General features: G+C 36.8%; 2 protein-coding genes across 2 annotated transcripts; one reads left to right on the top strand and one right to left on the bottom strand.

Annotated features, from left to right (window-relative positions):
* Nucleotides 1-1,217: 1,217 nt before the first annotated feature.
* hs3st2 (heparan sulfate (glucosamine) 3-O-sulfotransferase 2) lies at nt 1,218-33,361 on the bottom strand. The gene is made up of 2 exons (XM_051889609.1): nt 32,348-33,361; nt 1,218-3,116 (listed from the first exon to the last, which is right to left on the bottom strand). Exons 1-2 carry the CDS (start codon nt 32,866-32,868, stop codon nt 2,498-2,500), a joined length of 1,140 nt encoding a protein of 379 aa, XP_051745569.1. The 5' UTR covers nt 32,869-33,361; the 3' UTR covers nt 1,218-2,497.
* An 87,227-nt stretch (nt 33,362-120,588) lies between these two features.
* On the top strand, nt 120,589-253,512 carry hs3st4 (heparan sulfate (glucosamine) 3-O-sulfotransferase 4). The gene is made up of 2 exons (XM_051888642.1): nt 120,589-122,323; nt 251,202-253,512. The coding sequence occupies exons 1-2, from the start codon at nt 121,710-121,712 to the stop codon at nt 251,854-251,856; spliced, it is 1,269 nt and encodes a 422-aa protein (XP_051744602.1). The 5' UTR covers nt 120,589-121,709; the 3' UTR covers nt 251,857-253,512.
* The last annotated feature ends 34,846 nt before the right edge of the window (nt 253,513-288,358 follow it).

Raw genomic sequence — 288,358 nt, 5'->3', positions numbered from 1 at the left:
GGACAGGGTTAGAAAAATGGCAAAAGTCAGTAAAATGGCTGAAATTGCGCACAGTACCTCAAACATCCAGCAATAGCTACACGCCTGAATTTAAATCTCAATGAAATGAATCTTAATTATCCTTGTTATTTAGTAAAATATGGATTCTTGAGTGCCAGTTGAGATGCATCAGCCACTGCATCTCTAGATATTACTGTCTGCATCAGCCATTAAAAACTCCATATTGGTTGACCATTATGTGAGATGCTTTTATATGCCATTTAAAAGCACAAGAATAACATCCTAATGTACTTTCACACTCTCCAACCATCTCTGACAGGCAGACAAGACATACCTGACTTTGTTGACATTACTTATTAAGGCCAGGGTACAAGATGCTTCTGAAAAGCTCAAAGTTCATGACATTTTCAGCTCTGTCTGTTTATTTCTCGGTATTTACTTTGAAGGTTAAACTGGCCTCTACCAGTAATTGCGCTGTTTCCTCCTTCATGATCATAGCAAATCAATGGTAGACCTTTTCAGAGCGCACAGATGTGTTTTAAAGGACTAATGCTTGATTCATCGCTCTGACAGATAGACTGAGGCCCTGCTTCAAACAAAATGCTGCAAATACTGCATTCATAATAAAGGACATCACTGCACATAAAAGATGAAAGATAAATGTCCATTAGATGAGTAAACCTACTACATTTGTCTCATTTTTTGGATTTTAACCAAAAGCACTGTAGCATTTTTTCGAAATAAGGAGACGAGGACACTCGTTTCTTGAACCAAAACCACTTGAGAGGCTGTTTACAACTAAAAACTGAAAACTTTTTAATGCGTTTTGGCCGTCCATACGACAAATTCGGATCGCATCAGATGATTATACAGTATGTTTGTTCGGAGCATTTTGTTTTGTAAACGAGGCACATAATGGAAAAAAACTTCTGTTGAAAGATGAAAGATCTGACAGCAGCTGCATCACAAACCACAAGTAAATGATTTCAAAAGGCTTTATCTGTAAATGACGGTTTTATATGGACAAGGTTTTCAAAACACTCACGTGCAGTAGCGAGTGGGTGTTGATACTGTTTCCTACGCAATGACGTTAGCCAGTCATAACAGTGATGGTTTACTGACAAGCCTTAAAGGAGCTGCCCCTTAAAAATGGATCATTTCAGACAGGGGTCAAAATGAAGGTTGAAAATAATCATTTTCCGCATATATAGGCCTATTTTTATTTTGCGCAAAAAACTTTATAACATTCTAAGTGAACCTCAAAGAACAATTAAAAAATCCACGTCATGACCCCTTTAACTTGTTGAACAAGTTTCCATTGACCTTAAGAACTTGAATTAACTTCTCATACTGCAATGAGGATGAAAGTGAATGTGGTTCTTTAGGATGTGTTTAATTTGTTTTTCTGTGTTACATTTTGTGAGATAAACGTAATGACACACCTCAGCAGTCACTGTATGCTTTACGGGTTTCTATTTCATATCAAGATGATTGACTTGGTTTAGTGTTTTAAACAGTAACAGGAGGGCAATGAATGAAACAAATGCTGTGCATATCAAACACTGTGACACTGAACAAGAGCTTCTCACTTATTCTGTTCGTTTAATGACCTTGCACGAGTTCTAAATGTATTAAAGCATTTCATGTCAAAGGCAAAGTCTCTTGAGCTACAGTACATACATCTTTGTTTTTTGCCCATATTTTATCTTTTTAATATATTAAGAGCACTGGGTCTTAATTAGTTTGAGGTGTTCTGTTTCATTTCGTCCTGCAAACCGGTTCAAATGGATAGTTCTTCCAAAAATTACAATTTTGTCCTCACAAAGTTTAGTCATCATTTACTCACCCTCCAAACTGATTTAAACTGTATCAGCGTTCAAAAGTTTGTGGTCAGTAAGATTTTTTTTTTTTTTTTTTTATGTTTTTGAAAGAAGTCTCTTATGCCCACCAAGGCTGCATTTATTTGATCACACAGTAATACCGTAAAAACAGTAATATTGTATTATTACGATTTAAAAGAACTGTCTATTTTAAGATATTTAATCTAATTATTCCTGTGATGTCAAAGCTGAATTTTCAGCATCATTACTCCAGTCTTCAGTGTCACATGATCCTTCAGAAATCATTCTAATATGCTGAGTTGCTGCTAAAGAAACATATTTCTTTAAAAAAAAAAACAAAAAAAAAACTTACTGACCCAAAACTTTTGAACAGTAGTGTATATATAATAAACTGGAGCTTTCAAGCTTTAAAAAGGGTGCAAAAACACCATAAAAGTATTATAAAAGTTGTCCATATGACTTTATGGAAAATGAGTAAACAGCAACCAGCACATTCTTCTAAATATCTTCGTTTATGCTCCACAGAAGAAAGAAAGTCTTACAGGTTTGGAACAATGTTATGGTGAGTAAATAATGACCAAATTTTAATTTTTGGGTGAACAATCCCTTGAAGACATACCAGAAGAGGGAGGTTGGTTTCACCAAGGTCCTCCTCCTCAGTCCCATCTGAAGTCATGACCCACCATTTCATAAAATTTCACATTAAATGGCCTATAAAATTCTCTAAGCTGCTCGATGACTTCCTGGTCAATCTGAACGTGAGTTCTGCCCTTGGACTTGCCCAGGCAGCGGGGCTGGCTGCTGCTTTCCGGCTTCTTCAGGCACGGGAAGCCTTTTGTTCGGTTGAAGTAGAAGTGCTTGTCTGTGATTATGCGTTTGAGCCCCAGGAAGTCCTGCACCCGGCCCAGCTCTCCGGCCGGATCCGTGATGAGCCGCTCCCCACTGACAAAATGAATCTGTGACAGACGAAAGTATTGCAGCCAGTTCTCCAGGTGTAGGATATACATGCCTATGCGGATGGCATTCCAGGAGGTGTCCACGATGCCTTGACTCCTGTTCTTGAATGCTAGTTCTTCAAAAGAGGGGATGTCGGGCTTCTTTGACAGGGTCTGTGTGTAGTCGGAGATCGCCCTCGTGACCGGGTTTCGCACTACAACAATCAGCTTTGTTTCACGAGACATGTTTGAGATGCGTCGCGGTGCCTCCCGTGTCACAAAGTAACTCGGTGTTTTCTCCATGGTGATTTGGCTGTCCAGAGTCCGTGGCATAAGGCCCCTGTGAAAACAGAAATATTAATCAAAATCGATGGAATAGCATGGGTAAGGTTCACGCTGGTGGCTTTTCACTTAAGACACCTACGCTAATATTGGTACCCTTGGTAAATATGAGCACAACAATAATAACAAAAAAGTATTAAAATTCAGCATGGAACTCTCTACTAATGTCCCTACAGACATGAATGATACATCAAATTGTTGGGGTGTGCTATTGCTTTTCCAAGCAGTCTGACAAACAATAAAACAGGGGGGGGGGATGTCTATAGACAATGTATGTCTATAGACATACATTGAAGGATGAACCTCTCTTTTGACTTGAGTAAGCAAGCATCTTGCAATCACATAGCAATCGCAATCATATTTCCTGAGAACATGTTAAAATGTATTATGTTTATTTGGTGAAACTATAACACTGCTATTTTCTTTTCACAGCCTTGTGAGGAAATAGTGAGATAGCTTGTGTAATGTGGTCACCACTCAGATTAGTGTAGACTCCAGCATGACAAATAGGAATTCAGTTACAGAAAGTGACAAAATAATCAGAGCACCCACATGAGGTTTTAATACTCGCAGCCAATATTTCCAGTCTCTTATCTCCTGGGTGAGTGTGATGCTGAAGGGTATGGGGAAATTATCAAATCTCAGGCACATCCTTTACTCCTGCTCATAAATCACCATCACCTGCATTACAGATGCACAATAGAGAGAAAGGCTTCGGCAAATCTGGGACATGCGAAATAGGTCATTATTTTCACAAGTTTCTTCATGAAACCATCGAGTCCAACTTTAGAGTTGTTCTGAATTGAACTGATGAACTACATAAGGTGATATCCACTCGGTCACAGCTCTGTTGTTGTAGCAGATAGCTGGCTGCCCTGTCAACCTCTTTGAAGGAGTGAGCGTATTAATATTGCCGTAAGCAGGTTTTATGGAATGACACGCAGAAAACTTCCCTCTTACCTAACAGATATCAGTGAAACAGGTGTCTTGAGAAATCGCACTCATTTCTGTGATAGCCCTATAGGCAGAAAAACTGCTATCTGAATGCAGGATGTTACTGTTTAGCGAGTCAAAATGTTCTGAAGTGTCAAGTCATTTTTAGCGCTAACATGTCTATACATGGATTTTTCGAAGGAGGGGACAGTATAATTCAGTGGTGCAAGTTAGCAAAATGGCTAATATTGGTAATAGCACCTTTAAGTCTGAATGAAATGGGAATTGTCCCTATATATTTTCTAAATGGATGTTATTGATCTTGATGTGAATGATTCATCTATGTACGTTTTAAAAAAATGAGTCCAGAAATTTTAATTAAAATATCGTAACTGCATCTTCCGGTAAAATGACAGCTTTCTCTCTGCTGAGGTATGCCGGATGGTATGTCATTTTGTCCTCTTAAACTTACCCCATTCTCCAATCATTTTGTCTGCTTAAACCCGCCCCATTCTCCAGTCATTTTTTCCGTTTAAACCTTCCCATTCTCCAATCATTTTGTCCGCTTAAACCCACCCTATTCTCCAGTCATTTTGTCCGCTTAAACCTGCCCTTTCTCCAATCATTTTGTCCGCTTAAACCCGCCCTTTCTCCAATCATTTTGTCCGCTTAAACCCACCCCATTCTCCAATCGTTTTGTCCACTTAAACCCACCCCATTCTCCAGTCATTTTGTCCGCTTAAACCTGCCCTTTCTCCAATCATTTTGTCAGCTTAAACCTGCCCTTTCTCCAATCATTTTGTCCGCTTAAACCCGCCCTTTCTCCAATCATTTTGTCCGCTTAAACCCGCCCTTTCTCCAATCATTCTGTCCGCTTAAACCCGCCCCATTCTCCAATCATTTTGTCTGCTTAAACCCGCCCCATTCTCCAGTCATTTTGTCCGCTTAAACCTGCCCTTTCTCCAATCGTTTTGTCCGCTTAAACCCGCCCTTTCTCCAATCGTTTTGTCCGCTTAAACCCGCCCTTTCTGCAATCGTTTTGTCCGCTTAAACCCGCCCCTTCCTCCAATCATTTTGTCCGCTTAAACCCGCCCCTTCCTCCAATCATTTTGTCTGCTTAAACTCACCCCTTTCTGCAATCATTTTGTCAGCTTCTTTATAATTTTGTCACCCTTTCATACAATCAGCTGCAAGCTTGTATTCAGATCTGCCTCCACACAACCAACAATAAATGCATAGAACAAAGACGTCTTTTTTGATATTCCGTTTTACTCGGATATACATCACATTATGAAAAAATAGAGCGGTTGAAGTCCGTCAGAAATAGAACGGAGCATCGGTCTGCTGTCTGGATTTTGTTGTGTTGCATCGCATCTAGTGTAGACACCATCACTGATTATAATGATTTTTATTTGCTTTTGTCGCGTTGCACCGCTCAGATTTACACAAATATGTTGGAGCTATGTCATAGCGATTAGTGCACACTGAGACATGGTGCTTGTTTGATACTTTGAGATATGAGCTCGAACCTGGATTTCCCAATTCTGTTCCTTTGCTTTATCAGCATAATTTCCTGTCCTTTCTCCATCACTAGATCAATTTGGCAAATAGGCTAAATAAATAAATAAATAATAACATATATAAACTAAACATATGCTGTGCTATACGTGACCCTGGACCACAAAACCAGTCATAAGGGTCAATTGTGATTTATACATAATCTGAAAGCTGAATAAATAAGCTTTCCATTGATCGAGATACAACTATTTGAATATCTGGAATCTGTGGGTGCAAAAAAAACAAAATATTGAGAAAATCACCTTTAAAGTTGTCCAAATGAAGTCCTTAGCAACGCATATTACTTACAAAAATAAATTTTTGATATATTTACGGTAGGAAATTTACAAAATAACTTCATGGAACATGATCTTTACTTAATATCCTAATGATTTTTGGCATAAAAGAAAAAAACAATAATTTTGACCCATACAATGTATTGTTGGCTATTGCTACAAATATACCCGTGCGACTTACGACTGGTTTTGTGGTCCAGGGTCACATATGATTGATCAAGTAAAGATATCAACATTAGTTGATATTGAGATTTTTGCTACATTTACAAATCCTTTATATTTTTCCCTGAGATAGTCTTAAACTGGAGCTATAAATTAACTTTTTATGTGATTACATCAGCATTCATCCATTAAATTGAGAATTACAGCTATAAGACAGGATTAGTGAGGGTTTAAGAATTTAAATCTTAATGAAAGACTGTAATAAAGATGAAAATTTTATTGACCGTCTTATTGTATGGAACACAGGGGTCAGAGAATAACCTCGAGTTTCCACCAGCTTCAGACTCATCCCCGATTCATAATGGGCTATCCTAAAGCAGGAGTTTCTATACTTTACCTCCATAGTCCTGAAAATATTGATCCATTTAGCTTGATTTATAAATGGTGCACTGCTGGCCAGGGTGTCTCTGTTAGCCTTAGCGGTTCAGGGCCAGAGGCAGCCATTAATCTTGCATACGGTGCAATGGAGCTTCACCCACTAAACAACTTTATTGTGTGTCTGAATGCATAGCACCAATCACACCCTGATGCAATGCATACTTCAGTTACATAATCAAACATGTATTTCTTTCCAGACATCCATCAAAAATGCACTCACAAAAAAAAAAAAAAAAATCTTTTTCTGAATCTGTCATATTGAAGTCGTAACACCAGCCTTCATTTTCCTTGCAAACTGTAATATTTCATGCATCACTAAGGAAGAATTTATGCTTTATTCAACTGAAATGAAGGGCACTATAATTTTCCTCACTGAATGAAAATTATTATGTGAATATTTTTGTGAAATTATTATTAAATTGCACGGAAAAGGCATTTCTTTCAAATTGCATGTCCTCTTATACATAATATTTATTAAAAGAAAGACTTCGGTCCAAGCTTTAAATTTATTTTGTCTTTGCACCGTTGCCTACCTCTGTACTCGCAGTTCTTTAATTAATTGCGTTTGCAAGAATCAAAAGATGCCATGAATTCGCCAGTCTGCCTGTTATCACATCACTGATGTGTCTCTCATCTGCTGTCTTGAGACAGGGGCTGGCAGGTGCTCTGTTGCTTGCATAAGAGTCTGGTCTTTTAGAAGAAAATTAATTTAGTGAGAAGAGTGAAGGCTAAGTTAGCTGAAAGCTGGAATAGAGAGGTGCTAATTGCAAAGTGGTGCACAGAAGCGTACTGTTGGGTCCAATGAAGAATAGCCAGTGAAGTAGCCATAAGTGGAAGAAGTTCTTGGCACTTTGTAAAACATTTTTGGAAAGCTTTGATTTTTGTGGCTAATGCAGAAGATGGTAACAAGAAATAAATGTAAAACTGAATTAAAGTAAAGGCCCTTAATTTTCACTATTTAAGAAGATCGAAATAAAACCTCTAGAAAGCTGCTTGTTAGTATTTTTATTTATCTCAATGGCAGTTACTCAGCTGGTGCAGGACCACCCGGAAGTATGTGATTTGAAATCTGCCATCATTCCAGCTCAGTTCTGGTCACTTGAACTGTTTTTGAGCCTTTCACCTACGCCTAAAATGCTATGTGACTAATTATTCACAGGAAAATGATTATGCTGATTGCTTGATGGAGGAACAAGCCTTTATAGTGAATATCCTGAGCAGTAACAAGAAAGATGGTGGAGAGGAAAAAAATTATGTTATGCCGGGTTCGGACTACACGATATCAGCCCGCTATTGGCACGATCCATTTGACGTAGGATCTCGTGATGATTGGCAGTCGGGACGCAAGAATCGATCGTTTCATCTCGTATAGTGTGTCATAGTGGACGACAATTGACGCAGCGTCTGCGACACTTCACAACATGTTTTAATGTTTTTTGGTGACGTCGACCAGTAGGAGCACAGAAGCTCTTCCATACACAGCTTTCAAACATGGCGAAACAAAAGAGAGACAATGGTATTGGTGCTGCTAGTTGGAATTATGCAATAGAGAAAAGGTTCATGGAACTATGGCAACAATACTCTTGATTTTTTTGATGTTTCCTTGAGGGATTACCATGACAGAGTGAAAAGAGATAAATGCTGGCGAACGACAGCGGAGACGATTCAGCATCCCGATGAGTACTAGAATTAGCATTAAGCTAACATGCCACTTCGGTAGCCTGTTTGTTTACGTTCTTGTTTCCGGAAGTCAGTCGCTAGTTCCGCCTTCTCGATGACATCACATATGTGGTTAAAGACGGCAAGTGATGATTGGTCAGGAAGCAACATGTAGTCTGACGTTTCTTGTCCATGACATGACAAGGAATTAGGAGTCAAAATCGCATAATCTGACACAGTGACTATCGTAGCAGACAAAAATATTGTGTAGTCTGAACCTGGTATTACACTGTTAAGAGCCCTCAACAATTACAATAATAAATCTACTATACTATAATGAAATGTTACCTATATACTCTAATGAGCCAAAACATTATGACCAGTCACAGGTGAAGTGATATTGTTGATCATCTCCTAACAAGGCCACATATTATGGCCTAGGTAGATTAGATCGTAAGCAAACAATCAGCTCTTGGATACAGGAGAAATGGGCAGGAATAAAGATCTAAGCGATTTTAACAAGGGCCAAATGGTTACGGCAATGTGACTGGCTCAGAGTATCTCTGAAACGACAAGGCGTGTGGGTTGCTCCCGGTCAGCAGTGGTGAGAATTTACCAACAGTGATCCAAGGAGGGACAAACTAAAAACCGGCAACAGGGTGTTGGGCACCCAAGGCTCATCACTGCAACAAAGGCCATCCCGTCTGGTCTTGTGGCACAAGTCACACAAAATTTTAATGATGGTTATGGGAGAAATGTGTCACAACACACAGTGCATCGCACTCTGCTGTGTGGGGCTGTGTAGCAACTGTGGTTACAAATTCTGTCGGTTACAAGTTCTGTCTGCATATATATATACATATATATACGACAATACGATATATACGACAAGGTTGTTACAGTTTCAGAAACAGTGGTGGGAAACATGCTAATCAGTCATTAACCAACTTTTTTTTAAATTCTATTTAGCATAAGAATAGAAAGACAATCTGAATGTAAATTGTGTACATAGAGTTCTGAAATTGCCAAGACCCTGTAATAGGGAAGATTTTAATAGCAACAGCAAGCATGCCAAAAATGTAAACATTTTAATCACAGGCATAATTCCTCTGCAATTACATAATTAATACGCTTATCATGGTGCAGCAAAGGAAACATTTTTATCTTTTCCCATTGAATTAACTTTGAAGTCAGTCTCTTGCATTTAATTCCTAATTGAATTTCTATCATAAACAAGTAAGACATAAAACAATTACCGCCAGTATGAAACTGAGCGTTCCTAGGGGAACTTTTCCATCGTAACATTTACTCCAGCTATCTTTCCGAGCCCTGCATTTATTAGATCACTGTATCTGTAGACACAGGTCTACATAATGGAGGATATCCTGATGTCTGGTATCACCGGCTTTCAGTTTTAATGCAGATTGACATTCTAATTCATCAGGGGGTTAAGTCACTACTTGCTGCCAACAGATCCACCACCTCAGAGAAATGAGAAATGGCATCAGGCAAAGGTCTGATATTACATCTGAAAGTTACAGTGCTGTTAATTGTCTGCCAGAGCACGATGTATTCCTGTTGTCTTTTCTGCTGAAGATAAGTTTTCAGAGAGCCAGGCAGCTCTTATGATATGTCTGGGATCTGCTGACAAGGTCGTGAGAGCTCTGGAGAACAAGCTTTGTGAATTGCATCAGCTAGTGTCATACTAATACCACCAACCTAAAGTTATCCTCTCAAATTAAAAGTCTCCTGCAGGCCTTTTGTCAACCCAGGCATCTCTATTCTTGGGCCACATTGTGAGCTGGACGATGAATGCAAAAAACACAACATCAGACCAAAAAAAAAATCTAAGTGCATGCCGTGCTAAGTGCAAACCAATGTGCCGTTCCTACTGAGGCCATTGATTCTGATTAAAAAAGGCTTCTGGCCAACCTGCATGCTGAGATGACTTTTTTCTGTGCCGTACCTTTGTGTTTCACACATTGCAGTATGTTTGTCTAACAGATGACAGTGCATATTTGCAGGAAAGGGACACAGAATGCAGCGACGCTGAAGTCCTTCTAGAAATGATCTAATCTCATTCTACTCAAGGCCAATTTAAGGATTTCAGTCCTTGACAATGAAATGATGTGGCTTTGACAACTTTTGTAAATAAATTAATATTGCATCTGTGATTTCACACAGATGCAATATTCAGAGAGCTTTCGGATGAAAGCAACTGTACAAACGAAGCGTGTCTGTGACAGCGAAATGCCAACATGATCTCATTAGTATTCGTATGTAAAATGGGGTTCTAGCAAATATACAGTTCCATATGTTTGCATAGACACTTAAAAAATACATGTTTAATGTATTGACAGCATCTAAAATGTAAGAATTTTACATAATCGACACCTTTTAGGTTCATTGAATATTGAAGTCAAGGAATTAATATGTTGATTTTGTTGTTTAATCAGTGAGATTTACATTTATTTTACCTGATTTGACATTATAATGTGTGGTGTTTTTCAGGAGTTAGCAGCAATAAAGCACAACTTCATCCGTGTTGTTTACTCTTCACTTCTGTTCTTCACACATATTATGTCATTACACAACACTTCAAAATAGTAGTCAAAACATAATTCACTTATGAACACAACATTACGGTTTAAAAACATTACGGTTTTTACATTGTTCAGAAATGGTTATTTTTAGGATTTTTTGAGGACTAAGCAAATAGCCCGTCTTGTTGGCAGAGGCTATTTTATTGAGCCCCTAAAGGGACATCGTGGTGGAAAAAATTTGGGATGGGGGGGAAAAACATTTTTCAAAGCTTTTGCATTCTCTCGCAAAACATTTGCGTTCCCTCGCCAAACGTTGCGTTCCCTCGCAAAACTTTTATGTTTTCTTGCAAAGACATTTGCGTGTACTCAAACTTTTGCGTTCTCATTTTTTCCAAACTAAGTGTTGCAGTATAACTAATAAGAGAGCATTGATTTGTGAACTGAATTTGTTGACAGTACAGTGTGTCACAATGAAGTTATTGATTTTTTTCATAATAGAAAATCATAAATATTATTCAAAAGCACATTTTTCTAAACTAAGTGTTTAGTATAACCATCAAAAGAGTAGTGATGTCTGAACTAAATTTGGTGACACTACAGTGTGTAGCCTAACATTGAAGTTATTGACTATTTTTGTAGTAAACACTTTTCGGGTTTTGCACTTTGCAGACGGTCCCTTCAGCTGCCTACGCATAGAGATCAATGTATTTTGTCCAGTGCGGAGGAAGGCTCGTTTTGAGTAAAATTAGGTTGTAGCTTGTTGTCTATGTTACTACGATTAAAAAGAGGTTTAATTTTTGTTGTAACAACGTTTAGTTCATGAGTTATTGATCCGGGAAATTTGAATCTGTGAATATGTTGCCAACTTTAACAAACTTATCCAGTTCAGGTGTCTTCCACTTGCATCAAAACCGTGCCTTGAATTAAACACTAAACATATTTCTTTATACTTAAGTCTAAGTTTAAAATAAAACTCTATTATCTGCTCCATTGTTAAAATATGGAGCTATCCTGAACCACTGGCAGAGAGAAATTAAAAAGGAATTGTTTGTCCGAACTTACAACAGGTTTTGCGAGAGAACGCAAAAGTTTTGCGAGAGAACTCAAATGTCTTTGCGAGAGAATGCAAAGTTTTGCGAGGGAACGCAAAGTTTCTCGGGGGAATGCAAAAGCTTTGAAAAATATTTTTTCCTCCCATTCCAATCTTGTTCCACCACCATGTCCCTTTAGGGGCTCCGTACTATTTACGCTAACTCCGCCCACCATTATCTGATTTAGCCAGACAAAATGACCAAAGAGATCTTGTTGACAGAATCAGTGGCATGGCGAGCAAGGTGGGTGGCTTTTAATGCGACCGACCCGAGTTCGAATCTCATTTTTTACCAAACTCAATATGTCTATATTGGCTGGTGAGGCAGTACTCCATGCTAAACACTGTCATCTATAAACGGGTCCACAGCTGAATAGATGTATAGAGCATATTTTTCTTACAAGCTCTCTCATAATACTTAATGGAACGAATGTTAAAGTATTTTAATGACTGGAAAGCGAAATAACCTCAGCTACTGCAGCCAATGTTTTCAGGGATCATATAAATAGGGTCTAGCAACTCTTATGAATCTACAAACATTGCTCTCATTAATCTGCCTTTCTTTGTCTCTTTCTGTAATAGTTTGACTTTCGATTGCCTGTTTAGGTTATCTATGAAACATTTGACTTTGAGTGACTTTGCAGCTCCCTATCATATATATATATAACAGTTATCATTATACACTGTTCTGATGCAACCCCATGAGGATTTTTTTAAAAGTTCTGACAGACTGGGGAATGCAGTGCAGCTACAGCAAAGCCATCTCTGCGCTTTGATTGCTACAAGTCACAGTGTTTTATAGTGTATTCTTTTAATTTTGCATTCCTGAACCTTCACTCCAAATGGGAACTTGTAAGTCCAACATTTTGATCCTTAGAAATGTACCAACGTCTGATGAAAAGGTCAGTTTTGGATGTTCAGTCGATATGATGTACTAAACGTCCTCCTGATGCCGTTTGAGCAGTGCTGGGAATAAAGTCTGTTTTCCCCTACCGTGTGCTTGAAGCTTTCATGCACTTAAGCACATCTGACCTGTCTAACAATCCTGTACATATAAAATCCCAGGATTAAATGTCTGAAGCTATTTGTGATTCAGGGTAGATTTTAGTCCATTTATGTGTGACGGCGTGCTGAGGTTTGTTTTCAGCTTATTCTTTCAAAATGCTGTCCGCTCCCTCTACTGAACCCACCATAGACATCTAATGACTCAATCCATGGGTATTAAGCTTAACCTGGGCATATTTAGATAATGCATGCTCAGACGCTTTCCAATATTGCATTAGCTGAAGTCTTGCTTAAACCTACATATGCAATTATTAACTGGGCAGTTATGCTGCCATTTCTGTCTAATTAATCTAAGCCTCATTGTGCTAATTAAAGTGCTTAATGGTGGGACAGAGGATTGGACCATCATATTCATGCCGTGCTGATCTGATTGGTATTTCAAATGAAAAGCATCAATCACCATGACAAAGCTGCGGGGATATACGCTCACAGCGTTTTAGACAGCAAGCCTCATTTCCTGTCTGAGTTCAAATGCTTGTCATTGCTGACACTCTTAATGAGCCCAGCTCCATTAACAATATCCTGTTCCTGAGTCTTCGTATGGTTCAGGCCAACATCTGTGGCTTCACAGTTTGCTCTGCAGTTTAGTTAGGTGCAGTTTTATGTATGTTATCATGCTGTATTAAACCTGATTCAGTGTTTTCTTTGCATACTACCTCTCTTATAAAGAACCAAGACATTTGTCAGAAATGTCAAACTGTTTTATGAATCTTTTGGCATTCTAGGACAATCCATGTGGCTTTAGTGGCTTATGGTCAAATAAAGTATCAATTTGTTTCTTATGGCACTTTTTCAGCATTTTATTACATAAATATTGTCATCAGAGCATTTGCATGGTATCCAACATGTTAAGCACAAAAGTTGTTGGAAACATTTAGAAGTGGGTAGAGCATTAGTCTCGCATAGCCAGACTTTTGACTACGACATACACTCTAGCCCAGTTTGCAGCTTTTTCTCTCCAAAAACCACCCACTTAAACAGGAAGAGACCAACATAAAACAGCCAATCGCAGTTAGATTTGTTTTATGTGCTATTTACAACCTGAATTCCAGAAATGTTGGGACGTTTTTTTTGTTTTTTTTTATTTGAATAAAATGAAAACTAAAAGACTTTCAAATCACATGTGCCAATATTTTATTCACAATAGAACATAGATAACATAACAAATGTTTAAACTGAGAAATTTTACACTTTTATCCACTAAATGAGCTCATTTCAAATTTGATGCCTGCTACAGGTCTCAAAATAGTTGGGACGGGGGCAACAAATGGCTGAAAAGGAAGAAATTTTGAAAAGATTCAGCTGGGAGAACATCTAGCAACTAATTAAATTAATTGATATTAGGTCTGTAACATGATTAGCTGTAAAAGGGATGTCTTAGAAAGGCAGAGTCTCTCAGAAGTAAAGATGGGCAGAGCTGTGAAAGAGTGCGTAAAAAGATTGTGGAATACTTTAAAAACAATGTTCCTCAACGTCAAATTGCAAAGACTTTGCAAATCTCATCATCTACAGTGCATAATATCATCAAAAGATTCAGAGAAACTGGAGAAATCTCTGTGCATAAGGAACAAGGCCGAAGACCTTTATTGAATGCCCGTGGTCTTCGGGCCCTCAGATGACACTGCATCACTCATCGGCATGATTGTGTCAATGACATTACTAAATGGGCCCAGGAATACTTCCAGAAACTGCTGTCGGTAAACACAATCCGCCGTGCCATCTGCAGATGCCAACTAAAGCTCTATCATGCAAAAAAGAAGGCTTAGGTGAACATGGTCCAGAAGCGCCATCGTGTCCAATGGGCCGAGGCCCATTTATAATGGGCCGTTTCAAAGTGGAAAAGTGCTCTATGGTCAGACGAGTCCAAATTTGACATTCTTGTTGGAAATCACGGACGCCATGTCCTCCGGGCTAAAGAGGAGGGAGACCTTCCAGCGTGTTCAAATTCAAGTTCAAATCAGCATTCAGTTCAAAAGCCAGCATCTCTGATGGTATGGGGGTGCATAAGTGCATACGGTATGGCATGTTTTGGAAGGCACTATGAATGCTGAAAGGTATATAAAGGTTTTAGAGCAACATATGCTCCCCTCCAGATGACGTCTATTTCAGGGAAGGCCTTGTCTATTTCAGCAGGACAATACAAAACCACATACTGCAGCTATTACAACAGCATGGCTTTGTGGTAGAAGAGTCCGGGTGCTGAATTGGCCTGCCTGCAGTCCAGATCTTTCACCTATAGAGAAAAATACGTCAAAGATGACCACGAATTCTTCAGCAGCTGGAAACCTATATCAGGCAAGAATGGGACCAAATTCCAACACCAAAACTCCAGAAACTCATAACCTCGATGCCTAGACGTCTTCAAACTGTTTTGAAAAGAAGAGGAGATGCTACACCATATTAAACATGCCCCCGTCCCAACTATTTTGAGACCTGTAGCAGGCAACAAATTTGAAATGAGCTCATTTTATGCATAAAATTGTAAAATTTCTCAGTTTAAACATTTGTTATGTTATCTATGTTCTTTTGTGAATAAAATATTGGCTCATGTGATTTGAAAGTCTTTTCATTTTATTCAAACTTAAAAAACGTCCCAACATTTCCGGAATTCGGGTTGTAGATGCGGGTTTATCTAATATAGTAGAATCATCAAACACCAAAGAAATTAACACAAATGTGTGCAGACTTTATAATCTGAATATTTGCACTCTATGCACACCTACAGTACTTTTTACATATATCCACTAAAATCTCAGTTTTTTGCAAACTTCCATTATAGTATTCTCCCATAAAAAAACTGTGGTAGAAGCAAATTCTTTCTGGCACGTTCGATAACATTACTTATATCAAATTGTATTTTATATATATATATACACACACACACACACACACACACACACACTGTATATATAAGATTTAAACAACTGTAGCATCAAGGTGGATCATATTAGTATTGCTTTTTCAAACAAAACTCAAAAAAAAAAAAAAAAACACCACTAAGCTCGAAAATTCAGTGATTAGTTCTTCCTCAAAAAGATTAACTGTATTCATCTTGTACCTTGTAAACAACTTCATTTCAAGGTGAACTTGTCAATCAGATGTACGATTTCATTAGACGGTCTTGGTGGGCCTGATGTCTGAGACTGATGTGCCTCCTGATGTATAAAGTATTGCATGGCTCAAGGGAATGCAAGTTCGAATCGAGTATGTACCTCTTTCTTCCTAATTAGTTTCCTGTCTCTTTAACTGTGCTGTCATTTAAATGTACACTATGTAACTTTTTTTTTTTCAAAATTAACAAAATTTAAACGAGTCAATAAATCAATCCTTCTTCCAAAAATAAAATTTTAACAAGCGTCATTTGTCCTCACCAAACGCAACAAGGCTGCAAGGTGCAACAAACTCAATCACAGCCAATCAGAAGAGCATGAAGGCGGAGCTTTCTCTGCAAACGCACCACTGTTTCACACTTACAATGAAGTAGTTATCAAATGAATAAAAAATTAAATGATTTTAACATTATTCAAAATACATAGTGACTGACACTCTGTCATGGAATTGACTTGTTTGTTTACAGTTCACAGTATGAACTAATTTAATTTAAAGATCTGAGGTGAATTATCCATTGTTACTTTCATTATGGCTTTTAGAGTCATGCAAAAATGACATTTGAACTCAAATTAAACAATTTTATATTGTACAAAACAGATAAGTACCTAATAATTAAGCTGACAGCCACGATATCGCAGAAGTAGAACCCCCCAAAACCATGCTGTGTAATGGTATTGTGCTTGGGTAGGACAAAAACTGCTTAACAAGGATAAAAAATAAAAAAAAGATACCCTTTTTTGCGTCTGGTTAGGGCACGGTGTCATGCTATGTGTCACTGCCAGGGGCAAGTTAATTGAAAGTGTTTATGTAGTTTACCATAATTGTTGGCACTGTGAATTGTTTTCCAGTCACATCATCATGTGCTGTAATAAACAAAGTCACATAATCCCTGAACAATGAACAGATGTATTACTAATATTCCTCATTTCCTGGCCTGGCAAAGAGCGAATGGCTCAATTCTGCCATCACTGTAATACAGATCATGAATATTTCAACTGCTCAGATTTTCTTCTGGGAGGATGTCAGACCATTAATGACCAGTCAGCAACAGGAACTTGCCTCAGAGAAAGTCTATTAAGAGTTAACCATGAACCATCCACACATACATCATACCGTGGGTGTAGGTGAAGAGTACTGGCAGTAGTAATGCGACTAAAACCAGCACTTGAATGAATTATAACTCCTTCAATATGACACATTAAAAATGTGTTATCATTTAAGCCACACATTCATCTCCAAGCCCTTCACTTCTAATGAATGATTTATACATGCTAAAGCACTGCTATACATTTGTCAACACACCATGTTCAATGTGCATTTACAAATGACTCGCTTGCCCTCATAGATTCATCATGCGACGTCTTTGCCGTAATTGCAACATATGAAATTAAACAATAACGATCTGTTGGTATTATTGATCTGACCAGAAAGAACGTGAACAATTAGACCATCGACTACCCGAAAATAGACCGCAAGGCCGCCGCACAATAAATTAACTTTACCGTATACACCTCGCCAAGAAACTGTGTATTTTGATTCAGAGCTGTGCGTCGGCAGACTTCATGTGTAGTTGCTCAAAGAGCTCCTCAACAGAGACTATAAAAAGATGAAAGAACCTAGACTTGTCAATCTCCAAACTCATTTGTGTTGGAACTGAAACATCTTTTGCACCTCAGCAGTGCCACAGTATTTTTGGTCTCATTTACTTCAGATACATCCCTGAGAGGAGGAGGAGAGCTCAAAGAAGTGATGTCTCCTGGATACTGGCTTCAGTTCAGAGCACGGTGGTCCAACGCTCACATTTCAACATGCGATGCACAACATCACACGCATTTGAAGTCAAATACGACCGTCATATTTTATAGGTGCGTCCCAATTTGCATACTTATGCACTATTCCATGCCATTTTGTAGGATAAATAATAGTTTTCACACTGAAAATTCCAAAAAGAACACATGCATTTGAAATGCCCGAATGATACACTCAAAGGGATAGTTCACCCAAAAATAAAAACTCTGTCATCATTCACTCAACCTCAAGTAGTACTAAACCTGTATGAATTTCTTTGTTCTGCTGAACACAAAGGAAGATATTTGGAAGAATGTCAGTAACCAAACAGATCTCGCCCCCCATTGACTTCCATAGTATTTATTTTTCCTACCATGGTAGTAAACATTGAATGAATGTCAATGTTACTGACATTCTTCCAAATATCTTTCTTTGTGTTCAGCAGAATAAAGAAATTCATACAGGTTTGAAACTACTTGGGTGAGTAAATGATGACAATTTTCATTTTTGAGTGAACTATCCCTTTAATTAGCTCAAAAAACAAAGTGTGGAATGTTGGTCACTTCATGCACTCAACGATCACAGCTCTCCTTACGTAGTCGAGGGGAAGGGCTACCAGACTCCAATGCTTAAAGGCAAAATAACCTTATAAAGTTCATACACTAAATCAGGCATTCTGGTCCTCGAGGGCCACTGTCCTACAGAGTTTAGCTCCATTCCTAATCAAACACACCCGAACCAGCTAATTAAGCTCATCAGGATTACTAGAAAGCTACAGGCAGGTGAGTTTTTTCAAGGTTGGAGCTAAACTCTGCAGGAAAGTGGCCCTCGAGGACCAGGTTTGAGAACCCCTGCACTAGATCATAGCCAGATCCACTTTTAGACAAGCACTCGCGAACTTCCCTAAGCACTTCCCCTTGGGGGAATCCCTGCTGCCATTTTGAAATGCGTTCCACTTCGTGAAGTGGACGAGGGAAGTTTATATGGACAGACCATCGGACCATTTTTACTGAGGGAGTGAGTCTACTTCATATGTACACTTCCAGCCTGGTCTCATTGTTAATACGTAGTTATTAATACGTAACTTTCAAAGACACAAAACGTACATTTTTGTACGTTTAGAAAGGTGCTAAAACGTACAATATTGACGTAATTATGGCACTAAAACATAAAAATACTTACGTTTTTACAGCGAAAAAAACGTAAAATATTTACGAATCTTATCATGTCTTAAAGATATATGTATAATTTCCCTTTTATCGTTTTGTAGATAAATGTAAGATCCCTAAACCCCATCCCGAACCTAAAAACCTACCCATTTTATACAGAATGTTAAAAGAATAAAACATAATGGGCAGAAATGTGTAGGAAAATGACAATTTTAGTAAAAATATAACATTAAAACGATATTTTGAGCCACTAATCCTACACCTACCCCTAAACCTACCCATAACCATTTCTTTAAACTACCTACTAATATAAATAAAAGAGTGACAGACAAACAAGCGTAATCACAATAATTTTTTTTTTTTTTTTGCGAAAATGTCAAAAGTGGTACCAAAAGTAGTTCAAATGATGATGAGTTCCAGTCACTCTTCTCTGGCGGTAATAGTTTTTATAGGGTACAGAGCAGAATTTAACGTATTAATCCATGAAAATATGATGAATCGGCTTCTCTCCGTGAAGGCGCGCACTCATTTCAAATGTCAATCCACTGAAACACGGCATGTCACAATCTGTGACGAAGCAGGTGAGAACCAATGAGCGTTTGATATCAGTGCCGTAAACCATGTCGTAACACTTCTCGAGGGTGGCTCTACTTTCAAATTTGAATCATAACGAGCGCGAGCTTTGACTGTGACGGTAGCTGTTGCTGAGAATCAAAATGAAGATCGATGGATAAAGGGCTGAATTTGGATCTGTTCCTTACAAACATATGGATTCTAAAGATTGGGAGTACAGCGAACAAATAAAATGGATGTGATTTGTGAATTTATGTTGTGCTTCGGTGGTGTATCTTATGGTTGTATTGTCAGTCACTGCATAGGAGAAAACGCCTTCTGTGTCGCACAGCAAACAAACTAAATATTACAAAATGGTTAAATAATTACAGAAAATTTATACATAAGGTTTTAAATTGTAGTCTTGTTTAACATTATGCAATCCTCCGAAACGAGCAGCACAAGTCACGAACAGAATTGTTATTTCATATTAAGTAGATGAGTAAACTGCTTTCAATAAATTCGACTAAAAACAACATTAAATCATTAAAGCCACGATTTTAATATTAATACATGGGAATTCATATATATTCACACTTTACGTTACATGATTTACGTTTTATTGCTGTTAATACGTAAGTATTTTTACGTTTTAGTCCTCTAAATACGTCAATGTTGTACGTTTTTGTGTGTATAAAAACGTAAGTAAATGTACGTGTGGTAGAACCACAATTTACGTAAAAATACACACGTATTCTCATGAGATCACGTTGACACTTCAGGCAGCTCCATATACCACAATGCAACACGACTGTGATGTCACCACATATCACGTTTAATTTACCCACCACAAACAACCCTATGATATATTATTATTTATTTATTTTTTTAATATTTAAAACAACCCAAACATACCTATATGCATATAGAATGCTGCATTAAACAATTTCTTAAGGGAAAAAAAAATTAAATAATAAATCAACTCCATAGTGGATTCCAAGTGATCAAGGGCTTAGGACGTTCCAATTCAGCCCATTGCAAGGGTTCCGCCAGTAGTGGGCGCTCATGCAACGTAAGCAATGACGTACATCCGAGTCAACGAGACTGAGGGAAGTTAGCGAGGGAAGGGCTTAAAAAATGAACTGGAACGCAGCCCTAAGAGTGCATAGTACACTGCCCGGCCAAAAAAAAAGTCGCTGTTTGGATTTGAATAGGAAAATACTTAAGAGTCTATGGATGGATCATTATTACAGTGATTATTATGTTTCTAGCATGTTATATGTTTGACAACGGTTCTTTTAACCCTAAAAGATGGAGTGTGTAGCTTTTCATTTCTTAAACAACCATGTAGGAAGACACATCATGGCCATATTCCAGGATGACAATGTCAAGATTCACCAGGCTCAAATTGTGAAATAATGGTTTAGAGAGCATGAAGAATCATTCTCACACATGAATTGGCACTGACCTTAACCTCAGTGCCAGTTTTTGGGATGTGCTGGAGGAGAATTTACAGAGTGCTCGACTTTTGCATTGTCAATACAAGATCTTGACCAAAAATTGATGCACCTCTCGATGAAAATAAATGCTGTGATGTTATTTCCATCTGAGGTGCATCAGTTTTTGGTCAAGATCTTGTGTTGACAATGCAAGAGGTGAGCACTCTGTAAATTCTCCTCCAGCACATCCCAAAGACTTTCAATGAAATTAAGGTTTGGACTCAGAGGTGCCAATTCATGTGTGAAAATGATTCTTCAAGCTCTCTGAACCATTCTTTCACAATTTTAACCCTGGTGAATCTTGACATTGTCATCCTGGAATATGGCCATAATGTGTCTTCCTACGTGGTTGTTTAAGAAAAGCTACACACGCCATCTTTAAGTGTTAAAAGAACCGTTGCCAAACATGTAACATGCTAGAAACATAATAATCACTGTAATAATGATCCATTCATAGATTCTTAAGTATTTGCCTATTAAAATTCAAACAGCGACTTTTTTTTTGGCTGGGCATTGTATATAGTACATAATTTGGGACACAGCATATGTCTAAAATATTGTTGTATTCTCAATCATACTCATAACTTTAAATCATTTTAAATCGCTTCAAATTTCACATAGCCGAGAACTGTGTAGGATGGTTTTGTAAAAAAAAAAAACTTATGTCAACGATTACAGTTTTATGGTATTGTTGCTTCATTATCCCAATTAATTTCAGTCTTGTATCAGTGGCATTGTCAAAACACAATATGTTATCATTCATTTCCAAGCCAAAGACAGAGCATTGCGCACTTCAGAAGGCTGTGGAAGTGAAAAGGGAGGACATCCAAAGCTTTCATTGTCCAGTGGGGAATGGGTTTGATCCACCCACAAAGAAAATGCTTTATGGATGGCCTCCCAAAACTGAGACTAGCAAACTGCACATTTTCTGGTGAGTTTTTTTTTTTTAGTTAATTGTGTCAGTGTTTCAGATTGCTGCATGTAATTCATTGTTGGGTTGCATCCAGAGTGTTATGTATTCAAACTATGTAAGCAGCATGCTTGTGTCATGGTATTCCAGTCTGGTGTAACTTCGTATTCAGTTTACTTGCCTCCTCAGAGCTATTTTTCTCTCCTGGTTTAAAGGGTTCATTGCAAAGCTGCAGGATATAATGGGAACATTACCATGGAATAATAAGAAGCAGGCTTACTCAGTATGTGGCTGAAATGCAAATGGTTGGAAGGACACCTGAACGCAACACAGAATACCTGCACTTCATCTCGTACGTGATCCATTGAAGCACAAGTAAAGCGTGATCTTAACAGAATTTCATTGCAAATTGTCACTTTAACGACTTTACACTTCAGACAAAAATTAGATAGTCTTGTCTATTAGCATTAAAATAGAAGCCTTAAATAACATACTCTGTCTGCTGCTGTGTTCATGAGCAATTTTTCATTTTATTGATGTTGCTACTTAAGGGTAATGGTCATAGATGATGTGTACAATGGAAGACACTGTAGCCATTCCCAAAAAAGTCATGACTAAAATGGCATCCAGTAGCAACAAATAACTTCACTGCACACCATCTCCCACTGCCATCTTCTCCCATGAGGTGCACTTGTGAATATGCATTGGCGTGTGAATTGATTTAAAAATGGGAAATGGTTATATTTACGCACTGGAGCCTGAAAAAGTGATAAATGATATCTATAGCTCTCTCTGGTGCCCATATATGCACTATAGAGTCTCGGATTTTTTCCACATCGATACAGAGTACAGTATGATGTCAAAGGGAAAAAAATCCACACATTTTATTGAACTAAAGACTAAAAAAATAGATAATTATTGAATACATGTGCACTGGATCACAAAACTCACGGGTCAGATCATACTTTGTTTTTTGAGTCACGGATCGGATCATTTTTCAGATCAGTTTGTGTGTGTGTGTGTGTGTGTATCCCAGATATGATTTTGCTTTCTGTTTATTATTTAAAGAACACCACAGAAAAAGCTACTAGCCTAACTAATGAAAAACAATATTTTTTTTATTAATATTTCATTATTAAAGACAAGTGAAAAGTTGGTATTAGAATAAGAGCACATAAACAAACAGATACAATAGAACAAAGAAACAAATGAAAAAATAGTGTTTAAGTTTTTCAGGTATAGGACTAACAGTATTTAGGTACAGAAATTGTAAAATCGACTGTAAAATAACACTGCTTCACTGTATAAACTAAATATAATTAATCTTTGTTAAAGCTACAAAAGTTATTTTCTTTTTGCCTTTTGTTTGATTATCATTGATGACAGCAGAAAGTATATTAGGCTGTTGTCACTTTAAGTTGAGCTAAAGCACGGATCCAATATAATGATACGCATCCGTTTTCTTTCTCAATTGTTTACTTGCTTGAATGCTGTAAACTCACTAAAACGTGCAAATTATAACCTCTATGAAGGTTAAACATCACAATTAATCTGTGAATCGCGTGCGCTCAGAACCGTGGTGCCTGGTCCACTACAATCAGTTACACCCCTAACTTAGCATTCCTCATCTTCACTCCTGCAGTTATTTTCTGTGGTCGAGACAGGTGATGCAGAACATGCCTGCTCACCTTATCAAAACTGCTGATGCTCCAAGTTTGATGGGGAAAATTTATGAATAACAAGTCATTTTGCAGATGCATAATAATTAATCTGGAGTGACTTTGATTTGGGCCAATTTAAAGCATGAACTTTTCTCTCTCTCTCTCTCTTTTTGCTTTATGCCACTCCAGTATAACTATTATATTTTTTTTTTTTGGTATATTTTTGGGCCATTGTCCTGCTGGAAGATTAATCATCTTCCAAGTCTCAGTACTTCAGCAGACTGCAGCACGTTTTTCTCTAGATTTTTTTTTTTCTGCGGCTCAATTCATTTCCCCCATCTTTATGAATTGAGAAGCATCCACAAAAAATGCTACCATTATACAATATTAGAATAATATTTGAAAGTTTTGTGTTGACCCTAAGTTGCCTTCATCTAAAATCTTTGGAATTGTCGACATTGCTTGCAAACATTGTCAGTACAAAAGCATATGCAAAAGCATATCAATGCAGACCTTGATTAGCTGGTCAGGTGGGTTTAATTGTGGTTGGAGCTAAACTTTGCAGGATAGTGGACCTCCAGGAGAAGGATTGGACACCCCTGCTTTAATACATGCTGGAAGCGGTTGACCAATCATGACACACTGGTCCAACCGACCAATCAGAGCACATTGTGCTTTTCAGGAGGAGGGGCTTCATAGAGATAGGAATTAAACACAGCGTTACTGGGAAGAGAGGTGCTTCAACAATGTACAATATGTGGAAAAAGAATGTTTTTGAAGCATTCACGCATGAAAACTTGTTCTAATGTGCGATGTTAGGTTATCACGAAACACAGAATGTAATGTTAAAGGTTCAAGAGACTTAATTTCTCCAACAAAAGATTTCTTCTCACTGTACAAGGCAGGTTTATGAAGTATGTCCTTGGTCTTTATGGTGAACAATTTTCCTAGAAATGTACTCCCACACACAGGTGTGTTTTTACTGCACGTGAAACACCTCAGCTGCACTGGTGGTCTCAGATGCTGTTATTGTGTATGTAGTGTTGTCAAAAGTACCGGTACTTCGGTACCGAGTCGGTACTGAAATTTTGAAGATGTGACGATACCTGCATTTCTGCAGTACTGGTAGTACCGAGAATCCGGGTATATTCGGTACCCACTGATAGGGCTGTGCCAGTATTTTACGTGAATATGACACGAGTGGAGCACAAAGCTTTGTTTACAAAAGAAATAATAGGTTAGCAATTAAATGTGACATCGCAGCCATGGAAACATTTTGGTTCATGCCGAATGAGAGAGGTAGCCTACGTGAGTCCATAAATTTAAGCTTTGTATTCTGTTTTGCGAATCGCGATCTGGTCACCCGATTAGCAGAGAATTTAACAATATTCCATTAGCCTAGTTATTCCACTGAACATGGAAACTCTGTTTCTTTCCCCAAATCTTCACTCACGCAGGGGATTTGCTTTTAGGCCTATTATATTCACATTCTTTACTGTGGTAAAGTAGAAAAAACACTGTAGAAAAGAAACCTTTTTTCTTGCACATCAATTTCTATTTAACACAGTTTGTGCTTGTTATTAGACTTCATAAGGCGCGTCAAGTTTAATTATATAGCGCGTTTCACACACGCCGGTGATTTTTACTTTCGCTTTCTCTGGCAGCGCAAAATCAAATATAGCCTGAATGTCTGAAGATAAAACTCGCTCTTCAGACCTTTTACAACAAGTGTCAGTTGTTTGTAACATCAGGAGATAACATGAAGATATTATTAAAGAGAAATGGTCTCTTTCCTGCTCGTGTCCCACATCCCTCTCAATGTTTTTTTAAAAATAATATTTAACTTTCTTATTATTTAGGTTACCATTATTTACTGATATTTATTTCATAGTTTTACAGGCTGTAGTGTGTCGTTTCACTGAAGGAATAGCTAAAATAAACACGCACGTCTGTTACAAAATGGATGTTTGAGCATTTATTTAATTTTTTTATTTTTCAATTTATTTCATTGAGGTATATATACACACACAAACATACACACACGCTCCAAATATTTATATGTATGATTACCATATTTAATATGTTTTTAAAATAGGCTATATAAAATAGTAAAATAGTTCCAACAGATTTTGCTGTGGTACCGAAATTGGTACCGAGAACCGTAAAATTTTGCATTACAGAGTAACACAATAAAATGTGCTAAACTCTAAAGGGGTGAATGCGCTGTATAGGCCCGGTATATGCACAAATTAGTTTGCACAGCAAAGGGCCTGTGGAATGGCATAATGTATGATAATATATGATGACTGCTTCTCTTCAAGTATTCTAAGTGAATCTGAGCGCTCACCTTCAGCTCTTCAGCGGTTCTGTGGTTTGTCTCTAGAGTGACTCGGAGCATTCAACATTCATCCTTAATCCAGTCAGTCCCATAATGGACTCCCATCGGTAGACGCACTTTCTCGGAGTAGCTCATATTTACTCGCCGCTCTTGCTAGTGGCACTCAAGTCTAATGAGTAATTTACACTGAAATCACCAAATCAAAACATCTCGGTAGCTTGCCGTTCCCTGCTGGGGTACATCCAAGGAAGAATTGTGTAGGTAATTAATGCTACAGGAAGATCTACAACTCTCTGAACCATGCTGGAATTAGCAATTCCCATTAGTGATGCAGGGGAATAGAAAGGTCTCTCGTGTGCATGGAGAAATGTGCGGTTTTCCCAGTTAAATAAGCTCTGTCCAACTTTCTGTCCTCGTCAACCTTTCTGACTGTTGTGTTTCGCTGCTCCTTTCCCTTTCGAGCCAATTAATGGAAGACCAGGAGGAATTTCTTGGCTCCAGCAAATGTTAAAAGACGTCTCTTACAATCTGAGGATTTCTTAGGGAATCTTCTTGAAGAACTTCCAACTATAATAAAATCAATAGAATTCAGATGCCCTTTTAAGTTTAGATGGTGTGTAGTGCAGAATATTTGTTTGATTTGATGAACCGCTTGGATATGAAACCTACATCAGCAGGCTCACAAGTGTCCACTCGTAATGGGAAAACAGGTTTGCTTACAACAAATGAGGCCATAAGGATCCTTGTCCATTCTAAAAATAAAGTAATGAGCATCACCACATATGTATTATGTGTCTCTCTTACGCTTCGTCGGAGTGGTAGAGCACACAAAACTCAACAATTATTGAAATTGTCTTGAAACCTTGCACTTTTTTTAGCTAAAAGAAGAGATCTTATTATTTCAAGCCAGGACTTTGTTACTCCATCTAGGACAACTTCTAGTAAAAACCCAGGGGTAATCTCAACAACGCTACGTGAATTTAATGAATGGGCCCTGCCAAGACAAAGATTGAAGTAAAATGAAAAACAAGACTCTAAAACACATTATTAAGGGGCTTTATAAGGAACTTTTGACTTAATCAGCCAATTCATCTTTCTCATTACTCCTGCCCTTTATTGCAGCCCTTATTGGTCCTCTTATTGCAAGATGTCAGTGGCTAAAATAAAATGGCTTTCAGTGAGGATTAGGGAGACTGTTTCAGTGTCTTGGCCTCTGTGGCATTTTAATTAACCTGTCCACAAATAGTATTGATGAGTTTCTTAGTGTGAGAATAAGAGGAGCTGTGTATTTGTGTTAATGTGTGCTTGTGCAAATTTTATAGGCATGGTACTATGGGTGCTCGACATTAACGCTTGTCCGCTTGCTGGGATGTTATTTTTTTGAAGTGGGAAGTGAAAGAGAGTTTTACCTTCCTGACTGGAAAAAAGTAGCATGTTTTAAAACATGTTAATTTTGCTAGAGAGAGGGAGACCCCCCCATACCAGATCTAGGCAGGTGGTGCTGGGGAGGAGGAGGGCTAGAATAAGAATTTGCATAGTCTGTTTGGATGCCTCATGGTTATAAAGGGAAGTGGTAATGAATACATAAATTTGATTGGCTGTTAAACTTACGTTGAAACAACCAATCTGAACGTGAAAATAGTTTCATGGCTGAACTATCCATATATATTACATATGATATAGTAAAGCATCATCACATGACCAAGAGTGCTGTTTTCCCAAATATCAGCATGATTGTAAATGTGACATTGATTTCATTTACAATTCATTACACAAGTAGTTAGTATTAAGTGACTTGCATTTTAGACAAAATATAGACCATTTTTGCTCTATTTCACCATAGTTCCAAACAAAGCCACAGCGGAACTGTTGTGCATGTCCGAGCAAAACACAGCGGAGTTTCATTACAGAATGTTTCAATGTTTTTGAAAGAATCAGGTGAGTCAATAACACAATGACCCGTTAAGTCACTTGCTTCATTCTTGAATGAATCAGCCATTTGAACAAATCAGTTGAATGAATGACTCAGTGACTCCCTTAATAAGACAGTCTCTTGCCGCCACCTACTGGTGGTTTAGTTTCATATTTAAAAGTATCATTGCATTTTTTCCCAACATGTAAATTTTATATTTTTAAGTAAATCATAAACCTCAAAACATTATTTATGCAGTTTTAATTTTGCAATGTAAATGCATTCATGCCACTTCTGAGCTCCATTCCAGATGCAGCTTCTGTGTGTTCCTCTGCAGTGCAAATTTTGTTGATAATGATTTCATTTGGTAACATCCCTATAGTGTCTTATTATTGTAATTAAATTTTATTGACAAAACTTAAAGGGATGGTTCACCCAAAAATTTGCTGTGAATTTACTCACCCTCAGGCCATCCAAGATGTTTGTGACTTTTTTTCCTTCAGTAGAACATTAAATAACATTTTTAGCTGAAATTTGCTTGGTGATTCATTTATGTAATGCAACTTTTATATATATATATATATATATATATATATATATATATATATTTATACACATATATAAAGATTACATTCGCTTGCGCAATCTCACAGATTTTCACAGATTCCCAACGTTTGAAATCCTCGCACTCCAGACTATCGTGAACGCAACAGGACCATACAGGTATTAATGTTGTAAAAATAAAATGCTCAGTTTCTTTCACAGACCGATTGCTTCACATCATAACACTTCAATCAAATTAACAGCAAATTTTCATTTTTGTGTAAACTATCCCTTTAAGAATTTTACATTAAAGATTACATAAATTATAAATACATACATATATATATATATATATATATATATATATATATATATATATATATATATATATATTTATGTCATCTTTAATATATGATATATAATAATCTTTTCCCTAGACAAGTAACTTTTTTACTCAGACAAGTGAATGACCGAAGGACAAGCAAGTAGCAAGGCTATATATATCAAGGCTAATTTATTTACATCATTACCAGGAAAGCCATATGCAAACTGTTCCTGGCATCCAATCTTTTTCTAATACGTATCACAAGAACTACTGTATAATAGGGGGGTAGTTTGCTGTAGTTTACAAAGAAAATATCTACTCTATTAATAGCTTGTTTGTGGGCATTTGTTTCTTTAGAAGTCACACGGCACGGAGCAACATCTCCGAATTCCTTTTCATCTTTCCTTCATCCCGGCTCTTTTTCTCATTACATCTTTTTCCCCCGCATCTTTTTCTCCCCGTGTCCAAATACAAGGGACTAGCATCGATCCGCACATCTCACAAACACATCCGCTTCAATTGATTTAAGCACAGAAGGCTGTGGGTGAGTGGAGTTGCCCCTAAACGAACGTAAACAGAGGAGGAGTGTGTTTTATTGTGGTTTCCAGATGACGAGCAGACTGAACAAGCAGCAACACCTGCTAATGGCTGTAGGGCTGCTCTCACACAGGTATGTACTGTTGGCTTCTATGGATTTTCCCCCTCACGTTTGGACATGGCCCATGGGGAGTCCTCTCTTTCGCTCTCTGTCCTGTCTGAGCTGGGATGTGATGTGTGTGTGTGTGTAATTACTGAAGCTGAGCTGCAGGCAGACGCCGTGCTGAAAGAGGGAGGGGTGATATTGTCTCCTAGAGACCCCTGCGCCATAGCCCTACACGCCACACAGAATTGACACAGACTTCTCGCACAGTCGAACGGCTCCCCGATGGGTATTTGAATGGCAGCCCATCAGTAGAAAGGGAAGAAGGAAGGAAGGAGTTGATTTTAATCTGCCCACTGATCAATATGATCCATGCCTTACTCTGGCAGGGTTTATGGAAGGTTTACTCTTGAAAGAGATCCATTGGCCTTTATCTGCATATTTTCCCCCTGAAACCGAACACTGCAATCACTCTGTGTCATTCCGCTCTGGGTCTCTGGCCAAAACGCTATCATTCCTGCTCTCTCAGTATGACTTACTGCTAACATCTCCTTGTCAGCAGTTCGAGTTTTTAGCTCTTGTCTTCCTGCCACCACAAAAAGGCAGTTTTCATCATTTTTGCACCCTGCTGATATTCCCTTTATGACATTTCACCCATTTGGCAGTTCTTGTTCTTTTTCAAATTTGTGCAATTTTGAAGAATGTGTTTTGCTTAAAATTTACATTTTCTTTGAGAGTTTTGAGTGGCTCTTTAATTTATATTATTTAATTAAATTAGTTTTTTGCTTGTTTATATATAAACCAATCAGGCATAACATTATGACCACCGTCCCCCTTTTTGCTGCCAAAACAGCCCTGACCTGTCGAAGCATGGACTCCACTAGACCCCTGAAGGTGTGCTGTGGTATCTGGTACCAAGATGTTAGCAGCAGATCCTTTAAGTCCTGTAAGTTGCGAGGTGGGGCCTCCATGATTTGGACTTGTTTGTTCAGCATATCCCACAGATGCTCGATTGGATTGAGATCTGGGGAATTTGGAGGCCAAGTCAACACCTCAAACTCATTGTTGTGCTCCTCAAACCATTCCTGAACCATTTTTGCTTTGTGGCAGGACGCATTATCCTGCTGAAAGAGACCACCACCACCAAGGAATACCGTTTCCATGAAAGGGTGTACATGGTCTGCAACAGTGCTTAGGTAGGTGGTACGTGTCAAAGTAACATCCACATGGATGGCAGGACCCGAGGTTTCCCAGCAGAACATTGCCTAAAGCATCACACTGCCTCCGCCGGCTTGCCTTCTTCCCATAGGCATCCTGGTGCCATGTGTTCCCCAGGTAAGCGACGCACACGCACTCTGTACACTCATGTACTCTGACACCTTTCTATCAGAACCAGCATTAACTTCTTGAGCAATTTGAGCTACAGGAGCTCGTCTGTTGGATCGGACCACATGGGCCAGCCTTTGCTCCCCACATGCATCAATGAGCCTTGGCCGCCCATGATCCTGTCGCCGGTTCACCTCTGTTCCTTCCTTGAACACTTTTGATAGATACTGACCACTGCAGACCGGGAACACCCCACAAGAGCTGCAGTTTTGGAGATGCTCTGACCCAGTCCTCTAGCCATCACAATCTGGCCCTTGTCAAACTCGCTCAAATCCTTACGCTTGCCCATTTCTCCTGCTTCTAAAACATCAACTTTGAGGGCAAAATGTTCACTCGCTGCCTAAAATATCCCACCCACTAACAGGTGCCGTGATGAAGAGATAATCAGTGGTATTCACTTCACCTGTCAGTGGTCATAAATTTATGCCCGAACGGTGTATTATGTTCGATCATAATGGTTGCTATCCAAGGAATAGCTTCCCTTTTTTTTTTTTTTTTTTTTTAAGAAATATTTTGAATATTTTTTTTATGCACACTACCACTGTCATACAAACAGTTTGTACAACTTTTGGCATGTTCAGAATACTGAGCACAGTTTCTTTGTGACATAAAACAGCTATTTCACATAATTTTATGGGTAATTTGATAAGAATTCCCAGAATGCTGAATGAAGCTTGCCTGGAGCAAAAAGGTTTTTTGGAAATGTGGAACAACTGTTTTTCTTTTTCTTGTAAACAGCATCAGTGAACATTTAACAGGTTTAGAAAAAAAATTAACGTTGTTTTCTCATCTCTCTCCATGATCAGGTTTTTCTCACTAGTAATGGCATGTAAAACCCAGAGTGGAGCTTGAGCTAAAGTGATTAAAGTCACCATGAAATCAAAGTTTGCAATTCATTTTTTTTTTTAAATATTGTAGTATTTAGTATAAATGATTTATACATTCACATAATTGTTTTGTTATAATTATTATTTTTAATTCAAGTGTCTGCATAATATTTAATCAAAATAACTTCCCCCTCAGTCTTGCAGTGAAATCTCTTCTCTAATGATGTGTTTACTGGCGCGAAGGTGGGATCAACCTGTCACTCACATGAGATCATAGCAATAGCAAACCACAACCATCCAACAATTCAATCAATTCCCAATAGACAAAATCAAGTCCCGTCCTACATTTTTTTCTTGTTTGAGAAGCTGTTTAACGCGTATATACTGTACGTCACAATAGGGAAGAAAAGAATATTGCAACTGTTTCATGCTGATTTTAAAGAGCTTTTTAAGCCGGGAAGAGAAATCTGTGCCACTCCACTCCGCTCATATTATTAGTTCCAGTGTGGCTTTTAGTCTGTGCACTGCTTGATGACATACAGTAAAGCTTGACTTCTTCTTTTGGAAGTTGGAAGTATTTTCATGGGTGGAAAAGAAACTACTAACAGGCCAATATTTGTCTGAACTGCAAGTTACTTAAGTTATTAAGTTCATTATTACTAGTAATATTAATATAATTCTTGCAATTGTTCTGTAGTATTGAATACACTTGTGTAATATTGTGTAAATTTAATAAAGAAATTTTATTATTATTGTATAATACAATTGCCTTATTCAATTATTATTCAGAATACCAATGCAAAAAGCCAGGAAAAGAAACCCTACCTGTACCAGTCCAATCCTTTGTCATAGTTTCTATCAAAGAAATGTGGTTCAGTCCCAAGAGCTCGAACATCTGGATGAATCCGGATGAACTCCAGCACTGCCCTGGTGCCTCCTTTCTTAACGCCAACTATAAGTGCATTGGGCAACTTCTTATTTCCGTATTTTGGCGAATTACTGTTATTACTCTGCTTGTGATCTACCACATCTTGTGTTTTCTGAAAGGCTGAATGTTTGCTTTGGTTTAAGAGACCCACAGCCCTCGTCTCATCCGAGATAACTCTCGCTTTCGCTGATATAGTGCAATAATGTGACTTCTGTAAAAGTTTTTTACTTCCCATGTTCTTCAGATGGACGCAGCGGTGATCCTCCAATCTCTGGTTAGGCATGATTGTACCGGAGCAGAAGAGGATGCTGTAGCATAGATACATGAAACACAAAGAGATAGTGAATATAAAAATAATTCTTCTGCTTAATCTGTTTGAGGATGGCACGATTCGGCTGGAGAGGAACCTATATGCCATGTCTCCATGGATGAAAAGACGGCATGTTTTTCTCCGTAAGTTTCTCAGTGAGGTTTGCTGGTTGTCTCGTGCTCCCCATCAACTCCGAAGGCGCGAACTTACATCTCATTTGGGAAAATGATAGTTAATATTTCCGACCGGACACATAAGATGACAGAAAGTCTGAGAAGAACAGGTATCAATAAGATGACAAAGTTCCCAAATTAGCAAACAACATATGTAATTCCACTGCCCTTTAGTTTCAACGTCGTGTCACTTTTGTACGTTAAATCACCTCCGCAACGGACTTGATTCTGTGCTGATATAGAGTTGAAAATGTTTAATGTAATCCCTTTGTTTGACCTGGTAATGTGACACATCTTACTAAATGTAATCCGTTTTGGAAATCGCATATTCCAGGTCTAAAAGGCACATTTTGCTCCCAAGTTCCCAACGCGAAGCCGCGCAGCGCTCTCCCCCTCTCCGTTCAGCTCATGTTTGTGTCTTTCTAAAGTTCTCAAGAGCGGCTTTGCGGAAGTCAAGCGCTCGAGATCAATATTTAAAGACGACGCCTGACGTCATGTCATATTTTCATATTCCTCTTGCGTTTGTCTTTTTAAAGGAGTACTGCCCAGCTGCGTGTGCCATTACACTAAGTGCCATTATTCTGCTTAAATTCTCATTTGCCCCGCGAACTGCTTACAACCATGGAGTGGAACCTTAATCGATTCTTCAATTATATTAAATTATGTTTTACAAAATTACTTCTCTTAGACCTGAAAGTAAACAACTCTCCTCTTAAAACTATAATTTATGAGATTCTCAGACCAGAAGTGTTAAGAGGATGCTATTTGCACAATAAATGATGTTATTCACAGTAGCCTAATATTGCGTACGTTTTTTTAAACGTAAGTAAAAAGGTGTTTTTGTTCATTATTTCAGCCTCAAATTTCTAGTTTGACTTTACTGTTGCTCAGAAAAAGATGCATCTGTTGGCTACATGTTCACATGATTGGTTATTTCAAATTATTCCAGTTAAATGAATGAATAAACCTCAAACAGTGTTTACAAAGGGGGGCACATAAATGTTAAGCAATTCTTTAATTTATGTTAATATTCAGTTTCACTTTTTTTACACTATTTTACACTATTATTATTTGAACCCAATTTTAAAGTGTCCTTGTTACGGTGTATTTATACAGTTAAGAACTGAGTAACAGTAATCAACAGCATGTACATAGGGTTAGGGATAGTTTGGTTTAGGGTTAGTTGCTTGTAATTATTCATAATTTACTGTTATTGCTATAGTATGTAACAAGGACACTGTAAAATAAAGTGTTACTGATTGTCCAATCCATCTTTTCACTCAAATTGTTATGCTGATAATCAGTGTTGGGGGTAACGCATTACAAGTAACTCAAGTTATGTAATCAGATTACTTTTTTAAGTAACTAGTAAAGTAACACATTACTTTTAAATTTACTACAAAATATCGGAGTTACTTTTTCAAAAAAAGTAACGCAAGTTACTTTATTTTTTGTTTTTAGTTTGGTTTATTTGAGCTGCGTCCTCTATTGTACTGGCATGAATTTGTGTTTCCTTCAGTCTGAGGCTTATTCATATTAGTTTACATGTGAAAAGGTCTTTGCATTTACCAAAAATAGTACAAGCAAACCCAACCCAGGTGAGAAAAAGGCTTTTGGACCCTACTGTGTGTGTTAATTTTCACATCCAGATTTAAGCATCTGTAAATAAAGTTTTGATTGAAAATACTCTCTTGTTGTTGTTTGGAGATATCAGCCTCTTTTGGAAGGTTAAATAAGGTCAAACGTGCAAAATCTTTTGTTTTAATATTTCCTAAAGACAATTATCAAGACAAGCAGGCCCTTAATCCTCATTCACTAATCTGCTTCCACAGAGCTTTATTTCAATGTGTTTGTCTAGAGGAACATTAATGTTGACAGGTCTCATTTCTCTTGTAGAGAGAGAGACAGTTTCAAAATGGCTATGTTTTGCACAGGTGAAATCCCCTCGATTACAATCATCCTCTCAGAGCGGAGGATTTTAATGTCCAGATGTCTTAGTGGAGTAGGAGGCTTAAGGTGATAAACACCTTCTCATTATTAATGTTGCCTGCATTTATTGGATATAATCCTAAGTGGCCTGTACTTCTGCTTACAGGCAAATAAATAATTTCTAACCTCTGCCATCTCCAAAGGCTTGTATGTTGTAGACATGGATTGCTCAAGAGAACAAGAGCATTTCAGTCAGCAAATGTCACTATCGTGTTTAGTGTCGGTTTGACATTTCCCACAAAATACTGAATGTGCAGATTATATTTATACAAATGTTGACACCACGAAATGAGCACTGTACCCCAAAATAACATGAACACATTGGGATTATCAGTTGTTTAGTGAAAAATATGCCTTGCAAGCGTGTATTTACTTTTATTTTACATTAAAAATATCTTTGCCTCAGAGGGCGTAGCATGTAAATATAGTAATGCAAGCTATTCTCTTCAGTGAAAGCATGGGGTTTACAGAGAGATTGTCTATCTGTAGACAATTTTCCCAATTAGTGGGGCACCAGAGAGTCTGTCTTGCTAATCAGCCACCCTTGCTGTGACTCTGAATCCGCTTTTAGTGAAATGTGATCAGAGACCGTGGATCAATTGGGTCAACAGCATTGGCCCACATGACATTGATACAATTAAGCATGGGGCTTCATTAACCTTTTCATTCCACCAAGCTCTGAGTCTCATTCCTGATATCTCTGAATGCGATCGTGAGCGTTCCTTACAATATATAGAAATGTTATTGGCTGCAGAGGTTAGTGCCGCTAGATATCATCTGAAATAACCCAGGTCAAAGTGCGGTCAGCCTATAAGGAGTTGTTTAATTTTTAGTGGAACAATTTCAAACTCTGCTGGATGTAATATTTCCAGAGGAGTGGAGTGCCATTTCAAAATGATTTTCAATTACCTGGTTATATCCTGGAATGACACATCTGGGGGTTTATTTAATATGTTTTTGTATTCTACTCTGTATTTTCCATTACTTGTTCCAACTACCACTTTCTTCTTAGTTCTTTCTTTAGTGATTAAATTGACAAGAAAAGCAAAACACTGGAATTACAAAGAATTTTCTATATGCGTTTAAAGGGATGGTTCACCCATAAATGAAGATTTTGTCATGATTTACTCATTCTTTTCCCCAGTTTAAAGGATTTTGATGACCAAAGAGTTTTAGCTACCATTGACTTCCATTATTTGGACAAAAACACTGGAATATTTGTCAAAAAACCTTATTTTATGTTCAAAAATTGAAAATACTCTATTCTGTTAAAATCATTTATTAACCCTCATGTCATTCCAAACCTATATGGCTTTATTTATTCTGTGTTGTTGTTGTTTTTAAATTTATTTATTTTTTGTCCACATAATGGTTCCAACAAAAATTCTTAAAAATATCATATTTTGTGTTCCATAGAGGCTTGGTAAATGATAAGTGAGGTAAGTAAGTAAACGCTGAGAGAATTTTCTTTTTTTTGGGTTCAACTATCTTTTAAATACACTGCCCGGCCAAAAAAAAAAAAAAAAAAAGTCGCTGTTTGGATTTTAATGGGCAAATACTTAAGAGTCTATGAATGGATCATTATTACAGTGATTATTATGTTTCTAGCATGTTATATGTTTGGCAAAGGTTCTTTTAACCCTAAAAGATGGAGTGTGTAGCTTTTCATTTCTTAAACAACCATGTAGGAAGACACATCATGGCCATATTCCAGGATGACAATGTCAAGATTCACCAGGATTAAAATTGTGAAAGAATTGTTGGGAGGGAGCATGAAGAATCATTTTCACACATGAACTGGCACTGACCTTATGCACCTCTTGATGGAAATAAATGCATCAATTTTTGGTCAAGATCTTGTACTGACAATGCAAGAGGTGAGCACTCTGTAAAGTCTCCTCCAGCACATCCCAAAAACTTACACTGAGGTTAAGGTCAGTGCCAATTCATTCGTGAAAATAATTCTTCATGCTCTCTGAACCATTCTTTCACAGTTTTAACCCTGGTGAATCTTGACATTGTCATCCTGGAATATGGCCATGATGTGCCTTCCTACATGGTTGTTTAAGAAATGAAAAGCTACACACTCCATTTTTTAGGGTTAAAAGAACCGTTGCCAAACATATAACATGCTAGAAACATAATAATCACTGTAATAATGATCCATTCATAGATTCTTAAGTATTTTCCTATTAAAATCCAAACAGCGGCTCTTTTTTTGGCCGGGCAGTGTATAATAACATACTCATTTAAGCGTCATGCCCCTGTCCATGGTGCTGAATGGTGCTCCTTTATAAAAGACACACTAATCTTTTAGTCAAGCATCAAATGGTCTTGATGCTAAGAAAAGCTAGATATAACCTAGCTGTTTTACTCTTTTGCAGTAGCGACACTGCAGAGTGACCCCTCAAAGGAACACATTAAAAACAAATGAAAAATTAAAAATTAAAAACGTCAGAAAACCTAAAAGCCAGATGAGTAAACCATCTGTACTTGTATTTACTCATGTTCTTTTAGACCCACAGTGTTCTTTTCTACTAAATGAAAAATGTGACTGTTTGTTTTTGCAGCCAACTGTATACAAGTGATTTTTTTCCCCTGTTTAATTTTCAAAGATTAATCCCAATCACGACAAGGTTACCAATCAATGGCATGAGAAAATGTCTGGCTCTCTTCAAATGAAATAATCCAATCTGCAGGTTTAGTCCTTCTCGTGGAAAGGAATGGGGTATTTTAGATGTGTGCTCTTTGTGTTACCTTTTGCACAGGGCTGAACCATTTCTCTCTAAGCTCCAATCACCATTGTACGACTGTTCATTCCTCTGAATTCGGTTTCGGGCAATCATTCAACAGTAATAAGATCAGGGCCCTTGCTTGCATGCATCATTCCCAGCCTCAAAGGCTGGAGGAAATTTTCTCACCCTCTTTTTTGCTTCAAACCTTTGCAAGTGGAAAATGAGACAGTTTCGACCGAAGTGTATTTACCATTAGCGGCATTCTAGAGGCATAAACGTTGCTATCTTTTCTTTATTATGGGAAAGGTAGTATCAGACGCCAAGGAAAGGCCATTGAACAGCAGGTTACTTTGCCTGCCAATGACCGAATCAACTAATTGTTACTGACATTTTCCCTGTGTTGTTTAAATCAGAACCGTTTTGATCCATTGATCACTAATGTTTGCTCACCAAAGGAGGACATGAGTTAGAAATGTCACCCTTTTGGTCATCAGCCCAGAGTCTTGGTTGAGCCCTGGTAATTGTCACCCAGTCTGTATTGGCAGTAGTCAGCAGGAAACTCAGCAGGCAGTGATATTTACAGATATTCCTGTCCAGAGACCTGCCAGCATACACCTTCATTTTTAGCCCCACAATATATGTGAAGTTTACAGACAGCGGAGAAATGACTATTTCTGCTTCAATTAGAGATGATTCTGGTTTTTTTTTTTTTTTTGCTAAAATTAGAATTTTTTGGTTTTCCAAAAAAAGATAAAATAGAGAACTTAAAACCTGATTAGCATAAGTCAAGCTGAACCTTTTTTGTCTAGAGATAAAAGACACAAAAATGACAATAATTAAATAAATAAAAGAAAACATCAGGCGTTTCAACTGATAACACTTTAGAGCAATAGTAAATGGTTTGTGGGCAGCGAGGGTGGTTTGGCTCTTTGATGGATAGTTTAATGACACTTACAACAACACACAGGATCCTTTATCTCAGAACGTCATCTTGGAAATTGCCAGTAATTTATCTAGTCTGGCTTGTCTCTCTCTATGAGACGGCTGAACACTTCACTGTAAAAAATTATTAGGGTGTCATAAAGCTTTCCTCATATATTACGAATGAGCTGCCCACACAGTTGGTATTAAAAACAATTTTAGGTCGATTCGCTTACAATGCCGTTTTCTCCAGCGATTTGTAGTCTATTTATCAGTGCTCCTTATTTTATAGTAATTTAATGGTTATCAGTGATGGTTGAAGTGCAGGAGTTTGATCAAGACTGAGTAGGTGATCATTAACTGGACCGGCTGCTCCAACTGGCATTTGGTAATTTCCTGTGACTGGCAGAATTCCCAGATTTATTCGGCTGTCTTCAACGCTGTGGAATATTTTAGACGTTCATGCGCAAGACAACACACGCCGTTTCATTTTGTTCTGTGTATGTTTTCCAGCACAGATCAATTTTGGTGGTTGGTTAGTTGCTTTTGGCATCATCCAAATAGATTCCTTAGCAATATCACAGATTAAAATCACCCTTTAGCACACTGTTACATTAATACAAAGAAATTATAATGTGCAGTGCATATGTAATTATATAAGTAAGCAATAAGGTACGAGAGGCTGTGCTGTATCGTGAATAAGTCACGGCTGAAGGGCGTTGTTAGGCCTGACGTGAAGCCCCTTCAGCCGTGACTCATTCACGATACAGCACTAGCCTCGAGTACCTTATTGCTTTTATAAAACGGTTACCACACAATACAAATATTGAAGCCAGAAATACATGTATCAATGCAAGTGAAGTAAAATCACTAAAAGCCTTCCTTCCGCCGAAAAAAGTAGTCCCTGACCGTGAACAGCAACAGAAGTTACATTATTACGCCATTAGATGGTGACAAAGAGTGTGTCAGTCAGTAGCGAAGACTTTTACATTAAAAAGACTGAATTGTTGTGAACACAGAACAAGACGCAACTGACAAATGCTTTGACTAGCGCTGTCAGTCACGGGAAAACCCCTTAAATGTTAAAAGGACAAGATAATACATTGGACATTTAAACAAAAACTATTTGAAACTCGCTCAATCAATCTCTTTCTCACAATACTCTTCTAGTTCTACATAATACAGTAAGCTTCATTAAACAATATCAATGAAAACAAACATATGTTGTGTTGTGTAGTGATACACAGAACCGTTGGGTGAAGCGGTCATAGCCGTGTTTTATCGTGAATAAAACACAGCTATTGACCCATCAGAATCAAGGACAGGAACTAACCGTATTATAATGCACAATTAATATGCAGTTAAAACTGATTATCTTCTTTTTTTTTTTCTGCACGAGTCTTGTGTGCCAACGTTTGTCTTTGAAAATCTTCATCTTGAGATTTATTTTTTTTACATTCTCATGAAAATGATAATCGCTAGACAGGTGTGATGAAGATTTCAACACCCTCCCGATAGCTTCTTTTTTTTTTAATGCGCTCTCATGTTCATTTATAGCATCTGCTTCTCTGACACTCTTGGAAACCGGGCGCTTCCAGGCCCAAACCGGAGTGTCATCTACTGTGGGCTCTGACTAAATTGAATCCAAACAAAATGGCAGAGAAATGAGAATCGCCGCTCATTGATGTCATCTATCACAGAGCCACAGTCAGCCAGACTGGAAATGACTCTTCTAATGATATGTGCCTGGCCCTGTGCAAATAAAACTAACCGGGTTGTCTTTGGCGGCTGAGGTCATGGATAATGATTAGAAACTATCATCACATTAAGGCCTGATTTGCAGATGGTGTGAGCATATTTGCACATCTTCGCTTCTTTATACGCCGTGCATTTGCTTGCACAGAAAGGCCATTATTAATGTTTATTGATCATTTTATGTTGGTTTACAAGATGCAGTTTAGTTCTCTTTTGCTGCTTTGCACATTTCCTTGAGGTCCAACTACTTTCAGAAGCATGAAAGCAAGAGAATATAGTTATAAAGCTGGTTTTAAAGGGCCAGTCAACAAAAAAGGAATTATTTACTCCCCATCATGTTGGTGCAAACGTTTTTCAAAGTCAATTTTCATTCTACTGTGGAACACAAAAAGAGAGATTCAGCAGAATGCCCAAGCTGCTCTCCATTTAATAAAAATGGACCAGAGTTTGGAACCAGGTGTGAACTATCCCTTTTATTCTCCATGTAATGAAATACAGCAATTTATTGTGTTGCATAGTATTGTATTGTATTACAATACAATAGTTCATTGTGTTTTATTAATGGTTAATGAACCCTAATTAATGTTTTTGAACATTCATAGTCCAACATACATATTTAATGTAAATTGATTATGTTGTGTTTGAATGGCAATAGCAAACAAGCTGTTATGAGCTGGTCCCTTCTAGAAACAGAAGCACAATCTCCTTGTGATTCACATTCAGGCGGGCTGCAAATAGAAACTGCACTGCAAACAGTTTGTGTTCAATGGATTTTGACTGGATTTTTTCCTTAGGTTGTGATGTGCAATCAGACTGCAGAAGTCCTTGCAGAAACAATAGGTGATGAATACTAAAAAGGAAGCACATGAAACCAAACAACAATAAGATCATTTGTTATGTTGAGAATATGTATATGTGTTTGGGAATAGTCAAGGTTTAAAACAGCTCTATTGACATTTCATGGTCAAATCGTAAACTGGAAATTAATTTATATATTGTCTGAATATTGTCTATTATGTTATCTATTGTTCCTGAAATTGTTTGACAATGTTGTTCATAATAATGAAATTTTATTTAATTATCTTTTTATCTCTTAATTACAACTTTATGGCATAAATTACTTTTTATCTCATAATTGTGACATAAAATGAGAACGTTTCTCATAATGTCATAATTGTTTTTATCTCAATTTCAACTTTTATGTCGTAATTTAGACTTTTTATTTCATAACTGACTCAGTCATTACTGTGATCTTTATCTCATAATTTTCACTTTTTATTTCAGCTCTGACTTTTTATCTCAATTTTGACATTTTATCGCATAATTATGCCTTTTTATCTCATAATTTTGTCTTTTTGTCATTTATGACTTTATAAGTCAAAACTATGACTTTACCTCTTAATTTCAACTTTGTCATGTCTTTTTATATCATAATTTTTACATTGTTACAATTATGGCTATTTCATAATTTCGACTTTTTATGCCATAATTGTTTTATGTTATTTTCAACTTGTCGTAATTTAGACTTTATTTTGTAATTGACTTGGTATGTCATCATTTTGACTTTTTATGTCATAACTATGACTTTTTATCTCATAATTTTGACTGTCATAAATGTCTTTATCTCATAATTTTCTCTTTTTTTATGTCAGCTACACCTTTTTATCTCAATTTTGACATTTTATCTTATAATTATACCTTTTTATCTCATAATTTTTTCATTTTGTCAACTATGACTTTTTAAGTCAAAACTATGACTTTACCTAATTTCAACGTTGTCATGTCTTTTTATATCATAATTTTTACATTTTGTCACAATTACGACTTTTTATGTCATAATTGTTTTATCTTTATCTTATTTTTAATGACGTAATTTAGACTATTTTATAATTGAGTTGGTATGTCATCATTTTGACTTTTTATGTCATAACTATGACTTTTTATCTCATAATCTTGTCATTGTTTTGTCTTATAAGTCTCATAATTACACCTTTTTATCTAATGATTATGACAGTATTTCATAATTTTAACTTTTTACATCATAATTATGACATTTTCTTTCATACGTGGAGGAAAAGGGTTTCCATACCTTCAATAGTAATTTTGCCTTTTGTGCTTAGCTGAGATGTTTTCTTCTAACAATTCTGGATTTCTGTCATTAAAACAAAAGGTTAAATCTGGTAGTCACACTGCAGTTGGGGTTCTTCTATAAATACATTTAATGGCACATTTAAAAGTCTGTGCGAATGCACTTTTTGTAGTAGGATATAAACCTTAAGATGCGACTTCCTTTGCAAGACACCTGCAGACAGAAAAACCTGAATTGAGGGGTCAGTGTGCCCACTTCTAGGGGCTGTGGGGATGTCCCATACACCACTGCACCAGAATGAACATTAAAATCATGCAAAAACACTAACAGTCTATGTGTGAGGCTCCATTCCAGCCGGGATTGCTAATGGAAAATCTGTAGCATCAGTGGTGAGATTGTAGAGTGCAGTCAGAAATACTACCTAATAACCATTGCCGCACAAGATTTTATAGGCTTACTCTGTTCTCAGTAAATTGACAATATATCTCTTTTAAAGGCTTGTGCACAGGTCCCAGTGCTATCTGAGAGCCACGGTGCTAAGTGTCCTTCCTAAAAGCTTTCAAATGCTCTTGCTCTGCAAGATTTAATCTCTTGTATTAGGTAAGTTGTTCGTGGTGATTCTGCAACTTTCAGTATTGGCTATGTAAATCATTGCTATTTGTGCCATTGACCCCAGCCACCAAGAGAAGCACTTGTCTGTGAAATAGGTTGACATGGCCCATTGATCACAATTATAGCAGGTGATTTGCTCCAGGCCCTGGTCAAAACAGTGCTCTGAAATGAGGGCTAGAGAGTGGAATCCATATTGCATCCAGGAGGTGATTAACATGGTGCAAAACCCCAGTGGACTCTCTGTGCACTAATGAGGGAGACACACAAACTTGCCTCAAGTCAAAGTAATCAGACTGCTGTGTTGTGCTATTTCTTAATGGGAGGAAAATCCATCTCATCATAGAGCAAATGTTTTATATTATTTTTCAGAGTCTGATTTTTTTAGCATTCACGAGTGCCACAGATAGAGAACTATCTCATTTAGGTTGCAGAAGTGCATACTGTGGGTGAAGAACTGAGAGGTGTTCCACTATATTACAAAGCACTTTCTTTCTCTCTCTCTCTCTTACTTTTCAACTTTCGACAGCCCAATTTCGTCATCTTTTGTTCCACTAATTCGACATTTTAGAGCAAAACCTGTCTCTTATTCACCAACCGCCAATTTAACCAGATGTTAAATGCATCAAAACAGCACCTTATAGTGAGTTTTTAAATTGAGTATTTAAAATCAGCACAAACACACCTCTTATGCAAATTAGGCTTATTATGAATTGCAAATTATTCACAAAAATCATGCTGTTCGTCTGCCCGCAATTAGAGTTGCGGTATTTCTACGAAAGCAGGTGGTAAACCTGCATTCATTCAAGAGATGTTTGTGTACATTTTGTATCAATCATGGTAGCAGTTATTCATCAAAAAAATATGAATTGAAGGAGAACAGCAGCTGGGCACATTTCCTTTTTAAAGTCACCATAAAATCAAAAGATATTTTTTTAATGGAATATTGCAGAATTTATTTCAAAAGATTTAACCAGGCACATTATTATTATTATTATTATTATTATTTCAAATTCATGTGCCCTCATAATCTTTAATAAAAATTACTAGCGCGAGGTAGGGACAACCTGTCACTCACATGACATCACAACAATAGCAAACCAAGTCCCAATAGACAAAATCAAGTCCCGCCCAACATTTTTTCTTGTTCATGAAGCAGTTTCACACAAAGACTATAGGTATAGAAAGACGGTTCACTCCTATCAGTTATGAATAGGAGAAACTGCAACGCGGAATGTGGCGGAATACATCCCGCCTTCAAAGTTAAAGAGCCAATCGCTGATTGATAAAGTCATTGCGTCGCTGCAGCTGCCGTTAGAAGCTCCGGTTCCCATAGATACCTGAGACTCGCACTTAGGACTGCACATGCGCATTAGCATAAGCTTTTTAAACGCTATTTGAGCATAAGAAACAACATTTATGGGACAGTTCATGTCAGATTTTGTTGCTAATTTGAAATATGTTATTTAATTGTAAGTTCGCCAAGCAGTTTTTGAGATTTCAGGATTCCCCCATTCAAATCGATAGGACTTGGTCTTGGATGCCGAAATAGCTGCCCAGAGGTGTTGCAAATATGGCCGCAGAGTGAACAGACTTTCCTTGAAAGGGACTTTGGTTCAGATATATGTCAGAATACATCAAAAAAACTATCAAAACGTCATGATGACTTTAATATGCCGTTTTGGCATTGTGCTCATTTGCATTTGGTTACAGTTTAGCCAAAAAAGAAAATTTGATCATCATTTACTCATCCTCATGTCATTCCAAAGATATATAACTTGCTTTCTTCTGCATAGCACAAAAGAAGATTTTGTTTCAATTGCTTCGGTCCATACAATGAAAGTCAATTGACTCCAAAACAACTGCTGTTTTTATTGTATGGGCAAAAAACAAAGGTGTTTTTTCCAAAATAGCTTCTTTTGTGTTCCACAGAATAAAAGGTTTACAGGTTTGGAATGACATGAGAGTGAGTAAATGATGAGAGAATTTTTATTTTTGGTTGAACTATCCCTTTCAGACTCAAAGCCTGTCATCATAGTTTAAGTGACAAGGACTGTCAGTGTTTGACAACAGGGAAAAAAGTGAACATGGACACCTATTATGAGGGGGGCTTTCTTCAGAAAAGAGGGGTCTGAAATCATGATATCAAAATGTCTGTGGCAGTTATCGGCAGTCACACGCAGAGCTGAGCGACATTAATGGCTGGCTTTGCAGTCTGTGAGCTCTGTAATATTTCTTTCTTCCTGACCAAACAGAACAGCAATATTTGGCCTTTTACTGTCACAAACACCCTGGCAAAAAGTCTGAAAGAGATCAGCAATGCACTAAAGCACATGCATAATTCATACGCAAAGGAGAAATTTTAGAGTTCTCAGAGGTTTAGCTGGATTCATTATTGATGGGAGGATCTTGCTTAGTCTCCTCTTCATAGCCAGTGCTCATTTACTTTCAACAGAGAAGACACGTTACTGTTATCCCTTGAAGATCAGCTCTCAATTAATGTTCTTACCAGGATTTGGGCCTGGATTTCAACTGAAAGGTATATATGATAACAAGAAAAGGAACATGGAGCAAAAATAGCTGTCTGCTTCTTCACTGCAGAAACATCTCAGATCAATGCTTATGAAATACATTATAATGCAACACACAGACCGCAGTTCTCTGAGAAAATATGAGATGAACACGTAATATTAAAACCATGTAAATAAAGGAAACAATTTTCTGATAGTGACAAACTCTTCTTAGCGTTACTTAATAGGGAAGCATAATATGTCAGTACCATCATCATTATCAACCAGCATTAGAGATGTTTAATTTATCAGTATCAATATACGTTATACAACACTTAAGATGATGATACAGAGGGCAACTTTTTGAGCAATGTTGCCGGGCAGTTTTGCCAAGCGATGTTGCTTGGGCGCTTTCCCATTGAGAATGGGCAACAAATGTCTATCTGGATACTTTAGATAGAAATTTGTTGCCCATTCTCAATGGGAAAGCGCCCAAGCAACATCGCTCGACAAAATTGCCCGGCAACATTGCTCAAAAAGTTGCCCTGTGTATCATCACCTTTAGTTATGATTGTTGCATTTGATTGGAAAAATGTATTATTAGTGGTGGAGATTTTTCAGTGACTCTTTCAGGTTGCAAGTGACTGTCTCATCTGAATGATTAATTGAGCATATCTGTTCAAAAACACTGATTCATTCATGAATAAGACAAGTATCTAGGTGTTTCTCAATTGAAAGTTGCCTAGTAAGGCTCATATCTACGCCGTTACATCATCAAACATCAAACTTTTATGATGTGGCTTTCCATGCGCACTTACTAGACGTTTCATTCTAGCATTTAATGCTGAGGATGACTCAAGTCTTTGAAGGACTGGACTAGGAAGGACACCGCCTCATGAAGCATTCTAACTGAGAAAAGCCCAAAGTCTTTATGAGTGAGTCATTAAATCATTCACTTAATTCATTCAAAAACACTAGCTGTCTCCAAAATCGCCCCCTACACCCTTAAATAGGGCACTACAACCGCATTTGTAGTGGTGTACGAAACCATAGTGGACATAATCGAGTGCACTCATTCAATCCCACAATGCACTGCAAAAACAAGTGTATAACCGATATACACTCAACGGCGTATAGAGAATACTCATAATTCACAGCTGAATCATCCATCCATTTTCCAAACCGCTGGTCCAATGTGGCTACATGTCATACAGGTATAAATTGTTTTTTAATTTATTATTACATTTTTTAATTAAGGTTTATACATGCTAGTTTCCATGACAGAGTTCAAGAAAATCTTTTAATTACTACTGGAGCTGCTAGTTTTCTAAGTTTCAAATGATTATTAAACAGCAAGCACAAACTATGCAAAAGCGGCAGCCCTTCCAGCACAATCAGTGTCCAAATTCGTTTCACTCCTTCAAGTGAACTATATTAGTGGACTAATGTAGGGAATAGTGAATGAGGGTATAGGGGGCGATTTCGGACGAGAGAGTCATAGAATCATTCATTCAACTGATTCAGTTCAAAACACTGATTCATTCTGGAATGAATCACCACTACTGTGGGTTGGAGATGTGCAGTGCAACAGTTGATCTTACTGTGACTTTTTGTACATTTACTCTCAGTTTCACAGACAAGGCTTAAGCTAGTCCCAGACTAAAATGCATGTTTGAGCTGTTTTCACTGAAAGCACCTTGTACTGACATATCTTAAAATATGTCAGTGCCATTGTTTTGTCTCAAGATGCACACCAGTAATGTTTTTTTCTAAAGCACGTTTATGAAAGCTACTTAAATACCATAATTGAACTAAGGCCTAATCCTGGCTTGATCTAAACCCTGTCTGTGAAACCAGGCCTTAGATTGCCTTTGCTGTTATCTAACACACCTCAAATGAACATCCCTTTTTCAAACTATAGCCTATATTATAATGCTGTAATGCTTAAATTCACTTGTCCCAAAACATGTTTTCTTAGCTTCATTTTTTACATACTGTATATATTTCTAAATTAGTTTATTTCTAAAACGTTTATACATTTACTTTGACATAAAACATATACATTGTCTTTGACATAAAATACACTTTATTGGTACACACATTTTTAATGTGTATAACCATTAAATTCGGTTATGTTCTAAACTCCAGTTCACCCTGTTACATTGGTGCTACTTGCCCTTTAAAATATTAAGTGTATGCCTGAAATCACATGACATAGAAATAACATTTCCTTTGAGGGAAAGCAACTCCAAAAACAAATTAAGTATCAGTCATAATGTTTTTTTTTCTCTCTCTCTCTTTTTCCTCTTTTTTTAGGAGACTTATCCAATATGCCCACCCTGCGTCAATTTATACTGGACATGAAAATGCTTTTTAATAGATTTTATTATATGTTCTTCCTAAATGTAAATCTTCTGCTAGCATGTTGTTCTTTGGGCTTCATAAGCCTAAAACAGCCACCCTGTTTCTGAGGTCCACCCTATTACACATTTTATTGTAAAAAATGTCATGTAACAGGGTTGACACAATTCATAGAATGTGAAATTTCAGATATTTGGTCAGAATTATTAGGTTATACTAGGCTGAGCTTGAGCAGTGTGTTTGTATGATTATCTTCCTCTGACAAGATTAAAAAATAATTTAATTTAAAAACAAAAATTTAACAAACCTGCTCAGTCCAAAATCCACCAAACTGTAGAAATGACCCTGCATGATATGCTTAAGAAAGATAATGATGACGATAAGAGTACTGCGATAAATGGACCGGTATATATCAGAAAGGAGGAGGCTGGGGGATAGATGCATGAATATTTGATCACACATGATGACTGTGGCAAATACTGATGGAGGTGTTCTCAATTTTCTGCATAGTTTGTCTTGTCACAGAGGACCGATTCTATATTCATACAATTCAGCAGTTTGGCACAGGCTCAGTCGTAGACAGGTGGTGTGTGCTGGATGAGATAGCTCACACCTTCTGCTAAAAGGAAAATAAAACGGAAGGAACAGAAGAAGTGAGAGAAGTTTAAACATTGATCATTTCCTCATGTGACAGGGCTTCTTCCTGGAGAATGAGTTAAAATGGATTTTGGTTCTGTGAAACAGAAAAGTAGTCACTTGTGTAGAAGCTCACACTCTGTCAGTGTGAAGATCAACACAGAGCTCTGGTCTTTCTAGTCGACACTACAGTAAGCCTCAGCTTCAGACAGTATACCCATAGACTGAACATGGACCTCCTGATGCATATTGCGCACAAAAATGACAAAAGATTTTCAAAATAATAAGCTCCAGTCTGACAAAGTAAGTCAGTTCACTTGGTGGCCATGTGACGCTGAGCAGCTCTTTTCTGTATACGCTAAAAATAAAGGTTCTTTATTGGCATCAATGGTGTTCCATGAAAAACCTTTGACATCCATGAAGCATTTCTATTGCACAAAAGGTTCTTTATATTAGAAAAAAAGGCTTTGCAAAGTTGAACTGAATGTCTTAGTATTTGGCATTTTACCCTTGTTTTAATGACAACAGACCTGCATGAATTTCACATGTTCGTGTAAAACCATATGATCATGTTCTCCATCATGATTTGAGATGATCCAAAGAGCATTTTGTGCTTCAATGAAATGAAAATTGGATGAATAAACCAAGCAGTGTGTCACAGACACAGCGCACGTCATCACCAGAGTTTTAATCACCCACACCTGCAGCCCATCAGCACCCTCATCAACAGCAGCACAAAAGACTCACGCTCTCACTCAGTCACTGTCCGGTCTCATATGTACATGGTCTTACCAGCCTGCTTACCTAAAGGACTCCAAAGAAGCTACTTACCTGTCTCCTGTGTTCCCTCGACTCCTCGTTGTCTCCTTGTCTCCCGTGAGTTCATCTGTGTCTGCTCCAAGCTCCAGTTCTGTTGTCCATCTGCCATCCCTGCAAAACCAAGACAAGTATCAATTCTTCTACAATATCTACCAACGTATTACCTGCCATCACTCACCTGCACTCTTCTGGTTGTTCAATAAACATCTGCATCTATATTCCTGTGTTGCTGTCCCCTTCTGTATTGTAACACAGTGGAAGGCATTTGATTGTACGTTTTCAATGGTTCACCTGACCTCTTTAACATTCATCCCTCCTTCACTTCACATAAGGAGACTCTCTCTCATGGGCAGACAATCAGACAGAAGCAGAAGTGAGAGAAGTCTGGAAAAAAACTACCTGCAGCGCTGGGACACAGTTCATTTTCAACGAGCGGACAGCTACAAACGTCTTTCAACAACACAATAATAATAATAATAATAATAATAATAATAATAATAATAATAATAAATTTTAAATTTATAAATATATTTTTTTTTTGCGCAATGGATTTAAAGGGACAGAACATCTAGCTTGTTAAACATTCATTATTGTAAACATTTAATTCATGAAATTCACTGTCATGCTGACTGATTTTTGTCATTATCATCTTCACTACTAGCATTTTCTCTCCTTTTCTCTCTTCTCCTTTTCTCTCTTCTCCTTTCAAACAAACACTGCTGTTTTTCAGTTATTTGAATGATTTTCCACCATGCTGGTAGGATTAACTCTTTCAGATGTACAAGCCCCTAAACGGCATGTAAAACCAAACAAATTTGGTTCATTTTCATTTTACATGTTAGTCTTCTTTTGTTAGTCCTGTAGTCAAGTCACCTTTATTTATATAGCACTTGTATGTAGCCTAGTTTGTGCTGAATACAGTGTAATGACACTTTTTCCATTAATATGTTTATGAACAACTGAAAAAAGCACAAATGTCAGGGCATGTCAAAACTTCTCCAGGGCCCCAAAAATCCTCAGACCCCAGAGGGTTAACAATGCAGATTGTGTCGAAGCAACTTTACAGTGATAACTGGTATATAATTTTGGCTGCACAGCAGCTCTTAAAGCAAATGGTGTCATTATCCATCTTAAGTAAATTCAGTATTGATTCATTCCGATGTAACTAAATTAATAACTATTGATTCTTAATTTATCTATATCAGCACTGAAGTAAACAGTGATGTCATCATCCAGCTCAGTTCAGTTTGCATACAATGGTGTCAGTGCAGGCAGATCAAAACACTGTTGAATATCAAATGTACACCATTAAGATATTTTCACACTTGGTCCTTTTCAGGGGTCTGAGTGTGGTTCGCTAGATTTTTGGCCCATATGTGAATGGAGGCATCTGAGGACCAAACTAAATAAAATTCACAAATGGAAAATTCAAGTGAGCCCAGAGCGATTTGTGTTCATAAGGCACGTTTTTAGTGAACTGTACTCAGACAACTTCCCAAAATTGTCTCGGTTCTGTTCGCTTTAAAAGGGTCTGAGATTTGGAGTGTTCACATATGGACCAAAAGTCCAGCGAACCATGTGTGAAAACACCCTAAATGAGATAGCGTTAAAGGGTTAGTTCACCCAAAAATGAAAATTCTGTCATTAGTTACTCACCCTCATGTCATTCCACACCCATAAGACCTTCATTCATCTTCAGAACACAAATTAAGATATTTTTGATGAAATCCGATGGCTCAGTGAGGCCTGCATCGCCAGTAAGATAATTAACACTTTCAGATGCCCAGAAAGCTACTAAAGACGTATTTAAAACAGTTCATGTGACTACAGTGGTTCAACCTTAATGTTATGAGCGACGAGAATACTTTTTGTGCACCAAAAAAACAAATAACGACTTTATTCAACAATATCTAGTGAGGGGTGATTTCAAAACACTGCTTCATGAAGCTTCGAAGCTTTACGAATCTTTTGTTTCAAATCAGTGGTTCGGAGCGCATATCAAACTGCCAAAGTCACATGATTTCAGTAAACGAGGCTTCGTTAATTCATAAGTGTTTCGAAATTTCAATGGTTCACCACTGGGGGGCGTGACTTTGGCAGTTTGATACACGCTCTGAACCACTGATTTGATACAAAAGATTCGTAAAGCTTCGAAGCTTCATGAAGCAGTGTTTTGAAATCGTCCATTACTAGATATTGTTGAATAAAGTCGTTATTTGTTTTTTTCTTTTCGCTTCATAACATTAAGGTTGAACCACTGTAGTCACATGAACTGTTTTAAATATGTCTTTAGTAGATTTCTGGGCATCTGAAAGTGTTAATTATCTTGCTGTCTATGTAGGCCTCACTGAGCCATCGGATTTCATCAAAAACATCTTAATTTGTGTTCTGAAGATGAATGAAAGTCTTATGGGTGTGGAATGACATGAGGGTGAGTAATTAATGACAGAATTTTCATTTTTGGGTGAACTAACCCTTTAATGATACAATAACTAAATGTAATAACTACATTTCAGAATTTAATTTTTGAAATGTTACTATGCCAAAGCAATATTCAATGGCAACTAATATGCTACTGAACACGATTCTTTATTTAATTATTAAATTTAAATATAACTTAAAGACATGCGGCTATTCCTCAATTAAGTGGACATTTCTTCAAATAATCATTCAAGTAAACAAAGTAAACTAAGAAATGAATTAAAAGCAGTGAGTGATATATGCATGATTATTTGTAATTTTGCCACTCACAGAATATAGATACACAGGTAGGCTAATTCGTCACAGACAGGCAGTACCATCTGCATCGTAATAATCTCTTGATCCTTTGGTCCTAAAACATCCAATTTAAATGAAATTGCCAGACATGTTCACGATTCAGAAGCGCTACAGTGCCTTACAGCAAGCTCACCCTGTGTGTCTGTGTAGCGGTGCACTGCAGTCGGAGCAGCATGTGCTCTGCCTGATCACGAGGCAGGAGAAGCTCTTCAGAAGCCGTCTAATAAGACCTTAAGGGCTCTCCTGACGCCTCCTGTGAAGGACGTAATGCCCCTCTGGGCATCACTGTACTGTAGTATCACATACTAATCATAACATCATTTCCTCCATGGATGGGGCAGTGTGTCATCATCAGTTCTAATGGCTGATAGATAAAAAACAAACTTCAGACAGTAGGAAGACAGCTCACTGTAGTAGTTTTATCGAAGAAGTATCATGATGACAATAATAAAAACAATCTACATACTGTGGATAGTGAAAACAGAAAACAGCACAGGGACTTTGTATTGTATCACTCTGCTTTTGTGTCAAGCATGGGGATTATTAAGTGACTCCTTCTGGACGTTACAGTGTTACGCCAGTAGGAGGCGACAAGTCTTTAGGAGTGAGTTAATGAATCATTCATTCAATTGATTCATTCAAGACACTAGCTCTGCATCCGAAATCAAACACTTCTCTACTATATAGTGTGTGAAAAGTCCCCGGATGACCTAATACTTCCAGCGAGATTCTGAAATGTGCATTCGGTGGACACTTTGCTATCCCATGAGGCCACCGGAGAGGATTTATAAATGGCAGTGAAGCGACGCAATTGACTGTTCGCAAAGACCCGCCTCCTTTAGTTACTGTTGCTATGTCCGACAAACCATGCTGCTCTCATGCCACACATGTTCTCACGCAGTGAAAAATACATCGCGGAGCAACGAGGACACTGACAACGTATCGACAGACAAGACAGAGAAGGTTACTTTTGATATGAAACAAAGCCTCAAATTTTAAATTTTGTAATTTTTAAAGAAATTTAAACAATAAATACCGTTTTGTGGCTCTTTAATGTGTCGTGACAGATCGCTGTAGCGCCTCAGATCAAGCGGCTCATAAACCGATCATCTCTTCTTACTAGTTAATTTATATCATCAAATAAACATGAATGAACCACATTTTAACCACAGAAATAAGTCAGTACACATACCCCCGGTTTTACAGACTAGGCTTAAGCTAATCATTTTTCAAGTTAAAGTCCACCAACGTTAATTTGCTCACTCCCCTGACTGCTTTGTCGGACAAAATGGCGGATTCGGCGTTATGATTGGTTAGATCGCCTGTCAATCAAACTCCCGCAAAGGGTCAATTGACGCTGGTAGGTCACATGACAATGACAACATGGCGGTTGTAGTACGTCCGATTAGAGTGGTGGAACTATGACGCATTTTTGTAGGCCGAAACCCGGAAGCAAGTTAGCATTTAGCATTTTCCGATTGCATTATCCGAAAGTCAATGGAAAAAACAAGTAAAAATGATTGACAGGTACAAAATGTTTCTTTCTGGTTTGGCTTAAAAGCAACATACACTTACCTCACTCTATTTTTGCAGTTTACAGAGCCTAAGGCTGTCACAGAGACAGGTGTGATTTCTCAGAACATCTATCACAGTGATATTATGTAGTATGGATATTTTATGGTATTATAAAATTGTTTACAGCACCTTTAATTTATCTCCTTCCGGTTATCACAGCCTAGCACTGTATGAACTCAAGTAAGTGTTGGCAGCTTGAAAGGTCAACTGTTACGATCAGTTATGATGGCAGGCTTCCTGCACTGTCCAAAAAAAACCAAAAAACCAAAAAAACATTGCATTAACATGCCTGAAATGAACACTTGGCTTATACTGGCTTTTTATTCATCCAGATTTCATGCATCTGCATCATTTAAATGAAGTGATATTTGATTATAATGCATTGATGTGTCTTTCTTGAGTGTACAAATTAAAGCACAATTCAGATTGTTGAATGTTTTTTTTTTTTTTTTTTTTTTTTTTTTTTGTAGCTGCCCCTTGTGCAAATGAGGTCCGCTGAGCAGTGACACCTTTGACAGCTCAGCTAATTGAATGAATCTAAATGGGCACAACTGCCACAACCTGCAGAATTTATGCCAGGATAAGCAGAATAACACGATAAGACATGAAAGTAAAACACACTATCCTCATTTTACTTCAACATAAACACTTACATTTATCCTATGCTTAAAAAACAACAGCATTTGTTGTCTCTTTTAAGGATTAATGCTCTTTCTGTATTTTAAAAGGAAACAAATGCATGTTACTGCAGAAAAATGCTTTGATACCTACACAACTCTTTGTTTTCAGAGTGATCTCCACATGTAGAAATGTGTGCTGTCTTCTCTTTGTGCAGCAGATGAGATTAATGCACAGTGAGCTACAGTATTAATGTCAGATGTCTGACAGTACAGTGTGGTACGAGGTTCGCTGTTGGGCCAAAGCCCGGGTTGCTAACATCCAAGTGTTCCAGGAAGCTGCATTGATGATATCTCGAATGTCTACAGAGGCAAAAGAGTCAATTTAAACTAGCAATAAGGGAAAAACCTCAGGTTGTTTTGATTAATGTCCTTCCACAGCCACTACATTTGTTTCCCCTGACAGTGTGGGCATTCACAATTTGTCAGTGAGACCACAGAAGGAGTAAAACACAGCTAATGGAAACACCAGGGGTTGACACTAATCCCTCTTGTCACCTTCAGCATTTACCAAAGGAACTTTTACTGACCGGATACAGTCGTTTGATGTTAAAGGGATAGTTCACCCAAAAAATAAATATTCTGTCATCCTTTACTCACCCTCAAGTTGTTCCAAACCTGTATGAGTTTCTTTCTTCTGCTGAACACAAAGGAAGATATTTTGAAGAATATGGGTAACCAAGCAGTTGATTGACTTCCTTAGTATGAAAAAAACAAAAAAACAATGGACATCAATAGGGTCCCATCAAATGCACTAAAATTAATAACAACAAACAAACAAAAACCCCTAAAACTAAAACTTAATACATTAAACCTAAATAGTAATATTTAAATGAATAATTAAAATGACCAAAGCATAAAGCAAAAATACTAAAAAAAATGAAACTAAAATAAAAAAAAAATATATATAAAATAAACTGTAATTCAAAATATTAATAAAAACTATTATAATAAAGAATAACACTGGTGACTTTTTTGGTGCTATTTAGGGACACTTTCAAATATCATAGAGCAAAAATAAACTGCAAAAACTGAAAAAGTTCATTTTACAGGCAGAAAACAAAATACAGTATGCAGTTACGCTCATGGATATTCGGGTTACTTGCTTCTGTGTGCCTCAAACAAAACTTATAATAATAATAATAAAATGATTTTCCAAACATATAAAGCCATAAACTTCACAAACACTTTTCATATCTGGTGAATTTCTAATATAAACACAGTATCTTTTAAATATGACAGTTTCAAGGATACGCAGAGCGAATGTGGGCAGCCAAGCCATTGTTTTCAAAAGTCTCTGTTTTGGTACGTTTACACTGAAACGCAACCCCGGTGTTTTCAAACTAAAATGGGGTCTGCAGCATTTTCGAAAGTCTCCATTTTCGAGGTTAGAAAACGCCGGCGTAGTGTAAACGACAGGCGTAACCGTATCAAAACTTAAGCTTTTTAAAACGAAAACGCACTAGTGTAAACTAGTGTAAGCCCTTGATAACTTGGAATCTGATATGGAGCTGATTTATTGTTTATAGTTTTTTTTGTTTGTTTGTTTTTGTTTTTTTTGCTTTATAAATTTGTTTACTCACCATTTTATAGGACTGTATGTACGCTTGGGCTGTTATTTTTATTATTATTTTTTTTAAATCTAAACAAATATTAAATATTAAAATATTAAAGTCCCCCTGTGGTAAAAATCAAGTTTTGAATGTTGTTTATATGTCTATGTGGTGTTTTTTAAATGTGCTTTAAGACAATGCATGTGCAAATTCACAAGTTAACACCATTTCTGAGTATAAATTGCAGTGAAAAAACCCGCGGTTTGAAATCGCTGGTGTTTCTGACGTCACAAACTACTAACCAATCACGTCAACGTGTGATCATCAACGAGTGGATCTCTGAACTGGTGTGAGTGAGTGGAGGCGGGACTAATTTGCATATTCATAGAACCGCGTATAATAAATGAGTCAAGGGTGTAGAGTTACATTCAAACTATTTTAAGGCATGAAAAATTTCAAGATTTTTTTTTTTAAAAAATGTCATTTTGGTGAACAAAGATGAGTTTTAAGGGAAACACAAACGGAAATAACAGTACAACAAACTATAACTGTGTTAAAAACAGTCAGCTTAAAGTAGTTACAAGTATTAAATGTCAAAATAACACCAATATCATACACTAGAGTTGTGTGGGGTGGGGGCAAATTAAACGCAACCTGCTGTGACGTCACAATCATGTTGCATTGTGGTCTATGTGTAACCCCTAGTCCTACTCGTCCCACTCCAAGCGGGACTCAAACCGACGCTAAAGACCGCAGGCTCTAGTGCGTCTCTTGAGGCCAGGGGAGTGAGGTTTACTTGCGAGGTTTACCCCCTAAACCTCACTCCCATCCGGGTCACGGCACCAATGTAACCCCTCTGGTCTTACTCGCCCCTCTCCGAGCAGGACTCGAACCGGCGTCTCCCTCATGGGAGGCAGGCGTGCTAACAAGGCACGGTAAAGGTCTCTAGCGTCAGTTGCTAGTGCGCCTTTTTTAGACCGGGGAGTGAGGTTTGCCTGCATAGCTCTTACTAGCTTGCCCAAGTTATGGATCTGCCTAAATTGTATATATTGAGTAGACTCGCTCCCTTGGTCAAAATCGAGGGGTCGAGGGATTGTCCAAATAAACTTCCCTCATACACTTGACGAAGTTGAACACACTTTAAAATGGAATGTTCTCTGAACATTGAAAGCTCTGAGAACAATCCCTGTTAGCTGGGGTAGTGGAGGTAAGTGTTTTAAAAGTGCACGCATTCTACAAGTTCAGGTTTTTTGGGGTTCAAAAAATGTCTTTAGATGAATGGACGGAGGGGGAGCGTGTGGGGGAATAAAGAGACAAGGATGTGGAGAGCAGTAACACAGACAGTATTGAGTCAGGGGTCCTCCAGTGGGCCAGCGGTGGCACTGCGCTCTCACTGAAGGCTCTGATTAAAGAATGATTTATAGGCTTGCTGGAGAGCCTTTTCAGCAATCCATCTGCTGAATGAGATTTTTTTCCCCCTTCAAGGGGTCTGGTAAATCAAGCCTTCCTGGCAAGGATCCTGGCCGGACAATGTCAATGTATTACTGAAGGCGAGTTATTAAACGCTATAATCACGGCAGCACAGGGGGCAGCCCAGTGCACGCTGACATATATTTATCTTGCCAATGCCAGAGGAATAAAATCAGCGCGGCGAGACGATGGGTGATTCCTCTTCGGTCGGACTCCAATCTGTGTGCAGAGTGGATTCATGGTAAATTTTTAAGTGGTGTGCTGATTGACGAAGGGAAAATGGCACTCTTAATTTGCTTTGGGAACATTGTTGGTGATCTAAGAGATTCCTGAGAGGACAGACATATCGTCATTAATCTTTTATTCAGGCAGCTTGCGTAAAAGCTTATGACATTGTATTTGTTCTCTCTGTCTGTTTTTATATGGGACATTATATATGCCCATGAACATAATATAAACATAAGACATGAAGGAAAATCAATTTAAAAGAACATTCTGGGTTGAAAATAACCTAAGATTGTAGTTGAATTCAAATGAAAATAAATAAGATTTGTCCCTGAGTTACAATAGGAGTCTATGGGGTGAATGTATCTGTATCGAACTGTCTAAAAGCAGAAATGTGAAGCTTGTATTTTTTGTTGAAGCACTTACATGAACTTACATCTGTGAAGCTGCTTAAATTGTCCATTGTCAAAGGTTCATGATTTTTTTTTTTTTTTTTTTTTTAATTATTACTATTTTATAATGTTCCCTGACATTCACTTAATATTGGCAAGATTTTTATATCAAAAGTGGTCATAATTTAGAATTAAAAGGCCATTTTTACCCTGTTTTTGACACTCAGTTTTAAGGAGTGTGTCTTCTTTAAGAGTTCACTGCTATGATTGGGTAACACCTTTAACCCAGATATCCCTGTTTTTTTGACAGCAAAAGTCTGCCGGATAATGAAAATATGTTATCTTGCTGTCACAAGTTTGCCGGTTGAAGCGTTTTGCCTGGTTTTGGTCTAACAAAGACGTTTTGAGTTCTGAAACTTGCACTATGTCAAAGGATCAAGGAAATATTGATTTCTTATTTCTTGATCCCTTTAAGGAATGAAGATTATTTATTGGCATCTCTGGTTCCATGAAGAACCTTACCATCTTTAGCACCTTTATCAAGTTTCTTTATAGTAAATGTCCGGTTAGTGCCTACCTTGAATGCAATGCAAATCAGTTTAGATGTAATTGTTTGCCAAATGCTCAAATGTTAAAATTAAATAATTAAATAAAATAAAAATATTGTGGTAACACTTTATTTCGACTGTCCACTTTAGACATTCTACTAACTATAAGTAATTTTGCGACTACATGTCAACTAGTAATTAAAGTATTAGTAGACTGTCTGCTTAATATCTGCTTATACTTTATTTTGATCCTCCCCAACAGACATTATACTGACTATAAGTAATAAGATTGTCTACTAATTAACAGTCTACTACAGTCTACTAATACTCTAGTTGACGTGGTGGGAAAGTTACTTAAAGTTAGTAGAGTATCTATTATGGATATGATATATTCTGTTAAATTCTTGTTGTGTTTACAAGAATTAAAGTTTTTTTTTACTGGGTTTCTTCGTATTACCTCACTTTGACTAAAGGGGAACATTTCTGATTGTCTAATCTGTGGTAATGACGTTCAAATGCGTCAAATGTCTGTTTCCCAAGTACAGAACGATCATTTTTGCAGCTTCGTTTCCAGAAATTACTTTTTTACTAGGAGGAAGTTTTAAGCTTTGAAAGTTACAGTTTGTTTTCACAGCATCAAGCTCTTTTATGTTGGAAGATCAAGGAAAATTGGATTCCTCATGATATGACCCCTTTAACAACAGAGAGAGAAGAGAGAGGGAAACAGAACAAAATAGTGACAGATTCTGTGGCACGGAAGAACGCATCCCACTTCTAGCATCTGCATTCTAGTCAGTGACTAAGAAACTGCTAGAGAGTGAAGAGTGACAGGTTCACGTGTGAAATATGAATAGCTTTGATTTGTCATCTGTGCTAGAAAAGAAAACATTTTTAATTAGCATAAATAGCAATACTTTCTATCCATTTGAAAATCGCATGCTGTTTAGTGTGTTAGTGTATCATAAGTTTCAGCAATAAACACATTATTATTATTACATTTTCAATTGCTTCCATCCGACTTGAAATCATCCTGGTAAAATAAAGCAGATAAGTGCACACTTCAGCAGGGTCTCATAAAAAGTGAATTGCCCAGGGCTTTTCTCAGGAGCCTCAAACTGCTGCCGCTATAGGAAATAATAATGAAATATATGAGAAGTCTGTAATTTTATTTTAGCAGGTTAGACTCTTCTCTTATCAGTCAATAGATGGCAGGCCTTATTTTCTGAGGGTATGGCTATGTACTGAGTGTCTAGTTGTTCTGATGAAGTGAGGGCCTGGGGCATCATGGGAGGGTAAGTTTGGGACCAACCCGAGCCTTTGATAAACTATGTCTGTCCTGAGGCTGGAGGTGAGGTCTGTGTTCAGACTTCGCAATATAGGATAAAACTGATTAGTAGAGTGTGCTTTTAACAGCTTCTGCTGTTCAGGAGCGACTCATTTCATTTTGAAAGTTCAAAATAAACAGACATAACTCAAAAGTGTTCCCAATAGTGTTTTTTCTTTAATTCATTTACATAGTTTTATTAGTTGTATTTAGTGTAATTTTATTGCTTGCCAAAGTTAAAGTGGACCTATAATGCCCCTTTCACAAGATGTAATATAAGTCTCTGGTGTCTCCAGAATGTGTCTGTGAAGTTTCAGCTCAAAATACCCCACAGATCATTTATTATAGCTTGTCAAATTTGTCCCTATATTTGGTTGTGAGCAAAAACACACCGTTTTTGTGTGTGTCCCTTTAAATGCAAATGAGCTGCTGCTCCCGCCCCCCTTTCCAGAAGAGGGCGGAGCTTTAACAGTTCGCGCTTCGGTTGCTCAATAACAACAAACTGGAGAATCTCACGCAGCTAAAATGAGGATTGTCAGTAACGGTGTTCAGCTTTACATTGTTCAAACCGGAGTCGGACACTGATGGAGAGACTCAGGAAGAAGTTACAACTTTTTGAATGCATCTGGATGTTTCTGAACGGTTAGTGGATACATTTATGTAGTTGCTGTGGAGTTGATTTAACTCATCGACTAGCATGCGCCGTCATGTTAATCTTTTGTGCAAATCCAGCGTTGAATTCACCCTCATTTGTGAAGCAGTCTGAAGCAGTAAAATGACGGCATGGCAACAACACTATACTACAACACCTCTTCCTCTTCTCTAAAGCAGCCCAACATCCGAAAACTGAAAAATGCTGCCTTTGGAGTACACATTTTAAGGTAGGAAGGCATCAAGTCACATCCGAATCCAATGATAGCTTCATCTAATCGATTTTTGAAGGCAGCATACAGGTAGATGTTTCCTTCGCTGCCTTTGATATCCCACAATCCTATGCGTTCCATGTGGTGACAGTTGAACTAGAAAAACAAAGATGCCGTCTGAAAGTTACAGTTTCTGGTCAGTTTGTGTGTAAATGTACGTTTTTGACCAGAGTTTTCCACTTCTGATGTCATTTCTAGTGAGAAATTACTACTGTAGTAATTAAATATTTGTTTAGCTCTCACCAAAGCTCGCGCTATTTTGCTGTATATCATTAAACCGTTACGCTGACTCAGAAGTCTGTCCGAAATCACTTTCGTGAGGTACTTTCATGCGCAAAAGCAGCCTGCAGAGTCATTGCCTGATAGGGCAGCGAGGCAACAACTCAGCTGCCTAAGTTTTCGGATGTAGCCATGGCCTCAGGACAGGGATTATGTAAATTTTGGGGTTTGTGATGTCACCAACCCGGGAAGAAGCTTGTTGTAGTCCTCAAAAAGCGATTTCTGTAAAAGAAAATATCTCCCTTTGCACTGAACTTTGAGCAACTTAACTTTGCAGATGTTGTTTATGCTCAGACAGCAACATTACACTCTAACTAAAAAAGTGAAATCATAATCAAGGACCCCTTTAAATTTGGATGAAGTAAATTTGGGTTCTGGCAATCTAACTGAGGTCCTCCTTATAAGTTTGTAACTGGTAATTATGACTTGATTGATCCAAGTGATTAATTCAAGCGATTTTAGTCCAAATAGATGTAGTGGCAATTTTAGATTTCTTTTCCTTTAACCTATTGGCAAAGGAAGTTTTTAAACTTGACTGCAGCAGACTGAAGAGCAACAGATGTGCATTAGGTGTGTAATTAATAATGTATTTCTGTATCTTATTTTATTTTTGTTCTTGTGCAGTCACAGAGAGTTATAGGAAACAGAGACGAGTACACTGTAAAAAAATATTTTCATGATTTGTTATTACAACATTTCTTCTTTTGTCAAATCAACTTAGATAATTAATTTGGTTCAGATAACATAATATTTTGAGTTTCTGTTAAACCAATTGCCTTCATTGTATTAACTCAAATTTTTAATTTCTGTGAACTCAAAATTTTAAGGCAACCAGCTAACTTACTTTAAGTTAAAGCAACAATTCTTTTTTACAGTGTAGTACTTCATGCCAAACTTAAAAAATAAAAAAATAAAAAAAAATAAATAAAAAAAATACCAACAAAACTGTACAATCCACGTTCAGCTTAATAATGATCAGAATTATTTTCCACCATGATTTATTAAATTGTCATGCTCCCCAAAATACTGCATTTCCCAGTGGTAATTATAGATAATGTGGAATTATGTTCACGTCCATTCATCTCATAAATACAATTATTCTGACATCACTGTAAAGCAGCATGAGATTTTCATCATTTTTGTGCAGAATAAAAACTTTGGCTGGATCACTAGAACATTATTAGCATGTAAATTATACTTAAAGGGATAGTCCACCCAAAAGTGAAAATTCTGTCATCATTTACTCACTCTCATGTCGTTCCAAACCTGTATGACTTACTTTCTTCTGTGGAACACGGTCAAAGATATTTTAAAGAATATTGGTAACCAAACAGTTTTGAGTCCCTTTGACGTCGTTGTATTTTTGTCCCCAAAAGAAAGACAGCCATACAGGTTTGGAAAGACATGAGGGTGAGTAAATGATGATGGACTTTGCCTTTAACCTTCCTAAAAGTGAAATCCTTTAACCTTCCTAAAAGTTAAAGCATGTAAAACAAGTTAAAAGAGCTGAGAGCAGTCCTTCATACAACTTAAATAAAATCCACTTCTCCAGTTTATCACAAAGACTCACAAATTAGCTAACTTGCATTATAGATTCCTAGAGTACTGTGTAATTATCATGTTCACTAATCATTTTTTGATTATCTCATGCTGACATTAATTTGAAAATATCTCAACAACATGCAACAAATAATCCACTCTACTAAATTATTCAGTTCATGTAGAAATAATTATTTGCCACAAATGGCGCTCATGTGGTGATTCGTTTAGCAGGGATTGATCTGCCATCTGAGTCATGTTTTCCTGTAATACAGATGCAAACACACTAACGGTGCTGGATATGACACACACGTAATGATATGCTGATGGAGAAGAGATAGAAGTCTTAATGCTGAGCATAGATGCTGTTTTCAATCTAATCTCTGGCCTGGCCCAGTGGGCTCTGAGAAGCCAAAGGCCGTTTTATGGATATACATAATGTGAATGCATGAGGAAAGCATGCATCAGCAAACAGATCCCAATATTGTCTGAGTGATAAAGCCTGAATACTAACTGTGCTGCCTCCTAGAATATGATTTTGGGTATTTACATCTGTTCCGTTACATGCAAAGACAAGGGGATAAAGGCTGCCCCCTATATTTTATGTTTCGCTTGGAACAGTGTGTTGTGGTCTCGTGCAGGGTGCGTGCTGCTTCCGCTCTGCTTAAGCTCTAGCAAATATGTGCTGCTTACACGTCTAGTGTGAAACGGGCCTGTGGTTGAGAGCTTTGCACACAAATGCACACATGCAATACAGAATGTCACAATGTAATCATCCTTGTATCCGACTCCCATGTGAGCTGTGATGTTAAATACAGCATTAAAACCCACAGAGAGTCCAAAATGTCAGCTTAAAACCTGTACGGACTCATATTCCGCTCATGTTTGCAGATTCAATGACTGTATCACTTAACTCCTTCAGCTGCAAGAGATGAAAACACATTTTTATAATTTCTTGGGTCAAGAAAGAATCAGAGTGTATGATTTCCTCTTCCCCTTGGGCTGCGTCCAAAATCACATACTCTTTTGAGTAGGTACTTATTTTGAAGAAGCAGTTACTTTAAGACCCCTAAAAATATACAGTATGTTCTATATAATATGAACGTGTGTAATACATTCGCCATGTTGTCATTATCATGTGACCTTCCAGTGTCAGGTGTGTTGCTTCACTGCCATTCATAAATCCTCTCCCGTGGCCTCATGAGATAGTAAAGTGTCCATCATATGCACACTTCAGAATCTCACCAGAAGAAGTAGGTCATCCGTGTACTTTTTGCCTATACTTTTATGAGTACTGTGAATTCAGACATACTGTACTACTCTTGTCACATACTGTTTTTCACCTACTGTATACGAGGGAAGTTTTCGATTTCAGATGCAGCCTTGTTCTGGCTGGATGCAGTAAAGACGCTTGAAACCTGTCACATAGCCAGGCATGCTCACTTCAGTATGCAGAAAGAACACAGGTTAAGGTTGGTGTTTAAGGTGCGTCTGTTGATTATGCTTACGCCATTTATAACCTTACTCCAAAACTGGTTAACGCAATACATGACAGTATTATCGGTTTAACCGAATTAAAGTCGGAATGAAATAGAAGTTGTGATAGCCTTTTCTCCCCTAATGTTACGTATCCAAGGGAAAAGGCTTCTCAAACAAGAAAAAATGTATGTTGGGACTTGATTTTGTCCATGGGGAATTGATTGGATGGTTGTGGTTTGCTATTGCTGTGATGTCATGTGAGTGACAGGTTGTCCCGCCCTTGTGTCAGTAAACATGTCAATAGAGAAGAGATGTTGCTGCACGAGTGAAGAGAAGTTATTTTGATTGAAGTTTACGAGGGCACATGAATTAAGAAAAATTATAAAAATAGCCTAATGATGTACACTGATAAATCTTTTATAATAAATACTGCAGTATTTTATAAAGATTTGTCCATTGTAATTGGTGACTTTAAGAATGTAAATGCGCTCATTCACTCTTTCTGCAGGTTATTCATTCAAATAACTAGCTTCCGGCGGACGACCGTACGCATACAATGACGAATGCGGAGGCGCAGAGGAGAGCAAAACAAAACACCCGTCATGAATTAGAAGTCTAAAATGAGAAATTTTAAAGAGAAATGTCAGAGGATTTTAATATAAGAGAAGAGGAGTTTGAGTTTGTTGCCCAGCCCTATTTATTTGAACCACGAGAGGCGTCTAAGCTTACAATACTTCTACATCCTCGTCATACATCGCGTCAGAGGATTACTCATTTGGCGCAAGTCGTGTTGCCCAGTATGCATACGGTCGTCCACCGGAAGCTATTTGAATTAAAAAAGTTTTAAATATGGTAATTTTTCTTACAAAAACACATCCCTTCAGTTCAAAAGGCCGTTATTAACCCACTGGAGCTGTATGGATTACTTCGATTATGGATGGATGCATATATATATATATATATATATATATATATTTATTTATTTATTTTTTTTTTTTCAAAATGTCGGCCCCCATTCACTACATTTATAAACCTTGGAGAACAAAGGATACTTTTAAATATCTCAGATTGTGTTCATCTGAAAGATGATAGTCATATACACCTAGGATGGCTTGAGGGTGAGTAAATCATGGGATAATTTTCATTTTTGGGTGAACTATCCCTTTAAGTAGATGGCGACAAGTGTCTTTATGAGTCATTGAATCATTTATCAATCGATTCCACACATAAATCCTCGTCTGGTGCTGCCCGTGCGCCACGGTTGATTTTTATTTTTTTTTGCTCTGACTTACTTTGGAAATAATTTTGTTGGTGGAACCAGAATAGAAAAATCAGCTGACTATATTGTGTTTACGAAGTAAGTAACGCCATATTAAGTTCTTGTTTATTGTTTAAAAGAGCTGCATACAGTAGTTGTCATGCTGTTTGTCCACAATCAGTGCGGCCTCGTGCTTACGAAACCTTCCTAGTTGCAAGTGAACCCAGCCTGGGTTGTATTTTTTTTACACCAGTTTTCTTCATGGTATCCATGGAAGAGGGGATGACATGCCTAATTTTGCTATCTTACAGAGAGCCATTTATTAAGCCAGAAGTTCTCATTTTATTCTGCTGTCTTAGCTTTGCTCGAAAATATGGTTGCACATTTGTTTGCGTCGCCACTTGATGTTCGCCGTATTACCTGTTGGTTTAACTCTTTTCTCTCTTATAGCTATGATGTGCTTGTATGTTTTTTAGATGCGACGATGCACTGTTCACGCAAATACGTCTGTCAGGAGGTGCGGAGAGTGAAAGCTGGAACTGGAAGTGTTAACGCACACACGGGCTCCCGTGTTAAATCGGGACAGTCTCGCTCCATGATTAAACAGGCATCACTGTTTGCTCGGATATGACAGGAAACATGTCATTACCCTGTGGATGTGCAGTGGATTTTTATTTTATTTTTTTGAAGAGAATATGGGATGTGCACCCACCACAACAGAGCTGTCTCGTCAGGAAAAGAGTGCCAATTATATGATTAAAGCTGTCTGTACCACTGACCTTTCTGCATTAGCTCCGTTTGCTATTACACTCAATCAAGAAAGGTCAGCAGCAAACGTGGATCCAATTTAAAAACAACTGTTTTGTTCTGACCCAAGGAAAATGCGTTATGCATTTATATGTGCCCGCTCTGACCAAAGTAAGTTCTCATTGTGACATTTGCTGACCTTGACAGAAAAGCAGTTCGATACTTTAGAATGGGACACGGCTAGTTGGAGTCATGTTTTCATCTTGTCACCTTGTCATGGAAGTTATAAAGATGAAAAGTGTTGTTGAGTTGATGCTGCCCATTATACGCTTAATGCTCTACTTAACCTCTGCACACCAGATCCACACTGATCAATAATGAAAGTGGTTGGCATTATGAATTCATCTTTGGAAATCTCGCATTAGCCTTCGTTTTAATAGTGTAATCTTATTGTGTACAACTTTAGATTTTTTCATTTGACCAATACAGCAATATTTCCATCTAAGCAAGCATAGACGCATGCTTTTTTTCTGATCTAAACCAGCACATGACAAATAGTGTTTTTTAATGACTAATATGACTAAAAATATAATTCAGTTTTAAATGGATACTTTACTCAAAAACGAAAATGCTGTCATCATTTATCCAGCCTTGTGTTGTTCCAGTATGTATGCTTTTAGTCTTCTGACAGCAGACAGATTCAAGGCAGAATCAATTTCACTGTTGGAATTCCAAAAATACAATCTATTAACTTCATACTTTTTGTGGTTTTAATTTAACGTAAGATAGAAATTTGAAAGAAAATTGGGCAGAAAATGAAATTAGACTATTTCTTTCTTCTATTTGCTCCTCTAGATTCTTAGAAAAGCCAGTTAAATGTTTTGTCATATAGAGGGAATAGGTGATGTGAAAGAACATGGTTGAGAAATTGCTCAGTGTGATCACAGAAGTAGTAGTTTCACTTTATTAGTTCTTTATTAATCTATTTACCCTCTATGTGTCATATAAGAATGGAAGATTTATATATAATATGTGTGTATATACAGACAAACTCCCTCAGTTGTATGAAGGTAACAATGAGTTATTGGACTCTAGTGTAGGGAAAATAAATACATGGTTGTAGCTTGATTATGTTTTGATTGGATTTTGTTGAGAGAAAAATACCTGTTATGTTCATTTCTTTGCTCATGTAATTTACAGTTGAATCACTGCTTAGACAAATGCACAACAGTTGCAGATTATTTATAGCAGGATTTTTTCAGTGGTTTATGGAATTCATATTGTTGCAATAATGAGACAAAATTTCTCATAATTAGTCTTTGTGAAGTCTTTATAATTATATAATGGGATAATGCACACAGAGCAAACTCTCCAGCTGTGGTGCAGTGAGTGAACCATGAATGTTATTAAGTGATGTGCTGTATTGTGGTGGAGGTGGAGAAAAATGAACAGAGACCGAAGGGACACACTGCTGGATGGAAAACGTGAATAGGGAGACACTCAGTGGTGGAGATTCTAGCTTTATTGGCATGGTAAAAAAAAAAAGAAAAAAAAGTAGCGTTTGTAACCTATATGCAAACATGCATTTATTACAATTATAATAATTATAAAAACTAAAATGCTAGATGATAATTTATTTCCTTAATGCATTTCGTTTGCAGTAATAATAATTCATTGTCTTTCATCCAGGCTGATAGGTGGCAGCAGTGATAGTTTCCCCAGTGATCGCTGCTTTTTTAAGGAAGAAGAAAATCATCATGTCAGACAAGTAGATAATAAACACCTGAAAGAATGTTATTTACAGATTTAGTCAATTTAACCCCTCATTACATGGAGTGCAGCAGATTTGTAGAGGAATGCGTTTTTTTTTTGTTTTTTTTCCCTGAAGGATTGTAGACTACAAACAAGAAACTGGAGGGAGAATGGAATTATGCAGGCCGGACTCAAACCTGTGTGCAATTAATGTTATGCATCACAAACACTATCCAGTATCCACTACACCACAGCTCAGAAACAAGATGAGTAATTTATAAAAGACATTTATTTGTAGCATTTTTATAATGAATCTGGATCAACACAATTTTCTAGTTCTAGATTTTTTTGGGCAATTGACTTTCTTGTCTGTCAAGATAGATTCATTCATTCATTCATTCATTCATGTCTTCCTCATTCAGTCATTCATTTATTCATGTCTTCCTTCCTTATTCATTCATTCATTTATTCATTCATGTCTTCCTTCCTTATTCATTTTTCTTTCATTCATTATTCTTTCATTTATGTCTTCCTTCTTCATTCATTCATTCATTCTTTGCCTTCATTCATTCATTCATTCATGTCTTCCTTCCTTATTAATTTATTCATTCATGTCTTCCTTCCTCATTCATTCATGTCTTCATTCATTCATTCATTCATTCATTCATTCATTCATTCATTCTTTGCCTTCATTCATTCACGTCTTCCTTCCTTATTAATTTATTCATTCATGTCTTCCTTCCTCATTCAGTCATTCATTTATTCATGTCTTCCTTCCTTATTTATTTTTCATTCATTCATTCATTCATTCATTCGTTGATGTCTTCCTTCCTTATTCATTTTGCTTTCATTCATTATTCTTTCATTTATGTATTCCTCCTTCATTCATTCATTCATTCATTCATTCATGTCTTCCTTCCTTATTAATTTATTCATTCATGTCTGTCTTCCTTATTTATTCATTAATTCATGTCTTCCTTCCTCATTCATTCATGTCTTCATTTATTCATTCATTCATTCATTTATTCCTTTCTCATTCATTCATTTATTCATTTATTCATTAATTCGTGTCTTCATTCATTCGTGTCTTCATTCATTCATTCATTCATTCATTCATTCATTCATTCATTCATTCATTCATGTCTTCCTTCCTTATTCATTTTTCTTTCATTCATTATTCTTTCATTTGTCTTCCTTTTTCATTCATTCATTCTTTGCCTTCATTCATTCATTCATTCATTCAGTCTTCCTTCCTCATTCATTCATTCTTTCATTCCTTCATTCATTCATTCATTCATTGTCAGTCAGTCAGTCAGTCAGTCAGTCAGTCTTCCTTCCTCATTCATTCATTCATTCATTCATTCATGTCTTCCTCATTCACTCACTCATTCATTTCTTCCTCATTCATTCATTCATTCATTCATTCATTCATTCATTCATGTCTTCCTTCCTCATTCATTCATTCATTCATTCATGTCTTCCTTCCTCATTCATTCTTTCTTTCATTCATGTCTTCCTTTTTTCATGTGTTCGTTCATTCGTTATTTAGTTCCCTTCCTCTAATAATGATTAACTAAATGTTTGTAATTTTACAGTAATTGCACTTTTTTTTGTGTGTGTGTGTTTTTGTGAAACATTTAGTGGCATTATATGCCTAATCTTGACCTAAAAGAGCCAACAGTTCACTTTATGAATGACATGATAGATTGTGTCTCTCTAATCTGTTAGATTTCACACTTTGTCTGTGTCTTGCTTATTCTTTTTTGGTCTTTAAATAACCACAAGACTTGATTTTAATTTGTAACATGTTAACACAGTAAGATGCAACACAGGCATCCCCATCCCTGAAACGATCAGGCACAGGCATGACCAGCAGCGATCTTAATTTTGAATTTGAACCTGGGATCTGATTATGATGCCATCAAATACATTTTAGAAGTATTTGTTAGTGCAGGTTCAGGCCTTTTGGTAAACTTCAGATTATGTGGTATGGCAGAATAGCACTAGTGAAATCAACAATGTTTAAAAGTAAGCATCAAAGGGGTTAAGTTTTGGCTGGTTAGTTAGGGTTATGTTAGCCCCTGCTGGTAGATGCCGTAACTACACCATCAAATGTTGGTGTATATTTTGGCAATTTTTTTTCTTAAGCAGCATATAAATTGAACATTTCTTTTTAGTGATAATAAATATTTTGCCAGTGAACATTTTATTTATTGATTAATTGATTGATTGATTGATTAAGGGCAGGGATATTACACATTCACATTCACTGCATTGTATTTCTTGAATTAGAGAAAAAAAAAAATGTTTGTGCAGCATAATTAATTTGCAGTTAAAGCAGTTCTTTCATTCTTTTCATATTTGTTTGTAATTAGTTGGGAGTGTTCCCTATATTTCATTTATTCAGAAACTCATTGTCCAATCGATATTCCTCTTTTCTCAGAGCTTCTTTGACTGAAACCACTAAAATGTAATCTTGAAAAATTAAGGAACTCCTCTTTAATTCACAGAACATGTTGAGCTATGAAACCACGGGCACTTTTATCCTGTAAGACACAGGGTGAGGAATAGGTATTTAATGTGGAAGCACGTCCTCTTGGCCAGTGCTGGGAAAGAGATAGAGACAGGCTCTTCTGCCAGTGATGAATGGAGCGTTAAAGAGCAGAACTGAAAAATGTGCTGTGGGGCTGTCTACTTTTCACAAGAGGAGATAGTGAGAGGCAGAGGAAGGAAAGAAGGAGAGAGGAGAGATGCAGACATGGAGAGGGGGAAAAGGGCATGAGAGGGTGTTGTTGATGATGCCGTTAGGAGCCTCACACTTCATAAATTACACTGAAGCAGCACCTCTCATACAACAGGTTGATGAACAGGCACTGCCTCTGCTCTCTGCTGGGGAAACTAACTTTATCTATTGTTGACAGCTCACACTTTTTTTTTCTCATTGTCTTTGTTTATTTATTTATTAATTGAAAGTATGTGTGTCTTCTGTGCATTAGTTTCCCTGTTTAAGATTCAAGTAGGTTCCATTAAGAGTGCAATGAAATCTCCAAAATTCCACTGTCATGTTTAAGTGAAATTGCACTTTTTCAGATTTTAGTCCAAAGAGTGCTATGGTGTTTTTTTTTTTTTGCTGGACAACATGATCATCAGGATTAACAAACTTGTTTATACAGTTGCTGCTGCCATTAAGGCAAAAGGTGGACAAACCAAATACTTTACATTAATGATACCAATCTTCAATCTGACATGTGATGCTGCTTGGATTCATAAGCGGACCATGTCGGTTCATTTATCCAGAGGAGAACTGGCCCCCCGAATGAGCCTGGTTTCTCTCTTTTTTTTTTTCTTTTTTTTTTTTTCTCCATTTTTTCCCCTCCATTTCGGCCACCGATGGAGTTTGGGTTCCTTGCCACTGTCCCCTCTGGCTTGCTTAGTTGGAGACAGATAATATTCAGCAATATTATTGATTTGGAAACACAGCTACTGTTTTCTCCAGAGCTGCTTTATAGCTGAATTCAACTCATTTTATATTTGATGATCTTTGCACAGTATTGAACCATACTTAATCAACAATGAATGGACTTCAATTGAACAATGACACTATTTTCTTTTTTAAGAGCTGCATCATTGAATCATTTTCCTGTTTATCCTTGTGAAACTGCTTTGAAATAATCTGTATTGTAAAAAGCGCTATAGAAATAAAGGTGACTTGAAATACATGCTAATTTTTTAAGTTAAACTTTTTACTCAGATTATGAGTATTTTAAAATAAAAGCATATTTGCTACTGGTCACAGACTTTTGGCCCTTACTTTTATGATTATATCAGCAGGTTTTCAAATTCTCATTTTCACTTTTCAACCAGTTGAGTTTTAACTGAACTGGTTTCCACTAATTTACTCGCCTTGTATATTTGACGCACTGTTCAGTTCGGCAGGAATTTTCTCGGCAATCCACGTTATGTATTTTTCACGCTGGCAGCGAGTAGCGTGGATGGAGTCTAGAGGTGCTGCCGCTCTGTCAGAAGCGAGCTCCTGGGGAATGGATAACCATGTACATTAAGTGCTCTGCCAGTCTGTAGTCTCTCGGCTGCACAGCGGTGCTTTTGTTTGATGGGACGTGTCAAGGAGACCACACAACAACGCTCTTTGAAACGAGTGATGGAAAATTGAATTTCTTCACCATTTGTGGCATGCTCTTGCTTTAAATGGACGCTTATTGACGCCTCCGCATGGCGGCCCCTGATGACTGGTCCACGGTCTGGGTCGATAGTATCAATCAGCATGCCATACAACCATTTCTCAGGAATTAACAGTACAGTATAACTATAGCTCCGTACAGAGCGCCTTCTGCTCGCCGTGTAAATCATCCATTTAATAGTCATTGCATCGCATTGGGCTGTAATTGGATTTCTGCACGGTTACAGTCTCAGTTGACAGAGAATGTTGAGAGTCCATAAAGATTTTAGATGCTGTGACATCTGAAGGCAGGCCCTCTGCAGTGCTGTTCACCCACAATGTCTGTTAATCAATACGAAGAGGCAAAGCAGTCAACATGAATGATGGGAAAAATTCAAGCTGCTTACGTTACAGGTCTTTGCTTTTTGGTTGGACTTTTTCCACTGACTTTAAAAATAAATAAATGTTTTGCACTTTTTCACTTGATTCTCTCAATAAAAACCTCAAATATGCAGGTCATACCTTAAAAATCAATTAAAATCATAGTTTTGTGTATAACAGGGTTGTTCAAAATTCATAATTGAAGAATTCAGTGAATTTAAATAAACATGCAGAAAGTTGAATTGGAATTACACAAAAAATGAATGTACTGAATTGTAATTTAACAAAATTTAACACAGAAATTACACTGCCGTTCAAATGTTTGTGGTCGTTTAAGAGGACTGCGTTGTTTTTATCAAACAATATAGTAAAATGGTAATATTGTGATTGTGAGGTTTTATTACAATTAACATTCTTTTTTTAAAGTCCCCCTGTAGTCAATAATTTTATCCCTTAAAACTAATCTTTGATTTTCCATGTGGAAAAAAAAAATATTGATGCCTTAAAATAGCTTGAATGTAACTCTACACCCTTGCTTCATTTAGTATATGCTGATTTATGAATATGCAAATTAGCCCCGCCTCCACTCACTCGCACGAGCTCAGATCCACTTGGTCAACTTACTGAGGTAAACGCTGCACAATGGTATTGCTCTTTACAACGTCGGACACATAATGGTAATTAATATGATTAGCCTTTTCCTTGACTATGTTGGCAAACATCTAATAATGTGTTGCTAATGTTACAAACCATGTTCACGTTCGTGAGTCAGAAAGCTGCCTTCTAACAGTCAGCATCCTTAGAAACATCATAGTATACATCATACACCCGCCATATTGCTAACTCTACCCGATTTTTCATATCAGCAGAAAAATATACCGGGATAACCTTCTTTTAAGACTCCCTTGCTTCATTTCAGTCATAGGTAATGATATGCTAAAGCCCGTCGGCACGTTGACGTATTGGTAACAAGGTAGTTTGTGACGTCAGAAACACCAGCGATTTCAACCACGTTTTTGAAACGGTCTTTAGAAACTGCAGTTTTAAAGAGAAAATACTCGGCAGTGGTGTTGACGTATGAATTTGCACGTGGTTTGTCTTAAAGCATATTAAAAACACCAGATAGATATATAAACAACATTAAAAACTTGATTTTCAGCACAGGCGGACTTTAAATATATTTTGAAATGTAATTTATTCCTGTGATTTTCAGCATCATTACTCCAGTCTTCAGTGTCATATGATCAGAAATCATTCTAATATGATGATTTGCTGCTCAAGAAACATTTATTATTATTATCAATGTTGAAAATAGTTGTGCTGCTTAACATTATTGTGGAAACCGTGATACGTTTTTTTTTTTTTTTAGGATTCTTTAAAAAGTCAAAAAGAACAGCATCTTTTGTAACACTATACATGTCGTTACTGTTACTTTTGATCAATTTAATGTCTTAATTAATAATTAGTTAATTAATAAGTATTAATTCCTAAATAATTCTTAACTAAAATTGTAGACTCAACATATTTAGAAACTTTATCCACAATTACCACAGCTTTATAGCAGATTTCCTAACTCATGGATTATGTACATATTTTGAAGTGACATTTCCACCAAAATGCAGTAGTTAAAACATGAATAAAACATCAATAAGACAAAATCTATGAAGTTGATTTACATTTAATTACAAAGACATGCACAGATTAAGAAGGTAAATTGGTTAAATTTTGATTTTAAATTGACTAGTTACACCTGTATTTCCAGAGCGGTACACTTAGTTAAGCAGTTTGTTAGTGGGCACACACCACCATGGAAAGCTGGCGTGATATTTCTCCCTACCTATGCCAGCATTCAGATGCTCGACAGCTGTGGAAATTATGCTGGAATATATTCCTATATTGGCTTCATAGTAATCATGGCATAAAGCACTGGCAAAGTGCAGGCCAGAAACATGGAGTCTGAAATGATGTCTCTGTCTCCTATGGTAAACAAGCCAGCACGCATTCATTAAGGCGCTCTGGACTGGGCTTCAAATGCGTATTGACCAGCTGGGAACAAATAGGAACCATTTCCCTCTATGAACTGACTGCATTTGTTCCAGTTTAGGATTGATTCTTCGTCATGGTTACCATCAGAGGTTGGGAGGGAAGAAAAGAAATTGCGTTATCGCAGTAAAATTGATTTGGAGTAAAAAAACTACTTATCTCTTTCTGGCAGATTGAGACTGCAGACAGCAGAACGTACCACCCATGTGGTCGGTAGACTGGAAATATGTCATGTTTGTGTGTGTGTGTGTGTTTTGTGGGAGATTTAAATTTATATGTCCTGGCCACCAATACCCTTTAGCTGTGAGTGACACCAGTTATAGTATCAATATAGTTTTTATAATGGTTTTTATTTTTATATTTTACATTTTCAGATTTCATTTTAAATTCAGTTACAGTTTGAGGGTTTGTTTACATGACAGCGATGTACTAAAAACGGATAAGTTTTTCCTTTGTGTTTTATCGCAAAATGATCCCCCTTCACAAGGATTTGCGGAAACAACTAAAAACACTGTATTATGCTGCCAGACCAGTAGTTGGCGATGTCACTTTGTAAGTCTGTAACTTGAACATATAATACACACGTGCATGACATCACCATTTTTACAATTTCATGTTTTTTTTTTTTTTATAGTTTACAAAGAGACGATAACTGTATTGTTTTCAAGAACTTGCACTTTGAATCTCGTTTTCAGGACCCAGAAATGCTGTTGTTATGTAAATGAATGGCCAAAATGAATAAAAAAAACAGTCTAAACTGATTTTCCCTAATACGTTTTAAGGAAGTGCTGGTTAAAGTTCTTATAGCCAACATGATTTAGCTGGGTGGATAGTTGGTAGGGCTGAACGATATGACCTAAAATCAAAATCTCGATTAATTGAACATTTTACCTCAATTACGGTTAATGAACGATTATTTTATTTTTATTTATTTTTTGCCCTCATGGTTCACTGACGAGGTTTGAGCTGTAAATATGCTTGACTATTAAAGGTGGAATATTTTTTTCCTATTGAAAGAGTGCTCCTACATAGCTCACATTCAGCAGTTATTTTATCTATGGGTTCTTACAGATTTCTGCTCGTTGTAAATTTAGTTAAATTAGCACAGTACCAGTACATTTATTTGAATGCATTAATGAGAGAGTGATTGCATGTGTGAATTAGTCACACCTTCTCTCTATTAATTGTGAAGCTGTGGGTTGTAAGTAGTTACTTCAAAAGTAGAAAAAATACTTGCTATAACTTTTGAGTTTCTAAGCTACTTTAGTGATAAATCACAGGACAGTGTTTATAAGAGTTTCTGCGCTCCTCTCTGCGCGCGTGATCTTCACGTGATGTGCAGCTAGTATCTGTATGAGTGTATGTATGACACAATGCATCAGCTGTTAGCGTGCTGTGCTGTAGAGATGAGGCGAGTACGGGAATCCACAATAATAAGGGTTTTAATGTCAACAAGGAACAGATAATCAGCATAACACACATGTATCAAACAATATAAACGACCAGGAGTGCAGGGAGTGAGTCCAACTTAAAGGGAGTGCTGACGAGGACAACAGGTGCTGGGAATCCGGGGAGATGGCGGGAAGACTGATGAGGGAAGTGCAGACAGGTGTGCGGAACAGGAGGATTCTGGGAACTGGAGTCCGGGAAGGCGTGAATGTAACATCAGCGCAGTAGCTCAATATAATGACACACATCCGGTGGTCTAAAATCGCTTGAATGTCCAAACTGGGAAGCCTTTAAGAGCCCATCCCCAAGTTTGGGCCCTAAATAAATCTCCCCTGAAAAAAAAAAAACAAACAAAAAAAACATTTTACACCAGCCAGAACACATATGACCGTTCAAAAATGTGGCATTCAAGTTAAAATCAGCTCAACTTTACAAAACGCATCTCTGTTTTTTTCCCCATCCCGGGCAGTGCCTCATGTTTTTCAAAGCAAAAACGCGTTCTGTGTGAACCGGCCCTTAGATTGTTTGTGGATATTAGCTGGTCTCTCAGTCTGGTCAAGCTGGTCTGTTGACTGTTCTGGGAACTTTTCAGCTGGTCAGGGAGACCAACTATTAGGGCTGGACGATTAATTGAAAAGTAATCGAAAACGAAATTCAGAACCTCTAACCGACGTAATTTTCCCATGTCGGTTATTTCGTTTTTTTTTTAATCCTGTTAATACTTTCCCCTTAAAAACATACTACCGCATGTGTAGTCATGTGACTCAGCCCCCTCCAGTCATCGGCATGCAAGCAACACGGAGGCGAACTCAAACGCAGAGTCAACACACACACGCCGATCCCCGGAGTGAGATCACTTTCACTTGCGTCTTCACTAAACTTTGTCAATTTTATGTGTTTAACTTTGGAAGTTATCAGCAACACCTAAAAACAACACAGAACACTTTAGCAAACATATAGCACCCACAACACAATACAGTTTTTGTGGCTGTTTTTCATTAGCGAGCACTTAAATTCTCGTTTAATTTGTTGGCCTTGTTGTGTTTCACACACGCCCCATCATGCCAGTCTGACACAGCACACGACTGGCCTTTCCAGATCGTGATTGCTGGCAAATAACGCTTGATTGAATATTATCTGAGTAGCGAGAGAGTTATTGGCCAAGACAGCTGTGGCAGTCTCACGTCAGAGAGAAATAACTGTTTACCGTCATTTGTATAATTCAAGGGCACATCCCATTTCAGACAGTAAGCATTGCACATATAATTAGAGAAGTGGGAGATCAGTTTAGTCAATTAAGCTACTATGAGATAAGAAACCTGACAGCCTTGATGGTGACTGCACTATTTATTGTTCATATACTTAAAATGAACATATTTTAATGCACTTGCAGTTATATTGGCCCACACGTACAGTCAAGTCCAATTTAGTCCGAGTCTTCTTCTCATTTGCCCCTGGGTGTTTGAGGTCATATTGAACCATGATGAGAGATTAAACAAAATGTGTCATGGAGGGTGCCATACATACAAGTGGGTTGATTATATTCAGGTCTAGAGCCGTAGTCAGAGATATGAATATCTAGTTGCTGCATTAGCAGCTGTTCTTTACCATGATACATATGGAATTGGAAAGGCATATCTGTCAAATTGGAAAGGTCCATATCTGTCTGTAAACACATGAAAGTCAATTAAAGCAGTGTTATTTTAGTATTAACTGTAATAGTTTTATTAATAAATTGCAATAGTTTTTATTTTTATATTTTTCGGTTTAATTTGTTTAGTCTTCTTATTTTTGTGCTTTTGTCTTTCATTAGCTTTTTTTTTTTTTTTTTTTTTTTAAATTTGATTTAATGAATTTTCATTTCTGTTCTAGTTTTATTTATTTCTAGTTAGTAAATTTAGTGTTTCAACATAAACTTATTTCAGTTAGCCCAAAACAACATTTCTAATACGTTTTTCATCTGATATTTATAGTTCTGATGGATTTTCATAAAGTTTGATTTTGTTATAAAAGCAAATTGTACTTATTGTATTATAACATCAAAAACATCTCAAATATTTAGATTTTTTTTTCATATGTTTATAGTGAAGACTTTAACAGAGAATTGCACTGTATGTAAATTGTTTCTTTGTGTAATATTTATTTATGTAATTTAATAAAATGTTTTGTTTCCTCTGTTTTGTTATAGTTAGGCTAGGTTTGATAGCGTGTTTAGGTAATTTTGCAAGTGGGGGGAATACCTCAGAACATTTATCTAATAATTTATCTTATTTACATCATGGTACTGTTTTGAAATTTAAATGAGAATCAATTTTTTTTAATTTAATTTTTATTAAAGGTACATTATGTAACTTTTGGCCCTCTGGAGGTTAAAAAACAAAACTGGGATTGATGATGTATTGGCTCATTTAAATTCCCTTCATTTTGAACAAAAAAAGTTACATACTGTACCTTTAAATTAGTTGTTTTTGTTGTGTGTGATCTTGAAAGCTTTTGGAAATATCAGCCAGAGCCGAGTTTCTTTTTTTCCCCTCAGCATGTCTGTAAAAGCAGAACTTGAATGTTTCCATTGTTTCACTACTCTTACCATCCATTAAAAAGAGTTGAATCAAAGCATCTGATACGATTCAAAATGTATCTCTCTTCACTCTAACTTCTATTTTTTTGTGCTGACAATGCAGTTTGATACTACAGTTTTGCAGATAGACAGAATATAAATTGAAAATTTACGTTACATTCCTCTTCAGACTCAGGAAAGGCACTTTTTTCATGACTTCTGAAATGAACTAATGTCATTTGTAGAGCAGGCACTCAAATTCAGTCTCACTGCATCCTCGGCAAGTCTGCAGCAACTGAGGAGATGAAATGCAGTATGCTGCCTAAACTTGTTATTGTGGTAAACCACAACAGACACAAACCATCAGTGTCCTCTTATCTAGTCCATTAGAAGACGTGTTCCTGCTTTCAGTACACAGCGAGGCTAAATTGAAGTCTGACACTGAAAATGAGACAAACAGAGGTTATTCTATTTACTCTTTGTTCTCACTCTGCAGTTGTTTCATTGTTTCAACGGTACCCGTGAATTTAATCTATTACTTGTAATTGGCTGCCTTTAGTGTTCAAGAAAATAATTTCATAGTGTTCAGCGCTCATTAAAATGAATAGTTCACCCAAAACATGAATCATTTGTCGTCATGTCGTCATTTACTTAACCTCATGTTGTTTCAGACCCATTAATTTTTTTATTTTTTTATTTTTGTGGGGGACAAAAGAAGTGGGTTTTAAGGAATTTTGACACTGCTTTTTCATACAATGAAAGTGGATGGGAGAAAAAGTAGTTCTTTAGTAGAATATACTATAAATATTCCAGGTATTCTGAAGCCAAATGCTTTTATTTTATTTTATTATTATTATTATTATTATTATTATTATTATTATTATTATTATTATTATTATTTTTTTTTTTTTCAAGCAAGGATGCATTAATCAAAATTGACAGTGAACACATTTATACAAAAGACAAACAAAAGATTGTTACAAAAGATTTCTATCTGAAATAAACTTATAAAGAAAAATAATGTATCTAGGCTTCCACAAAAATATTAAGCAGCCCAACTGTTTTCAACATTGATAATGAAAAATATTTCTTGAGCATCAAATCATCATATCAGAATGATTTCTGAAGGATCATGTGACACTGAAGACTGGAGTAATGATGCTGAAAATTCAGCTTTGATCACATGAATAAATTACATTTTAAAATATATTACAATAGAAAACAGTTACTATAATATTGTAATAATATTTCTCAATATTACTGTTTTACTGTATTTTTAAAATAAATGGAGCCTTGATGCAGCATAAGAGACTTCCTTCAAAAACAAAAACAAAAAAATCTTTGAACACAAACTTTTGAACAGTGGTATTTATAATATACACACTCAAATTAAATTGGTTATTCACTGACATTCTTGTCTTTAAAATCTTGTTTGACTTTTATGTGAAAATAAATGTCTTCTTTTGTTACATGGAAGAAAGACAAGGTTTGGAAGGACGTCAGGGGGAGTAAATTTTTTTTTTTTTTTTTTTTTTTTTTTAGGTGAACTGTCACTTTAAAATCTCCTCAAGCCATTCAGGATAGCTTAACATTTCACGGATGTGATAACAGCAGCACATTTTGAGTGTTTGATTACACACCGTGCAGCAGAGGGCAGTAGCAGAACATAAAACACTGCAAATATCCCCTCTTTCTGCATATCTCACATTCTGGAAAAACCATCTCGCCCTGGCAGAGGTGAGGAATGAGATTGTTCAAACATGGCCGTCACACTTTTCAAAGTAGCCCAGATTTATGATGTCAGCAGGGTGAAAGAGCCCCTTTGCTTCTTGTGTTCGACAAAATCAAATGTGTCTGCGGACATTGAATTAAAGAGGGGAGGGGGTTGTTTTGGAGGCTGAGGAGGAAAAAAAAAAACATTTGCCTTGATCTCGTCAAAGTGAGGGCTCTGGTGAGTCATAGCCGTACCTTTTAGAAGAGCCGGTGATGCTCGTCAGGATGTGAACAGATAACCAAGGGCTGCGTCAGTCGAGAATGAATCTAAAGACGAAGTGTAAATTACCCCATCTCTAAAAGAGATGAAAGACAGGACTGAAGAAATCTGAAATTGGAACTTAAAAACAGAAAAGAGGGGGAAAAAAAGTGATGAATGGCAAACAGAGATTGACTGTTTCCAGTGCTTCATGCACTGTCGACCCCCCTGTGGCAGGTGGGCTCATTTCCATAAAACTCTTCTGCCTTCGTCTGACAAGAGAGAAAACATCTAGCACGGCTCCAAAGCAGGACAGAATATCAAGATTCCCAGGATGTCTCGCAGCTATTTCTTTATCGCCGCTTACCGCTTGCGTGTCGGCACACATAAATCTTTATGAATACATTTGCGGCAGTATTATCTTTTTCCCTGATATGACATGTCTTATAAATTCACTGTATCTTGTCCAAAAAATAAATAAATCATAACAATCATTGTGAATCATCCACCATTTTTATGATCAAATTAAGAGTATGGGTAACACTTTAGTACAGGGAACACATATAAACTATTAACTACAATTTTTCCCTGAATAAACTCCTAATTTACTGCTTATTAATAGTCAGTAAGTTAGTTAAGTTTAGGCATTGGGTAGGATAAGGTCATGCAGAATAAGGCATTAATATGTGCTTAATAAGTACTAATAAACAGCCAATATTCTAGTAAACTGCATGCTAATAAGCAACTAGTTAAAATACCCTAAAATAAAGTGTTACCAGAGTATGTTTAGATTACAATGATGTACTAAAAATGGAGAAGTTTTTCCCTTTTCTTTTTTTTGCGTACAGACGACAACATTGTCAAAATGATCCCTGTTCACACGGATCCGTGAAAACGACTAAAAACGCTGTATTATTCATGCCAGGCCAGTAGTTGGCGATGTCACTTTGTAAAGAAACATTATACGCATCTATAGACTGAACATGTAATACTCGAATTCATGTTTTTGTAGTTTACATGAAGATGATAACAGTATAGTTTTATACTTTTATACTATAACAGTATAATTTTGCACTTTGAAACCAGTTTTCAAAAGTTTGCGTTTTCAGGCCCCAAAAACGCCATTATTGTGTATATGAACAGCCAAAAAAAGTTACGTTTTTATTTGAAAACGGTGTTGTCTAAACGGCTCCTCAGAGTACATCATCAGCTAGGATTGTGGAAGATGGATGACCCTAAAACAACAGCTAACCAGTGTTGTTTTATTGTAAGTTTTTATGCTTTTAGTTTTAGTTAACTATAATAACCCTAATGCTAACTTTACATTTATAAAACAGTTAGTTCCTGTCCTTGATTCTGATTGGTCAATAGCTGTGTTTTGTTCACGATAAAACACGGCTATGACCGCTTCACCCAACGGTTCTGTGTATCACTACACAACACCCTTAGCAACCACTCTTAGCAACGTAAACTGTTTGTTCTCAATTGATATTGTTCAATGAAGCTTACTGTATTATGTAGAAGAGTATTGTGAGAAAGAGATCGATTGAGCGAGTTTATTACCTGCATTCAGATTTAGCATTTTCCTTCAGGTCAGTCCTATGTTCATAATAAAACATCTGTTTAAATGTTCGATGTATTATCTTGTCCTTTTAACAGTTAAGGGGTTTTCCCGTGACTGACAGCGCTAGTCAAAGCATTTGTCAGTTGCGTCTTGTTCCACGTTCACAGCAATTCAGTCTTTTCATTGTAAAAGTCTTCGCTACTGACTGACACACTCATAAAGACAGTATTTGCTGCCATCTAATGGCGTAATAATGTAACTTCTGTTGCTGTTCACGGTCAGGGACTGTTTAGTGAAGGTTTACTTCATTAAAGTTGCATTGATACATATTTTTGGCCTTAATATTTGTATTGTGTGGTAACCGTTTTATAAAAGCAATAAGGTACTCGAGGCTAGTGCTGTATTTGTGAATAAGTCTGGCTGAAAGGGCTTCGCGTCGTGCCTATCAACGCCCTTCAGCCCTGATTTATTCACGATACAGCACAGCCTCGAGTACCTTATTGCTTACATATACTGTAAGCCTCAAAGACAGGTCAGCCTGTCAGGCATTGAGCAGGATGCCTTTTTCACCTTCCAGTCTCTGAAGAGTCTTTACTAAAGTGGCCCATAGGAGGCACTGTGGCACAAAACTACTGCAAAGTGACTGTCAAAATCCGTTTATGCTGCCTGAGTGAAATGCACTATCATATTTATACATATAAACCCACATTAGAAAGGTCAAAACAGAGTAATCAGTTATTTATTGCTAATTAAAGCCCTGTATTTATCAGTAATGTATTTGCTGCTTGTCTTGAGTACATAAAGAATATTGCATGTGTCCTTCATAATCTATTCGGTAAACAAAACAATATGCTCAAACACCTGGAGTGACCTGCATCAGGACATATTGATTTGTGATTACTGATAACCGATCCGGAGGCAGGACGATATTGACGCATGAAGTGTGACACGTGTCCCTTATCGGGAAACAGATTGATATCCAACTTACCTGGGTCAACGGGTTCCTAATTCATTACAGTCGATTGCTGTATGTACTAATTGAGTCACAGATCACTGATGATAAGGACAGTGTTGTGTACAAAGAAAACAGACGCTTAAGCTTCTGTCTCGCTATAGTGAGTGATTTGGCTTAATGAGGTCGCACCTAATGCTTTTTTCACTGCTTGTTGGCACTATAAACTTCAGTGAAAAACATCAAGCAGTTGTTGATTGTTTTAAAATTGTTACCCCATTTAGGTGTATGAAAAGCATCCTAATTTCATGGTGGATCTGTGCTGCCTTTTCAAATTGTGCACATTTAGTGGTTCCCCTGGCCCCGCTAATATAAAAAGATTGAAAGGAGACCCTGCATTTTCAACTCAGTTGAGAAATTTGAATTGTTTTGTGATCTAGCTGTGGGAAACTCGCTGTGAATTTGTACACAGCGGGAGTCTCTATCAGCAGTGGCTGCACTGGCAGATAATCTGTTTCATTTGTGAGGTGAAATATTGTGGTGTTCACAGAGAGCCTGTCTGTATCTGTTTATAACAGAGGACCACACACAGGCCTAACAAGTATTTCAATGCTCTTAGGTGATAGTCATGTTATATTTAAAGGGTTAGTTAACCCAAAAATTAATTAATTAATTACTCACCTTCATGTTGTTCCAAACCCGTAAGACTTTTGTTCATTTTCAGAACACAAATTAAGATCTTTTTGATGAATTCTGAGATTTCTGTCCCTCCATTGACAGCTGAGACTTTGACGATTCAAAAAGTTCATAAAGAAATTGTAAAACTAATCCACATGAATTAAGCAGTTTTCAATTTTCTGAAGAGACACGATCGCTTTATTTGATGAACAGATTAAATTTAGGCTTTTATTCACATATAAACATACTGTACATCAAGGCACACATCAGTTGTGGTAAACAGAAGCTCAAGCATGTTTGCTTGACGTGCGAGAACTAATGAGGTTTATTCTTGTGTTATGTTTGTTTGAGCTTCCGGAAGAACCAATGAGGTTCATTCTCATGTGTTACGCAGGACGTTTGAGCTTCCGGAAGAGGTTGAGTCGTTCATTTAGGTTCGGTTGAGCTTCTGTTTATGTTCACTGGTCAATAGGGCTGGGTAAACAATATCGATTTCTCGATTTTAATCGATTCTCATTTTTACGAACCGATATCGATTCTTAAATCTTAAGAATCGATTAGTCTTGTCTGTTTTCAGTTGATGAATGAACAGAACATGTAGCGCACCTCCCATCCAATAAATCGCAATAATCTTTGTGCTTTGTTACTTTTGATATGAAGCAAAGTCTCAGATTTCAAATGACGTCCATCTTATTATGAGATTCAAAAAATAAATACCGTTTTGGTGCTGTTTAATGTGGCGTGACAGATCACTGTAGCGCCTCAGTTAATACCAGTTACAGCGCAAAGTAAACATGAATAAACATCTGAAGGTATGTTAAAATATACAGTACAACTTACCGAAATCCATATCATGTCTTGTGTAATAGCTCAATCAGTGTTTCAACCTCGGAAAGACGTCAATAAAACAGCTTGTAAACAATGTCACGTAACATCACATTTACCTCAGGGGTTGTTGAGTGGTCTGACAGCTCATTTGATTTGAACAAACCCCCAATGGACCTAAACAAGACCTCACATCATGCAGCGTTTAGGAAAGTAGTGTGCTTGTACATTTATTTCAGCAAGGATGCATTAAATTGGTCAAAGCGGACTAAAAATATTTAAAATGCTACAAAAGATTTCTGTTTCAAATAAATGCTGTTTGAAATTTCTATTAAGCAGCACAACTGTTTTCAACATTGATAATAATCAGAAATGTTTCTTGATTTCTGAAGGATCATGTGACACTGAAGACTGGAGTAATGATGCTGAAAATACAGCTTTGACATCACAAGAATAAATAACATTTGAGTAGGCTATATATTAAATTAGTTATAAAATGTTGCAATATTACTGTTTTACTGCATTTTTTTTTTTTTTTTGATAAAGACTTCTTTTAAAAACATTTAAAGATCCCAGACTTTTGAATAGCAGTGTAGATTGAAGCATTTTCTAACCAATATGACAACATTTTTTTTTTTTTTTTTTTTTTTGCCTGGCAATTGAAACTGGTTAAAAAAAAAAAAAAAAAAAAAAAAAAAAAACTGTGAACCACAGAAACCTGAATTCATAGAAACTTGATAGTGGGCTTGTGGCAATAAGGCTTTTGACTTGTGCAAGTAAGCAATTTCCTAGCAACCACTTAAAACAGCTTAACAATCAGACAAATCTTAACAAAAACCTAGAAACCTCCCAGAATACCCTGGCAGCATAGCAATGCACCAAAACCACTCTTAGCAATCGTATAGCAATGCTCTGGAAAGCCTTAGCAACCAGACGACAACAACACACGAGGAACCCACCATTCAAAGTTTTTGCACTGGCAAGCACAGCTCACATTTTCATCAGCAAATGTAAATATGTAGTTATTTTTGCATTTCTGGTGCCGCTAGTGGTGCAGAAATGACACCCTTCACCTTGAAGAAGATGATGCCAAATGTAATTACATCAGCATCATCCATCATGCTGCTTCTATAGTTGTAATCCTCTTTTAGCTCATAGAACTCCTCTAATAAATGCCTTGCGTTTCATTTCAACGACCTGGATGATGATACTTGTGACGAGAAGAGATTGTCATATAGCAGAATTTGAAGAGCTACAATAAACTGCAGCGTGCAGTTCTGTTTGATTGTATTCAGGCAGGTCTTTATCTTCCTGCCTTTGTGTCCTCACCTCGTGGAAACTGATCCTAGCATTGGGACTCCGAGGAGCTCGAGTCACCACGACATGGCGCTCAGCCAGAATCCATACCCACACCACCCCTCCATTTGTCCTCATATCCTGCTTGACACTTTCCATGAGAACAAATACATTCTCACCTCTCTGACAATATAAAGGAAAAACTTGTCACTGCTGCTGACACCATTAAAGGCTTTAAAGGGTTAGTTCATCCAAAAATGAAAATTCTGTCATTAATTACTCACCCTCATATCGTTCCACGCGCATAAGACCTTTGTTCATCTTCAGAACACAAATTAAGATATTTTTGATGAAATCTAATGGCTCAGTGAGGCCTGCATTCTGCATTGCCAGCAAGACAATTAACACTTTCAGATGGCAGGAAAGCTACTAAAGACATATTTAAAACAGTTCATGTGACTACAGTGGTTCAACCTTAATGTTATGAAGCGAAGAGAATACTTTTTTGTGCGCCAAAAAAACAAAATAACGATTTTATTTCAAATGCTGATTTCAAAACACTGCTTGCTACATGAAGCTTTACGAATCTTTTGTTTCAAATCAGTGGTTCGGAGCGTGTATCAAACTGACAAAGTTACGCCCCCCAGTGGTGAACCATTGAAATTTCGAAACACTTATTGACGTAAAGAAGCCTCGTTTACTGAAATCACGCTCCAAACCACTGATTCAAAACAAAAGATTTGGAAAGCTTCAAAGCTTCATGAAGCAGTGTTTTGAAATCGCCCATCACTAGATATTGTTGAATAAAGTTATTTTGTTTTTTTGGCGCACAAAAAGTATTCTCATCACTTCATAACATTATGGTTGAACCACTGTAGTCACATGAACTGTTTTAAATACTTTAGTAGATTTCTGGGCACTGAAAGTGTTCATTATCTTGCTGGTAATGGAGGCCTCACTGAGCCATCAGATTTTATCAAATATATCTTAATTTGTGTTCTGAAGATGAACAAAGGTCTACGGGTGTGGAACGACATGAGGGTGAGTAATTAATGACATAATTTTCATTTTTAGGTAAACTAACCCTTTAAAGAATGTTCTGTCAATTAAAGAGCTTGAAAAAAAATAACAAAGATTTACATTTTGTAAATTTTATGTGTGCTATTTAACAAAATTGACAATTGTAATTTATTTAATTTCTCTAGTTTCAATTTTGTAGTGAATGTGAATTTTATAAATTTGATATATAACACATTATAAACATATTATAACATTTTATAAAATTACATTACTTTCACTACAAATAATTATGTAGTTATTTAGTTTATTTTGATGATGTTTAGTTGTAAATATTATTGAAGTACGCTTTACAAGAAAATGCCAAAACCATCTCATGGCAGTTCGTAAGTTTTTGGCGGCTAATTTCATACAATTTATACAATCTCATTCATACGTGTTTTCATATGCCCCAGTGACGGGTATGTATAGGCGTGTATATTTTTTCTAATAATTGTACATTTTTGTACGATTCACATTGTATCAATTCATATGAAATCACAACCTTGTAACATGCTTATGTTTTCCTGTGAAATCAGGTTGAAAATACTGTTTCAGTCTTTAGTTTATTCTCTATTTTAAAATTTCATGTTTAATTCAACATGTTACTTGCAACTGCTTTGTAACTATTTGTGAAATTTACTGGCAGTTTCTGAATGAAAATGTAAATCCTACACCATTTTTTTTTTTAAGTGTAGGTTTTCGGATGAAGAAGAAATTATTTACTGTGGTAACCTCTGGCATGGATTTTCCATTTTGAAACGGATTAAATTTAAAGCAATAATATAGAGGATGCTGGTTCTTGAAATTGCAGATATTTGTCAATGGGTCCAGAAACATTGAACTGAATGAGTGTATTTAAAATTGACCAAGAGGTCACGGGTCAGCTGATAGCTATGGAGTCTCTGTACAGCGAGAGCCATAAAACACAGGGTTGATATTGATCCATGTGTGCGTGTCAAACCGTTAGTATGTTTCTTGTCACAGGCAGTATATTAGTTGCCGTCTCAGTTGCCTTCATTCACACATTTATTGCAAATCTGAAATTGCTGCAGCTTTGGATTGATTCCAGACACCCAAATGCTGTACAGGATCACTATAATTATCACTCAACGGGCTGTGAGCCCTTTGCTTTTCTGCTCCAGGATTTTTAAAGCACAGACATGATGATCAACAGTCTAATTGACTTTCTCAACTTCACCTATCGAAATGAAATCAACCTAGAGAAAGCTGATGTGTGAAAATGACTAGAAAGCTCAAGAAGTGGATGTAGACTAATAAATATCTTACGCCAATCAAGATAGCCAATCGAGTCAGATGTGGATATTTCCCAGTATATCATATTACCATTGTGAGAGTTGATTAAAAAAAATTAAGTCTGGCACTAAAAGTGACCTTTTCATATTTGCTAAAACTTTCATTCAGATGTGCTTAACATGACATTACGAAAAGGTCATTGTTAGATTGAAGGCATAAATACCTTTATCCTAGATTTTCTGGAACTTAATGAAAATAACCTTTGTGTTCGTCTGCTTTGAGCTTTAAATTAAGAAGCCAGACGTTTCTTAAAGAGACAGCACATATATGTGTGTGTGTGTGTGCGTGACAGAGTCCTGCAGAATTGAGACCCATATTTGGGCTAATCGAGTTTGTGTCTTTCGCTGAATGCAAGTACTGGCATGCGCAACCCTGGCCTGCTGCCACCAATGGCCGTGATTGACTTCAATTATAGGCTTTGGGGATTACGTTGACCCGGGGTGGAAGTAAATCGTCTTGCTTTGCATATATAAATGAGCGGTTATCAATCCTTTATCTCAGGGTGGCATCACTTCTCTGAACACTGCCGAAGAGAATTGATCAAATGAACACGTTCCAGCAAGCCAAGGACTTTTAAGTAAATAAAGACGAACAATAGTATCAGACAGGCTTATCAACGCTACTGCTGATACCTGGGTTAAAGGAATAATTACTACAAAAAAAGTCATTACTCAGCCCAAGTAGTTGTTCAGTATTATTTTTTTTATTTTATTTTATTTTATATGGTAACACTTTACAATAAGGTTCATTAGTTAAACATTAGTTAACTAACATGAACTAACAATGACCAATACATTTGTTACTGTATTTACTAATCTTCGTTAACATTAGTTAATGAAAATACAGTTGTTCATTGCTTGTTCATGTTAGTTCACAGTGCATTACCTAATGTTCACAAGAGTTTAACGTATTAGTAAATGTTGAAATTAACATTAACAAAGATTAATAAATGCTGTATAAGTGTAGTTCATTATTAGTTCATGTTAACTAATGAACCTTATTGTAAAGTGTTACCTTTTATTTTTTTCTGAATGTGAGCTCACAAGACTACTGTGTAACTAAATGTTATTCTTGATTTATTGCTAATGAGATATGGTAGGATTTAGGAAACTGCATTGACTATGAATATTATGAACAAAACAGCTGAAACTTATTCTTTCTTTCTTTTTTTGCTAATTTGAAATTACATGTGGGCGAATAAACGATGAAAGAATTTTAAGTTTTGAGTGAGACTGTCACGATTTTCACTAAACAATTATCGTGGGTAAAAGTATTTGCAATAGCGATATATTAGCGAAATGCCGTCATCTTATTCTCATTCTTATTCTTAGTCTTATTCTTTTTTACTCATTTGGTTACAGGTGACAACCAACGTTATGGTGCAATCCCGCCACCTACTATTTTGGAGCGTCAATCAATGTAATATTTAATGATATTAATGTATCTGTAGTAATAAAGGGATAGTTCAATCAATAATTACTTACTCACCCTTATGTTGATACAAACGTGTATGAGTATGTATTTTGAAGAATGTTGGTAACCAGACAGTTGACGATAGTAGACTTCCATTGCAGAAAAAAAAAAATACTATGGAAGTCAATGGCTTATTTCGTTTTTTATCGCCAATACTGGTATTTTGTGATACCCCTGCTAGCCAGTATAACTCACCATCTGCTCTTTTTTTATGGAAAAGAGCAGCTTAACATCTCTATTTGTGTTGCACATAAAAGAATGGTGTCGAATGATGTGAGGATGAATTAATGACAACATATTCAGTGTGTTTTTAACTACTTATCTTTGACAGTTTTCCATTATCCCAATGGGGAAAAATTAAGTGTGCTACTTTGAGCCTTAATGTACAAAAAAACGGTGTTGTAAATTCATTTACCCCGCTTTAAAGTGCAACAAATCCCAGACAAGCTGACAAGATCACAAGGCGTGTACAGAAGAAGTACGGTTAAAAATCTTCCCTGAGGGTATTGACGTCAACATCTCTGTGTCTGTAACTCGACCCTAAAATGTGTAGTGTGTTAATAGTGTTTTAAGCAGGTGGCAACCAAAGCTAACAGTGCACTGTTATGTCATATCCTGAGGGGGCGAGCAGAGCCTTGTGTCATCTCCTCCACCGGTGCCTTTATGAGCCATCATACTCTTTTGAATCTTGCTTTACTACTTTTATGTTTGAGGTCCCAGAGATGCCACTGGTGTATGTGTAAAAATAACAATATTTTTTAAAATTAATCCTTTATTTTCCCCCTTTAAAATCTTTTAATATGTTCCTCTGACACAAGCAAAAGCCCAGTAGGCCAATATTATTGGAGATTTTTACCATCCGTTGTATCACAACATTTTTACTATGTATCATAAAACAGTGAACTGTGTCCTCTCTGAGACCCCAAACATGACCCTCTACTGTAGTGGCTCGGTCTTCGTGAGAGGGGGTTTGAATGGACCAGAGTGCGGAGGTTAGTGACGGTGAATGCAGCAGTGTTGTGTTGCGAGGAGTTAATGGAGGCTGTGGCGGCTCTCCTTTAACAGATTACAGCAGCTCTGTGTCACGGGGAAAGAGAGGCAAGGTCTGCAGACCATCCATCACTGGCCCTGTCTATATCCAGCCTTAGTCTGGCTAAGTCGTGTGATAAAGGTGCATGTCAGCTCCCCTCTGCTGCTCAACTGCATCCAATCCCTGCTGAAATCCACATTGAGGTTCTGGCTGGCGCACAAATCCACGCTGTTCAGCTCCACCTGCGGCCAACTTCATACACAGTGAAGAGACTATCCAGGTTTGACTTGCTGCTCTTTCTTTCTCTGTCATTTTTTTTTTCTCTGCTTCTTGTAATTTTTCTCCTAAAGGATTAAAAGCCCAACTGTGAGGAAACATCCAGCAGTATTTTCTGTGCATATGACAGGGCTCTCTGCTCGTTGCAAAAGGGCAATTATATAGGCCCGACCTTATTGTGTGGCAAATCCTCTATCAGCTTGCACGCTCAGGGGAATCTCAAATTAATCCTGTCTGAAAGAGTGAAAGCCCAATCTTGTGTTTCTCTCATGTCATTAATACCAGTACAGTATGTGCTCACTTCATTCAGATTAGCTGCCTGAATCCTGCATCCTGCTTGCTTGTTGGTTCTGCAGCATCTAAAGGTCCCTAGTCATCTCCATCACAAACCTATTTATAGTTGCTTTTTGAGTAGCAATGCGTGGGTTGACTCTCTATTGAGTCACTGCACATGTAGCCATTTATTTCTTACTGGAACAATGCAAAAAACATAAATCGAAAACAATAGGGAGCACATTGTTGTTTTGAGATCTGTATTGCTGCAATCCACAGTTCTGCTATCTCTGATATAACTACCAAATTGTTGCACGTAACTTATACATGACTACTTTGGGCTTCAGCCAGAATTTTTTTTTTTTTTTTTTAACTCTCCCTCATGTTGTTCCAAACCAGAATTTCCAACCCAATCTCACAGGAAAATTTAACTGTTTACAAAGTGGTGATTTTGAATGAATTCATTCAATGTGAATTGTACAAAAACGTTTGAATTTAAAAAGTAACCATGAAGGTCCACCCCTAACCCCACCACCAGAAGCTAGTTATTTTAATTCATAAAGTTTTAAGATATTTTTCTTACAAAAATGCATCCCTTCACTTCAGAAGGCCTTTATTAACCCTCTGGAGCCGTATGGATTACTTTGATTATGGATGAATGCATTTTTTTGTTTTGTTTTAAAATGTAGCCCCCCCATTCACAACCATTATAAACCTTGGAGGACTAAGGATATTTTTAAATATATCACCGATTGTGTTCGTCTGAAAGAAGATCGTCATATACACCTAGGATGGCTTGAGGGTGAGTAAATCATGGGATAATTTTTTTGTTTGTTTGTTTGTTTTATTTGTTTTTGGGTGAACTGTCCCTGGGATAGTCACTGGGACGTAAGCAGATTGTATGAAAACGAACAGTATGAATAGAATAACCAACATGTAAAATTGTTACAAATTGCCATGAAAGTGTGTTAGAATTCCTTACTTTCTTACATGTTCCACAGACAAATAATCAAAGATTATCCTGGCTGCTCGGCATGTAATGTAAATTCACCCTGTCTATTTTCTAAATGCATGATACTGATTTTAATGTAAACAATTTATCCATGCATATTCTTTTAAAATGTTTAATTTTTTAAAATAGTTTTTGTCCTCATAATTTTTAATCAAAATGTCATAACGCTGTCTTTCATTGAAACGACAGACTTTTCTCTCGTGATGCATGTCAAAATTCTACAATTATTTAGTCCACTTAAACCTGCCCCTTCCTTACTATCGACTGCAAGTTCACATTTGGATCGTCATAATCATAGAAATACTGTGATGATGTACACTGAAGAGCCAAAACATTATTACCAGTCACAGGTGAAGCAAATGTTGTTGATCATCTTCTAGCAAGGCCACATATAAAGGTCTGGGTAGATTAGATAGTAAGAAAACAATCAGCTCTCGTATTCAACGTGATGGATGCAGGAGAAATGGGCAGGAATAAAGATCTGGGTGACTTTGACAAGGGCCAAATTGTTAAGGCGAGGCGACTGGCTCAGAGAATCTCTGAAAAGGCAAGGCTTTTGGGTTGCTCCCAGTCAGCAGTTTTGAGAATTTACCAACAGAGATCTGAGGAGGGACAAACCACAAACCGGTGACAGGGTGTTGGGCGCCCAAGGCTCATCAATGCAATGAAAGCTATCCCGTCTGGTCCGAGCCAACAGTAGGGCTACTATGGCACAAGTCACACAGAATTTTAATGACGTTTATGGGAGGAATGTGTCAACACACAGTGCATCGCACTCTGCTGCATAGCCGCGGATCAATCAGAGGGCCTATGATGACCCCTGTCCACCATCGAAAGTGCCTACAATGTGCATGTGAACGTCAGAACCGGACCTTGGAGCAGTGGAAGAAGATTGCCTGGTCCGATGAGCCCCGTTTCTTTTACCTGGGGAAGAGTTGGCACCAGGATGCACTTGGGACAACGACAAGCTGGTAGAGGGAATATGATGCTCTGGGGAATGTTCCGCTGGGAAGCGCTGGGTACGGCCATTCGTGTAGATGTCAATTTGATACCACCTACCGAAACATTGTTGCAGACCAAGTACACCCCTTGATGACAATGATGTTCCCTGGTGGAAGTGGCCTCTTTCAGCAGGATAATGCAGGAATGGTTTAAGGAACACGATGAACAGTTCAAGGTGTTGTCCTGGCCTACATATTCCCCAGATCTCAATCCAATTGAGCATCTATGGGATGTGCCTGACAAACATGTTCGATCCACGGTGGCTCCACCTAGTAACCTACAGGACTTGAAGGATCTGCTGCTAACATCTTGGTGCCAGATACCACATGACACCTTCAGGGATCTTGTAGAGTCCATGCCTCGGTGGGTCGGCACTGTTTGGGCAGTACACAGAGGAACAACAACATATTAGGCATGTGGTCATAATGTTTTGGCTCATCAGTGCATATCAAGCACCTCATTGGTAGAGATGTTAACCAATGGTGCTGCTTGCTGTTCTGTCATTATAAGTCTCTATTATGCACCTCTCTCTGGGTGATCTGGCTCTCCTAGTCATATTATTTTTTTTCATCTGATTCTCATACTAAGACATTCGAATGTGGCCTCCACGTGCCTGGCATTCAAATAATGCATAGGAACAAGTCATTTTCACCACCACGGGCGCATACAGTATTTTGTTTGAAGAGATCATTACCTTTTCTCCTAGTTTCTTACACGGCTTCCTTTCCTGCTCTGTCTGTGCAATCTGAATGCACAAAACCTTTCCCATCTGAATCCATACCTAATAGGAATATGTAATACATTTCACACCTTTGATCATCTGAAATTGGGGAGATAGAGTATCTATCCAGTGCCATCAAACAGTGCAGCACTCTTATCTTAAAAAGTCCAACAGAGCTGAAAAGAAGCTTTTCATGTCCTTTTTTTCCCCTCCATACTCGATGCTCAGATGCTGCTTTAGTACTGAAGGTCAAAAAGTACCATAAGGGCAGTTAAAGATTTTTGACATTGCATGTAATTGCTGAACAGACTCTGCTTGAACGTCTGCCGACCTCATTTGCAATTAATGATCATTTGCGGCAAGCAATTTATGCATGTTTGTGTTAGGTTCATGAATCTGCGCTTTTTAATGAAGCAAATATTGATTCAGACATTTTATGATGCAGTAATTCATTTCCATTAACTTGCAAAAACGAACAGTAGTATAAGGCTTTGGGTTATAAATTATTTTGCATATTCAGTGGCTTCCACATGCATAGATCCATCAGACTGTGTGTTTGAGTACTGTATTCAATAGAGAACTTCTCGACTGTTGATGAAGCATGCTTTTTAGCTATACAGACGTGTTGTATGTCAGGATATCTATTTATATTACACATCTGCCATATTGGTACTGTCATTTGATATGTTCTTTACCTGTGACGTTAGCTTTTTTTTTTTTTTTTTTTTTGGTACCTGTATAACACATTTTAGGTTAACATTTGGTACAAAAATATACTTTTGCAGTTGCTGAAATATACAATTTGACATGCTGATGCCATGTAAAACGTTTATATTTCACATTTACAGCTATAGAAACTAAATATTTATAAATCTTTTATATCATGAATGTATTTGTATTTTTTACTATTTTATAGATGCATTTCAGACAGCCAATTTTGATCAAAATAATTTCTTTATGGAAAGTTGAAAAATCAGTACCAATGTAATCCAAATGAGGAATTCATTGTTGAAAATCACGTGTTAAAGGCACGCATATCTCACTTAAAAGCGCACATCATCTGAAACACAGCATGCCATAATCAGTGACAAGGCAGATGATTTGATATCACTGCTGTAAAACCTTTCTCTTTAAGCTTCCTGTGGCTGTACATTTTGAATTTGTATTGAGTGTGGGATTTGACATTCATGGTCATTGGTCACTACTGAGGATGGAGATGAAGATTGTTGAATAAAGGCTTGAATTTGGTTTTGTTCCTCAAGATTCACTCAAGATTTAGATTACAGCTCAAGAAGAAAACTGATGCGTTTATTATCATTTTATGGTCCGTTTGTGGTTTATTGTTGCTGTGGTGCATTTGTGGTGTATTTTGCCGTATATTTTTACTGTGGTACGTTTGTGGTGTATAACACATATACACATATGATGTATTTTTACTGTGGTGTGTTTGTGGTGTATTTTTACTGTGGTGTGTTTGTGGTGCATGTGTTTGTGGTGTATTTTTTACTGTGTTGTGTTTGTGGTGTATTTTTACTGTGGTGTGTTTGTGGTGTATGTGTTTGTGGTGTATTTTTACTGTGGTGTGTTTGTGGTGTATTTTTACTGTGGTGTGTTTGAGGTGTATTTTTACTGTGGTGTGTTTGTGGTGTATTTTTACTGTGGTGTGTTTGTGGTGTATGTGTTTGTGGTGTATTTTTACTGTGGTGTGTTTGTGGTGTATTTTTACTGTGGTGTGCTTGTGGTGTATTTTTACTGTGGTGTGTTTGTGGTGTATGTGTTTGTGGTGTATTTTTACTGTGGTGTGTTTGTGGTGCATGTGTTTGTGGTGTATTTTTTACTGTGTTGTGTTTGTGGTGTATTTTTACTGTGGTGTGTTTGTGGTGTATGTGTTTTTGGTGTATTTTTTACTGTGTTGTGTTTGTGGTGTATTTTTACTGTGGTGTGTTTGTGGTGTATGTGTTTGTGGTATATTTTTTACTGTGTTGCGTCTGTGGTGTATTTTTGCTGTGGTACGTTTGTGGTGTATTTTCATGTACAGCATACTAAGGGACAGATTTACGAACAGCTTGCGCCAACGCAAACCCTCTTTTGGCGTTAAAAAACTACTGTCAGGTTTTACTAAAGACAAGCAGTGAGTATTTAGCGCTGAAAAGGCGGGGATTTTTTTGCGGCTCACCTTATTGAATATGCATTTGTAGGAGTTTCCCTTTCGGTCGCTAAATGTATGAGAGGAGAGTATTTAAATGAATCACACAACATGATTTACTAATATTTGCACTTGTCAATTCACTGGCATTTGTGACATTATTTAACGGCCATAAAAGCATGTCTTTTGCGCTGCTCTTGTTAGATTAGCGCTGGTCATTATGGAAATGGGCATCGGTTCATCGGCACTTATGGAATTGCACTCTAATGCTAATTTGCCCTGTTTACTAAATCTGGCCCTTAGAAAACTGCTGTGTCCCACAGCATATGACATAAGAAATGGTTAAACATTTACAGAAGTGTAATTCATTTTAAGGTTTTAAAGTGTATTCTAGTTTAACATTATAGATGCATTGGCACCAGAAGTGACACTAAACAGATTGAAATGTTATAATTTCAAATTAAGTAAATAAGTCAATTGCATTAATTAAATGCGATTAAAACATAATCTCATTGATCGTAAATAGAATTCGTACAAAAGAATCAACTGACAAATTCCATGATTTAAATATTCATGTAGATTAATTAAGTATTTTTAAACATTTTACATCTGTAAAGTTGCTTGTATGTAAATGATTTATGTTTTAGGCTAGATGCTGTCAGTATTTTATCTTTTAGTGTCTGTGTAAACATAATTAAATGTACATTTGGTAGAACCACATTTTATGTAAAATACATACAAATACACGAGATCACGTTGCACATTTAAAAAGAGCTCTCTGGCCTAAAGTTTTTTTTTTTTTTTTTTTTTGACATGTTCCAATGGCCTTGTGGGATAGCAAAGTGTCAAACATCAGACTCTCAGGGGATGGAGCCATTTACTCAGGGGATTGAGGCACTTACACTAGTAGCAAGTTCACTAAATATCCACAGGCAGAACTGCAAGTTATACTTTATTTCTAAGATGCAACTGAGAAAACAGTCTGTACTTATCACAGGAAAACAGGCAGACATTTTTATCACAGAGTCTCTCCCTATATATATTTTGCTTTATTAATCTTTTCTTTCTGTTTTCTGCACAAGCCTCTGCTGACATATTATTTAAATTATTTCCCACACCAGTATAATGCATTTCAGATAAACTGGTTCCTATATGTAATAAAAAAAAGCAAAACTTTGATTAGTTGCTTTGTATGTCAGTCAGATGGCTCTTGGATGTTCTTGGCCAGTATATGCTCTATTGTGGACCAGACATTTGCTGTTTAGTCAACATCCCCAACCCCCAACCCCTCGCCACTCACACACCCTATTCCAACTTGATGTATAATTATTTCTGTCCAACTTTCATCTGAAATTCTCATGCATTGATCATCATTATACTTGAGATCAGTGCTTTTACCAGCTTCAATCTTTCATCCTTTCATAATGTGTCCAAGTAAGGCAAGGACATCAACCATTTTCCCTATTTGACTCATAATGATAATTATGAAATATGGATTTTTTTTTCTCTCTATAATAACTTATAAAATAAAACCTGCACTGCAGTTGACAAAATAACTATATGATATTTTACATGCCATTCAACCGCAGGTAGCAGTATAATTATACAGCACTCAGTGTACTTGACATGACGTGCTGTGAAAACAGTCCTGAACAAAAGGACATTATTATTGGACCCCATGATTACACTATTGCTCATATACCATAAAAGAACATTTGAATTCAAAACAAGTATAACACTCATTGTAGAGAACTGAAATACATCTAACTTAAGCTGAGAATAGGTTGCTATTGAAGACAAGCCAACTCTGATATTGGCCAGTTTATAGATTTTAGGACTGAGACAATGAAAAAATCATCCATTGTTCGCTTGTCTTTGCTTGTGAATTTATCAATGTCAGTCCAGGCTCATTGTTTTTTAATCTGTGAAATGAAACAAAATCAGGTTCCTGGTCTAGACAACCCATAAGTGCAAGAAAGTCGTGTCAAAAGTAAATAGAATCCATTATAATCCATTATATATATATAATTTTTTTATTTTTTATTTTTTTGCTCAAAAATCTTTATTAGCATTATAAGGGAACCTCAAGGAATATATTAAAATAATAATAAAAAATCATGTCATGACCACTTTAAAATAGAAAATTAAAAGTATGTTTCTAAAAGTCTGATATCTTCTTAATACATCCACAAATTACTGTAGTATTGAAGCATCTTCCTTCTTTAAATATCTGTAGAGTTCAAAAGGTAACGCAGAACAGGACTGATCCAGGTTTACACAACATTTAGATGAATCTTTAATGTAGTAATGGTTGTGTTTTCGTCATAACCGAACATGCCTGTTTATCAAACTGTCCATTAGAACATTATTTTCCCCCTGAAAGCAGCCCTACAAAGTGCTTGCTGCTTTTATCATTTCAGCACCAAGGGGTCACCAAGGGTTCTGCTAAATATTTCTGTTCACCTGTAGGCAGACGCATAATACCATAATGCAATCTGCACTTGTCTTATAATGAAACTTCACTTTTCATTCCAAACTCTGTATCAGCTAACCTCTGGAGTTCTGGATCACGGCTTCCCGGGGAGCATACAGGAGATTGGTCTCCCAGGAGAGCTTCAGGCAGAGGGCAGAAACCTTCTCCGTTCACCGCTTATTTCACACAGACAGCTCCTGCATACTCTGAGACATCATACTTCAGAATAACCCTGAAGTATGCCAGAATTCATCTGCAGCATGGTAATCTCTACTTCACATTCTTTCTATCTGCAGTCAACCTTGTATTTTTTTTTCTGCACACGCATGAACAGCCATGACAAGCATGCCAGGCTATCATGATACGAACCAGCAAGAATCCAAAAACAACATTATTAATTTACAGGACGACAGAGGTGTTCTGGACACAGGAGCCCATCATTTTTAGGAACGGGGGAGGGTGATAAAGCTGGCGGAAACCATTTCTGTGATGATAGGCATCAAGTAGAAAAATATGAATTATTAATCACAAGCATTTTGTCCCTGATGCCCGGAGGAAAAGGCGACTACTGCTAACACAATCCCCATCTCATTCATTTTTATAGAAAACTTATTAAAGTATGTACTTGAGATCAAATGGTTCGTACTAGAGGAAACACATGGAAATAATGAATGTCATCAACAGGGTCTGAGTGTTTGTGGCTCTTAACAAGCAATCAGAAAAGTGCTGCAATACGCATCTGAATTATGACTGAACTGAGATTGGGCTTCTCCAGTTATTTTATTATTTAGCTCTAAGTTCATTTCGTTAAGATATTCACGCTTTTAGAAACGGAGAGCAATAATGAGGGATTGACACAATATGCTCCAAATGACCCAATTGTGAATCACTGTTAGTGCAATTTCAGACAGCTGCATATATAATTGACCTAAGGTTATTCTGCTGCATAATGTTGTGTTATTTCGCAATTTGTGGCAGTGAATGAAATATTTGGTGCTAATAATACAGCTGTATATGTTTTTGTTTGTAACAATAAAACACAATAAGGGTCAGTTTGTTAACATTAGTTAATGCATTAGGTCTCATGAACTAAACAATGCACATTTTATTCATTAATCTAAGTTAAGGTTAATATATAAATATACTATTGTTCATTGTTAGTGTTCATTCCTAATAACTTATTAAATAAAATATATAAAAAAAAAAAAAAAAAAAAAAAAATTATCAGTAGAAATGTTTACACTACCATTCAAACCTTTGGTGTTAGTGAGACTAGAAAAGAAATTAATACTTTTATTTAGCAAGGATGCATTAAAATGATCAAAAGTGGCAGTAAAGACATTTATAATGCATTAAAAAGCTGTTTTATTTTTAACTTTCTATTCATCTAAGAATCCTGAAAAAAATGTGTCATGGTTTCCACAAAAATATTAAGCAGTTCAACTGTTTTCAGCATTGATAATAATGAGAAATGTTTCTTGAGAAGCAAATCTGCATGTTAGAATGATTTCTGAAGGATCATGTGACACTGCGGACTGAAGTAATGATGCTGAAAATGAATACATGAATAGATTACATTTGAGTATATATTAAAATTGTAATAATACAACCCGAATTCCGGTAATGTTGGGACGTTTTTTAAGTTTGAATAAAATTAAAACTAAAAGACTTTCAAATCACATGAGCCAATATTTTATACCAAATAAAACATAACAAATGTTTAAACTGAGAAATTTTACGCTTTTATCAGTAGCTCCTTTCAAATTTGATGCCTGCTACAGGTCTCAAAAAAGTTGTCACGGGGGTAACAAATGGCTTAAAAAGCAATATTTTTTTTTTTTTAAAATTCAGCTGGGAGAACATCTAGCAACTAATTAAGTTAATTGATATCAGGTCTGTAACATGATTAGCTGTAAAAGGGATGTCTTAGAGAGGCAGAGTCTCTCAGAAGTAAAGATGGGCAGAGCTGTGAAAGAGTGCATAAAAAGATTGTGGAATACTTTAAAAGCAATGTCAAATTACAAAGGCTTTGCAAATCTCATCATCTACAGTGTATAACATCATCAAAAGATTCAGAGAAACTGGAGAAATCTCTGTGCGTAAGGAACAAGGCAGAAGACCTTTATTGGATGCCCGTGGCCTTCATGCCCTCAGACGACACTGCATCACTCATCGGCATGATTGTGTCAATGACATTACTAAATGGGCCCAGGAATACTTCCAGAAACCACTGTCGGTAAACACAATCCACCATGCCATCTGCAGATGCCAACTAAAGCTCTATCATGCAAAAAGGAAGCCTTATGTGAACATGGTCCAGAAGTGCCGTCGTGTCCTGTGGGTCAAGGCTCATTTAAAATGGACTGTTTCAAAGTGGAAAAGTGTTCTATGGTCAGACGAGTCCAAATTTGACATTCTTGTTGGAAATCACGAACGCTGTGTCCTCCGGGCTAGAGAGGAGGGAGACCTTCCAGGGTGTTATCAGCATTCAGTTCAAAAGCCAGCATATCTGATGGCATAGGGGTGCATAAGTGCATACGGTATGGGCAGCTTGCGTGTTTTGGAAGGCACTACAAATGCTGAAAGGTATATAAAGGTTTTAGAGCAACATATGCTCCCCTCCAGACAACGTCTATTTCAGGGAAGGCCTTATGTATTTCAGCAGGACAATGCAACATACTGCAGCTATTACAACAGCATGGCTTCATCGTAGAAGAGTCCGGGTGTTGAATTGGCCTGCCTGCAGTCCAGATCTTTCACCTATAGAGAACATTTGGCGCATCATTAAACGAAAAATACGTCAAAGACGACCACAAACTCTTCAGCAGCTGGAAACCTATATCAGGCAAGAATGGGACCAAATTCCAACACCAAAACTCCAGAAACTCATAACCTCGATGCCCAGACATCTTCAAAGTGTTTTGAAAAGAAGAGGAGATGCTAAACCATGGTAAACATGCCCCCGTCCCAACTATTTTGAGACCTGTAGCAGGCATCAAATTTGAAATGAGCTCATTTTGTGCATAAAATTGTAACATTTCTCAATTTAAACATTCATATTATATATGTTTTATTGTGAATAAAATATTGGCTCATGTGATCTGAAAGTCTTTTAGTTTTAATTTTATTCAAATTTAAAAAACGTCCCAACATTTCCAGAATTCGGTTTGTATTTTTACTATACTGTTTTACATTATTGGTGAGCATAAAAGACTTCTAACATTAAACCAACCCAACTTTTGAACGGTAATGTATGTATAAATTATCAAACCTTTACAATACATATGAATCTTTCTTTCTTTTTTTTTTTTTTTTAAGCACTATTGCATTAATTAATGTTATTACTTCTCTGGGAGACTTGATTCTGATCATTCTGAGTACTTAACATCTAACAAGATAAATACCATCATATGCATTTCCTGCTGATGTAGAAATTGTGAACTACAGTCCCCGGTCAGCAGGGTTTATAGTGAGTGCCGTCGGCTTCATGATTTACGCTGTTCCACCAGCACCCTGCACTCACCCAGGGGAGATGGGTGTCTTTTTGATATAACGCCATTATCTTTTATATGTCCTTGAATGCGAGACCTTTCTTCAAAACTGGCAGTAGGGACACACAATCTCTGAATGTGTCTCCTGTTATTACTGAGGAGGTTTTTAAGGTGGACTCACTTGGCACAGTAATACTCCACAGGATGTTTCGCTCCATAAGTGGATTTGAGAGAAATGATCTTTAATCTCTTTGTAAAGTTTAATCAAGGTGAAATTTCGAGACACGCCTCTGAGCTATTTTAGAGTGAATCGTTTTGACGCGACAGGATCGTTTTTATTAATAAATGCCATCTTTAATTGAAATCTCAATTTATCACTGCGAGAGCTATCTGTTGTGCTGCAAAACCGCGACACAAGCGCCGGATTGAAATCATTAGATAATTAGGAAAATTAAATAGGTAATACATTCTGCGCTTTACTCAAGGGACAGTTACATTTCAGCTTTTCTATCACCATATTTTTTAAATGACTCCGTTTTGTTCTTGCAAAGAAGAGATAAGACTAATTGGACAGTTGAAAGACCCGTGAATTGATGATATTGCTTGTGTTGCTCTCGTTTTACTACGTGACCTGCATTAATGTGTTTGAAACGTCCCTTTTGGGTTTCCGGAGTCTGCACAGTGACCTTGGTGTCTTTTTTTTTTTCTTCATTCCCTCTTTATGTACCCTCTTAACACTCTAAAATGGGATTTGAAATGCACTGCATTATGACATGAGAACAGAACGTGTGAGCTGACCCTCTCAGTTCATGGTAACATTCGTATTATGGCTCACATCCAATTATCAATCCAGGCTTTTCAAATGGGCTCTCAACAATAGATCAGTGAGCATAGAACGACCATCAAAAAGTCTTTGTTCCTACTTACCTCTGAACGTGGAATGGAGGATTGCAATAGCACAAGTCGGTAGAGCCTATGAGACTTCTTTGCCTTGGCAATAACCATCTTTTTGTACTGCAGGTTCTCTCTTATTGCAAGGAAATATTCTGCTTGGCAGAATAGGCCTACGCAGACATCCACTTGGTTTATTTATGAGTCGATGCTGCACGTTCACATAGCAAGACACCTCGAGCTTACGCTAATGAATACCCCTGTTTCCACCCACTATTAAAGATGTATTATTTTCTCAAGCTTTTATCCCAGAAAAGAGATAAACATCAAATCTAAACCCTGCTGGTCGAATTGAAGTCAGGAGCCACTGGCTCGTGTTGTGTCGTATCGTGTCTGTTGACTGTTGGTGCATCGGGAAGGTGTGTGGAATCAGTGGTTTATTGTGTGAGCCGCAGTGCAGAGAAAACGCAATGGACTGGGAGAGTAAGCCGTGAGCTGTGACACTACGCTCTTTGTTAAACACAGTCAGGGGAACGTGGTCGATTTAGCAGAGCAACTCTGGATTCCCACAGCACTTTATATCAAACGGAAAGATTAGCACTTAACAAGCGGTTGGGAAAAGGACATTTTTTTTTTTTTTGGGCCGCTTCATTCATTTATCTCCAATACTACATGTGTAAAACCAATTATAACATCCATTTTATAATGAATTCTTTTCTAAGCCTTCCATATCAGCACAATAACTAAACTGCTAAAGCATCTTATTCACAGTTTATCATTACAAGACTGTAAATGCACTAGAATTGTATTACTGTATTAATGTCAAACATATTCAACTTAAGTCATTGTCACTCTTTTCAACTCAAACATGGCTTCTTTTTAAACAAATTAGGTGTGTGCTTTGAGTATTTGTGTAAACTTTAATCAACTGCACACGGAAAGTTAGCAGGTGTATGAAAGTTTATTTTAGTCCTCCTGTAGTCAATAATTTTATCCCTTAAAACTCATCTTTGATCACCAAAATTATTTATTTATACATTTTTCATAAGAAAAAAAATTCTTAATGCCTTAAAATAGCTTGAATGTAACTCTACACTCTTGCTTTATTTAGCATACGCAGATCCATGAATATGCAAATTAGCCCTGCCTCCACTCACACCAGTCCGCTTGGTCAACTTTACTGTAGTAAACGCTGCACAATTGCAAGTGGAAATAATGGTTTAATTCAGCCATCGACTGCTGATTTTTCCCTTCATGACAACTGTGAGGGGGGTGAATTTTTATTTTTATAGCTCATCCATTTAAATTATATTAAGCCTTAAAGTTCTGCATAATTAAGGGTGTGGCCACTTGAGTGACAGGTGGATTTCTGATGCTGTCACTACTAGCCTTTTGTCTGCTGTCTGTGAGCCCTCACGTCACCTCGGGTAATTCCAGCCGCTGAACTTGGCATCTCTGCTGTGTTTGTGCTTTTTTTGGGATTATTTCAGTTATCAAATAATATGGCTTGCTGTGTGGTTAATGGTTGAGACAGATGTGTGCACACATGCGGAAGATAAACAGAACACATGTTGTTTGATCATCTTGGCGTTGGCTAAAAGTTTTGTCCATCAGATTTACTACAATGACAGTGGCTGGAGAATATGCCTCTCAAGGACACCTCAAAATCCGACAGCACTGCTTGGATATTATAACTAAAACTGCTGCACTATTTTGAAAAAATGATACTTTCACTTCGCAGTAGTGAAGAATTGCTGTACGGTTGTAATAAAGTACGGCAGATTGCAGTAGTCTGCTGATAGTTCACCCAAAAATGAAAATTTGATGTTTATCTGCTTACCCCCAGGGCATCCAAGATGTAGGTGACTTTGTTTCTTCAGTAGGACACAAATGATGATTTTTTTTTTAACTCCAGCTGTTGCACTCTGTCAGTCATATAATGCATGTCAATAATAACACAATCTATGAGAGTAAAAAAAAACATGCACAGACAAATCCAAATGAAACCCTGCGGCTCGTGACGACACATTGATGTCCTAAGACACGAAACGATCGGTTTGTGCAAGAAAGCCGAACAGTATTTATATAATTTTTTACCTCTAATACACCACTATGTCCAACTGCTTTGCACACGGCATCCGGTGCGTGAGGTGTGTACGCGCTCTGGCGTAGTTTAAAGGATTAGTCCACTTTAACGATAACTATATTAGTGTCCACACCAGTAGATGATAACAGTTTGTTTATTCTGAGCGTGTGCTCCAGTTTTGTCGTCTGTCGCTTTATATGCTCAGTCTTTAAAGTCTGGTGGATTCTGATTTGCTCTCAATGTTTTATCGATCATCAGTTGGAAAAAAAATTTGAAAATGAGTCCAATGATATTGTTTATCTGTGTCATTATTGTTATAGCTGTGGTGTGGATTTTGCTATTCTTTTATATTTAGAATGATTTTTAGAACTATATCTTTATTGTTAGATTTATCGTCCATGGTGTGAACTGGCCTTTACTCTCAGTGTCATCCTTATCTAATCACAGCACTGTTTTGCTTTTGATATTAACCTAACATTTTTATGAAATATTAATTAATGTGATGCATTATTAAAGTATCTCTCAGGATCATAAATTAAAAGAAAAATAGATTGTGCAGTTCAGGCTGTGATGATGTTTATCATCTGTCAGTTTGCAGGGTTCTTTGTAAAACTTTTAGCTGCCTTTTTTTTTTTTTTTTTTTTTTTTGTAAATAATGAGAAAAACTAAGAGGTACATCGTACTTACAAGCACTCGCAGCGGAATAGTCCATAATGGCCTTCAGCACCGAACGAATCACATGCCTTCAAAGTTTAGACATATTTCTGCCCAAAGGACCTACCTTTTTGCTGGAACACTGGACATCTGTGTGTCCACTGACAACACAATGGTACAGATAAGGGTCCTTTTGCAGTCTGAGGAGAGAAACTGCACTGATATGCCATAGCAGTCTCTTCCTGATGAAATGTAGGACTTCAAAGAAGATAAAAGTCAGAAAGGCGGTGGACCACTGGTAGATATTGAAGTGCTTTCATGAAATACTGCTAAGGGACTTGTGGGTAATGCCTGTGGAAAAGACTCAATAAAGAGCTGGAGCCCATAATGTAGGTCGCTGAATTTATATATGAGGTCTATGTTAGAGGTCTGCTAAATAATCAAATATTTGTGTTATTAAGATGCAGCCAACCTTCTTACTGTTGAATGCATTTTATGCCATTGGTAATAATGTTGGCATTACAAAGAATATTGATTTTTCACAAAACATGGATCCTACTCCCTGTGGTCAGTGTCATCACAGTAAGGTCACTTTCAAAATCCTTCACACTCACTGTCTGGAACAAATTACCAGCCAACCTTCACCTGGAGATCCATTGATCCATCTTCAAAAAGCAGCTCCTCTTCAAGAAGCACCTTACTAACTAACTAGTGTCTTTGAAGCTTTTGCACTTAAAAAAAAAATTCTGCTGTAGCGCTACTGGTCCCTTGGATTAATTGCTTCTACTAATATTATCTTCATTTGTAAGTCACTTTGCATGAAAGCGTCTGCTAAATGAATAAATGTAAATGTGAATGCTGCATGAAAAGTAAAATGTCCATGGATCTTACTCAAAAGAGTGATGTAATTTGAAACGGGTGTTAGTGATACTGCAAGGCATACGTAGGTGAGGTTCAGTCTGTTTAGTAGGTTGTACTGTAATGACACATTTTTACGTTATCTAAAGTTTTTTTTTTTTTTTGTCTTTTAGAAATGTTTTGGAAGGATGTATTTTCAACATTATGTTGGTTGAAATATTGACATCAAGACAAAAGTATAGTCTCAGTCTCAGACGTCACGCCCACAGTTTCGAAGTCGTCATCTGATTGGTTGAATTCTACAGGATTTCTGGGAGACGTGTGTCAAGTTCTTTACAGGTCCGCCTGGAAACAAAGCTGTCGTGATGCCAAACCCCCTCATGGAAAAAAAACCCCATCATGGCAGCACTCAACGTTCTTGAATGAATGATTAATTGAATGCACAGCGGTTTGTTATTGGAGGAACATTGACGTTACATTTTAATGCCCCCTAAACATGACGTGGAACAAAACGAGCTGTGATTGGTTGCTTTATATGTCAGTCAGATGTCATCTTGGGTGGTCCTTGGCCAGTGAAAACTGTGAAACTTCTGCAGTCAGTCTGAAAGTTTGGCTACAGCGAGACTAACAACAATACAACCTATTAAGCAGTCTGTACTTCTGTCCCTCACAGCCTTGTTATTTATATGCATCCAGTTAAAAATGACTAAGGTTCAAATTTATATTCATTTTTGCATAGCTCAAACACCCAAGTCTATTGCGCATCCATTCCATGAGGGCTTTTAACAGTCTTATAACTAATTGTATCTAACTTATCAAGTATTTAGCACAAAAGTTCATTTCTCTCATTTACGAATGATTATTTTTATATTTAGAACATTAGAAGAAATGTTACATACAGCTGTTTTCATTTTGGTCTGTATGTCTTGGCGTAAGATTGTGGATTTAAAAAAAAAATAATAATAATCTGTATTATGTATTTTTAGCTGGACTGGAGGGGGTGGAGGCAGGCAAGAAATATGGTTGCGTTCTTCTCCACTGCATGCTTGTCGTGCGCCGCTGCTCCAGCTCTCCCCAGCTCACTATATGTTCACCCCGATATGCACCCCGAGGCAATGTGCCTTTCATTATTTCTTTTGAAACTTTCATCTGAAGTCTCCTAGGGATTAGCCCTCTTGATTCCTGACAGAGTCGATGAAAAACAAGCCTTATACACTGGGAGGCTTTCAGCCAGTGGAGCTGTTCTCTCTGCTCCATCTCTCATAGTGTTCAGCCGTGTCAGGATTCCTACACAACAAGTGGGCTGTCTTTCTTGATTTTCCTAATGGCTTCGGTGATCTCTTATCATTTGGACGAGAGCTGGGGGTTTTAAAATGCTCCCTTTCTTTCTTTGTTAATGAATGTAGCAAATCTTTACTACTTAACACCTCTGAGATTTTATCAGGGAAACTGTGTTCTGTTCACGGTCATGAATGTTAATAAGCCCTCTTACCTCAAGTGCTTCAGTGCCTCGGCCCTCTTGGACAGTCTTTACAACAACGCTGGGACTTACAAAGATGATGCAAAGCTTACCAAGTTTGGAAGTGTAAGCGCTGGCTCTGACTGTGAGCTTTCTGATTGGCCGAGCTGAACCTGTGCTTTAAAATATTAATTGGTGTTCTTCAGAGATTTAAAGGGATAGTTCAGCCAAAAATGAAAATTCTGTCTTCATTAACTAACTCTTATGTGATTCCAAACCTGTATGATTTCACAGAATGTGCCCGTATAATGAAAGTCAGTGGGGTCCAAGTTCACCTACTTTAGCTTGGGCAGGGAATAGTTTTCTGGAGGACGTCTGTTTCACAGATGTACTTTGCAATTTTAATCCCATTCAAATCTGTCAAGTCATACAAGCTCTGTGAAAATTCCAAAGAAAATCCTTATTGTTTTTCGGCAGAGTCAATGGTCCTCTGAGAAATCTAATCCCGTCCAAAAATGAATGTCTGTGACTGCTAATAGTGTATTCAAACTAACCTTCCACATGCTGCACCTTTCAATACCCAAATGGCATCCAAGGAAAAAAAGTTAGTTAATATAATAAAATTAAGAGAGAAGAAAAAAAAAAAAAAAAAAAAAAACCTTAGACTGGCCATTTTAGCCATTTTTAGCCACTTCTATAGGCTCATGTGAAGTTTATTTAAATAAGGTTTTAATAATTAAAATTATATCAAAATATAATTCATTAAAAAGACATAGAAGTCATACATGATGCACACCTGCACAGCACACAGCCACCTTCTGTAACGCCCACATCTATAAAACACACCCCACCTCTGTAATTAACACATCAATTTTTGTAATGCAAACATTGTTTAGAAAACCAGTCCTGTCAAAATACGGCTATTGTTTCAGTATTTTTTGTACATGCATTCTTCAAAATATCTTTTGTGTTCTGCAAAACCGAAACGACATGAAAGTGGGTTTATTGGGGGTGTAACGGTACATGTATTCGTCCCAAACCGTTACAGTTCGGTGCATACAGTCAGACGACGCATACGGTCATACACAGGTGATCCACACTCCAATCCAGAAGGAAGTGCGCGGTAATGCAACACTGTTTGCTAACCGCCAAAACAGGGAAAAGAGCAAAAGAAGAGATGATCTACGCACCAACACAAAACAAGAGTTCAGATGGCTCTCAAGAGCTTGCTAATAGCCTATATGCTGAGTTTCGATTAATTTCTGTGACGCACTCCACTAACTTCACAGAAATTAAACAGGGACTGCAGAAAGCGGCGTCCTGATTGTTTTCTTTATTTTATAAAAGCACAATGTATTGTTTTTATTGTGAGTGTTCACTAATAAAAACAGTTTTATAAAACCTTTACAGTTTTGAATGATGTCTTACTCTTATCTGTATAACCATAAATGACAGAGTATTTTAAGTTGTTTCCGCTGTCGTAATGAGACAAAATCATTTGGCGATTTGTGTCGTGGAAACCTCACTACTACAGTCCAGTGATAAAGTATGTGTGTCCTGGAAATGGAAAGCCTCAGGTGCCACTTCACTCGTTGTCTCCTCGTGGAAAGGTGAAGTAGGCCAGATCTGTAGATGGCGCTTTTTCTCTTTCTTGCTCATCTTTCTGTGGTTTCTTGAAAAAGCGCAATGTTGACACTCATGCGTAAAGAAAACTAATCTCTGAACAAGTTTTATTTTTCATTATTCTATTATTTTGTACTTTTATAACACTTTTCAGTTTTGTACTCGATAGTGACCAAATACCTTTTGTTTTTATCAGCCCTACAAAAAAAAAAAAAAAAAAAAAAAGACCTATGCAAGAGTGCGTTCTGTTTACTGTTTGGTGCTTAATACACTAAAGGAGGCTGTAGGGGGACTAAATGCCCCTAGGTGGCATACAAACTGTAATTTTCACTACTGTCTGATTAAAATAAATGAAAAGAAACCTAGCATTAATGATTTGTTGCTTTTTCCTGTTGTACCGAACTCGTATTGAACCGTGACTCCAAAACCGAGGTACGTACCGAACCGTGGCTTCTGTGTACCATTACACCCCTAGAGTTTATGATGACAGACTTTTCATATTCGGCTGAACTATCCATTTAAGCACTGTGTTGGAAGCTGCCCATTTTTCGCTACTTGCTTTTGTCTGGATTTTCACTATGTTATATTTTGCCATGAAGCAGGTGGAGCTAATCTATCTCTTTTGCCCTTCAGTTATGGTTTACTGTCCAGGGGACTGGACACAAGTGTCTCCAATAATCTCTTAATTAGGCGATGATGGACTATTCATTTAGTATGCAAAGCTGCAGATCTCACTTTTCACTGAGCAAAGCCTCCTTTCGCTGTGGCGGGCGAGCCAACGCTAATGATCTCAGCAAGTGGCAGCAATCCATTGCAGTGCTACTGTGGGGCCACATTAATCTTGTGGGTGATCCGTTTGATGAATGACCCTAGAATAGAAGTCCTAGCAGATTCCACCCTAATTATGCTGAGGGTGCTCCTCTTGGGAGGTGCTCGCAGAGTCTTCGCAGACTAAGGCATGCGTCGCCGCCCTACAGGTGCTTCTAGACATTGCTCCGGTGGAAATCCGGTGGACCCTCTGGGAGAGATGACGTCACGTGTCCTGGGGCTACCATCCAGAGGTGAAGATGATGTATTGGACCCGTTCCTCCCATGTGCCACCTGGGCAAAAGCCTACGATAGTCATCAATCTGAGGGACATCCCGAGAAGGGGTCATTAGTGGCCTTAGATCTATTACAAGCTGTTCTGATACTTTTTAAACTATTTGAGATATCTTTCACTGCCGGATTGCTTTCTGGGGTGTTTTTGCCATTCGGCTGGCATTCAATTGCTTCTCTCTGTTGCTCTGAGTTATGTTTGAAGATTGAATGCTCAGCAGGGAAAGTGTTGCATCAGCTGAAGTTCTGGAAAAATAAATAATATACCAATGTTCTCATGAGAGGCAGAGGAGAAGACATCTTTTCTCCTTGAGTAGATTCTTGTTCTCAAAATTAGTTGAACAAAGAATTTTCTGTAATTTCTCAAACCTATATCACACAATTTAGAGAATGATTTTGTATCTTTAGTCACTCATTTTTTAAATGTCTTCACCCTCCAAGCTTTAAGTCTATCATTCTTGAAGATGTTTGTTCTTTTTGAGAAGATTTTTGTTCTGAAATTTAAAATTGGGAGAAAAAACATGTTACGGCAGATATTAAAATACTATACTATTTTGTTTAAATAAATACAACCAAGTGTAAATAGCCCACCTTGTTGGCTGAAGCTATTTACACTAACTCCGCCCTTCTTTTTCTGAGTCAGACAAAATGACAAAAGAAATCCCACTGACAACAGGATTGGTAGCATGGAGAGTAAGGCGTGTGGTGCTAACTTTTGACGCAACAGACCCGAGTTCGAATCTAACTTTTAACAAACTCATTCTTTTCCCTTTTTCCCATTACATATCAGCTTGGAGAGGTGTTTATTTTAAATAAAATTTAAGAGAATATTTGAAAAGTGGAAATAACCTGCCTAACGGACATTTAGTAGTGGGAATAAAGTGTTTAACATTTAGGGTTAGGTGTATTTTAATAAATATAATCATATAAACTGAATATGTTGTTATTATTGCACACTGTTTTATAATATACTACAATTCACTGAGGTGCAAATAGTATCTGCCACTATTTGCACTAAGTATAAATAGCGTCTAACTACTATATTTAATACTTAATACTTTTAAAAGTGAATTTAGACCACAACTTTATAATGTAGTTTGAAAAATAGATATTTGATATATGTGACCCTGGACCACAAAACTAGTCATAATTCGCAAGGGTATATTTGTAGCAATAGACAACAATACATTGTATGGGTCATAATTATCGATTTTTCTTTTATGCCAAAAATCATTAGGATATTAAGTAAAGATCATGTTCCATGAAGATATTTTGTAAATTTCCTACCGTAAATATATAAAAAATTTATTTTTGTCAATGCGTTGCTAAGGACTTCATTTGGACAATTTTAAAGGCGATTTTCTCAATATTTTGATTTTTTTCTTTTTTGCACCCTCAGATTCCAGATTTTCAAATAGTTGTATCTCGGCCAAATATTGTCCTATCCTAACAAACCATACATCAATGGAAAGCTTATTTATCCAGCTTTCATATGATTTATAAATCTCAATTTAAAAAGATTGACCCTTATGACAGGTTTTGTGATTCAGGGTCACATATGAGTATATGAGTGTTTAAAAATGAAATTAACTTTAAGTGAGTGTTAAATGATGGCAAAGTTTATTAAATGTAGAAAATAGGGTATATGAGCACAAATACATTTCCAGTATCAACCAATATATATCCAATATCAAGCAACAATCATAAAATCAGATATTGGCCAATAACTGATGTGGTATCGTACATTCCTAATTTTGAGGCATTTTTATAACCTTAAAGAGATAGTTCACCCAAAAATGAAAATTCTGCCATCATTTACTCACCTCAAGAATTTCTTTCTTCTGCTGAACACAAAATAAGATATTTTGAAAAATGTCAGAAACCAAACAGTTGATGGACCCCACTGACTTCCATAGTATATATATTTTTTTTTTTCTTTTTCTCCATACTATGGAAGTCAACAGTTTGATTTCCAACATTCTTCAAAATATCTTATTTAGTGTTTAGCAGAAGAAAGAAGTTCACACAGGTTTGGAACAACTTGAGGGGGAGTAAATTATGACAGAATTTTCATTTTTGGGTGAACTATCCCTTTAAGAGCCAGTTACATGACAGTTTTCAACTAAAAACTGTAAAACTTTTTATGCTTTGGGCCGTTCATTTACACGATAACAGTTTTTTGGGGCCTGAAAATGCAAACTCTTGAAAACGGGTTTCAAAGTGTAAGTTTTAAAAAACTTTAAAAAAACACGGATTTGTAAAAACTGTGATGTCATGTTACGTGTTCAGTCTATATGTGCGTAGTTTTTCTTTACAAAATGATATCGCCAACTACAGGCCTGGCATAAATAATACTGCATTTTTAGTCGCTTTCATGGATCCTTGTGAACAGGGATTGTTTTGACAATGTTGTCATCTATACACGAAAAACGCAAAGGAAAAACGTCTGTTTTTAGTACGTCGTTGTCGTGTATATGTACCCTTAACCTCAAGGCCCGGTTTCACAGACATGGCTTAGCCTAAGCCAGAATTAGGCCTTAGTTCAATTAGGATATTTAAGTAGCTTTCATAAACGTACACTAGAAAAAAACATTACTGGTATTCATCTTGAGACAAAACAATGGTACTGACCTATTTTAAGATCTGTCAGTACAAGTTGCTTTCAGTTAAAACAGCTGGTAACACTTTATTTTAGGGTTTTTTAGCTAGTTGCTTATTAGCCAGTTATTAGCATGCATATTAAAATAATATTGGCTATTTATTAGAACTTATTAAGCACATATTCTGCATGACCTTATTCTACATTCTTAATCCTACCCAATACCTAAACTTAACAACTACCTTACTAACTATTAATAAGCAGTAAATTAGGAGTTTATTGAGGGAAAAGTTGTAGTTAATAGTTAATATGTGTTCCCTATACTAAAGTGTTACCAAACAGCTCAAACATGCATTTTAGTCTAGGACTAGCTTAAGCCTTGTCTGTGAAACCGGGGCAAATGTTATAGTTATAGCTATAAATGTAATCTTAAAAAGTTCTTGAAGGTCTTTACCATCTTCGAGTAGATTCCTTGGCAAATGTGGTCAGCTAAAAAAATGTGAAAAATTTGTAAAATCATTTTTTGCGAGATATAGAAGACAATGCTGCAATGCAGTGAGAAATGTACTCTTAAAACAGTCACTCTGTGAGGTCTTTACCCTGCACTTGAACAATAGGCTTAATAACAACAGCACCTGAGTGTTTCATTGCCATTCTGTTCTGCTGCAGGAGTCTGAAGGATCTGCAGGAGAACCTTAATGAGAAGAAAAGCCTTCATGAGAAGGCTGATGTCTCCAGGGCAAAGCATGGCCTAGCAGATGTCCGCAGGGAAATTCTTTGACCTCTAGTTTCTAGTAGCGAGATGCGAGACTCCCCGTGGCCCCTGATGGTTATCCTGCCCGTTCTCTGCGGTTTGCCGTGCTCTTTCTCTCCAGAGCTCGTGACCCCTTCAGAAGTCGTTTTGATTCTCCTTCCCAGCAACCTGTCCTCTGTGACTTTTTATTTCAGCTCAAATTTGTCATCTCTCATTATCTTTCAGAGTAATGACATTAGGATCAATAGACTTTTACTCTTCCCATTTTTATCATGCCCGACTGAGGAAATCGCTCATTATCTATTTTATGTTTCATAGAACACAACTATGCTTCTTGGAAATGTTTTATTTGTTTTTCTTGTTGATTACACAGACACTGTTGACAATATTACAAATTCAATCTCCCAGCTTTCCCTTCACAGTCAACCGAATTCCCAAACAGCACCGTTGCATTGCAACTATTGGACGGATTGATTTAATTGCATTCACATACAATGAAGTTAGGATCTAAAAGGTCAGCAGGAAATGGTACAAATCCCAAAGGAGTATTTTTTTTAAAGGGCTGGTGAATTTAATACACATCCATCACTTTTTATCATCTAATTAGTCCCCTGCATGGCAGGCTGTTCAACATGGGAGGAAACAGCACTATTGATTTGATAAAGGCCTGGTATCTATCATTTCACTTGGTCATTGACAGACTGCCCGGCCATTTCTGACTCTGTCTTTATAGTGTCAGCAAAGCGCTCCTGCTTGTTGCGCGATTGCCTTACAAAAATGTTATCATCCCTCTGATGTCACAGAAATAACAGTTTCCTGTGTGAGGTATTGGTTGTAACCCAGCACATTTTTATCACCGTGATGCAGTCGTGCAACTTGGGTGTATACAAACGCAAAAGCAACCAAAGAGCGTTTTGTATCCAGCAATTTGGCATATTCATAAAAGAAGTGTGGAAGCTGCATTATATTACTGACATTTCTAAATACGGGGGGCTGCATTTGAATGATTTTTTTTGTTTGTTTGTTTTCCCTTAAACCGTACTGCATTATCATCTTAAATTATCTTTACTGTCATCCCAGGACCAAAATAAAAGTGGAGGGTGAAATTATTTTGTTCTGTCTCCATAGGTGCAGTGGAATTCATTGGCGCTATCGGCTGATCATCAATTTACGCCGCAGGACTTATAGATCTTCTGGCTTGCTCAGCCCTCTCCACATATTTCCATGCTTTTGGATGTTTTTTTCTTTTTTTTCGCCTCAGAGGCTGTCAGAGGTTGCCGTTTTCTCTCTCACTCAGACAGTGGAAGCATCTTTGCTTTTGCCTTGGGCTCACAGCTTGGTGAGCATGTCATTTTTCTGTTTTGTTTGGTTTTCATTGGAGGGGAAGGACATGTTCAAGTATGATCAAGCAGTAAGAATGTCTCGGCCAAAGACTGAAGGCGATGGATAGAGACAAATACTGCAGTTCAGACACTTCTGCTGAGATGCATCGTATAAAAATATTTAAATAGATTAACCATATGTTAACATTTGATGTTTGTCCACTAATTACCTTTTGTTAGCGCATTGAGCAATCTGTCTGCATATTTATATTTAGCCATATTGTCTGCTCAATTTATCATCTAGGGGGAAAAAAAACATCAAGGCTGGGTTGTAATGTAGGTAAAATGTTTTGTTATGCTTGATATCTTTTTGTGTAAAAATCATAAACGCCTCAGTAAGCACCCTAAGCCTTAAATCAATATGTGAACAATATGACTTGAGGTTATACCCCCTTGAAATCAAAGAACTGAAAGAAATCATCTTTTAATATGAATGAATCTTTACCTGTGTTCTGTGTGAAAGGCATTAAAAAGATAAAATATTAATTACCTGAGCAAATCTCGCATTATAGTTATTGAACAGTTCCAAGGGTGTAATCAGAATTGATTTACTGCTATAATCCTTTAGTTTCACAGACAGTTCCAAACAGAAGTTTCCTTAAAGAGAAACCTGTAAAACTTACAGAGCCATAGAAGAACTTGGGGTACGTTTAGACGACAGTGATGTACTAAAAAAGTTTTTCCTTTGCGTTTTTTACGTACAGACGACAACATTGTCAAAATGATCCCCTTTCACATGTATCCGTGAAAACGACTAAAAACGCTGTATTATTCATGCCACGCCAGTAGTTGCCGATGTCACTTTGTAAAGAAACTCTATGCGCCTACTGAACATGTAATACACATGTAGCACGATGTCAAAGTTTTCACAAATTCAAGTTTTTGTAGTTTACACGGAGATGATAACGGTATCGTTTTTTAAAAAACTTGCACTTTAAAGCCTGTTTTCAAAAGTTTGCATTTTCAGGACCCCAAAACGCCATTGTCGTGTAAATGAACAGCCAAAACGCATAAAAAGTCATGCAAACGGCCCATTAGTCTTGTAAAGCCAAACCTTTAATTGATTAAACAACGTAAAGTCTGGACCATTATTCCGCTTATTCTGACTAATCGCCTACTTAGACAGGAAAATATCATCAAGGTTTCTGTTGTTTTTATGTACTGGGTTTGCCTGAAATGGATTATGGCACTATAATTTTTTTTTTTTTTCAATTAACGGCATTAAGTGCAAAGAAGAATCATTACTAAGAACATTAAGCAGCACAACCGTTTTCAGCATTGATAATAATAAGAACAGGCCAGGCTCATTAGAAAAGCGTACCTGTCAACATTTTTGCAAAACGCAAAATATGTTGCGTCGTGCACGTTTCGCGACAGTTTCAAAGTGAAATGTCCAGTGAATGGCGCTAAAAGCATGTTTAGTTTTTTTCCGGAACAGATGAACATGATTATGGCAACATTTTATTATGTTGAAGTTTGTACGTATCACTGCAGTCCTGAATTGAAATGTCCGGTGAGTGGCGCTAAAAGCGTAATATTCCATCACGTTAAATAACGTACACCTACACTAAACCCTAAACCTACCCGATAGTGTTAAAAAAAGCAAATGTAACATGAAAACGCAATCATAACCATGGCATTTTAGCTTGTTTTTGAATCTTGTCTTTGAGCTCTTTTACCGTGATTTGTCTTTCACGGGCTTCATACCCGAGCTCTTCGCATTGTAAAGTATAATTCTGTACTAGCTGAGCTACCGAGCAAGTTTATTACATTAGTAAAACTGAACGTCTGAAGCTGAGTAAGTGATGCAAACTCCAAAATATATTTGTTTCACACAATACAAATATTAAAGCCAAAAATATGTATCAATGCAACTTTCATGAAGTAAACTAAAAGCCTTTCTTCCGCCGGAAAAAATAGTCCCTGACTGTGAACAGCAACGGAAGTTACATTATTACGCCATTAGATGGCGGCAAAGACTGTCTTTATGAGTGTGTCAGTCAGTAGTGAAGACTTTTACATTGAAAAGACTGAATTGTTGTGAACACGAAACAAGACGCAACTGACAAATGCTTTGACTAGCACTGTCAGTCACGGAAAAACCCCTTAACTGTTAAAAGGACAAGATAATACATCGGACATTTCAACAGATTTTTTATTATGAACATAGGACTGACCTGCAAAATGCTAAATCTGAATGCAGGTAATAAACTCGCTCACTCAATCTTTTTCTCACAATACTGTTCTACATAATACAGTAAGCTTCAATGAACAATATCAATTGAGAACATACAGTTTACGTTGCTAAGAGTGGTTGCTAAGGGTGTTGTGTAGTGATACACAGAACCGTTGGGTGAAGAAGTCATAGCCGTGTTTTATCGTGAATAAAACACAGCTATTGACCAATCAGAATCAAGGACAGGAACTAACTGTTTTATTATATTCTGGTCCTGTAATTATAACTGTGTGTGAAAACGATTAAAAGTTCTTGCTGTTTTACTGCCTCTTGCGTTCATTTCTGTTAGAAACTGCAGTGATATGTACGCATTGGTACGTATTTTGTGTTTTGCAAAAATGTTGACACAGGTACGTTTTTCCAGTGAGCCTGTGTTAAATAAGAAATGTATCTTGAGCAGCATATCAGCATATTAGAAAGGTTTCTGAAGGATCATATGACTCTGAAGACTGGAGTAATGATGCTGAAAATTAGTGTACATAATGAAACAACCTATCTAGCTGTAGTAAGGAGGAAACTGAACACATTAGTATTAACACTTGACAATAATAATAATAAAATCAAATATCATGTCAGCTGGACATCATATTCATCTGTTGGTGTTCTGTGTTATTTATTTATTTATTTTTTTAAATAAATGTATACTACCTGGAAGTTTGTTTATGCAGGCTTACAGACCAAAACTACCATTTCCTTCACTTGCCACTTAGAGCCCAGACAATTCTAAGTCTGTTTCAAGCATTTTTGGCAAATTTCACAGGATTTCCTGTTGGATTGCTGGCCAGAAGCTTAGAGTCCAACTGCCGGCCCATCTTTTAAATATCCATGGATATTTAAAAATGAGTTTTTCCTGTACTGTGAACTCTGCATTACATTTTCGTGTAGCTTCTAGGCAGGTTCTATCTTTAAAAGAAACTTCAAAAAAATAAGCATCCAAATTTTTGATCAAAGACCTGTGTCTACAGTTTGTGGTGCATGTTGTATATCCAGTGAGCATTTGTACCAAAGTTTGAGAGGTCATTTCAGCATCGGAGTGAGAACAACAACACTGCCACAATCTAGATAGGTGGGTGCCCTATATGTGGGAAGAGGAAAGAACGATCAGCCATAGCTGCAGCAAAATACAACACAACATGTGTTCTTACAGTGAAGGTGCTGTAATGAATGTGAATGTGTGTTTGGTATCTTTGAGGAGTATCTTTGCCAGTTATAGTACGAACACATAAAATGCTATTTATTTATTTAGGCATACAGTATTTTTTTTTCTAATCTACGTTTATTGTTTCACTGAATGTACAGAAAGGTGTTCCGGTGTTCATAACTATACAGTGAGTGCACATAGGCAGTTTAAATCTATTGAAATGTGCAAAAGTGCAGGTTTACCATACAGAGCTCAAACATCTTTCTTGATTTTAAACAGCCTCTAAAAACCAACTACAAGAAGCTTACTGCAGGAACTCAAATTCATCAGGAAAATGAAATGCTTGCTTTTAACGGATGCTCAGAGATGGAAGCTGTAGAATCCAAGGGATATGATGAATGGAGTGTTCTAAAGGAAGGGGACGTATCGTTCAGCTCACAAGTCATCTGTTTATTTCCCTAAAAGACATATGTCTAATCCTTGGAGAGAACAAGGTCTAACCTGTGGTAATAAATGTATCATTTGAGCACTTCCACTGGAAATACTGTTTTAATGCTTCTATTTAAGGAACTCTATGAAAACAAAAAGATAAAGAAATTTCCATTGCAGAATTATTCAGCATGCATACAAGCATATGGCTGAATTCCAGAGATGCATGTATCCACCCATTCAATCATTCCTCATCTATGCAGTCACCTGCAATCTGTGCATTAATGTGCTGTAACGTGCATTAACTTGCCTGTCTGTCCATCTCATGAAGAATCGCCACTCTTTACTCTGTGACGTTCTTGCAAGGATTAGCTCTGCATCTCTCAGGCCAGTAGAGAGCAGACATGAGCTGCTCTGTATACACCAAAGTTAGTTCTTCTGTGATAAAAAAAAATGAGTCATAACAATATAATTGTGGTTTCAGATATAATAAAATGAAAATATATATACAGTCAAACCAAAATTTATTCAGACACCTTGAACATTTCATTCATTAGTACAGTTTATTCACTATAGTTTAAAAAATGATAATAAAATATGGCAAGATCTCAGAGTTAAACTGTGTCAGAAAAAAAAAAAAATCTTAATTATGTCAGATAACACTTAAGCAAAACATGGTCAGGTCAAAGTGTCTGAATAATTTTTGGTTCCAAATTTTGATCAATTTTACTGGTAGTCCACTGTATGAAGAATTTTTGGGTATAATATGTAACAGTTTACTTTATTTTGCTATCCTCACATAAATGAACTACAGTGTCCTGCACCCACTAGTAAAAATATGTCAAAAATATCAAAAATGTCTGAATATTTTTTGGTTTGACTGTATATATGAATAAATTGAGCTACTACAATATGAATATCATATTATCATTACTGCTTTCACTGTTGTTGGTACTGCAGTTTTTGCAGGGTGTAAGAGTATTTAATAATTATTTAGTGGGTTGCATTTTTTCAGTGTATTTGAAAAAAGTATTAAATAAATCAATTTATATTAAATGTATATCCATTTATAATCAATAAATGCAGTTATAAAAGTTATTTATACCAAAAAATATTTGTTTATGCAGATTTAACCTTTTAATGTGTACATTGTTATGTTACTGAATGAATGTTTTATGCTACTGATATATAAAACATCAATATTATTAGTATCAAATGTTTTATTATTAAATACGTTTGTCATATATGTACAGTCAAACCAAAAATTATTCAGACATTTTTGATATATTTTTACTAGTGGGTGCAGGACACTATAGTTCATTTATGTAAGTGAGGATAGCGAAATTAAGTAAACTGTTACATATTATACCCAAAAATTCTTCATACAGTGGACTACCAGTAAAACTGATTACAATTTGGAACCAGAAATTCTTCAGACACTTTGACCTGACCATGTTTTGCTGAAGTGTTATCTGACATAATTAAGATTATTTTTTTCTGATAGTTTAACTCTGAGATTTTGTCGTATTTGATTACCTTTTTTTTTTTTTAAGCTATAGTGAATAAACTGTATTAATGAATTAAATGTTCAAGGTGTCTGAATAAATTTTGGTTTATATATAAAACATTTGATGCTCAAAATTATGTTAATTGTGTTTTTTATATTGGCCTATAAATTTATTTCTTGTTTCTGCCTAAAAAAAAGCGGTAGATGTACCACCAGTATCTTACTGTAGTATTAATTTTTTTTTTTTTTTTTTTTTTTTTTTGGCTGAGCCCACGGCTGATGCGCACATCACGTCTACCAATCAACACGAGGCGTTACGACTGCGCGCTGCACTCTCAGCCACTGAGAGCAGTCAATGAATATTTATGGCGAGGCTGCTCACTCACCAGCGCTCAAAGTTAGTGGATTAGCAGTGGGAGGATGACTGCGTGATACAACATCAGCACCTCGTTTGGATTAAGATCCAGCGTTTGCGCCAATTGCCACTTGAAATCAGCGGTGTGAAGGACAGCGGCGTCAAAATTGCACTCCAGAAGCGGTAGCGGGTGAAAGACGTGCCCTGCACATCACTTCAGAGACTTTGCTATCTCTTTGCCCCTTTTCTTCTAAGATGCCAAGACTTCCATCAACAGCATCACCCTCAGACTACATCCAAGCGGGCTGCTCGTTTGGAAGGACGCCCGACCGCAGCCGTTCTCATCTGCAAGTTCAATCCGATCAATTGTGACAAAGGCTGTCAGCGTCGGAATAAGAAATCGATACTCAAGACGTTCTTCTGGAATTTTAACGATTTATTTTCCTCAAGTGAAGCGCGCGTGGAGTGCTCGGGCTCCTCGCACTTTCAGATGTTTGCAGTGTTGATGGTGACAGATTATTGTTGTTGAGTGTCCATGCGAGACTTGGGGTGGAAACATGTCTGGCCACTTCTCTGAGAGGGTCGCTGCTATCAGAGATGGCATTTTGGTCCAGCACTTCGGTTTTTACTTCTAAAGTGCCCCGGAAAATCTTATTCATGTTCACCCTCTCCCTTTCTGTCACCTATCTGTTCTATAGCTTGATGAGCTGTTACAACTCCTTCCAGTTCCAGGAGAACTACGTTTACCAGGGGAGGCTCGTGACAGAGGAAACAACTTTTGTCACGCTGAGGGAGAAACTTTACTCGACCCCTTCCCAGGGTTACCTCGACGAGGAGTTCATCGAGAGGACGGCGACCGAGCAAACTATCGCCGTCTCGAGCGTTAGAAATAGCGTGGGGATCGACGAAAGGACGGCGGGATGGGCGCGAGCTCAGGCGGCTACGACCAGCATGTCGCGCGCTGCCGCCGCTGTTGCTGGAGAGCACGAGCACCCAGAGTTCAGCACCACGGACAGCGAGCTTCGGAGAGTGGTGAACTGCACATCGGATTACGGGGAGAAAAAATTGCCCCAAGCCATCATAATCGGAGTGAAGAAAGGGGGTACAAGGGCTCTGCTGGAAGCTCTGCGGGTTCATCCCGATGTTCGAGCCGTTGGGAATGAGCCTCACTTCTTTGACAGGAACTACGAGAAGGGACTGGATTGGTACAGGTGCGCCCTTCACGTTTCTCTGTTGTGCTGCTTTTTGGGTTAATTACACACAAGGATGAGATTAAAAAAAAAAAAAAAGTAGTTAATTTTTTTGCGGCATCTATGTGTTCATATTAGTTTAATTTGTGTGTGTGCGAGTGTGTGTGTATATATTTTCAAAACTTGAAATCATATATATATATATATATATATATATATGTGTGTGTGTGTGTGTGTGTAAAATATTTATATAAAAATACCTTAAGCATATTACATTTTTACATTTTGGTTTTACGGTTTTCTTGTCACATGACAACAAAATGGCTTCCTTCATGACAATGACTTTGATTTGGTGAATAAGTTATTCAAATGCATTTTTTTATACTTATTATTATTTAATATTTTTCTATTTATATTATTTATCTTTTAAAACAAGAAAATACAACGAAGAGAAATATTGATGAAAGATTATGCCAATCTATCGATGCAAAAAATAGTTTAATCGGAAATTAAAAATGCATTTTTTTTTTTTAAATTATTTGATAGATCCAATCAAAAACCTCATATAATCAATGAGCATTATATCATTAGCCCATATATCAGGGTATCAGTTCTCTTTCCTTTCTTTTACTATGAAAAAGTGCTTGCATTCAGATATTGCAGAAATTGTTGACCATTATAGTATTTTCTTTTCATAGCATTTTCTGATTTTTTTTTTTTCCCTTAGTAATTCAGAAAAACACTCTTACCTTTAACACAAACTGTCTTAATATGTATAGTGATGATCAAAGCTATTTAAAACATAAGACGAATGTACGGCTATATACATCCAAGTTAAGTACAAGCATTTTTTTTCCAAAATAAGAAATAGTTTACATCATTATTGGGAGAAAAACAAACAAACAAAAAAAAACTTTTGATCAGGCCTGACTGCATGATCAGGTGTACTTTCTTGTCAGCAGCCTGGTATAATTAATAACTTATCTGAAATATAGGCTACTTCTGTACATATTGCATTCAAGTATGTATAGACTTAGTGGTCATTAAGTGCTTTTTTAGAGAAGCTTTAGCAGTTAATTAGTCAGTAGACTAACACATATGTGATGATTCAAGAGTGACCAAGTTCCAGGCTGCAGCGGATGCTTTAGTCCAGCTTCAACCTAATTACTACAGCAGCATGACTGTTTCATTTCATGGCGAATTCATGTTCACAGTCGCTGCTCAGTAGCCAGGTGCAGTGAATGCTCCGCTGAGCGCTTTCAGCACGCCTGGGCTCCGGACTCCCAGGTGTGCTCAAATCATGAGGTGCTTACTCAGGTGTATGTGCTCCCACATACCCATCCTCAGCACACTTTTGACTCATCAGCCTTCGTCAGCTAGCCATATTTCCTAGTTTACATCTCTCCACTCCATTTGCAATCTGAACCAGTGCAGGTTATTACAGCCAGGCTGTTTTTCTTCAGAGTGCTATTCTACATAGACCTATCATCATTCAGCCGAGCAGTTGCCTACAGTGTGGAGACGCTCGTACAAAGAGCGGCTGAGGGGTAGAGACTGAATGAGCATTAAGCCACACTGCGGTGTGTGCTGGTTCTGCTTGGATCTGCTAGCCTTGGGCTGTGACTCAGAGCTTTGGGGCCGGGCAACATCTGCCGCAATTCACTTCAGAGAGAGCCGAACTCGTAACATTCGTTCATTTGCCTGAGTGTTAATGCGAGCTGTTTCATTACGCTCGTTGTGTGGGGCTCATTAGACCAGGGAATGACAAGCTTACATAAATAACACCTAAGAGTGCTTGTGTGTTTTAATGTCTCTGAGCCTGGAAAATCCCTTAAGCGGCCTTAAATTTGTTTCCACATGAGCTTGGCATTTGACATATGTATAGCTTGCAGGAATATCGGATTTGAAACGGCCTACCATACACACAAAAGGGAAAAATATCACACGTGCAATAAATGTCAGGCTAGATATGCAATACATCACAGCATCAAATGCAAGGTTAAATGTAGCAAAACAAAAATAAACCGAAAATAAACTAATTTTTAACTGTTATTTAATGTGACAATATGAAACATCTCAACATTTGTGTTTTAACATTGGCTTTTAGAGTCAATAATCTCGCCAAATGCTTGCAAACTGATTAGCATTTTTGCAGAAGTGGCTCATTTCACACTTAGCTGTGGCTGTAAAGCTTAAACATGAAACATGTAGTTCATAAATGTGAAGAATTTGCATAAGTTAATGATTTAGACCATAAACGAAAAGGAAAAAGTTACACTTTATTTTAAGGTGACATTATTACAGTGTAATTACACAAATATTACAATATTATTACTATAGAAAGTAGTTATACAGTACATAGTAAGTTCATAAATGTGAAGAATTTGCGTAAGTTAATGATTTAGATCATAAATGAAAAGGAAAAAGTTAGACTTTATTTTAAGGTGACATTATTACTGTGTAATTACACAAATATTACTATATTATTACTATAGCAAGTAGTTATATAGTACATAGTAAATAGCGTGCAACATGTAACTACCTATTCTGTCATCATTTATTTACCGTCATGTAGTTTCTAAACCTGTATGACTTACCATATTCTGTGGAACACACACAAAAAAAAAAAAGTAGTTTTTTTTTTTTTATATTTAGTCCATCTATTTAAAGTTGATGTTGCATTGACTTTCATTATATAGACAAAAAAAGTTAAAAATAAGTTCAAAATATCTTCTTTTATGTTCCACAGAAGAAAGTAAGTCATACAGGTTTGGACCAACATGAGGGCGATTAAATGATGACAGAATTCTCATTCTTGGGTGAACTGTACCTTTAAGATGCACATGAAGGCAACTCGATTTACAAATTTTCTATACGCAAAGACTCACAGACAAGCCGGTTTTACGTTTTAAAGCCACCATGAATAAACATCCAGTGGTGAAGGCTCTTTGGACTTCATTTGCTGGGCATATATATCAGGAGGAGTTAGGTAGTCTTTTTAGTCTTGAAATATGATGGTGCTCCTCCTTTATAGCCTGATGCAATGTTTAAAAAGCTTGTCAGGGAGGACCGGATGCTCTGTTAAACTCCTGTCTGCTTTTAAAAGAAGCCTCACTTTCACTGAGTGGGTAATGCGTTCCCTCTGTCAAATAATAATAGCTCAGCATCATTAGACGAAGCGCGCCACTGCTGGGGTCCATTCTCAGATTAAAGGAGGGCAGGAAGGCAAAAGAAAAAAAGAGAGAGCGTTAAAGCTGAAGTGTGTAATTTTTGCAGTGTTAAAAGACTTCCAGCTTAAATGCAGAGACAATTTCAAGTAAGCTGTTTGTAGGGAAAAACATTGCTCTTTTTTGAGTATGTCGACTAGCCTGACACAGCAACATTGGCATTTAGGGCAAGATTCTCTGTTAGAACAATGGCAGAAAACGTTCAGGAAACTTTGTTTGAAGCAGTCATTATTTTTGCATCCATTTGGTGACTAGCGTACATGAATTACCCGTAGAAGATCTATACAGGTGGAGCTGGGGAAGGTGGAGGCAATGCTAACAAAGTATTTTGAAGGTTGAGCACGCAAGCTCATTGGCTACTGAAACAGCAGGAACCAATCAGCTGTGCCCAATAGATAACGATGGATTATGAGCAGGTTGAGTTAAAAGACCTATTAGCCTGCGCCATCTAGAGGTTCATGACAGAACTTTGTAAATAGCTCTTTGCACAATACACATTATTTCAAAGCACCTTTACAAAAAATTATGATGTTGCTAATGTTTATAATATCTTAATATGTTCATTCCTTATAGTTGCATTTAGCAGATCAGAGTTGGGCGATAATATAGGTAACTCGTTCCCCGCCGTTGAAGAGTTATCTCATCTTTTATGAGAAAACGCTTCCCCGCCAAAGAAGACATTTTACGGCTTTCCATGTTTTCACTGTTATAAGGTAGGGGGCACTATTACGCACCTTCTGAAAGAGTACTGAATCTCCTGATCAAAACACAGGGGAATAAGATGCGGAAACAAGTGATAGCATATGTAATCATATGCATATGTAAAATAATGTGACCATCAACATTAAACAGCAGTATATATATCAAAACTGCCTGAATGAAATGTCGACCCAGGATGAGCTATAGGACTGTGTAAGCTTTGGGGGTGTTGATGGACTCAATCTACTCCATCTATTGTTTTGATCATCATCCTGAATCCGATCCAGAAGTAGTCTTTGTCAAAAACACGATTTTCTCAGCTTTTTGCTCAAAATGTTGCTTTTTTTTATGAAACTTACCCATATTCAAGTGTTGATAAAAAAGTATGTATGAAGCTAGAATTTGTTTTTGTTTAAAAGCAAAAACATATAGTTCAGATATTCATACAACAAAATATTCTAGGAGCCATGAAATTTTTGTGAAAATGATCAAAAACACTGGTGGTGGCTGGCAACTTTTTTATAACACTCAGTCGGGGAAAGAGATAAGCAATCAAGCAGTTGGGATATGCTATATTGGATAAAGTTGAATATAATATATGTATCCAACTTTATATATAATAGCTGTGCGATATACATTTTGCGATGATGTAAAGAATTCAGCGGCCTAGTTTTCTAAAATGTTGTTGCTCAGATTGTTGCAGGATTTTACCGTCTTCTCTGATCTGTTATTTATTCATTCTATTCAATAGTCCCCCACACAGCATTGAGAGCCGGAGATCCTTGGGCTATTTGACCTCAGGAGAGTTTTTCCATCTTTGTGTCTGGTCGTGAGCATGTAACAGAGGTGGCCTTTCAAGAGATAGCAAAGAATCAGCATTGCCTACACCAAGGTCTCTTCCTTTTTGTTGGAGATAAAATACATTCAGATCAATGAGAGAGATATACACTGCTGAAGCCTACGCATTTTTCTTGCCCCGTACAAGGCTACACAATGAAGCGCTCTAATTTCACCACCTATTTATTCCCTAGTGCCTCCTTGTTTCCTGCTAAGGAGTAGAACTTCAGAAATGTCTCATTCCTTACAACTTTTTGAAGTTTAAAGCAATATTGAGAGACAAAGGCAAGTTAAACTCTGTCAACAGCATCTTGCATGTTTGCCCCATAGACTTCCATTGTATGTGCATAACTGTTTGCTTTAACAAACTGAGGGATTAATCAGAATTATTTTCTGGGGTAATCGCTAACATGCCAGAGATACCATTAATAGATATTACCTTATATTGGAATATCCCTTTAAAGTGCGTCTATTATGATATTTTAAAGGTTTCTAATTTTGTTTTGTAGGTCTCCTACAATACATGTGCGTGCATCCATGATAAAAAAAAAAAAAAAAAAATCACTACTTTTTCTCATAATATACATTTCAGTATCACCTCTTTTCTCACAGTGTCTGAAACGGTGCAATAAAGGAGTTGGTCTCTTTAAGCCCCTCCTTTTCCTACTCTGCTCTGTTTGGTCAGATGGCCCAGTCTGTTGTGATTGGTCTACCTCTTACAGTGCGCGTCGGAAACCAAACACCCATTGCTATGAGCATGAGTGCTCATCCTTTTGTTAGTGCATGCAAAGTGGATTCGCTTTTTCAGTGCAGAAAACGGCATCTTCTCAACATGTCGACATTATGCAAATTTGTTACAAACTATAGATTGGTAGGAACCCAGGAAGTGAGCCTGGAATTACTGACGACTTGTTTCAGACAGTTCAGAATTTACCTTTTGGGAGACATTGTATCCATTTATTGTGCACTTTAATTTTTGAAACTTTGCCGACCTTTTACGTTCACAAACAGCTTAAAGGGTCACCCAAAAATGAAAATTCTGTCATTAATTACTCACACTCATGTCGTTCTACACCCGTAAGACCTACGTTCATCTTTAGAACATAAATTAAGATATTTTTGATAAAATCTGATGGCTCGGTGAGGCCTGCATTGAAAGCAAGTTAATTTAAACTTTCAAACGCCCAGAAAGCTACTAAAGACATATTTAAAACAGTTCATGTGACTACAGTGGTTCAACCTTAATGTTATGAAGTGATGAGAATACTTTTTGTGCGCCAAATAAACAAAATAATGACTTTATTCAACAATATCTAGTGATGGGCGATTTCAAAACACTGCTTCATGAAGCTTTACGAATCTTTTGTTTCGAATCAGTGGTTCAGAGCGCATATCAAACTGCCAACTGTCACGTGAACCATTGAAATTTCGAAACACTTATGACGTAACGAAGCCTAGTTTACTGAAATCACGTGACTTTGGCAGTTTGATACACGCTCAGAACTACTGATTCAAAACAAAAGAAAGCTTTATGAACTGACATAAAAATCCCAACACCTTTAAAAATGTCTCGGAAAAGTGAAGTTAGTTGTGAGAAAAGCTCCAGAGCCGTTTCATTGCAGATGCCACTAGCTTTGATATCTTGAGTATCTAATGCAATAAAATTCAGATGTTTTTAAGTGTGGCTTAAGTGTTCTAACACTTTTCAGGCCACTGGGTGCAGCAAATCGTCTGCGAGATTGTGAGGAGTATGAACAGCATGCAGAGTTGATTCCATCCTGTCAGAAGTCGAGACACAAGCCTCTGACAGGAGGAGTGAGTCACAGATGCAGATCCACTGCTGAGCGAAGCAGGACAGAACCCAAATCCACCGTTTATCCCTTGTTTACCTTGCCTCAGCACGCCGCGCTGCAGTTCAACCCGACTCTCGCCTCCCGACTGCTGGCTCAAAGCTGTAAGGGGAGGTGGGCTGCCTCCCAGCTCAAGCTGGATGCCATCTCTCTCCACACAGCCTAGCTCTTGCACCTCCTTGGGATGCCCGAATCTGCCCGCTCCTGATAAGCTTCCGCCAAGGCGTGCAAGGACGCACCTCTGGGTTCTCGGATGCCAACGCGGCAGTCGTGGAATTAAACTTTTTAATTAGCAGCATGCCCCTGTGCCTGTCGAGAGCAAGTGGACTGCAGCAGTCAGGTCTGTCTCATCCCCCTATTTCCACTTAATTAAATTCACCAGCACAAAAGAGGCCCAGTGACTACAGGAGTGTCCGCCTTGCCACTTCACATGTTTATCACCCTTCCTGTCATCCTTTAGCTAGGTGCAAACATTGTGCCGTTCCAATGCTGAGATTCAGCTGCCGCATCTCCTGACGGATGAAAATCGCAAATGTACTTGCGCTGTTACTTTGTTTTGACATATTGATGATATGTAGGCATCCTCCGGAATCTGTATTCGGCTTTCGGGGTTGCACGGATACTCACGCACATATTGTTTGGCCCTCCGGAAACATTCCCAGACAGCAGTCTTGACAGTTCAATTACATCTGGGATTTAAAGTCAAAGAGCATTAAGGCGTAAGCGTTCACACGGCGCCGCAGTCTATGAGAAAGGTTCTCCATGGCCTAAAGAGTCAAGGTGAAAAGTGAGCTCATATTGCGCAATTTACTCAGAGGTCGGCCTTCCGGGTTATTCGAGTCCATTTCTTTTGTGGCACCGGAGCTATACGCGGAATCCCGGCATTTTATCTTTGAAGGCCAGGAGAGGAAAATTCACCCGCCGTCAATATTCTGGAATATATTTTTTCTTACTCACTCAATGCTTTGCTCTTTCTGACAGACATCCTCGCTGCCTGCTGGGCTGAGTCGTGCTAGAAAGTTTCTGAAGTGATGATCTTCATCCAATTCCACAAGTTTAATTCACTTATGCTAAGAATCTAATTTGTCAATTTAATTTGCTGGCATTAAAACATTGGCATCATCACACAATCTGCCATTAAAGCCCAGCTTCTGTCCGGCTTTGTGTCTGTGGATGAAAACCTGAGCCTTGTTCTCATTGCAAAGCAAATAGGGAGGCTATTTAAGCTTTGTTACTTTTTTTTCTTTTTAGACCCACATTGTGGATGGATTACTTGAAAATGACAGCCGCTGCCTCAAGTATTAAATTATTTATTTTGAGCCAAAAATAAAGTGTAAACTTAAGTCATTTTGAGCTTAAACGAATTCTCCCAGGGATTATTTACTTTCCACGGATTTGTCATGATGTGTTTCCAGTCAGAAGGAACAATGATTTCATTCGACAAAGAGCTGGTTTACAGCCATCTTAAAATCTCTCTGAATGAGAATTCCCTGGGACAAATAGGCATGTCAGTCATACTTGACAAGATTCTAATTTTCTCCCTGCGTTTCCTGCAGAACCCCCCTCCCTTTTTGCGTATTGGGTGAGTGATACAGTCTCAAGACATGACCCAAAAACAAGCTAATGCAGTTCAGACAGGAGCTTTGACATGTTGAAACCACGCTGAGAGGGCAAACATGCGGCTTCCAGCGTGTCTCACGGCTGCTCCTCTGACCTGACATTTATCATGGCAGGGCTTTACTGTTCCTCAGAGGAGCTGTAGGGATGAAAAAAAAAATCTGATTCCCTACTAGGAATGTGACACATGGCTTCACCTGCATCTCTCTGTGACATCTGACACAGTACACAGAAATCCTAATACGCCATATGGCCCTGACAGATAGAGGATTCTAGTTAAAGGAATAGTTCTTCCAGAAGTGAAATTTCTGTCATAGTTTACTCACCTTCATGTTGTTCTACACTTGTATGCTGTTATTTTTCTACAGGAATTACATGTGTCAATGAAGTGCGTTTGAGGCTTCCCTTTACCATATTTAATGATCTCTATATTGTCGCTGTTGGGGTGGAAACTTGTATCTCCAGATTTCGTTTTTTTCCTTTTTTTTCATAAATCATTACTATTGGTACCCAACACGACTGTCTGTGAGTTTTGCAAATATTTATCCAATGAAAAGTATTAAAAAGAGCCTCAGCCTTAGATGCGGCCTCTCAACTGACAGACAAAACACATATGTCCAAAATTCACTTATCAAAAATCTTGTAACTTCATTTGAAGCTTGATTTTGGTAAAATGTTAATAATATAGGCCACGTACACACTGTAAGTTTCAGGAGTGACAACCACATTTAAATGCGGGAGTGAATCCCCTAAATTGTCGTTACATGTCTGTACGGAACACGACTCACTCTCGAAAATGCGATGATTGACAGCTTGGAAACCATAGCGACGTTCTGGCGTCTCTCGTGTTTGGTCTCCGTTATTGTGACCAAAGTAATATTACAGTGACAAAACACTATTTCTTTTGGAATATTACAGTGACAAAACACTGTTATTTTCAGTAATTTAACTAGTTGACGGAGGCGTCATGTTTTGTTTATGCTTGTACAGCCTGTTTCGCACACTTTCTGTGTTGCCATGATCACTCATTATAAGCGATTTGGGCTTGTTGTTTAAGCTTGTCTCATAAAGCGAACGGGTTTATGGAGTTATTAAACTGAGAAGACATTAATCACGATATTTTGGTCTTGTTTTCAGCATAAAGCATTTGGATTTATTTCAGTTTATTATGGGCTTATTGTTTGTTCGCTGATTTTACTAGCAAGATTTGGCAACTCGAATTAGTCAAGGATTGTGCTTTCCATGTGATTCACCGCATACAGAAGGGAGATACATCTCTGATGAACGTTAAAAAACGTCATTAACAACTAGTTGCTCTGTTTGGTTCAGTACACACTGCAGAGAATTTCTGTAAATGCGGTTGTCACTACCTGTATTTTTTGGGAGTTAATTTGGTTGTAGAATGCGGTTGTCACTCCCATATTTTACTGAACTGTGTGTGTACAGAAAGCTATTAAGCACTAAAAGGTGAACTGACAACTGAATTTAGCTGCAGTGTGTAAGTGGCTATAATGACACATGCAACTGTCTGACCATATACAGTAGTCAACATTTGAAGTGGATCAAAAAAGTTCATCAAAGTTGTCCTAAGACGAAGGTTTTAGGACAACTTTGATTAAAAAGTTTTGATCCACTTCATATGTTGACTACTGTATAAAGCCACAATGTCAACTCTGACAACACAGTGTTTAATTTTTAAAAAAAAATAATAATAATGTTAAATAGATTTAAAGGACTGTACTTGCATTGTTATTTTAATTTGTGATCACCAGGGGGCGTCGGTAAGAACGCACAAAGCCAGAGGTCGGTGCTCAACTGATGCTCCGTTTATTATGCACGCTCTCACATACATATGGCATGTGTGTGGTGTCTAATATAAATAAAGAAATATACATAATAAATCACAACTGAAATAATACACTATACATAAGATCAACAGCAGTAAATATTTAAATAAAACAATTAGACAGAGCGCCATCTAATGGCGCATTACTGTGCATAAGCAGAAACGACAGCCATAAACATGCTAAACAGTACTGACTGAAAGGGTTATTCACAAGCAAAAACCCTATATGCTGGTTAACATATTAATATCTAAATAATCATAATGCAATACACATACTTGCTGTATTAAATGTGCGCGCTATAAATGGCTGGATTCACACTTATGAAGATGACGCAGTTATGATAAAATGGACCGGTAAGAGCTTAACTCAAATTCTCACACTAAAGACAAGAAACAAGATGTTAGAATCACATAAGCATAAGATATAAACAACACACTTACTTCTTTCAAACGCACACACAATGAAAGCAGCTTTATAGCGAGCAGTTGACAGAGCTATAAATATATAATATAATTACTAAATGTCGTCCTTCTTATGGGCGGTCCAAATTAATCTGTCAATCACATATCAACATCAAATCAGTAAATAGTATGGAAAATACTGGGCCTTTTCAACAAATAATAATAATAATAATTTCCTGAAAAGTAGCAGCTTTGGAATATGAAGTTTCCGCCCAACAGCAAAGATATGTATATGCAATGATCAATGCTTAAATATGAATAAAAGCTTGAATTAAATCTGTTCATCATATAAAGTGATCGTCTGTTCACAAGACTTGGATTAAACAGCTTGATTCATATGGATTACGTTTTACAATGCACTTTTTGAAGCAAGAATGTTTTAGGAGAATGAACTTTCAATAGAGGCACAGCAATCTCTTAGGCGTTATTAATAGTATCTTCATTTGTGTTTCACGAGTTGAAAATCTTATGGTTTTGGAATGACTTGAGGGTGAGAAAATGATAATTTTAGGGTGAACTAACCCTTTAAAGGACAAAAAAAAAGTACCATAAGTCTGGTACATACAAGTACAAGTGTTCCAAGTGTTCTTCCGAGTCATATGTCTTTAGGTTTGTGTGAAGAAAAGATCATAATTTAAGTTGTTTTCCATTGATAATCTGACAACAACATTGGTGTAGCGCCCCCTACCCTCTTCTTGTAATGGGTGGAGCACCGGGTTCTAATGATGTGTCTCCCGACTTAATCTACTCCTTTCCCTTTTCCCTTCTGATTACTTTACATAAATTAAAATGTTATGTGATAGTCTGTCTGAAGAACTGTTAATGTAAATCACAAAAAGGTAAGTTCTTATCAATTACTAAGTAATTTTATTTAACAGAAAATAATACTGAAATACTGTAAATCAAGAGTGAAATGACTCAAGGAAAATTCAAACGTCTGTTATGTATTTTCTTTCACATAAAATCACTTTCCGAACTTCTCAGATCAGAAAGTCCAAACCCTGATACTCAAATATCAATATTCAAATTTTACCAGTAAGAAAACAATAATGCAATTCTCTTTTGAGGTATAGTAATATAACAACAAAAATCAAATGCAATATACACTTAGTATAAATCACGTGAATAAACCAAATATGTAATGTGGGCCCACACACACTCTCACAATTTCAAAAACCCCCAACCTGTTGCAGGCCTGTGTCGTCGCTTGAGAACGGTGTGGCCGTCAAAACCAACAAATGGCCTCTTCGCTCCAGAGAGCTAAATAAACAAACGAATGTACCTGGGTCTCCGTGTGTTGACACTCGCGCTGTCTACCGATCGCGTTATGAACTTCGTATGTGTCTGCAGTCTCACCAGCTGTCCGCTGAATGACAATGAATCCCGCGATGCCAGAGGAATTCTAAACCGCGTGGGGATTTAGAATGCTATCTGGTTCCTCCATCCTATTGACGTCTTCTTAGGAACGATTAATAAACTCTGGTCAATCATCACATTATAGTCTCTTACTCTCCGTAAAAGAAAGGAAGATTACAGCGCGCACAGCCGCAATAATCAATATAAGTCCGTTTAAACTCTTAGTCAGAGTAGAACAAATGAAACAAATTAAAGAAACGTTCTTTAACACTTCCTACATTCGCTGAATATAATCTTCAACCACTTAATCAGCGGTTACTTTACTATTTCTTTCTGAATCAGAAGGAAAAAATGCGACATCACTTTCTGATCTGCCTCCATCATCTCTTTTTTCCCTCGTACTACTCCTGCTTCCAATCAGAACTCTCAGTGCCTGAACAAGGGCGGGACTAACTAAAATAAAGACCAATCACAAATAAAAGAACATGCATGCTTGTCAAACCCACGTTTTTTAGCCAGTACATCTCACATAAACATTTACCATAATCTATGTAACACTTGTACAAGTGAAATGATATACCATTATATGAGCCCATGGCATTTATACCAGTTTAACCCATGAATATCAGAAACATTTACATATTCAGAAATATGCATTTAGGAGATAATAGATAACCTTAGCTGGGCTACATTGGTTTGGCTTCAATAGACTTGAAAACAGTTGCACGGGCCACTCTTATAAACATTTATGCTGCTTATGTGCATCTTTTTTTGGTCTTGACAGCACTGAATCACTATGTACTTGTTCTGTGTGGCGATTCTTCAAAAACTACTCTTTAAAAAACTACTACTATTTGTGTCCGATGGAAAATATGGGTTTGGAACAACGTGAAGCAGTTTGCCAGCGGAATGATAGATTGGAAATGAAGGTTTTCGCTTGTTTTGAGAACAACCAAAAGTGAACAAACAAGCAAGCGAGGCAGCTTTTTAGCAATGCTGCTCTGTGAAGGATCTGTGACATAGCTCACACCACCCGTTTCTTCAACAGTATACGCAGCTTAGAAGATTGTGACAGGCTTAATTCAATTATGGCGGTGAGATGTGCTTACACTCCGTAGGTGTGAGCTAATTCCTCTGTTAACACCCCTGAGTCACTGTCACACACAAAGACAAACACATTCATTGGCTTCCAAAAGCTTGTTTGCAGTGATTGTCCCATTGCCTTTGAAGTTTCTCATTGCTTTCTCTTGTTTATTTATTCATGTGCTTTTCCTTGCCTGGAATCACCATGAGGTATTCAGCTAGAATAATTTTAGCATAGTGTGAAACAATGTAGGGATGGTATTTTGGAAGTGTAAACTGAATGCAACAGTTTCAACACACCAAGTTCTGGTGGTTAGATTTTGTAGATCTATTCTTCAGTGACTTTGAATGCGATTTTTGGGAACTTTTCCTGTGCCATTGTCTATTGAGGTTTCAAGCTGCCCGCCGTCAATAATATGCATACACCATTAATCAGACACCCCAAGAGAATGTCTCGCAATAGCTCAGCTCACAATAGTTTTTTTATACAGCAGCTGCCACATGTGCCAAGCGTCCTTTGAGATCTGGACTAAGCTGATGAGATGAAAAAGGATGCTTTTGAGGATTATGATAATTTCTAATTGGTGTATCAAAAGGTAATTGTTTTGTTGGGGTAATTTTGATTATTGGCATTTGAGATGTTGGGTCAGGCAATGTTTTGTTGACATACTTTGCTTGTTCTGTGCCTGCCTAGTAACATCATAGATGGCAAGTGTTGCTTTTTGCATCCATTTTAACTGCATTTAAAATTCCTTGACAATGATTTTTAATTATCATAAAAGGTAGGATGTGTAGCGTTTGGAAGGGAGTACATTGGAGTCACACCATATCCTGTCATTTTCTAGCATTATCGGCAAATAACTTTGCAATATTTTGTCTTTCACTCAAATACCACATGCAAACATAAATAGCTGTAGAGGACTTTTTAGGCTTAAATGAAACTGAAAGTGATCATTGTGCAGCATCAAATATCAAATATCTTGGTTCTGGAAGCAATAAAAAAAATAAAAAAAAACTTCTATAAAGAGTTAAAATCCATGAACTAAATCAAACAGATCTGAAATTATTATTTATTAACAAAAGTTCACCCAATAATGAAAATTCTGTCATCACTTACTCACCCTCAAGTTGACCCAAATCTGTATGAATTTCACTGTTCAGAGAGTCAAAGCTAGTCAACAGTCTAGTAAACGTTGGCAACCTCTTTAAGTTATTCTTGACTGTGCCGATGAATGCCGCATCGTGTGAAAGATTTTTTTCTTGGTTGCGCCGACTGAAACCACACGAGAAACACCATGTAACAGGAGAGACTCGGACATTGCAGCACTGAACACTGAATGGTCCATGCATGTGGATTTGGATTAATTGCTTTGATGCTGTGCCTGTTCAATGCCGTTTAGCTTTTCACAGTGGCGTATAGCGGACGGGCACGCAGGGCTATTAAATTCTTCTTCTTATCATGCTACTTTTATTATTAAATTAATATTGCAATTCATTTGCCCCGCAATTTCATAGCGCATAACCGACGCGCTCCAAGGACAATAAAAGATTAGTTAGCACACTCCTCATTTAAAAAACAACCTGTTTGACACAAAATGTACGAAAAATACTTTTTCTCACTATGGGCCACAAGAGAAACATTAAGAAAATAAATTAGATTCATCTCACATCGTCTCTACACCGTTACACCGTGTCTACACCGAATAATAGAACAAAAGATAATAGAACCCATTATAATCAGTGATATCGTCTACACTGGATGCGGCGCGACGCAACAAATTCCCGACAGTAAACAGATTCCCCGTTCTATTTCTGACGTAGTCCAAGTGCTTTGCAACGGTCGGTTTGTCGCGTTCAGTGTAGACAGCTTTTAGCTGTCGTGTCTGGTGTAGACACGGTATTAGAGAATATGTGCCGTTAATGCAGCGTGCCAAAAGCTCGGCCAGTTTTTACTTTCATTTTCTGTAGTGAATAATTGACTGGCATTTGAGACTTCTTCACCTGCATAACTCTCACGCAAAGTTTGCACATTGCTTGTGTGATATCCACTAGCTCGCCTTCATGGAAATATTTTCAATATTGCAACCGTGACATTTTTCTTTATCACCGGTTGCTTGCAAAATGATGGACACTGATTCACAAATCATTCGCGTCATATCCCGTGATAATAAAATTAAGTAAATGATTAAATGAATAAATAAACAAGTAACAAGCAAACTTAAACTTGCTTGCGTAAAATTTCTGCGAATAATTTGATGATCCAGGTACAAAAAGACTTGATTTTTTTTTCTTGCCCCCTAACATGACAGTCAAATGTCACCCATGTAGCTTATATATATATATATATATATATATATATATATATATATATATATATATATATATATACTTTGTAAGTCAATGGGGTCCATCAACTGGTTTCTGACATTCTTCAAAATATCTACTTCTGTGTTCAGCAGAAGAAAGCAATTCATACAGGTTTGGAACAAATTGAGGGTGAGTAAATGATGTCCTCCCAGAGGAATACAATATTCAGGTTCATAATCCATGTGAATAAGGCATAATGTATTATTAATTCGAATGTAAAGATCATGGTAACTCACTAGTAATAACTCAAGAGTTACTACATCCTTCAGAAGGAATTACTAATTATTTGGATCAGTATTCTAAAGTGAAAAGCATGATAACTCCCTAGTAATTACTGTAGACATTAAAAAATAGTAGTTACTGGTTAGCTAATAGTGAACTAAGCACTATTACTAATTTGTTTATCAGAATTTCTTGTTAGTTAATAGCAGTTACTACAATATTAATACTGCGTTACTCATTTGTTCCTTTGTAGTTTTTCCATTAATGATGGAACAGTATTATAAAGTGTTACCATTATTTGTTAAAAGTCCAAATTATGCTGACTAATGGCTTGAATACAAACATTTAGCATAGTTTAATAGCCTCTGAGCTCACAGTATGTATATCTTGAAAATTTTCTGCAGAATTGTTAAAAGCAATTTTCTCTGTGGAGACAATGAATAGGATTTTTACTTCCAGAACCCAACTGTTGCACTGTATTGCATACCCCTCTGTGATTGTTCATTTCTTGAAGAATACTAAACAACTTTGAGTTCATGTTTGGTTAAAACATACCTTTTTGGCTACCTGCAGTGTTTAAAATGAGGTATAAAAATGAGGCTTCTTGTTTTTATGAAAGGAGTTAGGAAATTGAGGGAGACTTATGCCACTTGTTGAGGTATTCTAAATGTTCTTTGTTCACCACTGATTTTTATTTAAATTCTCTCCCAGCATTAGTCAGGTTTTCCTTCTTTTATCTCAAAGATAATACACATTTTTTCATGATTTACTACAACAGACAGAATGAAATAATGTGAAAGAAGTAATGAAATAAGACTATTTCCTTTCAGACATGCAGCTCGGGCTGTCTTCGTGTTGCCGGATTGGTGATCTCCATTCAGTTACTCATGCCACACACTTTTAATGTGTTTGCAGTGACGCAAACTCTCTCTTCACGGCCATCCACCCCCATTTTTTCCTCTCACCTACCTGTATTTAACAGAACCTCAAGTATGAGTTACTTTTGGAATCTGTGTTCATTTTTTTTAACCTAGAACACACAGTTGGAAATGTATTAACAACACACAAAGGTTTAATTGATCATCTTGATAAACAATGAACCCAAACTCATTCAAGGTCACAGCTTCCACATACTCAGTCCTCCGGTTACTTTAAAAGGCCAACAAACCATGAAAGTGCATCTGGGCAGAGGTGAGAAGGTAGCAGTGCTGTAACTAATGGGTTTATTTAATTTAATTTACCGCAGCAGCCCGGGATCACACAAACCATGCGGGCCGGAGAGAGATTGAGGTTGCTGTGGGAAAGAAAGAAAGATTAACCCTCTTTTTAAAAGGGCAAAATTCGCTCTCATGTCATGCTGGATTTTCCTGCAGAGATATGGCACTGTATAACTTGGCAGAACTAAATGAATACAGGTTTGTGGAGAAATGGGGCTCTCCAGTTTATTTCTGACAAGCCTCCTAATCAATGTCACGCTGGGGCCGCGCTCGCTGGGCTGAGAATCGTTCAGAAATGAAAGCTTTGTAAACACATCTTCAGATGGATGGCAAGAAGCGTTTGCCACAACGACTGCCTCTCGATGCAAAATGCACGCACGCCTGACCGTCGTACGTGGCGGATACGACCGAGTCCAGAGAAAAATGGCAGTGCTTCACTGACTGATAGAATATCACGCTCATGGTCAAGCATGTGTTGTAGTCATTAACGCTCTCTAATTAGGGATTCGCCTGTGATGCTGCTATTGTGCTTACGTGTCAGTGCATATGTTTTTCGGTGCATGCTGTCTCCAATTAACAGGCGGGAAAAAAAAGGAAAACGTCTCAGAATTCCTGATGCAATCTGTGGAATGTAAATGAAGCAATCCCAGCAGCCCTTGGGTTTGCATAGCCACAGATCCTGCTGAATCGCTCGCACGGAGATCTGTTTTGAAATAAACCGGCTGAACATGCGCGCTCCACCTTGGGTAAATCCAGCAAACGCTTCGGGGCATAGAAAATGAATGTGGCATGATAATTAGTTAACCAACAGAGCGTTGCCAGAGGAGGGAATGTTATACCTAGTGTTTAATAACAGATAGTTTAATTTGCAACTCGTGTAATGTGCCCATTTCTTCATAGCGCGTTGGCGCTTTCTGACAGTTCCTTCTGTTCTTTACCTCCTCGCAAACATATTTGATGTTCTCTTCTTGACGTTTTTGGTTTGAGGTGTCAAAGTGTTGTAAAACATTCTCAATGCTGATAGATGCCTAGGGCTGAGGCACATTAAGACAGTGAATTTCTGTTTGCTTAGTTCTCTTAGAATTCGCCTTTGGCTGACTGTGTCATGCTAAGATTATCATGCGGGGTGGATATACACGGTTTCTGGGATTTAACTATCATCACATGCTTTAGTAGTACCTTTGTAGCTATGGATGGTGACATTTGACAGGATTATTTGACATCAGGTACCACAGGGCCACTCTGAAAGCTGAGGATTGAATTCAGATTCATGCATGGGATTCACTGCGTTTTGATTTGAAATATTGATCATAAAGTCAGTTTGCCATTTCTTTTTTTAATTTGTGCTCAATGGTTTGTTTAAACACATCCTTAGCTATCCAAACTAGCTAGTAACTACTAGCTAGTTTGTAACTAAATCTGTACTTTATTTGTTTGCACCATTTGTCCTTAAAGGGGTCATATCATGAAAATCTGACTTTTCCCGTGTTTAAGTGCTATAATCGGGTCTCTGGTGCATCTACCAGCACAGAAAATGTGAAAAAGGACAACCCAGTAACTTTGTTTTGGTAAGCCTTTTTCTACAAGCATGTGAAAAATCGAGCCGTTCTGATTTCGCTCCCCTTGTGACGTAGGAAGGGGATCTTATTATAATATTACTGCCCCCTGAATCTGTATGTTTCCACCCACGGTGCCGCCATTGTTTTCGCATGCGACAAGTAACACTGGTCCTGGAGTGTAGCAGCAGCAGCTGTCCCACAGTTTAGCTACAACCCTGATCAAACATGCTTGAATGTCTTCAGGATTACTAAAGCTACGTGAAGGAAGGTGAGTTGTGTCAGAGCAAAACTCTGCAGGACAGCAGCACTCAAGAAAGACCGTCCCTGAGCTCATGATATGTCTCAGCTATGTAAACATTATCACTGATCTGTTAACGACTATAATAGTAAACATACGAGTCTCCATAAACTCCTGGCATCTGAGCCACTAAGGACGCAGTGGTGCAGTTTTGTTTATGAAGGAAATGTGTCCAGATAAATTCAGTATGTGTAAGTCATTAACACAAGAATGCTTCACACGATCGTCAGTAAAACACAGGATTTGCACAGAAATTGATTCTCAAAGATGGATTGATACCAACTGATCCAATTTCATATATATTTATTTCATGATTTTTGCAAATGGTCTTCCTGAATGTGTTTAGTTAGCACATTGCTAATGTACTGTTAAATGTGGCTAAAGTTACCATTGTTTCTTACTGTATTCACGGAGACCAGAGCCATTTCATTATTTTCATTTTTAACCCAATAACGCATGTAGTCTGTATAATTCATAAACACATCTTCATTCTTATTGTCTCTAACAGTGTGTAGCTTTAGGCACGTTAGCCGTGCATCACGCTATCAAAATCATTCAGAATCGAATTTCAGCAAACATCAACAAAATACATGCCATACCTATGTTATATGCTGCATCAAGAACAGTTTAATGATCCATTTTGCGAGTTATATTTGCTGTGTTATAGCTTCTGTATTATGTATGCCTCAGTGTATTGGAATGACGAGCGAGCTTGGGGCGGGGAGCACGAGCTCATTTGCATTTAAAGCAACCCCCCCCCCACACACACACACACACACACACACACACACAAAAACGGCTTGATTTTGCTCACACCAGAATCAGGGCGAATTTGACAAGCTATAATAAATGATCTGTGGGGTATTTTGAGCTGAAACTTCACAGACACATATTGGAGACACCAGAGACTTATATTACATCTTGTCAACAGGGGCATAATAGGTCACTTTTAAGGCAGAACGTTGCTTGTAGGTCATACAATATGTAGTAATAAGTAGTTGCACAATATGACATTTACCCTTCAAATATGTGAGCAGTTGTTGAAATGCCGTGAATTTCAGTCCTCATGTGACTAACAGTAAAAATAAGTTTCCATTAAATAAAATACTACTACTTAGTAATGAATAACATAAGTGTTTTTATATGTAAATAACATTCAGAAACTGAAATTTAAATGAAATGAATAAGGATCAATAAATACTGATACAAAAACATAAGAAATTACATTTATTAATTATGACTGATTTTATTTGACATGCATAACAGGGAGCGATGGGACCGATTGACACAGCGGCATGCTGTTTAGGATGGGTTTGTGTTGAAGATTGAAGAGCCGCTAACAATGTTCTCTCTTTTAAAATGTAAGTGAGTGTAAATGTCAGCATTATCATTTCTAAAGAATTGAAGTTTGTCAGGTAAAAAAAGAGCTTATTGTTGCAGTTCAGTCAGTCTGCTATTTTATTCCAGCCGTTACTTCTGATCGGAGGCTGCCGTAAATATTTAGTTTATATGTAGAGTTTACACTTTAACTTTAATGGTTCAACACAAAAATATTTAGTAGTGCTTAAGTTGTAACTTAGTGCCCATTTATGTCAAAACTAGGCTACCTGGTAAATTACGCACAGCTGGTGCATCCGGCCCCTAATGTTTTAATACGTCTCTTTTATCCACTTTCAATCACTTCTGTTCTGATTTTTTCCAGGGGAGGGTCTATAGGAGGGTAAATGTATGGGCTTTCTCAGATCTTTCGATCTAATGGACGAAATAAGGTCACGCAAGACCATGCCGAACATCTCATCAAATCCCATCTGGCTAGTGCGCTTCCTATAATGTTTATGTGTTAGGTTGGTAGGTGTAGTAGTCATTTGTGGCTGTTCGAAAGCATTCGACCACATGAGCGTCTAGACTATGAAAAGCAATCTGGTCAAATGCATTTTTGACTATCTCTGTACGTGCTCAACAGTGGACAAGCTCAAAACAAGTGGACAAATTTTAGACCCCATTTACACCTGTATTTAGCGTCGTCCACTTACGATCTGATTGACCAAAACACATCTTAATACCAGGGGCACTATCATACACCAGGCGTGACGCAAGTGTTTTTTGCTAGTTTCAGCCCGGCGCAGTTAACATTTTCACATCCAATGCCACATTGTTTAAATAGCAAATGCACTCGCACCCATCTGTTCACCCATGGGTGTCCTGGTCTAAAAACGAGGTGTGTTCAGGCGCATTGTTGGCGTGTTGCTATTTTGAGGCAACTGAAAACGACTGCGCCATTGACCAACAAAAACCTGGTCTAAAGTCAACTGTTATTTATCAAAAGTTTTTTGTTATTACGCAGCTGGCTTTTATAGGGAATGGGAGATAAGATTCTGATTGGTTTATTGCACATTACACCCAAAACACACCCATTACTCATTAAGAGACTCGGTACAACCCTTTTGGACCATACACCTGGTGTGCCAACCATTTTTTCCAGTCATTAAACTAGAAAAAAGTGGATTCGGACACGCCCTAAGTGCACCTGCGCCATGCGCTTCAGACCACGTGATTAGATCATTAAAATAGGGCCCCAGGTGTAAACAGGGCCTTAAAGAGTAAAGGAAGTGGTACATATAGATTCACTAGATATAGATTCACAATGAAGAAAGGTCACATGAATATGGGTGCATAAAAGTTGCTCAAGTGAACTCTAAAGTTTGGACAGCATTACTTTCATGCAAATTGAATTGTACACCAGAAAGTGACATGGAAATGAATCAACATGCCACCTACAGTACCTAAAGCGAAAGAAGCCCCACTGTGCTTTACATGTGCCCTGCTTTTTAGCTCTTATTTCATCCTGTCCCTGACATTGTTCACTTTTCTTTTTGCGTTTTGCATTATTCTCAAATGAAAGACACAACAAAGTCCACCACATGTTCTGTCAGTTATGGAAACTCATTGAAGCAGTCCTGTTGTGATAATGAATGTAATCAAGTCTCCTGTGGCACAAGCACAATGACAGAAATTACCGTCAGTCCATGTGCTGCTTAGCATTGTAAGTTACTCTAAAAGTGACCACAGCTCAGACTAGGACTGCTTATGGATATGTTTCTGACAAAGCTGCTACATTTTTCACATTGATTCTGGCTTTGGAAATGCTCAGATTCTCAGCACCAGTCAGACGTGGTCCAGGCGAGCTTTTATGATTTCCACCCACATACTCTTACCCAGTGTCTGTCAAAATGAAAACAGACATCTGTCACACAATTTCTGTGAATGCAAGGCTTCGTTCTTAGAGTAACGTGCTGTGAAATCTACTCGATCATTTTTTTCAATGATTTTTGCTTTATAAGGTTGGCTGTACGGATCATTGGAGATTGAAAATGCTATTTATGCTACATTATAGTTTCTTCAGATCAGTGTATCGTTCTAGGGATCATAAGTTAACAGATTAGTTCATCGAAATTTGAAAATCTGTCATAATTTAAATAAATAAACTCACCCTCATGTTGTTCCATGCTGCATGTATATACAAACCTGGCACATCATGTGATGCCAAATGGTTGTCACTTCTCTTGTAGCCAAATACAATGAATTTGTGCACCATGAACAAGATTTGAGAGCTACATAAGAAGTGGAGGATTATTAGTGTACTTTCATGGTGCTTTTTTAGAGATTGACAATCTCTGATCACTGTTGTTTGTTGTATGCAAATAAATATCTTGAACATTGTTTGATATTTCTTCTATTGTTTCTATAAGAAAGTCATTTGAGTTTTGTAGTAAAATATTTTAGGTTGAACTGCAATGCGCTTGTGGGATCTTTGAAGCAGTATACTACACCATGCACTTTATTGTTTTTGTATGCTTGTTGTTTTGTTTTGTTTTGTTTCATTTTAAGAGAAAAAGTGGTACACTTAGTGCCCTAGATGAGATGAAACATGACCAAAGAAAAAGTAAGTATATAGTACATCTTTAAGTTTAAGATGTCACATTTTTGTTTATAGTGCAAATGTGGACCAGTATTCAAATCCCAAAATGTAACTCAATTATATATATATATATATATATATATGGAAGTTGGTTTTATAATCCAAAAGCTCAAAATAGGTGTAACGGAAGCAAACTAGTAAGAGCTGTGTGATTAAAAAACCCCCACTAGAGACTACAGTTAGCATGCCCGCCTCCCATGCCGGAGACGCTGGATCAAATCCCACTCGAAGCGGTGCGAGTAGAACCGGTTACATTGGCATGGCACTTATAGCCGTAAAGAACTGTAAAGAACAATGGAAATGAAAAAAGATTCTCCCATGGCATCCTGATGTAAAATCCATTTTGGCACTAACTGGAGCCTTTATTTTTGAGAGTGACCACTTATGTTTACTGAATTAACTTCTGTGATCTGGGCATTAACCTGGGTCCCAGTTTGATGGACATGTGCTTGGAAACAGCTCTAAGCAGATCTCATCCAAGGGCTCTGCAGAGATCTTCTTCACACCTCAGTCAACTGCAGCAGGTCACTGCCCTAATATGGTAGATTAAAACCCAATATTAATTCTCCTTTTTGTGCTGCTGAAAGCCTCTGCCCTTCGCTTGTTGTGTCTGGGGTGTGTTTGTTTTGGCTGAGGTGCTCCGCCTCTGCTATCCTTTTTATTAACACAGGCCCTAATGCCTTGATTTAATGCACTCTCAGAGGTCAGATATTGCTCTGGCAGCCACAGAACACTTCCTTCCTCCCTGCCCCATTAATAACAGCAAACAAATCAGGGATGTGCCATAAATTTTTTCTCTGGTATATTAGAGCAACTTGGATGTGAGATGTGGACATGTTTATTATGAGAGGAGAGCATTACTCCTGTGCAACTCCTGCCAGAGGGTGTGTGTGTTCTTTATCTCCCGCTCTCACATGTAATTTCTATATGCTCCCTTGTATCTGAAAATACATAAAATATTCCCAGTTGGCCATATGCAAGTCATCCTTGATTCATGTGTTTTCTTTGCCAGGTACGTCAGCAATTTCATCCATGAAAGTGGGCATAAAGACATGCTCACACCAAGAACAATAACTGTAAAGATAACTATAATAATAACAACTATATTAAAATGTCAAAACCAGTGGGTGATAACATTCTGTTTATTTTAAGTGCACGCTGCAGTTGTCATTTGCTCAAACTCTTTAAAGTAGGATGGATTCTGACTGGCTGTCAGTCATCCCTATTCTTGATTATTAATTACAACATTATAAATGAAACTTGACACCATGTTGGTTGCACTTTATTTTGATGGTCCCTTTTACAAATTCTCATTTCTCATTAGAGTGTTAGAATAAGTTGACATGTACTTGCAAAGTTACTTATACATTATTTAGTAGAATGTCTGTTGGGGAGCATCAAAATAAAGAGTTAAGAGATATTAAGCAGACAGTCTACTAAACTCTAATGAGAGTTAGTTGACACATAGGTGCAACTTATAGTCAACAGAATGTTCAAAGGGGATCATCAGAATAAAGTGTTTTTCATTTTAAATGTTATGAAATTAGTTGTGGCGCACATTTTTAGTTCATCAGACAGTTAGCGAACATGCTGTCAGTGACTGAGACTTCAGTTAAAAGACAAAAGGTAAAAAAATTAAATAAAACTGGTGCTTTAAAGAACCCAGAAACAAACTCACAGGTCTGAAAAACCTATAGTGTCACATCAGTAACTCTCCAAAGAACCATGCAGCCACTGAAGAGTCCTTTACAGCACAAAATGGTTGATTATAAGAGGTTTCTTTGCTGAACCTAAAGTGCCTCAAAGAACTCTAGAAGTTTTTAAGAGTGAAAAGTAGTTCAGGTCACAAATTTCAGGTTATGCCAGAAATGACATTATATTGGCTTTAGTGGCTATATTCCTATAGCTCAACATAGTGCTAGAATGTTGTTTTGGGCCAGATCCTTGAGGAAAACACATACTGGTAAACTGTACACCTTGAGTGCACTCGCTTTAGATAACAGCGTCTGGCAAATGTGTAAATGTAAACATGATATAACAGTGGCCACCAACTTGGTTCCATAAGTGTTTTTTAATCCTTTCGCACGTAAGTTTAGAATATTCTGGCTGACCCCCCAGTGTGAGTTTTTCAAGGCGACCGTTATTTAGAACGTATCACTTTATTGTTTCCATGGTGACGCGTCATTGCTTGTCACATAACACACCACAGCGCTGTATGACTGATGATCTGCTTTTATTTCATTTTTCGTTTTTTATTCAAAATATTCACAAATGTGTTAGCTAAAACATTAAATATCTGATATTTTCAAATATGAGCAAGTGGATGTGTTTTGCTGTTTAAACACCTTTATAATGATCGCGTTAGTTGAGCCATATGTGCCGCCATGTTAGTTTGTGCCGCAGGTTCTGTTGGATTTACAACACGTGAATTCATCCACTTCTCCCGAAATACATGAAAGTAAGTAAGCTGGTGAACTGGGGAAGAATAGAGTAAACTTTAAAGTTACTTACACAGTGTGTATCTGATATGAATAAACGTGTCGTCTAATTATAATGGAAAGAATTGTTATTGCCGCTTCTATAGACATCAGTGTGTATTTTACAAACTCTAGATGTATTGTTTTGTTTGTACTTGTGTATTTAAATGTCTGAAACCTAAAATAAACATTATGTGGTTGAGAACACTGCATATTTGTGATATATGAAAAGCGCTGAGCGTGTCCGTCTCTGGTTTAGCGCCAGCCAAAGTGCGCACGCACATTTGAATTTGGCCAGCCAAGACTGATCACACCGGTGTGATCGTACGCGTCAAAGGGTTAAGAGCTGCATGATATATTTGCGATTTATCGCAAATTTTATTGCACGCAGTTTGGCAAATGCTGCAATTATTTTATGCGCAGCTTGTCAGAGCTGTACAGCTTTGTGATCAGTAGTAAATGCTTCTCCATCTGAAAGCCAGAGGGCGCTCTCGCGCAGAAACTCCAAATATGCCCTGCCGTAGAAGTAGATAACACGCGTCATTCCAGGAAATCCCTATGGACGTCATACTATCACTGTATCTGAATAAACAGAAGATTGAAACGCTTTGATTGATTAAACATGACTAATAATCACACGACTGCCTTATTCTGTGTAAGAAGCCATATCATCTCACAGAAGGATGCTCTGTAGTTATGAAGTGAGTTTGGAGTAAAAACATGTTATTGTCTTTTGTTGGACAAGATGTTAATAAATGCTTCTCATGTCTGGAAAGATGTTTGACGCGTGTTGCTTTTTCAAATGTAAAAAAGTGACTCAAACTCGCAGTGCTTTCAGATGGAATAGCATTTGGAGCTTCATTAACAAGCTGCCATAAAAAACAAAAAACAAAAAAACAATCGCACCCTTTGCGATTTCATAATCGCACTAATGCTGCTTTTCCACTGCATGGTACAGTTCGGTATGGCTCGGTACGGCTCACTTAAATAGTACCACCTTTGTTGAGGTTCCAAGCGAGCCGTTCAGATACTAAATGTGACGTGTAAACACTGCAAATCACTGATTGGACAGACAGAATCGTCACTACCAGCGTCATTGGATTTGAAACACAAACCCGTTAGATTTAAATAGTCAGTAACAGCCACCGCAGTATCATTTGTTCACGCGACTTTTTTTAAATGCAACTTGAAAAAAGAAATGGCTGTATCGTGGTCAGCAGACTAAGTGTGTAGTAGAACTCGTTGGTAGAGCAGGAGCGCATCCACAGGCAGTAAAGGCGGCGCAACTATAACAATCAGTCTATAATCCCACCCACTTTGAAGCGGTACTAAACTGCAGGGGAAAGCAAACCGAAAGTAAGCGAACTGAGCCGAGCCGAGTCAAAAGTGCCATAAGAATCGTGTTTAAGCGAGATTTCGAAGTTATTTTTTGTATTGTGCGATACATCGTGCAGCCCTAGTGTTTCCCCCCCATTCATTGTTTCAATAAGGATTTGCTGGAATTCTTTAAAAAAAAGATGTCTAAGATACAAACTAAATCAGCTAGCTCCAACATTAATCACGTTATAAACATTGATTATAAAGCAAAAAATATTTGAAAATCATAAAATAAAAAAATAAAAAAACAAACAATCAAACACATATATACAGTACTGTTCAAAAGTTTGGGGTCGGTCAGATTTTTATGCTCACCAAGGCTGCATTTATTTGATCAAAAATACAGCAAAACAGTAATATTGTAAAATATTATTACAATTTAGAGTAACTCTTTTTTGCTTGCCTATATTTTATTCATTTGATACAAAGCTGAATTTTCATCAGTGTCACATTATCCTTCAGAAATCATTCTAATATGCTGATTTTCTGCTCAAGAAATGTTTCTTATTATTATAGTTGTGCTGCTTAATATTTTTGTGCAAATCATGCTACAGTTTTTTTTTTTTTTTTCCTTCAGGATTCTCAAGTTCAAAAAGAGTAGAATTTATTTGAAATAGAAATCTTTTTAACATTATAAATGTCTTTACTGTCATTTTTGATCAATTTAATGCAAAGGCAAATCATTAAGTTCATGGTTGAAAGCTTTACATTAACATTAAAAATCTATTTCTCTATGAAGAATGACATTTTAAATTCCATAACCATACAGTTGAGCTTGACTTCACATATTCATATAATCGACTTGGTTACCAGACTGCCAACTCAATAGCAATTAGCTAATATATAGTACACTGGGGAAAAAAAAAAAAAATTGCTGTAGGATTTGCTTTGAAGCATTTTTCACTCAGAAATGTCACAAGTAATTACAAAAAAAAAAAAAAAAAAATGGCAAATAACACTTTTAATTAAAGGGGGAATTGAATTAATCAAAGACAGGAATAGTACTCCAATTGTAATCTTTGTTTTATTTACAACTTGTGTTGTCCAGTGAATCAGATGATCAAAGCTATTTTCTTCTAAGTTACTATTACTGACAATGTTAATAAGCTCATGAGATTTAAAGGAACACTGATGGAGAAGAACAGAGCGCTGGTTTCCAGCTTTAACCAGCTCCCTTTCTCAGTGTTACAGGCTGAACAGCAGGTACCATGACATCTATAAAGAAACGCTATATTTTATCTATTACTTTCCTTTCAAAATCCCATAGTACCTTTTTCCCATATACATTTCCCTTTCACACCCCTATTGCAGAATATATTGTATCAATCCTGACAGTAATGATTGCTTTCTGCGTTCATTTTTAAAAGTTAACTAAAGCAAATCAAATGTATGAGATTAAATTGCAGCAACAGCAGCAGTAGCTCATGGTCATACAGTGCATTTGGTTCCTGTTGCATTCAGCTGTTGAACTGAAGTAATTAAGGATTCACTGAGTGTGGTTGAATTTATTAATGTCCAGCAGACCTAAAGCTAATGAGATAGCAATGCCTAGTTCCAGTGAAATCCATAGAAATGGTAATATTTACACAGTAGGACTACATATTAAAACAAAAAAGCTTAAAAAGGGTAGTTCTTAAGTAGTTCATTAGTTCATAATTTCTAGCATCAGACACTATCCTCTTAGAGTGTTTCCATGACTACAAGACTGCTTAATAGAATAGTCTGTCTGTAATGAACCACCCTCTCATTGTATTCATTTGGCTCAAGGTCTGTGTATTTCTGGTACACAACGTTTCTGTCATTCTATTAATGAATAAATGATCTCAGTCATTTATCTCCAGACGCTGTAATGACTTGTGTGTTTAGAAAATTCAGAATCCGTCTCGGATCGTCTCACCACGTCTGACAGGACGCGTAAAGGTGAATTACCACCACGTATCCCCAAAAGACTTGGCACTCGACCGTCACATCCAAAGCTTATCCCTGATCTCTCAAATATGATTCAGATTCACCAGGGTGTGACTTTCATCCTAAATAAATTCCTCAGCTGTGTATTACTTTTGAGTGGATTTTTATGGGAAGTGTAGAGATTATGCTGTGTCACAGGCATTGCTGGAATGGGACCTTATTTTGTACTTTTAGGACCTGTAGTAATGTAACAGCATTACTAATGTATATGAATGTGGGTCATCGACGAATAAGGTTTTTAAAAGTGTTAAATAACATAATGGAGATATAATTAATTTTGAAGTTGTATTAAGTGTTAACAATGAAATTGTGTTTTTTTTTTTTTTTTATATAATCAATTATCACTGCTTTTGTCATTTTTTTACAAGACAGACAAAATTTGTCACCAAAAAAGTAATTCGGTTTAACCAAAATTACGGTTTTACCGAATGGCACTTTTGGTTATACCGAATGACGATATTTTCAAACAATGCTAACAGGCTGATATCTAGCTAGCTAGCTAGCAAACATTTTATATTTAGTACAAGTTTTAAAAATATTACAACATTTTCCATGTTTTATAGCGGTTGTACCGAATGACCTGATATTTCGGGACATGCGTATGAGCAAGTGAAATTATGAATTTTTAAAATAGTTAAAAGAGAGTTAGTTACTTTGCTTCATGACAATGTGGTCCTTTGCAGGTGTCTGAATGATGTCACATCCTGTCACATGATATTGACTGCATGACTTGATCCAAAATTGTCCCTTTATATTGGTTACTCCGAATGACATCAATGAAATTCATTTTTCTGGACATTCTTTCTCATAACAAAGCAACGACTTCTACACATAATTTTAATACCATTTTGCACTATGTTGATATATGATGTTATAAAATCATGCCAGAATAAAAAATATTTACATTTATTACATTTTAAGAAATTTAATCACAAATGAAATGGCTGTATTGGCCTTTGGATGGTTAAACCAAATGACCTTTTGACACTTCAAAATCTTTAAAATACCTTTATATGTAGCAAAATATAATAAAAACCTTTACGATTCAATAAAAGAGATCTGGTTGAACTACCTCACATACTTTGGATGTCATATCTTTGTTTTTTATTATTATTAAAGGGGACCTATTATGCCCCATTTTACAAGATGTAAAATAAGTCTCTGATGTCCCCAGAGTGTGTATGTGAAGTTTTAGCTCAAAATACCCCACAGATAATTTTTTATAGCATGTTAAAATTGCCACTTTTTGGGGTTGAGCAAAAACACGCCATTTCAGTGTGTACCCTTTAAATGCAAATGAGCTGCTGCATTTGGCCTAAGAGGGCGGAGCTTCAAGAGCTGATTCTCTGATGTCAGGATTCAGTCAGGACGCACTATAATGTCAGAAACTGTGAATATATGCTGCATGGAGATAGAACAGGTATAGTTTAGTTCAATTACGGTTATAACTTATATTGTCTTCTTGTTTTTATCCACTATATTACTACAAGCCTGTTGTACCAGACCCCGTTCGACTTTACCGATGAGTTTTATGATGTTTATTGTACTTCACACAAAAGATGAAGCGTCTGTTTTTACTCTAGAAAATCTCTGTAAGAGCTTAATAAAACACAGTGCAAGTGTGCATTAAAATATTATCCATAAACTCTCTCTCTCTCCCTTGCATTATCATCAACATACAGCGAATTACACAGAAACACTCGTTACAACTAACAGTATAACAAATATACTGTTATATAACAAATATATAAAGACCTTATGCCTTTTCAGGTGGTGCTTAATAAACTGGTAAACTTTAAAATTAACTCCAATGAACTGTAATAAAGTGCTCTCACCTTCATTACTGCCGTATCCAGTATCACTCTGGAGACTGTAAGCTGGATCATGAACAGTACTGATCTATCCTTTAGTAACAAATGTTTAGCACAAACTCTGTTTTGTATTGTCTCTTTGTATTAACATTCGTTCACAAAGAAGTCCGGTGTAAAATGATTCACGCAGACATAAATGAATTTTGGTAGAGTTGAGGGAGCATTTTCTTCGAAAACAAAATTAATCCACCTCGTCTTCAGTGGCTCAGATTTAGGGAGTAAATGGAGAGAGCTATGTGGATTAATTCATCCAGCTACAGAACAGCTAAAACGCTTGGGAGACATTCTCGTCAGTGCAGCAATGGCGGACTGTACAACTCCCTGTGAACTCGCTCTGGCGGTTCTATGTTAAAACGGCAGTGTCTGTCAACATTTGTGGGCGGGGTCTGTGGCTAATGTGATGTCACACTGCCAGGGATCTGGAAACGCTTATGATTTATGAGGATTAAAAAAAAAGGAGTGGTTGGATTTCATTATAGGGTGGTTGTGTACACAAACTGCCAACACACATTTATAGCCAAACACCATGCAAAAGTGAATTTTGCATAATAGGTCCCCTTTACGGTCTTTGGACATGTATAGCTGTCAGCTGAAGCGTCCTTTGCTTTCCCATCATGAACTACATTTCCCATAACCCATTGCCTGGACTCATTATGGTCTGATCAATTTCACCTGTGCGTGATTAACCCGTTTGTGTCAATCTTCTGCCTGTTTGCCTGGATTTCCCGGTTTGGATTCTGGTGTTTGGATTGTTTGCCCTGTGGTTTTGACCTTCTGCCTGTTTTGTGGATTACGATTATGGATTACACTCAATAAAGCTGCATTTGGATCTTCAACCCGTGATTCAATTCTGTATTATGCGGGCCAGACAAGTAATTTGGCAATGTCATTTTGTAAAGAAAGACTAAGCGTCTGCGCATATACACATTCAAACGCACATACCTATAGACTAAACACATAAATGAACGGCAAGAATGCATTAAAAATCTTCTGTTTTCAGTTAAAAAGGTGTAATTTAAGCGGCCCCTAAGTTAATAATGAATGATTTTTACAACGGAAGTGATTCAATCAAAAACTTTAGCGCGATAATAACTTTTTCTGGAGCTGCTGTAAAGCCAAAACAATCTCTTTCTATTAATTTTCCTATTATCACTGTGAAGCTGCTTTGAAACAATCTGTATCGTAAAAAGCGCTATATAAATGAAGATGACTTGACTTGTTTCAGAGCAGTTCGTGACATGTATAATGCTTTTATTCAGGACGCAGTTGATGAAAAGTGACAGTAAAGACTTTTATAATGTTACAAATGATTTCTATTGCAAATAAATGTGTTCTTTTGAAAACGCTCCGTGGGCGTGGCCGCATTAGTGGATAATGAGCTGACTCGCGAACGACTGACATCTCTCTCTTTTCAAACAGATTGTATAAACAGAGAATATTTGTTTTTGATTTGACTTACATGATATAAAACCTGACATTTCAACGTTTCTTTAGATATATGTCTCATGTTTGTGTGATTAGTATTCACTAAGTTACAGTTCATTTTCTGAGGACTATCAGAATGGACCTCATTGAGAAAGAGACTGCAGCTCGCGCATCATGTTAGTTTTCTTTATTTTGCAAAAACCACAACATTTTGTTTTTACAGTGAGTATACACAAATAAAAGAAGACATTCTGTAGTTTCAATTGATGTATTACTTTTGTCTGTATGACAAAAATGATGACGTATTTTAAGTTGATTTTGCTGCTATGTGAAAAAAATTCCAGCAAAGCGCCGACGCGTTTCCCGACCCGTGAGTTTTAAAAAAGTGTATCACAGTCTTGAATAAAATAAGCATCACAACTGTTTTCAACTGATAATAAATGTTTCATGAACAGCAAATCAGCATAATTAGAATGATTTCTGACGGATCATGTGACACTGAGTAATGAGTAGTCATTACAGGAATAAGAAAACAGTTCTTGTTTCACAATATTACAGTTTTTTACTGCATTTTTTAATCAAATAAATGCAGTCTTGGTGATTGTAAGAGACCAAAAACATACAAAATCTATTAAATTATCAATTAAATAATGACTACATGTAGAGAATAATTAAATATTCCTAAAATAGAAACTGAATTTTAGCCAACCATTTAAAACTGACCTGCTATGAGTGCTGAGGTTTCTGCTTAATGTAAAACTGTGTAGATTTCCTGAAAAACTACATTACCCACAAGTCTGTTAGCACAGTTGCCATGGAAAAATGAAATGCATGAACAATGCTGATCACTCACTGCACTGAATTTCTCACTCATTCAAGGATATTCTTTTTCTCCTCCTCATTTTCCCCATTTATTTTTTTAATAAAGACACAATGCTTTCAATTTATTCAATTTAGCAGCCCTGCAGTTACATATATGCATTTGGTAGACAATTTTATCCAACACTGCATTCAAGGTATACATTATCAGTTTTGTTCCTAGTGCCATTGTCTACTGTTTGAGCTAAAGGAAAGCACGATTTGTGCGTTTAATATTTTTTTGAGTGTGTGTAATTTACTGCAGTGTCGATGACATGAAGCGCACATGACTTCAGACATTCTCTTATTCTGCTCTCCATATTGTTTATACACCATTAGTCTGGCAATGCCTCATCTCTGCACTTCACCTATGAAAGCAGAAAATGCCTCAGGCTGCTCTCATGCAGCAAACAATGCATCACGCTGTCCATAGAAGAGCGAGCCAGAAAAACATTCACTTTAGCCACAGGACGCCACCACTGATTTTACCTTTAAACAGAAATGCGCGGCTGTTGTGAAGCTGAAAATGATTTAGGCACATTCAGTGAAAAGAGATCAGATTACGTTATGAATATTCACTTGAGTTTAGAATTATGGATGTTCTTCCTCTTTTAAGACTTGAAGTGAGAACAAAGAGAGAACATTAATTACACACATCAAGTAAGAAATCTTTTTAATGGCTATCAGCATCAAAGCTAATGGAGGACTCAAAAGGGATCCTCAGAGAATAATCAATTGTGAGAGTGTGTCTGTGTGTGTAAGTGTGCGCGTCCTGCTCTTTCTTTTGTGTCTGCGCGCTCAAGAATTGGCAGAATATGTTCAGCTCAATCTGTTATTCTCGAAAGAGTCACGGTTCGCCCAAGGAAAAAAGCAACATGTTGGTCTGTCCCGCTGAATAATCAACATCGTTAGTAATTCTATTTCCCCCCAATATTAAAAATGAACAGCCTGTGCGAGATGCGCAGCTCTTCAGCGAGGACTTGCCTTGATTCTCAGGGACCAATCGAAATGCTTTGCGGGGGCTGGAATTCTCTCAGATGTTAAGGTGTATAAATTATGCACAAACCAGCTGTTTCAATATTTATCAGCATGTATAAATATGCTTTAATGGATATGAAATAACTGTAATCATTAAGTGTCATCCATGTCTCTGATGAACAGAAGAAATATGTAAACCTGCATAAGGATTCCATGAATTCATTCATTCATTCATTCATTCATTCATTCATTCATTCATGTCTCCCTCCATTCCTTCCTTCCTTCCTTCCTTTATTAATTAATTAATTCATTCATTCATTCGTGTCTTCCTTTTCATTCATTCATTCATTAGTGTCTTCCTTCCTTTTTTCATTCATTCATTCATTCATTCATTCATGTCTCCCTTCCTCCCTTCCTACCTTCATTACTTTATTAATTCATTCATTCTTTCATTCATTCATTCATGTCTTCCTTCCTTTTTCACTTATTCATTCATTCATTCATTCATTCATTCATGTCTCCCTTATTCATTCATTCTTTCATTCACTCACTCACTCACTCGTGTCTTCATTCATTCATTCACTCACTCTCGTGTCTTCATTCATTCATTCATTCTTTCTTTCATTCATTCGTGTCTTCCTTATTCATTCTTTCATTCACTCACTCGTGTCTTCATTCATTCACTCATTCATTCATGTGTGTCTTCCTTCCTTAATTCATTTCTACATTCATTCATTCCTTTATTCATTCATTCACTCACTAATTAACTCATTTGTTATATCATGTCTTCCTTTTTTCATTCATTCATTCATTCATTCATTCATTTATTAATTCATTCATTCATTCATTCATTCATTCATGTCTTCCTTCCTTCCTTTCTTCCTTCATTCACTCACTCACTCATGTCTTCCTTCCTACATTCATTCATTCATTCATTTATGCCTTCCGTATTCATTCATTCTTTCATTCACTCACTCACTCACTCACTCGTGTCTTCATTCATTCATTAATTGATTCATTCATTTGTGTCTTCCTTTCTTCCTTCATTAATTAGTGTCTTCCCTTTTAATTAATTCGCTTATTCATTTATTCATTAATTCATTCATTTGTTTCTTCCTTCCTTCATTCATGTCTACATTCATTTATTCATTCATTCATTCATGTCCCTTTCTTTCTTTCTTTCTTTCTTTCTTTCATGCACTCACTAATTCACTCATTCGTTTAATCATGTCTTCCTTCCTTCATTAATTTATGTCGTTTTTCATTCATTTATTTGTTTGTTCGTTCATTCATGTCTTTATTCATTCATTCATTTTTCATATATTCCTTCCTTCCTTTCTTCCTTCTTGCCTTCCTTTCATCATACATTCATTCATTCATTTTATCAACAGCAAGACTTTAGGTTATAATTTTTTGTAAAGTTTATATCTTACATCAGGGTTTTGCTAAAAAAAATATACTAATGCTAAAAAGATATAATAATTGTTGTTTGCAAATAAATATGTTGTTTGCAAAATTATATGATAAGCTGTTTAATTGTATCGAAGCCAACATTTATTTGAGATATTAATAGATAATTATAGGTAACCTATATTTAATATTAAGATTTTTTTTTCTTGCTGTCAAATAACCTTTTTACCATTTGTTGTTCATTTTAAATGATCCTGCAGTGTGTCAAATGACTTTTAAATACAAATATCTCATATATAGTCTTAAGTAATACATTTTTTAGTATAGCATGTCATACATGTCCCATATCCGAATATTAGAAGTGCGCATCTGGAAATGTTTTGCGTATAGCTTGAGGTATACTGTCTGCTGCAACAATATGTTGAATTATACAAACTCAGACAGCAGTATTGCATCGTTCTACTTGAGCACCTGTTTAAAATGGTTCGTTTGCTATGCGACGGAAGCTGAATTTTGCAGCCTCATTTTGTGTTGTTTTGTCACCTACACGCCTCATCTAAATTATGCGCCTGCACATTGTTGATGCATCAAACTAGGACGCTTTCCAAAATCCCGCTCTAAAAGGAGCTCAGCCTTAATTGGCAACAGCTATGTGGAGATCCGGAAAACCTGCACCCTTCTCTTCTCAGCCCAAGATACGAAAAAATGTACAGGATTGGCCGAGCCAGCTTTCTTTCAACTTTCATCCCTGCGATTCTAATGCCAAATTCAGTTGAGCTGTGCAGTGTTTAACCTCTCCACCCCCAGATCCCCAAGGCTCATGCTGGAATCTCCTCACAGAAATGAAAGCAGTGGTGGGTGTCGCTAGGGGAGTTGAATGAGGAATGCTGAATGACGGTGAGATAATTGGGGCCTGCTGAGGCTCTCTCTCCCTCTTTCTACGTTCAGATCAAGGGGACAGGAATAGAAGAGGGGTGAACGCTTACTCAGCACAGCTGAGCAACTTTAAGAGCACACAGACACACGCTCATGTACACAGTGAGAAAGACAGCTGTGCAAACTCATAATGCACTTTAATTATGTTGACTGTGTTTACAACAAAAGGCTGATAACTAACAAAACTCAACTCATTATAACAACCTGACAATGCAAAAAATATTTATTTTAAAAGTTTACTTTTTGTAGTTAAAACCAGGGGAAGGCCCAGTGATTTCAAACGACCTCATCATCAGACCTTTCTCCTGTTTTGACATCAAAACTGTACCAGACATGGACATTGAATTAGCAGCCAGAACACATCTATGTAAAATTTTCTGTAGTTTAGATATATACACTTCTATTTATATATTTGGGTCGGTGAGGTTTTTAATTTTTTTTTTTTTTAAAGAAGTTTATTATGCTCACAAAAGGCTACATTTATTTGATTAAAATACAGTAAAAACAGTGATATTACTACAAATTTAAAATGTTTTTTTATTTTGATATATTTTAAAATGTAATTTATTCCTGTGATCGTGAAGCTGATTTTTCAGCATCATTGCTCCAGTCTTCAGTGTCACATGATCCTTCAGAAATCATTCTTATATGATGATTTTCTGAAACATTTAATATTACTATCAATGTTGAAAACAGTTGTGCTGCTTAATATTTTTGTGGAAAACGTGATACATTTTTTTTCAGGATTCTTTGAAGGATAGAAAGTTCAAAAGAACAGTATTCATGTGAAATAAAAATATTTTGTAACAAATGTAAATGTCTTTACTGTCGTCAATTGTGATTTGTTCTTTCTGAATAAAAGTATTAATTCCACCCCCTTTGCTGTAGCAAGCCACAAACTGCTACAGCAAACAACAGGCAATAATTTGAATGTTGAGCAGCGAGCTAATTGGCTACCGATACAGCAGGAACCAATCAACTGTGACTTATAGAGTCTTATGAATTTATGAAGCCTATGCCAGGGACTTATGAAGCCTATGCCATTTAGGGTTCAATGACAGAACTTTGTATTTGTCTCTTCTTATATTTGTGTTGGAAAAATCATATTTATTATAAACTAGGCAGATATATTTTTTGGTAATAAATACCAATAAAATATATAGTTATACATATTTTTAAGGTTATTTTTGATATAATGCATTTGCAATTTACGTTTTTTCATTTTTTTTTTTCTTACACCTTTAGATTTTTAGCCCATAGTTTAAAGCAGAACCAGTCAAAAGAAATAAAGAAATTCCCATGAGTTTCTAAATGTCTGAAGTTTGTTAATAGTCATATGCATGACGTCCATGCCTGGAATTCATTGAAATTATACTTTCAAGATTTCTATGACTAAAGCCCTGGGTATACTTCTTTTTTTTTTTTTATGCGTACACTGTTGAATGCACAGCCTTGGAAGGTATACTTCATTTGACTCATACGCATATACAGGCATTCAACGCATTGCATTGAGCAATCTCTCGCCACGAGTTACAAGTTATGAAAATATTGTATTCTTTCATGCTAGAGTTGTACAAATGAGGGTACTTTCTAACATCTTCGCACAATCTCTCGTCTATGTAGGCCTTCATTGTCGCTGTAGCTTGCATGCGTTCCTGTCGGTTCTGTTTATGCAGTTTTTCTTTGACTACCTTGTGAATCGATGCCCCCAGGGCACGGTTGCCTCCTTGTGAATAAACTAATTATTGGAAAAAAAATTACCGGTTACAAAAATCCGCCGGTCTGCGTACACTACAGTCATACTGTTCTGATGACGAAGAGTTGTTCTTGCTGACCCTCGCGTACACGTAAAAAGTGAACTATACTTTGAGCTTTAGTAAGATTTACAATGTGAATTGAATTGAAGTTGTATCAGAAGGATACTGAGCAGGATTACGTTTTAATGACTTTTACTTTAGAAGCTACATTGAAGCAAAAGTGATTTATGTGATTTTGTATGTGCAAAAACTACTTCTGGAAAAAAATGGAAGGGATTATTTGTCGCATGACACTTACCTGCGTCGCAAGCTGCCGTCGAGAATGTCGTCCTTGTTGTGTATCGGTGAAAAAAGAATCGCTAAGTGCTGGACCTTGAGCCGGTGGCATGTTTACCCATGAGACCTGCGGATGGTGACACATGCTTTTACTTTGACTAATAAATCATTGACGGCCTGATGTGCATCGATAGGAATGCGGTGTCAGTTTTGATACTTGATTAGCATTTCTGTCACTTTGCTTTACACTTAACATAACTCCAGCTGCGCGGCTCAATCGGAGCCGTTCAACGGCATGACAATGATGAGCCATTCCTCAAACTGACAGCCTGTCATGACAACATGTCCACTAGAGGGGAAGAGCATCTGAAAGCTCTGTACTTGCCAAAAGGGCCCTTGCTGTAGAGTAATAGCCGGACGGCTGAGTGTATCAAACATCAGGGTTATTGATTCTAAAAACAGCAGGCTTACTCAACGCTTCTGGCCATTTTCGAAAGCTATATTGAGTGATTGTGTGTGGTATTAAATGAGCTGTTTAACAACTGCACAAAAAAACGTGCGCTGGCAACAGAGTTTATGCTTCATTGGCACCTTGTAGCTGTTGCAAATGGCAGCTCCCACCTTTAACATGCTAATGAGAAGGTGTTGTGAATCGGCTCTTCATATTTTCACTCCCCTACATGATCTCCAGGACAGTCAGCCTGAGTCAGAGCTGCTAACTGTGAAACGCTCTCCTAACAGAGAAGCCAAGGACATTCGCTAAGACTTTACGGCCTCTTCCAACTACTCGCTGTGTCTTAAACACATTTGGACTGCTGTGCGGCAGAGCTATTACCGGATACTGAACTAAAACAAATTTTGCTTGGTTTTGCATCAGCTTTGGTTCTGTGTTTGAAATGCCGCATCTTAAACCTTGCCGTTGTCATGACCATCAGCGCGTGTCTTGTCTTCTGTCAGCTGTGCACAGGAATAAACAAGCGGCAGACACATTGCCACATTGCTTACATTGCGATTGTGATTCCTGTCTAAATGCAGGCAAATCTTCATGTAAATCTAAATGTATGTTCTGTTGGTTCCTCAGTAGATTTGTTCACTATTATATCTAAAACTGAAATGTCCATAAAATAAAACTAGTCAGTCAAAGCATTTGCTGATGGAAAACAATTTTTATTATTATTATATCAACCATAAATATAATATTGGTATGTATATATGTGTTTTTATGTAAATGTATGCATATACATGTTTATATATAAACATACATATAATTATTAAAATATACAAAAAATAATAAAAACAGCATAGATAACACAATAAAATTGTATGGAATTTTCAGATTTATAAAAATAATAATAATTAACAAGTATTATTAGTATTAGTATTATTTATATGTTATTATAGTATTTGTTCATATTTTAAATTCACTTTTTATATTTGATTTATAAGCATATGCATGTTTATATATAAATATAATTACATATAATTATTTATATATAAATATAATTACATATTTGACCCTGGACCACAAAACCAGTCATATGGGTAAATTTTTTGAAATTGAGATTGATATGTCATTTGAAAGCTGAATAAATAAGCTTTCCATTGATTATGGTTTGTTAGGATAGGACAATATTTGGAAAATCTGGAATCTGAGGGTGCAAAAAAAAATCAAAATATTGAGAAAATCGCCAAAAAAGTTGTCTGAATGAAGCCCTTAGCAACGCATATTGCTTATAAAAATAAATTTTTGATATATTTACGATAGGAAATTTACAAAATATCTTCATGGAACATGATCCTTACTTAATATCCTAATGATTTTTGGCATAAAAGAAAAATCGATAATTTTGACCTATAAAATGTATTGTTGGCTATTGCTACAAATATACCCGTGCAACTTACGACTGGTTTTGTGGTCCAGGGTCACATATGATTATTAAAATATACAAAAATATACAAAATATACCAAAAATAATAGAAAAAACATGGATAATACAGTAAAATTGTGTGAAACTTTCTTATTTATAAGATATTTTAGTATTATTTATGTTATTGTAGTATTTGTTCATATTTTAAATTCACTTTTATTTTTATATTTTCCGTTTTAATTTTATTTTTTTAAGTCTTAGAAATTTAGTTATTTTTATTACTATATTTATTTCAGTTTTAACTTTAGTTTTATGCATTTTAGTACTTTAACTTATTTCAGTTTGCCAAGGCAACATTTCTAAGTATAACTTTTTTTCATCTAATATTTATTTTATTTATTTCAACTTAATTTTAATGAATGGAAATTGTTTTTAATAGTTTTAGTTAACAATAACACCACTGTAATTAAAAATAACTAGTGAAGGCAAAAAGTCATTAAAAATATCTCAAAATCTGTATACAACGACTATACATACACTTTCCTTTTTGTGTGTTCATATAAATTTTATTCATAGACAAATTATGCATCAACTAACACATGTAAAATGGCTGACATTCGACTATCATTTCATTTTCAACTTCTGGCATAACAATGAAATTCTCCTCTTCATAATATGATGATTTAATTATTGAGGGTACATCGTTCATTATATGTGTGGTGTTCTGTTTCTCTCTCTCTTCCCCTCCAGTGCATCTTTTTCATACTACATTAAACACAAAGCTGGTCCTCTGGGTCTGGTGCAGCTCTCTGATTTGTTTCAGAGGCGGCCATACAATACGCTCCGGTGCCTGACCTTTGCCTGGGGGCCGCTGACCTACATGATGCCAAATATAGAAGATCATCTTTATGTCTTTTCCACCGAGAGGTTGTGAAAACGCATAAAGTACCTTCATGAAGCATGCTTTGTAGGGAAATGTGCATCTGAGACTTATAAAATGTAACACCAATGTGCTTTTTTTTCCTTTCAGAAAGCAACATTTTTTTGTGACAGACAGGAACTTGTTTGTACAAACAAGTTCCTGTCTGTTCCCAGATGTTTTTGCCGCAGATCTGCTGTTAATTGGCAACCTATGGCAAGTACTTTTTCTGAGGTAGACTTTTAATTCAAAGACCATGCTTCAGCATAATTGAATGCATTCAGATATCTTGTTTGCCTCACTCCGTCTGCATGTTCTTAGTCATAACTGAGGTTCAAGATGAGGTCACATCACAATATCACAAAAGAGTGTAGCTCTAGAAACTTATTTGACCCGACTAACCTGCATGGTGACTTTGACTAATTAGATGTCAGACACTGTGCTGAACTGCCTCAGAAAGCAAACGTGTTAATTAATATTCCTCCATGTCCTGCTTAACAAGAAAATTGACTGATAACAGGTCCTTGTTGCGTTGCATCTGCTAGAGTCATTTGCTATTGCTGATTAAATGCATTGTGGCCTAAAGGTTGTGATTTGACATTGATATTGTTATAACTTCATTAAGATTTCTTGCGTCCAACTGCCTCTCCGTAATGACCTTTTTGTACTGGTGAAATTAAAAGGCCCTATTCTGTGAAGTGTACAGATGCTGCTTGTTTGTGTTTTTTTTTTTTTTTGTTTCAGTGGCACCAGTAATGGCCTTTTTAGCGTTGGCAGCCGTACGCCTGCTGTACCATTACAAGCCACGGCAGCGTTAGTTGAACAACTGCATCAGTTGAATGGTACGGGGAGTCCGCGTGGCTGCACAGGTCCCTCTCTGTCTCACCCTTGGACTTTTTTTTCGCACATCTGAGTCACACCCGCCACAGCGCTGCGCATCAGGCCGTCTCAGCACACTTAGCCATGCTCCTCTGATCTCCAGTGGTACGGTCAACCGTGCCGGCCTCTTCTCAACTATAACACTTGTATCAGTAACTTCATTTAAAGTTTAGCACAGTCTCAGGGCGTTTAGCTGCCCCCAGTCTCTGCTGTAATTTTATTCTGACACTTGCAATGTCCACAAGCACTGTGCATGAGTTATTGTTAGTATTTAGGGCTGCCAATTTAATGTGTTGGAAAAAATAATTAATAATTAATGTGATGTGCAATCCTGGCCAACGAAGCTTATGTTCATTGGTAATGTTGATTTTCTTGGCAAATATTGATATAGAGTACCTGTCAAAAGTTTGGGGTTGGTAATATTTTTTAATGTTTAGTAAATAAGTCTCTTTTGCTCACCATTGCAACATTTATTAGATCAAAAATACAGTAAAAATAGAAATATTATTATTATTATTTAAGTTTTCTATTTGAATTTTAAAATGAAGTTTATTTCTGTGATGGAATTTTCAGCATCATTACTCTAGTCTCTTTAGTGTCACATGATCCTTCAGAAATCATTCTACTATGCTGATTTGTTGCTCAATTTCTTAGTATTTTCAGTGTCCAAAACAGTTGTTTTGCTTAATATTTTTGTGGAAACATTATGCATTGTTTCCAGGATCCTTTCACTACCAGAAAGTTCAAAAGAACAGCATTTATTTGAAATATAAATCTTTTGTAACATTATAAATGTCTTTACTGTCACTTTTGATCAATGGAATGCATTCTTGCTGAATAAAAACATTATTTAAAAAAATAAATAAAAAAATAACCCCAAACAGTAGCATATGCACTTCATTTGATTAATTACATATGCAATTAATTTAATATCTTTTTTAATGGACTGACAGACCTATTATGAATATTCATTTTGTTATTATAAATTGCTATACATTTATTAATTAATTGTTACAATCAATTATATTATTAATGTGAAATTACGGCTTTGACAGAATTAATTTATAATAATTTATTTGATGATAAATTATTCAGATCATAATAATAAAGATTTAGAAAGATAGGCCTTGTTTTGTTTTTCCCTACACTTGTTTTCATGGAAATATGTGCAAAGTTCAGAAGTGAGACAATTTCAGCTCCCCCTCTTTGATTTCACAGGTTCTGAAGTTCTTTGTAAGTGTCGCTCAGCAGTGGTCTTCTGTACTTCTTAGTATTCAATAACAAGATTGGTTTCGTTTAATGGCTTTCACACCTGCCATCAAAATGGAAGGTCAAATATTAGAAATAAATGCTATTCAAATCCTGTGTAATTGAATATTTGAATGGCCAATTAAAATCCCTGTTGGAGGTTTAGATAAGGGGAATTAGCTTTTCTTTATTCACGTCCCTTGAAAAGCTTTCCTCTCATTCACCATTTCTCTCCGGAATTCTGTCAGTTTCTCTTACGCTTTTGCTTCACTGTTGGACATGCTGGTTTAGTAATAATAGTGCAGAAGAAACTTTGCGTTTTCCTATATTTTGCAGATGAAATGGCCTGGTCTCTGTCAGACCGGTGCGCTGTTTGTGGGTGAGGCACAGCATTCACACCCGCCTATGGGAAAAAAATGGAATTAGCCACACTTCCCACATATTCCAAGAGAGATTCCTGTTGCTGCCGTCTGCTCCTGAACTTGTATTGTCTCTTCTGTGCCATTTTCTGCTGTTTGTTATGAGCGTCATGCCCCCTCAGATTTGTGAGCCAAGTGGCTTTTAATGTAACTTCTAAAAAATAAATAAATAAATAAACAGAGAAAATATTTGTATCTTTGTCCTCACTCATTCACACGGCTAAGTTTGGTTGATCAGTCGTGTCACACCTTCCGGCGATAATTTGCTTTAAACTGAAAATTTTGTCATCATCTACCCACTCTTGTGTCACTTGAAACTAAAACAACTCTTTCCCATGAAACGCAAAAAAAGTTATTTAGCTGTTATTAAACTAACAGGTTCAGTTGTAATTTTGCTTGGTTCATTAAAAACAAATAAACATTGGGTCAAGATTTTAACCTGAAAACTGTAGCTTTAGATGTACACATTTAACATATACATTTCCCCCCTTTGTTTGTGTCTTAAACCCAACAACAAAACAAAACAAAAATTCATGATGTCCTTTGTCTTTGTCTCATTACAAGAGGCAATCCAATCAATAGTGGCAGGGTTTTTGGATTATTTTTAGTTCTCTTAACACACGTTGTGTGATGTTTGTGTTGGGGGAGGAACGTTTCTGTGCATCTATATTGAGTTTCATTCCCCTTGTGATTTGCTGCTGAGAAACAGAGACACAAACTTGTAAAAATTACAATTCTCTGTGAAATTCTCTGTGAAACTAAGACTTTGTCAGCTTTTGCATCACGAGGAGTCTGTCAAAACAATCAGATGCTTGTTCTAACAGTGTTACTTGATTTTGTATGTTTTTATTTTCTAGCCTATGCTTCAGTTTTTCTGATTTAGTTATTCAGATTGGTGAATTTAGCATCTGAAAAAAAAAAACACATTTTTAGTTGAATATTGTTGTTTCACTGTCATTATAATGCAAAATTCAGGAGCCCTTAAAGAGACATGGTGATGGAAAAAATATGAGATGGGAGGAAAAGAATGATGTCAATGCTTTTGTGTTCTCCTGCAAATGTTTTGCATTCCCCCTTAGGATTCGCTCACAGAATGATTCGTTCTTCCAAGAAACTTTGCGTTCGTTCTCAGAATATTTGCGTTCCCCAGAGAAAGTTTGCATTCGTTTGCAGAATGTTTGTGTTTCCTAGAGAAACTTTGCGTTCGTTCACAGAATGTCTGCGTTCTTCCGAGAAACTTTGCGCTTGTTCGTAGAATGTTTGCGTTCCCCCAAGAAACTTTGCATTCACTTGCAGAATGTTTGCGTTTCCCAGAGAAACTTTGCGTTCGTTCGCAGAATGTTTGCGTTCCCCCCGAGCATTCGCTCTCAGAATGTTTGCATTTGTTCGCAGAATGTTTGCATCCTCCCCGAGCATTCACTCTCAGAATGTTTGTGTTCTTCCGAGAAACTTTGCGCTTGTTCACAGAATGTTTGCATTTCCCCAAGAAACTTTGCGTTCGTTCACAGAATGTTTGCGTTTCCCAGAGAAAGTTTGCGTTCTTCCGAGAACCTATAATCTTTGCGTTCATTTGCAGAATGTTTGTGTTCTTCCGAGAAAATTTGCATTCACTAGCAGAATATTTGCGTCCTTCCGAGAAACTTTGCATTCACTTGCAGAATGTCTGCGTTCTTTCGAGAAACTTTGCGCTTGTTTGCAGAACGTTTGCGTTCCCCCCGAGCATTCGTTCGCAAAATGTTTGCGTTCTTCTGAGAACCGAGAAACTTTGCGTTTGTTCGCAGAATGTTTGCGTTCCCCCAAGAAACTTTGCGATCACTTGCAGAATGTTTGCGTTCCTACGAGAAGCTTTGCGTTCCCTCGCAGAATGTTTGTTCCTCCGAGAAACTTTGCATCCAAACTTTTGCATTCTTTGTGAGCGAACAGTGTTTCTTGGGGGAATGCAAAACTTTTGCGAGTGAACCCAAACTATCTCAGGGGAATGCAAATATTTTGCGAGAGAACACAAAAGCATTGAAATATATATATATATTTTTTTTTTTTTCCACCACCATGTCCTTTTAGGGGCTCCATAAAAAATGAAGTCCTTGGCAAAAACTAAGGTTACTGCTGAAGGCCTGTTGTCCATCCAATATTATTATGATCTTACAAAAAAAAAAAAAAAAAAAACAGTCATTGGCTATGACTTGACTATAAAATGGCCAGACTGATTTATAATACTATATCAGTAATATTTGGTGCATTATTGTGTGTATATACCACAATTTTACATTGTGAGGGAAAAGGAAATCTTTATTATTCAGCAGGGTAGCGAGGAATAACATAGCTGATATTTTAAAATAATGCATCAGGTCAATTCATAATGTTAGAACATAATGTAGTTCATTGCATGCACCTTGTCTATTATGTGCCAGACATGCAGGTTTCACTATTTTTCTGACTCTTTTTATTTCAGTATGATAACAAATTTATGAGGAGAGCCTAAAAAGGTGTATCAGAAATGAAGTTATAATATTCAGGTAGCCTACTCTTTTATTTTCCAGCTGATGATCTAATACCGTCATAACGTTTAGAAGCACGCTGTGTTACTTTGTTGTAAATGTTGTAATGTATGCACACAGGAACATGTGGGTTAGAGTACACAGTCCAGCTCATAAGGGCTGATTTATTTATTTATTTATTTTTCTCTCTCTCTTGGTTGATCCTTGGAAAGTATTCTTCTGCAAGAAAGAAAGTAAATAAAGTATTTTACTGCAAAATTGCTTTGAGAGTTTGAGAGTTTTGGCATGTGATGAACATGGAATGCCTTTAGTTTGACTTACATTTATTTATTTATTTATATTTTTTTTTACAAGCAAAATCAGTTTTTTTTTTGTTTGTTTTTTTTTTAAAAAGAAAAGTTAATTGTTTAAAAAGTCCATTTCAAAATGCAGTTTTTATATCTTATTTGCTAATAGTAAATTGACAGGATTACAATTGTGTGAGATAACTAGGTTGTGAGAATGGCTTTAGAGTTTCTATATTTAGTTTTGAATTAGCCTTGTTTTTTATAATAAATTGTATAAACAAACATAAATGGGGACATTCTTATAAACATTTTTTATTCAATAGTAAATACTTTCTAGATAAGAATAATTCAGAAGCAAATGTAAACACCTGTGAACTGCAAAAACATAAACTTAGGACATTTAATTCAATATCACCATACTTTTATGTGAAGTGACAGCATTATAAAAAGGAAGCTTTAGAATTGAATACCTACATTTTAAGGAGCCCCACAGGACACGCGGGGGAAAGAAATATATTGTGGCCACAAATTAACAATTAGTAACAATTTTAGTAATTCGTTCACTCGTTTTAAGTAAATTGTATTGTATGATATAATAATGTTTCCTTGATTTACTAAATCGTGACCACATTGTAACAATTTGTTCCCTAGTTAAATCAAAACAAGGGAATAAATTAGTTCAACGAATTTTACTAAAATTAGGGGATGAATTCTTAATATGTGAAAATGAATTCTTAATTCTTAATCGTATTCAGGAGACATTCAGATGTGAATCAAACTGATCAAAAGTGACAGTAAATACATTTATAATGTTACAAAAGATTTGCAACACAACTGTTTTCACTGATAATAACAATAAATTGTTTCTTGAGCATCAAATCATCATATTAGAATGATTTCTGAAGGATCATGTGACACTGAGGACTGGAGTAATGATGCTGAAAATTCAGAAACTTCAAAACCTATTCAAACAGCAAACAGTGATTGTAATAATATTTGGTAAAACTTTATTTTACAGTGTCATTGCTACATATGTTACATGTAATTACTGTAGTGATAACTATAAATTACGCAAAATTACATGCAACTAACCCTAAACCAAATCAAACCAAACCCTAATCCTAACCCTATAGTAAGCAGTGTTGGGGGTAACGCATTACAAGTAACTTGAGTTACATAATCAGATTACTTTTTCAAGTAACTAATAAAGTAATGCATTACTTTTTCAATTTACAACAAAATAATAGTTACTTTTTCAAATATGTAACGCAAGTTACTTTTTCACATTTATTGACCGACAGCTCTCCTGTCCTCATGTTGAGAGAAATAAAGTGCAGAGGCATTGTGTGCGCTGTGTGTAACCATGATGGTTATTGTAGTTCTAGACTAAATGTGAACATGCATTTACTCATCTCACTTGCACAAAAACATTCAGTATTCCGCAAAATGAATAAAAATAGTGAAATGCAATCTCAGAATTTTACGCAAACCTGTAATGATTAACTAGGTTAAATTCCACAAATATACTTTATGTATTTAATCTCACTTTATTAACCAATGTCTTTGCTGCCGACCTTCAATGATCTAATTCAGCCATAGCAATAAGCAAAACTTAGTGAGAAACCAGGTAAGAAATAGTAATGCAAAAGTAATGTAACATTACTTTTCATAAAATACTTTTTTAGGGAGTAAAGCAAAATTGTAATGCATTTTTTTTCAAAGTAACTTTCTACAACACTGATAGTAATGTAGTTACTTAATATTACTTAGTACTTAAATGTATAATTACACTGTAACAAAGACACCCTTAAAATAAAGTGTAACCTAATATTTTTTTTACTAATTTAAATCAAATAAATGCAGCCTTGGTGAGCATAACAGACTTCTTTCAAAACATGAAAAAAATCTGACCGACCCCAAACTTTTGATGGTAATTCTATCATATTAATTATGTATATAAATAAAAATACTGAAACATAAAAGTTTGCACCCATATCTTATATTTTGCTCCATTCAAACATAAGGATAAAGTTTTGTTGGAATCCTCTAAACTGCCATTCGAATTTCAAAGGTATTGCCCAGAGAAAAATCTACAGCAGTGTTCCGTCAAAGTATAAGTTTCTGTTGGGTCTTTTCTATAAACAGCTCTTGTTGTCATGTATCAATGACTCTATCAGCATTAATAGTTTGACAAGTAACAGTGCACACAAACACAATGTCTCTTGCAGCTGCACGGCTTTCTAATTCCCTCGCAGCCCAGTCGGCTGAAAACTGCGCTTGATTCTGTCTCATTTTAGAGCACTCACCACACAGGACCCATAATGCCTTGAGTGCTCACATGAACCACATGTCAACCGAGGCTTTTCAGATGCCTCTCTCTCCATCCATGTCATCCTGCCTCTAACAAGTGTTGGGGAGAGGACAAAAATAAGAGGAAAATGGACTGGGGGGAGGAGGGATGGTGGGATGCTCTCCCCACTCACTGTCCTGCTGCAGCTCTCATACAGTGAGCGAGTGCTGGCCTCAGGCGGGATAACATGAGAGAGCTCTCCGGCGCTCGCTAATCTCACCACCCACCAGCACTGACCTGTGCGCTTTGACTGCAGCAGAGGCCCACCCCTCCATCAATGTCACAGTCACAACTAATGAGAGCAGGAGGCCGCAGGGTCAATGACTAAGCTGATTTGCCTACTGATAAGCGATGACTGTGAGTCGGAGCCTTGGAGATGGGGTGTACCACTGTCTAGGCTTAGATTAGATCCACTGTGCTGGAGTGTACAATTTATGAGCTCACAGAGTTGAAACTTGTTTGCAACCTTGGTGAGGGCGGGTGCTAGTAGCCTTAACGTGCATTGCCATAACGGTTGATGTCTTAAAGGGTTAATTCACCCAAAAATGAAAATAATGTCATTTATTACTCACCCTCATGTCGTTCTACGCCCGTAAGACCTTCATTAATCTTCAGAACACAAATTAAGATATTTTGATGAAATCCGATGGCTCAGTGAGGCCTGCATAGCCAGCAATGACACTTCCTCTCTCAAGATCCATAAAGGTACTAAAGACAAAACAGTTCACATGAGTTCAGTGGTTCTATATTAATATTATAAAGCGACGAGAATACTTTTTGTGCGCCAAAAAAACAAAATAATGACTTTTCAACAATAGCTTTACGAATCGAATCAGTGTCTGATCTCCTATCAAACGGCTAAACTGCTGAAATCACGTGACTTTGGCGCTCTGAGTCACTGATTCGATTCGTAAAGCTCCGGAGCAGTGTTTTGAAATCGCCCATCACTATATTGTTGAAAGGTCGTTATTTTGTTTTTTTGGCACACAAAAAGTATTCTCGTCGCTTTATAATATTAACATAGAACCACTGAACTCGCATGAACTGTTTTAAATATGTTTTTAGTACCTTTATGGATCTTGAGAGAGGAAGTGTCATTGCTGGCTATGAAGGCCTCACTGAGCTGTCAGATTTAATCAAAAATATCTTTATTTGTGTTCCGAAGTTGAATGAAGGTGTGGAACGACATGAAAAAAAATGTAAAAATTATATACTTTTTAACCACAAATGCTTGTCTTGCACTAGCTCTGCGATGCGTCACGCATTACGTAATCATGTTGGAAAGGTCACGCATGACGTAGGCGAAAATACTGCGGTAAGGCGAAAATCATCTAATTTTCTCCTCCAACTTCAAAATCGTCTGACATTGTTGTTTTACCCTTTTTTGTAAAGGCCGTTTGACTTAGTCTTTGCACATTTGCTTTGTAGACACTTGCTCGGTTCTTCCATGACCTTTCCAACATGATTACATAATGCGTGGAATGAATGAATCCCTGGTCAAAGTGACCAGATAAGGTGTTGCTTTTTAATTTATTTATTTAAGGAAATAATTTATTTATTTGATTTTCATCAAAAATCTAGAACGTGAGCTTTAGCAATGTCATTTATATATTTGTTGGGCATAGTTAAAAAAACAAATTTATAATATACTTTTTTTAACCTAAGTCTTTATAATAAGGGCTCAAAATGATCTGTATGCATAATGTAAATTCTTATGGAATTTTGACTCATTTTAAGTATTTTTTTTCTGTCAGTAATATTTAATTTCTTCAAAATGTTGGTTTGTAAATGTGACTTTTATATTTGGTGTTAAAAAAGACAGTTCTACATTTCTAAAAGGGTCAGTGTATTTGCTACAAGACTTTTTTCTCTTGTTTGTCAGTATTATTCTCTGTCTTTATCAAAAAGTGGTTTCATCACTTGACAGGTCACTTTCATGCATATTGTACCAGTCAAAAGTTTTTTACCCTACCGTAACCGCAAGTTTTTGTTGTTGTTGTTTCGTTTTGTTTTTTTGCGTATGCCTTGGGCGAGAATTATTTAAATAAGTAATATTGTGATGTGTTCGTTCCCAGAAGAAAACTCAAGACTAAAATAAAGGTGTTTAAGGTAGTTCAGAAACAGTGCTTGATACTGATATAGAGAATAACTCCTTTTGGAGTGACTTTGTAGATATTTTTGACTTTGTAACTTTGCAGATATTTTCAAACAGCAAAATTATACACCAAAGAAAGTTGTAAATGTAAAAAAAAAAAAAAAAAAAAGCATAATAGGACCCTTTAAAGGGTTAGTTCACCCAAAAATTAAATTTCTGTCATTAATTACTCACCCTCATGTCGTTCCACACCCGTAAGACCTTCGTTCATCTTCGGAACACAAATTAAGATATTTGTGATAAAATCTGAGGGTATCTGATCCACACATTGGCAGCAATGTCATTGCACCTTTTGAAGTCCAGAAAGGTAGTTAAATACATCATTAAAATAGTCAACGTGACTACAGTGGTTCAACCTTAATGTTATGAAGCGACGAGGATACTTTCTGTGTGCAAAAACAAAACAAAAATAACGACTTTATTCAACAGTTTGAACCGTTGTCATACGTAGTGAACTCAGTGCAGGCTTCCTTGTTTACGTCCAAATGCTGGCTCATTATTGGCCGGATCCTGTGTCAGCATCACATGCATGCCTCGTGCTGCTCACGTGTTCAGCTTCGGCCAATACTAAATTGGTGTTCGGACGTAAACAAGGAAGCCTGCACTGAGTTACTGCGTATGACAACGGTTCAAATTGTTGAATAAAGTCTTTAAAGTATTCTCGTCGCTTCATAACACTAAGGTTGAACCACTGTAGTCACGTTGACTATTTTAACCATATTTTCAACTACCTTTCTGGACATCAAAAGGTGCAATGACGTTGCTCCTTATGTGTGGATCAGATACCCTCGGATTTCATCAAAAATATCTTAATTTGTGTTCTGAAGATGAACGAAGGGCTTACGGATGTGGAACAAGCAAGCAAGAAAGAAAGAAGATGCAGTTTCTTCAGTCTCAGTAATCAGTTTACTGCAAAACAAATCATTTCTTCATTGCTTGTTAAAGAGATTAAATGTGTTGTACATAGCGTTTTTGCTGCAATAATGATTTTCCAATTTCCCATTTCCCCCTGCTCTTTTGCGATTTCTGACAGTAGAATAAGAGACGTTAGACAGATATTGCTCTCAGATGATTTCACAATGCCATTCAAGTAGGTACCCGATTACAGGCTCCTGGGTAATTTGCATGTGATTATGCCACTGGTTTTATACAGGGAAAGAGCATGGCTGTAATTGTCTAACTTTTATCGTGTAATTACACTGTCGTTTGCACTCTGTAATCTTAAATTCTATGGTATGAGTTATTTGGCAGAATTAATCACAGTGGCATGTGTGACGGCCGGAATATATTTCTTTTTATACTGAGATTTTCAGCATCAGCTTGCTGCATGAACGACAGCACAAAGGATTTCACTCGCATTCGTCTTTTACATATCAGACGGATGTTTCTTTTGTGTGAGAGACATTAGTGAGTGACCTCTAACTCTCGTCCTGTGATATACAGTGTCATCAGCCTCCACTACGCTGTCCCAGATGACATGAAACGCTGCAGGGGACAAAATAGCGGTGAATAATTACCCCGTAACTGAAAAACAGTTCAACGTACCCGCTTCCACCGATAGCATCTTATCACCTGGTCAGTCTAGAGGCTTAACCCTTTCTTTTTTAACCTACCTGAAAGCACATTCAAGAATTTAATCTCTAGCAGAAATGAAGTGCATATTTAAACGCACAGTAGAAGCCTGCAGCGTATGGGTTTCAGGGAAACGAAGTTTGTTCTCCACCAGGCAGATGACAACACTTCCATCTGTTTGCCTCTCAGGGGTGTGGGAACGGGGAACGAGGCATCTTTCTCATTCAAGATGCACTCTTGATGCCTTTATTTTGGCTGGGCCCCTTCTTGTCGGGAGGCTGATAGCAGTATTGGCAGCTCTCAGGAAGACTGGCAGCAGGTGTAATCAATACGACCATCTCGCGTCAGTGGGAGACAGCCGAGCCCAGAGGAGGGCCATCCATCAGCGCTCCAGCAGGCCTCGGGTCCACCTGGATCATACTGCATTACATATACTGCAGAGGATGTGCATAAATAAAAAGGTTGTTTTAATTAGTTGTTCCTCCTCTGAAGTTTATTCAATTCTTTTTCCTCCCTAAGTGCCATTAAGAGATACTTAAATAATGCATTGTCTGCTCAATCAAAGGCAGACTACGTTATTGTCTGTCTGAGGATTTCAAAACATAGCTACCATCTCTGAAATATTAAAACAGCCCCCTAGCTGCTAACGACAACTACCACATTTTGGATTTTTTTTTTCTATAGTTAATTTTTTTTTTTTTTTGTGGCAGTACACAAGAGGCAATTATTTTTTAAACAAATCAGGTAGGGCAACTGGGTCTAATTAATATTAATTACATGATGAGACGTAATTAATATTCATAAGTCAGGATAAGTCTTACACAGTCGTGCTCAAAAGTTTACATACCCCTTGCAGAATCTGCAAAATGTTAATTATGTTAACAAAATAAGAGGGATCATACAAAATGCATGTTATTTATTATTTAGTACTGTCCTGAATAAAATGTTTTACATAAAATATGTTTACATATAGACAAAAAAAAAAATTCTTAAAAATGACCGTTTCAAAAGTTTACATATCCTTGATTCTTAATACTTTGTGGCATTACCTGGATGATCTACGACTGTTTGTTTGTTTTGTGATGGTTGTTCATGAGTCCCTTGTTTGTTCTGAGCAGTTAAACTGAGCTCTGCTCTTCAGAAAAATCCTCCAGGTCCTGCAGATTCTTCAGTTTTCCAGCATCTTTTGCATATTCGAACCCTTTTAGCAGTGACTGTATGATTTTGTGATCCATCCTTTTAGACTAAGGTCAACTGGGGGACTACAAAAGTATTGCAAAAGGTTCAAACATTCACTGATGCTCCAGAAGAAAACACAATGCATTAAGAATCAGGAGGTGTAGACTTTTTGAATTTGAAGATCAAGGTAAGTTGTATTTAATTTGTCTTCTGGGCGACATTTAAGTATCTTTTGTAGCTTCCAAAGGGCAGTACTGAATGAAATAAATATGATATTTAAACAAAATAAGATAAAGGTACACATCTTCATCCTGTTCAAAAGTTTACACCCCCTGGTTCTTAATGCATCATGTTTCCATCTGGAGCATCAGTGATTGTTCAAACCTTTTGTAATACGGAACCTTTTGTAATGTCAGCAGAAACAACTTAAAATGCTCTGTCATTTATGGTCATGCAGACATCATTCGAAACTGTAAAGGGTCTATTTTTATTTGTGTATGCTCACAATAAAAACAAAACATTGTGCTTTTGTAAAACAAAGAAAACAAACAGGACGCCGCTTTCTGCTGTCTCAGTTTCCTTTCCATGAAGTTAGTGGAGCGTGTCTCAAAAATGAATTGAAATTCAGCATAAAGGCTATTAGCAAGCTCTTACATACCATCTGAACTCTTGTTTTGGGTTGGTGCATAGATGGACTCTTCTTCTTCTGCTCTTTTTCCTGTTTTGGCGGTAAACAGTGTTGCATTACTGTGCACGCCCCCTTCTGGATTGGAGTGTGGATCACCTGTGGCTGACAGTATTCGTCGTCTGACTGTACGCACTGAACCGGGGGGGGGAAATACTATGGAAGTCAATGGGGACCAACAACTGAATGGTTTCCAACGTTCTTCAAAATATCTTCTTTTGTGTTCAGTAGAAGAAAGAAATTCATACAGGTTTGGAAAAACTTGAGGATGAGCAAATGATGACAAAATCTTTGGGTGAACCATCCTTTTAAGTGTCTGAAAACATTACATTCAGTTTGCACTTAAGTATGTTATTTTAAAGTATATTATTTCCACAATAAGCACTCTTTTTAAAAGTATACTTTTTCACAAGAATGGGAGTCAAACCTATAACCTTGCGGTTGCTTGCACTATACTTTACCAGTTGAGTTACAGGAACACTGTCGCCCTGTAATGTCAGCTTTTCAGATTCGGCTAAAGCATGAATGTGTAAAGAGTTCTGCACCCTTCCTTTCCTCTTGTGCATGCTTATTAGATGCCCACTGTTGCCTGGCAAATATGTATTTTGTGCTGAATTTAAAAGATTGTGTCAGCACAACATTTAAATGAACTGAATATAACTTGATTAGTTAAGTGGCAAAAGTTACATAATGATTAATGAAGCCCATTTTCCTATAAGTAATACAGTGCTGCCAAGGCTTATTTTTCTGAACATTAATTTTTACAGACGATGTTTGTGTGGGAGACGCTATTCAGAGGACAGGTTGTTCACTTACCCACTGAGTTTAAGAATGCAAGAATCACTAAGCATCTAGGCCGGAAGCAGCTGGAGATATTCACAGTATGCGTTGGGAGATAAGCGGAGCGTGAAGTAAAAGAGAGTTTGCAGAAGCTGAAATTCTGAAATGTTAAAGAGGCCCAGCATTAGTCACCCTGTGCTTATTCTCCATGTAGGGCCACTGCTGGTGTATGTAGAGATAACTGAGTCACGCCTCTCTCCAAGAACCATCGGGAGGAAGTGCGGTTGCGGCGTGAAGCATGGCACAAAACAGCACGCCGCGTCTCTGCCGGCGTGCTGGAGAGAGGGCAGAGAGCCAGGCAGCGCGCTGAGGTGACATTTGTAGAAGCATTCCTAAACAGCAGCACAGCACAAGTACTAGCAGCAGATTCGCTTCCATATGAGTCAGTCATGCTCCCTCACTGACTCCCCCTGTTGCTAATGACCGGCACAACCTCACACCTGCCTGACCATACAGCGCTCATTCCCGTGACATGTGGATCCGGGAGCATCATCATCTCGCTGTGAGTTCGTTGTTTTGCTCAGCAGATATCCAATGAAGCCAAGAGAGGTGCTGGATAATAGTGATTTTAGCACAATGTGAACCTGAGTGGCTAAAAACACAGACTAGGTTAAAAATCACTTATTGCTTTTATAAAATGTTAAATAAACTTATAATACACTACCTTTCGAAAGTTTAGGGTTGATAAGATTTTTTAATGTGTTTGAAATAAGTCTCTTATGCTTTGGTCAAAAATACAGTACAAATAGTAATATATAGTATACAGTGCATGCAGAATTATTAGGCATGTTGACAATTTCTAGTACTGAATTAGTATTGCATCCTTCTCATGGGCATTTAATAATTTTTGATTTTTCAGTCTGAGTTAAATCTCTTTTTTGGCTCATTTTATCTGTAAAAGAAAATGTACCTAATAATTATGCACACCTGAATATAAGGTGTTTTTCATTTCCAGCCTTCGTGAGCAATTATATATCACTTATAAATGATTAAATACAAAATTAATAGTTGTTATTAAGATTACTGTGGTTTGGAATTGGTAAGATGTGTCTGGGAAAAAAAAATATATATATATGTCAGAAACCAACGTGCCAAATACCAAAACAATAATTCTGCATGCACTGTATGTAAAACAGTAATATTGCAAAATATTATTAGAAGTTAAAATATCTGTTTTCTATTTCAATATATTTTAAAATGTAATTTATTCCTGTGATGCAAAGCTGAATTTTCAGCATCATTAATCCAGTCTTCAGTGTCACATGATCCTGAAGAAACATTTCTTATTATTATCAGTGTTAAAAAGAGTTGTGTTGTGTAATATTTTTTCGAAACCATGATATATATGTATATATATATATACATATTTAGGATTCTTTGAAAATGAAAATAATGTTCTAAAATTGAAAATAAACTGCGAACAAGTGTTTAATAATATTAAGTGTTTATTGGGTAGGGTTAGTGGAAGGTGTTGGGAGGGTTTTTATTCTCCCAATAAGGCAGCATCCATTTAATAATTTTAATAAATATAATCATTTACACTCTATGATATTATTGTATTCTGTTAATGTACAAAAGTACTGAGGTGCAAATAGTATCTATGTGCCCTTACTACTAAACTAGGGAGCTGACTGAGATGCAACCCCAGTCTAACTGTAGGCTGTTTACATTTGCTAAGCAATCTATCTACTGCTGCATTCATATAGAATGTGTTGCCATTATACAACAGCTTTGAAAACAGCCCATCCTATCAAAAGTTCAAACTGGAACCATCCTTTTTATCACAGGGACATTTTCAACAGCAGAAAGTTCAAAGAAACCGCACAGGCACGCCAACCAAAACCCGCTACCTTCCGCCAAACCAATTACCATTAACTCTCTCTAGACGAGACTTGGAGTGACATCACTAATGTGGCAGTGCCGTGCGCGTGTCATAATAGTGAATTAATGTGGCGCTCCATAAAGAGCGCACTCCGCAGGCCACCCGCTGCGACTGCAGTAATCAGTGTTTGTGAGTATGTAGAAAGCAGTTATTAGCTTGAGTAAACAGTGAGCAAGCTGTCCTGATCCCCACTGTGCTCATAGTGCCGCCGCTGCCACGAGGAGGGCTGATGGCAGCCTATTCACAAAGTCATCTCAACCCCTTTCCACTCCATAACGGCGTCTCCGCGCCAGTCCCTTCCCCTCCATTCTCTTTCACCAACGACACAGAGCAGACATAAGCCTCTCGGATTCTCCTATGAGAATTTGGTTACAGATGTGTCATCCGACACCGCAGTTTTCTCCGTCCTAATAGATGACTGGCTTCGAATATTCTGTCAGTTTTTCACCAAACCGCAAAAGGTCAGTGTTATCCAATCTCCGCTTGTGCCCGTCTCTATTTACCATAATCATTCTGAATATGAGAAATATTAAAGCTGTCTGGCCAGAGACACAAGACAATTCAGCATGCAAGGTGAAGATTTTCTCTCTGTTCGGTCAGATTAATAAAAGCACAGTTTTGAGTGCCCGGGAATACTAATTAGCTGCTGTTTATTTTACCTTTCTTCGGACAATCAATAATCAGACAAAAGCGATGGAAGGCTCAAATCGCTCCGATAACTATTCAAATTAAATTGGATGGAGTTCATTACAGATTCCCAAGGCGTTGTGCACAATATTCAATATTGGAAAGTTTTTATTTCATCTCTTTGTGTTTTGTTCTGAGTTCCTGTGTGGAAGCCAGACAAGTCAAGAGTTCAAAGACAATTAATTAAGTCTCTAACAATAGGGCATTTCATATGTTTCCTCATTGCATCACGAGAAGATTTGCTGAATTTGATTCACTCGCTTCCTTTCTGTAGACATTTTCAGGCGTTTGCGCTCGTTTCCATCACAGCTTGTGCCCAGTGTCTTTATGTGCTAATCAAGAAAAATCCTTATACTCGCCCGTTTGCCAGCATTCAGGCTTAAATCCCATGACTACAGTGGCACAAGCTGTAATTTCGGAGGTGGTGGTTGCCAGAGACTGCTGAAAGGAGACTTGGGTTGTTGCAATGCAGCTTTATGATTATTTTTCCTGTCATTTTTTAATTTTTTTTTTTTCTTTTCATTGTTTCTCATAATCACTAAGGATTATTGTTGTTGACAGAGAATGACCTGTTAACAATTAGATTGGCTCAGTGTAATCACAGCAAAAATGTACTGTTATGATTATAAAAGATGGTGTCTGAACCATAGGTCAGCCTTGTTTCCAAGATAAAAGCTCATGGGAGACAGCGTTGATGTTAATTGTAAAATCAAACTGTTTGGAGCTCACACTTTGTCTTGGTTTGATTCTCAAACTTTTTCCACTGTTAATTAAGATCAATGACAGATGGCACATGTTGGAACGAATGACTCTTTAGTTATGTAGGTAAAAAAATATTAAGAGAAGACTGGGGCAACCTGTCACGGTTCAGTGAATATTTCTCAGGTTTATGTTTGCAAGTCAATTGTGAAAGATTCTTCCATGGATGGTTTTTTTCCCCCTCAATTTTTTTTTTTTTTTTTTTTTTCAATCAGTTTCAGTGAAACGTCAGACTTCTCTCTGGTGACATATGCCAGACTTGTCCAATCATTTAGGCTATGTTCAGACTTTTTTGTCAAATCCAATATTGGTCACACTTTAGTTTAGGGTCCAGTTATCACTTTTAACTAAGTATTAATTACATGCCTTAATAAACTCCTAATTACTACTCATTAATAGTTAGTTGTTAAGTTTAGGTATTGGGTAGGATGGAGGAATGTAGAGTAAGATCATGCAGAATAAGGCATTAATATGTGCTTTATAAGTACTAATAAACAGCCAATGTAATATACATGCTAATAAGCAACTAGTTAATAGTGAGAATTGGACCCTAAACTAAAGTGTTACCCAGATCTTTTCAGGCGGATTGTCCGCACTATTAATAAATCAAATAACATTTAAGTGTCCAGACATAAGCAACATATCAGCATGTGTTGCTTTGGTTATGACATAGGCTTACCCACGTATGTGACAAGGCTTTCAAAACAGGAAAAATGGAGGTGTATCATCTTGCTCTCCAAATAAGCGGCCAGTCGAGTTGCAGTGCAGAACTAAGACTAAGACTCTGTGCCGTTCCGTCCTGTAATCATGGCCGAAATCTTTGGACATAAAGTTTGAATACCGACTGACACACAACTGTGAAAATTTGATTGGAATTGCATTTCAAACCACTTCCAAATGTGGTTGGTTTGGATCAGATTTGTCCAGACTTTCAAAAACCCATCTGGACATAATCTGGATAGGCAAAAAAATCTGATTTTTGCTGGCAGTCTGAACATAGCATTTAGTTTTGAGGATAAAAAAAGAGTAATTTTAGAGGTTTTTAAACTACAACTTTGAACCTCAACTTAAAACCTGAGAAATAGAGCTTGGGTCAACTTCCCTGTGACAACTAGCCCTGGTCTGTGCTACACCAACACTCAAAAAAATGAACTTTCACTGTTGTTCGTTTCACTCAAACCATCCTTGTTCACATTACTTAAAAAACTCATGTAACTACATGAACTTAATTTAACTGAGTTGTTTCTACTAAAAATGAGTATTGTCAGCTTTACTTAATAAGTGTTTATTCAGTCAACTTAACATTGCAGTGAAAGGCACAAATTAATGTTGACATAACTAACTGGGCAGTGGATCCATAGTTCCCTGCATGCTTTGCAAGGGACTGCATTAGGAGAGAAAATTTAGGGATTAAAGTGTTATTTTATGTGTTTTTCAGCAAAGGGAAAGGTGTTCTTAGTTTATGTTAATATTTAATGTTCAGTTATGTTGGACATTTAGAGGAGTTTCTGTAATGTTTTTGAATTTTGTGGTTACCATTATGCAGAAGAGTGGTGCCTGTGTTTAGGCTGTGAGCCTCATATACGCATGTTTATAGGATGGAATTCCTGCTCTCAGTTGCATTGAGTTTGTTCAATGAGTTATTTTTTGAGTGCATTTTGTAGAGCAAATAGTTAATCTAATAAGGTAAATTAAGTCAATAAATGTGTTCACCTTACATAATAAACATAACATTATTAAGTAAATTGCACATATAAATATTATGTAACAGTGACAAATTCAAATGATTTGTATTTACTCAAATTTTGGCAGCTTTACTTGAATTTCTTTTGTTCATAGAACTAAATTGTTATTTGTACAAATTAATCAATATAGTTGTGTGGAACCACTTGACGCTTCTTTTTGAATTTCTCCTTTTCTTTTTCCTTGCATTTGTGTTCCATTTTACCTTGCTATCTGTTCAAGCTTTCTGCATGTTGAATTACGCAGCATGCAAATAACATTAATTTGGCTTGACTGGTATTTTGCATATGCTGAATATGTATAATGAATGTTAATACAGTTAAAATCCTGTCAGAAGATGTTACCAATTACGGTAATTATATGCACACAGCGCTCATTAAATAATGTGAAGCATAAGGCATAACCGAAGCATAAATTAGAAGCACTCTCAATACCTTTAAATGTGGCCCATAAAAATGTCTTTTTCTGTGAGATTCTGTAATTTTCATAATTATGCACTTTCAGCAAGCCTGCATGTGTAAATATTGTCTCTAGCTCTCTCAGCCTCTTAATCTCTTTATCTCATGTGACACGTGGAAAGAGCAGATGTTTGTGATTGATTGAGCAGTTGAATGATCGTTTAGAGTCAAACACCGGCAACCAGAGATTTAAGCGTTTAATAAAGTGTATTCTGTCACCGCGTCAGTCATTCAGGTCTCAGACTGGCACTAGCAACACAAATGAATGCGTTAGCACTGACGCAGGAAGCATGTGCCATATTTATAGCTTGAGTTATGCTTAAAGATGTCAGTGCTTGTGACATGGACATTTCAAATTCAATTCTAAATTTGTCACACAGACCCAATCTCCCTTCAAAATCAGCTCGCACGAGGTGAAGAAACTCTCGCTCGGCTTAAAAAACCACCAGCGCCTCAATTATTCACCGAGTGTCCGGAGACCATTCTTATGAGGTTTGGCACAAGTACATCACCTGTCAGGCTACATCGGTTTAGCCAGTGACTCAGCTGAAATATAAAAAAAACAGAGACATTGGTAGGCTTAAGTACTGCTGCCCGCTTCATAGTGCTCCTACTAACTCCTCCAGCGCTCTAAATGTGGCAAAGCCATTTGCTCAGCTTATAAAATGCTTGGCTGCCTCTATCCTCCTCCCTTTTACTTTAGCGAACATATTGGAATCCACAGTGCGTGTAAACCGTTAAATGCAGGGAACTTGGAGCATGTCTGAGCATGTCAGGAACCAGAAGGGCAAACTTAATTTTATTGCAGGAAAGCTTTCTTTTTTCCTCCCGTACAATGTACAGTATGTGTTTCCACAACAGTCTATGTTTCTATTATAGCTGTCAAAGATTTATGGTATGTTACCTTGAGCTGACTCGACTCCTTTATTTTATCCATGACAGCTTGCAGTCAGGGCACTAAAATTGATTTGCGCTCTTACAAGAACAGGTATTGAATCGGGCCGGCCGGAAATGTTTAATATAACGCTTGATAACGTTTGAGAAAATTAAGGATGTGGTCAGTAATTTGTAAGTAAACTAGCGGCAGCTCCATTGTTCCTTAAAAATGCATAAATAGTAAAACATTCTGAGCACAAACCATCTGTGACAACTTATTACATGAATTAATCATCACATTATAGCTGTCAAGTGTTTGGATTTTACATGTACTCGAATCCTCAGAGTCATGAGACTGTTTTATGCCGGGCTGTAACAGATGTTGTCAATAGTCATGAGAGATAATAACAGTTTGTGATGGTTATAATAGTGCTGTCATACAGCTGACCTTTGATCAGTGTTATGTGAGATGTCATAACAGCCTGACATCACATCAGTCAAACCCATAGTTATGTGAGCTGTCCAGCTAGCTCTGTAAATGTCCATGTTTGGTCCATTTTTGCAGTTATATTCAGTGAATGTGCAAAAGCAAAATGCATTTGTATTATAGGGGAGTAGCATATTATTGTATGAGTATGAGCTACTGTTACTTACTATTTTAGACAAAAACACTTTTTGGAAGATGGATTCATGATGTTCTCCCTCATTATATACATTTTGTATATATTTAACAAACTAATAGTTATATAGTGCACCTTTAACAGCTTTATTGATATTTGAAAACATTTGCTTGAGAATTGTATTGTTGGATGTTTGAGAGGGAAAAGGGAAAATCTAATCAAGCAAAGTATGATAATGCTCCCAGTCAAACAAGTTTTCAGAATTAATTCCCACTGTTTGGATTCAACGTTCCAAGTCTTCAGCGGTGTAAAAATACTAATAAATTATGACACTTTACAATAAGGTTCATTTGTTAACATTAGTTAATGTATTAACTAACATGAACTAGCCATGCTGAGCAGTACATTTGTTACTGTATTTACTAATCTTTGTTAACGTTAGTTAATGAAAATACAGTTGTTCATTGTTTGTTCATGTTAATTCTAATTTTCACAAGATTTTAATAATGCATTAGTAAATGTTGAAATTAACATTAACAAAGATTAATAAATGCCGTATAAGTGCAGTTCATTATTAGTTCATGTTAACTAATGTTAACTAATGAACCTTATTGTAAAGTGTTACCGAAATTATACTTCAAAAGTGTGGATGTTCCTTTAAAATCAGCAGCTAATCAAAAACTTGAGTGAAAGTTTTAAAAAAGTGTAACGTAAATGTTTGAAATTGACTGATGAAATAAATATACAGTGGTCAATTAAAATGCTATATTATGTTACAAATGTTTTGTAGTTGCTGTTAATTTGTTGAGTTACAAGTATGTATCCAGTTTTAATAGTACTCAAGTAAAAAAAATCCCTAAAATAATACTTACTGTAAGTAAAATGACCTATTAACAAGCTTTTCTTCTTCTTTTTTTAAGTTTTTGCCATTGATAAAGAAACAAGTCCTTTAAATTTAAAGATGAAAAGTAATTGAATGAAACTACACATAATTTTGACGGTGATGCTTTACAACAAGGTCTCATTTGTTAACATTATGTTAACATTAAATCATAATGTTAACATTAAACTCTCTAAAAAAAAAAAAAAGTTAAACTGTAACAGATGAAACTTAACCAAACTTATTTAAGGTAGGGAAGGAAATTTTCAGAGAGGCTAGCAAAAGCAAGCTAGCATTGAAAGCATGATCCCACCCTCTCTTCAGAGCATCTCCAAAGCCACGCCTCCTTCAAAACACATGATCGTGTACAGCAGGGAGCAAACAAAAGTGTCACGAGAGATGGCGTTAAACTACCTCATGTCTCAAAGCACATAGCATTACAATAATAATGAACATAAACAATTTAAAGAGGACTAACCTGTACCACCTGACTGCTGCAGATTCATTTCAGCGTTGATAGTGTTGACATGTTGAAACGCATAAATTCCAGTCATAAATCGCTCCGTTTATAACGTCACGGGTTTCCATCTCTTCCAAATTACGGTAGTTATGGCGTGAACGCAGCTTAAGCTTGTTGGTTCAGGAGGAACTGTAAAAGGTGGCTGCGGTTTGTTTACGGTGCTCGGTACTGACGTCTGTCTAACTCTGCATAGCATGAAACGTACTGATGACGTGTGAAGTCTGTGCGAACATGATGCACAAGGTCTATGATTGGACGAACATTTTATGGTCCTATGCCTTCCACAGATGATATAAATACGTATAAATACATTTAGACCACTTTACTTAGTGATTGCTATTGGGATGTGAAGAGACTTTCAACCAGAAAAAAAAAAAAAAAAAAAATCACCTACTGTACCCTGCCTTTAAACAACAACAACAAAATGTATTAATTCCAACATCAATGTATTTGATAACATAAACAAAAATACAACATGTGAAAATTGTCCTTCCCTTGAAATAATAGGAGACAAGTTTGCTATTTTTCTGTCTGTGGGAAAGACACTTATGTTTGATGAATATTTTTGTTGATACTTTCATTGGCAATATTAACACTGTATGTTATAGTAATAGAGTACAGTTCCTCAAGAACGGTTGTCTCATATATTCCTGTGTCTCAGTCCTTTTTGTCCTTTTGGCCTCTAAAGAGGTTTATCTGCGACTGCTCTCGCTGTAGCTCCTGTCAATGTCAGATTATTTACAGTGTGCCGGGGGAAGCCCTGCCTCACTCTGGTAAACGTATGTCTTTCAAGTCTTTCCTCTGCACCACTGTGCTCTAAATCAAATGAGCTCTGTTTTCTTTCGTCTGCACATCTCCTGAGAGACATTTCGTTTCAAGGTTCAGAGAAATCGCACAGTTTAGTCAGGGTTTGAGGGCATTGTTTACTGCCTTCACAGCAGTCTTCAGAAATACTTCTGATAACTTATGGTACAATCGGCTTTTTGTTGTTGTTGTGGTTGTTGTTTAGTTTCTTGCCGCTGTGTTTTACTTTGCCACATCTTGTCTTTTTTTTTCTTTTCTAAGTATGGTTCCTTTTCACTTTTTTTTTTTGTTCTCGGTCGGTTGTGCGCTTAAGGTGTTGTCTTTGATACTGATCTTTGAGGGCCAGCGATAACCTTTCAACATGCTTCTTCATGTCCGCTTGTGTGCTTGATGAAAAGCGGAGAGCGGCTGTAGAGTGGAGAGGGATGAAAGTGCTCCTCATGCCCTTCCAGTGACATTATCTCAAGTGAGACACAATGAGAGTGGACGAGTGTGGGGTGCGCAATGCACATCTCAGAAAAACTGCAGATAACATTGATCAAGGAGACAACATGGACCCTGCAAGTGAGTTGTTCATCATTAGCACAGAATCCAACTTAATGGCTGTGGACAGCATTTGTGGCATGTCAACCCATTCTTTCGGTTTAGTTTTTAACAGCATATACATTTTATAGTTTATAATATAAATATAAGTATTCCTCAAACATGAATAAAAACAGTGGAATGTAAACTCTGAATATTACTCAAACCTGCAATAATTATATATGTTAAATACAAATATACTTTATGTATTTAATCTCACTTTATTAGCCAGTGTCTTTGCTGCTGACCTTCTATGATCCAGTTCAACCATACTAATAAGCAAAAATGACTCTGGATAAATGTCACATTTGTGTTTCATTCTTTTGTTTTTATTACTTAAGTAAGAGTGTTGAAATTTCTTCTCCTGCATCCTATTCTCCTGTGGGATGGCAGCAGAGATGAAAGTTTTGAGCTGTGCCCTCTACTGCACAGGCGTGAATTTGCATTTCCTTAAGCCTGAGACTTATTCATTTACATTTGCCAAATATATATATATTTCGTTATTAAAAACAAGCAAGCAAGCCCAGCCCAGATGAGAAAAATTAATGTAACGCATTACTTTGCATAAAAAGTAACTAAGTAACGTGCATTTATGGCGTCTATATATGGACTACGCTACGCTACTTTATGACATCCATACGTTCCGCCAATAAGATTGCTGTGTGCAGATCACATGCTTCACACATTGGCTCAGGTGGAAGCGTTCCCATAGCGTTAATGCATCTCGTTTCCTTCTTGGGGAACTGGGTTACATGTGTAACCTGAGTCATTTTCTCAATGTAAATAGTGGTTTATGAATACATGTCTTTTCCTTGTATCTTTGCATTGATACCAAAAGTAACTAGTTATTTTTAGTCTGGTCATGACATAAATTGAAAAATTGTATATAACTTTGCACAGACATGATTTTGTCACATCAGTCCCAGGGTAACATGTAAGTGTTATGGTTATTTAAAACAGTGTGACATTTTATATGTTCATTTTTCCAGTTAATTTTTTTAGACTGAGGGCAAGGCGAAAATGCCACAGATGCTATTCATACATATTAAGTTATAAACAACCTGGAGTATGTATTAGATATGTACAATGTACAGTGGGGTCCACAAATCTGAGATCAAAAATCTGGGATTTTTTTTTTTTTTTTTTTTTCCAGATGAATCTGGAAATAAACAGCACATTTTAAAACATTTAAAACAAAAATAAAATTCAAATTTTCACTAAAATAATTAAGCTAATATAATCTGTATTAAATTAGAACATATAAAATAAGCTGTTTCACGATTGGTTCTCTGACTTTTGAACCATACTGTATAAATGTCTGTGTCCGAATGACAAATATAGTGCCTTTGACAAACCCTTAAAACATACATTGCGGTTTCCCATGTTTCCGTTCCATTACATCTGTTCTTGTGCAGACATTAGCTTTGTGAAGGAGCTCTCCTCTTAGTTCCTTCTCACCCGGGGCGTATTGCTTACATGATGGAACACAATGTATCCATAAAGGCGCAGCTGAGTTCATTCATAGATGTGTTCAGTTATGTCAGAATGCCCTCTGTGTAGATGGTCCATGTCCTTTAACAGCTGAAACAGCTTAATGAATAAGTAAAAAGCTCCATGCATGGTTTACCTTTACTCTGCACAGAAATTATAAGTGGAAGTGCTGGGAGAGGTCTAGCGTGAATCTTGTCTCTCTGAGAGAGGAATGTTTGCTTTGAGACACTCCTGAAGTCCTTCCAGTAATGGCTTGTTAAGATCCTGGCACACTTTGTCCAGCGGGTGTGCTTTTCTCACATGGATTAGTTATGAATTCATATGGCAGTTTAGAAAAGGGCTAGCTATCTAAAACCATCACTTACTGTGATGGAAAGTACTTGCTTTGTCAATTGATTAAGAATTTGAATCAAATTTTTTGGGCCCTATTTTTAAACGATCTAAGCCCATGGTCTGAATCGCATAGTGCAGGTGCACTTTCCAATTCCATTTTTGCTAGTTTAACGATGGAAAAATGGAAAAGATGGTTGGCGATAAGGGTCCAAAAGGGTTGTACCGAGTCTCTTATTGAGTAATGGGTGTGTTTTGGGCGTAACGTGCAATAAACCAATCAGAGTCTCATCTCCCATTCCCATTAAAAGCCAGTTGTGCTCGCGCCATGGTGGATTTCTGTTTACATGGCAGAATTTGCAAGCAGAAAGACTGAACACTTCTCCAAGAAAGGAATCCTTTTATTTTTAATATTTAAAAATGTTTGTGTGCTGCTGCGCGTCCCTGTGCGTGTAATAAGTAGAGTGTACATGCGTTGTGCTCCCGCCTATAGGCACATATTACTAACGCGCCCTTTAAATAAAAAAAATATATTGGGCCATTGATTTAGACCAGGTTTTTGTTGGTCAATGGCATAGTCGTTTTCAGTTGCCTCAAAATAGCAACACGCCAACAATGCACCTGAGCACACCTCGTTTTCAGACCAGCACGTACATGGGCGAACAGATGGGCGCGAGTGCCTTTGCAATTTAAGAAACGTGAGTACTGGACATGAAAATGTCAACTGTTTTGGGCTGAAACTAGCAAAAAAACATTTGTGTCGCGCCTGGCGTTTCATTGAGCCAGGTGTATGATAGGGCCCGTTATGTGATTTGGCTATTGAAGGGATAGTTCACAGAAAATTAAGATTCTTTCATCATTTACGCCCCCTCAAATTGTTCCAAACAACTTGTTTTTGTGCTGAACACAAAAGAAGATATTTTGAAGAATGTTGTTAACCAAACAGTTGATGGGCCCCATTGACTTTCATATGGAAAAAAAATACTATGGAAGTCAGTGGGGTCCATCAACTGTCTGGTTACCAACATTCTTCAAAATATCTTCTTTTGTGTTCAGCAGAAGAAAGAAATTTGGAACAACTTGAGGGTGAATAAATGCTGACAGAATTTTCATTTTTAGGTGAACTATTCCTTTAATTCATCAAAATGTTTGCATAGAGTATACAAACATTCACTGAAAAATTAAGATAATTCAAATACATTATTGTGGCAGATTACAATAGTTATTGAATAAACATTACAATAAATTGTTTTATTGTGTGTGTTTTTGTTTTTCTATAGCATCATCTGCACTGTTTTGTTTTGTTTTTGTTTTGCATTTGGTTTTATTTTTTGTTCATCTGTTTCTTTGTTTTTAGTCAGTGCAAATGTGCTAGATTTGACTGTTGTGTCATAGCTCACTTTTTAAATTGGTTTTAAGATGCCACACTAAGTTAAAAATAGTTCAACTTTTAAATATGTCCAGAGGCTTCACAGTTTAAGCTTGAATAGCTTAGGTGGTGTGAAAAATACTTATTAAATAATTAATGCATAGGTTTGGGGGCATACTAAATTGTGTTAATATTTTTTTATCACATTTTAATTCGTATTATTATTTTACACTTTAAAATTGAAGCAATGAAAACATAACAGAGAAGAGGAAATTAAAAAAAAAAAAAAAAAAACATCAGGAAGCCATGAGAATACTGTGTGGCTTGCAGTTTCCGCAAATAATTATGGTACGATGTAGAAGAAACCCTTGACATCTGTAAGATTTCATTATCAGCTTTTCTGAGATGAAAATGGAATTACTCTTCACCTCTAAAACTGTTCACCTGTGTCTGTAATTTGATGAGTTTCGCTAGAGTTGCATTTCCAGGCGGAGGCTCTGTTATGTGAAGGGGAGTTTGTGCTCTGTCAAAACTTCATCAGTACAAGGTGAGCAAGACAATATGGTAAGACAGATTGTGCAGACACCTCTCACCAGGCCTCGTCACATCTCGTTTACGGCACAGCGGTGGTGCTTCAGTTGGGAGGACAAAGTGTTGACGTGGGTGTTCAGGCTCCATTCAGTGCTGAGGTTTAGAAAGGGGCATGCAAAATGACAGCTTCAAAATCGACTAGTTGACTAATCACTCTTAAAGGTGGCTTTTCTCTCATTAAAAAAGTTTTACATACTGTGTAAATAAATGGAGAGTATTGTGTTGTAAAATTATGTCTGCTCACATGAGATGAAGACTGCAGTCAGTGGCCCAGTAAAACCTGTTTATCCCTCTGTTATACAACCCGAACTCCGGAAATGTTGGGACATTTTTTAAATTTGAATAAAATGAAAACTAAAAGACTTTCAAATAACATGAGCCAATATTTTATTCACAATAGAACATAGATAACTTAACAAATGTTTAAACAGAGAAATTTTACACTTTTATCCACTAAATGAGCTCATTTCAAATTTGATACCTGCTACTGGTCTCAAAAAAGTTGGCACGAGGGCAACAAATGGCTGAAAAAGCAATACATTTTGAAAAGATTCAGCTGGGAGAACATCTAGCAACTAATTAAGTTAATTGATATCAGGTCTGTAACATGATTAGCTATAAAAGGGATGTCTTAGAAAGGCAGAGTCTCTCAGAAGTAGAGATGCATAAAAAGATTGTGAAATACTTTAAAAGCAATGTTCCTCAACGTCAAATTGCAAAGGCTTTGCAAATCTCATCATCTACAGTGCATAGCATCTTCAAATGATTCGGAGAAACTGGAGAAATCTCTGTGCGTAAGGGACAAGGCCAAAGACCTTTATTGGATGCCTTTGGTCTTCGGGCCCTCAGACAACACTGCATCACTCATCGGCATGATTGTGTAAATGACATTACTAAATGGGCCCAGGAATACTTCCAGAAACCACTGTCGGTAAACACAATCCGCCGTGCCATCTGCAGATGCCAACTAAAGCTCTATCATGCAAAAAGGAAGCCATATGTGAACATGGTCCAGAAGCCCCGTCGTGTCCTGTGGGCCAAGACTCATTTAAAATGGGCCGTTTCAAAGTGGAAAAATGTTCCAAATGTCCAAATTTGACATTCTTGTTGGAAATCACGGATGCTGTGTCCTCCGGGCTAAAGAAGAGGGAAACCTTCCAGCGTGTTATCAGCGTTCAGTTCAAAAGCCAGCATCTCTGATGGTATGGGGGTGCATAAGTGCATACGGTATGGGCAGCTTGCATGTTTTGGAAGGCACTATGAATGCTGAAAGGTATATAAAGGTTTTAGAGCAACATATGCTCCTCTCCAGACTACGTCTATTTCAGGGAAGGCCTTATGTATTTCAGCAGGACAATGCAAAACCACATACTGCAGCTATTACAACAGCATGGCTTCATTGTAGAAGAGTCCGGGTGCTGAATTGGCCTGCCTGCAGTCCAGATCTTTCACCTATAGAGAAAAATGTGTCAAAGATGACCACAAACTCTTCAGCAGCTGGAAACATATATCAGGCAAGAATGGGACCAAATTCCAACACCAAAACTCCAGAAACTCATAACCTCGATGCCCAGACGTCTTCAAACTGTTTTGAAAAGAAGAGGAGATGCTACACCATGGTAAACATGCCCCCGTCCCAACTATTTTGAGACCTGTAACAGGCATCAAATTTGAAATGAGCTCATTTTGTGCATAAAATTGTAAAATTTCTCAGTTTAAACATTTGTTATGTTATTTATGTTCTATTGTGAATAATATATTGGCTCATGTGATTTGAAAGTCTTTTAGTTTTAATTTTATTCAAATTTAAAAAACGTCCCAACATTTCCAGAATTCGTGTTGTATATGATCTGATGGTATCGGATTTACATAGGACATGATCTTGCATTCAGAAACAGCTGGACAGAGTGTTGCACTATTTTTAACTTGACACAGCATCTCAAACATGGCACCTATGGCGGGATGCTTAAAAAAAAAGTGTAAAACATGACACAACCGCCATAGGCATCTGTCTGAATGTGTATCCTTGTAAAGGCAGTGCTTTAAAGGGGATTCATTTAAGAGTCCCCCTGCAGTCAATAATTGTATTCCTTAAAACTCATCTTTGATCACCAAAATGACATATTTAAAAAAATTTTCGTGCCTTAAAATAGCCTACCTTGAATGTAACTCTACACCCTTGCCTCATTTATTATATGCGGTTCTATGAATATGCAAATTAGCCCCGCCTCCACTCACATCAGTTCAGAGATCCACTCCTTGACGATCACAAGTGACTGGTTACAAGGTAGTTTGTGACGTCAGAAACACCAGCGATTTCAGACCATGTTTTTGAGACTGTCTTTGGTTCACTGCAGTTTTAAGGAGAAAATACTCAGAAATGGTGTTGACGTATGAATTTGCACATGGTTTGTCTTAAAGCACATTAAAAACACCACATAGACATATAAACAACATTAAAAACTTGATTTTCACCAAATGGGGCCTTTAAAAACGCACCTTTTCCCAAGAGGATTTTACCATGCAACTGTTTAATAGCAAAACCACAGCAAGCTGTCTGCAGAGTAATTAAAACACCACCATTAGAAAATACAGTATGATAGATAGATAGATACATACATACATAGATACATACATTGACCATCATGACACATCTCTAGAAAGGCCACAGTTTTATCATGCAAATTTGTCATTACAGAGTCACATATCTCTGGTTGGGTCGACATTGTCAGGGTGTGAGTGCTCAGATAATGATGCCATGAGTAATGAGACCAGGTTTGATGAGATGCCGTCGCTCCAATAGCAACATCTAAACTATACACACATACACACAAGTCTGACATATTCCTACCTGCATCTGCTCCAAATACAAAAGCAGGCATACAAGTCCTTGATGTTTTTGCAAATAAGGTTTTAGGAAATAAGGTTTTTGGAGACAGTCGACAGATGCTTTCGGAACATGTTCATAAGAGCATTTAGAAAATGTTCTACGACACCTGTGTGTTATATTACTGTGTTGCACTATCCAGCTAAACAGTTGCCATGCTCTGTTCATTCTCCGGTGGCGCTCAGCTGGATTGCAGAGCACTTTGTGATTTGCACAAGTGTCTGCAGTAATGGGTGTCCCTCCCAGCCAGCTCCCAGCAGATGGCTGTGATTGGCATGACAAACACAACAGGGCTCTGGCTCTCAATTACAGCTTAAACCCAGTCTCTCCGTGAGGCCAACACATCGATGAACTTCGGTGTCACACTAGCATGGACTAGGATTGCTATTACATTCAGTCAAAGCTATTTAATTATATATATTATATATAATTATATAGTATATTATATATTGAATATGTATGTTTATATAGTCAGAGTAAAATCTAGCAAAATTAGCTTTGTGCAAGGCAAGGCAAGTTTCTTTTCCACAACATCCCTGATAGCTTCAGTCTGACCTGAACGGTTTGTGTGGTTCATTTTAGTGCAGATGATTTTGTGAATATGTCACAGTGTCATTCAGACATGTTATTACAGGATGGAGCACTTAAATAGTATGCTGGACTCGACAGAAACCCTGCAGTGTGTTGGTAAGTTCAGAAAAGCACTTCCACGTCTCATTTCACATGCAAAGAGAATGTTTACATCAAAGTCTTAAAGGCACATCAGCAAAAAACGTCTGTTTAATTTGTAAAGATCAGTGAGGGGGTGGAAAGAGTATATGGAAAAACATTATAAGTGGACCTTAGGGGGAAATAAATAATAAATTGATCTGAGAACTTCAATATAACCAGATTTGCTCTACACATAAGCTCGGGGTGACTAATGCAACCCATCTAAGTGTTAGGATGCCATGCAAATCTGTTTCATCCACAATCATTTTGTGTATTTTATTGTTTTGAGGGTCTCTGAGGACAGACCTCTGGAGGTTTAATTGGCATTCAGAGAACTCTGTATTTCCATTAATTTTTAAAGCCGTCGTCATACTCTGCTTTTAACGGCAGAGGGGACGGTGCATGCTGATTTTGTTAGATTTTCCAGCACAAAGCGTGGCGAAACATGTGACCTACTTTAAAGCTCGGAAAGCGGATGGGTGGAGGGATGGACTCTGTTTGACCACCTTCTCTGTCTGAATCTCACTTTCTCGCCATCGCTCTCTTGCAATGTCAAAAAATTACCATCCACCTGTCTCCCTCCCTCCACTACTCCCTCTCTGCCATGCCGCCTACAAACCAGGCGGGTTTTAAACATTGATGGAACCTGTCGCGAAGCCCATGCGGTGGGAGCACCAGTGACCCCGGGTGATGTAGAGCATCTATAGGATACATGAGATGTGTAGACGTGTTCTAGAGTGCGCTGTGCTTGTACAAACAACAAAATGACTGTCTTTTTTCCTCCGTTCTTTATCATACGATGTTGATTTCTATCTCCCGTTGCCAGTTCCAGATGTGCCTTTGATCACCGTGTCTATTTTTGCTTTCTTTTGTTGCTATGAAAGAGAGAGCACAGCGAAGGCGGTTTTGCTACATCTGAGCTCCCGGGCGCAGGGATACATCCCTCATTTCTCGAGAAATTCAGATGGTGAAGAGCTTTGAACGACTTACAAATGGGTTCTCATTTGCCCGTTAGTCTTGATTGATCCTGTGTGATTTGGCATTGACTTGTTGAAATCAAACATCAGCCTTTATTTGCGGTGATGAAGAGGATGAGCTTGTGAAACACTCACCTCATTTAAGATATCCATTTTAGTCACAGCATGTCAAAGCATCATAGATTTTCTTTTGGCACCCCCTTTTTACTGATTACTGTGTTTATGTAACTGGCACACTGCAGCGTGGCCCTGCATCCTCCAGAATGTATCGTACAACGTCATGCTTTTTATCTTCTGCGAGCTTCTGCAAATGCCGCTTTTATATATCCAAGGAGACGTTTAGTCATACCTCATTTAGACTGAGGATTCTCATCACGCTCAATTAGGTACTCTGTGTTTTTCTTGTCATACCTTTTAATAATAATTATAGAGTTTTATGCTCAAATCATATAATTACTGCAAAATGTGTGTGTGTGTTTTCTGTAAAGACATCTGCTCTTATTTTGTTGACGGCAAGGCCGCTGATTTGGTTTGATTGTTTGTAATCTTTACAGGTACAGACATACATGCACACAGACGCTTATTTGAAGTCTTTATGCATTCAAGTATAAAGCATTTAACATAGTTGCTCTCAAACCAAGCCGCATGCACCACTTGTCAACATGATGGTAACTCTCCAAAAACCCACATTAACAGAAACTCTTATAATTAGCATAACAAAACATTAATCACAAGTAAATCTCCCACTTAACATTTATCTTGCACAAAAAAACATTATATAACACTTAATTTTAGCATTTACTCTCTCTTTCGGGTGTCATGGGCAAAGCATGCTGGGAAACAGAAATCCCAGCCCAGTTTCAGTTAAACTTAAGTTTGTCTAAATTAAAAGAAATGAGTTCATAAAACTCAAACCAATGAAACAGTTCGGTTTACTTAAAATATATCAGTTCTGTGAACTTGAGAGAAAAAAGAAAGTGCTAAATACTCACAAAAGGTAATTTGACTGAACTAATTTGTTTAATTTAAGTTTGTCCTACTCAAACCAATTAATTATTTTAAGCGTTAGGGTTTACAGTGTGGATAACCTAACCTGACTCGGGCGGATGATGTGAGTGTAGCCGATACCAATTAGACCAGTCTGCAACATTATTATAAACAGCTGAACACTTGCATATTTTTGTATGTATTTGGACTTGAATTGACCTGCTGTCGAATCTAACTGCCCTGTGAACGTCTGGGTATCTGTGTGGAGGGAAAGCGTCTGAGTGCACGTTCAGCGATGATGCCACATTTTGGTCAAAAAAAAAAAAAAAAAACACCACTAGAGGGTGTATGTTTGACTTTAAAATATTTGATTATGGTTGAAACTATTTTTTCAAGTTCCCTGAACTCTAAACTTTAGTGTTGTAAAAACTAAAAAAAATATATATATATTTAGTGTTAACTTAAATCTCTGATTAGATGTTGAATGAACTCAAAAATAATAGTTGGTTAAAATATTTGGCACATTTTGAGTAAAAGGTACTTTCCATTATAAGTTAATTATACTGTTTGGGTTTACAGTGTAATTCAATACAAATTCATTTCATAAAATGACTAAAAACCGCTCAGAGTTCATTCATTTAATTCTACCCCACCTTAAAATAACATTAAAACCGAGCATGTATTTCTAACAGGCAAAATGCCATAAAAGGTCAAATACATGACATCCAATCAAATTACCTCATCTTTTGCGGTCAAAACTGACTGCATCCACACAAGCAGTTGGAATATGATAGGTTGTGTGCTGAGTATGCTTCCTTAGCAAATCGTACCATTGTAAAAGTGAGGATTTAGCACTTACTAGCAAGAAGAATATAGACACAGACTGTGCATAGAGATCTTGCTTAGTTACTGAATAAATGAATGATTCGATGACTCACTCATGAAGACAGTGACTTGCTGCCACCTACTGGTAGTTTTAGTTCAATAATTAAAAGTATCACTTCGTTTTTACCATTTCAAATAAATAATATAAAAGTGCGTAATTTTTTCTTGAACTGACAAAAATATTTAAAGAGAGAAACTTACATTTTAACATTAGACATTAAATTTTGATGTTAAATCCATCAGTTTTATAGATATAGGATTGTTCTGTAGTCTATACTGTATTTAAAGCAGTTACATCAGAAGTAACTGTAATTAAATTACAGAAAAATTAAGAGTAATCCCTCACTTTACTTTTTCAATTGAAAAGTAATTAAATGACAGTAATTAATTTGGTTACACTTTATTTTAGGGTATCAGTGTTACAGTGTAATCATATATTTAAGTACTGAATAATAATAATTAACTACTTGTACTTACAGTAGGGTTAGGGTTAGAATAAGGGTCTGGTTTAGGGTTAGTTGCAAGTAATTATGCATAATTTATAGTTATTACTACAGTAACTACATGTAATAAGGACACTGCAAAATAAAGTGTTACTTTACTTTCTTAGTCATTCATTACACCCAACACTGGTAAATTTCAAGAAACTATTTTTTTAACCTCCTTTTTTATTTTTGCTGGTTCATCTATTATTTTTGGTGCCTGTGGTTTCCGATCATGTAAAGTAGTGATGCGCGCATCACCTGGGGCTGTTCACTCCAGAATAAAAATAGGCTTATTACAAGCAAAGACCTGCATGCTAGACAATGTCCTAACTGATTTTATTTATGAAGGAAAATATTTTCTTTTAACGAAAGAAGACATGACACACTATAACATTTACAACTGCGTTCGCAAGAAATATTGCTAGGGATTATTTAATAGTCTCTTAAATTTAATAGGAACATGTCCCTACCATCCAAAACTAAATCTCTGGAACATGCATGCAAAGACGCTTTCAATCCTTTGTTGGCCGTAACTCCCTGTTGTAACTGTACAAATACGCTCTAAAATATCAAAGTGCTCATGAAACTCCATTATTCTCCCAAATACCCAGAATTTGGGGGAATTTGAAGGGATTAATGGGACATGTAGAACTCTGCAGAGGCCTGCCAACTCCAGATGTTACTGCTGCCGTGATTGATGTTTACTGCCTCATTGTCGGTGGGTGGTTTTTATTTTTAATTTCGCTTTATCTGTGAGGAAGATCTATCACGGCAAGCTGAAGGCTATTTGACAGCTATCGTTTTTCCTGTATATCATTGACATAACCGCTAAAGTTGTGTGATTCTTTTGTTTTGCAATTAAAAGCAAAGCGCTCCAATACAAAGTGCAATGCAGGCAGATCTACAGCTCCACAACGCTATGTGAGCTGAATTCAATTCCTTCACTGAAATGAGAGCAGTCAGTGTAGACAAGATTGCATCCCAATGAGAGGAGGGTTTTAAAATCCAGCTGAAAAAAATCCTGACCGGACCATGATTTTCATGACAGGAGAGTGTGCTATTATTTAATATGGCTGCCAAACGATCATAGATCCATGGTTTAAACCTCGCAAACATGGTTTCCAAAGAGGATTACAGCCGTTCCAGTTGGATTCTGAAGCAAAAATACGAGAAATAACCAGCTCTGCTGAATGTTGAACTTGCTATAATCCTTGACCACACTGCTGATAAAAGATTACCCATAAGTAATCCTTGCATTCAATTTGCCATAATCAAAGAAAGAAATAAACACACTGTTAAGACACAAGATGAAAAGAAGAAATGCCCATTTGACCCATACATACCAAATTACTTTCCATTTCAGTAAATTACTTTCTTCTTACTCATCATTTCTCATTTCTCGTTGACAATCTTTATTGGTGGAGAGTGTAATTCACAGCTTCTTAAGAAGAAAAAAAATCAGGCATTCCAGGAATTGCAGAGCGCTGTAAAAATGATGCTTAGAGCCAGTAAATTATTTATTTGATTATTGCAGTTTGTTTACTCATATACTTTCAGGAACACAAGTAAAGCATCTCAGTACAGCTTTTCTTATATGATATTCCCCCGGTTTTACAGACAAGGCTTAAGCTAGTCCCAGACTACAATATATGTTTGAGCTGGTTTAACTGAAAGCAACTTGCACTGACATATCTTAAAATATGTCAGTGCCATTGTTTTAAAGATTCACACCAGTAATGTTTTTTTTATTATTATTATTATTATTATTTGTTTGTTTCCTAGGGCACATTTATAAAAGCAACTTAAATGTCCTAATTGAACTAAGGCCTAATCCTGGCTTAGTCTAAGTCCTGTCTGTGAAACTGGGCCATTGAGTAAAATGGGAAAGATACCCCCCTTGGGAACAATGTGCATTTACTTTTAAACTGTAACATACTGTATTTGGATATATGTTTAGCATGTGCAGGATGATAAGCATGATGAGCATCAGCCATGTTATTAAGGGTAAATAAATAAAAACATCTACTAATTTAGCACAAAATGTAACATTATTTAAATAGGCCATCTTACTAAACTTTATATATATATATATATAGAGAGAGAGAGAGAGAGAGAGAGAGAGAGAGAGATAAAAAGACGGTTCACTCCCATCAGTTATGAATGGGAGAAACTGCAATGCGTAATGTGGCGGAATATGTCCCGCCTTCAAAGTAAAAGAGCCAATCGCTGATTGATAAAGTCATTGTGTCACTGCAGCTGTCGTTTGAAGCTCCGGTTCCCATAGAAACCTGAGACTCGCGCTTAGGACTGCACATGTGCATTGGCTCGTCTAGCCTGAAAAATAACCTTTTTTAACGCTATTTGAGCATAAGAAACAACTTTTATGGAACAGTTCATGTTAGATTTTGTTGCTGATTTGAAATATGTTATTTAATTGTGACTTCAGCAAGGAGCTTTTGAGATTTCAGGATTCCCCCATTCAAATAGATAGGACTTGGTCTTGGATGCTCGAAATAGCTGCCCGGAGGCGTTGCAACAGTCTTTCCTTGAAAGGGACTTTGATGTAGTTCAGTTTTGCTTCGGGCGACCCAAGTTTGAGTCCTGGCTCTGGGACCTTTCTCGATCCCGATAAATAAGTATTTAAGTATCTTCTCATTAAAACAATTATACTAAATGTTGCCTGAAAGAAGAAAAAAAAAAATCTTTATTTTTTATTTACCAGAGGAACTTTGGTTCAGAGTTATGTCAGGACAATCATCCACAACCTCAAGTAAGAGGAGTCAAACTCTATAAATAGCTGATTAGAGAACATGGAAGTTGAAGGAAATATTCAGTGGTTGAAAACTGCTTAAACAACTTTTACTATACATACCAATGAAAATCTGCCTAAAGAATAGGTCTACCTAAATGCTTGCCATCTCCAAGAGAGAGTGAGCCAGTATCAACATATCATGAAACAGTAAACATATTATGTCATCATATTGCATAATGTTTAAAAGATTTACGGTAAATAGACATATCAAGTAGTAGAAATTGTGTCTGATTCAGTATCTTAGTTATATAACTCTTGACATAAGGCTGGTTTCTGAGAGACACTCAGATACTGCAATGTGGCTGTCAAAATTGAAGTCAACTTATGGCAAGTTGAATGCGAACCCAATTGCAGTTTTATTGAATCTAAAAGTGTACAGATACAAAATAAAGATTTGACTCAGTTTGACTTGACTTAGAGCTATAAACTTAACCATGAATAGAAACAGAAACTCGCCCACAGGGTTACAGGGAACAAAGCTAGACAACATACAATGGAATCATGAGGGCTATTTATACACAAAGACTAATGACTAACAAGAAACACCTGTGATCATTCAAGACAATAAGAACATGACACATAAGACTAGAGGCTTGTTCGAGATGCATCTGCGCTGCGCAGGCCGATCGGCATATGACATCAAAGATCCACGAGAGCATTTGGAGATCAACTAACTTCTTATGCTTTTAAATCGCTCTCGCGGTACTTTGATACTTCGATCGGTCTGCGCAGAAGAAGCCTTAGGGAACAACAAGACATGATCACATAATGACAAGGGAAACACATGACAAACAGGAAACATGACTATGAGAATTTCAAAATAAAAGACATGAACACAAACAAAACCCGAACCAACGTGACAGCGGCTATTTGATTTGCGATCGTGCTGTGCTTGTTTCATTCATTTGTGTATCATATTGTACAAGGTTTAAACCATTTGAATGAACATATCATATAGGAGAACATGTATATGATGTAGTATTTTAGTTGATATTACTTTTGCCGAGTTCTGATTTCTGAGAGACGCATGGAGACGGCAACGCGGCTATTTGATTTGCACTCATTTCATTCATTCACTTTACACATTTATTATATTGCGTAGTGATTTTAGAAGTTTATGTATAATTTATTGCAAACACAGGGAGTGACTGTCTGCTGAATATTTTTTTCTATTATTCGGCAGAATTAGTTTTTGAAGCCATTATCCGTGCCTTTCCAAATAAGGTATTCGACTTTGGGCACATCCCTAATAGCAACACTGTGATTTTAAATTGAATGATTTTACTCAATTAGCATATATTCATTACCCCAAGGGTTTACTTTTACCTTTACACTTCAGAATAAAAACTTTTTTTTTTAATTCCACAAATCTGATAACATGAATGTGTCCACAAATCACTCATCACATACAAAAACTTTGATGTTCAACATAATACAATGTTACAGATCACTGTTTTCCAGAGACGTACAATTAGATCAGTTAACCTCAAAACTGCCTAAATCTCACAAATGTTGATATTTTGATGAAGTGACACAATGAAGAAGAACATAGCCATTCGTTAAATGTGTTAATATGAGATTTTTGTGCCATCTATGGTCAAGAGGAAAAAATACCTACAGTTCTTAGATTTTTTTTTAGTGATTTTTTTAGACCTACATTGAAACAAAATGATTTGTGGTTCAGATTCTCTTCCTCGCTTGCTCTTGGGTGTGAATGATTAATATGGTTATAGTGACTGACTTTAGTAATTTTCATTGTTGATATTTCTATTGTTATCCTTACCTTACTAAGTGTTGAGGTGTATGGAAATTTAACATATTTAAAAAGTGCTGTTGTGATGATGTCCATAAGACTCCAAGTTTCCAAGACTCCAATTTCAAGACTCCAACTTTCCAAAAAAATAAATAAATAAATAAATAAAAAAGTCCATTGTTGTCAATAGTGTAGTGAAGTATGAAGAACAGCTTTCTGTTGGTCAGTGTGTGGGCCAAGAATTTGTGTGACCAGCTTGAACCCGTTGTGAAATCTGTGTGGAAAAATCTTTCACCCTTACACCAAATTCCCATAGATTTCCATTGAAATGACTGCAGTCCGTCTGCAAAAATTCACTGGACAACCATTAATGTGACTTCAACTTTAAAGATGGACTCCCAGCCTGACCAGCTGAAACGTGCCCTCTGAAACCAGCCCAAGACCAGCAAACTCGGCTGGTTTAAGATTGTTTTGTCAGCAGGGATTCTGTTCAAAAACTTCAGCACCAACAAAATTGTTTAGGAACAATTACCCTTGTTTAAAGTGATACAACATCTGAAATCGTCATGATTTTACTATTTAAAGGCCAAGTAAATTGCCATGGAACGTGCAGCATTATTCAGTGTGTTGATGTAATTTCAGCTGAAACAGGAAGATAGGGCGGGACATATCGAACAGCTCCGCCCCTTTTTTTAAAATAGCCAATAGCGTTTCGTTTATACCACAGCTCAGCCAGAGCCGTTAACCCTTTCACACGTAAGTTTAGAATATTCTGGCTGACCCCCCAGCGTGAGTTTTTCAAGGCGACCGTTATTTAGAACGTATCACTTTATTGTTTCCATGGTGACGCGTCATTGCTTGTCAGTAACACACTGCAGCGCTGTAAGACTGATGATCTGCTTTTATTCCATTTTTCCTTTTTTATTCAAAATATTCACAAGTTTGTTAACTATAGCATGAAATATCTGATATTCCGATTTTCAAATATGAGCAAGTGGATGTGTTTTGCTGTTTAAACACCTTTATAACGATTGCGTTAGTTGAGCCATATGCACGATGGGCGCCGCCATGTTAGTTTGTGCCGCACAATGAATCAGATCTGTTGGATTTACAACATGTGAATTCATCCGCTTCTCCTGAAATACATGAAAGTAAGTGAGTCGGCGAACTGGGGAAGAATAGAGTAAACTTTAAAGTAACTTACACAATGTGTATCTGATGAATAAAATAATTATAATGGAAAGGAATGTTATTGCCGCTTCTATAGACATTATTGTGTATTTTACAAACTCTAAATGTCTGAAACCTAAAATAAACATTATGTGGTTGAAAACACTGCATATTTGTGATATGAAAAGCGCTGAGTGCATCCGTCTCTGGTTTAGCGGCAGCCAAAGCGCGCAAGCACATTTGAATTTGGCAGTTGATCACGTGAGGCGCTGAACGTTCGAATCAAACCGGTGTGATCGTACGCTCCTGGGGCCAGCCAAGACTGATCACACTGGTGTGATCGTACGCGTCAAAGGGTTAAACTCAGTAAAACCTCTGTTTCCCTCTAATCTCTAACTGTTTCTCCTTCTAATCTCCTCTATATCACTTAAAAATACAGCATTCTGTGCAGAATTCAAATGGGTCCGATACCTTTCCTGGTTTGAGCCGACTCATAGTCTGCGGATATGTGCGGATATGCGCGGATATGCAGACTGTGCTAGCGCTGCGGCGGTTCATGTGACACTAACGTGAAAACGGACTTTATTCGCGTCAACGGAAAGCATATTTACACGGTCTGAATCGTTCCCTATTCTAGTGCTATATGTGCCATGTAGTCAAGTCAAGTCAAGTCACCTTTATTTATATAGCGCTTTTTACAATGTAGATTGTGTCAAAGCAGCTTTACATTGATAACTGGTACATTGTTTGGCTGCACAGCAGCTCTTAAAGAATAGTGTCAATGCAGGCAGATCAAAGCACTGTTGAATATCAAATGTCAAGTCAAGTAGTCATGTAGAAACTAGTAAATGTGTGAACAAATGAACGATTTCAGCCGCAGCATCAGCGTCTGTTTATAGTGTAGGAGGGGGCGGGACTTCAGATTCTAGAGAGCATTTGATCGGACAGAAGATTTGATGAGAAGCTGAAGTGCGATGTCATGTCATGAAAATCAGTGATCCATTTTAGCGGAAGTGAGAGACTGTTTTGAATGCTTATATCTCCTAAATGCGAATTTTGTCATTGTTTTGGAAGTCACCAGCTTATTCATAACCTTAAGGCTAACATATTCATGCTAAAAGCTAAAAAAATTAAATTTTGATTTCAGGGGGACTTTAATTAAACTTTTTTTTTTTTTTGTCATGTCATCTTCAGTTGGTTACACTTTTATTTCAACGGTCCACTTTAGACACTCTACTAACTGTCAACTAACTCTCATTATTAGTATCATTAGTAGACTGTTGTATACTATTAGGTTAGGGTTAAAGGGATAGTTCACCTAAAAATGAAAATTATCCCATGATTTACTCACCCTCAAGCTGTAACGAAGCGAGACTCAGGCGGGGATCCATTTGCTAGCTTTATTATAAAAGAACGTGGTCGTACAGGCAGGGTCAAAGCAGGGGCAAACAGGAACAGCAGGGACAGGCAGAATCGTAGTCAGGAAACAGGCAATAGTCAGGGCAGGCAGAAAACACTCACAGAACAGTATACCAGGCAAGGATCAAAGGTAGGCAGCAACGGGTCGATAACGGGTAACAGACAGGATCGGAAACAAACAGGCAGACAGGAAATAAACGCTCAGAATTGCAACAAGGGTTAACAAGACTTCGCAGTGAGGTGGTGTGTGTGTGAGTCTTTTATAGTCCAGGTAATGATCTGCAGGTGTGTGTGGCAATTGGTGATTGGAGTGGAGTGTGCATGTGATTGGAAGGGAGGATTGTGGGAAATGGAGTCCAGGAACTGACAGGAACAGACGGTGATCGTGACATAACGCCCCCCTTCCGGAAGGTGCGTCCTCGCGGCGTAAATGGCACAGATAGGGAGGGGGGGTGGGTGCATTGGAGACGTAGACAGGAACAGGGTCTCCAATGCAGATCCAGGAACTCAGGCAGCCACGGTGGGTCATGTGCCACGGGCAGCCACGGTGGGTCAGGTTCCACGGGCAGCCACGGTGGGTCAGGTTCCACGGGCAGCCACGGCGGGTCAGGTGCCACGGGCAGCCATGGCGGGTCAGGAGTGTCGGGAGGCCACGGCAGGTCAGGTAGCTCGGGCAACCACGGCAGGTCAGGTGGCTTAGGCGGCCACGGTAGATCAGGTGGCTCGGGCAGCCACGGCAGGTCAGGTGGCTCGGGCAGCCACGGCAGGTCAGGTGGCTCGGGCAGCCACGGCAGGTCAGAGTCCGAAGATGACCACGGCGGGTCAGAGTCCATTAATGGCCATAGCAGGTCAAAGGCGGTTGAAGGCCGTGGTCGTGTAAGGTCCCCACCCACAAGCTCAAGCAGTTCGGAGGCCGCTGATGATCGCGGCCGTGCAGGGTCCCCACCCACAAGCTCCCCACCCTCAAGCTCCCCACCCTCAGGTACATGGCCCCCCCCAAAAAAGTTCTTGGGGAATTCAACGGAGTCCGTGGTGGTTTCTTGGATAAGGAGCTCGGGTGGCGCCGGCAGGGCAAGGCGCTCGGGTAACGCCGGCAGGGCAAGACGCTCGGGTGGCGCCGGCAGGGCAAGACGCTCGGGCGGCGCCGGCAGGGCAAGGTGCTCGGTGATGGCCTCCGTGGCCGTATCAGGAAGAGCGGACTGCTCTGGGGCGGCAGCGGGCTGCTCTGGGACTGACTCACGGGCTGGAGCGGGCTCTGGAGCGGACTCACTGGCTGGAACGACCCCTATGTTCACAGACACTGGAGGGGCGGCCATCTTGCCCGTGGGCACTGGCAAAGCGGCCATCTTGTCCATAGCATCCAGAGAGTTTGAGTGCGTACCAACCGGCGAGCTTGAGTGCGTAGCAACCGGCGGCCTTGAGTGCGTAGCAACCGGCGAACTTGAGTGCGTAGCAACCGGCGAGCTTGAGTGCGTAGCAACCGGCGGGCTTGAGTGCGTTGCAACCGGCGGGCTTGAGTGCGTTGCAACCGGCGGGCTTGAGTGCGTTGCAACCGGCGGGCTTGAGTGCGTTGCAACCGGCGGGCTTGAGGGCGTTGCAACCGGCGAACTTGAGGGCGTTGCAACAGACGAACTTGAGGGCGTTGCAACAGACGAACTTGATGGCGTAGCGGCCGGCGGAGGCTTAGGAATGCCAGCCGCTCGTACTGAAGTCAGCGGTGGATCAGCCACACTGGAACGCAACCCACTCTGCTCCCAAACAGATCCAGAGACGTGATGTGATTCTAGAAGATCAGCGGAGATGGGACGTGACTCAGGAAGTTTAACTTGGACTTGACTTGGCTCACGAAGATCAGCGGAGACTTGACTTGGTGTTGTAGTACTGGTGGCCGCCATTTTATGCGTGTTCTCTGGCGCGGCGGCCATTACATGATTCGGCGAGGTGTCGTATTTCTCCGCGACACCCACAGTAAATGGAGAGCCCACAGTCATTAAAGCAAACTCCAAAAAATGACTAAGAGAGGAACGAGGTCCCTCACGAATCAATTGTGTCTTAAGTGGCTGATTAACACCCTCACAGAAAAAGTCTATCAGTACACAGTCTGGCAGATCTGAACCATATGCAACATCCAAATATTCTCTGATGTATTCCTCCAACGACCGGGTGCCCTGCTTGAGCCATAATAATAATTGTGCAATGTTCATACCGGGCCAGTGTTCTCCAGGAAAGCCGCTGGATCCATGTGTTGGCGAAGTCTTCTGTAACGAAGCGAGACTCAGGCGGGGATCCATTTGCTAGCTTTATTATAAAAGAACGTGGTCGTACAGGCAGGGTCAAAGCAGGGGCAAACAGGAACAGCAGGGACAGGCAGAATCGTAGTCAGGAAACAGGCAATAGTCAGGGCAGGCAGAAAACACTCACAGAACAGTATACCAGGCAAGGATCAAAGGTAGGCAGCAACGGGTCGATAACGGGTAACAGACAGGATCGGAAACAAACAGGCAGACAGGAAATAAACGCTCAGAATTGCAACAAGGGTTAACAAGACTTCGCAGTGAGGTGGTGTGTGTGTGAGTCTTTTATAGTCCAGGTAATGATCTGCAGGTGTGTGTGGCAATTGGTGATTGGAGTGGAGTGTGCATGTGATTGGAAGGGAGGATTGTGGGAAATGGAGTCCAGGAACTGACAGGAACAGACGGTGATCGTGACACAAGCCATCCTAGGAGTATATGACAATCTCCTTAGTCCTCCAAGGTTTATAATGGTTGTGAATGGTAACTCACATTCTGAAGACAGAAAAAATTCATCCATCCATTAAAAAAGTAATCCATACGGCTCCAGGGGGTTAATAAAGGACTTTGGAAGCGAAGGGATGTGTTTTTGTAAGAAAAACATCCATATATAAAACTTTATAAATTTGAATAACGAGCTTCCGGTGGACGACCGTACGCATATTGCGCACATCGATTTGGGCGGAAGAGCAACCTTTGACCCGAATGCAATGACGCAATGACAAACGTGGAGGCGAAAAGGAGAGAGCAAAACAAAACACTGGTCACAAATTAGAAGTCTAAAACGAGAAATTTGAAGAGAAATGTCAGAGGATTTCGATTTAAGAGAAGAGGAGCTTGAGTTTGTTGCCCAGCCATTTTTTTTTTAACCGTGAGAAGCTTACGATACTCCTACATCCTGCGTCACACATCGCGTCAGAGGATTACTCATTTGGCGCAAGTCAACTTGCGCATTCTGCGTGCGGTCGTCCACCAGAAGCTCATTATTCGAATTTATAAAGTTTTATATATGGATATCCCTTCGCTTCAAAAGGCCTTTATTAACCCCCTGGAGCCGTATGGATTACTTTTTTTTATGGATGGATGCATTTTTTCTGTCTTCAGAATGTGAGTTACCATTCACAACCATTATAAACCTTGGAGGACTAAGAACATTTTTAAATATATCTCGGATTGTGTTCGTCTGAAAGAAGATTGTCATATAAACCTATGATGGCTTGAGGGTGAGTACATTTTGGAATAATTTTCATTTTTGGGTGAACTATCCCTTTAAGGTAAGTAGAATAAAATTGACATCTAGTGGCAAAGTTACTTATAGTCAGTAGAATGTCTGTTGGGGAGCATCAAAATAAAGTGTTAGAAGATATTAAGCAGACTACTAATGCATGTCTACTAACACTCTAATTAAAGTTAGTTGACATGCAAAGTTACTTCTAGTTAGTAGTAAAGTGAACCATCAAAATAAAGTGTTACCAAAACATTTACTGGAGTAAAGTGAATTGAACTCAAAAACAACCACGCAGTCTGTCTCCTTCTTTTTTTTTTTTTTCCTACGAACACCTCGTTTTTTTGACAGCGAGTCTTCACAGCAGAGAACGCAAACAATCCAGAAGCTGTTGACATCTCTTTCCTGTTGTTGTTGTGAATGCGCAGTACAATGAGGAAAAAGGGAACCACAAATAATCAGTTATCTCTCAGCCAGCATCAGCTTGGCAAAATAAGCAAAACAAGCCCATATTACATGCTGGGCTAATTAGGCCCCAACTTGCGTTATTTATTTACAAAGCTCAGACAGACATTACACTCCCCTGCTGCCAACCCTTTGTGGCCAATCGGAGCAGAGCCGAGGGGGACAGCGTCTTCAACACGCCCTCTGCTCCCAGCCTGCTATCAGCCATGTGTGAAAACAGGGGAGCGCTTGTCAAAAAAACTGCTCTTCAATTCCTGTAAGCGTTTTGCCTTTTGACACATTAGTCATTTGGTTTGTGTAGCCCAGATAAAGCATCCAAACGAGGCAGAGGAGATAAGTAATCTCATTTACATTTGTTGCTCTCCTTAAAGCATAAACAGCCAGATGCTCTATTTATGAGACGGCAACAATTAGCAAGTAAAAACTCACATATAAAATCCCATTAATATTCAAGGCTGAGAGATGCGTTTGAAAAACAACAATGTGGACGTAGTTTGCTCTGCAGTTTGTAGTAATAATATTACGGTGAAATTAATTTACCATCACTCTTTTTATATAGGTGAGGGGATGTGAAATCTACTAGCATTTTGTATGCTGTGTGTCAATGTTTGCAATATCTGTCTTGTTGTTGATGTTTTATACCAGAGCTCAAATCTATTTTGGCTCCAGGCAATTTGATTTGCCAGGTTTGGGTTTTGGTGATTTTTGATTTGGTTAGAAGCCCAGAGAATTCACTTTCTCCCGTCCCCGTCTGCATCAAAGGTCTCTAATGAGAAGCCTTTGTCAGCATTCATTGCTACAGCCTCTAAATTGCCACGTTGAAATTGGAGAACAATGCCACTGTAATCAGTTGTACTGGGAATACAAATGCAGAAATTAAGTCGCCTGATTGACACTTGGTGTGCTTGACAGTGCTTCGCCGTTTTGACAAATTGTAACTTGAACGTCTGAAGACTTCATTGTGTTTTCTCATGGATTTCCTGGTCATATTTGTCTCCCCTTTATTAAGTTACTCCAATATACCAGCCGCGATTTGTGCCAGTACCGAGGATTCTCTGATATCTGCCTCCCTCATCGTTACCGTGGAAACCGCTGTGAGCCGATGAAAGTTTGCTGCAAACATGTCTCTCACATAGGTCTGTCGCTTCGGCTCAAAATGAGACATGGAATTAAAAAATAACGTGCCTATATTGTGCTTTTCAGATATTTGTTGATGCCGGCCTGCACTTGTCAGAGGAAGTGTCATTGTGCCGCTTCGCCTTTCATCACGCGCCGTGCCACTATCATTATAAAGCACATTTTTCATTTTACCGTGCCGTTTCATTCCTCTTCCCGCAGATTAAGTGATAAGAGTTTAAAAGTGGTTTTGACATGAAGATGATGGCTGCGAGAAGTAAATAAGCACCACGGCTCGGTGTACTTCAGACTGTGTCTGAAAGCAGGATTGCGGTGGGGTGGAAGCTCCTTCCGGAGATGAAAAGAATGAGACTGGATCCCACCTGGGAATTATTTTGTAATGTCATATTAAAATATATGCCATGTTAGCCAGGAAATTAGTGGGTGCGAATGATAGAAACATGTTTAGAGAGAATGCAAGGATATTATACTTCCCAAAAGTGGATTTTTTTTTTTTTTTTTTTTTTTTTTTTAAAGAAAGTTTGATTTAGATTGTTTTGATCCATCAATGTTTGTAAAGCTCCATATTTCTCGATCCTGCTCTCGGGAGCCTCCCAGCACTGCTCTATTGGGACGTGTCCCTCATCTAACCACCTGATTCAACTCATCAGCTCATTAGTCGAAGCTCCTAGAACTGAATTGGGTGTCAGATTAGACACCTAAAATGTGCAGAGCTGGGGGGCTCCCAGGAGCAGGATTGAGAAGTACTGATCTAAGTCGATTTATTTTCTATAGTGTTGTATAATTGGAGCAGGTCTAGGCCAAGTTTAAACTGCAATCTCTATAAACACTCCATTTCAGTAACTAAAATTGAAGGGTTGGCACAGCCAAGGCCAGTATAGTATGAGAAGTGGCACGGCTGTTTTGGGCATTATGCAGAGTGAATCAGATTTTAAGCAACTGTAATTGATTAACCGTTCATGCATTTACTTGCTCAAAGCAGGTAAATTGAATTCCGACCTCCATAATGTGGCTTTTCAAATAACCGAGCTAATATAAGAGATTTGAATGTATTGAGTATGTGGTGTGTTGGGGTGAGGTGGTTTTGAGGATGTGGTGTGCTCAGAATGCCATGTTTACGGTGTAGATTTTGCCATTTTAGACCTTTTTGCAGCTGGATAATTATCATAAAATGAATAGCATAAAATGATTTAGTAGTACTATACATTGTCTGTATTTTATATTATTCATGTACGTATCCAGAATGACCATTGAAGGAAAAACATCGAAACAGAATTTAAATCGTGATTCTATAAAAGTTGGTCAGTAAGTCTGTAAGTTCAGGGGCCATTTACACGACACTGATTTTAAAACCTTTTATGCGTTTGGCCGTTCATTTACATGACAACAGCGTTTTGGGCGCCTGAAAATGCAAACTTTTGAAAACGGGATTCAAAGTGCAAGTTTTTGAAAATTAAACCGTTATTGTCTCCGTGTAAATTACAACAACGTTAATTTGTAGAAACGGTGCCATCATGCGCATGAGTATTATGTGTTTATTCTATGGGGACATAGTGTTTCTTTACAAAGTGACATCGCCAACTACTGGCCTGGCATGAAAAATACAGCGTTTTTTGTCGCTTTCGCAGGTCTGTGTCATTTTGACAATGTTGATGTCTGTACACAAAAAAACGCAAAAAAATAAAACTTTTCCATTTTTAGTACATCATTGTCATGTAAACATACCCTTAGTCTAAAGGTTGAGGTCAGTTTGATTGATTAATTGATTGATTGATTGATTATTTGATTGATTGATTGATTGATTGATTATTTGATTGATTGATTGGTTGATTGATTATTTGATTGATTGATTGATTGATTGATTATTTGATTGATTGATTGATTATTTGATTGATTGATTGATCGAAAAGAAATTAATTTTTTTTAATTAAGCAACATTTTAAGCAAAGACTTCTATTTCAAAGTTCTTTTGAACTTCCTATTCACCAAAGAATCTTGAAAACATGCATCATGGTTTCCAAAAATATATAAAGCACTGAGCTGTTTTCATAACATTGATAATAATAAGAAATGTTTCTTGAGCAGTAAATCAGCATATTAGAATGATTTCCGAAGGATCACACTGAAGACTGGAGTAACAACTATTTTAAATTGTAATAATATTTCACAACATTACTGTATATTTGGTCAAATAAATTCAGCACTGGAGAGACTTCATTCAAAAACATTAAAAAAATCTTACAGGCCCCAAACATTTGAACAGTAGTATGTGTATATAAATTATATTTGGAGAAAAAAAAAAAAAAAAAAAAGTCATCATCTTAAGTACATAATTACTAAAGAAGTGATTTCTTTGGCAGAAATCACCCATTAACATTTGATCAACTACCCACCCTCCTGTCATTTAAAACTTGTATGAGTTAAAAGGGTTAGTAAACAGAATCATGTTATTATTGTTAACAATTGTTAACAATGGCTGCTTTCTCTGCACAACAAAAATGCATGCAGATCACTGGCTGTCAAGTGCAAATGCAATCTTGCTTTAATTATTAAAAATAATTACATATTAGTTTGTGATTTTGGACCTTAATCCCCATGCTAAACAAAAACATCGCAATTAGACCAACACTTAAATAGAAGTTGTTGAAAACAAGTTTTTCTTTAGTCATATCATATCTTGCCTGTAGTGCCTGAACTCCCACTGGTGACTCTTAAAAAAAATAATAAAATATAGAACGAAATGCTACATAACACACTTTTATATGTCATATAGGCCTACCATTTTATATATATTTTTTATATTATTATTTATTATGTAGCCATGTGTACTGTATCTTTATTTTCATCATATTTATATTAAAAAAGTCCACTGTTGGAAGCTGTAGTATGCTGATCCTTTGCGGGTTATATCGGACTCTTTATTGCATTGTTTTCACCTCATATTCTAAGAGTCTCACCGGATTACACTAAAAAGAAACCATTTACATGGTCAAATGCGTCATTTTGGGAGAGAAAGACAATCATCTATATTTGATGATATTGTTTGTTTGTCTCATCCTTTGTTCTCCTGAGTCCCATCCCCACTCAACCAGCATTCAACTGGCATCACTTCCAATGTTAAGTGCATTTTTCATGGGGCAATCTGTGAGATTCTCTTCACGTGAGTGAATTCTGCCTTCTACCGCCACTCCCTCTGGACGCACCATTTTTCCACCCAGAATATTTGCTTTGTAACAAAACAATCACAGTGGAATTTTGTGGACGCGAGAGAAAGGAAAACTGATCAATGTAGCGTCTATGGGTCAATTTCTCCAGTGCGTTCTGAAAGGGTTCAGAAAGGTCGCCCATGGCATTGAGTTATGTCTACGAAATCAGAAAGGCCACGTATCAGAGGGCGTGGATCGTGGCCGAGAGCATGGCGGGTCATGACGGGCATCTGGCCCAGAAGGTCAGCGGTTCATCCCCCTGTCCATGACTCGTGTTCACTGTAATTCTATCAAGTACTCTGGCGAAAAACCCAGCGATCTTTCAGGCTGCAAAGGTCACACACATTGATTCCAGCAAAATGATGTCATGTTCCTCGTCTCTGGTCTTCTTCCACTCCTCTGTGGTCATGAGGCTGCCTCATCGGCCCGGACGCTAATTGCTCCAAAATGAAAGTGCCCTGATAACCCGATGCTTCCCCTATCAATCTTTGTCGTATTTATCTTTAATTGGTCTTGCAAAGGTTTTTATAGCCCTGATCTGTCCCATTTTTCCACATGACATTTGCTGCCTTGACTGGCATTTTATTCACTTTCTTCACACACAAATTCCGCTAGTTCGTCATATCAGTGTGCCCATCAGAAGTCGTCCGCCTATGTGGGTAATAGCCTTCTTTCCGACGTCCCCCTTTTCTGTGCAACCTTTTGAAATGCCTGCACTTTTGATTGAATGACGGTCATTTTCAACAGACATTAGGCAAAGATAACATGGTACTGAGATGATAAAAGCAAACCAATACGTTTCTTTTCAAGCCAGGAAGTCATCTGTAGTCTGAGCCACAATGTCTGCTCTTGTGATTCAAGCGATGTTGCGACAAAGCGGAATTTGTCACAAAGGAAAGAACACATATTTTTCTTCGCTTTCACCGTTGAGACTGTTTAATGCCCTTCCATAATTACCACTGATAGACATAGATCGGTCGTGCCCACCGTAATTACCCTCTGTACATTTGACCTTTATGTCATATCTGTCAGAATAACAGTTCATAATGACATCCGGCATGTTTCGAGGACCTCAGAGGCCTGTTATTGTCCTGACGCCGGAGAATTATCAAACTGAAAACAGCAAAACATGTTTTGAGTTGGATAATGAAAACAGCAAGTGCTTCTGAAAAGTATCAGAATTTTTTCGTCAGCACGCCTGTTAATTACCCCGTTTCCCCAGGGTTCTTGCTCATGGTTTGGTATGAAAAGGCTCATTAACGCCGTGCTCTTCTCGTTGGGCTGATTTTGTCAGTCGAATCCCGACACCCTCCTTTTCCTGCCAATTGGTAGTGCTCACCGGCATTCATATTATCTTCAGCCTCTGCAGTCCTTCAATCATGCCTTCAGACACTAGGCCGCACACACTGAAGTCTCTGTGTCGGTGCACTGGTGTGGTGCAAGTGCCAATAGTCAAGATTATAGCTCATATCAGTCTGATACTGTGCTTCAGGCAATTTTTCAACTAACTAGGACTGGAATGACACTTAAAGGGAATGTTCACCCAAATATTACATTTCTGTTACCATTTTCTCACCCTCACGTCATTCCAAAGCTGTATATAAAGAGATTTTTTTTTGTTTTTTAGTAAGAATATCCTGGACACTATTATCTATGAACATGAGAGTGGACAGGATTTTTCAAACTGCTCAAATTACTGACAACTTCATAAAAGCACAATGCATGCCCTATATTCTATTCTAAAGCCATATAATAGTTTTGTGTGAGAAATGGGCTGAAATTTAAACTTCACTGAAAGATTTGGTTTGAAAGCCATAGATTTTCAGTGAATAATGACTTGAAATTTCAGTCAGTTCACACAGAGCTACACTACCGTTCAAACGTTTGGAGTTGGATACTATGAGGGGCTGTATAGGCCATAATTATTGAAAAGCCTCTTACAACAGCCTGGTCTCATTGTTAATACGTAGGAATTAATACGTAACTTTCAAAGACACAAAACGTACAATTTTTGTATGTATAGAAAGGTGCTGAAACGTACAATATTGACGTATTTGTAGCACTAAAACGTAAAACGTTTCAGTGAAAAAACGTAAAATATTTACGAATCTTTCATGTCATAAATATATATGTATAATTTCCCTTTTATCGTTTTGTAGAAAATCCCTAAACCCCATCCAGAACCTAAACATACCCATTTTATACAGAATGTTAAAAGAATAAAACAAAATGGACAGAAATGTGTAGGAAAATGACAGTTTTAGTAAAAATATAACATTAATACGATATTTTGAGCCGCTAATCCTACACCTACCCCTAAACCATAACCATTTCTTAAAACTATACTGTTATAAATAAAAGAATGACAGACAAACAAGCGTAATCACAGTAATTTATTTATTGTGAAAATGTCAAAAGTGGTACCAAAAGTAGTTCAAATGATGATGAGTTGCAGTCACAGTCCTCTCTGATGGTAATAGTTTTTTTTTTTTTTTTTTTTTTTTTTTTTTTAGGGTACAGAGCAGAATTTAACTTATTAATCCATGAAAATATGAATCCGGCTTCTGTCCGTGAAGGCGCGCACTCATTTAAAATGTCAATCCACTGAAACACGGCATGTCGCAATCTGTGACGAAGCAGGTGAGAACCAATGAGCGTTTCGATATCAGTGCCGTAAACCATGTCGCAACGCTTATTGAGGGCGCGAGTTTGCAACTTTCAAATTTGAATCATAAAGAGCGCGGGCTTTGACCGTGACGGTCGTTTTAGAGAATGAAGATGAAGATCGCCGGATAAAGGGTTGAATTTGGATCTGTTCCTTACTAACATATGGATTCTAAAGATTTGGAGTACAGCCAACAAATAAAATTGATGTGATTTGAGAATTTATGTTGTGTTTTGGTGTATCTTATGGTTGTATTGTCAGTCGCTGTATAGGAGAAGAAGCCTTCTGTGTCGCACAGCAAACAAACCAAATATTACAAAATGGTTAAACAATTACAGAAATTTTACTCATTTTAAGATTTCAAAGTGTAGTCTTGTTTAACATTATGTAATCCTCCGAAACGAGTTTGCAGAAGTCACGAACAGAAATGTTATTTCGTATTAAGTAGATGAGTAAACTACATTCAAAGTTCGACTAAAAAATTTATTGATATGACAGTTGAATACAACAGATTTAAAATGTTAATGCCACGATTTTATAAATACAAGGGAATTCATACACATTCACACTTAGATAAAGTACATAAATTATTTACATTGCTGTTAATACGTAAGTAATTTTACGTTTTAGTGCTATAAATACATCAATATTGTACGTTTTTGTGTGTATGAAAACGTAAGTAAATGTACGTGTGGCACCACACTTTACGTAAAAATACACAAGTATTCTCATGAGATCACATTGCTTACAAACACTAGTGAAACGAAAAACTGATCAACCTCAGTGAAATTCATTCATACACATGACTGAAATGAGAAGAGAATTCAGTAGATGATGAGAGCTAATTTCACTTGAATTTCACCGTTTAATTTGCCGCGTCTCACAAACTCTTTTAGGCAATGGTGGATAGTCTTAACACACCAAAAGTGGGATGAAACAGCACGATGTCTGTTCGGTTTTCGCTACGTGCTAGTAAACACGTTTTTCCCTGCGATGTCGAGTCGGTCGCATGGCCCAGAATTAGCTCTCATCAACTACTGAAATCTTTTCTCATTTCAGTCATGTGTATGAATGAATTTCACTAAGGTTGATCAATGTTTTCACTAGTGTTTGTAAGAGGCTTTTTCAGTAATGCATATGAATTTCACTAAGGTTTATCAATGTTTTTCATTTCACTAATGTTTATAAGAGGCTTTTCAATAATTATGGCCTCTACGGCCCCTCATAGGATACGATTTTTTTAACCCTTAAATGCATGAATGTTTCGCCAATCATTCTTACATATTCGGGTCTTTAGCAACCCAGATCTATATCTAACGGATCGGATGGATCTCCACCTGTCGCGATAATATAAAACTCCCCTAATATTAGAGTAATAATTACAGAAGAATCAAATAAAGTGTATTTTGTTACCTTTTGGAGCTTGAAAGGGTTCATTTTGAGCAGATGTTTTATGCTATCATCACTGTCCTCTTCAGAGCTCATTTCCCAGTACATTCAGCAAATGATAGTTTTGAGAATATGTTTGAGATCGCAAATATGAGACCATTCGCGATCTCAAACATATTCTTGTGTTCATTTTCAGCATCTTCAAAATCAATATTTTGATCGCTGACAGCTTTACCAGATCCTCCATCAAGTGGCAGTGACAGTCATATTTGATTGTGTTCAGTACTTACTCTGCAGTAAATCGTGAGCCATTTCATGTTTTGCCTATTCTTTTGTTTTCTGTCTGAATGAAACGCCACTTCATCATTGTGTATCAGACATTGCCACCTTGTGGAAAAAAAGGTGAATTGCACTCATTCCGTCAAAGATTCAATTATTGTTTTGCAGAAAAAAATATACGTACACTGATACACACCTCGGGTCGTTAGCGACCCTATACAATTTTTTACAAAAAATGAATAGGAAATAGGCATTCTTTTATAATTTTATGATTTTTTTTTTTTTCTTGTTACATTCTTTATAATGAAATGATTGAGTAATACTAAGAAGGTTGATTTCTAACTTTGATAAATGAACGAGAAGGTAGTGAATGACATCCCGGGTCGATAAAGACCCGAGGTATGCATTTAAGGGTTAATGCTTTTGAAAGAAATCTCTTACGCTCACCAAGACTGAAATTATTTGATCAAAAATACAGTAAAAATAATAATACAGTGAAATACTATTGCAATTTAAAATAAACATTTTCTATTTGAATTTATGTTCAAATGTAATATATTCCTGTGATGGCAAAGCTGAATTTTCAGCATTATTACTCCAGTCTTCAGTGTCACATGATCCTCCAGAAATCAATTTATTACGCTGATTTTGGGGCTCAAGAAATATTTGATTATTATCAACGTTCCTAACAGTTGTGCTGTTATTTTTGTGTAAACTGTCTTTTGTGGAACCTTTTTTAATGAAGAGAACAGTATAACTTCAGAAGACACACAAGTTATATGGAGTAATTTTATGGTGCTTTTAGTCGTTTTTGGTGCTTAATTGACCCAGTTTGGTTTCATTAAATAGTAAAGAGCAGCCAAATTAAAATAAAAATGTCTTCTTAAAAATGCATTAGTGAATTGTTAAGTGAATTATTTCTTTATTCCTTGTTAGCTCCTCAAATGCCTGATCTCCTATCACAACACCGACTAGTTTCATTATGTTCATATCACTGCTCTTTATTCCAGACACCTAATGTGTTTGTAGATTGTGTTTTAAGTGTCTCCTTTTAACCTCTGCACTAAATTGTCAGGCTGCTCTCCAGGACCCTGGTCTGGCAGTTATGCGGTGGCGTTATCCATTTGAGACAGTCATGAGGAAGTCTCGGGGCTTTCAGACTGAGCTCATCCCATCTGAGAGGAAGTGTCTCACAGCTGACTGCCGAAATGGATGCCTGCTGCTGCTCACCCTCCTCCTCTTTAAAACCACAAAAGTATAAACTCTGTCATCATTTACTCACCCTCATTTTGTCTCAAACCTGTATGACTTTCTTTCTTTCTTTCCTGGAACATAAGGGTTTCCATGCAATTACAATAAAAAGAGACTGAGGCTTTCAAGCTTCAAAAGGGACACAAAAGCATCATAAACTTTTCACAAATCTGACGTCACTATTAAATCACTACAGTAAATGACTTAAATTCAGTCCTTACACAAAGCTATTATATGGCTCAAAAGAATAGAAATATAGCAATATATGAGTCGTATGAGCCACTTTTATGATACTTTTACAGTGCTTTTGTGTCCTTTTTAATGTTTGAAAGCTTCATATGGGTTTAGAACAGCATGAGGCTGAGTTAATGATGACAGAATTTTTCAATTTTGGTTGAAGGATCTCTTTAAAACACATGGAGGCAGATTGTGTGCAGAGCGGTTGAGAGACCTGTAGCCGTGTCACTCCGTCATCATCAGTGGCTCTGACAGACTGACAGGAGCTGATTTTGTCTGACTCAGCTCACAGAGAGAGGCCATCACACCCACACGCCCAATCCCCCTTCAAATATGTTATTTCACACAGGGGATTCAACTCTGATTTGTTGAGACATTAATTGAAGTGCATGGGGTGAACCTTGCACGTTTATTTGGACCAAAAATATAGGGACGTCATCCACCGTTTTTTTTTTAGAGGACATTAGTGTCAGTCCTGCATTCTTGGTGCTCTAAGTGAGATAAGACATGACAAAAGAAAAAGATACTTTTGAATGACATTGTGTCTAGTGTAAACAGAAAACAGAACAGACTAGTGGTACAATTTCAAACCTAAACAAAGCAAAATGGCAGCTGAACTTGATGGCCATGGATCACCATGTGGTTTTTGTTGGTAATAAGCAGCTTTGTCATTTCCATGGAGGGAAAAAAAATGAGTTTGGGTGAGTGATGACAAAATTCAGCTTGAACCAAATCATCTGTAGAGTGTACAACTTATCTGAACTTGCCAAATTTAATTTAATTTAATTTAATTTAATTATTTATTTTACTTTGAATGTGTCTGACGCTATACTGGAATCACTGCATTTACTTATTTATTTAACTTTTAAGTTGTAAAATAACTATATTTTTTAGGAAGTTGTGCATAATTTTAGTTTGAATGTGTCTGATTTTATAGTGGAATCACTGCATTAATTACATTTATTTATTTATCTAATTTATTTTTTGGAAGTTATTAAAAATCTCAGTTTGAATGTTTTTTCTTTCTTTTTTTTTCATAAGTAAGAGGAACATATGGAAGCTTGTTTCCCCCACAGAATAAAACAATGTAAAAGATAATTGGTACTTTTTTCTCACACTTCTGACTTTTTTTCTCAAATTCTTTTTTTTTTCTTGCAATTGCCAGTTTATATCTCGCAATTCCGACTTTTTTCTCGCAATTCTTACTTTTTTCTCACAATTGTGAGTTTATATCTTGCAATTCTGACTTATTTTCTCAAAATTGTGAGATATAAACTTGCAATTGTAAGTTATGAAGTCCAATTCTGAGTAAAAAAGTAAAAAATTTAAAAATAAGATTAATATCTCAAAATAAGATTAAAAAGTAAGATTAATATCTCAGAATTTTGACTTTATAACTCACAATTGCGAGTTTATATCACACAATTCTGACAAAAAAGTCAGAATTGTGAGCAGGGCTTAAAGTTTTCCGGCACCATGCCGGATCTCCGGCATGCGGCGTTTGGCTGTGGAAAAAAAAAAAGAGAGTCCTACATTTAAAAAATTGTTGATATCACATTCGAGTTCATGAGTTTGCCTACCAATGGCATGAGAAGAACACAGCTTTCACTCTCAACCAAACTAACATTACTAGCCAATCAGAAGCAGTTTTGCCAGTTTAGGGATTTTGTCACTGGATTTAGTGACTTCCCCTGCCCCTTTTGTGACTTTTTTTCAAAAGTTTAGGGACAAATCTAGCAACTTCTTGAACAAACCTTATCTAGAATCTTATTTTGCCCACTGATGTCTATTCATGTTTATATAGATCAATGAATTTTGCCATTATGATGTCATCTAGTGACATTTAGCTACCAGTTTTAGCTACTTTTCAGTTGAAAGCAGTTGGCAACACTGATCAGAAGGAGAATTCCCCTTCCTTGGGACTTTTGAATATTTACAATACCACTTGCAACAAGATTTGTTGCAGAAAATGCACCCTTGAGCTTTGAGTGACTGAACTTTGTGAGCGTGGATTTGTTTCCCAACCTGTCCCGGTGACTACATTTGTGTGATGAAGAATTAAAGCAGGAATATTGAGCCCCGCAGCCTGACGAATCCTCAACCGCTGCCCGTCTCTCTTGAGTGGCATGTTTAAGGAAACACCAGGACTTTAAAATGACCAGAGATGAGATGTTCTAAATTAGTGATTCAGTCCATCTGCTTTTCTGGTTCACATCTCAGGTAGTAATTTCAAATCAATCAAGCCCTGGTGTTGAAGGGAAAAGAAAGGCACTTCCACTATAGTAGCCTGGATTATACCCTTTTACTCCCTCTCTCTTTTACTTGCTCTCCCTCTTTCTCTCGCTCTGAAACTCACCTAACAAATGATCCCAATATCTGGTAGGGAGCACTTAGGCAGCATGAATAATTACAGGTTATGGTGGGATGGTGTGACAACAGCCTGGCTCGAGTGTGCGTGGGTGCTCCCGCTCTCGGCTTGTCACCGGTTGCACATTAAGGCAGTGTGGGACTTGAGGGCTGTCAGGCAGGGACTGTAGTCACATCTTTATTAATAATGAAAGACATATTCAGGCCCCCCCACTGTGGCTGAATCTCACTGGCCTCGTAATATCTTCAAGAGCAACAGCCAGAGCAGCCGTGGTGTATGTATCTCTGAAGCTGCCGTTATTTTAAGACTCAGTATAAGGAGGCTGCATGTGAACCGGGATGTGTGAGTTGACCAGTTCAAAGGTCACTCAGAGAAGAGTTGTTATTGTTAACTAAAACTAACACTATTAAAATCATTTTGGTAATTGAAATAAAGCTGAAATAAAATTAAATGTACTGTAAACATTAGATGAACATGGCAGCTAATTGAAATAAAATAAATACTAAAATTAAAATTGAAGTACTAAAATTACTAAAACTGAAATAAAAATTAATTAAAGCTATACATTTTTTAAAATCTAATAAAATGACAAAAGCACATAACAATGACAAAAGCTTAAACTAAAATGAAAACTGAAAATAACTATTTCAAAATTATACTAAATACTGTAATAGTTTGTAAATAATATTAAAATAACACTGACCTATATAACCAAAAATCTCGATTAACTTTTTTGCTCACCAGCCACTGTGGCTAGTGGTTTTCCAAAGTTACTAGCCACTCAGCATTTTCACTGGCCACAATTTTGACCGACACCACGGGGAAAAACTGTTCAACCGTTCATCTTCGGAACACAAATTAAGATATTTTTGATGAGATCCGATGCTCCATTGACAGCAAGATAATTAACACTTTCAATGCCCAGAAAGCTACTAAAGACATTTAAATCAGTTCATGTGACTACAGTGGTTCAACCTTAATGTTATAAAGCAATGAGAATACTTTTTGTGCACCAAAAAGAACAAAATAACGACTTTATTCAACAATATCTAGTGAGGGGCGATTTCAAAACACTGCTTCATGAAGCTTCGAAGCTTTACAAATCTTTTATTTAGAATCAGTGGTTCGGAGCGTGTATCAAACTGCCAAAGTCACGTGATTTCAGTAAACGAGGCTTCGTTACATCATAAGTGCTTCGAAATTTCAATGGTTCACCACTGGGGGGCGTGACTTTGGCAGTTTGATACACGCTCCGAACCACTGATTCGAAACAAAAGATTCGTAAAGCTTTGAAGCTTCATCAAGAAGTGTTTTAAATTACCCATCACTAGATATTGTTGAATAAAGTCGTTATTTTTATTCATTTATTTTTTTATTTTGGCGCACAAAAAGTATTCTCATTGCTTCATAACATTGAGGTTGAACCACTGTAGTCACATGAACTGTTTTAAATATGCCTTTAGTAGCTTTCTGGGTGTTTGAAAGTGTTAATTATCTTGCTGGCAATGGAGGCCTCACTGAGCCATCAGATTTCATCAAAAATATCTTAATTTGTGTTCTGAAGATGAACGAAGGTCTTACGGGTGTGGAACGACATGAGGGTGAGTAATTAATGACAGAACTTTCATTTTTGGATGAACTAACCCTTTAAAACAACTGACTTTGTTTATGTGAATACTCACCAAGACCAGCATTTTGTCATTATTTTGTGTGTATTTGCCTGTTTAGGCACAATAAACAGCAAAAAAATACTTAATTTAGTATTGAGAGGTGGCTTTATTTGTGCATCCTTTGGGTGAGAGCACAAAATCTATGGGAATGAGCAAAATTCGGTGCAATGCCACGCCGAAATTCAAGCTCTTTAACACCAACAATATTCATTCGGAGCAAATGAAACGAGTGAGTGAGGGGAGGCGTGTTTGTGTGTCAACTCACTGTCGGAGAAATGAGAGAGCGAGAAAGTGCAGCTGGTATTGTGTATCAGCGTTTCAGATATTTCAGTATCGGAATGTATTGAAAAATCGATATTTTTGACAATTGCAAAGTGAATTATTTCAGATGCCTTTTTTAAAGACTACAATTGAAAAATGTATATATTATATATAAAATTCAACCAGCCAAAGTGGCTAGTATGAGTAACTGCGTTACACGCCATTTTAATTAATTTAATCATAATTAATTCAATTCAATTCAATTCAATTAGCAAAATGTATAAAACAAGAAAAAACTAATTGCCAACGAGATAAAAAAAAATAATAATAATAATAAATTTAATTCAACATAAATTATCTGCAAACAAATCTACAATCAGAAATCAGAGCTTTCAAAATAAACATTTTTCATCTGGCTTGATTTCTATGTATCCAAGGAAAGTTGAAACTTAAATAAAAGATAATTAGGTCACCACTAGGTCTTCTGAGCTTTTGAAAGAGCAACCTCTGAGCAATACAATTTTCCTCTGGGCAGAGCCACTGAGTTTTGAGGTAGAAATTATTTTATAATAAGCATGGTGAGCTTCTCTGGTTTATCTTGGTGTAAACCAGCAGTAAGGAAAGGCAGGACCCAGTAGACTCTCTGAGGGAATTGTGTGAGGTGCTTGCATCAATTGCTTCCAGAAATAATGAACCTTTTAGGGGGCAATAATCACTGCAGATTAGCTCCATGCCAACAGAAAATCCATTAATAATGTGTCCGTCATCAGCTAGGCTTTTCTTTATTCGTATTGGAGAGCTTTCCTCTCGCTGCGTTCAGCACGCGCCCAGCAAGCGTCCAAGGCTCTGCTCGGCTCATATGCTTCACCTTACTCTACATGTAAACAAACCTCACGTAAACAAACAAACAAAGATGGCATCATGATTATCACCATGCGTTTAGGTTTGTGGGCATCATGAAAGGCAGATTTTCTGAATAGATCTGTTTGTATCTTTCGAGGATGATCATGTAGAATAACTATAAAAGGCGTTAACAGCATTTTTACGAATGCTGCCCACCAGGAAATGTGTGTAATGCCATGGAAATGTGTTTTTGATTCACACGTAATTGCATCATTGCATTTAAATAGCTATTAATCAGCTTGACTGTCCAAAATAGCACAAGATGAATCCAGTTTTGACTGTCATTTCAAACACCTTCAGCTTGTGGGAATTATTTTTGCTTCTTTTCAACACATTTTAATGGACTGAGAAAAATCACATTAAAGAATGACACAGTTCTGTCAATGATTTGATTATGTGTCAAACATATAAATATTGCATATATGCTTAAGACTAATGAATTCTTTCAGGAGAAATCGTCATAAACACTAACCATTTGTATTGTATATACAACATATAAATATTTGTACAATACTGGTTCACGGTCTGAATGAATGTATATTAAAGGTCTAGAATCTAATGCTTTTGTGTGATTATTTTATTATCAGAATAACTCTGTATTAGTCTAAGAGGGTTACGTTAAAGCAGCTTATTTCTTTCATGCAATCAGACTGGTGTACTGGTGTAGACATGGCATTGTAAAACTTATCAGTGGAGAACATTCCTTCTAAAAGGCTTGTCTTGATACAGCTCTGCCTCTTCCAAGCAATTTGGGGTTCAAGTACCGGTCATCATGTCTCCTCCACACCGGAGCACCTTCTGTGTGAACGCTGAATCCGCAGGGTTTCACAAGGCACCGCACTGGCCGTTGTGTGGCACATTTTAAGTCATACATGAGTCACTGTAAATCTAATCAATGTAAAATCAATCAGTCGAGAATGGATTCACTCCCTTCTTCATTTGACACATGGAAACACTGGCAACATTAGAGACGATTTTGCATGTCTAACGATGCATGATGTTTGTATTTGTGAATTTTGCAGTTTGCAAGCTCCCAGTCAGTAGTATCCTTTAAACGTGTCTATAATCTGGGTTAAATCCCATTCCTCCTTTTTCCTCGGCATTAAAAATCTTGGCTTTAAAATAACATCTGTTTAGTGTTTCTCTCAGCAGGGGAAACACCGAAAAGCTGAATTGCTGTTTTCTGTTTCAAATCATCATAAACCTGCCAGAGTTTAACTGAATGTAAAATAGCAGACAGCAAAATATCAACATTGACTGTACATGTAGATCATTAGATCTGTTCCAAAATCTAGTCTACCTGGACAACATTTTCAGGCATTATAGTAGGCAGCATTTTTTTAAAAGGCACCATCGCATATATCTTTCACGAATAAGGAAATAACAGAATGCATTGTGGCGAGTGTGGCAAAGGGAAATTTTAATTATTTTTGCTTTAAATACTCTTCTGAAAGAAAAAGAAAAAAAAAAAAAAGGTTTAAACTATCTGGGTTTGGCTGGTCTCATATCCTGTCATCTGCACATCCAGCTAGTCTCCCAACCTGACCATCTGATAAACAGTGTTGGGGAAAGTTAGTTTGGAAAGTAATGCATTACAATATTGTGTTACTCCCTTAAAAAAGTAACTATTTGCATTACTTAGTTACTTTTTAACCCTGTATGGTATGCATTATGTTCTAACCATGACATTATTATTATTTATTTATTTATTTATTTATTTATTTATTTTTCAAATAAGTTTTTATTATGCAAATAAAAAAAATAAAAAAAGATTTTTGGGGGGGGTACTTAGGGAAACTGCTATATGGCAACTCTGTACCACAATGGAAAATGGTCAAAAAAGTTTTTCTACAAAATTATGATTTTCTTTTCTATTTAAATGCACATTTCTTTTAGAAATTGATAGATTTATATACTTGGAACTCATGCAAACCAAAAATAAGTAGATCCCTATCATTTAATCCCTATCATTCCCTATCATTTGGCTAACTCATCCTCACTGTCATCACATGGAAGAGCTAACTCTGCACTCTTCCTATTGCCCTTTTCGTTAAATATTGCTGTATTCATTTTCTGAAAGAAGAAATAATTGTGTTATTTTGTTATAGCTGTTTATACAACTATACTACCAAAAAAAAAAAAAAAACACTTCAAAATAAATAACAATCATACAGCAATCATATTGTTGATGCTACTATCTATAAAAAATCCCAATGGGGAAATACATTACTGCAATTCCACTGTGGTACAGAGTTGCCATATGGCAACATTGATATTTTCTCAATTTACAGTAAAACTGTGTTAGACAAAGTTGATTTGTGAATAAAACTTTCTAATTTACTAATCACAGATGCTGCAAAAAAAATCCCCCTTGAGAAGAGATGTTTAGAAATGAGGTTAATAGAGCAATTTCTGGAGCACTTCAACAGGTGTCTTCTGTGTGAGGGTGACAGTGGGAAAGAAAGTTTTTGTGGGACATTCAAATGTCAGGTGAATTAAAAACAGCACATCCTTGGCAACCTTAAGGCCTACCCTTTTAATTCCCTAAGTGCAATATATTGTATTTTTTTCTGAATAACAAGGAAATGAGTAGAAATTAATTGTTGCCATAAGGCAACTCTGTATAGAGGGTTAAGAAAAGTAATGTATTACGTTACTTTTGCGTTACTTTTTCTCACCTGGGCTGGGCTTTTTTATATAACAAAAAAGTAAATGTAAATTGAAATAATAAGACTGAAGGAAATGCAAATTCACACCTGTACAGTAGAGGGCGCAGCTCAAACAAGCCTTTCAGCTGTGCTGCCATTCTTGATTACAGAAGAATAAGACGCAGGAGAAGAAAGTTTAACACTTACATCACCAATAAAAACAAAAAGTCATTTTTGCTTATGCTTTAACTGAATCATCGAAGGTCAGCAGCAAGTACATTGATCATTAAAGTGAGATTAAATGCATAAAAATATTTGTTTTATTTAAAATATTTAATTATTGGAGGTTTGCATAGTATTCTGATTTTGCATTTCACAGATTTTATTCATTTTGAGGAATACTGAATCTTTTTTTTTTTCTTTTTTTTTTCTTTTGTGCAAGTGAGATGAGTAAATGCCTGTTAACATTTAGTCTAGAACTACAATAATCATCATGTTCACACACAACGCCTCTGTACTTCCGATTTCTCTCAACATGGGGACAGGAGAGCTGTCAGTCAATAAATGGGAAAACAAACAGATAAATGTCAAAAAATTAAAACTCTAAAACCAGCCAGCCAGACAAGCAAAGATCAGATTTTTTTAATTCAGATTTATTCATTATATTTTGGATGCTGGAAATCATCCAGCTTCACCAGCTAGACCAGTACAAAATCTGTACTGAACCTGCATGGAAATTCATGCTAGTGTAAGATGGCCTTTTAAGCAGAATTAGAAAAGAGCTGCCAAACAACTATCTATTTTGAAACTCATTGCTGTGTCTACAGACTTGAGGGACTGAGGGTAGCTAATTTGATTTTGTCTAAACTAAAACAGTTCCTTTTAAACTTAAGGTCTTAAAAAAGTAATAAAGGGCTTCATCATTCATGAATGCATTATGAGGTCAGATTTCTAGACCTGGAGTTCATCTTACAGGCATGAGAGTTAGCTAAGATTGTGGTGTCTCTTTCAGAGTACTTTTATCAGACTGGCCGTAATTGTGTAATATATTACACACTGTTTATACAGCCTATGTAATGTCTGGTGATGAGCAGACTCATAAAAGCTGCCCTTAAATAAGGCAGTTTAAGGATCTGTTTGAGTCGACAGGCTCATTCAGAAGCAGCAGTGGGGGGTTATCCACTGGTGTCCTGTAACTCACTTTACAGCAGTGATTATAACAGCCTGCAGAGACGCTCTTGTGGGCTGACGCCACAGTCTATTTGCACTTCTCACATAGGGTATAAGAAGTACTGTTGACCTAACTGTAATCTCATAATTTTAAAGTGCTTGGAAAAATTGTTTATCTCTAACCAACAGCCACAGAATAGTATCTGCTTGATATTATAGGAATATACTTACCCCTGCAAAAGCTGAAATGAAAGGGAAAATAGTGAAAATAAAGCCATAATTTGATACTAAAAACTCCAAATTTATTTGTTTTTAAATAAAGCAACAATGTTTGTCACAATAACAACACAGGGGGCCTCATTTATAAAGCGTGCATACGCACAGATTTGATCTTAGAGTGTGCGTACGCTTAAATCCATGCCAACGCTCATATTTATAAAAACGGTCTTTGACGTGGAAAAGTGCTTAAAGCCACGTCAGGGTCTGAGCAGGCATACATACTTTTCATTGTCAGATTACTGCAGGTTTTTGGAAATCTAAGCTATTCTTGCAGCTCGCTAAGGATTTGGACGATGACTGTTGATCTTTTATATGTAAATGACATTAATTAGGTGTTGTTTACAACGCGGGGAACTGAAAGCATTCAGCTGTGCGCAAGTTCAAGATTATTTGCGATTTATAGATTTCACATCTGAAAGAGAGGCGTACGCTTGTTTTCTGTGTGTACGTTCATTTTATGAATCACACATATGCACATCTGAGAAATGATCGTAAGATCAAATTTAGGATGGTTTCTGCGCAACATTTTGTACATGAGGCCCCTGGTTCTTGAGTAGGGCTAATTTCATTGTGCTTTATTAGAAAGCCATAAACAAAACAAGTGTCTAAAGTTACCCAAAGTGGGTCATGATGAAGTTATTTGAGGATTGAATGTAAAAACGAGGCTGACTGAACTCCAGTGCCACTACTCCATGACACTGAATATACTGCATGTACTGAGAGAACAGAATCACTCCCAAATAAAACAAAGCCGAAGGCATATTTTGATTACCAAGTGAGATTACTGCTCGCTTCTAGCAATGATTTGTTCTCATATTTTCTTTATTTCAAATATTTTACAGCAAATACACACATGGGAACTCTTTCATGAATAAAATCGAGGAATACAAATGTTGCAGAACACTTACCCACTTCTAACCATGGCAGCCTTTGTTTAGTATACTTGGTACAGTGACGCTTTCCTTGAGATGTTGTTTGATTTGGTTACAGTATATACATGTATATAAAGTATTATGCTAGAATAAGACTTTGCTCCTTTAGTGTTTCTTGAGTAAAGAAAACAATGTACTTATTTAGTTAGAGTTATCAGGATTTATCAATAGTTTGAGGATCCAATGGAGTTATGAGGTTTAGTTTAAAGCTCTTCATCTCTTTTGTCCAATTTCAACCACTTTTGTCCTGTCTTTATTTGAGGGGAGGGTCTATGGGCGGGTACATGTATGGGTTTTTTCAGATCTTTTGATCAAATGGACAAAATAAGCTTGCGCAAATTACATAGATGCCCAAAGATGACAGAAAAACATACGGACAGCATCAGCTTTCGTTTCTGCTCTGATAGCTGCAAGACCAGCTAAATGCGGTGAGTGCGTGTTAGAAATCAGGAATGGTGAGAGAACATTGTGGTTAGTAAATTTTTTGTCTTCAAACCAAACTTTGGTCTCCAGCTGACAAAGTTTAAATCTCATCTGGCTAGTGTGCTTCCCATAATGTTTACGTGTTCAGTAGGCGGTCTTTTGCGCTGCTTGAACACATTCGACAACATGAGTGTTTCCGCTACGAAAGCAATCCAGTCGACTGCGTTTTCAACTTTGGAAGTGGTCGAAAGTGGGCAAACTGAAAAAATTTAACACCCTGTTTAGTCCTGTATTTAGCATCATCCACTTGTGATCCGATCAACCAAAACACATTTTAATACCAGGTAGAAACAGGGTCCTTGATGTGTGCGCTTGGAAAACGATAAATTAGAAGTTTAAACTGATATAGATTTAAAACGCATGCAGATAATAAACTTGAATGATGAAGAAGAACTGCAATTTCTGTGAGTGTGATCGTGATATAGATGATAATTAAAATCAAACAGATGTTTTGTTAGTATTTGGCAGAGTATTCGATGCAGGCAGGAGCTGTTGAAGGAAGCGCTTTCTGGAAATGGGGCGGGGAGCAGCAGATCATTTGCATTTAAAGACACATGCGGAAACCTTGTATCTCTATTATGTTTGTCTCACGTCTGTCAGATCTTTTATTGTACTATGTTGTAAATACCCATTTTTGAGTAAAAAAAATTTTGAGTACTGTTTTCCTGGAAAACAGCATGTTTTTGCAAGTACTCAAAAATGGGTATTTAGCTACAACATGGTACAATAAATGATCTGACAGACGTGAGACAGACATAATAAAGATAAAGGGTTTTCACCCGACAGCAATATATGTGTGTGTGTGTGTATACAAAGCCTTTTATGAAAATTGAAAAAAGTGGACAAAAATGGACATTTTCAGAAAGATTCCAAATATTGTAACAATATTTCAGTTTTCATTTTGGGTTAAAGGCTAAACAATGTTAGTGGTTTCTCTCTTTTTCACTCCTAGTGTATTGGCCCCTGTTTACATGTGCGATGTGATAATGGCGAAGTTGCTTGAAAGCGTAATTTTTCATCCCCCTCCGCCTGCTGCCTAAATTAAGCTTTTTCAAGGTTGGATGTGCAGCTGGGGATCGAAGGACAGGATCTTCCATCAGCGCCTGGAGATCTGCGCCTGCAGGATCTTGTTTCTGGTTAGAAAATATTCAGTGCTACCGGAGCTCTGCCTCATTCGACCCCTACTCCCCCACCCCCTAAGCCCACCGACTGTCCCGCAATCCACATGGGCTGCTCACATTCTCTAATCAATGATTCACAGTGACTTCAAAGGGCCACTAAATGCTGAAAATTATGATTTGGCTGGTGTTGATTGATGTATTTAATATTAATTGTGAAATGCTATGCGGTGCTTTGGTCTGGAGCTTTGAGCATATTTGCTGATGTTCACTCCCCTTCTCTTCTTTGGTAGAAATAGGTTAGTTTCAAGAGCTCCATCGCTGCCTTAACCCTTCAGTTCATGGTCATATTTCATAAGTGCATCATTGATTGATTGATTGATTGACTGATTGATTGATTGATTGACTGACAGAAACTTTGAAATGTTGTGTGGAACAGCTACTCTAAGAAGAGAGCAATCTTTCAGATTATCGAGACGACAGAAACCCTAGAGACAAGGATTTAATACTCAGTATTTAAGTAATCCATAAACGTTGACACGTCCCGTTTAAGATCTTCCTTTCGGCCATGCAGATTACACAAGTTAATCTGTATATCTGTAAAACATTATCCTGCGTTCGCTATGTGCGATTCTCCACCTCTGATGAAGAGATTACAGATATGTACAGTGGTTTAATGGAAGTGCTTAAACAAGCTATTCGTTGCCCCAAGGTTTTCTGAGAGCTGTGCCGAGATCCATTCTAGGATTACACATATATCGAGACCCATCTCTCGAATCGCAAGCCTGCGAAGTGCTCAATGACTTGGGACAGTCATTTCACAGTCGGCATGTTCTGTGTCGCTCCCTCTGAAGATAAAGAATGATTTTTCTCGTTTATTGAGCCGACGCAGCATGCTGCTGGGAGATATTATGCAGGAATTTGACAGGAGAGTACACGGCTTGAAACCATCGAGCAACAGCGGTGCAACATTTCACATAACAGGGTTGCATCTGACGTAGTGAAATTGAACTGTACGTCTCATGCTTTGATCCACAGTGTCATCAAATATACATGAAAATCAAAACTAAAAAGAGGGCTAAAGATGTATTAGTCTAGCTCAGAGTAGTTCCGGTATGGAACGAGAGTTAAAATGGAGAATGATGCTGTCTGGTCAATAATGATAGCTGGAAAACTTTGTGATGGACTTGTGCCGTGTTGCTGATTTTTTATTGGTCGAATCCGTTGACGTGTTTTGTCAATAGAAACTTTTGGCAGGATCTTTGTTTAGTGTTTACAGTAATGTCACATGGAAATGCTGCCTCATCCAAAGCTCTATATGCCAGTGTGCTCTATATATTGCTTATGTAGGTAGAGATAAATGATGGACATTTGGCGACAGGAAGTAAACAGACGATCCTCTCCATATGCTGCGGCAGACCACATGACAAATGTGTTGCTTGAATTTCCATTGCATTGCTTTTACACTTACGTAAGAGCCTGCTAGACAACTGCTACAGCTTTAATTACCCAGAAATCTCCCACAATTGTACCTGCAACTCTTGAAGCGAAGCAGCATCTCAAACATATGATCATCAGGTAACAGAAAACCTGCTTTTGGAAAAAAAAAAAATGTTTTTAAGCGTTTTTTTTTTTTTTTTTCACAGCGTTATTTGTGGCAGTAAAAGCACAATTTGAATTACCAAATGTTCCAGTAATAGTTCAGCTTAGCTTTTAATGGAGCAGCTTAGTCCTTCAGTACGTGATTATAATGTTCTTAGCAGGCTCTTTCCATGAAGCCAGATGTTCTCAAATAAACGGCACCGTGCGATCGTGTCTCCATGAAAGCTAATGCTGTTCTAGCTTGGCTTTTAGTGACCCGCATAATTTTGGTCTTAAAATAAAGACGCTTTCAATGGTAAGGAGATCTTTAATTAGGAAAGGTTCATCTAAACCTGCTCTGCTGTCGAAATGCTATACTTTTTGAGAAAAGGTCGAAACTCACTCCTCATTTTTGCAAAGTAAAGAAAGGAAAAAGAAGTGTGCTTAATTATTGAATGTGTACTTCAAATCTTAAAAGTATATTGAAAAACTGTACTCGTAGAAAATATAACTATTAATCAAATAAAAAAGGTCAGTTAAGTGTAGCATATACTTTTTACCACACTTAAGTACACATTTAAAAACAGCATTTTTAAATATCATAGTGTATAAATTAGTACTTTTTAAATCAATGTTTTCATAATCATTTGTTGAGCTTTAAAGAAGTACACTTGGCGTGTTGATTAACATATTTAAGCACATAGTCATTTTAACAGTAGTGTGTCATTTGATATTATATTTAAAGTTAATATATTCAAAGGGATAGCTCACCCAAAAATGAAAATTCTGTCATCATTTATTTACACTTAAGTTGTTCCAAACCTGTATGAATTTCTTTCTTCTGCTGAACAGTAGTGGCTTCCATAGTGTTTTTTTTTTTTTCCCTCCCATACTATTTAAGTTCATGATGCCCCATAACTTTTTGGTTACCCATATTCGTCAAAATATCTTCCTTTGTGTTCAGTAGAAGAAAGAAATTCATACAGGTGTGGAACAACTTGAGGGTGAGTAAAGGATGACAGAATTTTCATTTTGGGTGAACTGTTGCTTTAAGTGTAAAAAAAAAAAAAAAAATGCAACTGAATCATTACAAATGTGCAATTTTTATTTAAATACATGACATACGAGTCTCAACAGAAATTACATTAAAGTATATTTTAGTTTACCATAAATGCTTGTCAGTATATTCGGCAGTAGAACTATATTTCAAAGACAATAGAATTATGAAATTGCATATAAAGATGCAATAAAGTCCTACTTAAGTCAGTCAAAAAGCACTCAAAAGTTCAGCTAATTGCATGTAATATAAATGTAAACTGTAATATATTTGATTTTATTCAATTGCAATTAACATGCACTAAAGTGTCTGAAAATGTTTATTTATTTCACACTTAAATGGGTCAATGACGTGACGGGTCATTTTTTTTGTCCAAAGGCCTTAATAATAATAAACATGGAAAATGTTGCAATATTTTAAGAAAAAATTGTATTAAATATGAAATGTTTGATTGTCCTTTTGCCAGCTAGCTAGCTATATATCAGTCTGTTAGCATTGTTTGAAAATATCATCATTCGGTATAACCAAAAGTGTCATTCGGTAAAACCGAAATTTTGGTTAAACCGAATGACTTTTTTGGTGACAAATTTTGTCCATCTTGTAAAAAATGACAAAAGCAGTGTTAATTGATTATAAAAACCACATAATCTCATTGTTAACACTTAATAAAACTTAAACAAAATATATTATATTACTATTAGTAATATATTAGTATATATTATATATAGCATATATTATATACTAAATATTATTTTAAAGCATATTGATTCCATAAGTACTATTTTTTTTTTTTTTAAAGTATGCTAAAGTGCATTTCTTTTTCACAATGGTGATTATAAATGAAATGCAAGTGGCCAATGAACAACTTTTAGAAACCTCTAGAAGTTAAAAGAAGGTAAAAACATTTGTGATTTGTGCGTGTGACTGTCTCGGTTAAACTATACAGTGAAGATGTCCTATTGAAGTTGCAGTACACGCAAGATAAAGAGAGACGGTGACATTTAAAAGTTGAATGACAAGACTGCATGCACATTAGCTGTAAGCATTGGTGCTTCTGTTCCATTCTCAACGCTCTAATATTTTTCGCCCTTAAAGTATATAAAAGGTCAACGCATTGAGTATCAGAGCCTGGAAAATGTACACTGTGCTTTGATGGATTAGTGAAGTCCAAGAACATTTTTTCTATCTTAGTTCCGTTCTCCTATGTGTTGCTCTCAGAGGTTGGTGTTATAGGATTATATTAACACTTCACTCTACTCTTGTGATTTAGAATACTGAAGGCTGTCTTTGAGTGAATTATAACTCTGTTTAGCAGTTAACTTTATGTAAAAGTGTGCTTTGCTCAGTTTTGGTTGGCCTAATTCCCTAAATCTGAAGCTTTGCCTTTATCAGTGATACAAAAAAAAAAAAAAAAGAAAGAAAGAAAAAACGAATACTTTCAGGACTGAGGTGTGCAAACTGAGTGGCATTCAACCTTGAGCGGTGATTATGGAAACAAGCCAAAAGAGAACAAGAGCAAGAGTTGTCACACTTTTTATTCAAGTGAATATTTCTCAACGTAGGTTCATATTTGAAAGTAATTTTTGTTTAGGTACATATCTTAAAGTCTTGGCTGCAAAAAAAAAAAAAAGATATTGAATATTTCCACTGTTTTTGCGCAGCGGAAAAGATACAGTTCATTGAATGCACATTGTCATTTCGAATTTCACGCTATATGTGGGTTAAGTTGCCACAATAGAAGCTGACTAAAGAGACTATTTTAGGCTTTTCAGCAAAAGTTAAACTTTAAACCAATTCAAGGAACAGCAAAAATGTAAAAAGTAATGTGTAAAAATACCATTGCTTTAGCCATCAAATAAGGTATTTAATTTAAAACATTTCAAATTTATGTGTCAACTTAAAATGAGATCACAAAACATTTTAGCTTAAAGAGATAGTTAACCCAAAAATGAAAATTATCCCATGATTTACTCACCCTCAAGCCACCCTAGGTGTATATGACTAACACAATTAAGTTTAGGCTTACAACCAGAGTTAATGTTTCTACATCAGTGTCATTCACTTATCATTTCCTTATTTTAGGGATAAGTTATGGGTAGGGTTAGGTTTGGGAGTAGGGATATGGTTAGGACTATGTTTTCATACTGGAATGTTGTTGTCTTGGTAAAATCACGGTGAGCATCTAGGGCGCAATACACAATAAAGAGTAAAAACAAACTTTCAGAAATAAATCTTTCTTCATTTGCTGGTTTATGGATTTTGTAGAGGTGAGATGCATTCTGGGTAATTATTTCTGACTAAGAGTAATCAATAAACAGGAGGTACACATGGTTTTTACAACATTCCAGTTAAAGGGTTAGTTCACCCAAAAATGAAAATTCTGTCATTTATTACTCACATGCAAGCCGTTCCACACCCGTAAGACTTTCGTTAATCTTCGGAATGCAAATTGAGATATTTTTGTTGAAATCCGATGGCTCCGTGAGGCCTACATAGGGAGCAATGACATTTCCTCTCTCAAGATCCATAAAGGTACTAAAAACATATTTAAATCAGTTCATGTGAGTACAGTGGTTCAGTATTAATATTATGAACTGACGAGAATATTTTTGGTCCTCCAAAAAAAACAAAATAAAGACTTAATAGTGATGGCCGATTTCAAAGCACTGCTTCAGGAAGCTTCAGAGCGTTATGAATCAGCGTGTCAAATCAGCGGTTCAGAGCGCCAAAGTCATGCGATTTCAGCAGTTTGACGGTTTGACATGCGATCCGAGTCATCAGCTTCCTGAAGCAGTGTTTTGAAATCAGCCATCACTAAATAAGTTGTTATTTTGGTTTTTTTTGGCGGACCAAAAATATTCTCGTCGCTTTATAATATTAATATTGAACCACTGTACTCACATGAACTGATTTAAATATGTTTTTAGTACATTAATGGATCTTAAGAGAGGAAATGTCATTGCTAGCTATGCAGGCCTCACTGAGCCATCGGATTTCAACAAAAATATCTTAACTTGTGTTCTGAAGATGAACGAAGGTCTTACGGGTGTGGAACGGCATGAGGGTGAGTAATTAATGACAGAATTTTCATTTTTGGGTGAACTAACCCTTTAAAGTCTTCTAAAAATTAAAAAAAAAAAAAAAAATTAAAATAAAATAATTTGGTCCCAGTGTTAAAAATACAGACTGTAGAACCATCTGGATAAAAATCAATTGCTTTGATATGCTTTAGCATGTCTGTTCTTAAATAAAAATAAATAAATAATTAAAAAACCTTCCAGGTTCTCCAAATCTCAAAGAGCTCAACCACACCTGTGAACAGCTACTCGTTCAGGAGGCTGCTGCCGGCCTGAGCCTTTCGCACAGATAAAGAAATAAATTGAATCTTAGATATATTTAAAGGATTTAGCAAAACTGGCTCAAAAGAGAGTAAGAGAGAGAAGGGGGGGGGGGGGGGGGGGGGTATTTTAATTTAAATATGGTCAAGAGTTCACTTTCATGCTGCGAAACACACTATCACCAAAGAGCAGAAGATACAGGAAACGTTGATATTATTTCAATAATGACTGCTAGTGATGTCTGAATGGCTCACCCAATGTGCATTGTTAGTGAATATATGAATCCACTGCGCCTAGATTTTCTCAAAGATTTCTCCCAGTCTAGTGAGTCCGAGCAGGGAAATTGAGAAAATACATCACGTTTTGACTGTATCAAGAGAGAAATGTTCCGTAGTATGTGATGTTAGAGCAGTGAAGTGTCATTCGTGGAATGAGCGGAGCCATAGCTGCTCCCAAATGCTGCTTTGCACAAAGCTATTATAAGTAAGTGCACTGGACAAATGGGGTCCTGTGATGCTGACTCAAGCAAATATCAGACTCAATGGAGTGCCTGCAGACTAACAGCACTCTAAAAGTACTGTTGTGCTTCAGAGGACTTCAGCACATCAGACAAACAACGGCATAAGACAGTCTACTTAGGTCTTATTTTGTTCATAGAGGCAGACTGCGTCCTCCTTTTTTATTTATGCGCTTTTTGCCTTTTATTAAATAATACAGTATAGACAGAGAGAAGGAACTTATTGGGAAGAGAGAAGGGGAAAGGAAAACAGGTCAAACTTGTGAAACCTGTGCCCCAGTGAGAGCTCCAGTGTGGATTACTGCTATGCCACAGGCTTTCTTTCTTTCTTTAGTGTTTTTGTCATTTTAAAGCATGCATTTAATGTGAAGAATTATGTTAAAAATTAACAAAAAACAAAAAAAATGATGCAATAAAAAATTATCAAAATTTGATGAAAAATATAGTAAAAACTATAATATTATGAAATATTGTTAACATGTAAAATAGCTGTTTTGTATAATATTTGAATATATTTTAAAATGTAATTTATTCCTGTGATCAAAGCTGAATTTTCAGCATCATTACTCCAGTCTTCAGTGTCACATGATCCTTCAGAAATCATTCTGATATGCTGATCTGATGCTCAAGAAACATTTCTTATTATAAATGGGAACCGTAATACTTATTTTTCTGGATTCTTTGATGAATAGAAAGTTCAAAAGAACAGCATTTATTTTAAATCTTTTGTAACATTATAAAAGTTTTTATTGTCACTTTTGATCAATAAAATGCATCCTTGCTGAATAAAAGAATCTTACTGATGCCAACATTTTTAACAGTAGTGCAATAAAAGTTGGGGGCTCGTCCGGGATTTTCCCAAGAAACTTGGGACTGAGAGGTCGTACTGTAGTAATACCATCAAGCCCCTAACCTGTGTGTAAATTTAAAAAAAAAAAAAAAAAAAATGGCATGAAAAATTGGACTCTTGGCAGATGTTTATTTAAATCAACTTGAAAACATAATAAAAGCAAGAAAATGTTCTATGTGAAAGTCTACCTCTGACAGACTCAGTTGCAAAATGAACTGAATTTGGGAAGCTTTTCTCAGCAAATGCTGATATATGAGATAAATTGTCATCAATTCAATGAATTAATTGGCATATCATGCAATTAATTTGATTAAAATCTTCAATCAGTTGGCAGCTCTAATTGTTAAATATGTCTCCTACACATTGGATCATGATGTATTACTTGTATGGACAAGTGGAAGAAATGGCACGGTTGATTCATGGTGCATTTATTCTCTGATGTCAGTCTGTTATCATGGATGGGAGCCGTATGGAAAAGTCTGATTTTAATGTGTGGGTCTACACGGTTATCCTATCACTAATGGATGCCTGTAACTCCTGTCACTCATGCAGAGTAGGAAAGCTGTGGTGTTATCATTCATGGGCAGCAGTGCAATCTCTCTTAGTACCTGGATGAGTGCTCATCGCTGTTTCTTTTTGGCAATAAAATCTATCACATCCAATCTGTCATATTAATCAGTTCTGCTTAACTGAACCATATCAGCTAGATTTTCTGGATAGAAATTATAGCCTTTGCCTCAGTTGTACCCAGGTGTGACTTCTACCTCGCTTTTATTCTTTTTTTTTTTTTTTCTTCAAATGGCAATAATTTTTTTCAATTGCATCTTGGTAAAATATTAAATGACAGATCAGTGTGCTTGTGTAGTCACCAGTGCTCTATAGCAGGGAGCCAAACATTGCATCTACTTGTTTTTGTAATTGCCTCACCAATCACAAGATATTTAGGGCTATTGAGAGGAAATTGTATGCGCGTAGCCCGAAGCGCTCTTCTCACCCCATCAAAAGGAACGTAAACAAACACAAGTTCTGAAAGTAGCTGCATACATATTCTAGTGAATGGCAGGTTTCTAGAGCCATCCATGCCTTGTGAGTGATAAAATAGGAAAACAAAATTCGCTTCTGCTCTCCCCGCAGGACCGAATTCATAAATAGAGCCTGACGCTCGGAGGTGTGGCTCCTTCCTCTGCAATTTCTCATTAAAATGATGTTGCGAGGGAAAACAAGCTAATTTACAGGGTGATATACAGGCTGGTTTCATGGAGCAATTATCTGCTTTATGGTGATATTCCAAAGATCCATAAAGCTTCTCCTCTGGTTCATTTCATCACGCTCAGCATGTCCGAGAGGCTCATAAACATAGCTTTAGATCTACGTGCAGCAGGCTGGCAGGATGGGTAGCGATGCACTGTTCTGCCTCGCTGTTGGACGTAGAATGGCCTTCTGGGGATCGCAGGAGGAGAGAACAGAAAAGGTTTTTTGATCAAGACCAGCTGTCAGTTCTCTCCTAAACGGTTTCATTGAAGTGAACAGTTCTCTGGGAAGCGGAAGGGGCTTTACTTGCAGTGCGGAGAATGTGTTGTTGTCTTAATTACTCGCACCTCTCTCCATGCAACTTATAAACTGACTGTTCTACAGCTCTCTTAGCACAACATCAGTCAGGCGGGTGAGAGCGCAAAGGAAACAGAGGCTCGACTGTCTGGGGAACTGTCGTAGGTGTTTCATCCTGTCAAGTCTCTTGGCATTGTTCTCAGAAAGCCTTTCATTTCACCCCATAAGAAAAGAAAAACAATTCCCTGTGTGTTTTGGCCCTCTTCATATCATACCAAAAGTCTAGATGTGTTTGAACGCTTGTAGTGAGATTGTGTGCTGAAGTTCGGCTGCACTGGCTTTTGCGGTTGTCTATTAAGTGTTTGTGATTTCAGCGCACTTGATGTTCAGCCTGGTCTCATTGTTTATACATAGGTATTAGTATGTAATATTTACAGGTACAAAAACATATATATATTTTGTTTTGTTTGTTTGTTTGGTTGGTTGGTTTGATGTTGAAATGTACAATATGGACGTACTGACAGCATCTAAAATGTAAGAAGTTTTCCAGCTGCACTAGAAACTAAAAATGTTTATGACTTCTTCATATCATCGATATATTTATATAGTTGAATTTGTAACATTTCATACTTTTATTTTAGATCTCCAAACCTAAACAACATAAAAATAACTAATTTGTTAATTATACCATTATATAGATATTTTATATATAAGTATAATATATAAGTCTCTAGTCTCTCTCCTCTCTCTAAACATAACCGTAATCATTTCTTTAAAAAATAGAGAGAAAAAAAAAATATAATAATCCTAACCCTAACTGCAATTACAAAAACGTATTGCAAATGTAGCAAAAAAATAGCTACTATATATTAAAAACTAATAGATTAAAAAAGGATTTGTGAACATTTGTACATCTGTAAAGTTGTTCATACATGTGTTACATTTTAGATGCTATCAATACTTTAGTATTGTACATTTTAGTGTCTATGCAAACATATGTAAATATATGTGTGGTAGAACCACGTTTTAGATATGAACATCCCCAAAAATGAAGATACTGACAGCATTTATTCACCCTCATGTCATTCCAAATGTGTATGACATTCTTTTCTTCTGTGGCACACAAAATTAGATGTTTTGAAGAATCACCTGTTTTCATCTATTCAGTGAATGTCTGCTGGGTCCAAAACAACATTAACAACAAGAGACATTTTTCATTATATGTTCTTTTGTTTTTCACAGAAGGAAATGACATGAGGTTGAGTAAATGATGACAGAATTTTCAGTTTTGGGTGAACTAACCCTTTAAAGCTGAAGTATATAATTTTCCAATGTTAACACCTTAAGCCCTGAAGGCATTTTCAGAGTTGTGACATACAAAAAAAGTAAAGACTCGTAACTATAAAAAAAAACTCTAGCAAGGAGAGTCAAAATGTTGGTATTGTTTAAAAGAAAACTTTTTAATTTTTTAAATAAAAAAAAATAAATTTGGACATTCTCATGCTGAGAAACTGCTAATAAAAGGCAAAAAAAAAATTGTGTTCAAGGAAAATTTTACACGTTTCTAATTTGACATGCAATCTCTCATGAAGGAAATAAGGTAGGGGGATAATTCTTTTTTTGGTGATGTTCCTCTATATGTGAGCTGCATCTGATTCAAATTGTGGTGATAGCATAAAGTAATTTGGAACAAAGGTAGCCTTTTTGTTTAGCCCTTGACACCCCCTAATAGGCATTTTTAATATCGTTCCTTCGCGAGGAATATCTTGTGATTGACACAAGGGATTATGTTGATTTTGGACTCATTTCAATCGGGAGCATCCACTGTAAGTAATGATGTGCCATTTTCTACGATCTATGCATGTTTCATGAAGTTATAAGCGAAAATGTCACGTGAAAGTTACATCTGATTTTAGTTACTGTCTGTGTGCCTGTGGGGTTTTATGTGTCACTTTATGTGAGGAATATCTCGTGATCGACTTACTGGATTATGCTGGATGATTTTGGACTCATTTTAATCATGAGAATCTGCTGTAAATAATGATGTCGGAGCATGTTTCATGAAGTTACGAGCAAAAATGTGACATAAATGCTGCATCTGTATATTATTTACGTATGGGTCTTGCGGGGCTTCATGTATACAAAAAACTCGCCCAAGTTTAGTCAAAGCCCAAAACAATTATGCTTGCTGTATTCTACTCCGTGAGACCTTTCAAATGACATATGACACATGATTATCTGAGCTGTATGATGTTTTTAATTTTTCAGCAAATAACTCAGCACTACTTAGGAGTTAAGTTTTCAAATGACACCTATTTTGTGTTGATCAAGGCAGTAGTTTTGAAAAATATGATTATTAATTTTTTTTTGTAGCTAGGTGGCGCCCACGGGCGGTATACTCCAGTTTAGCTGGATGACTCAGCACTCATTAGGAGTTGAACAAAACATTAAAAAGCTGAGTTTCTAAGCTTTAAATGATAAATGTGCTATTCCTGTCAGTGGTTGCTTAGTAATTTGATTATGAATTTTTTCGCGGGGGGTAGTGTACCGCCGGCGGTACACTTCGGGCTTAAGGGGTTAAAATACTTTATGCTGTCTCAGACTAATATGAGAGATGACAATAAATAAACCATTCACAGGTTGATTCTACCAAAAGTGTAAATCAACTTGGTGCTATCAAAACATTGCTCTGTTTGTTTGAGCATCCCAGCATGGCAACTCTGCTTCAACCAATGGCATGAGTTTGAAGCAGAACTAACTGTTTACCTTACCAGAAGAAGATTGGAGAAATTTGTCAGTTGATGCAGAAATCACACATTTTACCTTCATCACTTGATTGACTCACATAAGTATTATGAAGATATGCTATATATGCTGATATTGCTTCAATGTTTTATGTCTTGGAGCAGTTCATCATTGCACTCACTGACTCATTTTTAGGAAAGTCTTGCTCTTGTTATTGACTTCTTCTTGAATCTCTGCCATGAGCCCCTCCCTCATCCTTTTCTCCAGAAACAAACAGGCAAGTCTGCCATTACATCCCCTTGATAAACAACTGAGGTACATGCAGAGCTGCTGTGGGAAACATTGTGTGTGGAACTATTCAGAGTTATAAAAGGGCGCACACAATGCAGATTTATCTCACTCTGAGGAGGCAACTCATGCTGCTGGAATGCTATTTTTGTATGAAATACCCATTAACATACTATCATAGACACAGTAAATGTTGTATTTAAAAAAACTTTAGCAATGCATATTAGTAATCCGTGTTTGAATTTATATTTATAGAAATGCGTATATAATTTAAATATATTTCATTATATTTAATAAATTAACTTTCATTTATGGACCATTGTAGAAGACAATCTATGACTATTGTCCAGGAATACAAAGTTCTGTCATGGAACTCTAGATGGCACAGGCTGATAACTCAATCTGCTTGCAATCACATTCCTGCTGTATCAGTAACCAATGAGCTCGCTGCTCAACCTTCAAATACTTGGTCAGCATTTGCTGTAGCAGTTGCAAAGCACTTTCTGAAACCCTCCAACTTCCCCAGCTCCACCTGGATAGATCTACTACGGGTAATTCATGTATGCTATATTGTACAGCAGCAGCGTGTCTTACTTCCTCACAGCAGCAACAGTGTTGTGTATGTACTGGCAGTAGCAAGTCTGCAGCAGAAGCAGCAGCAATAACCAATAGCAGCAGCGTAGCAGATTTATTCCACCAAGACCAAATATATCAACATTGACGAATAAGATTTTTCAGTGTAAAAAAAACCTAATGGAGATATAATTAATTTTGAAGTTTTATTAAGTGTTAACAATGAGATTATGTGGTTTTTATAACCAATTAACACTGCTTTTGTCATTTTTTACAAGATGGACAAAATTTGTCACCAAAAAAGTCATTCGGTTTAACCAAAATTTCGGTTTTACAGAATGACACTTTTGGTTACACCGAATGATATTTTCAAACAATGCTAACAGGCTGATATCTAGCTAGTTAGATTGCTAACTAGCTAGCAAAAGGACAATCAAACATTTTATATTCAGTACAAGTTTTTAAAACATTTTCCATGTTTTATAGCAGTTGTACTGAATGACCTGATGTTTCGGGACATGAGTATGAGCAAGTGAAAACATGAATTTTTCAAATAGTTTAAAGAGAGTTAGTAACTTTGCTTCACAACCATGTGGTCCTTTGCAGGTGTCTGAATGATGTCACATCCTGTCACATGACTGCATGACTTGATCCAAAATGGTCCCTTTATATTGGTTACTCCAAATGACATCAATAAAATTATTATTATTTTTTCCGGACATTTTTTCTCATAACAAAACAACGACTTCTACACATAATTTTAATATCATTTTGCACTATGTTGTTATATGATGTTATAAAATCATGCCAGAATAAAAAATATATACATTTATTATGTTTTTAGATATTTTAATCACAAATGAAATGGCTGCATTGGCCTTTGGACAGTTAAACCGAATGACCTTTTGACACTTCAAAATCTGTAAAATACCTTTATATGTAGCAAAATATAATTAAAACCTTTTGGACTCAATAAAAGTGATCTAGTTGTACTACCTTACATACTTTGGATGTCATATCTTTGTTTTTTTATTATTATTAAGGCCTTTGGACAAAAAAAATGACCCGTCATGTCATTGACCCATATACCATGCCAAACACTCAGAGAGGTGTGATGACAGAAATACTCTAATTTACTCAATATATTATGTAGTCTTCTGTTTCAATTTATAATTTATTTCTATTAAATAAAAATTAATTATGATACTAATTTTTTTTCAATAGTACTGAAAAGATAAATGGGCATAATTATTAAAAATTAATGTATTTATTGATGTTTAGTTACGAAAGTCTGATTTTTTTATATTTCTTTGCATAGCAATTATTTATTTTATTGCAATCCAAACTTTGCATCTAGCATCTATTCTAGCAACAGCTATTCAGAATTAAATTCAGTGACTAACATTAACATTAAATGAACTTCAAAGATTAAAAACATAAATAAAACAAGTGAACAATATGCCTTAGAAAAGGTGAGGCATCTCTGCATTTACTGTATAAGTTTGCACAGATTTTTCCATGTCTGCCTTGGAGACAGAGAGTGGTTCAGAAGATGCATTTAGAGATAAACCTGAGAAATACCCATGTAAAATAATACCTCAGGATCTTTCTCTGTCTTGTAGATCACAGCAAGTGCCAATTAGAATGCTTTTAACTTCAAAGCACAGAGACAATATAGTTGTGTGCTCTGAAAGCAACATTCCCCTAAAAGTGATGTTCATTAGTCTGCAAGTCCTTATTCTTAAGTGTACTCAGCTGCCATTCGCAGAATGCCTGTTAAATGTACAAAAAAAAAAACAAAAAACAATAAAATAAAAACATACACAATCATCAATGCATAATGCATTTTTTTCTTTTGTTTATTAAGCAGAAAAATTCACTCCTCATCAAATGATCCACGGAGCTACAAAGGAATTTGTCTTGTTTAAGTCTAGTTGTCCTAAGCATGTTTATCCAAGCGTTATGCAAGCACGGTAAGGCCTATAGACAAATAGCTCTGGTATATTATGCGATTTGCGCGAGTAGGTAAACAGCAGATGGCGAGGGAAGCCTTTTCAGCCCCTCGCGCTGTATTTACCTGCCCACCCGAATGACCCGTGTCATGCTGCAACTCCTCATGCAGGCATAAGCAATTGTTAACCATTTGTATCAGTTTTTTCACCGTTCCAGCTGAGCGCGAAGCCAGCCGAGTCATCCACGGAGCGTAGGAAAATTAGCTTGTTTATCAGCATTCTGTTTTCTTTTCCACCTCTCCCTCCCTCTGACATTTTAAATGTATACCATCCATGACTGATTCACTCACAATCAAAATGAGTTCGACCTCAATCACAAATGAAGGTATCGCGCCTCCGTAATCTCCATATTTTTGCAATTACACATATAATGAGTTGCATCGAGCTTGATGAGGACAATGGCCGGTTATGTGCTTGTCTTAAATGAAGAAGGTTACCTTGAGCATCAGTCATCTGTCCTGTTGACGGAACGTTTTGTCCGGAGAAGCATGACGTGTTGTTATTAAACATCGAGGCCTGCTGCTCGTTGCGCTTGTACTTTAGATGCGATTTACATAGGTGAATCCAAGGTGATTCATTATGGGTTTTTCCCGTTTTGGTTGGTCTCAGCAAGTTTTTTTTTATTTAATTCAACTTGCGAGCAAACAAATCCCCGTCCTGGGCATCCCGTATGCTTTATTGTGAACTTTAAATAGCCAACTCCTGAAGACCTTGAGAGGGCAAAAAATCTTTAGTCATTCATTACCGCACTGAGGAAGTGTAGAACATTGATGGAATATAATGAAAACTAATACTCTTTCTAGTCACTGTGCTATCTACAGATGTGTTTTATATCCCATTACTGCTCTAGAAGTGGCCACAGCTCTATAGCATGTTGAGCAAAGCATAATCCATTGGGAAATTACCCATCAGAAGTGCAATACTGTTACAGAAATGAAATTACAGAGGCACTTGTGAGTGAGTGTGTGCATGTGTGTGCTGAGGGGCATGGAGGATATATGTACTCTATTTGATGTGTTCCACAAGGAGAATTCGAATGCGGCCCGGAGAGATGCTCATTTAAAATGTGTCCAACATGTAATGATTGATTGGCTCTTGCTATTGGCATATTTGCTGGAGAGCGACAGCTGTCACATCAGAAGACATTCTCTACATATAGATTGAAATTGAGACAATCAGCAATATTTGCTAAAAAAGAAAAAAATATATTCATTTCCCTTACTTGATTTAATTGAAACGTATTTAATTCAAATTAAGTTGGGTCAACACACAACATTTAGTTGGATTAGGTCAAATTAATTTACTATAATATGTTTTACTTAGCTTTATTACATTTGTCAAACTAAATTTTCTTATGTTAGTCCAACTTATTTTTTAAAATAAATTCACTGAGGTTTAATTTATTTTCTGATCTTTAAACCTGCAGTTTTAAAAATATTAGGTGGATTGAACACAAGTTGTTAAAAATGTTCAAAAGTTGTTCGTTTTAATTAAACCAAACAAGCAAAAGTCACTTTTTTTTTAGTTTATCAGAATAACTTTATTTTGCCCATTTAAATTGTTTTCATTATAATAATTGCTATCATTGATGATTCAAATGCAATAGAAAAAAAAATGGATGGATGGTTGGAGTGCGCAAGTCGATTTACAGTCTTTTTTTTTTTTTATGGATGGATGCATTATTTTTGGCTTCAAAACACGCCCCCCCCCCCATTAAACCTTGGAGGACTACAGATATTTTTAAATATATCTCTGATTGTGTTCGTCTGAAAGAAGATAGTCATATACACCTAGGATGGCTTGAGGGTGAGTAAATCATGGGATAATTTTCATTTTTGGATGAACTATCCCTTTAATACACACTTGTACACACTTCAGCTTTCAGGAAATCACACACACATAACATTATTGTTTGTTTTTAGACAACATTTTACCTGTGAACTGAGCTTCACCTCAATTTAATAGGATTTAATGGACAATATTTCAACTCCTCAATCCGTCCGCATCCATATAATAAATGACATCTATACAAGGTGCTTCAGTACAGTATATATGAAGCAGCACATATAGTATCAAATCTATTATGAGTGCAGTAGTCTATGTGTGCTGCCTTTGCACATTACTGTGCACTTTGAACCTTCAGCTTTGTCGGCAACCTTATATACCAGTAGGTTTTGCAAAGTGAATGTAAGAAGAACACAATTTCAAAATACCATTTCAGATATACATTTCAGAAATGTATATCTGAAATGGTATTTTGTAGTTCCCCCACCCCTACAAGCACACTGACACATGGTTATCCAAGAAGTCAATAATACGATTATGGGTGATCTAATTGTTGTATAAAGCACATACATAACATACTTCAAATAAATCGAATTTACAGAACCTTTAAACCCCATTTAAATATATCATGTTGGGTAAATAAGATGATGAATTACAAATGGGCACTGCACCGAATGTAACAAAGCAGCTGATCTTCTCTCATATGATCTATAGTGTAACTTCCTTTATCAAAGTTTATTGCTGTTTTCATTAGTAATGCCTCAGATTTTGACCCCTTTGCTGCAGAATATGAGCATCTCTCACTTGTTTAACTGTCAGATAATATGGTGCTAGCAAGATAAACATGAATATCTTGAGCCCTTACGCTTTGCTTGTTGTTGACTACAATAAATGTGATAATAATGAGCAGTAGGTGGCAATTTGAATGGAATTAAAAGACTTTACAGAGAACGAGGAACCGTAATATGCTTTACTTCTTAAAAACACCTCTTCTTTATTTTCGCTAGAAGTATTTGTCATTGCACAAAGTGAGTGTTGTTGTTGTTGTTCAATGTAAAGTTACGAAAAGCTTTTAATATTTGTTTAATTTTTCTGTAGTTTTGAGAGAGTGTGTGTAACAATGTGTTTTTTTTATTTATTTATTTATTATTATTTTTTTTTATGGTAGGTTTAACAAAGACTCAGATTTATTTATTTATTTCCACTCTGTTAAAGCTGGAAAAGGTCAAACACAACGAGAAAGCAAACATGTCAAGAGTTACATAATAAAGATTGTAGAACATTTTGACAGGCTTCAGCTAAAGTTAAAGACCTGCTTTTTAACCGCTGTGCCCTAAAGTAAGACCCTCAGCCTGGAATGCTTTAATTCAGCCGAAATCGCTCAACAAAAGTTTATATTTGGCTTCGGGTGGATGGGTCTATGCAGCCACAGAAAGGATTATATTACCACCAACTGTATGTATTTAAAACCATACATTTGTTTTGTTTCTCTCCAAAAGCTTTTGCATTTTTACCACTTATAAATTGTGTTATCTATCTTATAAATATCTTGTCCATAAATAACTTCAATGAAGTTAGCTTTATTACTTTATCAAGAGTATCTTGACTGTTGTTGTTGACAAGCTACAGTTTTAAAGTAGCTTCTCCAACATTGTCATTACATTATAATAGTATATTTTATTCTGTTAGCAGTCAGCAATCATTCTGTGAATTAATATGTATTTATATGTTACAAGGATTTCTGAATGCACTGATGGGTCTCATATTGTCTCAGCTACGTAGAACTGAAAGCAAATTAATTATGTAGTCATAAATTTAGGTCAAATTCTTGTTGTGAGATTTAATGAGGGATCATACTGAATAGATCAGTATGAATAGATCATAGAGCAGAGAGAGTGCTAAATATTCATTTGTTTTGCACTCCTGAGGCTTGGATCACATTGCAATATAAGCTCAAAACAGATAAATATTTATTTAATTTCCTTCACTTATGAATGACTCTTTCTGCACTGATTCATCTCCCAGTTTGATCTTGATGATAAAAAGTTGAACACAATACTTCATACGGTGACAAACAGCTGACTGTAATCACTCAGATATATCGCTCAAAGCACAAACATCTCTTCTGACAGAAAATGTCATAATTAATATGTTTTCTTTCCAGTGAGGCATTTGAACATTAAATCAGAGCAAGAAGAGGAAGAAAGGTCATCGGATGCAGTGTGTAAGCAGTGTAAATGCTGTAATAATGAATTCATTTTATGAACTTAGAACGGTAGAAGAAAATGTTTTAAAAACACATTTTAACATGTTGCAGCAACATTTTCATGTTGTTGTTAGCACATTTCCTTACAAAAAATTAGGTATACTTCAAATTGATTTTTATTAAGTATACTTAAGTAAAGTTCAAGCATATTTTTTTAAGAATATTTTAAGTATACTAATATCAATGTACTAGTAGTATACTTGTAAGTGTACTATTTCAATACTACTGTACTTGGGACTAAATTGGCTAACTTTTTAGTGTATAAAAGTATACACTTTGAGTACACAACTAGTTTACAACTAAGTTTTTGTTTGTACTGCAACTATACTACAAGAGAACTAATAGGTATACTGATAGTTTACTGCACTCTAAAAAATAATGTGTTGGCTCAACAAAATAATAAAACAACAACAACAACAATAAAAAAAAAAAAAAAAAAAGAAAACAGTTTGCATCAATTTTTTTGAGTTATGACAACTTTGAGTGAATTTACGTTCAACCAACAAGGTATACTGAGTTAGAGGAACTTAATCATTTGTAGAATAAGCAAATTTTTAAGTTGATTACTCAAAATAAATAAGTCACTTCAACTATTCAAATTTCAGTTCAAATCAACATCTATCATAGCACATGCTAGCATAACTTATTTAACAACTGTGGGATGTTGCTTTTTCATTACTATTTTGAAATTATTAACTCAAATGTACAGATTATGCTATTTTAATAACTAAATGCTGTAAATGCTCAATAAATGTTGCAGTTTGCTCTCAGTTTGTTTATACAGTCAAACCAGAATTTATTCAGATACCTTGAATGTTTAATTCATTAATACAGTTTATTCACTATAGTTGTTTAAAAAATGGGAATAAAATATGACAAGATCTCAGAGTTAAACTGTGTCAGAAAAAAGTGAATTTTAATTATGTCAGATAACACTTTAGCAAAACATGGTCAGGTCAAAGTGTCTGAATAATTTTTGGTTCCAAATTTTTATCAATTTTACTGGTAAGCCACTGTATGAAGAATTTTTGGATATAATATGTCACAGTTTACTTTATTTTGCTATCCTCACTTACATAAATGAACTACAGTGTCCTGCACCCACTAGTAAAAGATTATCAAAAAATATTAAAAATGTCTGAATAATTTTTGGTTTGACTGTATATATACATATACATATATATATATATATATATATATATATATATACATACATATATGTGTGTGTGTGTGTGTGTGTGTGTGTGCTTCTTGTTGGGATTTTGAGGTTAAAGAAAACATGTCTGGTATTTACACAAGATTTCAAAATTGTTTTATTTTGTTTAGCCTATATTTATTGTTTCTGTGTGACTTCTAGAATGTTATACTGCAACCACAATGAAACATTAAAAAAATGTTGTAAAAAGCCTTGCTGGGCTTGCTGAGATGGAGTGTAACACTCTGTGTAAATGTATGATAAAACAATACCTCAGGCTCAGCAGTTTTAATGATATGCAGTGCACTTGTTATTAAAGTTCCAAAACAGCGCCAGGAGTAACACAGATGGAGTCAATTAAACAACGAACACGCTCATACACGTACACGTTTCATCTTTGGTCTTTTATCTCTTGTATGTTACTCCGTGGCTGTAATTAGCTGTGCGCTCTTACTTGCAACATTATGTCCAGTGATAATAACAGTTATTTTCATGTGTGATTTCAAATAATTTACCATTTGGTAGCTGAATCAATTTTGCACGTACCGTGTCCTTGGGTATTGTGTTTAATGATAAAGACGGTGCGCCGTGTTAACTACTTCACACTAATTTGCTTGTCTCACTTCTGGTGTTTGCAGGGAGCTGATGCCGTCTACTCTGGAGGGACAGATCACAATGGAGAAGACGCCCAGCTACTTTGTGACAAACAGCGCGCCGAAGCGCATCCACACGATGGCGAGAGACATTAAACTAATCATAGTCGTCCGCAATCCAGTGACCAGAGCCATTTCGGACTATACTCAGACTCTTTCCAAGAGGCCCGAGATCCCCACCTTCGAAGTGCTGGCGTTCAAGAACCGAACGCTGGGCCTGATCGACGCGTCGTGGAGCGCCTTACGAATAGGGATCTACGCACTTCACCTGGAGAGCTGGATGCAGTATTTCCCCCTCTCGCAGATGCACTTTGTCAGCGGAGAGCGGCTTATCGTTGATCCGGCCGGCGAGATGGCAAAGGTGCAGGATTTCCTGGGACTCAAGCGTATTGTTACTGACAAACATTTCTATTTTAATAAAACCAAGGGATTTCCATGCTTGAAGAAGCCAGAGGACAGCAGTACCCCACGTTGCCTTGGCAAGTCCAAGGGTAGAACTCACCCCAAAATAGACCCCGATGTCATTCGCAGACTGCACAAATTCTACAAGCCCTTTAACATGATGTTCTACCAAATGACAGGGCAAAACTTTCAGTGGGAACTGGAGGAGGATGGCAATTCGCCTGGCTCTCGGGACTAAACCCCTGCTGCTCTCCGCACCACCAGCCTTCTCATAGCCGAACCCTCATCAACCCCTCGATCCGTGCTTCAACACATCAATGCTGTCTTTGCGAAAGTGTGTGTACCCATAGCAAGAGTGCTAATCTGCTCTGTCAACCCCTAATACCAATGGTGTTTATGATGGCAAACGTTATTGTAAATATTATCCCGAACATAAATATATTTATATTTGTCAAGAGAAGAGAATTTTATTCATTTCGTTCAGAAAGAGTTGCTATACGAATCATGTCTTCTATGATGATGCATGCGATGAGTTAAGTGTCCTTACCCACCATCACCCTAAGGGTTTTGTTTTTTTAATCTCTCTCTCTCTCGCACACCAGCAGTGAGTGCAGTACAATTGATAACCAAGGATATTTGTGGGTTCTGAAAACTAAAAACAACTACAATCAAATGCAGATCTTATCAATACAGTAATTCTCTCGTATGAGAATGTTTCAGCTATTTCTGCCCAATTTTATGCATTCAATTTTGTGGCTAATAAAAATTCAGACAGTCGGGTCCAAAAGCTTATACTTCTACATGCATATTTTTAATTATATCATATATTAAATATTATAGTATGCATTATCAGAATGACAGTTTTACTGCATATACTTTACATTTTTAAATCTTAAATCTGGTAATTTCCATTTTTATTTAGATCTCAGGCTTTTGGACTGTACTGTGTATTTAATAAATTAGCTTGAAGAAATGCACGATATGTGGTGTTTCTTCAGTTTGATTAATTGTTCACTTACACTGCTATTCAAAAGTTTGGGGTTGTTGTATTGTTTTGGGGAAGAAGTGTCAAAAATATAGTATTATCAAAAATACAGAAGTATCAAAAATACAGTATATGTATATATATATATATATATATATATATATATATACACACACACATAAACAATAAGGTACGAGAGGCTGTGCTGTATCATGAATAAGTCCGCTTTGCGTCGTGCCTAACAACACCCTTCAGCCGTGACTTATTGACGATACAGCACTAGCCTCAAGTACCTTGCTGCTTTTATAAAACGGTTACCACACAATACAAATATTAAAGCCAAAAATATGTATCAATGCAACTTTCATGAACTAAACTCTTACTAAAAGCCTTCCTTCCGCCAGAAAAAAATAGTCCCTGGCCGTGAACAGCAACAGAAGTTACATTATTACGCCATTAGATGGCGGCAAAGACTGTCTTTATGAGTGTGTCAGTCAGTAACGAAGACTTTTACATTGAAAAGACTGAATTGTTGTGAACACGGAACAAGACACAACTGACAAATGCTTTGACTAGCGCTGTCAGTCACGGGAAAACCCCTTAACTGTTAAAAGGACAGGATAATACATTGGACATTTAAACAGATTTTTTATTATGAACATAGGACTGACCTGAAGGAAAATGCTAAATCTGAATGCAGGTAATAAACTCGCTCACTCGATCTTTTTCTCAAATACTCTTCTACATAATACAGTAAGCCACAATTAACAATATCAGTTGAGAACATACAGTTTACATTGCTAAGAGTGGTTGCTAAGGGTGTTTGTAGTGATACACAGAACCGTTGGGTGAAGCAGTCATAGACGTGTTTTATCGTGAATACACAGCTATTGACCAATCAGAATCAAGGACAGGAACTAACTGTTTTATATATATATATATATATATATATATATATATATATATATATATAATTATTATTATTATTATTATTAATAATATATTTTAAGATGTAATTTATTCCTGTGATGTCAAAGCTGAATTTTCAGCATCATTACTCCAGTCTTCAGTGTCACATGATCCTTCAGAAATCAATCTAATATGATGATTTGATGGTCAAGAAACTTTTTTTATTATTATCAAAGTTGAGCAACAGTTGTGTTGCTGCATTTGAATAGCATTTATTTGAAATAGAAAACTTTTGTAATATTATAAATCAATTTACTCTCACTTTTGATCAATTTCAATGTGTCATTGCTGAATAAAAATATTAATTTCTTTATATCTAAATCCCCAAACTTTTGAACGGTAGTGTACATGGTAATAAAATGAACTTTTAGACATCTGCCATGCTAATACAGTGGTATTCCTTTAAGTACATTGGTCTATTAATATGGTAATCATTCAGTACCAAGGTTATATACAGTATGTATAACATGACTATACAAGAATTGCAGAATTATTTTCATTGTATGAGTGTGGATTCAATGGATGCCAGTTCAGAATAATATTTGATATGGTATGTGAGTGATTTAGCAGCAAATCACCTTTTTCTTTTATCTCAAAGAGAAATCTAGTATTTTTAAAATAATTTCTGACACTGTGGGACATTGTGTGTCATTAATCACAACCTCAAGCCATCTCTTATGTGAGTTGATCACAGCCACTAAAACTGTCATTATCACACTCACTGCTTATTTCAGAAAAAATCCAAAGTGTTGCACATATGCTCCATTTCTGTTGTATTTTATTTTTATTTATTTTATTTTTTTTTTGTTTTAATGCAGCCACTGGCATAGTGATACAGCAACATAATAATGAGTGTAGCACCAGTGCTGGCGGAGGGAGCAGCAGGGAGTTACCAAACATCTGCTGTAACAAAGTGCTGTCATTATAGACAAATGGGACATTAAAAGAGATTCCTGTGAAAATCATCAAGGAAGTGAGATTTTTCAATGTACAACTTACCTGATGGATACATTTAAAGAAACTCTGTATGGAAATGATATTTCTGGGATTGCTGCATTTATCTTGATGATAAATGCTCTTATTTTTCCAAAAAGCCATGTTGTTTTCATAAATGTACTGTTACCTGACAATATAGTGGATTTTGTTATATTTACAATATATTGAGCACATGATTGGGAGAGACAAATGTCTTTCAGTATAAATGATGTGTAGGTCTTAGCCATTCATAACCCAAAGCTATGTTTCTCAATTGCCCTCATCTCAGATGTTGTCATACATTTAAATATTATGCAAAGCACTGTTGCATGACCTGTTCATGCCTAAGACTACTCTTTAATATCACTGGATACTTATTTATTTGGCAATTTAACTCTGTGTTATGCTATATGCGTTTTTAAACCACACGACTCCAAGTCTCAGATGAAAAAGAGCATTACTTGAATAGCAAACAGTGATTAAATGACACAGCCCATTGGATAATTTTAAGAAAACATTAATTACATTTGTGCCGTGACATTTAAAGTAAACCCTCAGGATACAAAAATTGAGATAAGTAAATCTCATTGGCCTCACATTTAGAATTTATTTTCAATTATTAATTGATTACAAACATTCAGGTCATAATGAACTTTGCGAGTTTACTTATTCCAGCAACAGAATTCATAGGTTAAAAAAGCAGAAATGTGGTTTACACAAATCTGGCTTGTTTGATAAGACACGAAAATAACAGGGTGTAAACACTGCTCTTGGATTCACATGGTTTTCGAATTCCTCCTCCATCCAGTCTGTTTGCCATTTCTCTGAACTATTTAACAACTTCGACAATCAATGCGGCCAATAAATCAATAAACACAGTCTTAATACACATCCCTTGCGGTGTATCAGCCCCTCCCTCTACACACCTCTTTGGCTTGTTGTATGTTCTCAGTGCTGAGCTGGTGTGTTTTTTTGCCCGGGGGGAATGGCAGACCTGAGAGATGGTTACACAGAGCAATTGGTTCAATCAGAGTAAGCGCTGTGCTGCCCTTTTATATCCCCCTGACTGAACACTGAAGCCTGAACCACAATATCCCAGGTCACCCGTTCTGCTTTGAGCCTCAGCTGTGTATCTATCCCCCTAGTGCTCTGCTGAAAAGCGCACTGATTTCAACTTTCTCTCTTCCATGTAACACACCTCCATTCATCGCTCAACGACGGATCTGTGGATTAAGACAGGTGGGACCCGACTGGCTGCTTTTTCTTTATCTTTCGTTTTTTTTTTTTTTTTAACGGTTTGCGCGAGCCAAGCAGTGCTAACTTTAAATGATGGTTTCCCAAACACTATGTCCTAACCAGACGTGATGCGGTAAACTGTATATGCTCACTTTCTCACAGCAAGTGACATTTTGCTGCAGGATTTAATCCCAAAACCTGGAAACGAGTTAGCTTTTTTGTCCTTCTGGTTCCATCGTTCTAAAGTCAATGGGGTTTTATTTATTTATTTATTATTTTTTTGGCTAAATGCCTGAAATAAGTCTGTGTTTAACACAAGCTTAAGACATTTTCACACTTAAATAATAAATTAGACATACCCCACATGTGATTTTATCAAGCTTTTACTTGTCTTGAAAAAGGCGGTTGCTAACAAGTGGGACTGCAGATGTTGTCGGACATTAAACATCATCATGGTGGAGAGATAAAATCATCTACTCACTAGTCCACTTTTACAGCCTTGTGTTTAAACATCTTGCAAGCTTTTCAACTTGTGGATTATAGATAAAGATTGAAAGAGTCATTGGAAGCTTAGGCGTGTTGAAGATGTGCAAATGTTTTGTCGTTTCTTTATAGTCTAACTAGCTTTTTGGTTCTGGCGATTGTATTTAGATTTCAAAATTCATAAAAGTTGTGTTTATTAGTGAAGATTATCATGATGAACAAACCATTGTTGGTCATAGAGCTCATTTTCTGCAATAGTCCTAAAGCCAGTGGAAAAATCCTATTGACTTTTTTGTTGAGGGAACCAAAGTGGTGCTAACTTCTGGGTTGACCTACAAAAAATATCATCTCTGCAGCATCAAATAACTTATGAATGTCTAATTGACCCTTCGCCGAGGGTTTGATTGACAGGCGATCTAACCAATCATAATGCCGAATCCACCATTTTGTCCGACAAAGCAGTCAGGGGAGTTAGTAGATTTAACGTCGGTGGACTTGAACTTGAAAAATTATGTGTACTGACATCTTTCCGCGGTTGAAACAACATTCCTTCTAATGTTCATTCATGTTTATTTGATGCTATAAATTAACTAGTAGGAAGAGATGATCGTTTCACGAATCGCTTGAACTGAGGCACTACAACGATCTGTCACGACACAATAAAGAGCCACAAAATGGTATTTTTTGTTTAAATTTCTTTAAAAATGACAAAATTTGAAATTTGACACTGTTTCATATCAAAAGTAACCTGCTCTGTTACTCTGCTCCTTGTCTGTCGACGCGTTGTCAGTGTCCTCTATGCTCCGCGATGTATTTTTCACTGCGTGAGAACACGATGTGTGGTGTGAGAGCGGCATGGCTTGTCGGACGTAGCAACAGTAACTAAAGGGGACGGGTCTTTGCGAATGGTCAATTGCATCACAGCGTGTATCAGTTTAGCTTTTTGCTGGAAATCTGCTGGTTAGGACATGGTATAAACCTTTAGTTTCATGAGGAGAATTATCCACCAGAACGAGACTACAATCAACACACTGTGAAGAAAAAACCCCCGAAGATATGAGTATTTGATGTGAAAATACTCAAGGTTTGAGTAAGCTGCAGCAGTGAATAGGTTCTTGCAGATATTTTGGAATGTACAGCTTCATGAATATTCTATGTATTTGCACACTAAGAAAACATTGATCTAGAAAAAAAAATCTGCTATGATGTAAATATCAGAAGTGTATAATGTACATATGCAGCTAAAATTCTTTTTCAAACAAAAAATAAAAGTGGAACAAAAGCCACCGAGGTCTCAGCCTCCTGTATGTGTGTGTGTGAGAGAACTGATGTGCCGCTGTTATGTACTGGCAATGCTTTTGCTGACTCAGTGAGCAAAAAGATAGAAACAAGAGCTTTGAGGGCTCAGAAGTGCAGTGAGAAAAGAAACCCGAACCTCTGAGAGTCCAGGGGAAAAAAATGAAACTTGAAAGGAATTAAATTTCGACTACGTTACAGTCTTTCATTTCTGTGCTCCGACAAGAGACGTTTCTTTTGTGTCCTCCGAGATTATAAAAAAGGGATAATACAAATCCTACCCCCTTTTGACACTGTTATTCTAGTGCTAAACCCCTGGTTTTACATTTAAATCAGTCTCTGATATTGTCAAATGTACAGAAAGTGGGCTTCAGTGCTGGAGTCAAATATCCACTGTGTGAAAGCACTAGTAGTTAAACTTCTCATAGCATGAATCATTGAGCATACATATACATTGAGTTTTTGGTAACACTTTATAATAACGTTTAGTTATAAGTCATTTATAAATTATTAGTTAATGATGAACTAATCGTTTACAAAACATGACTATACATTCATAAATGATCAATAAGTGTTATGCTAACGATTTACAAATGTGTTGTAAATTATCTTTAAAAATGTGTAAATCATGAAATAAATCAAACAGATCATTAGTAGATGGTTTATAAACTATTAGTTGATACATTATTTATCACTTATAAATCATTGAAGTTTTTATGTCAAAATTGTTTCATTATCTCAATAAACAATTGTTAATCATGAACAAATGATGAACAAGCCATTAGTAAATGATCAGTATATGATTTACTGATGAAGTAGTAAGCTGGTCAGTGTTCAAAAGCACAAACATGCAGGTATGCTAAAGCACTATTTTTAAGAAGAGTAATTTATTTGTTTTAAAGTGGATAAACATTTATAAATGCCCAAGTGATTACAGTGGGTTATGTTACAGTGTTATGCGAAAGTTTGGGAACCCCTTGCAGAATCTGTGAAAATGTGAAAAATTTTAACAAAATAAGAGAGATTGTACAAAATGCATGATATTTTTTTATTTAGTACTGTCCTGAGTAAGATATTTTACATAAAAGATATTTACATATAGTCCACAAGACAAAAAAAAAAAAAAAAAGCTACATTTATGAAAATAACCCTGTTCAAAAGTTTGGGAACCATTGATTCTTAATACTGTGTGTAGTTACCTGGATGATCTACGACTGTTTTTTTGTTTTGTGATGGTTGTTCATGAGTCCCTTGTTTGTTCTGAGCAGTTAAACTGAGCTCTGTTCTTCAGAAAAAATCTCCAGGTCCTGCAGATTCTTCAGTTTTCAAGGATTTTTTGCATATTCGAACCCTTTTCAGCAGTGACTGAATGATTTTGAGATCCATCTTTTCACATGGAGGACAACTGAGGGACTCAAACACAACTATTAAAAAAGATTCAAACATTCACTGATGCTCCAGAAGGAAACACGATGCATTAAGGGTCTTGTGGACTATATGTAAACATCTTTTATGTAAAATATCTTACTCAGGACAGTACTAAATAAAAAAATAACATGCATTTTGTATGATCTCTCTTATTTTGTTAAAATTATTCACATTTTCACAGATTCTGCAAGGGGTTCCCAAACTTTCGCATAACACTGTAAATCCTTTCACTCATCAGCACAGGCTTGTGTTCTGTGTGGAGTGTGTGGGATCTAGTGATAAAGTCAACCTCTGAACCGGTTTTACCTTCCACTGAAGCTCACATCAGGTGCACAGAGTTAAAGACTCCATGTGTGTCAGAGAAGACAGCTGTCTATACCCGCACAAGTCAGCACTTACACTGCAGTACACGCTACAAAGTGTTCAACACATTGTCAACCGCTTCTAGTGTGTTTCGGAAATGTCTCGCTCCTTACCATAACCACAAATTTCAACACACTACTAAAGCAACTCAACCAGGCCTTGCCCTTTATTGTGCATATGCCTTGGCCGGCAATATGTTCGTTCCCGGAAGAAAACTCAAGACAGCGTTTGAGGGAGTTCAGAAACAGTGCTAACTGATATAGAGAATAACTCCCTTTGAAGTGGGCTCTGTGCTTTATAACTGTGCAGACCTTTTTCATGCTCAAACAGCAAAACTGGATGCCAAAGAAAGTTGAAAATGTAAAAGAAGAAGAAGAAGAAGAAGAAGATGATGATGAAAACCATAACAGGACCCCTTTAGCTAAGTGAAAAATAAAATTAAATAACACCTCTTATCAACAAGCTGCATGATTTTAGGTATTATCTCTGTAGCACAAACTTTCAGTACAAGTTTCTCACTAAAGCTGTGAAGTGTGAATGGTGTGAAAGTGTGAATCTGAATGGTGTATACTCACATGAGATGGAGCATGTACTCATAATAATTTGTTTGAAATAGGTCAATGTGTTTCTGCGTGCTGAAATGACGTTACCCACTGTGTTTCACTAAACACAGGAGAGAATCTTGCGCTCATTGCCACATCTGTAGATAGTAGTGCAGTATTGTTTGAGTATGCGAAGACGAAAATTATATAATGGAACATATCATGCTTCAGCCGACAAAATGAGAGAATCAGTAGCTCTTTGCTAGTGTTAAATGTAGGCACTGTTAATTCCTAAATGTTCCATATTAGAACCTTTTCTACCATCCCAGTGATGGCTTTTGTACCTTTTTTTTTTTTTTCTGAGAGTGTGACCAAAGAAGCAGAAAATATCTGAAGACAGGAGAGAGAAAAACAAGCGTATAATTGGAACGTTCTTGGTTATCTTATAAACTTAGGAAATCATACTCACTAGTATACCAATAAATGATGTAACTAGTTCATCGTGTGTTAGCTGGGATCAGTATGGCGTATGAAAGGTGGAAAGATTTCATGAGTAGTGATGCTCAAGTTCACTGTAATTTCTAATTAGTTAACCTTACTTTAAAAAAAAACAGCAACAACATGCAAACCAATAACCTTAAAAAAACTAAATGAAATAGGAATAGTTTGTTGTACTAACAAATGTTTATTTAATGCTGCGCTTAAGAGTATAATCAGAATATTATACTCAAAATTATTATTTTCAACAACTAAATCATTTCAAGTGTTTTTTTTTTTTTTTTTTAAAGGATCATACTTAAAAAAAAAAAAAAAAAAACTAAAGTCCTAATTTTAGCCTTTGGTTTGAACTGTTTTTTTCTGCTCAACCCCTCAGGTATGCAGGGCTTGTTTTCAGAGAAATACCTCTTTGATACACCCTACCAGAGATCTGTTGCATGAAAGACATGCAAAGCTGCCCTCGAATTGCCTGTCCCTATGGGGGGATTTATGGCGTGTGGTTCTGAGACGGACTGATCTCTTCTAGACTACAGGCGGAGTCATTCACTCCTATCAGAACCACTGCAGTTGGCCTGTTATCACAAGCAGAAAAAATTAATTGTTTTGTGTTGCACCGGTAAGGTAAAGACAATCAATCTGCATAATTTCCGGTTGGCTGCATTTACGTTGCAGTGTAATAAAGTGATGCTTTATCATATAGAAGAGTTCTTCTACAATAAGAGTTCTTCAGTTCTTTTGTGAAAACTCAGATTCACTAGATGTGCTGTAATGTGATTTCTGACGAAAAGAAAAAATAAATCCAAAAACACTGCAAATAAAGAATAAATTTGGATTTTTTTTTTCCCGTGTCAATCTGGCAACACCTATAGGCTTAATATGAAACCTATAAAATGTTAGTTTTGTGCAGTGTTTTACCGTAAACATCAGTATGACTGAGAAAAGACAACATGTTGTAGTTACAGCACGGTTATAGCTTTGTGCTGGGCTACAATGCCTCGAGTTCCCCCTCAGGCCATCTAGACAGTGATGTCTAAAAATGCATCATCTCTCTAATCAATACCTCCAAAATGATCTTGGCTGTGGAGGTCTAGTTTCTCTATCCATCATTATTGGTAATAGTCTCATTAATAGAGTGTTGATTCATTTTCTGCCGAGTGGATATTAACCTTTTGCCAGTAAACATTCATTATGTTTGTGAGAGAGGTGTGTTCTATTAGAGTGTGACGCTAGAATACCAAATGACGCTTGGGAGGATTTCACACTACAGCCCCAAGAAACTTTCAGACGCAGAGCTTCCCTTGTTAAAGACCTTCATTTTGCAGCACATTGCAGCAATACAGCAGAAATTGATTCAGTTGCTTTTGCCCCTGGAACATTTTGTATCAACTTATTTAAAAGTGCATATTCTGCAGAAAAGTGCAATTAAATGTGACAAATTAAGCTATAGGAATATAGTACTGTGGCTAGAAGCACACAAGGCCCAGACAAACTGAGACAAGATACTCAAGCAAGAGACACGGTTTCACATCTGACGTGTGTTATGTCCTGATTTTGTCATTCTTGCCAACTGTCGACTTTTTCTATCAATAAAATAAAAAATAAAAAATGCCTATAAAACACACACACACACACACACACACACAACAAGTAATGTTTACTTTTGAAATAAATTGTTATAAATAAATATAATAATTATTAGAATTATTTTGTGGGATTGATTGCAAATATATAAGCTTTACCAAAAATGTTTTTCTTATGTTCCCTGTTAATATACAATTAACCTTTACAAAAGTACATTTTGACCCAGTATACAATGTTGCTATACATTAAACATGAGCCTGAATTCTGTTGATTGTGTGAACATTTACATTCCTTCTTCGAACTGCAACTGCGGATCCATATATGGAAAAATATTACTCCTTAAACATAATATATATATATATATATATATATATATATATATATATATTTATTTATTTCAAGCATGAACAATTTAAATTTGGTCAAACTGCTTTCATATAGAAAATAAAAGAACCCTTCTCATACAGAGACATTGATATCAGTACAAAAAGCATATTCAGATCAAGGATACTCAGCAGCATAATACTTAATTTGCATGGTTTAGAGAGGCATAAGAGTATGTTTTGCTTCATTCCCGATCATTTTTATCATATTTTATCTCTTTATCTCTTGCTGATTTGCCCTCAATACATTTCCATCCGGCTTTAAAGGGTTAGTTCACCCAAAAATGAAGGTTCTGTCATTTATTACTCACCCTCATGTCGTTCCACACCTTCGTTCTTAGGTCTGAACACAAATGAAGATATTTTTGATGAAATCCGATGGCTCAATGAGGCCTCCCTTGACAACAAGATAATTAAGACTTTCAGTGCCCAGAAAGCTACTAAAGACATTTAAAACAGTTCATGTGAGTACAGTGGTTCAACCTTAATGTTATGAAGCGACGAGAATACTTTTTGTGCGCCAAAAAAAACAAAATAACGACTTTATTCAACAATATCTAGTGATGGGCAATTTCAAAACACTGCTTCATGAAGCTTCGAAGCTTTACAAATCTTTTGTTTCGAATCAGTGGTTCGGAGTGTGTATCAAACTGCCAAAGTCACGTGATTTCAGTAAACGAGGCTTCGTTACGTCATAAGTGTTTCAAAATTTCAACGGTTCACCACTGAGGGGCGTGACTTTGGCAGTTTGATACACACTCCTAACCACTGATTCAAAACAAAAGATTCGTAAAGCTTCGAAGCTTCATGAAGCAGTGTTTTGAAATCGCCCAGCACTACATATTGTTGAATAAAGTTGTTATTATTATTTTTATTTTTTTTGACACACAAAAATAATAACCCTTTAATGGGTCCAAATTTGCATTGTGGTTGCTTCCACACCCATAACAAGTCATTTTCTTTTTCTTTTTTTTTTTTTACTTCCTACTATATTCATTTGTAGTGTTTCTCCAAATATGAAACGCAAATACATATGAGAACTATTTTTATTACTGCTGTTGAATATGAAAATATTGACAAAACCATAGCAACGAGATGTGCTACCTATTAACATTGTCCACTCCAGTTTCCAGTCATGCTCATTGTTCCTTTCATTTTAAATATAGTAACGAGATTAATTGAGGTGCGTATGCTCTATAAACACTTAGGCAAGACAGTGCTTTATGTGTTATGAGGAGTGATTGTATGATCCTCTGTCATTGCTTTGCCTTGTGGACAAAGCTTTTTACACATTCAAATAAGCGCACAAATTGACATCTTTATGTCTAATTTTAAGCATAGCCATTATTCCCTTGTGCATTAGAAGCATCTGCTATAATGCAGCTTTTCTCAGGTCAGTCAGCCTGAGCTCTAAATGAAACTAAACAAGCATGGATAATGCCTTTTAAATGATTTTAGAAGCCTTAATTATTAAATAGCATCCAGCTCTGTTGTTCTATGTGTAGCTTGAAATGAAGACTGATATCGGAAATGTTAGATGCAGTTAACTTCCACTTTAAATTGCCCAAAGTATTACTTTAATATTTAACCAGTTGCTTTTTCTGCCTTTATGTTTACAGTCATGGTGTAATGACCTTAAAAGTTTTCCTAGGCCTATTTAATTACTAATTCATTATTCATTCGTTTGTTTGTTTTATTTATAGTATTTATAATTCTGCATTTCATTTTGCTGTGGATTATAATAGTTATAGGAGTATAACTGGCAAAAATATATATGCTATGTGTTTGTCATGTTATGTTGTTTTATTATGTTTTCTGTTCTGTTCTGTTCTGTTATGTTATGTAAAGCTGTTATTTTATGGTATATGATATTATGTTCTGTAAAATTATGTTGTGTAAAGTTGTTTTGTTATGTTTTGTGATATGTTGTTATGTGAAGTTATGTTCTGTAAAGTTTTTTTTTTTGTTCTGTAAAGTTGTTTTATGGTATAAGTTGTTTTGTTATGTTTTGTGTTATGTTGTTATGAAGTTTGGTTATGTGAAGTTATGTTCTGTAACATTATTGTTATGGTATGTAAAGTTGTTTTGTTTATGTGATGTTTTATGGTATGTTTGTATGTTATGGTATGTGACATTATCTTCTGTAAAATTATGTTGTGTAAAGTTGTTTTTTATGTTTTTGTGTTATGTTGTTATGCTGTATAAGTCTGTAAAGTTATGTTATGTTATTTTACATTACGTTATGTTATGTGAAGTTATGTGAAGTTATGTGAAGTTGTTATGTTATGTTGTTATGTGATGTTATGTAAAGTTATGTTGTTATTTTACGTTACGTTATGTTATGTGAAGTTATGTGAAATTATGTTGTTATTTTACGTTATGTTATGTGAAGTTATGTGAAGTTATGTGAAGTTGTTGTTATGTTATGTTGTTATGTGATGTTATGTGATGTTATGTAAAGTTATGTTGTTATTTTACTTTACGTTATGTTATGTGAAGTTATGTGAAGTTGTTATGTTATGTTATGTTGTTATGTGATGTTATGTGATGTTATGTAAAGTTATGTTGTTATTTTACGTTACGTTATGTTATGTGAAGTTATGTGAAATTATGTTGTTATTTTACGTTATGTTATGTGAAGTTATGTGAAGTTGTTGTTATGTTATGTTGTTATGTGATGTTATGTGATGTTATGTAAAGTTATGTTGTTATTTTACTTTACGTTATGTTATGTGAAGTTATGTGAAGTTGTTATGTTATGTTATGTTGTTATGTGAAGTTATGTGAAGTTATGTTATGTTATGTTGTTATGTGATGTTATATGATGTTAAGTGAAGCTATGTTATGTTATTTTACGTTATGTTGTTATGTGAAGTTATGTGAAGTTGTTATGTTGTTATGTTATGTTGTTATGTGATGTTACGTTATGTTATGTTAAGTTGTTATGTTAAGTTAAGTTATGTTATGTTGTTATGTGATGTTATGTGATGTTATGTTAAGTTATGTGATGTTATGTAAATTTATGTTACATATGTTATGTGAAGTTATGTGAAATTATGTTGTTATTTTACGTTATGTTATGTGAAGTTATGTGAAGTTGTTGTTATGTTATGTTGTTATGTGATGTTATGTGATGTTATGTAAAGTTATGTTGTTATTTTACTTTACGTTATGTTATGTGAAGTTATGTGAAGTTGTTATGTTATGTTATGTTGTTATGTGATGTTATGTTATGTTATGTGAAGTTATGTTATGTTATGTGAAGTTATGTGATGTTATGTTATGTGAAGTTATGTTATTTTACGTTATGTTATGTGAAGTTATGTGAAGTTGTTATGTTATGTTATGTTGTTATGTGAAGTTATGTTATGTTATGTTGTTATGTGATGTTATATGATGTTAAGTGAAGCTATGTTATGTTATTTTACGTTATGTTGTTATGTGAAGTTATGTGAAGTTGTTATGTTGTTATGTTATGTTGTTATGTGATGTTACGTTATGTTATGTTAAGTTATGTTAAGTTATGTTATGTTGTTATGTGATGTTATGTGATGTTATGTTAAGTTATGTGATGTTATGTAAATTTATGTTACATTATGTTATGTGAAGTTATGTTATGTGAAATTATGTTATGTGAAGTTATGTTACATTATGTTATGTGAAGTTATTTTATGTGAAGTTATGTTATGTAATGTGAAGTTATGTGAAGTTATGTTATGTAAAGGTATTTTGGTTCCACTTTGTATTAGGTTGCCTTAACTACTACGTACTTACATCAAAAAATAAGTACAATGTACTTATTGTGTTCATATTGTATTGCAAAACACTTTTGCTGCTATTGAGTTGGGGTACGGGTAAGGTTAGGCACAGGTTTGGTGGTTTGGACAGGTGTAAGGGATGGGTCAACAGTGTAATTATAAATGTAATTACAGATGTAATTACATGCAGGTATTTTTAAAATATAAGTACAGTGTAAAAACATCTATGTACACAATAAGTGCATTGTATCAAATGATTAATTTAAATGTAAGTACATAGTAGTTAAGGCCACTTAATATAAAGTGGGACCGGTATTTTTATGGTATGTAAAGTTGTTTTATGTTTTGTGTTATGTTGTTATGAGGTTATGTTTTGTAAAGTTATTTAGTTGTGTTATGTGAAGTTCTGTTCTGTAACATTATTGTTATGGTATGTAAAGTTGTTTTGTTATGTGATGTTTTATGTTATGTTTGTATGTTATGGTATGTGACATTATGTTCTGAAAGTTATGTTATGTAAAGTTGTTTAGTTATGTTTTATGTTATGCTGTTATGTGAAGTTGTGTTCTGTAAAGTTAAAGTTGTTCTTGAAGTTTATTTGTTTTAAATTTATAATATAAAATGCCCAATTTTAAAAGCATGTGAAAGGAACTAAATTAGAGAAAAGCACACATCGCTGATTCTGTTCACAGCTGTACAGTTCGAAAAATGAACTCTCAGAAGGGTCTGGTACAAGAGAGTCCAGTCATGGTAGAAGTTACTTTATGCAAATATATTCCACCTCAGGAGCAGACTTTCCCACCCTGATTAAATAGGCAAGAAATCCACAGCAGCCATGATTCCTCCAAACACGGCAGAGGTCTTTGCCAATGGGCTGTGTATTTCTGTTGCATCTTGCCCTGGCAACACATAAATGATGCAAGACAAAGAGACGCCAGATCTGATTGGTATGTGTGCCTGCACCCAAAGGAGGAATTTTAATAAGTTGTTGAATAGAGATTTACATGCTCTAGTATAACACAGTCTCTGTTTTGTTTCAGTTCGTTTGAGATGCAAGATGAGTGGAAACTTTCATTCTTATGAATAAAATTGTTCTCAGTCTTGGTTCTAGGTATAAATTCTTTTCATTTTCTTTTCATATTTTTCCATTATTATTATTAACATTTTATCCAGCAGATCGTATCTTGAATGTCCTTGAGTCTCTAAAGACACTTAATGAGGTAGTATATTGATTTTGTCTGTGTGGAGGCATAAACACATACTGTAGGTGCAACGATAAAAAGCTCATGGATTTTAGCTATAGAGTTTGGTTAGTTTGTTGCCAGAGATTTCTTACAGCATAACTATTTTTAGCAATTTAACAATATTCTCTACTTTACATCCAAGCTGTAAGATCTTACCCTGTTACAGTAATGAACCTGCGAGGGATTATTTCACAGCCAAGACTGTCTGTTATTAGTCTGAGATATGTTGATGTATGCAACAAATAGATCTGTAGGGTTATGAGGATTTGTCATAGTACAAATTGTCATAAAAAACAGAAGACTGAAAACAAGCATAAATAAGCTCACTGAATTGAGTTGAACCCAAAACATTAGACATGCCAAACTAACTCCACTGAGTGTCTTCTTATAGCAACAGCACACTTAAATATGCTATATATATTGTGACACACAACATCTATTACAATAACAACCACATTAAAGCTCTGCTGGAAGCTAAAGAAATAAGAGACTTCCTAACTAAAGAATATACAGTATATTATTCATTCACATTAGCCGGCTATTGCACAAGTGCCACTCTTCACCACAATCCTAACCCCAAAACATAAACTCTTCTCAATCCCATTGTAAAGGAACATTTACACCGTAAACCCTAGCGATCCAAACAATTAATTGGTTTGAGTAAAGACAACTCAAATTAAACAAATTAATTCAATCAAATTAGCTTTTATGAGTACAGAACTTTATTTTACTTTTGAGTACACAAAACTGACACATTTTAAGTAAAACTTAACTTTCTATTTCCCAGCATGCTTTGCCATGACACTCAAAAGGGAGAGTAAATGCAAAAATGAAGTGTCATATAATGTCTTTGGTACAAGATTGATGTTAAAGGGTTAGTTCACCCAAAAATGAAAATAATGTAATTTATTACTCACCCTCATGTCGTTCCACACCAGTAAGACCTTCGTTGATCTTTGGAAAACACAAGTTAAGATATTTTTGTTGAAATCCGATGGCTCAGTGAGGCCTGCATAGCCAGCAATGACATTTCCTCTCTCAAGATCCATTAATGTACTAAAAACTTATTTAAATCAGTTCATGTGAGTACAGTGGTTCAATATTAATATTATAAAGCGACGAGAATATTTTTGGTGCACCAAAAAAACAAAATAACGACTTATATAGTGATGGCCGATTTCAAAACACTGCTTCATGAAGCTTCGGAGCGTTATGAATCTTTTGTGTCGAATCAGCGGTTCGGAGCGTCAAAGTCACGTGATTTCAGCAGTTTGGCGGTTTGACATGCGATCGAATCATGATTCGACACGTTGATTCATAACGCTCCGAAGCTTCCTGAAGCAGTGTTTTGAAATCGGCCATCACTATATAAGTCGTTATTTTGTTTTTTGGCGCACCAAAAATATTCTCGTTGCTTTATAATATTAATATTGAACCACTGTACTCATATGAACTGATTTAAATATGTTTTTAGTACCTTTATGGATCTTGAGAGAGGAAATGTCTTTGTTGGCTATGCAGGCCTCACTGAGCCATCGGATTTTAGCAAAAATATCTTAATTTGTGTTCAGAAGTTGAATGAAGGTCTTACAGGTGTGGAACGACATGAGGGTGAGTAATAAATGACAGAATTTTCATTTTTGGGTGAACTAACCCTTTAAGTAGGAGGTTTTGTAGTATTTAAAGTTTTACGCTAGTTTAGAAGAGTTTCTGTTGCTGGTTTTTGTAGGGTTACCATCATAGTGACAAGTGGAGCACGTGCTTAGCTTCAGAACAGATCTATATTAGATGTTTTATATTACTGTACTCATTCAGCAAGTGCTATACTATGCAAATGATATCAAAGCATTGAGTCACCAGTTAACAAGGTAGCATTTATTGAATTAGCTAGTTAAAGCTAGCCAAGTTTCCACTACTAAAAATATTTAAGTTCAAATCAAATCCAAAAGCAATAGCAAACTTAGGGAATCAGTGTCATGAGAGGTTGTGAGTATTAATTTGTTTTTATTTTACAACTTCAGGTTTGCTGTTTTGTGAGCTAGTCTCTTGGTCCTTGAGCTATAAAATATAACATATTATCTCAGTTCGATTGTCATAATCTGATCTTTTTGATGTTTGAGGATGTAATGTTTTTTCAGAGCTACACATTACTGCTATTCTCTCAATTACAATAATGTTTCGGATTCACACCCGCCTCAGGGTGGGAGTTTGCAGCTGCTGTCAGGATGTGTCTAAGTCTGTTTGTTTTGAACAAACAGATGTCTCTCAAAAGGAATATGAGATGCATTCACTTGGAAAAAAGGGAGTCTAGCAAAAGAATTGTTGTCTGCTGTGTTTCGAGACCGCTATGTTATATTCATGAATTCAGAGTATTCCTACATCGTACATGGATGGTGTGGAAGAGTGCTTATCACTTAATTGCATGGAAAACAGTCAGCAGAGGAAATCACTAGAGATTGTGGGTTTGACATGCAGAAACAGAAATCCTAAAATCCATTCGAATGTCTTCTATTGAAAACAAGAGCAAGGCATCAGAATGTGTACTCAGATTCTGAAGTTTCAAAAAACCTTGAGCAAACCTTAGGGGTGCATAAAAGTTTTATGACCACATAGTAACAGAAAAATAGCAATAATAAAACTCTCTCCCTGTGTCTCTTTCTCTCTTTGTGTGTGATTTTCCAGTAACATCATTAATCACAGGGCTGAGGTTGAGCAGAACACAGATTGTGTTCAGTAAGGCGGTGTTCTGTCTCCAATTATAATGTAAATACATAGCTTGCAGTAATAAAGCCATTGATCAGATGTTAGAGGAAACAACACTAATGCTAAGAGCAAGGTTGTGTAAAATTTGGACTTTAAGAATTGGTTCACTTTTAATTCATAAGTGTGTGAAATTGAAACGAGTCCCGCAGAATGTTGAATTGTAAAGTGAAGTGCAATGACAGTAAAAGGAAATATTTAAATTGCAATTCAACACGAAAAAAAAAAAAAAAAAAATTAAAGGCATTTGGCTTTTGTTTTCAGTTCAGTGGTTACAGTTGTAATTACATAGTAAAACTTACACAGTCCAATGCACTATGTAAAAATAATCATACATTTATATAAAATTGCACATTAATCAATGACAGCAGTGAAAGTAGCACTGCAGTTTGGATAGATTTTTACAGTTTCCTTGCAATAATGTCACACCTGGACTGTTAAAAGGGACAACAACTGTGTAGAGTGTCTATAAGAGGTGTACTCTGTGGTCCAAACATTGATTTCAGAGCACAGGTCCTGTGTATTGCCTGGAAATGTCAATTCACTCCTTATGTTGCTAGGAACAAAATGTCATATAAAGCCAAACTTGCCTGCAATTATTCCGACAATATTGGATTTAGTCCTCAAATCTACAAAAGTGGCCATCAGTGTCAGATCTTGCCTGTTTGGTAGAAGTGTGAAAGCTTGTGTTAGGTGCAAAGTCTTGAAAGCCTGCAAAGAAAAAAAATCAATAGAAATGGCCCGACATTGTTCGTGACTTTAGTTATTTAACGTTATCTAATGTTTTTTTTCACCAACTAGATGAGTGTTAGTCAGACTGTGATGTTGGCTTGACAAAGCCTTATATTAAAATATTTTTTAAATGGGTCATATAATAAGTCTCTGATGTCCCCAGAGTGTGTATGTGAAATTTTAGCTCAAAATACCCCACAGATGATTTTTTTATAGCATGTTAAATTTGTCACTTTTTGAGGGTGAGCAAAAACACTCAGTTTTTGTGTGTGTCCCTTTAAATGCAAATGAGCTGCTGCTCCTACGAAGAGGGTGGAGTTTAAAGAGCTCGTGTTAACAGTGCTGATTACCTCAGACTCACTGAAAATGACAGAAACTGTTCAGCCTTTTATGTTCAAACGGGAGTCGGACACTGATGGAGACACTCAAGAAGAAGTGACAACATGTAGAATGCAACAGGACGTTTCTAAATGGTTAGTTGATGAATTTATGTAGCTGATGTGGAGTTAACTATCTTAAAGTCATTGATTAGCATATTCTGTCATGATAATCTATAAATTGCTCTTGTGGGAAGTGTTGTAACAGATCCAGAGAATATATGCTGCATGAAGACAGAACAGGTATAGTTTAGTTTAATTACGGTTATAACTTATGTTGTCATCTTGCTTTTATGACATGCTATTGCATTTGTATTACCTACTGTATTGCAATAACATGGCCTCACCCCTTTGTTGCGTGTTCTCGGGGGCAGGGTTTATGTAAATTTTAGGGTTAGTGATGTCACCAACCTGGGAAAAAGCTTGTTGTAGTCCCTACCAGCCATTTGTTGTAGTTCTTAAACAGAGAATTCTTTAAAAGAAAATATCTCCCTTTGCCTTGAACTTTAAGCGTCCTAAATTTGCAGATGTTGTTTATGCTCAAACAGCAACATACTAACTAAAGTTAAAACACTAACTAAAGTTAAAACACTAACTAAAGTTAAACACTAACTAAAGTTAAAAAAAGTGAAATCATAATCAACCACCCCTTTAAAAACTTGAAGATAGATAGATTAGGCATTACTAGGCATTGGTAGGTTGTTTCTATGAATTTGTTAGGTGGTTTCTAGGGCATTGTTAGGCAGTTGCTAGGGTGTGCTGAATAGTTGTTAGGTGTTCTGGGTTGTTTCGAGGGTGTTGCTAGGATGTTCTTGGTGGTTGCTAAGGTGTTTTAATAGGTGGCTACTTTATGATGACTTAAGATTTTTTAAAGTCGATATTTATGTTGATGATGAAGTCAATAATGAACAAATAAGCCTGAACCTCAAGCTGAAACTCGGTTTGCCTTGTACACAGCTAAGGCATATGACACTATTGCTCCTAAACAACAGCTTAATTTTATACGTTCTTTTGTCTTTGGGTTGTTATATTTCTCACAGATTTCTGCTCGTTCTAAATCAGATACAGATAAAGCAGCACCCTAAAGATTACATTTATATGAATGCATTAGTGAGAGAGAGAGAGAGAGAGAGAGAGAGAGAGAGAGAGAGAGAGAGAGAGATTGCGTGTGGATTAATTCTACCTGGCAGCTTCTCTCTACTAACAGTGAAGCTGTGGGTTTTGGCTACTAAGAAATATATGCTAGAACTTTTCAGTTTCTAAGCTATTTTATTGCAGTGCAAGACGAGCATTTGTGGTTAAAAAGTATATAATTTTTAATTTTTTTTTTTTTAGAAAATTACCAATCGTTCCGCTAGATAAGGCCCTTATTCCTCGCCTGGGATCATGTAGAGTCCTTTGTAGCTGCATTGAAACTGCAATTTGGACCTTCAACCCAGTGAACCCCATTGAAGTCCACTATATGGAGAAAAATCATGGAATGTTTTCCTCAAAAACCTTATTTTTTTTTCAACTGAAGAGAGAAATACATGAATGTTGGATGACATGGGGGTGAGTAAATTATCAGGAAATTTTCATTCAGAAGTGAACTAATCCTTTAAAGCAGAGCATTAAAGTCGACTAGTCTGTGCAACCCATGACTAGGATGTTGTTAGTCAAGATGTTCTGATTGGTTACTGGGTTGCTCTTGGTGGTTACTAAGGCATTACTAGGTAGTTACTAGGGTGTTGTGGGTGGTTTCTAGGACACTGCTAGGTTGTTTTAAGTGGTTGCTAAGGCATTGCTACGTGGTTTCTAGGGTGTAGCTTGGATAGATACATAGTTACAAAATGTCAGATGACAGACAGACAGACAGACAGACAGACAGACAGACAGACAGACAGACAGATAGAATAGATAGATAGATAGATAGATAGATAGATAGATAGATAGATAGATAGATAGATAGATAGATAGACAGACAGACAGACAGACAGACAGATAGATAGAAGCTTTGGTATAGGTGAAGCTAGCTGGGCTTTCTTCAATGGTCTTAATTAAAAGCAGTTTGATACAGCCCAGTTTCCAGTCATTTCATTACTGAATAGACATCATTACATGAGTTGTCAGAACAGATCGATATGCCGAGAAGCTGAAGTGCTCCAGCACCCACCCCATCTCCTCCAAACCTGAGCACCTCCCTCACGTGCTCCTTCACACGTATAAGACAGATGAGGTCAAGATTTGTTCATATCAGCACCTCCCTCCTTCAGGCTAAACTAGAGCAGGTGGATGGGAAGAGGGGATGTGTCTGCTCCGAGAGGCAGACCCTACCAAAAAGGCATCATTAAATTCCCTCTTACTGGTTTCTGTGCATTATTCATATCAGGCCGTTGAAATATAAATGGAGCTGTGTTGCTGAAGCTCTCAAAGACTGGAGCCCCATAAACTCTTCTGCAGTGAGTCCATCGTGTTTGGTCAGGTTTTTCTGAAGAGCCTAGAGTACGAATCCACATGGAGGGCTGTGTTGGAAGTTCTTGTTGGTCCAGAAGTCATCAATTTTGAATGGAGACCAAAGACTGCTGCAAAGAAAGCTTCATCAGCTAGTCACTCATTTAGTCACTCATTTGAAAATATAGATCATAAAAAGCTCTCTGCTTGGAGCTGCATATAAGTGGGTGAAAGAGTCAAAACAGGAAGAATATTGAGCAGAGATGGCTGGATACGCTGACAGGTGGAGACAGGCTTTCCCGTAGGAATGAAATGATTGAATCGTGCACATATTAACTTATCTCTTCACACTGCGCTGAGTAACTGAAAGGGTTTTCACTCCCATCAATTGTTATGTTAAATATAGACCATATGAGGTATACAGTGTGTAGCTTTTTTTCTCATTTCTCATTCATGTTTATATACCATATATTCTTGAGTGTTTTGGACAAAACAATCAATCATCTGCTTCCATTTTCTCAAAATAAGTTTGTCCTTGCTACAAAAATGAGCACAGTTGTGTCAGAATCAAATATCAATATATATATATATATATATAACTATACTGTATTTTCCATTCATATATTTTATATATTGAACTTTTAAACTGTTAAATTTACTGAACTGAATGCACTGAATTTACTGAATATCCTATATATGTGTATATATGTATATATACGGGTAAATTACGTGAAGGGTCATTTTATGATATGACATCCAAAGTATGTAAGGTAGTACAACTAGATCAATTTTATTGAATCCAAAAGGTTTTAATTATATTTTGCTACATATAAAGGTATTTTAAAGATTTTGAAGTGGCAAAAGGTCATTCGGTTTAACCATCCAAAGGCCAATACAGCCATTTCATTTGTGATCAAAATATCTAAAAACATAATAAATGTATATATTTTTTATTCTGGCATGATTTTATAACATATCTTAACATAGTGCAAAAATGGTATTAAAATTATGAGAAAGAATGTCCGGAAAAATTCATTTCACTGATGTCATTCGGAGTAACCAATACAAAGGGACCATTTTGGATCAAGTCATGCAGTCAATATCATGTGACAGGATGTGACATCATTCAGACACCTGCAAAGGACCACATGATCGAGAAGCAAAGTAACTAACCCTCTTTAAACTATTTGAAAAATTAATGTTTTCACTTGCTCATACGCATGTCCCGAAACATCAGGTAATTCGGTACAACCGCTACAAAACATCGAAAATTTTATAATATTTTAAAAAATTGTACCAAATATAAGATGTTTGATTGTCCTTTTGCTAGCTAGCTAGCTAGATATCAGCCTGTTAGCATTGTTTGAAAATATCGTCATTCGGTATAACCAAAAGTGTCATTTGGTATAACCGAAATTTTGGTTTAACCAAATGACTTTTTTGGTTGTCCATATTGTAAAAAGCAGTGTTAATTGATTATAAAAACCACATAATCTCATTGTTAACACTTAATAAAACTTCAAATATATATTATTATATATATATATATAAATTTGAAGGAGACAGTAATGTTATTTTGTGATGTATAAATGTAATCAAGACAGCAGAAATGATGGTTTATTGCAAAAAAAAAAATAATAATATTAATATTATATTGTTTTTAAGGAAAATAAAATGTTTAAAAAATATTATGGCTATATTAGTAGCTACTACAAAATAAGGTGCATATTGTGTTAGGTGGCTAACATAATGTATGTTGAAGTGATGAAGCAAAGTCTTCTTTTCTTTTTCTTTTTTTACACAGAATCCGTGTTAACGTAAAATCGCATGCCTTTCCTGTTCTCTTCATTAAGATAATTGGCTGATTCCCCTATCAATGCAATAATGACCACCTTTTATCTTGCGATCTGTTTCGTCCAAATCCAAGTGAACTTGAAATGGCTTGAAATGATGATCTGAGGTGGTTTTTAGAGAGCACTCAGCTCAGTTGAATTGAAGCTGCACCTCCACGCCTGCAGCCTTCACGACACCTGGGGTGTTTACTGAGAATCTGATGACTAATGATCTGAGAGAAAGGTTCTATTAATACTAATAGCCTAAAAACAGCTAGTCTGAACAAATGAAAGGAAATATAGGCTACTTTTTACTGTGTTATTATTATCTGTGGGGAAACGCCATGGAAGCGCCCATTAAAAATGTGCATGTTCATTTCACTTGCCCATCTCTCACATTTTGAAGAGGTCACACATTCCACTCTCATCATTTTATCTAATATGTCTTTGATGTGTAAGTGTAATCGCAGTCCACTAATGCATTTAAACTCATGCATTTAAACTTTGACAATCTTAGCTGCACAATAAACAGCTCTCAAGCCTTCATATTTGAAGTATAAAACCAGGAATCCAACTTTTAAACAGCATGTTGTCATTTTCTCAAAAGGCATAACGTGAAATGCTGACTGCTAAATGCAAATGGATGTGAGTCTAATCAGAGCAACACAGCTTCTGCGGTACTTACGCATGGATGACATGTCAGCATGCTCTGAAAAGAACACTGAATCTTTAACAAAATTACATTTATGCTTCTTCAGATGCAAGCAGGCTTTTTGTACCATGTTTTTTGATTTTACCAATTTGCTTCATGAGGACAATGGGCTTCTTTCAACAATATTTAAATCGGAATAAATTTCATGGATTTAAAATGGTTAATATTGCATAAATTTAAAAATAGAGGTTAATTACACAGAAAGGGCTTTGATTTGAGCAAGAGTACTCATTTAATCTTGGTCAATTGTGCGAGACCACATTTTAAAAATGCCTCCAGAATGAAGAACTGGGTGGATATGTATTTTGATGTGAGTTCTAATATGAATAGACTATAAATATATTTAACTTGATTTAAAAGTGTATGGTTACTGATATTTGAGTGGATATTATAAATTTAGGTTTAATATATATTCCAAAAGGCATAAAAAATTCTAATAAAAGATCATTCCATATATCCTCAATACACATTTTAGCCATCCAGCCATCTAAAGCCCTTGTTTAAAAGGCCACATGAAGGTATGACTTGCTAAAATAATTTAAAGTGATGGTTAACTTCTCAATTTTGTTTGCCCTGAAGAGCAAAACTCCCAGGAGCTACTAAAATGAAATAATGTTGAAAATTACTTGATCAATCCTCATTTTATGAAAGCTGCTCCAAAATGGATAGGTCAAACTGAATGTCATATTCTTCTGCATATTAAACGGTATTATTTTACCCTCTCGATATTAAAAGCATCATTGGCTTTTCTTGTGCAAGACTTGCAGACAACCCCATTAAGGAGTCCATTTGATCTCTTTACTTCAAGCATGTCCTTTTCCTCACATGTAGTGTAACATCTCTGTGGTTGATGAGCTCCTTCTCTGAGCTGCAGTGTCTGCTCTTTGCTGGGCTTGCCTTGAGATCGATACATCCTCAATTTATTCTCCTTTAGGTTGGGCGGATCTAGTGTCCCTTGTTTTCTGTGCTGCTCAGTGAGTGAGAACTACTCTTGTAGCGTGATCCCCCTGAGTGTTTCAGTATATGCTCTCCTCTCCTGTTAGTCGCTAAATGCTAGGTTGCATGTAAAATGCTCATGAAACTATTATTTATGTTGACATATCATATTTACTGACACCCACCAATTTGCTGCAGGAGAATGGAGATTCTATTAAAGCCTCCTATTACATATGCATGAATGTTGTGACTGACATTATTACCAGCCACCAACATTTTTGGTTTGGCAGATAGTAATTTATCAGTGAAGAAATTAAATTTAAAGGCACTGCATGTAATTGTTTTGACTGTACTACAGCATAAAAATACCATAATTTTTAGGAAACATGCTAAGTTCAAATACTTTTCTGAAAAGCAATGCTACAGCCAGTTATTCTACTTTGAAATGTGCGTTCCAGGTCAGAATGTATGTTTTTATTTAGGTCTGTGTGATCCCACGTACTGCCAATTTACCCAATATTATTTCAACAACCCGGGTTGCCAGTTGGTGGAAAATACAGCATATTGCAGCCATGGAAGCCAGCAAACGAACCATGTCAGAGATCACAGATACCCCACTTAAAAAGCCTCACCATCCATTGATCTGAACTGATCAACTTACGATGTAAGGCTTGTTGCTTTCGATTGTCAATTGCACTCGTTCCTGTTGCGTGTCCTCAATCTGGCAACCCTCAAGAGCGTCGACCCTGAGATGGAGACGGAGATGGAGAGTGCGGGGAAAACAACTCTCTCCAATGTTTTGAATATAGACTGCAGTAACCATTTTAACTGCTAGCTATATATTAGCTATGCATATATATTATATATGCTAGCTATATATTATATTCTGCACCTTTAAAGGATTTTTTCTTATTTCGGGACATGTCATGGGAAAACAAAATTTTTCTTTGATCTTCTGAAATAAAATATTAATGTACTATGTTAAATATTGTACAACAGTTAATTTAATTTGACTAGCTGAGTGGCTTTCCAAGAATGTTGATCAGCCCACACTGTAAAACCTGATAAGTTCAGAATACTCAAAATTGTTGACACCGATTACCTCAAAAAATTTAAGTAAAGCAACTCAAATTTTTATGGGTTTTATAAGGGTTTACTCAAAAATGTTGAGCTACACAAAAATAAAATTAAACTCCTCGTTCAGAAAATGTAATTGTTTTAAGTTGCATCAATGATTTAACAGACTTTAACTGCAGCGTACTCAATCTTTATAAGTTAGTAGTACTGTTCGGGTTTACAGTGCAACAGCACTGGGACTTTTTACTGTTTGTATTAATCCACTTGTTTTTGTCTGTTTATTAGTGGTCAGGATCTTTCAGTGAATCTTTCTGCAGGTTACAATACACCAGTAGGAATTGACAAGTAACATGTCTTTACGAGTGAGTCATTGGATTGTTTACTCAACAGATTCATTCGAAGGCTGCACCCTATGGTGTTGCATATGTCGACCACATACATCACCGAGGATGTCTCATTTCAGTACAAGTAACCATTATAAAATTGACTGTTATTCCTCCTGAAGCATAAAATATTGTAATTTCTTACTTTGGAACGTAATGGTTACTTTTCTGAAAAGAAGGCAGCCTCACTGATGTATTTGGCTGACAAATGCAACCTCTGCAGGGCACAGCCTTCGAAATGGGACAATGTAATAAAAAGTTCATTCAATAACAAAACAAGCCTTAATGAGTGTTTGAAGTGTAGCATATTTTTCAATTCCTTGAAGGTATAAACGCAAAAATAGCCTGTTTAATTCTAAGCGTCGAAGAGGGCATGGAAAATGGTCTCATAAAACTAAATTTTGCATGTATTTGATTTAAGAAAACTTGGCTTTATCCAGAAAAAAAAAAGAAAAAAAGTTTAAAATGGACCATTTAATTGTTAAGCTTGCATTTAAAGGTGATACTCTCCATTAAACAAAATGCAAATGACAAGGAGAGGACAATTTCTCCTCTAGTAAAGGAAAAGAAAAAAAGACAGGTCATTCACAGTTGGCCTTGAACTGTGATGATTTACTTTTCACCTTTACTGAAGTATTAATGATGATGGTGTGGGATGATATAGTTAGTGCGGTGTGCTGTGCTGTGCTCATCCATTTGCAGTGTGGACTCTCCCCACCCTGTCACTGCACTGTGTGGAGAATGCATGTAATGAATAATATACCAGAGGACTAACAGCGGGGTAATTACAGGATAATGAATGCACCTGCGTTTTGCCCACGGTGTCAGCACAAAAAATATCTGGCAGTATGTTGCTGCTCTCCCCAAAAGTGCTTTCAGTCAGTCACCAGCCAACACAGAGAGACTGAAGCCCCTCTAATGGTTCAGCTGAATGAAGCCTGAGATTGTTTATAGAGTCATCTGGACATGAGTGTTAAAAAATGTCAAAAAATGTTTGACCCACTTTATGGGCTAAAATGAGAGTGTGCTTCAGTTTTCTAGGAAGACTTAAAATTGGCACACTGGATAGTAGCTCATATTTGAATACGACTTCAACCACAAAAATGTTTATATGATAAATTTACTAGTTTAATAATGTTATACTACTACAGAGATGCAAAGTGTCTTGAAGCGCCAAGTTCTGAATGGGGTGACGTGAAAGATTCTCATTCAGCAATGACATAAATATCAGTCTTGCCCTCATACAAAGCATCGGAAGACAAAAAAAAAAAAAACAGTCCACATGTAAAATGGACTACCTTTATGATATTTTATGAGGAATAAGGAAACGTGACAGAAACAGCACCATCAAAAACAACAAAACATATTGCTTCAAGTATTCTCAGCGGCCATAAAAATCAATGTAAAGAAAATAATCAGGACTGAATCTTTCAAAGATAGCATGTCTAATAGGTTACAGAGTTGTGAGTGTCTATTTTATAAGCACACTTGAGCTTTAACTTCCAAACAAATGCATTGCGATTTCTCCTTGGTAATTAACATTGTTCTGAGATCACAGATTTACAGAAGAGGATTTACCCTGGCGTATTGCTGAGCTCCAGAGACCAAATTATTAGGAGGAATGGCAGTTTGAACATCACATCTGTCATACTCTCTTGCTGAAGATTTGAAAAGAAAAAAGAGACACTTTAAATTTTGGCAAGAACACACTGATATTAACATCCATCAAATGACACTTTCCAATGGCATAAATCAGGGAGAGCACTATAACACCATAAGTTTATGTTTGATGACAACTGTTGGAAAGACAGAGAGAGAGAGAGAGAGAGAGAGAGAGAGAGAGAGAGAGATTGGATCTGCTTTGCCCTCTTATGCTTTCTGGTTTGTCAGTATCAGTATTATTTTTTTGGAAAGGCCTGTCCAAAACCCTTATTTGAATTATTAATATAGTATACATTATAAATGAAAACTGATTTGTGAAACTTGTGAAATCATTCAAATTGTATTACTTATGAAGAAGTGTGAGAGAGAGGTCATAAACTGAAAAACTTGGAATGATATGTTCTCTATGGGCATTTGCTAATGATTATGTCTGTTACAGTGTAGTAAGTCCCTATAGCTCATGGTTCCCAGAGAATACATGACCTGACCAAAATTCATACCTTGAATACGCTATTCCAAATGTGTTTTTTGCTTTGCTTTGCTTGTGCTCGCAGTTGTTTTTTAATCATTATCTAATTTTAATTACCAAAGATGTTCCCTTTCCCCCCCCCTGACACTCAAGAAGTAAAATCATTTTGTGTTGACAACATTCATCAAGCTTAACCATTCAACCGTGTTACCAAAGGTATTTTTTTTTCTCTCTCTCTTTAATACAGTATATGGTAAATATAATAATGATATGCTCATCAGTAACAACAAAACAACATTTGGTCCCAAATTAGCTAGCCTGTACTGAGTGACAACTTAATTTAGGCTTGATCTGCAACCCTGTTACCTATTTTGATTTGTTTATTATTCGATTTCAATGTTTATTCCATGCTTTTGCTAGAAAAAAAAACAAAATCAGACAATTAGTCTTACATTAAACATATTCTGAAGGTTAAACATCTTGTTTCACTGATTATTTGCTGCAAAAGAAAACAAGACTGTTTTTGTACCCTATTCGTGGAACATGCCAGCTGTTATTGCAGCATCTATTATGTCTTTACAATAATGTGGCGTTATGAATGAATTCATGTTTATATGTATAAGTGTCACGTTAGGTCTCGTTATGTCTTTGTTTGAGTTAGACTTTTAGTTTCTTTGTATAACGTTTCCTGTTCTATTTTCTTTATGTACATTTACATGACAACGATGTACTAAAAATGGAAAAGTTTTTTTTTTGCGTTTTTCATGTACAGACAACAACATTGCCAAAACGATCCCCATTCGCACAGATCCACAAAAACGACTAAAAACTCCAGTAGGCCAGTAGTTGGCGATCACTTTGTAAAGAAACACTACACACCTATAGACTGAACATGTAATACTCATGCACATGATGTCACCACTTTCACTTTGACGATTCACGATAATGGTATCGTTTTTAAAAACTTCCACTTTGAAACCAATTTTCAAAAGTTTGGTTTTTCAGGCCCCCAAAACACTGTTGTCATGTAAATGAACGGCCAAAACGCATAAAAAGTTTTCAGTTTTTAGTTGAAAATGGTGTTGTGTAAATGGCCCCTTTGTTTACATTTGTTGCTATGGTTATTCATTGTTTGATTAATGCACCTCACCTGTTTCTTGTTTCCTCCAATGTTAACCTTGATATGTATAGAGCTTGCTTGTTTTCAGTTATTCTTTGTTCCGTTCTCATCAGTGTTTGATGGTGGTTCTGTTTGCGTTTTGAGATTTCCGAGAAACCTGAGTATTTTGTTATTAGATATTTTGTTAGGTCTTTATCATGGGAAAATCAAAGAACACATTTACATGTCTGACAAAAACAATGAGATTTAATGGCTGTGAATTTTAACAACTTTGCACAATTAAAGTTTTGACTTCCTAACAACAAATGTTCAGAATTAATGAATCCTACTTGAGAAACAAAATCATTCAAGAGAAAAGAAATATAGTCCTCGGGTTTGTATTGCTTATTCATTTTAGAGTCTGCAACTACAAATAACAACTTTGAAAAGAGCATGCTGGCAACATAACTAGCTGTGTGTCTGGAATAAAAATAATTAATGATACAACAGTGTTCAACAGTGGCACATGCAATAGTTTGTAGCAGTTATACAAAATGCCTTTTAGATTACTTGATGTTAAAAAGAAAGATTGTAAAGAGGTGGATCAAACTATTCGCATTTCCAGAGAAAAACTAGCTTACAACAAAAAGCCATGTTTAGACCTAGATGTTTCTAGATGAAGCTCTTGGAATCTATTATTTATTTTTTATACTCTATAAATAATATTGTGAATTTTCTGCAGATTCCTCCCTGACACTAATGAGCGATGATTTGAGTTTATACAATGCACATTTCTAAATGATGCCATATGGCATTAGCCTTCTTGTCGGATTTCCAAGCAACAAATTAGGCAAGCGATGACTTCCATCCAGCTTTTAGACGCTGCTGGAAAACACATGAATGAGAGGTGGAACAAAGACAGATCTGAATATGTTTTGCTGCCCACAGTATCAGAAAAGGGGATGGGCAGATCTTTTAATTTTGTCAATAAACTGACCTCCATCTAAGCATAATGATGATCAATCATAAGTGATATGTTTCTTTTTTAAATAGCAGAGGACATGATGACATTGGTGACTGATGTAATCAGATTTCAAATCCTGAGCTGCCTACAGAGACATGAAGAGCATTTTAAAGCATCATAGGCACACTCCAGACGCAAAGGCTGCTCCTAAAACAGGCAAATTAATTATGCTGCCAATTATAGAATATATCCTTTCAAGGAGAAGCCAAGCCCAGAATGCATTGCATAGAGAAAAAAAAAAAAAAAACTATCAATAACAATACTTTCACAGGGACAGATTAACATTAAAGCAAGTGTAGTTTGTATTTTTAATACACCACATGTTTTCATATACTGTGTTGTACATCAAATGTCCCGTTGTTCAGATGGCCAGTCACGTTGCTACATCTGATGGAAAAATCAATGTTAGCACTGTAGTACAGTACTGGTACAGTAAAATGCTCTGAAAGAGTGTTTTTTCTCTCTAGTTTGTCTGTTGGGGGGCTTTGTTCTGGCATTCATCTCTTTTTTATTATACTTCACATCTTAGCATGGCCACCTTCTCTGTATCCTAGCAACTAGTACACTTCTTTTAGAAGTGAGAATGCCCTGACATAAGTGTCTAAATTATTCTTTTTTCTTTTTTTTTTTTTCTCCACCTTGAAAAAATAAAACAAAACAAAACAGAAAATAGTACCTAAAGGATGTCATTGAAGCACATTAACCAATGACAAAGGTCTTTCATTTTAAAAGTATAAGCTCTAAATTAAAGCAACTAGCACATGTAAAGCTTTTTTGTTTTGGTTTATTTATTCATTTCTTTTTCAGTTGGAGGTGTCCCTGAAATACTATTCATGAAGTTTTCAACGTGAACGACTGAAAATGTTTGAATTCATGTAGACTTCACATGAATGTTCACACCACACACAGGGCAACTAAAACTTAAAAAGATGTATTCATTGTGCAGATGTTTTTTTATCTAAAGGAACTTACGTCTGCATTTAAAGCAAAAAAAAAAAAAAAAAAAAATCACTTTTATAAGGAGTTTGAACACCAATGTGTGTCTGCAGTGTGTGAGAACAACCAGCCTATAATGGTAAAAATCCACTCGCTCATTTTTGTATAATTCCCATAAATCAAAAGCAGTCTCTTCAAACGCGCTGATTCACATTCTCCCCTACGATGACGTCATTGTAGGGAGAAGCCCCGCCCACAGCCGGTGACGATTTGCCTTATTAGCATAGACACAGCCCTGAGTGAGAAGCACAAAGTCAGCCATTTCTGCATCCTCACTGTAGCAGCTGGAGTTCTACAATGTCTGCGTATGTATTTATGTTACCCTCGCTCCCTGAAGGAGGAAACGGGGACGTAACGTCCCGTCGCCACAGTTGCCGTACCACCGCTGAGCGGCTGGTCATAATTCATAAACACGTATTTATTATGCACAGTACAGTCAGATGACTGAACAAATAAGGATGAACGCTACTTACAGTTCTGGCATTTTTAGTGTGTGAGATTGTCCTGTTTTGTTGTTGCCTGTAAGCTCTTGAAGCGCCGCCCACTTCTTGAAAGGGCCCGGGAGCACCAGCTCATTTGCATTTAAAGGGACACATACAAAAATGGTGCATTTTTGCTCACCCCCAAAAAGTGGCAATTTGAACATGCTATAAAAAATTATCTGTTGATATTTTGAGCTAAAACTTCACACACACTCTGGGGACATCAGAGACTTATTTTACATCTTGTAAACATGGGCATAATAGGTCCCCTTTAAGGTTAATACATTTATATTAATCAGTAGGACCTACTGGTCTGGGAATCGAACCCACACCCTTGGCTTTGCTAGTGTCATGTTCTACCAGTTGATACTGTACAAAAACTAAAAGGTTTTTTTTTTTTTTTCTTCCTCAGACCAAAATTATTAACACAGAGTCTAATGCCAAATTGCATCATTCTTTGGAAGAGTTAATAAGGATACCATAATTAATTGTTCAGCATCCAAAACATTAAAGAACTGACCTACACTCTGAATAACAATAATTTTAGTGCCACGAATTCAGACTTTGCTCTGTAGATGTCTCCCCAATATATTTTAATGAAATACTGTAATATATGAACATTAAGTTAATAAAAAAAAAAAAAAATCGGACTAATTGTTTTTTTTACACACAGGATACTATTTTATTAGAAAATTGCAATATGCTTTTAAGATTTGCGTGAGAAGCCAGATCGAAGTGCAATCGAAGAGGAAGACCCAGCAGGGCCTATCGTTTGATAATCTCTGCCTTCTTGTTAGTTGATTGAAGCTTCCTGTGAAATCAGCGTGCTGTGCTGTGCTGAAGAGAGCCATGATGCAGTATCTAAAAGAACTGACCTTGTCTGAGCCAATCACTCACAGGTATTGAGTCAGGTTACAGGTGACAGCTGAGAAATGTTGGGGTGGATTAGGGAGGATAAATCTTAGGGTATATTCTCTTCACGTTGACCTCCTGAAAAAGGATGGACTTTTGACTCGCAATGGGACTTCATCTCAGGCTGGAGACATCTAAAACTGCTTATAAGGCAAAGAGTTGAAATGAGACCTGATCTACATAGCATCAATTATGTGTTTTATATGAGTGGACTGTCTCAAATCTTTAAAAGGTCTTTAGTATTGTGTTGCTGGTTAGCAGCATACTAACACCAAAGTCAAGTAATCAAGTTATCTGAGTGCCTATATACTGTGGAGTGATCAGATCACTGAAACCTGGTGCTCAGGGACAAATTCGGATAATTGATTAATTGCAACTGCATTTGGTGATCAACATACAACTATGTAGAGATTATGTTATGTAGAAGAAGAAGGCATTGATACAACAATGACTTAACTGGAAAAATGTGCATGTTGCTACTTTCTGCAAAATTATGCTTCTTGAATGTTTTGTGACACTTTCAAAGCGAAATATCCAGTGAGTGGAAAGCAAGTTTACTACATCAAAAAAGCCATACAGAGCTGATTACGTGATGTATACATCAACATATATTAGTTTACAAATCATGATAAATATGTTTTGAGGTCATGCAAGGACCCACATTAAAATAAGTCTTTATTAATGGATAATCTGCCCCCATAATTATCATTAGTATGAAAAGGCTTAAAAATGTTTTGGTGTTTTACTGCCTCTAGTGTTCATTTCAGCTGGAAACTGCAGTGAATTGTACGTATAGGTACACTGTAAGCCCGAATAAGTTGGCAAAACTCAAAAATTTGAGTCAATCAGTTGCCTCAAAATTTTTAGGTTAAGAAATTCAAAGTTTAAGTAAGCAGATCTGGCATATTTTTATTTTGCACTCATATAAATTTTAATTGTTCTAAACTTGAAATGTTTGAGTACACTAATTCATACATTTAACTTAAAATTTTCATATAACCCTCAATGTGAACATTTTTATTAGTGTAAACTTAGCTAGCTATAACAAGCTAAATCAGAAAATGCTAACTTGCTAATTTGCTAATATGTTAACAATAGCGTGATTTAACACTTGCTGAATGAGTGCAGAAACAAACCATTTAACATACTTTCTCTCAAACCAAGCCACATGCACCGCTTGTCACCATCCAAAAACCCACATTAACAGAAACTCTTCTAAATTAGCATAACAAAACATTAATCTCTACTAAATCTCCCACTTAACATTAATCTTGCATGAAAAAAAAAAATTACATAACACTTAATTTTAGCATTTACTCTCTCTTTCGGGTGTCATGGGCAAATAGAAATCCCAGCCCAGTTTCAGTTAAACTTAAGTTCTTCTAAATTAAAATAAATAAGTTCATAAAACTCAAACCAATAAAACAGTTCAGTTTACTTAAAATATATCAGTTCTGTGAACTTGAAAGAAAAAGAAAGTGCTAAATACTCATAAAAGTTCATTTGTTATATTAATTTGATAACTAATTTGTTTTTTATTTTGTCCTACTCAAACCAATTAATTATTTTGAGCGTTAGGGTTTACAGTGTTGAGGTGTATATGAAGAGGCAAATATTTCCAATGAGTCTAGGTCAGTGAGTTCTGTGGCAGGAGCTCTCTCAGTCGTATCAAGCACTGTGTTGTAGGTTCTTTTTCCTTGTATTCAGCTCTGGCAAGTCCCGTAACACCAGACACTAGATTTGTGATCTGGTTATGAACAAAATCCTATCAATTTTTCCACTGGACTGCACTTGGCATCTCTCATTTCTCTGCCCAAATCCTCACTCACATCTCTCTCCTGGTCAAGAATGGAACACAATATATCAGAAACCACTTCTTTATCTGTTAAAGTGACAGTTTTTTTAATCTGTCAATATTTTTTCATTTGGTAAATGGCGGAAACATTTTGGCTTATGCAACCTCTGAAGTCTCTTCACATCCTGATAGCAATCACTAAGTTAAGTGGTCTAAATGTATTTATGTGTATATGTGTATCATCTGTGGAAGGCGTAGGACCATAAAAGTATTAATCCAATCATTACATTTGGTTCGCCTGTCAACATATGTATTTCCATACCTCCACACACCATGTTCGCGCAGACTTCACATGTCATCAGTGCGTTTCATGCTATGCAGAGTTAGACAGACGTCAGTCACCGAACACCACAACCGAAAGAGCAGCCACCTTTTATAGTTCCTCCTGAAACAAAACAACGGGTTTATGCTGTATTCACGCCGTAACTACTGTAATTTGGAAGAAATGGAAACCCATTACTCTGAGTGGTTCATGACTCGAATTTATGCATTTCAATGGCAACACTATCAACGCTGAAATTAATCTGCAGCAGTCAGGTGGTTCAGGTCAGTGTTCTTTGTTTGTTTATGTTCATTATTATTGTAATGTTATGTGCTTTGAGACATGAGGTAGTTTAACGCAGTCTCTCGTTACACTTTTGTTTGCGCACATGCATTTTGAAGGAGGAGTGGCTTTAGAGACGCTCTGAAGGGAGGGTGGGATCATGCTTTCAAAGCTAGCTCGCTATTGCTAGCCTTTCCAAAAATTGCCTACCCTACCTTTAACTATCAATGCAAATGACCAATTTTTCCATATTGCCAGATGGGATGGAAACATGGTGTTGTGGAGAGAAATTACTACCCTTCTTGCCTTTCTCAGCTGCTCGCTCATGTGTGAGATCTGATATGTTTGAATACTGTAAAAATGGCTCTGATGTGTTTGTGGCAACACCTAACACCCCTGATATTTTTACAGTGAGTGAGCACAAAGAGGGTTCCCAGGTTTGTCATGTTTTTGTATCTGGTTTAGCAAGTCTCTTATTTGCTAAAACATGTCACGTATCAGCCTTTGGAACATTTGAAGGCAACACTAGCTGCTGTGTTTATATTTGGTTGTCTGGGCCATGTACACAAAGCAATAACTAGAGGTCTACACATCGCTGTGTTTTACTAAAGGAGAGCCAGAGAGAAGTTTAGTATATGTCTACTGCAATATGTATTATCTCCATATGTAGGAGAAATGGTTGTTTATATCCTTGAGCCTGCTTTTATGCTTCAAACT

This window comes from Ctenopharyngodon idella, chromosome 3 (assembly GCF_019924925.1).
Source record: "Ctenopharyngodon idella isolate HZGC_01 chromosome 3, HZGC01, whole genome shotgun sequence".
NCBI lineage: Eukaryota > Metazoa > Chordata > Actinopteri > Cypriniformes > Xenocyprididae > Ctenopharyngodon > Ctenopharyngodon idella.
Note: the sequence above shows the minus strand (reverse complement) of the source record. Positions and strands in the feature narration are given on the sequence as shown.

Bases quoted from the DNA above. Each gene is read 5' to 3' on its own strand.
- hs3st2 (XM_051889609.1), bottom strand. From the start codon at position 32,868: ATGGCATATAGGTTCCTCTCCAGCCGAATCGTGCCATCCTCAAACAGA. The intron at 3,117-32,347 runs GTAGGGTTTCTT...CTGTTTTCACAG, and splicing joins AAAGGATTGGACTGGTACAG to GGGCCTTATGCCACGGACTC.
- hs3st4 (XM_051888642.1), top strand. From the start codon at position 121,710: ATGGCATTTTGGTCCAGCACTTCGGTTTTTACTTCTAAAGTGCCCCGG. The intron at 122,324-251,201 runs GTGCGCCCTTCA...TGGTGTTTGCAG, and splicing joins AAGGGACTGGATTGGTACAG to GGAGCTGATGCCGTCTACTC.